The sequence below is a fragment of the Taudactylus pleione genome, unplaced genomic scaffold (genome assembly GCF_031769625.1).
Source record: "Taudactylus pleione unplaced genomic scaffold, aTauple2 ptg000230l, whole genome shotgun sequence".
NCBI lineage: Eukaryota > Metazoa > Chordata > Amphibia > Anura > Myobatrachidae > Taudactylus > Taudactylus pleione.
Window position 1 is genome coordinate 5,116,064 of NW_028284632.1, and position 288,358 is coordinate 5,404,421.

Below are 288,358 nucleotides of genomic sequence, written 5' to 3' on the forward strand. Positions count from 1 at the left end.
CGGGCACAGATATGGCACAGATAGGGAGACACATATGGGGAGAGTACAGAAATAGAGATTTGGGGAAGGGGAGACAGAAGCAGAATTCAGGCATAGTACAGGGGACAGTGGGCAGATAGTACAGGAGGGGGAGGGGGCAGAGGCAGGATTTAGGCATAGTACAGGGGACAGTGGGCAGATAGTATAGGAGGGGGAGGGGGCAGAGGCAGGATTTAGGCATAGTACAGGGGACAGTAGGCAGATAGTATAGGAGGGGGAGGGGGGCAGAGGCAGGAATCAGGCATAGTACAAGGGACAGTGGGGCAGATTGTATAGGAGGGGGAGGGGGCAGAGGCAGGAATCAGGCATAGTACAAGGGACAGTGGGGCAGATTGTATAGGAGGGGGAGAGGCACCTCTATGTGTGCACCACAATTGTTCTCCCACATTTCCTTCCTCAGTGGCAGCGCAGTGCACACAATATCTGGCCAATTAGAGCAGGGGGGAGGAGAGAAAGAGAGCCAAAGGTGGAGCAACTATGGAGGCAGAGGTGATTGGTGAAGTAACTTAAGGTGCATTCACACTAGACGATATGCTCCCTGAGCGATATCGTCTAGTGTGTCCCTGGCAGGGTGTGCTCAATGTCTTTCATGACATTGAGCACACCCGCTGAACGATATCATTCAGCGACAGGCTCTCTCCCCCATTCCCCAACATGCAGTAACCTGACAATATCGTCAGGTTGACCTGCATGTTTGCCAGATGAACGATAAAGACGAACGACCTGCGGGAACACTCATCATGGGTCATTCGTCGTTATCGTTCATCATTTTGGTGAAAAAATAGACGATAAAGTGAACGACTGAACGATAATGATATCATTCAATCGTCCACTTTAATTGCCCAGTGTGCACGCACCTTAACAGTATGATGGGGTTCTGTCTGTGAGAGGGGGCCCAGTGCTCCTAAGTTTATTACATAAGCTGGTCCTCCTGCAGCTGCTCCTGATTCAGAAGCAGGACACTGGTGCCAGGTATGTGTGTGAAGTTCATGCAGTGCTGGCCGGAGAGTTCATTAATGAATGAGTCATCACACACTGCTGAGCTGTGTGTAATACTAATGACTCATTCATAGAACTCTCCAGTCCAGCCAGCACTTAGCAGCCTCAGCTGTCCTGTATGAAGGTGATACATTAGCAATTAACTCTGCCTGCTGGCTGCCGGGTCCCTCAGCTGTCCGGGCCTGGTACAGGAGTGCTGGCTGTCCCCCCCTGATGGCGGCCCTGTAGAGGTATTATTAAGATTAATCAGTTATACCAAGATGGGATTCTTAAATCTTTTGCTCAGCTAGCGGACAAATTTAAACTCCCATCTACTTATCATACCATCATGTTTCTAATTTGCCCCTGTTTAAAACAGAGCTGGGTATTTGAGATGGGTGATCTCACTGATGATGAAGGGAGTGGAGCACTTACTAGCTCTCGTGTATCTACTGCTTCTGTTTGTTTAAGGCAGATTCAGCTGTTTCTGCCTCATAGAACTTATTTGACACCAACTCGATTAGTGAAGTTTGGAGGAAGGGATTCGGATGAAGTTTGGAGGAAGGGATTCGGATGATGTTTGGAGGAAGGGATTCGGATGAAGTTTGGAGGAAGGGATTCGGATGATGTTTGGAGGAAGGGCTTCGGATGAAGTTTGGAGGAAGGGATTCGGATGAAGTTTGGAGGAAGGGCTTCGGATGTTTGCTCAAAGAAATTTAGCCTCTGGAACCTTTTGGCATTTGTTATGGGAATGTCCAAGGATGCAATTCTTTTGGAGCAGGGTCCTTCGGGTGATATCTGATACCGGTATTTCTCATTCTATTCTTACTGCAAGATTCTGCTGCCTTGGGTTTATAGCTGACGATGTTCTAGATCAGTGGTAGCCAATCCTGGTCCTCAAGAGCTACCAACGGTGCATGTTTTGCAGGTCTCCTCACAGAATCACAAGTGATATGAGTAGCTCCACCTGTGGATCTTTTCAAATCTGTTAGTTAGTAATGAATAGACCTGTGCACCTGCTAGGTGGTCTGGAAACGTGATCTGTTGGTAACTCACGAGGACCAAGGTTGGCTACCCCTGTTCTAGGTAAATACAAATTGCAATATGCAATAAATATACGTGTGTTAGCCAAGGTCTGTATAGCAAAACTTTGGATGGCCCTTATAGGTCCTGACTTTCAGGCCTGGGTATCCTTGGTTGCCCTGACAGTGCAGCATGAATGCTATTTGTATATAATGCGTAAAGCAGAATCTAAATATGTTAAGATTTGGTCTAGTTGGCTTGACTCGAAGTATGCTTCACCAGATCGATCTGACTGAGGATCATGTAATAGTTTTGGATATTAGTTATATTATATCAATAATATGCAGACTTCCACATTTTTTATTTATTTGATATATTGTGTGATTTTACAAATCTGTTCTATATACATTTTTTTTCCGCTGCTGTTTATATGCTATATGTTTATATACTGTAGTAATTTATTTCTATTGTCAATAATATTTGGATACGGTGATGATATGTTTTTTGCTGTGTCATTGTGATAGCAGCTACTAAGTAGATATTTTATGTTTCATTTTTTGTTAGTTGTTGTTTGGTTTTATTTTGTACTGTATATGCAAAATCATTTAATAAAAAATACTCAATTCAAAAATAGTATTAATACACATGTTGTGTGTTATTATCTGCATCATTAACAGTTCTTGGCAGTCGACAGAGGAGGAGATAGGGATGGCCATTGACCATCGATGTTTACAAAACATCATGTCACAAGCCACCGCTGCGTCTTGTCTGACAGTAGTGCTCCTGGCGGTTCTCTCATGCCTGTTGCCAAGAGACCGGGATGCCGGGCTGTCACTCCATGAGGTCCTCCTACCTGGCTGCTCCATCATCTCCGTCCTGTCCTGATTGGATCACTCTCCTTTTTCACCCCTGCTGAGTCTCTGCTCAGATGCCGGCTATAGCGTTCCTTACGTGACTTCTGGCTCCGTGTGTGGTATTATCCTCGTGGTGTGTTCCAGTCTCTCCTGTATAGCATGTATCATGCGTGTTGCCACCATACTGTGGCATCTGAGGGAATTTCATATCTATTTAATCACAGCTGTCTCAGAAGCACTGCTGCGTCTGACTGGACTATTTGTTACCACCATTACTACTGTTTCAGTCGCACTGCTGCGTCTGAGTGGACTTCAGTTAGTACATCACAACTGTCCCAGCCACACTGCTGCCTCTGACTGGACTATTTGTTACCAACTTTACTACTGTCTCAGTCACACTGCTATGTCTGAGTGGACTTCAGTTATACATCATGGCTATCTGGCCACTTCCCTGCCAAGTACATATCTGCCCTCAAGGCAGCAACGTGGCCACAAGGCCACATCCCAGCCAAGTACATATCAGTCCTCAAGGCTGCAACTTGGCCACAAGACCACATCCCAGCCAAGTACATATTAGCCCTCAAGGCTGCAACTTGGCCACAAGGCCACATCCCAGCCAAGTACATATCAGCCCTCAAGGCTTCAACTTGGCCATAAAGCCACATCCCAGCCAAGTACATATCAGCCCTCCAGGCTGCAAATTGGCCACAAGGCCACATCGTAGCCAAGTACATATCAACCCTCAAGGCTGAAACTTGGCCATAAAGCCACATCCCAGTCAAGTACATATCAGCCCTCCAGGCTGCAAATTGGCCACAAGGCCACATCCTAGCCAAGTACATATCAACCCTCAAGGCTGAAACTTGGCCACAAGGCCACATCCCAGCCAAGAACATACCAGCCTTCAAGGCTGCAACTTGGTCATTAGGCCACATCCCAGCCAAGTACACATTAGCTCTCAAGGCTACAACGTGGCCACTAGGTCACTTCCCTGTCAAGATCATATTATCCCTCAAGGCTGCAACTGGGCCAACAGGCCAAACTCCTGTCAAGTTCACTCCAGTCCTCAAAGTTTCTTTATTAATTAACTCCTCATCAATCAATTCCTCAAAGCTTCATTATCAATTGACTCTTCAAGCTTCTTAATCAATAGACTCCTCTAAGCTTCCTGATCAATCTATTCACACCTCTTATGATGATCATTCTAACTGTGAATCTTCCCAGTGATTCATAACACATCAAAGGTTAACAGCCATTGTCAGATAGTTTTGCCATCGAGCCACCTGTTTTTTTTTATCTTAATGCCAAGACATGCCCCTTGGTTCTGATTGGCCAGCAGCCAACCATGTCATAGAGCAGGGATGACCATCGGTGGTATCGATACCATATGATTGGCTGAGACCAAGTCTTTATTTTAATATCTGATGACTCCATTTTGCGCCATCAGCGCGATACCATTGTGTGCGACGCTATACTTGGTTCGTCATGAGTCTGTTTTGCTGCTGCATATTGTTGAAAGTCCAATCAAAACCTATACGCACATTAGATAATACATATAAAATATACAAGACACACAATGCACATTTGCGCTGTACATCAAAGCATACAGATAAGCACAAAACACATACGCACAACACATACTAGCGAAAGTACACAATATTCTCACATTCACACATGCATGCACTTATAAAAAGGTTCCCTCACATTAAACTTAATATTAGAGGTTTTATTAGCAAATGCTTATGTTGTTAAATGTAATGTATATGATATTTAAGGTACAGAAACATAGTAGACATGTCATGTTTGGTACCAGTCTAAATCCCTGTTTATTTGTAGATCTCTGGTTCTATCGGCAAGGAGATCGCATCATGCGTCCGCAAGTTATGAATAATAGGGAATTAGTGGTTAGAATGTATACCTCCGTATGTAGTGTCTTTAGCTAGTTTAAACCAGTTATTCAATGGGAAAACCACACAAAGCAACTTCTGAGGACCTTGGACATACCCCTAGTGACACTGTATGAACTGAATTATGAACTGCATTGTACCAGAATGTCCAGGAGCAAGAACCAATGGAAATCTGTCAACTAGTTTCTTTGTTAGAGCTGAACTCTGTAAGGAATATAACCTGCCTACTGATTCTAGTGTACAGCCATTCTTCTTAGATGACCACAGGCTTCTGGATAGACGACTGTATACAGGGACCAGTGTGCATGCGTATGTATCGGCTTGTACCTTGTATTTACTTGATTGTTGCGCTAATTGTTTAGATCATAGCGCGTTATACTTTTTCATGTAAATTATAACTTTTTGTGCTTTGGAACCACAATTGGATTGGAAAGCAATTATTTCAATATAGCGACATGAGACGCTAAATAGTGACATTTAGGTATAGCGATTAAGGGGTATCAATAGTGGTTAAAACAATCAATGGTTTCCCTTTGAATGGTTGTATACCATCAATGATAACCACCGATGGTATCATCAATAGTGATCATTGATGGTTACCCACCGATGGCAATCCCTAAGAGGAGATGAAGTGAGTGACAGGTTGTGGGGGGCGGAGCCAAACCGGCCAGTTGGTGCCTGTCGAGTGAGTGACAGGCAGTGGGAGGTGGGGGGCAGAGCTAAATACAGGTCAATCAGAGCCTGCAGAGTGAATGACAGAAAGACTGTGGGAAGCTGGGGGAGGAGCCAAATGCCGGCCAGCCGGAGTTTCAATATTGACATACATATTGTGTGAGGCAGGGCCAATCAGAGCCTGGAGAGTGAGTGACAGACTGTGAGCAGTGAGGGTGGAGCCAAATTCCATGCTGATACAGTAAGGCGGGTATCTAGTAGACGATATGCTCCATGAGCGATATCGTGTTGTGTGTCCCCGGCAGTGATGTGCTCAATGTCATTAACGACATTAGCACCCACACTGAATGATATTTCGTTCAGTGACATCATACTCCCTCATCCCCATACGTATCGTCAGGTTGCCCTGCAAGTACGCGCAATGAAAGATGCCATCAACGACCAGCGGGAGCGCGCATCGCTGGTCGTTGATGGCAGGGGCGTATCTATAATGGGTGCAGGGTGTGCGGGGAACACGGGCCCCTGGGTCCAGGGGGGCCCCGCACCACACACAGCTGCACACATAATATTACTTACCTCTCCAGAGTCCCACGTCGGCGCGGGGGTCCGGCGCTGTAAAACGACTGGTAAAATGGCCACCGTGCCCATTTTCCCGGTGACCTGTGCATACGTTATAGACTCTGGGCACACTCTAGTGCCCAGAGTCTATAACTCCAGCGCTGGCCGCGCACAGTTCAGTGCGCTGCCGGCCACCGGGTGGAGAAGAGGGGGCCCGTGTTGGAGACTGCACACGGGCCTCCTCCTCTCTAGAAATGCCCCTGGTTGACGGCATATCGACTGGATGATATTGCGGACAATGAACGATAACGTTATCGTTGAAATCATCCAATTTATCATCTAGTGGATACATGGCTTAAGGCTCCCTGGTCCTCTGTTTTTTTTATTTTTTTTACCCAGATAAAATACCACTTGAAAACTGTCAGATGCTGGGTGCAGTGTGGGTGCCACGGGGCCCCACTGGCTCAAGGGCCGGTGGGCACTGCACACCCTGCACCCATTGTTAATACGCCTATGGTCAGATTGTAGTCAGCACTTTTATACCAGAAAAGAAAGAAGAAAGAAATATAAGCAACAAACAAGTCCCTGGACATGTCCAAGTAGCTGAACATAAGCTGTAAATGTCCTGGCTTTGGATTCTACTTAGAGATAACGATAAGGGCCCTGACTCAGAGCCTAATGCAGTAAGTCGCAGCTGCGGTGCAAAAATAGTCGCACCATCGATCAGACCTCGGCCGCACCATCGGACATCGTGACGCGTGAGCAGTGTGTCCCTTATAGTGCATGGGAACTTTGACAAGTTAGTAAAGTTACATGTCTAAAGAAACTATGAAAAATCCTTACAGCAGGAAAATTATTACATGGTGCTATTAATATTTCCTGACAGCAATTTGTGAGGACTCTGGGGCTAGTGCAGCAGAGGATGGAATCCTTGCCTCCTCTCTCTCCTTCAAACCACACATTCAGTACCTTTCGCAGTCCTGCTCTTTCCATCCCAGAAATATTTATAAAATGATAAAGTTAACAAATAAATGCGCTCTATAGCCCCTTTTCTGATGGTGTGTGCAAAAGTGTAGTGAAAGTAGTGGTTGTTGATTGCTCCTATTAGATGTCAAATGGATAGCAAAAATGCTGATTTCGGTGTCTTTGCCGATGTTCTAGTGGGATATATATATATATATATATATATATATATATAGAGGAAACCAACTTGTAAATACTTAAAAATACAAATCTTTACTAAATAGTGTCATGCACGTAAACATAGGTAACACTAGGAAGTGACAGTCTATATAAATGAATACGGTCAGGGGTATACAATCAAATTTGGAGAATAGACTGTAATGGGGAAAAAAATTATAATAAAATTGGAGGATTGCTGCAAAGAGGTTAAGTCCAGTGTATGACTCAACATGTAAGTTCCAAATGGAGACCCTTCAATCCGATATGGGAGTGTGTCCAAGATGTACCAGTGTTGTTGGTGGTGCGGCATCCCGCACTTGAGTGGCTAATGGTGCTGCAGAGGTGTTCTGTATGACGTGGTTGCCCGGGATGTATTGATTGGGGTAAGGAGTACGGAGTGGCACTGGAGTGCATCGGGAGGTATAGCTCTGAAACACAGTGTCTTGTTCTGAAGGATTCGCTGGAGAGCGCTTGGGTCACCTGACAGTCTCCGGCGTACCCTGTCAAACAGACCGCTAAGTGTGTTAGGGGGGGATAAACGGTTATGACTCAGGAGAACCAGTTGCCGTTTTCCCCCTCCTACCTAAGTCCTCACCTCCTCTGGACTCGACAGGGATCCGCTCTTACCCCTTGCTGGCTCATGGCTGTCCTGGATCTTCTCCTCTGTAGTTAGCTTTCGTGTCGTGTCCCATGTTCGTGGCTCGTCAGGTGCCACCGATGTGTCATGTCTCAGGTTTGATCTCCGGAGTACTCACAATGGGTGTGGTACGATAGCACCAACACGTTTCAACCCATGTGGGGTCTTCTTCTAGGCGATGCAGTGTTGGATGTGTGTTGCTGGGGGATGTCTTAGAACTAGTTGATCCGGGACACTCCTCTCAGCTGATTGGTAGTTGCGGGCTAGGGCATGAAAGGTGGGTTGTCGTGTAACTTATCTCATTGGGTAAGTGGAAAATCAATCAAACATCCTTTCCGTGTTGAAGAATAAATGGAAATGATTAGGTCAATTGTTACAAATCTTCCAGTGGATAAATAGAATGGTTCATGATTAAGCAATATTACCTGTATTGTCCAGCTTGTGTACTTGGGTCTTCTTCAATTTGTCTGTGCTATATGTCGTGATTCAGCATGATTTTGGAAGGTGTGTATGCACAGAACATATATGAGCAGGGGAGAGGAAAGAAAGAGTCCGGGTATAAGTATAACTTTCTTATATGTAACGCTGGCGTGCAATATAAGCGCACTCTCTTGGGGAATGTGTGTTAGTCTGTGATGAATAAATGACTGAATGCATGTCTGAGCCGTGACTCAGTATCCCTGGATATTATTATATTACTGTCCCTGAGGGTATGATGCTGAGTGATGGCTAAGAACTAACGGGTATTAATGTTGTACTGTCACTAGGGGTAGGTTACTGGGGGCCCATGCTTTACTCTGAACCGCCCTTGGGATGTCGATAGAGGGCATCAAGTTATGAAGTAGTGGTGATCATATATTTGGCTCATTTAGTCGCACACATTGGATCTAATCTCGTTGTCTAGGTTAAGTCCCCTTGGTTGAAGAGTGCCCATTTTAATAAGGGCTCATGACTCCTCTTTATTGATTTGTTTGGTGTAATCTCCCCCCCGCCAGTTGTGTTTGACCAACTTGAGGGCAGTGAAGGCGAGGCACGTTGGGTCTGATTGATGTAACCTTTTGAAATGTATTGAGAGGGGGTGTTCCTCACATCCTTTCTTGATGTTGTTTAAGTGTTCATTAACCCTTACTTTCAATGAGCGGATGGTCCAGCCAATATATTGTTTTTGACAGGGGCATTGTAACAAATAGATGATCCCTTTGCTGTTGCATGTCATGTTGTCTCTAATTTTCCAGATTGTATTGTTTCCTGTGGAGTGTACTGTTGTTTTGGGTTTAGTGCTTCTTTTTTGTTGAGATGCACGCCTTGCATGTGCCGCAATAGAAAAAAACTCCTATCCCTCCTCCTTGGTTCTGATACCACATATTTGTCAGTGTGTTTTGTGTAGAATCGTTAGGAGGTATGTGATTCTTGGTAATTTTAGTTCTTATATCTGGTGTTTTCCTGAACACTATTTTGGGTCTACGAGGTAGGGCCTTGCTCAAAATGTCATCTCCTAGGAGAATGGGCCAGTGTTTGTTAACTAACTGCTTTATGCATTTTGCTTGGTTGCTATAGTGAGTCACAAAATAGATGTCATTGTTCTCATTTGAATCTGATGTTTGCTTGTTATATTCCAATAGAGGTCCTCTATCACCTTCCTTTACTGCTAGGAAGGCTGACTCTACTTTGTCGGTGTTGTATTTGTTTGCTATTAGTTGTGATTTTAGTATTTGGCCCTGTATTTCGTAATCATTGAGTCTGAAGCAGTTGTGTCTCACTCTCTTGAACTGTCCTGTGGGTATGACGTTTAGCCAACTTGGGTGGTGACTGCTGGTGGCTAAAATAAAACTGTTAATGTCTACTTGCTTACGGTATGTATTGGTGTAAATGTGGTTGTGGTCTATGAAAATGTGTAAATCAAGGAATTCAATGTTTGTCTTACTGTATTTAGTTGTGAAGAGTTTGAGTGATTGTTCGTTGCCCCTCCAAATGAAGATGTCATCTATATACCGGGTCCAGAGGATGAGGTTTGCGCCAAAGTCATTGTTGGACAGGGATGTAACTCATAAAGACATTGGCATAACTTGGCTCAGTTTTTTATAAATCAGGGTTTGTTGTGTGGAGTGCTTGACCCTGTTAGGTGTATGTCTTTTCTGGTTATGTTTGAAACTCAGGGGATCTCTCCCCTTGTAGGTGGGTTTGCTAATCTTTTATTTCAGTGTTTTGTTGCTGATTCCGTATTTGTATCTAAGGATTTTTTCTTTTTGATGGAAATGATCTTTTTTGTTTAATTTGTCCGTAGTTAGTTTGATTAACATCAGAAATTCTGTGTCTTGTTCATATGGGGTTAATAGTGAGTTCAAGTGTTGTATGTCTTTGTTCAGGCTATTTAGTCGGTCTGTATGTGTTTCCACTAGTAGTTGCAATAACACCCTTTCTCACCCTGGAGGCAACTAAGACCCTCATCCATTCACTGTCATCGCAAGACTGGAATACTGTAACCTCCTACTATCTGGCCTGCCTGATTCACACCTCTCTCCAGTCCAATCTGACCTCAATGCAGTGGTGTAGCATGTAGCCAGGGTGCCTGGAGCACGTGTGTGTTATGGTACCCCCCAAGTGTTCCAGGAAGGAGTCATGTAATTGGTTTGACAAAAATTGCAGTACCCCAGATCCTGGGTACCTACCCCTGCGGAGAAGTCCATATACTGTAGAAAAAAAATTGTGTGTGCGAAAATATAGAATGTAAATATTCATAGCGTGTTAGTCACTATATTGGGGCTCCAAACCTCATAAGGAAAACTCAGCGCTCTCACTTCTGAGCTATCTTAGTAGTCACTGATTGGTAGAAAAGTCCCGCTTCGGTGGCCAGAATGAGGGATCCCTCTGTGAACTAGCTGACACCAGGACTTTCAGGGGACAGCCGCAGTGCGTGAGCCCAGCGAGAAAAGCTGCCAGCATGCGGAGAGAAAGAGGCAGAAGTTATAAATAGCTGCTCTTCCCCCATGGTCCGGCTGTCTGAGGTAGCGGTCTGAACAGTGGAGCTGACCTGTGTCCCTGATGTGACCAGTGGCTTGGATGTGAGGCAGCAGTGCTTTGTGACACGACTGGACTAACGGAGCTCCTATCACCGGGATACTGCAACTTCCAGCACCTCTGGCAACAGCTGAAAAGGGGAGGCAGACTTCCCCTCCCAAGAGGCGGACGCGGCACCCTCTGACATTTCTGGCGCATGGAGCTTGCACTCCGCCGGAACAGCCCTTCCTACACCCCTGTCTCAATGATGCTGCCCAGCTCATCTTCCTCTCCAAACGGTCTACACCTGCCTCCCCTCTCCTACTCTGGCTACCCTCCAGAATGCAATTCAAGCTTCTCATACTTACAAAGCCCTCACCCATTCCTCTCCAATATACATCTTTGATCTTATCTCCCTCCACACTCCTGCCTGCCCTCTTTGCTCTGCAAATGAATGCCGCCTCTCCTGCCAACTGATTACTTCCTCCCATTCCTGTTTCCAAGATTTTGCCTGTGCTGTTCCCTACCTCTGGAGTTATCTCGCTATCAGACTCTCCACCTCCCTACTAAACTTCAAAACGGCTCTCAAAACTCACTTCTTCATCAAAGACATCCAGCTCTCATTCTTCTAACCCACTGCTCCTTGTTCCTTCCTCACTGTCTACCCCATCTATGTCACCCCTGCCTTTCTGCCCCTCCCCTTTAGATTGTAAGATCTCACGAGCAGGACCCTCATGTCCTTCTTCTTTCCTTTACTTGCGCAATCTTATATTTCCTACAATAGCACCTAACCTTTGGTTCCTGCCGCCCTACTGCTTATTGAGTGTTATGATCATGGATGCAGCAATGTTTATAAACCATGTCCTTGTCCTGCATTGTTTTGTACTGTAAGTTATTGTTTTTTTGTTTTTCCCATTTGTAAGGCACTGCAGTACCCTTCTGGTGCCATTAAAATAAAGGGTAATAATAATAATATAGTTATAGAAAATAATCAAATCACGTTGTATCTCTTTCAAATGCTAACAAAGCTATACAGATATTACTATATTGTTATAAGCGATACTTTTAAGGCACATTAAGCATCATTGACTGTAACCTTGTTCTGCAGCCAGACACTAGATACAGAAACAGCGGTATTACATTGTATTCTAATGAAGATGAGGGTGATGACAGAAACATTACAATATTGAATCTTCAAGTGACATCTGAATAAAAATACAGAGAGCACTGAACTTTTATTACAAATGGCTTTCTGCCCAGGAACATTGAGCTTTATAAACTTTTAACTGCAGGAAATTGAGTTTAAGCCAGAGCTGATACGTACAAGACAGGAACGTGAAGAGAGAGAAAATCAGACTTTGAATATATCATTTCTTTTGTGCACAAATCTGGCAAATGAATTCAATTCCCTGGTCACTTGAATCATTTTAATGTAGCATGTTACTTCAGTAATATGTTTCTTTGTATGTTTTTCTTTTACAGAATCACTTGATTTTGGCAGAGTATGTACATGTATAAAATTCTGCAAAAAAATATTACTCATGCTATTAGTTAGAAAAAGGAATACGAAACTTCATACCTTCATATTTACTACAATCCACATTTAAAATGCGGTCGTAGTGTGATATTTTTGACTAAATTCGCATTGCGAATTTAGGAAATATCACTTGTATGTACATACTAACATTACGCATGCAGAGCTCTGTCCCTGTGAGTCCTCTTCGCACACTTCTCATAGTTAAAAAAAAAGTACAGCGAGAAGGTATCTGCGCATGCGCCACCGCCGACTACCGCTAATCACCCCTCCCCCGCCACAACGTATAATACGCCACTGTGAGAAATGTTCAGGCAAATAGTAGTGCACTGTACAGGGTTTTTTTTATGTTTATGTTCGTGCTTTGAAAGCTGATTGACCACAGTGCTCATCTATCTATTATTATCATTTTGCTTCCTGATCAAAATTAGTTCATCACGCAATTAGGTCATCACACGTGTTTGTGATGTGTTTTATAAAGACCTAATTGTGGCTGTGGTATGCTCAGGTCAAACCTACTGTGCACGCTGCGCACCCCAGCTCCTAGGTTATGCCACAGCGATGGGAGAGAAAAGGAACACGAGGAAGTCAGTATAACTGGATGGAAGGGGGCAGGGATGGGATAAATGGGAGGGGGTGAGGAAGAGAGGGGGCAGGTACAGGGGGAGCTGCTGAGAGGTGGGATGGCCTGTTATTTACTGGTATGCTCATAAAACTATTTTGTCTTAATAAATATCTTGCATTTTTTGTAACAACAGGGGACTTTGGTAAGCAACACTGGATTAAAAGTATACATTGTGTGTGTGTGTGTGTGTGTGTATATATATATATATATATATATATATATATATATATATTAGAGATGAGAGGGCTCAGTTCTCAGAGACCCAAGCACACCCAAACTGGGCCAATCCGGGGGAATCCATACCCGATGTTCAAATCATCCCGCCGATTCCGGACTTGAAAACCAGGCAAGATGTCATAAGCTTCGGATCTCTTGGGAGTTTTGAATTCTCTATAAAACCAAGCGGCGGTGATTCGGGTGCTATTTCCATTCATCCATGCTACTGTGCTGTTTTCCGTCCCTCACTCCAGTGGCTGCTCCTATGCTGTGCTGTGGTCCATCCACTCAAGTCCTGCTGTCCTGTCCTCCGTCTACCACTTCAGTAGCTGCTCCTGTGTTGATTCCACTGTCCATCCACTCTAGTGCCTGCTGCTGTGCTGTGCTGTGTTCCGTCCATCCACTCCAGTGCCTGTTGCTGTGCTGTGCTCCATCCATCCATCCCAGTGGCTGCTTCTGTGCTGTGCTCCATCCATCCACTCCAGTGCCTTCTGCTGTGCTGTGCTCCATCCATCCACTCCAGTGGCTGCTGCTGTGCTGTGCTCCATCCATCCACTCCAGTGGCTGCTTCTGTGCTGTGTTCCGTCCATCCACTCCAGTGCCTGCTGCTGTGCTCCATCCATCCACTCCAGTGGCTGCTGCTGTGCTGTGCTCCGTCCATCTACTCCAGTGGCTGCTGCTGTGCTGTGTTCCGTCCATCCACTCCAGTGCCTGCTGCTGTGCTCCATCCATCCACTCCAGTGGCTGCTGCTGTGCTGTGCTCCATCCATCCACTCCAGTGGCTGCTTTTGTGCTGTGTTCTGTCCATCCACTCCAGTGGCTGCTGCTGTGCTGTGCTCCATCCATCCACTCCAGTGGCTGCTGCTGTGCTGTGCTCCATCCATCCACTCCAGTGGCTGCTGCTTGTGCTGTGCTCCGTCCATCCACTCCAGTGCTGCTGCTGTGCTGTGCTCCATCCATCCACTCCAGTGGCTGCTGCTGTGCTGTGCTCCATGCATCCACTCCAGTGGCTGCTGCTGTGCTGTGCTCCGTCCATCCACTCCAGTGGCTGCTGCTGTGCTGTGCTCCATCCATCCACTCCAGTGGCTGCTGATGTACAGCTGTCCAGTGTCCATTTGCTCCAGTGCTGCTGACGTACAGCCGTCCAGTGTCCATTTGCTCCAGTGCTGCTGACGTACAGGTGTCAAGTGTCCATCCACTTCAGTGCTGCTGATGTAACTGTCCACTCCAGTTCCCTCTGGCTGCTTAGTGTTGTTAATAATGGCCGAGCTAGATTACAGTACAGGCAGTTAGCAAGTCATTGTTTAATATTAATTATCGTGCAGGAATTAAGTTATAATTTATTATATTAGTTACAACTATTGTGTGTGTCACACTGGTGCTGCACAGGCAGGCCATACCCCACTGTTCACATAAACGTGAGTGTCATTTGCTAAAAGTTTAAAGGAAAGTAAAAAAGTGTGAAAAAAATAATTGGTCCATTCCAGTGCTGCTAACGTATATATCTGTCCAGTGTTCATCCATTACAGCACTGCTGATGTATCTATCTGTCCAGTGTATATCCACTCCAGTGCTGCTGATGTATATATCTGTCCAGTGTCCATTCACTCCAGTGCTGCTATGCTGATGACATATATAAATTTATATTATATATACAGTATCTATCCACTCCAGAGCTGCTGTTCTGACATATATATATATATATATATATATTATATACAGTATCTGTCCAGTGTCCATCCACTCCAGTGCTGCTGAAGAATCTGTCCACTCTAGTCCCCTCAGGCTCAGGCCATACCCCACTGCGTTCACGTATAAGCAGTGTGACTCCATTGTCGTTTGCAAAAAATACAAAAGTTGTTTGGTATTTTTACAAATTGTTGTGTGTGCTGTACCCCACTGTGTTTGTTCACACTTACATAAATAAGAGCTGTGATGCCCCAAAGGGAGAGCTGTCATTTGTGAAAAAAGTAGTAAAACAAAAATATAGTGGGGTTTTTTTGTACTACTTTTGTGTGTTCGTCGATGAGGATAACGATCAGTGGAGAGAAGAGCAGGAGCAGTAACCATATACTAGTGCTGCAGCAGATACCGTTGATGATTCTAGTCCTTCAACGTCATCTACTAAAGCCATTGCCCAAGGGCATAAAAGGTTTAAGTCAGGGCATCTAAAAAAAAACAATATTTTACAGTGGTAAAGAAAAATACATCAAGTAAAGGGAAAGTTTAAAGAAGAAAAACAAAAAATTGCCAATATGCAAATTCACCACATGCAGTGGAAAGGAAAGGCACAGGTCTTGGCCTTTATTTATGAGTGGTGGTTCTGCAACTGTCAGTGAGGCATCTTCTTCTGCCTCTCATGTCGATGCAAGACCTATTTATTCCGAGTCTAAAAGAGGTACCAAAAAGATTAAAACCACTAAGGCAGTAGAACGAACGGTGTGTTCAGAAACAGAAATGTCACAAATCCCTGAAGAGAATCTAAGTGTGTCTGTGAGTGTTATGTGTAAGCCTGACCTTTCTGAACATGTAGAGAAGCCTCCTTCCACCATTACTGCACCCTCTGGCAATGTGGGGATGAGTTGCACAAGTCAAGAAGTTGCTGATGCAGGCACTAACGAGGATATTGATGATAAGGATGTTAATTGTGTAAGTGAGGCACCAGTGGAAGCAGTTATTGCCCATGATAAGAAGAAGGCCATTGTCATGCCTGGGCATAAGACAAAAAAATCCACCTCTGTGTGGAATTATTTTTACCCAAATCCGGACAACAATTGTCTTGCCATCTATAGTGTTTGTAGAGCCACAGTAAGTAGGGCTAGGGACTTTAATTATCTAGGAACCTCCTCCCTGTTACGTCATTTGCAGCACATGCATGAAAAGTTTTTGGCAAAAACAGAAACTTTTGCTAAAAAAAAGTAACAACAAGCAGTCCATCTTCAGCTAGCTCCCTTCTCTCTGCTAGATATGTGCACAGACCCCAGTGTTTAGGTTGTGATTCTAAATTGTCATGTTTTGGTTTTGGCAAAATCACCCTCAAGTGTTTTGGATCTGGATTTCATAAAAAATTTATACAAACAGCATTTCCAGAATTATGACATGTTGCTTCAATTTTGAGACCCAAATTTGGCTGGGAGGACTAAGACATGCCTCGGTTCACCGGAATTCAGTTCTGTCGGGTTTCTCTGAATCTGGATATGGTCACATGTATATCCCCATGGTCACTGCATGATACTACATATTTTCATTGAACTTAATTGAATAACTTCTTCTTAATTTCATTTGAATTGGTTTCCATTGGTGCAACATATATTTGTGTATTTCCGTTTAGTATAACATTGCGCTGGTTGCTAAAGGAATACAAATAATCGGTTGACTACATTTGAAGATCTAATATTATTAAAGTCATATTTATATAATTTTATGTAAGAGTCACGCTAAACCGTAACTTATCATTACTATGTCAGAATCACACTAACCCATAGCTATCACATCAATACACAGTAAGAAAGTAGTACGCCAAGATTTTGTTAGGTTTTTTTAATGTGGTTTTTAACTTGCTTTAAAAACATATATCAAGTGCATATTTTTAATGTTGATGGGATAGCGTAATGGGATCATTGGTCTTACTGGACCACAGGATCTTCCCCATTAATACTTTTGCATGAGGAAGCGAACAGTCCAGCATTGGGGCATTCACACGTCACGTAGGGTACTACAAGTGTTCTGAGAGCATGTCATGGGCACATGGTCGGACCCGTGGCCTAGGCTGAGTTTAGCATACGCAGAGGCCTTTCGGATTTCAGATGGACCTCTTGCGCTAGGTATAGGGCTGGTAGATAGGCATGCAGATAGTGATGACACTGCTTACACAAGTGCAAGACTTAGGATAGAAGTCGGGGATAGGTACACGACTAAGTGCACTTTAGCAGATTGAATGATTCATTTTGCTGATAAGACTTAAGCAGGCTGTTTCGCAGAGGTGTGAGATTCTACCCATGAAATCTTTGCATTCCACTGCTGCTTCACCATTTTGCACTGTATTTAGAAATCTACATTTTGCGTCATTTGCAGTCTGTAAAAATTACTGAAGTGACAATAGTCAATTCATTCTGCTGTGTGGTGGGGGTATGGTAGGAATGGAAACACTGAAGGCGAAATTGCGAAGACAGGATAGGCAAGAATCCAAGGCCAAATGTGGAATGAAGCAACTCTTTTGCTTTAGATCATTTCATTTTTTCTATGAGCAGCTGAATATCTGAACAAAGCCCGCAATAGCCAAGCTGCTGGAAGGAGTGCTCTCCTGCGTTGCCTCCCTCCAGGATTGTACAGATAGGAAAGAGCCGGCAATCACTAGGACCCATCGGGATGTAGCTGAGAGGTCTGACCTCTGACAGTCGCTACTGCACATGCGCGGCATCTCCACACATTTTCACTCCTCAGTGTCCATGAGGACCGGCCAGACCAGGAGACTTCCACCACAGGAGCCTGCAGCACCTCGCTGTATGCCCACAAGTACATTATACCATCACCGATGTACACTAGACTACCATTGCTACTATCTGCTGGTACTAGTACTGCGATCACACCCGGTGCACTAAAGAGAGCGATGCTGTGACAAACAGCGGAGATCGTAGATTACCGATGTTTGTTGAATAAAGAAAGGATGTCATAACCCCTTTAGCGCTCACATTATGCATCGTTGAAAATTCGTACCGTAAGTGAGGATGAGCAGCTGGGACACTGTGAGGAACCAATGAGTGGCAGAACTGCCCTGAACATGAACTGAGCACCCCAACCGCCTCCACTGCCCCACCTATTTCCTCCATATAAGTCCCAGAGCCTCTCTCTGGAGTTCGGAGAGGAACTGCAGCTGCAACTAAGGGGCGGGTAGACATGCTAAAGTGCATGTCCCTGACTCTTCTATTGGCTCTTCTTACACACAAGGCGGGTCCTGCTTTCCCTGCTCTGGAGGAGACTGAGGTGGGAGCAGTGAGCGCCATTGAGCAGCCCACTGCAGCTAGAAGACAAGGTCCCAGATTTATCAAATAATGTTATTCTTATCACTCGTTACTCATCACTCATTACTAATATTAAATGGTGCTCCAACCAATCAGCTCCTAACTGTCAAAAAGAGTGTTCACAGACTCCACCCCTCCACAGATCCGCCCCCATTTGGACTGCTTCCAAAAATTTACCAAGCTAGTTTACCATCCCAATCCGTCCCTGGCCTTCATCAATAGAAGATGGTGTTACTTGGCGTGTGATTGGCTTAGTCTTATATTATTCACGCTAGGCACATATTAACACATGTTAAAAGCCATTCCTTTATTCTTCCCATGGCAGCAACGATCAGGGCACTGCCCCCTGTTATTGGTAAGGGCATGAAGATTAAAGTTGAACCAACACTAAACACACAATTACTTTTAATTCTTTCCCACTGTGCCAATAAAATGCTAAGCCAGGATTTAAGCCACAGTAAAGAAATTTGCATGCTTGCCGATTAATTTAAAATTAGAAACAACTTTCATTAGGCAATGACTAATTTGTCCTGTTTTTATTTGTTATGTTCCATGAAAATGGATTTCAAATTTCTCCTTGCATTCTCATGTGTGCGTTTCCTTGACTGATTCTTTCTTAAAATAGATGAATTCCATATGGGTGTCATTACAGCAGAACATCAGGGCCGGATTAACGAAATGCTGATGAAGCTGTGAGCTCCAGGCACCTTTCACAAAATAGGCTTACCACATCCCAGCGCAACAAAATCCCAAAATATGAAAGGCTGACTCCATTGTCAAATAAAAAATGAGCCAGAACACTAACCGAGATGGCACATATTGTTGATTAGATACAACCTATTTAAGCAATTCATTGGGGGATGTACCTATATATATTCTTGCAATACACCTGTTTCCAAGGAAACCATAGAAATCCAGAGGAAAGAAAGTATTAGATTCTAAGAGAGGAATGTACTAAAGGGGAAAATGCAGTTTTTAGGGGTTTTACCACATTTTCCATACTCGGTGGGTAACGCATCTTCAGGTGGTGTTACCTTATAGAAGCCAATGCGCTTTTCAGGATGCCTCCCCTGAGAGCGATCCAATTGGATCCCTCCCATCTCCCCCACATCCTTCTGCACAAGCGATGATAGGGGCTGGCTACTGTCGACAGTGAAGAGGAAGGAGGGGGCTGTGATCACTGTACTGATAGGGGCTGGCTACTGTTGTCACTTGTGTCAGGGGCTGGCTTCTTAATGTCCATAGGGCTGGCTGTTGTCCATAGGGGATGGATGGCTGTTGTCCATACTGGTTGGCTGGCTGGCTGTGATGCTGTGTTGTCTAGGGGGTGCTCACTGCTCATTCCATCAGGGGAGCTCTTCATCATCACCCCCAGTGTGAACATTTTTTTAATTTTTTTCTGTGTGTGTGTGCGCGTTAGCCACACTTATCACCAGCAACGTAGCTGCGTAGGGGTGCTGCCCGTGTTGTTTATCATGGGCCTGCTGCCTCATTCAGGGGTGCTCTCACCCCCAAGTGCCAAGAAAATAATCAATCAATCAATCAATAAAAGTGTTTTTTTTCTGTGTGTTTGTGCGTGTTAGCCATGAAATCGCAAACGCCTCTGCTGAAACTCACATAAACATTTTCAAAAGGTGATAATAGAGGATATGGTTTAAAAAGTAGAATAAAGCAGCTAAAACTGCGTTCTCTGATTATAGTCAGGGCTGGCCCACCTGTTACGCTGACTACGCAGCTGCGTAGAGCGCCGGCCAGCAGAGGGCGCCATGATCAGCCTGCAAAGCTTTTTTTTTATACAGTACATAAAATCCCCTTTCACCTCTCTCCGGGAGCCGTGACGCCGCACAGCCATGCAGGCAGGTGGTGGGAGACGGGTGAGTAGTTGGTGATGTCTGGCGGTGCACAGGAGCAGGGTGGGGCCGCGGGGAGTACATGTCACTTGTCCATGAGGGCTGTCAGGTCTGGCGCTAGGTGTCTCAGCACCCTGCGCCGTCCTGTGTTCACCCCGCCTCTTCCCACACTGAGCCCTGCCCCTGTGTTTACATTGTGCACTACTGCCGGACACCGGCGCCCCAGTGCGACCGAACATATCTGGATCCGGCCCTGAGGGCTGTGTTGAGGGGATATGAGGGCTGTGATGAGGGGATAGAGAGCTGTGATGAGGGGATAGAGAGCTGTGATGATTGGGATATGAGAGCTGTGATGAGGGGATATGAGAGCTGTGATGAGGGGGATATGAGAGCTGTGATGAGGGGATAGAGAGCTGTGATGAGGGGATATGAGGGCTGTGATGAGGGGGATATGAGAGCTGTGATGAGGGGATATGAGGGCTGTGATGAGGGGATATGAGTGCTGTGATGAGGGGATAGAGAGCTGTGATGAGGGGATAGAGAGCTGTGATGAGGGGGATATGAGAGCTGTGATGAGGGGATAGAGAGCTGTGATGAGGGGGATATGAGGGCTGTGATGAGGGGATAGAGAGCTGTGATGAGGGGATATGAGGGCTGTGATGAGGGGGACATGAGAGCTGTGATGAGGGGATATGAGAGCTGTGATGAGGGGGATATGAGAGCTGTGATGAGGGGATAGAGAGCTGTGATGAGGGGGATATGAGGGCTGTGATGAGGGGGATATGAGGGCTGTGATGAGGGGGATATGAGAGCTGTGATGAGGGGATATGAGAGCTGTGATGAGGGGATAGAGAGCTGTGATGAGGGGATAGAGAGCTGTGATGAGGGGATAGAGAGCTGTGATGAGGGGGATATGAGAGCTGTGATGAGGGGGATAGAGAGCTGTGATGAGGGGATATGAGGGCTGTGATGAGGGGATAGAGAGCTGTGATGAGGGGATAGAGAGCTGTGATGAGGGGGATATGAGGGCTGTGATGAGGGGGATATGAGAGCTGTGATGAGGGGATATGAGAGCTGTGATGAGGTGATAGAGAGCTGTGATGAGGGGATAGAGAGCTGTGATGAGGGGGATATGAGAGCTGTGATGAGGGGATATGAGAGCTGTGATGAGGGGATAGAGAGCTGTGATGAGGGGATATGAGAGCTGTGATGAGGGGATAGAGAGCTGTGATGAGGGGATAGAGAGCTGTGATGAGGGGATAGAGGGCTGTGATGAGGGGGATAGAGAGCTATGATGAGGGGATATGAGGGCTGTGATGAGGGGGATATGAGAGCTGTGATGAGGGGATATGAGGGCTGTGATGAGGGGATAGAGAGCTGTGATGAGGGGGATATGAGAGCTGTGATGGGGGATAGAGGGCTGTGATGAGGGGATAGAGAGCTGTGATGAGGTGATAGAGAGCTGTGATGAGGGGGATATGAGGTCTGTGATGAGGGGGATATGAGAGCTGTGATGAGGGGGATATGAGGGATGTGATGAGGGGATAGAGAGCTGTGATGAGGGGATATGAGAGCTGTGATGAGGGGGATATGAGAGCTGTGATGAGGGGATAGAGAGCTGTGATGAGGGGGATATGAGGGCTGTGATCAGGGGATAGAGAGCTGTGATGAGGTGATAGAGAGCTGTGATGAGGGGGATATGAGGGCTGTGATGAGGGGGATATGAGGGCTGTGATAAGGGGGATAGATATGAGGGATGTGATGAGGGAGATATGAGGGATGTGATGAGGGGGATATGAGGGCTACGATGAGGGGGATATGAGGGCTGCAATGAGGGGCATATGAGGGCTGTGGTGAGGGGACTGTGAGGGGCTTTGGTGAGGAGTGCTGTGAGGAGCTGTGATGGGGAGTGCTGGTCTGTGAGGGGCTCCATGAGGGGGGGATGAGTGAGCTGAGATGAAGGTCCACTGAGGGGCGCCAAAATCTATATCCGCTTACCAAAATAGATTGGCTTGGGCCGGCCGTGATTATAGTGTCCCTACTCCCAGTCCCTACTCATGGCCCCTCTACCTGAATTTCAGCGAATCAGAGGGGCAACTCCAAGCAACCGTATTCCAGAGTGCAGCTGCTCCTCCTGTAGTCCAGGTCAAAGGATGTCTAGGGGGTGTGGTGATGATATGGACTAAAATGGAGCTCACATCCACTAAATTGGACAATGAATCCCCAACAGTGGAGTCACAAGAGTCATTCTGTGGAATCTGAACCGCTCCGAACATGTGTGCATATAAGCCCCGTGACTGCTTGGGCCTTAGCCCTCTATATACAAGCAGTGTGAATTCTTGGGCATAAGCCCACTGTGTATACAAGCTCCTGGGCCTTAGCCCTCTATATACAAGCACTCTGACTTCTTGGGCATAAGCCCATTGTGTATACAAGCTCCTGGGTCTTAGCCCTCTATATACAAGCACTGTGACTTATTGGGCATAAGCCCATTGTGTATACAAGCTCCTGGGCCTTAGCCCTCTATATACAAGCACTGTGACTTTTTGGGCATAAGCCCACTGTATATAAAAGCACCGTGACTAATTGGGCAGTAGCCATCTGTGTGTTTTCAATCAATATGGATCATGACAACCAACCGAGTGTAGAGCAAAAACAGCAAGAAAATGCTAGCAGTGCAGCTGCTGGAACCAGTCATGATGGCAATACTAGTCATTCACTATCATCTAAAGCTGATGCTCAAGGACGTAGAGCAGGGGTTCCCAACCATGGTCCTCAAGGCACACTAACAGTCCAGATTTTAGGGATAGCCATACTTGAGCACAAGTGACTTAATTAGTACCTCGGTTATTTTGATTTAACCATCTGTGCACAATCATGGATATCACTAAAACCAGGACTGTTAGTGTGCCTTGAGGACCGAGGTTGGGAATGACTGGCATAGAGGCTTTAAAAAATTAGGGTATCTGAAATAAAAAAATCGAGATTTTACAAGGATAAACACAAAAACTTCTAAAGGTTAGTGCAGAAAAACAAGGCAAGGAAAAGCTCAGGCCTTGGCCTTTATTTCTTAGCGGTGGTTCTGCACCTGTCAGTGCGGCATCTTCTGCCTCTCATGAAGACAATGAAAGACCTGTTAGAAGTGTAAAAAATCTGAAAACCACTAAGGCAGTAGATCAAACTGTGCGTTCATAAACACAAATGTCAGAAATCCCTGACTAGAGTCTAAGGGGTCTATTTACTAAGCAGTGTTAGGAGACAGAGTGAAAAGTGATAAGGTGCCAGCCAATCAGCTCCTAACTGTCATTTTTCAAACACAGCCTGTGAGATGGCAGTTAGGAGCTGATTGGTTGGTACCTTATCACTTTTCACTCTGGCTCCTAACTAGAGATGAGCGGTTCGGATTCTGTGGAATCCGAACCGCTCCGAACATTGGGGATCCGAGTCCACCCGAACCCTGTTCGGGTGTTCACCGCCTGACTCGGATCCCCGTTCGGGGCCGAACGGCGGCCGCCTGATGTCGAATTCTCACTAGAGAATCCGACATCAGGTCTCCTCGCGTGTAGGGCAGAGCGCAGTGATAGCGCTCTGCCCTACACAGACACACAGCCACCAGCGGCAGCTGTGTGTTTGTTACAGCAGCCAATGAGAGTCACACAGACTCTCATTGGCTGCTGCACAGAGGGAGCCGGCTGGAGCTCACACATGAGCTCCGTCTTCCGGCTCCCTCCTCAGCGTGTGACAGAGCGGACGGCGCAGGAGCGGGGATACAGGTAAGTTTTTATTTTTTATTTTTTTATTTGTGCAAGGGCCGGGGGCACTACTGGGGGGGGTCTGCTACTGGGGGGGGCTATACTACTGGGGGGGCCATACTACAGAGGGGCCTGCTACTGGGGGGGGGCTATACTACTGGGGGGGGTCTGCACTACTGGGGGGGGTCTGCTACTGGGGGGGCTATACTACTGGGGGGGCCATACTACAGAGGGGCCTGCTACTGGGGGGGGCTATACTACTGGGGGGGGTCTGTACTACTGGGGGGGTCTGCTACTGGGGGGCTATACTATTGGGGGGGGCCATACTACAGAGGGGCCTGCTACTGGGGGGGGCTATACTATTGGGGGGGGGGTCTGCTACTGGGGGGCCATACTACTGAGGGGCCTGCTACTGGGGGGACCATACTACTGGGGGGGCTTACTACTACTGGGGGTGGGGGCTGCTACTGGGGCAGCCTACTACAGGGGGGCCATACTACAGGGGGGGCCCATACTACAGGGGGGGCTACTACTGGGGCCCATACTACTGGGGGAGGCCTGCTACTGGGGCAGCCTACTACTGGGGGGGCCATACTACTAGGGGGGCCATACTACTGGGGGGGCATACTACTGGGTGGCATGCTAATGGAGGGCATACTACTGGGGGGGCCTGCTAATGGGGGGCATACTACTGGGTGGCATGCTAATGGGGGGCATACTACTGGGGGGGCCTGCTAATGGGGGGCATACTACTGGGGGGCATTCTACTGGGGGCACTGCATAGTGGACCCTACTACTAAGTGGACTGCATAGGGGGCACCACTGCTGGGGGACATTGTGTAAGGGACACCGCTACTGTGGGCATTGTGTAAAAGGGGCACTACTGTGTGTCGTAACATAAATAAGAGACACTACTTTATGGTGTAATGTGAATCAGGCCGTATGTGCGGTGTAATGCTAATAAGATTGTGCACTGTGACTCCTAGGGCCGTAGCACACTTTGTAAACAAGTACTGTGACTCTGCTGGCCGTACCCCACTGGGTGGGTGCACTACTTTTCATTTCTGCCATTGCTGTGTGGCAATGTGTCATAGATGTGCTTTATACTGTGGTGTCTGTGTCGTTGTGCCGCTGCTTTGTCGCTTAGTAACCAGTCAGCTCACTGCAACCTTTGGCCAATAATGTTGAAAACAATATTATAAGCTGTGATATGGTCTAAATTGACTGGAAATTAATGTTATTGAGGTTAATAATACTCTAGGAAGAAAAAAAAGACCAATTTATGTGATTTTAGCTTTTTTTGTCAATTTTTGTAAAAAAATCCAAATCCAAATCCAAATCCAAATCCAAAGCCAGTCACCGCAGTTTGGCAAATCCAAATCCAAATCCAAAGCCGGACGACGAATTAGAACCAAATCCAAATCCGGCAAAAATGGTCCGGCGCACATCCCTACTCCTAACACTGCTTAGTAAATAGACCCCTAAGTGTGTCCGTGAGTGCTATGTATGAGCCTGACCTTTCAGAGAAGCCGCCTTCCACAGTTTCTGCTACCTCTGTATTTGTGGGGATGAGCAGCATAAGTATTGCTGATGACATAGAAAGTGAGGATGCCAACGTGGAATTGCAAGAGGATGAGGGGGAAATTTCTGTAGCTGACGCTGGCACTAATGAGGATAAGGATGTTGTTTGTGTAAGTCAGGCACCGGTGGACGCAGCTCTTGGCCATGATAAGAAGAAGGGTTTCTCCCACACTCCAAAAATATACTGGTAGTTTAATAGGCTACCAATGAAATTAACCCTAGTTATTTGTACACACACATTTACACATAGGGTTATATTTACTAAAGTGAGAGTTTTTAGAAGTGGATATGTTGCCTATAGCAACCAATCAGATTCTAGCTATTATCTTCTAGAAAGTGCTAGATAAATGATTAAGAGAATCTGATTGGTTGCTATGGGCAACATATCCACTTCTAAAAACCTGCACTTTAGTAAATATATACTCCATAGAGTGTATATACGTATGTGTACATGTGGTTAGGGAATATAGGGCCTGATTCAGACCCACTCGCGAGCGGCTGTCCGCTCGCAAGTGGGTCGATGTTATGGACTGAGCATGCGCACGACGGAGGGAGCTCCGTCGTGCGCATGCGCCAGACGCGACGAGCGAAGGAAAGTCCTTCGTTCGTTGTGTCCGATCAAAGGGGGCGTGCTGTCAATGTTGATTGACAGCACGCCCCCTTTGGTGGGTGTGCCGGGGGCGTGCCTCCCTGATGGGGGCGTTCCTAAGGGAACGCCTCCCGTCAGAAGCCGGCCCACTGACATCACTAGGGATGTCAGTGGGAGTGATTTTGGCTCTGATAGAGCCAAAATCACTCCGGAGCTTGCGGTTGAAAACCTCAACCGCAGGCTCCGGCTCGCAAATTCGATGGTCGCGATGGTCTCGACCATCGCGACCATCACAATGCACGCTCGTATAGCCTGTGGGTGGTGACCCACAGCTATACGAGCGTCCAGGAGGACGCTCCATGAAAATGGAGCCCGGCCCTCATTCAGAGCGTGCGCTCTGCTCAGAGCGTACGGCTCTGAATGAGGGCCATAGATTATAAGCTCCACTGGGGTAGCGACTGATGTGAATGGCCAATTTTTCTCTGTAAAGCGCTTCAAAATATTTGTGTTAAGGCAGGCTAAATGGGTGAGGAGAGTACAAAATTGCAATTGCTGATGCAGCAGATAATGAGAGAATGAATAAGAGGGTTCTTAACCAAAATATGAGTATGCTGAATCCAGTATTGTCATTTATAGGACCCACTCATATTTATTATATACTAGCTTTTGCCCGTGGCTTTTCCACTTTAAAATCGCTTCTGCCAACATTTTTTTTGACTTTGTGGTGCTCTAGTTGTATTGCTTTGCATTGGGGCCCTATTGTGGTAGTGCCCCACGTGACCAGCAGCGCTATACAGACTGGTGGCAGCAGCGCCTTCACCCACCACTCACACCAATGTCACTGTGTGCCCTGTGGATAGATTTCTAGCTGATCCTATTCAAGAGAACACGGGCCCAAAGCCCCTCTCACCCCACCCCCTTACTGGCCGCGTGCATGGTACCACACTTATCTCTTGCATTGATGTCAATACATTTTGCTTTTGTTATTGCTCAGCTTTAACTTGACGGATGGAGATGGAACAAAGTGCAGGTTATTTCTAGGAGTTTCCACTACAACATGATGCAGTTTTCATCAAAATCGGTTCTGCAGTTTTTGTGCCAACTTGGAACAAACAGACAGACACAACATTCTTATAATATTATAGTATAGTAGGGGTGAGCGGGTTCAGATTTCTGAAATCCGAACCCCCCCCGAGCCCCCCCGATCCGAGGCCGATCCGAGTGAGACTCGACTTTTCCCGCCTGACTCGGATCTGAAATCGAGGCAAAACGTCATCATCCCGCCTTCCGGGTCTCGCGGGTTTTGGATCCTATATAAGGTACCCGCGTCGGCGCCATTTTCTCACTCGGCTGTGGACAGTGAAGAGGGAGGGTGGGAGTTAGGGCTGGCTGGGCTGTGTAGTGTAGTGTAGTGTTGTAGTGTAGTGTAGTGCAGTGTAGTGTTGTGCTGTGCTGTGCTGCTGTTGTCCATAGGGGCTGGCTGTGTTGTGCTGTGCTGCTGTTGTCCATAGGGGCTGTGTCCACTACTTCAAAGTCCATAGGGGCTGGCTGGACTGTGTTGTGCAGTCAGTTGTCCATAGGGGCTGTGTCCACTCCAAAGACCTGTGCAGTGTCCCAGTCCTAAAGGGGTGCTGTAGTGTTGTCCAGGGGGTGCTCTGTCCGTCAGGGGTGCTCCCCCCAAGTGCTAAAAAAAATAATATTTTTTCTGTGTTTGTGAATTGTGTGCACTGTGGCTGCACGTGCATCAACAAAGGAGCAGCGCCAAGCGAGCTCCTGTGTCCCATAAGTAGAAGGCCGGCTGGCTTGTCCGTTAAAGGGTGCTGTAACCCCCAAAGGGCACTCCAAACAAAATAAAAAAATTTATTTTTTTGTGTTTGTGAATTGTGTGCGCGGTAGCCGCACGTGCATCAACAAAGTAGTGCCAAGCGTGCGCCTGTGTCCCATAAATAAAGGGCCGGCTGGATTGACAGCTAAAGGGTGCTGTAACCCCCAAAGGGCACTCCAAACAAAATAAAAAAAAATATTTTTTTGTGTTTGTGAATTGTGTGCGCAGTAGCCGCACATGCATCAACAAAGTAGTGCCAAGCGTGCGCCTGTGTCCCATAAGTAAAAGGCCGGCGACAGTTGTTGTCCGTGGGATGAAAAAGCCCATCACGGTCATGCCTGGGCAGAAGACCAAACATGCCACCTCTTTGGTCTGGCAATATTTCTATCCAAATCCGGACAACAACTGTCTTGCCATATGTGCCATATGTAAAGGTGAAATAAGTAGGGGTAGGGACGTTAACCACCTAGGAACATCCTCCCTTATACGTCACCTGCAGCGCATTCATAAAAAGTTACTTTCAATTTCAGAAACTTTGGGTAAGACCGTAAGCAGTCCAGGGACACCTAAATCCCTTTTTCCTGTTTTATCCAAGGAATCGGTGGATGAGGAGGATGAGGACGACATCTTGCCTCCGTAGAGCCAGTTTGTGCAGGGACACATTAATTGCCAGCTTGTTTTGTGGGGGCCCAAACGAACCAATCATTTCAGCCACAGTCATGTGGCAGACCCTGGCGCTGAAATGATTGGTTTGTTAAAGTGTGCCTGTCCTATTTATACAACCATAAGGGTGGGAGGGCCCAAGGACAATTCCATCTTGCACCTCTTTTTTTCTTTGCAGTATGTACTGTTTGGGGCCTAGTTTTTCAAACTGCCATCCTGTCTGCCACTGCGGTGTCACTCCTAGATGGGCCACGTGTTTGTGCCGCCCACTCGTGTCGCTTAGCATAGTCATCCAGCTACCTCGGTGCAACCTTTTGGCCATAAAAACAATATTGTGAGGTGTTCAGAATAGACTGGAAATGAGTGGAAATGAAGGTTATTGAGGTTAATAATTGCATAGGAGCATAAAAACCCACAAATTCTGTGATTTTAGCTGTTTTTATGCTTTTTTTCAAAAAAATACAGATCCAAAACACAAAACCCAGAACCCAAAACACGGAAGGGTGGTTTTGGCAAAACCAATCCAGATCCAAAACACGAAGAAAGATCCAGATACAAAACCAAAACACAAAACACGAAAAGTGGCCGGTGCACACCCCTATAGTATAGATTATTTAATCTAATTTACAAGTGACCTCATAGAAAGGAGCCATGTAGAACATTTACACGCATATATGGAAGGGTTTCATGAGCTTGATCATGTATGAGATAATGGAGCTGGTTCAGCATTGTACAGTTTTGCAGATGGACATTGCGATTTTTTGCACAGTGCAAGCTCTGTAGCTGAGAAAATGCAACTATAAGGCGAATCATAGCTGTACGCATATCAGACATACAGGTTGAGTCTCCCATATCCAAAATGCTTGGGCCCAGGGGTATTTTGGATATTGGAATATTCCATATTTTGGAATACTTTTATACCATAATGAAATATCTTGGGAATGGGACCAAAATCTAAACACAGAATGAATTTCTGTTTTATATACACCTGATAGACAGCCTGCAGGTAATTGTATACAATATCTCCCACAATTTTGTGGCTCAAAATAATTTTGTATAATACATGAAATTAATTTATGTTTCATATACACCTTATACACAGAGCCTGCAGGTAATTTTATACAATATTTGTAATAATTTTACAAAGTTTGTGTACATTGAACTATAGAAAAAAAAGGTTTCACTATCTCAGTCATGCTAAAAAAAAATAGTATTTCGGAATATTCCGTATGTACAGTATATTGCAGTATATTGAGTTGGTATAACTGGGCAGCACCTGGGTTTTGCATGCAGGGTAAGTGTTCTGAGGAGTGTTGTGGGTACAGATACGGAATTCAGGCCTTGATTCAGAAACGGACGCTCTGAATCTGGGCGTTCTTTTTATATTTTTGTGCGGCCTCCTGGCCGCTCGCATAGCTTTGGGTGACCATCCACAGCTATAGTGAGTGGCCAGGATGATGGTCACGATGGTCAAGACCATCGCGACCATCAGGCTTGCGCCGAGACCCTTGTGGTAGGGTCTCGTGGCCGCAAGCCCCAGAGAGCTTCCGGCTCTAATAGAGCCTGAAGCTCTCCCACTGACATCACTGGTGATGTCAGTGGGGCTGCCCACAAACGGTAGGCATTCACTTGGGAACGCCTCCGTTTGTGAAGCCACCCCCCGGCCACGCCTACCAAACGGGGAGAGCTGTTAATCACCATCGACAGCTCGCCCCCTTTGGTGCGAGACCCGGAGCGACGGAGCGCCCGTCGCTAGCCGGGTCTCGCGCATGCACACAACAGAGCCGGCTCCGTTGTGCACATGACCAGTGGGCAGACATTGACCCGGTTGCAAGCGCTCAGCGCTTGGGACCGGGTCTGAATCAGGCCCTCAGTCTCTACAGAAATGAGGGTATGCAGGCTCTCTTGCACCTAGGATAGGGCTTGTGCAAGTGTTCCCTAATAGCGACAACAGCTACTTTCACAAGATGGTGGTTTAGGGGCATCCGCGGGAGCTATTGGTGTGCAACGTTGTGAATTGTAAAGGAAAATTAGAGACGAGTTCAACATTTTAGCAAATTTCCAGTCTCTGTGATGTCAGTGTTTCCTGCCGATGACATCAGACTGTGCTAATAAAAAGACATATGAAATGTGATTTTTTTTTTCTAATTTTCTTAAACAATGAACTGAGAGAATACATTATGATCAACTTTATTATACTCTTAAAACTGTTTTATGTCAACAATTAAAAAAACACTTCAGATCCCATGTGCCAATAATGGAATAATTGGCAGAAAATCATAACGAAACCTTTTCTTTCCATTAGTAAAGGTATTTTACTTGGGATTGCAGACTTTCTGGCAGTAGTTCTATTAGAGGTTCACGATACCCAACTTACAAGTTGGCTTCTACAAAAAGGGCTAATAAATATTTACAAACATAAAAAAATGTGTCCTCATACACTGTGTTTTCAGTTGAGCCAACAGCCCCTCTAGACCCGCCAGGTCATATAGCGACCCTCGCGGCTCGCTCTCAGCCCGAATTCGCTCAGTTGTGCTCGGAGCCCCATAGGACACTTTTCAGCGAGTTCGGGCTGTCGCAAAGTGCGTCTGTTGCCATGATGACTAGCACCCGTGAGTACATTGCGGCTAATTGGATTGACCCCTTTTGAGTGGTGTTTCGCTGAGTCTGTGATGCGGACAACATGCACTTTTTTTTTTAAAAAGGTGGTACACCTTAATAGTACAGCCAAAGCTGTAATTCCAGTCCACTGAAGATCTTTGACCCCTCCAACAAATAGCGGAGTGGTTCTCCAGACAGGAATTCTATATGTCTATGGATGATGATCTTATGATGTCTGGAGCTATTAAATTTAGAGAGTTTAGTGGCATCTGGGGACCTTGGTTCCTGTTTACAGAATCTCCCTCCTATTCAGGCCACATTAGTGGGGTTTGTTAACTCGCCTCATTCCTCAATCAGTTCTTTTGATATTATCTCAGGTGGTCCCTCTTTCTTTCCCTCTCTTCCCCTCTCTTGTCCTCAGTTTAGGTTCTGTTCTATTGTTCTTTATTAATTTCTGATTTGATTGTTATTTTTTCTGTGATCCAGATTTTATATTGTATTTTGTTGTGTTTTTCCATTTGTGATATATTTTATGCTGTATGATATTCTGATTTTGTTTAAATTTTGTTGGTATGTGTTGAGTGTTTTAGATTTTGTTGATCTAAATAAAAACCTTCAATGTAAAAAAGAAGAAAAAAAAGGTACGCTGGACCTCTCGGAGAGTCTCAGTCACGCAGAGTGTCTCATGCCGTAGTATATAGATGCTAGGTGTATGAGGACACATTTGTATGTCCGAAAGCAGGAGTATTTACATTTTTGACCAGCTATGAACAACATATAATCAAAAGTCTTTTTAGGGGAAACGAGTGGAAAAGGACGTGGCCTAAAGCTGGGTACACACGTAAAGATTTTCTGTCCAACCATCCAACTAGTTGATTGGTTGGAATGAAAATCTGGTAATGTGTGGGAGTAAATGATGATCTGCAATTTTCTCCTAAATGCCAGAAAACAGATGAAAATGGTCGTTCAGACAAGTTTGTTAAATATTTGATCTAAACAATTTGTTCCATCAACAGTTTTTGTCCATTTTCCGGCGTTTGGGAGCAAATTGCTGATTGTCATTTGCTTTTATACCTTACCAGATTTTAATTCCAACCAATCAACAAGTTGGCTGGTTGGATGTAAGTTGGTCTAGTGTGTGGCCAGCTTTACACTTCAGAATTGCTGACCACACCCTCAAAGTTTGGCATAGTTAAGCTACCTCTTTTTTTGTTCCAGTTTGGACCAATATTGGGATAAACACAATGCAGTGGCGTACCTAGAGGGGGGCAGTTTGGGGCAAGTAAAGTGGAAGGCACCAGTAGTGGAGCCAGAACCACGATCTCCGGTTCCTACTTGTTCCTACTTCTGACTTCTGTGCAGATCTGCATATCTGCATTCCTCAAGATCAAAATGGAAAGAATCATTAAAAAAACTTGATCTTATAGACATTTTTTTTTAAAAACAGCTTATATGCTTTTACTATAATTTTGCGCACACCGCCAGAATTCTGACCTACACAGGTAAATAGAAAGCTTGAAACACTGCAGAGACCCGCATACAAACTAGGGGTGAGCGGGTTCGGATTTCTGAAATCCGAACCCCCCCGAGCCCCCCCGATCCGAGTCCGATCCGAGTCAGGCTCGACTTTTCCCGCCTGACTCGGATTCTGAAATCGAGGCAAAACGTCATCTTCCCGCCTTCCGAGTCTCGCGGGTTTTGGATCCTATATAAGGTACCCACGTCGGCGCCATTTTCTCACTCGGCTGTGGACAGTGAAGAGGGAGGGTGGGAGTTAGGGCTGTGTAGTGTAGTGTAGTGTAGTGCTGCTGTTGTCCACTACTTCAAAGTCCATAGGGGCTGGCTGTGTTGTGCTGTGCTGCTGTTGTTAATAGGGGCTGTGTCCACTACTTCAAAGTCCATAGGGGCTGGCTGGACTGTGTTGTGCAGTCAGTTCTCCATAGGGGCAGTGTCCACTCCAAAGTCCTGTGCAGTGTCCCAGTCCTAAAGGAGTGCTGTAGTGTTGTCCAGGGGGTGCTCTGTCCATCAGGGGTGCTCCCCCCAAGTGCTAAAAAAATAATATATTTTCTGTGTTTGTGAATTGTGTGCGCAGTAGCCGCACGTGCATCAACAAAGTAGTGCCAAGCGTGCGCCTGTGTCATAAGTAAAGGGCCGGCTGGCTTGACCGTTAAGGGTGCTGTAACCCCCGAAAGTACACTCCAGTCCAAACCAAAAAAAAAATTATTTTCTGTGTTTGTGAATTGTGTGCGCAGTAGCCGCACGTGCATCAACAAAGTAGTGCCAAGCGTGCGCCTGTGTCATAAGTAAAGGGCCGGCTGGCTTGACCGTTAAGGGTGCTGTAACCCCCGAAAGTACACTCCAGTCCAAACCAAAAAAAAAATTATTTTCTGTGTTTGTGAATTGTGTGCGCAGTAGCCGCACGTGCATCAACAAAGTAGTGACAAGCGTGCGCCTGTGTCATAAGTAAAGGGCCGGCTGGCTTGACCGTTAAGGGTGCTGTAACCCCCGAAAGTACACTCCAGTCCAAACCAAAAAAAAAATTATTTTCTGTGTTTGTGAATTGCGTGCGCAGTAGCCGCACGTGCATCAACAAAGTAGTGCCAAGCGTGCGCCTGTGTCATAAGTAAAGGGCCGGCTGGCTTGACCGTTAAGGGTGCTGTAACCCCCGAAAGTACACTCCAGTCCAAACCAAAAAAAAAATTATTTTCTGTGTTTGTGAATTGTGTGCGCAGTAGCCGCACGTGCATCAACAAAGTAGTGCCAAGCGTGCGCCTGTGTCATAAGTAAAGGGCCGGCTGGCTTGACCGTTAAGGGTGCTGTAACCCCCGAAAGTACACTCCAGTCCAAACCAAAAAAAAAATTATTTTCTGTGTTTGTGAATTGCGTGCGCAGTAGCAGCACGTGCATCAACAAAGTAGTGCCAAGCGTGCGCCTGTGTCATAAGTAAAGGGCCGGCTGGCTTGACCGTTAAGGGTGCTGTAACCCCCGAAAGTACACTCCAGTCCAAACCAAAAAAAAAATTATTTTCTGTGTTTGTGAATTGTGTGCGCAGTAGCCGCACGTGCATCAACAAAGTAGTGCCAAGCGTGCGCCTGTGTCATAAGTAAAGGGCCGGCTGGCTTGACCGTTAAGGGTGCTGTAACCCCCGAAAGTACACTCCAGTCCAAACCAAAAAAAAAATTATTTTCTGTGTTTGTGAATTGTGTGCGCAGTAGCCGCACGTGCATCAACAAAGTAGTGACAAGCGTGCGCCTGTGTCATAAGTAAAGGGCCGGCTGGCTTGACCGTTAAGGGTGCTGTAACCCCCGAAAGTACACTCCAGTCCAAACCAAAAAAAAAATTATTTTCTGTGTTTGTGAATTGCGTGCGCAGTAGCCGCACGTGCATCAACAAAGTAGTGCCAAGCGTGCGCCTGTGTCATAAGTAAAGGGCCGGCTGGCTTGACCGTTAAGGGTGCTGTAACCCCCGAAAGTACACTCCAGTCCAAACCAAAAAAAAAATTATTTTCTGTGTTTGTGAATTGTGTGCGCAGTAGCCGCACGTGCATCAACAAAGTAGTGCCAAGCGTGCGCCTGTGTCATAAGTAAAGGGCCGGCTGGCTTGACCGTTAAGGGTGCTGTAACCCCCGAAAGTACACTCCAGTCCAAACCAAAAAAAAAATTATTTTCTGTGTTTGTGAATTGCGTGCGCAGTAGCCGCACGTGCATCAACAAAGTAGTGCCAAGCGTGCGCCTGTGTCATAAGTAAAGGGCCGGCTGGCTTGACCGTTAAGGGTGCTGTAACCCCCGAAAGTACACTACAGTCCAAACCAAAAAAAAAATTATTTTCTGTGTTTGTGAATGGTGTGCGCAGTAGCCGCACGTGCATCAACAAAGTAGTGCCAAGCATGCGCCTGTGTCATAAGTAAAGGGCCGGCTGGCTTGACCGTTAAAGGGTGCTGTAACCCCCAAAGTACACTCCAGTCCAAACCAAAAAAAAAATTATTTTCTGTGTTTGTGAATTGTGTGCGCAGTAGCCGCACGTGCATCAACAAAGTAGTGCCAAGCGTGCGCCTGTGTCATAAGTAAAGGGCCGGCTGGCTTGACCGTTAAAGAGTGCTGTAACCCCCGAAAGTACACTCCAATCCAAACCAAAAAAAAATTATTTTCTGTGTTTGTGAATTGTGTGCGCAGTAGCCGCACATGCATCAACAAAGTAGTGCCAAGCGTGCGCCTGTGTCATAAGTAAAGGGCCGGCTGGCTTGACCGTTAAGGGTGCTGTAACCCCCGAAAGTACACTCCAGTCCAAACCAAAAAAAAAATTATTTTCTGTGTTTGTGAATTGCGTGCGCAGTAGCCGCACGTGCATAAACAAAGTAGTGCCAAGCGTGCGCCTGTGTCATAAGTAAAGGGCCGGCTAGCTTGACCGTTAAGGGTGCTGTAACCCCTGAAAGTACACTCCAGTCCAAACCAAAAAAAAAATTATTTTCTGTGTTTGTGAATTGTGTGCGCAGTAGCCGCACGTGCATCAACAAAGTAGTGCCAAGCGTGCGCCTGTGTCATAAGTAAAGGGCCGGCTGGCTTGACCGTTAAGGGTGCTGTAACCCCCGAAAGTACACTCCAGTCCAAACCAAAAAAAAAATTATTTTCTGTGTTTAGCCGCACGTATATATCAAATCGATATAACATAAATGGAGGACCAAACTTTCTCCGATAAAAATAAAATAGAGAAAGATCAAGAACCACTTCCTCCTAGTGCTGAAGCTGCTGCCACTAGTCATGACATAGACGATAACATGCCATCAACGTCGTCTGCCAAGGCCGATGCCCAATGTCATAGTAGAGGGCACATACAATCCCAAATGGCAAAGTTCAGGAAAATGACCTTGAAAAAGACATTTAAATCAGCTGAAGAGAAACGTAAACTTGCCAATATGCCATTTACGACACGGAGTGGCAAGGAACGGCTAAGGTCGATCCCTAGTATGTTCATGACTAGTGGTTCAGCTTCACATGACGATGGAAGCCCTCCTCCCACTAAAAAAATCAAAAGAGTTAAGCTGGCAAAAGCACAGCGAAGAACTGTGCTTTCTAAGAAGATATCACAAATCCCCAAGGAGAGTCCAACTGTGGTGGTGGTTGCGATGCCTGACCTTCCCAGCACTGGACGGGAAGAGGTGGCTCTTTCCACCATTTGCACGCCCCCTGCAAGTGCTGAAAGGAGCACCCACAGTCCACTTGCTGATATGCAAATTGAAGATGTCACTGTTGAAGTACAACAGGATGAGGATACTGGTGTAGCTGGCGCTGAGGAGGAAGTTGGCGAGGAGGATTCTGATGGTGATGTGGTTTGTTTAAATCAGGCTCCGGGGGAGACAGTTGTTGTCCGTGAGATGAAAAAGCCCATCACGGTCATGCCTGGGCAGAAGACCAAACATTCCACCTCTTTGGTCTGGCAATATTTCTATCCAAATCCGGACAACAACTGTCTTGCCATATGTACCATATGTAAAGGTGAAATAAGTAGGGGTAGGGACGTCAACCACCTAGGAACATCCTCCCTTATACGGCACCTGCAGCGCGTTCATAAAAAGTTACTGTCAAATTCAGAAACTTTGGCTAAGACCGTAAGCAGTCCAGGGACACCTAAATCCCGTTGTCCTGTTGTATCCAAGAGCCTGCAAACCACACCGTCAACTCCCTCCTCGTCAATTTCCTCCTTAGTCAGGATCGGAAGTAGTCCTGCAGGCCATGTCACTGGCATGACTGACTCTCCTATCCGGGATTCCTCTGGAGGATCCTGCATTGCTACGCCTACTGCTGCCGCTGCTGCTGTTGCTGCTGCTGGGAGTCGTTCATCATCCCAGAGAGGAAGTAGGAACACCACTACTTTTACTAAACAATTGACCCTCCAACAGTCCTTAGCGAGGAGGATGAAGTACGACAGCAGTCATCCTGAAGCAAAACGTATAACTGAGGCCTTGACTGCTATGTTGGTGTTAGACGTGCGTCCGGTATCCGCCATTAGTGCAGTGGGATTTAGACAATTGATGGAGGTAGTGTGTCCCCGGTTCCAAATCCCGTCTAGATTCCACTTCACTAGGCAGGCGATACCGAGACTGTACAGAAACGTCAGAAAAAGTGTCCTCAGTGTCCTGAAAAATGCCGTTGTACACAATGTCCACTTAACCACGGACATGTGGACAAGTGGAACAGGGCAGACTAAGGACTATATGACTGTGACAGCCCACTGGGTAGATGTATCACCTTACGCAGCAACAGCAGCAGCGTCACCAGTAGCAGCATCTCAGAAACGCCAGCTCGTTACAAGGCAGGCTACGCTGTGTATCACCGGTTTCAGTAAGAGGCACACCGCCGACAACCTCTTAGAGAAACTGAGGGAAATCATCGCCCAGTGGCTTACCCCACTTAGACTCTCCTGGGGATTTGTGATATCTGACAACGCCACCAATATTGTGCGGGCATTACATCTGGGCAAATTCCAGCACGTCCCATGTTTTGCTCACACAATAAACTTGGTGGTGCAGAATTTTCTGAAAAGCGACAGGGGCGTGCAGGAGATGCTTTGGGTGGCCCAAAAAATTTCTGGCCACTTTCGCCATTCAGCGACTGCGTGCCGAAGACTGGAGCGCCAGCAAACACTCTTGAACCTGCCCCGCCATCACCTGAAGCAAGAGGTTGTGACGCGGTGGAACTCAACCCTCTATATGCTTCAGAGGATGGAGGAGCAGCAAAAGGCCATACAAGCCTATACATCCACCTATGACATAGGCAAAGGAGGGGGTATGCACCTGACTCAAGCGCAGTGGAGAATGATTTCCGTGTTGTGCAAGGTTCTCCAGCCCTTCGAACTTGCCACACGTGAAGTCAGTTCAGACACAGCCAGCTTGAGTCAGGTCATTCCCCTCATCAGGCTTTTGCAGAAGCAGCTGGAGAAAGTGAAGGAGGAGCTAAGACGGAGCGATTCCGCTCGGCATGTGGGACTTGTGGATGAAGCCCTTCATTCGCTTTGCCAGGATTCCAGGGTGGTCAATCTGTTGAAATCAGACCACTATATTTTGGCCACCGTGCTTGATCCTAGGTTTAAAGCCTATGTGGTGTCTCTCTTTCCGGCCGACACAAGCCTGCAGAGGTGCAAAGACCTGCTGGTGAACACACTGTCAGCTGAAGCGGAACGTGACACGTCAACGGCTCCTTCTTCATTTTCTCCCGCAACTGGGGCTGCCAGGAAAAAACTTAGGTATCCTAAGCAACCCGCTGGCGGTGATGCAGGGCAGGCAGGACCAAGTTTGGACATCTGGTCCGGACTGAAGGACCTGGCAACAATTTCTGACATGTCTACTGTCACTGCATATGATACTGTCACCATTGACAGAATGGTGGAGGATTACATCGGTGACAGCATCCAAGTAGGCATGTCAGACAGTCCATATCTGTACTGGCAGGAAAAAGAGGCAATTTGGAGGCCCCTGTACAAGCTGGCTCTATTTTACCTGAGTTGCCCCCCCTCCAGTGTGTACTCCGAAAGAGTGTTTAGTGCAGCCGGGAACCTTGTCAGCGAAAGGCGTAGGAGGTTGCTTCCACAGAATGTGGAGAAGATGATGTTCATCAAAATGAATTATCAGCTCTTCCAGGGAGACCAGCCTCCAGAAGGTACAGAGGGACCTGTGGTGGTGGATTCAAGTGGGGACGAGTTAATACTTTGTGAGGATGAGGATGTACACACTGAAGAGGGTGAGGAATCGGTGGATGAGGAGGATGAGGATGACATCTTGCCTCCGTAGAGCCAGTTTGTGCAGGGACACATTAATTGCCAGCTTGTTTTGTGGGGGCCCAAACGAACCAATCATTTCAGCCACAGTTGTGTGGCAGACCCTGGCGCTGAAATGATTGATTTGTTAAAGTGTGCATGTCCTGTTTATACAACATAAGGGTGGGTGGGAGGGCCCAAGGACAATTCCATCTTGCATTTCTTTTTTTTCTTTGCATTATGTACAGTTTGGGGCCTAGTTTTTCTAACTGCCATCCTGTCTGCCACTGCAGTGTCACTCCTAGATGGGTCACGTGTTTGTGCCGCCCACTCGTGTCGCTTAGCATAGTCATCCAGCTACCTCGGTGCAACCTTTTGGACATAAAAACACTATTGTGAGGTGTGAGGTGTTCAGAATAGACTGGAAATGAGTGGAAATTAAGGTTATTGAGGTTAATAATAGCATAGGAGCAGAGAAACCAACAAATTCTGTGATTTTAGCTGTTTTTATGCTTTTTTTCAAAAAAATACAGATCCAAAACACAAAACCCAGAACCCAAAACACGGAAGGGTGGTTTTGGCAAAACCAATCCAGATCCAAAACACGAAGAAAGATCCAGATCCAAAACCAAAACACAAAACACGAAAAGTGGCCGGTGCACACCCCTAATACAAACACAGTTGCAAAGAATGAAAGCTGACTGTACACAGATCGAGTTGCTTCAGTGATTTCACACAGATTTAGTTGCAGCGTACAAGGGGAATATTAGGAATGTGACGTGACAGATCACCATCAAAATGAAATGTGCCTGCTCTAATTCAGCAACGTCCTCTCTGTGGACCACACACGAATCAATTTGATCTGTGGTAGATAAATATTTTGCTTTTGGCCAGGCACATGAAAGATTTTTGTGGTTTGTCAACTCGCTGTGATCTGTTGCAGACATGCACGCACCAATTAACACGCAAGTCAGTCTCTCTGTGATAGGAAGTTACCTTCCCGAAAACTCATGACTAAATAGGTACATTACGCTGCTTTGGTTTGGTTACTTTCATGCTGCATGCCCCCTGTTACGGTGGAAATCAGTTCAAGATTTGGGTAGGAGGACCTCACTGCTGCGTTTTAAAAGTGTAGTTATTTGTTTTCATTTTTTATTACACAGCATACTGTGCATGGAAACTTAAGCGTCTGATGCAATGGCGGATTTTACCTAGGCCCTGTGAGGCTGCAGCCCCCCCCCCCAGTAAAATCCTCCACTTCAGTGAACCAGTGCAGTCTGTGACTGCACTGGCTACACTGTGACTGGAGGTGGCTTTCCATTGGAAGCACCACCTGCCAGTCACGCACAGGACAGGCAGCCCCAGGGGGAGGTGTCTCCTCCCCCTGGGGCTGCCAGTCCAGGCTGCGATTAGCAGTAAGCGTCTTCCTTTGAAAGCCGCCGCTCTGCCTATTGGGCAGCCCTACAGGTCTTCTCGGGGCTGCAAACATTGCAGTCCCCTGAAGCCGGTGGTCTGCACATGCGTGGCGTCACCGCCGCTCATGCACATGCGCTGGCGCCTGCCAGATTCATTGCACAAACACCAGGACCCGGCCGGCCACATCCAGACCCGCAGTCCCCCTCAGGTTAGAGGGCAGGAGCCGCTGCTGGTCTGATGTAAAGCATACATGCCTACTCCTGGAATGTTTGGGAGACTGCTGAATGTTTAGGGAGCTCCCATGCCCCAGGAAGAGTGAGCAGTCCTCCCACATCCTGACCACTTCCTAGTGAAATTAGTCTTTGGGGAGGGGATTGGGCAAACATGACGTGACAATGGGCAGGATGCACCAAAGCAAGAAATGCAGTCAAATCCCTGAAAATGCCCTTTTTGGGGGTATGTCCGCATTTCTCATATGCACCAAGCCCTGAAATACATTTCGGAGCTTGGATATGGTGGGTGTTGCCCAATAGAAGCCTATGGGCTTCTATTCCCAATGCCCCCATTGTAGGGTTCCAATTTTATCCCTTCCGTCACCCCTTGCAGCGCACATCCTTCTACGTATGCGCAGAAGGATGCCTGAGGGACTACTGGGTCATAAGCCCGGAAGTTCCTCATTCGCAAAGGACAGCTCTTATTAGGAGAGCTGTCCATTGCATTTTTCTACATGCATGCCGGCATAATTAACGCCGGTATGCATGCGATATGTGGTGGGTGCATTGCATGCAAATTGGGATGTGTCATGCATCCCGCCCTCTATGAGAATTGTCATTTTGACCCCGTCCCATCTTCATATACATGTGAATCATGGCATTATGCCATAAGGGCAGGGACCTAATGACAAGGAGCGTCCAGCCCTACCACTATTACCAGTCAGCAGAATCTCTACTCTGTGCTTCTCACGGGAGAAAAACAATAGGCAAGTATGACGTAAAGTCGGATGAAATTGCCGTAAATGCGTTATGAGAATTGTGTCATTTGTGCTTTTGAGCTGCCATTTTGCGTTTTATAAATGACCTCCAGTGTATTTTCACATTTACTTTGTACACACAATACATAAATAATGAGAGGCTAGAGTACTAGTAAATTAAGGAATTGGTATGAAATACCGCCGGCCGCATTTCCCCGACGCCGGCGGTTCGATTCCCGTCAGCGGCAGCCCGACAGGAGCAGAGTGCGATGCAGCGGAAGCCCGACAGCGCTGGAAATCCCGATCGTGGATAGGTAAGTATTTACTAACCTAACCTAACCCCCCTAACCCTAACCCTCCTTAGGGGTGCCTAACCCTAACTTCCCCCCCAAGTGCCTAACCCTAATCCCCCCTCTAAGTGCCTAACCCTAACCACCCCCTTCCCCGCTGCCTAAACCTAAGTCCCCCGGGGGGGTGCCTAACCCTAAGTTCCCCCCGGGGGTGCCTAACCCTAACCCTCCCTCCCCCTAGCCTAACCCTAACCCTCCCGGGGGGGTGCCTAACCCTAAGTCCTCCCCGGGAGCCCTAAACCTAACCCTCCCCCCCCTGCAGCTGTCAGCTCGTGGCGCCTGGCATCCCTACGATCGGGATGCCGGGCGCCGGTCTCCCGGCGTCGGGGAAATGCGGGCGTCTACATCTAGTCGCCCGGCATTTCACCCTTGCTGGGAAATGGCAGTCGGGAAGCCGGCTGCCGGTATTTAGGCAGTCGGCTTCCCGATTGCATCCCGTAAATTAAGAACACTGTAGTTCTTCAGCAGATATCTATGGAACGACTTCTGTAGAGCTCTATTGTTGGGTTGTTGGGGATGATTCAGAGTTGGGAGCACAGCAAAATAAGAAAGGAGCAACTCTGCACCTGGACAAACCATGTTGAACTGCAAGGAGTGCAAATACACCTATTTATCTTTTGCATGCAGGGTAAATACTGGCTGCTTTTGCATGTAGCCCACAAATACCGGACAGATTTTTTTTTTTTACACTACAATTTAGAGTACAGCTCGGACACGCCCCTCCAACCCTAAATCTCTCTACACATTTTAAGTCTGCCCTAGCGGCAGTGCAACATTTTTTTGTCAACTGAAAAAAATAACATATAGGGCCGTATTCAATTAGAAGCGAAAAGCCATTTTCGCCAGTTTTTTGGTGAAAATTTTGCCTGAAAATTTATCCCCATATTCAATTCCAGTCTGTTTTTGCCTATGCGATAAGTCAATGCACTGAAATAGGTAAAACTTTTTCTCCACAGAATAGCAGGAGAAAAAAAGTGCAAAATCTATATTTTGGGGTACAAATGTTGTGAAACCACTTAGAACCCTTGGTACTCCCCCCTAAAGGTCAATTCACAAAAAAAAAACAAGTAAAAAAAAAAAACAGGAACACCCCAAAATTTGCCTTCAAAATTTGGGGCAAAAATGAAAAAAGTGGGGGGACAACTTCAAAAACTAGCAAAATAATTTTCTGGGGGTGCTCTAAGAAGGGGCCAAGTGTTTTTGGGATTGCAGGTGCTTGTATGATGGAGGAATTTCACTTTTTACATTAAAATTTGCTAATACCCATTTTCAAACACCCCAAATTTGATGGAACTACGTATTTGCTCCAAACTACCATAATGATTTCCGAAGTCAGACCATCTTTTTCTGGGGTACAGAGTGATTCCCCCAATTCAACCTGCACTTTTCACCTGTTTCACATTCGCCGGGTCCTATTTTCACCTGTTTGGCAATTGAATACAGAGTAAATTGGGAGCGCGCATGAAAAGTTCAGCGTCCAAAACACGCGAAGGAGGTGAAAAGTCAGGCAGGCGGAACTTTCTCACCAATGCAAAACTAATTGAATATGGTCCATAGTGTGTACCGTATTACAAAAATATTCCAATCAGGAAAAAAATACACTCCTCCTTTAGAAGTGAGTAGTAGGCATTGAACGCAATTTACACCGTGGTCCTGCGTGGTTGCAAAAGCAACGTGGATATTGCGTGCAGTGTTGTCGGTCAACTTCAGATCGTCAGTAGATCGTAGTAAAGAAAATAACAAGCCTCCATGGTGCAGATCAATGTACCTAATAATATAGTGCTGTAAGAATATGTCATATACTTATTAAGATGAGTAGTCTGGGTTGGACACAATTTACACAGTGGTCCTATGGTGGTTGCAAATGCAACGTAGATCTTGGGTGCAATGTAGTTGTTTTACTTTTGAAGTCATCAGATAATCAGAGGAGAGAAAAGTGAAAAGCTTCCATGGTGCAGATCAATGTACCCAACAATAAGGTGCTATAGTAGTATATAATATAACTTAGAAGGGATCATATAGGAGCATTGGACATTTATTCCTATACCCCGTTCTTCGGTTTTCTTTATAAAGAAACTAAAGCTTATCTTCCAAGTAATGAATAATATTATATTTATTGTTGTGTGTAGTATAACTTACACCCAACACATAAGCAAAATAGAAGATATAAAACATAAAATGGCATATAAAAAAAAAAAAATGAAAACACAATCATACAAATCTAAAAATATAAAAAACAGAATGAATGAATGGATGATGATGATAGTAGGTACAGATGTGTCCTGCTACATCTTTGCTGCACACGAAGCAAATCGCGCCATGCATGGCACGAGACGTGTGCCCACGAGCAGATACGGGTACTGCTTTCACACCCGCATCACCACAGGAATGCATGGTGTGATCGCAGTGCACACCATAGCGTAGGCTGCTGCGGGTAATCACATAGGACCTCAAAAAGCGAGCGCTCACTCTGAATGAGGGCTGCCGCTTTTTTTTTTTAAAAGCCGACCTCCTGGTCGCTCGCTAAGCTGTGGGTGACCACCCACAGCTTTTGCGAGTGGCCAGGTGATGGTCGCGACGGTCGCGACCATCGGGCTTGCGACGAGACCCTTGTGGTAGGGTCTCATCTGCTGCAAGCCCCAGTGAGCTTTCGGCTCTAATACAGCTGGAAGCTCACTACTGACATCACTGGTGATGTCAGTAGGGCCGTCCACAAACGGCAGGCGTTCCTTCAGGAACGCCTCCGTTTGTCCAGCCGCCCCCCCCACCCCGCCTACAAAACGGGGCGAGCTGTCGATCAACATCGACAGCCACCACATTTGTAGCGAGCCCCGGAGTGAGTACATTTTTCACTCGCTACGGGGCTTGCGCAAGCCACACGTGCGCAATGCACAACCATCGACTCGCTTGCGAGCGCATAGCGCTTGTGAGCAGATCTGAATGAGACCCATAGAGCGATGCATGCACACATTTGTAGCGTGATGGGCAAAGATGTAGCAGGAAACACCTGTAAATATATAACAACGCGTTTCACTGAGCCAAAGTCTGCTGCCTCCGTAAAAGTGATGTTTTAGCGTGACACTAATGAAATCACTCCTCATTATAAGCAAACTATTTGCTATGTCACTTCTGAACCATAAGCCCATTTTCCGTTGTTTTTGTCCTGTTGTATATATTCTCATTTTTAACTTCCACTTCATAAACATCTCACGTATCCATCCTTTCCTATTGATTACTGTTACCTTTTACTAAATGATCTATAAAGACGGCTCTACTTCAATAAATCAATCCCTCTTTCAGTCTGCATACTGGCTACCTGTTTCTATTAGGACACAATTGAAAATTCTGCCTGTCTCCTTCCAACAATGCGGTATCTGGCTATCTCTACTGTCTTGTCTCCATATAACACTCTGCTAATCCTCCTCAAACTGCAAACAACTTATGCCTTCCGTCATTCCTGCTCATGGCCTCCCATTCTTATGTCTTCCATCATTCCTGCTCATGGCCTGCCATTCCTGCATGCTGCGGCTGCACTCTGGAATGCTCTCCCTTCTTCTATTAGACAGTTCCCTAACCCTCAAAGCTTTAACGGGTCCTAAATTCATGTGTCTCCAAGGAAACATATTACATTCCCAAGCTGATGTTATCTACTGATCTCTCCGTCTCTGCTCACTTTCCACACTACTTTCCCCAGGACTATTTCCCTCATCTTGAATATCCCCAAACACTTTATTCTGCATCTAGCCAAAAAGGAACTGTGTATGCAGTCCACTCCACTTATTATCATGTGCTGGATGGTCCATTGCTTGCTCCTTGTAAAGGATTCCCATATTTTGAAATGAAACACATGTCGCTTGAAGTTCACTCACGCTTGAAGGTCACTCAGACCATAAAATCCTTCACATTCATTTGAACCCAAATAAGGTAACAGGAGCCTATTATAACTTGCATTATTTGTGTCCACCAGGAGTATACAATTAGGAGAAATACATATTTGTGGGTTATAGATTCGGGGTGGATGGTGGTTCTGTGGACATTGTAAGCTCTTGGCAACAAGGCCTAGGGGTATATTTGCTAAAATGCAGGATTTTAGAAGTGGAGATGTTGCCTATAGCAACCAATCAGATTCTAGCTATTATCTTCTAGAAGGTGCTAGATAAATAAGTAGAGTATGATTGGTTGCTATGGGCAACATCTCCATTTCTACAAACCCACACTTTAGTAAATATACCCCCTTATGTTATGTACTGTACCTGTCTCTAATGTTTTTTGTACTTCTGATGCTTTTAAAGTTCCACAACATTGACTTGTGCATGCATTTGTTTGGCTTTCATTTTTTGCTTATACCCTTTGGGAAAGTATTTCTGTTGTTACACTTTCCATATTGAGCAATCTTTCTTCAAGTGTTCATGCTTATTGCATCTTAAAAATGCTCTTGTTTCTTTATTGTTTGACTTTATATCTGTGGTTTTAAGGGACATTCCAGTGTCACTTTCCATGCTATTATGTATGAGTTGCTTTCAATGCTGATATTGATCCGTAAGCCTGATTTTCACAAAGTGTGCTTGTTAATTCCGCTTCAGGCTTTGTTTCCAGTGCAATTTATATCCCCACCCATTGACTAAAGCTGAGATCCTGCCTCTAGAATTCATTTTTTATGTTCCTGCATGTCTTTTCTTTTGCCAATTTGGTATAGTTTACTACAGTAACCTACTGTTTAACATGGGTCTTCCATGCAGTTTCTGTAATTTATGCTACATTCTCTTTGTGGTAGTCTCATATCTATGTGACTTAGCTAGTCATCTTCAACTAATAAGCAAATGTTGTTTGTGGTGTCTGTATTACTTATCCCATTCTTGGCTATTAACCTCTGTTCTGTCTGAAATAATAACCTCCCACAAGTGATTTCTGGATAGCAGCATCTCAAACTTTAATTTCCACAGCTCACTTTAATTTCCACATTCAGTTTAGCCACTGTTAATGGAAGTTTTGAGCTGTCTACCATTTTCTTTTTCTTTCTTTACGCTCTTTGGAATACAGTGTTGCATTATTCATACACTGTTATTTACTCCCTTTGCAATACAGTGTTGCATTATTCATGCACCAGCCTTCTGACTGGAGTATATTTTTATACAGTATATACATTCTTATTATCAGACTTGTAATTAATGCAGCTCCCTTACCCCACACTCCAAAAGCAGGCTCTGCACCGCACCACTTATTGTGATGTGATACTGTCTAACTCCCACCTCTTTGAGTACTGTATCACATACTCTTATTCCATCTTGATACATTTGGGAGACTTATTGTCAGGAACCGTATGAGAAAAAGCCAGGGGGTTAGGGTGGCTAGGGAACAAGCAGGTGAGTGACAGTGCTAGGTGTCCCTATTGTGGCCAAACCCAGGTTTGGCTAGACCTGCCCAGAGGTGCGGAGTCTAACTCAATTAGTGCTTTTCACAAGTGGCCCCTCCAGTTGGGATACAGGTTTCACTGCACCAAGTGAGCAAGTCGCGGCCTTCTGGACAAGTACCTGGGAGTGGCAGGAAGACCAGAACTATAAACTGAATACTTGAAAAACAGATTTCAGCAAGAACTGAATACTTGAACACAGATCGTCAAATTAATTAAATACTTGAGCACAGAAGATCAGGGTATGAACTGAATACTTGAATACAGGAGATCAGCAAATTAATTGAAAACTTGAACATGGGAAATCGACAAATGAACTGCATACTTGAACACAGGAGATCAGCAAAGAACTGAATACTTGAGCACAGGAGATCCAGGTGCTGACTTGCACAGAGAAACACAGAGAAATGTGGCTACAGGCATGTCCTGGGAATTACTAGAGATCCAGCTGAGACCTAAACAGTAATTAGCATGAAAGCTGACACCACAGGAACACATGGAGGCAGTTAGAGAGCAGAGCAGCTCACTAAAAGACAACACAGGGATTTACAAGAAACACACTGGGAATTAGCATGGGAGCTAATACAAGTAACACTGGTGGTCAGCATGATGGCTGAAACTACACACTGTTGATACTTCATGGAAAACACCAGAGAGCATAACAATCACTGGAACAGCGAAGTAGAACAGCAGTTTCCTGTACCTGGAGTCAGACTTAAATACCCCTGGGTAGCTGGTCATTGGATTAGAAGATCAGCTGAGAGACCACAGGACTACCATTGGGAGAGACTAGTCAGGTGATATGGACCAATATGGCTGCGCCCATGCCCGGCACCACGGTAACCAGGATGCATGCACGGAATCCCTAGCAGACCCCTGGGAGAATACTCAGACACCACTCACCTCCACTCCCAGGGACTAAACACCTAAGCCCAAGGACAGTGGCGTAGAGGTGAGTAGTGGCAGATCCCAGGCCGCATCCTGACACTTATCAAGCCTTCTAAAGAGGAAATGTGGAGAATGTTACCAGAGCAACCAATCAGATTCTCTAGCTACACATCCTACAGATGTGTTCTCTTGCATCCTTGCCTCTTGGTCATGCTTCCCAGGTCTATTCCATTTACCTTTGGACTACTATCTCTTGCACTGACACTTAAGATAATGTTGGATTTCTGTGTCTTTCACTTGAGGTTAGTTGCTCCATGTACTACTGGGTATTTAAAATGCAAGATAGGAGCTGATTGGTTGTTATAGACAATCTCTCCATTTGCATGGACAATGCGACCAGTCAGAATTTGCACACTGTACAAGTTCCGGAAGTTATTCTTCCAGCAGCCGCCTCTGCATCCCTGCACCCTCCCCCAATATCTGACGTGCTGATGATCACTGCTGATCAGGCAGTGAGGCAGAACCCCCCCACCTGCCAGCTGCGGAGAGGAGCAGCTGCCAGTGTAATGAAAAATTCAGATGTTGCTATGTTCCAATGATCGATATCCCCATATATCGCCGGTGTGTGTGTGTGTGTGTGTGTGTATTTATATATATATATATATATATAAATACGATGTCTGTTAAGTAACAGCAACAGGCGGCACTCCACGGACTTTATAGTTGAAGTAAAGTGACTTTATTTGCCAACGTTTCAAGACCTGAGCGGTCTTGTCATCAGGGTGTTCAAGTGTAACATACAAAAAAGCTTACCTTAAATAGCTGTATACAAACGGAAATGTCCATGAGAATCCTCACGCGCCGTCATGCAGGGAGGCGCGCAGTGTGTGACGTCACCAGCACGTGGCAACCCGGAACGTGTGTGGATACAGTCCGGGGGTGGGTAACCAGGGAAACGCTGGACGCTGGAAAAAATACGGTGTGAGAAATGAGCCATAAAGCTACACTGCGCGGCTACCTGCATGAAGGGGGGGAGGGCTCAGGGACGTGACAGTTAAACAATAATAACAACAAAAACAAAATTAACAACAAAAGCGAAGAGTGCATTAATATGTGCACACATGATATGCAATTCAGCAAATATACATATAGACCAAGAAATCAGATAATCGATGAAACAAACTAGAGCACGATGGTGCCATGAACTTTCACTGAGAAAAAATGGTATCGCTATGTAACAGATGTCACTGAATAAAAATTATGAAAAATGTGAAAAATATGGAGGCATATGATAACCTATGCAGACCCTTAGAGTATATGGGATACCAAATGAACCCCAATATATATCTACTTGGCTACTAATTGAGCTGCGCAACATGAAATAACGATATATTAAAAAGCACATAATGGACAAAAGAGGCTATAGTGTGTGGGAACAGATAACTGATTACCCACTGGATATATACTACACAGGAAAAAGGTCTAAGAGATGGAATTGAAAAATAGCAGGGTATACGCTATGTAAATGCATTCCAGGAAATTTTATCATTTAGCCCTCGCGGATGGATGGTATCAAGCAGATGAATCCACTTGGCCTCCACTCGTAACAACCGCTTAGAGCGATCGCCACCCCTGATTTGTTCTGGAACATGGTCAATGACCTTGTAACGTAAGGATGCCAGTGTGTGACGGGCATCCTTAAAGTGTTGAGCTACAGGTTGGTCGGAATCTTTTCCTGCCAAAGCTGCTCTGATAGAGGAGCGATGCATGGCCATGCGCTCTTTAAACATGCGGGACGTTTGGCCAACATAAGCAAGACCACAGGGGCATGTAATAAGGTATATAACGAATCGCGTAGAGCATGTAAGTACATGCTTGATGTAATACCTCTTGCCAGTGTGCGGGTGGTTAAATGTATGCCCCACTTCTAAGTAACCACAGGTGACGCACGAAGGACAGCGATAACACCCAGGTTTTTTATGTGACACATCACCTTTATAAGAGAAAAAAGGAGTGATATCTGTTTTCACTAATATGTCTTTGAGGTTGCGACCTCGTCTGTAACTAATGAGGGGTTTACAGTTGGCTAATTTGGGCAACTCTGGATCTGTGGATATTATCGGCCAGAGAGCTTTGGTAGCTTTTGAAATTACTGGACTGGCCAAGGTGTATTCAGAAACAAATGGAATGTGTGTTTTTAAGGGTTTTTACTGTCACGTCCCTGAGCCCTCCCCCCCTTCATGCAGGTAGCCGCGCAGTGTAGCTTTATGGCTCATTTCTCACACCGTATTCTTTCCAGCGTCCAGCGTTTCCCTGGTTACCCACCCCCGGACTGTAATCACACACGTTCTGGGTTGCCACGTGCTGGTGACGTCACACACTGCGCGCCTCCCTGCATGACGGCGCGTGAGGATTCTCATGGACATTTCCGTTTGTATACAGCTATTTAAGGTAAGCTTTTTTGTATGTTACACTTGAACACCCTGATGACAAGACCGCTCAGGTCTTGAAACGTTGGCAAATAAAGTCACTTTACTTCAACTATAAAGTCCGTGGAGTGCCGCCTGTTGCTGTTACTTAACAGACATCGTATTTCTACATTGTTCCTAGGAAGGCACCCTGGCATTATCACATTGGAATACTGAGTGCCCCTCTACATGTTCTAAATATTGGGCCATTGCTGTGGTCCTAAGGAGTGGAGGCACCGCATCCGTTTAAACCACTTAGCTGTAATCTTCAGGAGTGTATTAATCACTTATTGCACTGGACACTTGTGTGTTTTTTCACATTGCACTTTAGCACCAGTGCACTTTTACAGCTTATTGCACCTGATACGCAGTAACTTCATTCTGATTACCGGAGTATTTATTCACCATGGATTCTATGTCTTTTGTCAATATGGAGCTACCAAAAGGTGAAACTTTGAGCTTCACTGAGGCACAGATTTCGGCTATTTTATTCAAGGATTCAGATGCACTGAACTCTGAGCCTTCTAATGCTGATGATATTTACCATCAATTACTTAAAATGAAAAAAAGAGAAGTTCATTACCAGCTACACGGCAGCACGTTGTCGGATTACTTTCGTTCTAAAATGATCCCTAGAGGATTTAGGGTTAAGAACTGCCCAACAATCGGTAGGCATAATGCCGAATTTTGCCGTCGCTGGATAGCTATCTTAAATAAGTGCAGTCTAGATCTCATGATACTGGTGGTTGAAGAAGCAGGCAGAGAACTTAACATCACAAGATCTAAAATTGAAACCTTTACTGAGTTACATACAGATATCCTGCACGATTCTACTCATCAACAACTTTGGAATCGCTTAGTCGCCCAGTGTGATCAATACAGAAAAGATCTTATCAAGTATAAAAAGAATAAATTACAAACAGTTACTTCTGACTATGAACAGAACCAAGTTTATAGATGGTTGAGCGGCACTGATCCTGCACAATTTACATTGCGTAAGAATTCACGCCAACCCTGGCGTAACAGAAAATTTCATGGCCGCAGAAATAATCCATCCTCTAATAGTGACAGTGACTATCATGTTCAGGAGTCTGACGATCCATCGACACCTAGACTGGTCCCTTTAGGCCCAGCAGTACACAAAAATATGGACGTCCCGCCCTCAGGTGTACCCGCCGTGGTGGACAAAACAAAAGGCACCACCAGAGCACAGAAGAAAAAAGTGTAATTTACAACCTATCCTCTAGAATGCTTTCAGAAGCAGAAATCAAAGTACTAAGCCGAGGTTTATCGTTCATACCTACTAATAAACATCGGGACTTTGAATGGAAAATCGAAAACCATCGTTTTGCACGTTCATTGAGACGTAAAGAATTTTTTCAGCATAAGAATCCATCTATTACGCCCACTGAAGATATCACCCCTAAATTTGGCAAAAAGATTTCCAACTTTGATCCCCCCTCATATAACTCTTCGATAAAAACCTTCACACGTTTGATGGATGACTCGGTTCAAAGGTACAATTCTGCTCAACCTCGCATCTATCATAATTTGCATATTACTGAACAAAAAGCTTTGCAATCTCTATCTAAATACACGGACATCATCATCCGCTCGGCGGACAAGGGTGGTGCAATCGTCATTCAAAATATTTCACAGTACAAACAGGAATTAGATAGCCAACTTTTGGACACTGCGGTTTATGAACAATTGACATATGACCCCACTTCAAAGTACAAGTTGGAACTGGATTCCATTTTGCACACGGCGGTGCTCAACCAGCAATTAAGTTCTAATTTGTTTAAACAACTGGTGCAACCATTTCCAAGGGTTCCGGTGATTTATACAGTCCCAAAAATCCACAAAAATTCTGAACAACCCCCGGGTAGGCCAATAATATCAGCCAATGATTCCTTATACCAACCCATTGCACAATTTTTGGACATTCTTATCCAACCCTACATTGTGACGCAGCCCACATATTTGAAGGACACCACCACTTTGTTAAATCTCATTAGAGCATTAGATAACATCCCTGATAATGCTATCTTGTGTACACTGGATGTACACAGTTTGTACACTGTGATACCCCACCAAGAGGGTCTAAATGCTGTGGATACTTTTCTGCATAACTGCATGTTTGATAAATTGGACATTAACTTGTTTTTGAATTTACTTAAATTGACACTCAAGAGGAATTACTTTCTACACAATGGAACATTTTATTTACAAATCAGCGGATGCTCCATGGGATCTATTGTATCGCCTTCGTTTGCTAATATTTTTATGTTTTCACAGGAACATTCTTTTTTCTTCACTGATCCGGATATTTTCCAATACATTTTATTTTATAAACGATACATAGATGATCTTCTGTTGATCTGGACAGGTGATAGGGACACATTGATACATACCATCGATAATATCAATGCATCGTCCAATGCTATCAAATTCACCTATCAGTGTAGTGACACCAATGTTCATTTTTTGGATGTCAATTTAACTTTAAATAACAATCGCATTGAAACCTCAGTATATACCAAAGATACTGACAGAAACACCATGTTGATTTCAAGTAGCTTTCACCCCCCGGCCCTTAAAAAGGGCCTGGCCAAGTCTCAAATGGTGCGAGTAGCTCGTATAACCAGCGATAGAAGCAAGGTTGATTCTGAGTTAGACAAAATCATGGATAGGTTCATACAAATAGGCTATGACCCGGCCTTTTTAGAACAACAAAAGGCAGAAGTATTGAAAATACCCAGACAACAGCTATTGAACTCCAATCGGAAACAACCCTTAAAAACACACATTCCATTTGTTTCTGAATACACCTTGGCCAGTCCAGTAATTTCAAAAGCTACCAAAGCTCTCTGGCCGATAATATCCACAGATCCAGAGTTGCCCAAATTAGCCAACTGTAAACCCCTCATTAGTTACAGACGAGGTCGCAACCTCAAAGACATATTAGTGAAAACAGATATCACTCCTTTTTTCTCTTATAAAGGTGATGTGTCACATAAAAAACCTGGGTGTTATCGCTGTCCTTCGTGCGTCACCTGTGGTTACTTAGAAGTGGGGCATACATTTAACCACCCGCACACTGGCAAGAGGTATTACATCAAGCATGTACTTACATGCTCTACGCGATTCGTTATATACCTTATTACATGCCCCTGTGGTCTTGCTTATGTTGGCCAAACGTCCCGCATGTTTAAAGAGCGCATGGCCATGCATCGCTCCTCTATCAGAGCAGCTTTGGCAGGAAAAGATTCCGACCAACCTGTAGCTCGACACTTTAAGGATGCCCGTCACACACTGGCATCCTTACGTTACAAGGTCATTGACCATGTTCCAGCACAAATCAGGGGTGGCGATCGCTCTAAGCGGTTGTTACGAGTGGAGGCCAAGTGGATTCATCTGCTTGATACCATCCATCCGCGAGGGCTAAATGATAAAATTTCCTGGAATGCATTTACATAGCGTATACCCTGCTATTTTTCAATTCCATCTCTTAGACCTTTTTCCTGTGTAGTATATATCCAGTGGGTAATCAGTTATCTGTTCCCACACACTATAGCCTCTTTTGTCCATTATGTGCTTTTTAATATATCGTTGTTTCATGTTGCGCAGCTCAATTAGTAGCCAAGTAGATATATATTGGGGTTCATTTGGTATCCCATATACTCTAAGGGTCTGCATAGGTTATCATATGCCTCCATATTTTTCACATTTTTCATAATTTTTATTCAGTGACATCTGTTACATAGCGATACCATTTTTTCTCAGTGAAAGTTCATGGCACCATCGTGCTCTAGTTTGTTTCATCGATTATCTGATTTCTTGGTCTATATGTATATTTGCTGAATTGCATATCATGTGTGCACATATTAATGCACTCTTCGCTTTTGTTGTTAATTTTGTTTTTGTTGTTATTATTGTTTAACTGTCACGTCCCTGAGCCCTCCCCCCCTTCATGCAGGTAGCCGCGCAGTGTAGCTTTATGGCTCATTTCTCACACCATATTTTTTCCAGCGTCCAGCGTTTCCCTGGTTACCCACCCCCGGACTGTATCCACACACGTTCCGGGTTGCCACGTGCTGGTGACGTCACACACTGCGCGCCTCCCTGCATGACGGCGCGTGAGGATTCTCATGGACATTTCCGTTTGTATACAGCTATTTAAGGTAAGCTTTTTTGTATGTTACACTTGAACACCCTGATGACAAGACCGCTCAGGTCTTGAAACGTTGGCAAATAAAGTCACTTTACTTCAACTATAAAGTCCGTGGAGTGCCGCCTGTTGCTGTTACTTAACAGACATCGTATTTCTACATTGTTCCTAGGAAGGCACCCAGGCATTATCACATTGGAATACTGAGTGCCCCTCTACATGTTCAAATATATATATATATATATATTATATATATATTTAAAATTAAATCAATATTAATGTTATGTGTTTAAAAAAAAATAAAAAATTAGATGTTCTTGACCTGATTCAATGAAAAAAAATCCTCAATTTCTGAGTGTTTTTTGGAATAAATGTTAGCCAGTTAAGTGGTTAATAAATCTCCCTCTAAACTAGGATATTTTGTGTGCCCTACACATTCAGTAATTGCATCTAAACCTAGTCAGTTGAAAATTAATTGCATAGTCGGCATGTTTAGTACTGCGGCAAGGGTTTTGGAGCATAATAAATAATGAAAAACCCAGGAGGCCCAGCTGAGTATTTTGTTCAAACTTGTATCCAGATTTGTCAGTGGAGGGAGATATGTGTTGGGGCATAAGGCGAGTGATTATTCCTCCACGCATCCAAAGCCAGTGTTTACTCTGTCCATACTCTCCAATCCAGTGACCTTCAGCCTTCTACAGAAGTAGAAGTAATTGTTTAATATGGCCCACATACCTAAGCACTGAACTGTAGGTGTGATGATTGGGTTCATTGAAACCGGTGCCTGGGGTAATCTTTTTCTGATGACTGATATCTTACAGGTCAATGCTTGCCCAGTTAGGACACATAGGATTTTATTTCCCAGGCCAGACATTGCTGTAAATTGAGTGTGTCATTTGGGCAGCTTGGTAAGTAGACGTTTCACGGGTGACTGAAATGAGCAGCTCTTCCAGATGATTGAACAGGTAAATCTTGTTATGCTGTTAATTTTTGCCATTTAAAGTTCAGTCACCCTTTCAGTTGACCTGCTACTTAGGGGACTTACACATTCACTGTGTTTTTGAAGATTGCACGGCATGACACTCTAACACAAGCAATGTTCTCTGTGGTTTTTGGGGTAGTATTTCCAAACTTAAAGGCAATCTATAAATTATGTATGTTTAGTGCTAATTTTTGTAGCCCTTGAGGATATCGCATGGACCAAAATGAATTCTGCATATAGCCTTTCCCGTATCTTTACATGTATCATCCTTTCATGGTTATGCCATGCGGTGTCTTCTGCCTAACTGAAATGATATACATTTATTAACTTCATACAATGCATCTGTTTTTTTATGAGCTCAGCATGTGGCCTATGGGAAATACCTCCTTGTAGAGGCTATGCATTAACATTTTTCACTAACAAAACATACTGTCTGTAAATAAAACATAAGTCAGTGGTCAGTTCTAAACCGGTTTTTTGTTATATTTGCTACATATTCTCGCAGCTTTTAGCATGACAATATAGGAGTCAGGGAGTCAATGTCAGACCTTCTTGCTCCCCGCAGAACGATCTGAGTGGCCCACACTCATGCCCTTTATTATCTGCAGGAACGTCGGTTCTAGACTAAAATGCCAGAAAAATGGATCTACATAAAGCTAGGGCAGTGTTTCGTACTCATGTCTGATTTCCATTTAAACCAGGAGATAGTAATTCCGTTTTTTTTCCAAAGCAGACAAGACTACGAGCAAGGAAAGGTAATCATTGATAGATGTAGTCAGAGTATTAAAAGTTTATTTAAACAGAGCTGTATCTATCAGAAAGACAGATAGCCTTCTTATTCTTTATGACCATAAGAAGAGAGGTTGGCCAGCTTGAAAGCAGGATACAGCTAGATGGATTAGGGAAACGATTAGGCAGTCTTAGAATGCTGTTCCAGATAGGATCTTGGCTCATTCCACTCGCTCAGTTGGGTATTCATGGGCAGCACGTAATGGGGCTTCCGCTGAACAGTTGTATAAGGCAGCCACATGGTCTTCAGCCCATTCACCAAATTTTACAGTTTTCATGATTTTACGTCCAGCAAATATGAATTTGGATGAAAACTTTTAATTCTAGATAAATCTGGATGAGCCCTCCCATAGGGACAGCTTGTGTACATGGCCATGTGTAATGAAGTGTCCCCCAGATGTAGGAAGAGAAAGCAAGATTTATGGTACTTACCAGTTTGACTACATCTGGGGGACACTTCAATCCCCCCCTCATTTGTTGAATGTTGGACTTAGATCTCAGTATTGCGGGGTCCCTACTTCCAGAGGAATCCACAGCCTGGGCTGACAAGTTGGTTAATGCTTTAGCTGGGGTGACCCCGTGAAGCGTGTCCCCAGGTGCAGCATTACACCCCCCGCTAGTGGACCCCGGTGGCTGGTTATAAAAATACAGGGGACCTCTATTCCATTTTTTCCCCCCATATTTTTAGAACTAGGACAGGCTCCAAGAGCCCGGTGCTGGTTTATTAAATAAGGGGGACCTCTACACATTTTGTTTCACGTATTTATTTAACCATAATCGACTCAAAGAGCCCGGGGCTGGTTATGTTGGGGGTGGACCCCACAAATTTTTTTCTATTTTTAACACTACATTTACTTATTCACACAGAGAAGCAATGCATAGATCACACTGATCTGTGCAGGCTTCTGCAAACACGCTGTGAAGTGCTCAAAACTGACTGGGCATGAATATTATTGAGGCTAAAAATACTGTAGGAAGAAAAACAGGCCAAAATTACATGAATTTTAGCTTTTTTATCAATTCTTTAAAAAGTATACAGATCCAAAACCAAAACACATGAGGGTGGTTTTGCCAAAGCACGACGATAAATTATAATCAAAACCAAGACACAGAGTTTGGCACTCACACACATATGTATATATATATATATATATATATATATACTCACCCATCCAAAAGTATTACACAAGGAGGATCAACATTCACTTCACAGTAGGTGAGGAAAAGGTTACATTTGTTTATACAATGTACATCACTTGTAAGAGCTCTTACAAATAATGTAGGGAATAGCTCTGGGCTTTCATTGGTTGGTCTTCGGAAGTGTGGACTCCATTTTATGTTTTGGGGTCCCCACTTTCTGAGGATTGCCAGCTCTGGGCTGACCAGTTTGGGGCTGCTTTTACATTATGGCAGGGGGATCCCACGTTGTGTGTCTCCCTGATATACTGTAACCCCCCTGGCTGATTCAGCCCAGAGCTGGTTATAGGAAAATAGAGGAAACCCCAAGTCATTTTTTCCCCAGATTTTCCTGTACCAGACCAGGCTGAAAGGCCCGGGCTAATTATAGATTTTTTTTTTAACTGTTTCATTTAGGCTTAAAAAGCCTGCACAAATCATAGCAATCTGTGCAGTGCTTCTCCCAAACTTGTCTAGTCGGGTTTACAGACAGTTTTTGTTCGGTGTTCTACAATTTCAAAACTGACTGTTAGTAAATCTCTTTTCTATAGTCTTCTATTTAAAAGTATTGATTGTTGGTCCGATGTTCTAACTAGTTCTTAAGTTGGTTGTTTGGTCAGCTTTACATCGGTTTTGACTTTAGTGAATCTCCAATTTGCAAAATCGAAGGAAAATGGAAAAAGTTATCAAAATCAACCATAACCCGATGTTTAGTCAATTAAATTTACCACTTAATCTACGCAACTAAATTAAATTAATATATTTAATCAATAAAAAAGGCAACTATCTGTAATAGCATATCAGCAGGCAATTTAACCAAGCATTACAGGCTACAACTGACAAATATGACAAAGTTGCAAGCAGAGGCATCACCGGGTCTAGTGACACTCGGTGCGCACTCTGGAAGCTCACCTGACCTAAAAGGGGGCGCGGCCTAAATAAGGGAGTACTGGAGATGATGGACTGCCCCCGGAGACTGGCTCTCTGCACTGTTGGTTTCTCTAATATGACAGGAGCCGGGAGCTGAAGGAGAATGTCAAACTACAGCACCTGGCTCCTGTCACTGCAGAGGAGCCAGCATTTTGGTGTCACCCCCTCCGAGGGTGACGCCGGGTGCGGCCTGCACCCCCTCATGATGCCACTGATTCCAAGTAAAGGCTCAAGGGGCCGCCGGCTTCCCATCACTGTTACAGAGGATGTGCAAGAGAAGTATACTGTAGGTAAAGCAGTACGTCTGAAGGTCCACCTCCCAGCTGAGGTGCCACTGCAAAAAGGTGTCCAATATGAGATCACATGGAGAGGGCTCACCATTATAGGGGGTTAGAGGAGAGAGAGAGAAAAAACTTGGATGGAGAAACATAAAATAACCTCTAAGATGTTGTCACTTGTCACAAGAGTGATATTACCTGTCTGGGCACGGTGTACAACAGTAAAGAAAAAAAAAGTGATGCCACAGCAGCCAGGATTATGGAAAACATATAGATTAGATACTGTATTTATTGAAAAAGCAAGATATATTGAATAATCAAAATATTTAACTACAGTGATGATGAGTAATATGTCTGGTCTCCTCTCAGTGTGAGCACGCAACCCTTTAAGCCTGCACAGCTCTCCGTGGAATAATAGTGTGTAATTGGACATGATACCTTATTTCAGTTGAAATTCACTCTTATACCCCCCTTCTCTCACCAAATAATTCAGTCTTGATAAGTTTTCAAGTTGTGATCTGTTACTACACACGTCTATTGTTCTAAATAGTTTTACCAGCAATGCGACATAAGCAGGTACAATTAACATTGACCTTCCACCTCTCAAGGTGTTGGGTACGGGATGCTGATGCTCGGGATCCCGGTTGCCGGGATCCTGGTGGTCGGTATCCCGAAATGGTAAACATACTGACACTTGGTGGTTAGTATTCTATACCCTGCCCCTCTCCCTAACCCTCCCTCCCTGGTGCCTAAACCTAACCTGCCCCTCCACGCAACCTAACCTAACTCTCCCCCCTTAGTGCCTAACCCTTCCCCTGGTGCCTAACCCTATCCCCTAACTCTAACCCTCCTCCTAAACCCAGTACTTACCATCGGGATGCTGGTACCGGGATTCTGACAAGTGTCCGGCACCAGCATTCTAAGTTCCGGCATTCCAACTGTCAGAATTTTGACTGGGACCCCTCTCAAGGCCTTCTCAGCAACTCTGTTCTTGCCAAGGACATGTAAAAAACGTTCTTAACTGTATCCATGACGAGCTGATATCAGATAGTCAGGGGACTCTTGATGATACAGTCACATCTGATACGACCACATCCGAGGAGCCTGCCAGTGACTGCTGGTAGCTAACCTTCCAGCATCTGCCTGGATTAGCCAACCTGGCCAGCACCTCGGTTGCCACGACAACTCTCCACACAACCTCCTGCCAGCCGGGCTACAGAGGGGGGCGATCCTAAAATGTTTGCCCACCCATGGCTGCAGGAAGACAAATAAGTGCAATTTAACCATTATTCTGTATCATGTTATCTCCAAATCTTCATATTTGTTAATAAAAATATACCGGTTTAAATAGCTTTTTTTTTTTTTTACATAATTTTATAAATTTAAAAAAAATCAACAATTTTGGGGGCATTTTTTAAAAAAAAAATATTAGCCATTTTAGTGATTAAGAGAACAGGATTAACAATACTGGTAAAACTCCCTGACCTACTGTACATGCTTTTGGAACAGGCCATGGTAAACTGTCTAAGGGGTAGATTTGCTAAAGGTAAATCTTAACCTAAATCAATGTTGTGTTTCGGGGCTAAATTGCACATTTACTAACATTTAAAAAGCAATGTAAAAAATAGTTGTTCAATTTAGCCCCTGAATCACATTAGTTCCATTTAAAATTGATTAAAATCTACATTTGTCAATTTACCCCTATATTTTATATTCCTGTATTACCATCTCTCTATACAGTGTAAGGTTGTGAGCAGGACCCTCTACCCTCTTTGTCTGCTCTTTCCCCAGTCTAGTCTGCAACCATGGGTGATGCAGGGACGTATGCATCACAGGAACTTCACTTGCATTTGAGAAGGCATAATGGTGCTTTTACAGTGCGTTCTCACGTAGGCTACGCTCAGAGAGGACATGTCAGCGAAATTGTGGGCCATGTAGAATTGTCAACGCACGTAAATACACCTGCTTCCAGATGGATCTTTTGCACCAAAGAATGATACATAGGGACTGGTACAAGAGTGATCTGATGATGATGATGATGATGATGATGATGATGACGATAGCAACAGCTATGAAACCAAGATTACAGTTAGGGGATGTCTGGCTGCAGAGATCTCTGTATACGGTTGGGATGCCAGTGCTCGGGATCCCGGCGGTCATAAATCCGATGCCGGCAGGGTTAAAGTGCCGACATCTGTCGGTCAGTATCCAACCCTTTCCCTCTTCTTACCCTAACCCTCCCCCTTAGTGCCTAAACCTCCCCTCCCCCTTAATGCCTAACCCTAACCCACCCCCTTACCCTAGTACTTGCCGTCGGGATGCCGCAACAGGGTTAACGTATCGACATCTGTCATCACTATCCAACCCTTTCCCTCTCCCTACCCTAACCCTCCCCCCTAGTGCCTAAACATAACCTCCCCCTTAGTGCCTAATCCTAACCCTCCCAGTAGTGTCTAACCCTAATCCTCCCCCTAACCCTAGTACTTACTGTCGGGATGCCGCGCCGGGATTCTAAGCACCAGTATCCCGAATGTTGGGATTATAACTACATCCCCCTCTATACAACTCTGCATATGTTGTATATATGTATTTTGTTCCATGCCCAAAATGGAGCATTTCCTGCCAACTCTGCGTCAAACCCCCCCTACCCCACCCCGCAGTACAAATGTGTCCACCTCTAAATGAGCCCCTTTTATTGAAGTCATTAGACATTACTTACTACCAGACCTCAGTATGACCACTAGATTATTAGATATGATGAAGTCACCCAGAAAGCTTGGCTTCTGAGGAATGTTCACATGAAAGCATTGTGAGTTTATTAACAAAGCAAACTTGAAAGAAAAACAGCAGAAAATGGAAACATGGTGTGTTTTTTTTAAACAGTTTCTTTTTTAGTATTTTGGCAAACAAGGGAATGTTCCGTAAAATATTAGAAATGAGTCTGTTTTTAATACTTTGCTGTGAAACTATGCACTTTATGGCAGATGATTAAATCTTTGTGTACATTGGTTTTTCAGTCCAGTTGCGTTTAAAAACAAAATCTGGTGTACCAATTTACATTACTGCAGGCGTTTATTTATGTAAACTTTCCGTGAAACTTTGTTATTCTGTTATAATTATTAGGGCCTGCTATGTAACTTCTAATAGTAATGCCACCTCTGGGGAACCCTCTTTTTGTGCAGAAACTAAATTAAGTTGATACATCAAAAACATTTTTGGGTTCCCCACTGGATAGTTAGGAAGTTTAGGTTTCCTTGTTTAAAGAAAAACAATATTTTGTTAAGATTTTCAATAGCAAAGGGTAAATAGGGAGGTACAGAACGGCGGAGGAAAAGGGGATCACTTTCAGTTGGGTACAATTGTTAGATAAGAGGCTCTAGGGTCTATGGAGAGTGATAAAGTGGATAGAGATAAAGTACCAACCAATCAACTCCTAACTGTCTGTAAAGTGACAGTTAGGAGCTGATTGGTTGGTACTTTATCTACTTCCACTTTATCTCTCTCCAAGGCTTAGTACATAGACCCCCATCCAATATACACAGACAACCTCATAATTAAAAAGGAATAACTTACAAATTAAGTTAAGCATGACATCGGTATCTTTATCAAGGAATCAGTATGATTCTAATCCCGACAGCAGCATCCCGACAGAGGAGGAAATCCTGATCATGAAAGGTAAGTATGTACTAACCTAATTCTACCCCTAACCCTCCCTTAGGGGTGCCTAACCCTAACTTCCCCCCCCAAGCACCTAACCCTAATCCCCACTCTAGGTGCCTAAACCTAACCCCCCCTTCCCCGCAGCCTAACCCTAAGTTCCCCTAGGGGGGTGCCTAACTCTAACCCCCCCTTCCCCTAGCCTAAACATAACCTCCCGAGACTACAAGGATTGGGATGCAATACTCTGCAGGTATCCACCAACCCATGAGACTGCACGGACTGGAATGTAATACTCTGCAGGTATCCACCATTCAACATAAGATCACCAATAGAATTTCCTTTACATAGATTATCAGTAGGTTTATATTCAGTTTTGAGACTGCAAGGACTGGAGTTTCTGTAGGTATCCTCCAACCCATGAGGTTGCAAGGATTGGCATGTAATACTCTGCAGGTTTCCATCAACCCATGAGGCTGCAAGGATTGGCATGTAATACTCTGCAGGTATCCATCAACCCATGAGACTGCAAAGATTGGCATGTAATACTCTGCAGGTATCCATCAACCCATGAGACTGCAAGGATTGGCATGTAATACTCTGCAGGTATCCATCAACCCATGAGACTGCAAGGACTGGGATGTAATACTCTACAGGTATCCACCAACCCATGAGACTTCAAGGACTGGGATATAATACTCTGCAGGTATCCACCAACCCATGAGACTGCACGGACTGGGATGTAATACTCTGCAGAAATCCGCCAATCCATGAGACCTAAAGGGATTACTTAGATGGGATAATTACCTTTTTTCATCATAGTCTTTCCCTTCACCATTCTCGATATGTGCTGCCACCTCCTAACAGCAGTAACCTCTGCTGAAATAAGTCCAACTCCATGAGGATGCTATATAAAGAGGAATGTTGGATAGAGTTAGTGACATCTATACGAGTGCATGCAGAAATATCTGCCAAATGTATCTATGTTCTAAAATAAAGGGTAATTGGTTATGAGTCATAAAGCTAATACCTCTTTCCTTTCTATAAACACTACTTAAAAATTATTGAGAATATTCCGTGTATTTGAGCACATCTCTGAGTCTGTTTTTACTCGTGTTTCTTGAATGTAGATTAGTTTCTCACTTTTGCATTCAGCATACAGTATACATAGTAAATGACTTTTGACAGGCGTATTGATGCAATTACATTAATAAATAGACAATGAAATCTAAGATAATTGCTTGGGGTAGTACTAAAGTAACTATTACAAAATTGCTTGTTACAGAGCCTCCCCCTAGCCCCAGTACTTATCGTCGGAATGCCGGCGCTGAGATTCTGACAGGTGTCGGGAATCCGGCACCGACATTCTAAGCGTAGGCATCCGGAATGTTGGGATTTTGACTCAATCCCGTATTTACAACTAGCAGGTACGCCGAGAGGGGGGGGGGGTACTAATTATCCGGGCCCGGGCTTGCTGGAGGGGCCCGGTACCACTACCCCTCCCTTTTACGTCACCGCAGCCCAGCACACGCTGCTGTGTGCTGGGCTTCACTGGGAGACTGCTCCGGAACAGTCTGCTATGCCTATGTAGGGAGTGAACAAGCCCCCCATTGGCTGTGGAAATTATTCTTTTTACCCTTTTTTTTCTAAGGGGGCGTGGTCACGCTGCCCGTGATTAGGCCATGCCCCCTGTCATCTGGGCCCGACACGGCTGTCGGCGGCCCTGACAACTAGATGGCTTGTGAGTCGTGATATGAATAGGCAGAAGATGTCTTTGATATCTGTAGGCGCCGTCCTTCTCTCCGTCTCATATGGGACGCAATGTAAAAATTAGAAATTTCAAAGTAGTACATTATCCCCAAGCCAGTCGACAAGAGAGGGGACAAGAGTTTTCTTGACCTGATTCAGAGATCTAGGCTAATGCCATCCAGCTGCCAATTTGTACGCAACAGCTGTACGACAATCTGCAAAATTTGCAGCCATCGGGATTTGTATTGAGACGCCCACCGAGGCTGCTCGGTTGCAGTAACTTTATGGTGGAGCAGAATGGCTGAGGGAACTGAGATGCCATTTCCTGCCAACTCTGCGTCAAACCCCCCTGAGAGCCATTTTTCCTGCGTACGGACCACGCCCCGAAAATGGACGCAACATATCTGCGTTTGTGTAGCCACCTCCCAGGGGCGTTTCTAAAGAGGAGGGGGCCTGTGTGCAGTCTCCGACACGGGCCCCCTGCTCTCCGCCCTGCGGCCGGCAGCGCACTGAGTTGTGTGCGGCCAGTGCAGGAGTTAGACTCTGGGCACTAGAGTGTGCCCAGAGTCTATAGTGTATGCACAGGTCACCGGGAAAATGCCCGTGGCGGCCATTTTCCCTGTACTGTGCATGCGCAAATGACAGGAAAATGGCCACCGCGGCCATTTTCCTGTCGTTTTACAGCGCCAGACGCCCGCGCCGATGTGAGACTCCGGAGAGGTAAGTAATGTTATGAATGCAGAGTGTGCTGTGCGGGGCCTCCCTGGAACCAGGGGCCCGTGTTCCCCGCACACCCTGCACCCATTATAGATACGCCCCTGCCACCTCCCCATTGTCACCCACAAAAGGTCTCTGCCTGTCTATCACTTTGCTAATAAACCTCACTGTGAGCAACATCAGTAATGAAACTTGATGCAGACGCAGTGCGACACAGACGCATGCGCAGACCACCAATAATAGCGTAAACATTGGCATTGGATCCATGTCCCCCTGTATGTAATATACAAAATGGAGGACACTGTGATCGGGACCCTTGCAGGTATGTGCTTACAACACAGTGAAAAGAATGTAAAGAAATAAGAATCAGCACGTGGCACCTGTCTGCAGCCATGTGAAAGGAGCTTACAGTCCCTTTGAAGTTTGTTCTTCCTGGATGACTAGACAGGAAATGTCTGTGAAAACTTTTATTTGTTATAGTAACTTGTGATGTGATCTATGACTTAGCAGTGGCCTCACCTCTTGCTGTGCTAATTTTCATATTCATTTTATTGTGTGCACCCTGGGTACATAGCAGCACTGTCTGTGTTTCCAATTTTTTCAGTGCTACATTTTACTAGTGGCCCGACTCAGAGATGGACGCAATGGCGATATTTGCGCAATTGTATTTTACACTGCACTTATGTATGAGTCGCACTGCTCATGCGCCAAGTTTCATTACCAATGGAGGTTGCAGGGTGACCTTGGATGCATTGTGATTGACAGACAGGAATAGCTGAATAGCCACCGGATCATATACCGACAGCAAAAGACAGAAGGATCCAAATCCCGACTGGGGCTGGTAAGCACACTAACCCTCCCCTCTCCCTGCCCTTAGTGGTGCCTAACCGTAACCTCACCCCCTAGTGCCTAACCCTAATCTCCTACCCGTTAGTGCCTAACCCTAGCCCCCCCCTCCCCGCACCCTAAACCTAACCTTCCCGGAGGCGTGCCTAACCCTAACCCCCCCTAGTGATGCCTAACCCTAACCCCCCCATTCCTTAATGTAACCCTAACTCCCCAGGGGGCCCAGAACCTAACCCTCCCCCCCGGCGGCTAGAACTTAAGACACCTGGCTTACCTTCGTTTGGTATGGCGGGTGTCGGGATTTCGTAGTGGGGCTAATGATAGGCGTCAGGATTTTGACGCCTATCTTTAGTCCCATGTCAGGCATGTGTGTCGCGGGCGTGTCTGTGGAATTCGAACGCAGTGGTTGAGGCTCTGGCAGTTTACTTACGACGGACATTGACCGTAGGATTACTGAGAACTTTGATGCTGTGACTAATGTTGCTCCTGTGTATCTGAAAGAAATTTCTTAGTGAACTGGATCCTAATACTGCTCCCTCTCATTAAAGCTGGTTGCCAAACATCCCTCCGAAGTCTGTGGCTGCCCAAATGTGGACACTACTGGAACAGGATAAGGGTGCAGCTGTTTCCTTGGGCCCAGAGGCTAGGGATGTCAGCAGGACATGCAGAACTCGTCTCAGACTAGACCTCTAGCAACTGGGCCTGGAAATGTTCTTCTGGCAACAGAGGGGGCCTCAAGCAGCCAGGCAACAACTCGGGAGCGAGGCAGGAGCTGGAGCCAATGTGTTCTGGGCATGCTCAACCTGAGAGATGCTCAGAAGTGATATTATTATTATCCTTTATGTATAAAGCTCCAACATATTATGTAGAACTTTACCATGAAGTGGTTATGGTAACAAATAAATATACAGTATATATATATACAGTATATATATATATATATATACTGTATATATATATATTAGGGGTGAGCGGGTTCGGATTTCTGAAATCCGAACCCCCCCGAGCCCCCCCGATCCGATGCCGATCCGAATCAGGCTCGACTTTTCCCGCCTGACTTGGATCTGAAATCGAGGCAAAACGTCATCATCCCGCCTTCCGGGTCTCGCGGGTTTTGGATCCTATATAAGGTACCCTCGTCGGCACCATTTTCTCACTCGGCTGTGGACAGTGAAGAGGGAGGGTGGGAGTTAGGGCTGGCTGGGCTAGGCTGTGTAGTGTAGTGTAGTGCAGTGTAGTATTATGCTGTGCTGTGCTGTGCTGTGCTACGCTGTGCTGCTGTTGTCCATAGGGGCTGTGTCCACTCCTTCAAAGTCCATAGGGGCTGGCTGGACTGTGTTGTGCAGTCAGTTGTCCATAGGGGCTGTGTCCACTCCAAAGTCCTGTGCAGTGTCTCAGTCCTAAAGGGGTGCTGTAGTATTGTCCAGGGGGTGCTCTGTCCATCAGGGGTGCTCCCCCCAAGTGCAAAAATAATATATATATTTTCTGTGTTTGTGAATTGTGTGCACTGTGGCTGCACGTGCATCAACAAAGGAGCAGCGCCAAGCGTGCGCCTATGTCCCATAAGTAAAAGGCCGGCTGGCTTGTCCATTAAAGGGTGCTGTAACCCCCAAAGGGCACTCCAAACAAAATAAAAAAATATATTTTTTTGTGTTTGTGAATTGTGTGCACAGTAGCCGCACGTGCATCAACAAAGTAGTGCCAAGCGTGCGCCTGTGTCCCATAAATAAAGGGCCGGCTGGATTGACCGCTAAAGGGTGCTGTAAACCCCAAAGGGCACTCCAAACAAAATAAAATAAAAAATTCTGTGTTTGTGAATTGTGTGCACTGTGGCTGCATGTGCATCAACAAAGGAGCAGCGCCAAGCGTGCGCCTGTGTCCCATAAGTAAAAGGCCGGATGGCTTGTCCATTAAAGGGAGCTGTAACCCCCAAAGGGCACTCCAAACAAAATAAAAAAATATATTTTTTTGTGTTTGTGAATTGTGTGCGCAGTAGCCGCACGTGCATCAACAAAGTAATGCCAAGCATGCGCCTGTGTCCCATAAATAAAGGGCCGGCTGGATTGACCGCTAAAGGGTGCTGTAACCCCCAAAGGGCACTCCAAACAAAATATAAAAAAAATTCTGTGTTTGTGAATTGTGTGCACTGTGGCTGCACGTGCATCAACAAAGGAGCAGCGCCAAGCGTGCGCCTGTGTCCCATAAGTAAAGGGCCGGCTGGCTCATTTCTTAAAGGGTGGTGTAACCCACAAAGTGCACTAGTCTCCAACAAAAACAAAAATTATTTTCTGTGTTTGAGTGCGCCTTAGCCGCACGTATATATCAATATAACATAAATGGAGGACCAAACTTTCTCTGATAAAAATAAAATAGGGAAAGATCAAGAACCACTTCCTCCTAGTGCTGAAGCTGCTGCCACTAGTCATGACATAGACGATAACATGCCATCAACGTCGTCTGCCAAGGCCGATGCCCAATGTCATAGTAGAGGGCACATACAATCCCAAATGACAAGGTTCAGGAAAATGACCTTAAAAAAAACATTTAAATCATCTGAAGAGAAACGTAAACTTGCCTATATGCCATTTATGACACGGAGTGGCAAGGAACGGCTAAGGTCTTTCCCTATGTTCATGACTAGTGGTTCAGCTTCACATGACGATGGAAGCCCTCCTCCCGCTAAAAAAATCAAACGAGTTAAGCTGGCAAAAGCACAGCGAAGAACTGTGCGTTCTAAGAAGATATCACAAATCCCCAAGGAGAGTCCTAGTGTGGTAGCGGTTGCGATGCCTGACCTTCACAGCACTGGGTGGGAAGAGGTGGCTTTGCATGCCCCCTGCAAGTGCTGAAAGGAGCACCCACAGTCCACTTGCTGATATGCAAATTGAAGATGTCACTGTTGAAGTACAACAGGATGAGGATACTGGTGTAGCTGGCGCTGAGGAGGAAGTTGGCGAGGAGGATTCTGATGGTGATGTGGTTTGTTTAAATCAGGCTCCGGAGGAGAGAGTTGTTGTCCGTGGGATGAAAAAGCCCATCACGGTCATGCCTGGGCAGAAGACCAAACATTCCACCTCTTTGGTCTGGCAATATTTCTATCCAAATCCGGACAACAACTGTCTTGCCATATGTACCATATGTAAAGGTGAAATAAGTAGAGGTAGGACGTTAACCACCTAGGAACATCCTCCCTTATACGGCACCTGCAGCACATTCATAAAAAGTTACTGTCAAGTTCAGAAACTTTGGCTAAGACCGTAAGCAGTCCAGGGACACCTAAATCCCTTTTTTCTGTTTTATCCAAGGAATCGGTGGATGAGGAGGATGAGGACGACATCTTGCCTCCGTAGAGCCAGTTTGTGCAGGGACACATTAATTGCCAGCTTGTTTTGTGGGGGCCCAAACGAACCAATCATTTCAGCCACAGTCATGTGGCAGACCCTGGCACTGAAATGATTGGTGTGTTAAAGTGTGCATGTCCTATTTATACAACCATAAGAGTGGGTGGGAGGGCCCAAGGATAATTCCATCTTGCACCTCTTTTTTTTCTTTGCAGTATGTACTGTTTGGAGCCTAGTTTTTCAAACTGCCATCCTGTCTGCCACTGCAGTGTCACTCCTAGATGGGCCACGTGTTTGTGCCGCCCACTCGTGTTGCTTAGCATAGTCATCCAGCTACCTCGGTGCAACCTTTTGGACATAAAAAGAATATTGTGAGGTGTTCAGAATAGACTGGAAATGAGTGGAAATGAAGGTTATTGAGGTTAATAATTGAATAGGAGCATAAAAACCCACAAATTATGTGATTTTAGCTGTTTTTATGCTTTTTTAAAAAAAAATACAGATCCAAAACACAAACCCAGAACCCAAAATACGGAAGGGTGGTTTTGGCAAAACCAATCCAGATCCAAAACAAGAAGAAAGATCCAGATCCAAAACCAAAACACAAAACACGAAAAGTGGCCGGTGCACACCCCTAATATATATATATATATATAGATATATATATAGATATATATATATATATATATACATATATATACATGTTTAAAAACATATTTATAGGGGTGCACTCACTAAAATAATCCATTACAGCATCTGCAGCATCTAAATACATCTTAAATATAAACTTCATGGTCTGTTTGTTTTTGTATGTTTGTTTGTATGCATTCAGACACCCCTGCACCGATTGGGATGAAACCAACACAAGGTGGTCCAGTTAGATCCTGGACAGGTTTTACGGGAGTTAGGGTCCTGGTCGGATCTCCCGTTGGTGTACACTGAGCAGAACTTTGACCCAGGGAGCCTGTTCTGAGCCTTCCACTGGATGGATTTGGATGAAAACTTCACAGAGTGGTAACATTGGATCCCAGAAGACATACTAGGGGAGTTGAGGTCCTGGTCAGACTTCCTGTTGGTGTACACTGGGCAGAATTTTGACCGGGGGATGCTGGGCAGAACTTTTACCCGGGGAGCCTGTTCTGGGCCTTCCACTGGATGTATATGCACGACATCACATAATAAAACTTAACTTAAAGATGTAAACCCGGTCAATGCCGGGTACTTCAGCTAGATATATATTGACATGAAACAGAAAGTAAAGATGGCCCTGCCCAATGATCTTACAAACTGAGGGATGAGAGGATTGATATTCGGTTCATCGGAAGTGACAATTACGTGTCAGAGATTACTTTCAGCAGTATGAGGATCATTATACAGTAGTTGTGTGATCTGATAGGAGTATGATGAGGATGAGCGTTTACTGTCATTCTATGCCTTGATCTAACGTATGGAAGGCCTTATAGTTTCCTCTGGGAGAAGCCAGATGGCAATATAAGTATTTGTAACATGTATTAGTCGTCTTCCATTGTACTACAAGAATTTGTTTCTATTTTGCTCTATTTTATCTTATTCAATTACCACTACTATTACTGTAATACTACTATGACTACAATGATATCTAATTGGCACTGAATAGTGTTTATTTAAATTGACATTCATATTCCTTGCAATTGAACTTCTTTATTTTATTTTAGTGTAATCTATCCTACCCCATTGTTAGCATTTAACTATCACTTTGGAAAATAATCCTTATTTTATTTTATCCCTACACAAAGGGTTACCATCAGAAATTGTCAGAAACCCGAACAAATGAAACAGGCAAGGTCACCCCTTCCTTCCTTCCCGATTCTTCATTTTCTTCTGCCCAATATTAATGGACTAGTTAAGAGATGCTGGGCTGCCCCGCTATTTACGCACTGCCCCCGCTCTGTCCCCTCCTGCCCCATCTCTATCGGCAGTTCCACCCCCCACTCTGTCCTCTAATCCGCACCCCGTACTAACTGCTGCTCTGTCCCGCTCTGACACCAGCTCCATCTTACCCCATTCTTGGTGGCCCGGTGGGTTCTTCTTCTTTCCGGCTAGGTCTGTCCTGTCTCCCTAGCAGTGGGAGCCCGTAGGCGGACGGTGTGCTCCAGCTCCCAATGCACATGTATGTTAGAGATGGACTGACCTTTTGCAGATTATTATATCAATAACTTAAAATGAACAGTTGAACACATCACTATCTATGCCTGTGTTTCCCAAATTCTGTCCTGAAAGCTCCATTACATTCCTGGTTTTTTGGATAGCCATGCTTGAGCACAGATGGTTAAGCCAAAATTACTGATGTTCCAAAGTCACCTGTGCTCAAGCATGGATCGTTTTAAAAGCAGAATTTTTAGGGGACTTTGAGCATCCTTTAATATACCATTAGGTTGGTTATATCTGTCTGTGATTTGTTTTAGGGTCAATTGTTTAAATATATGTTTCCACCTTTGATTGAATATGTATTGGTACAATTGTGATACATATCATATTCTGTTGTAATAGGTACTTAAATGAATAATCGTGTTAGGTGGCAAATTGATATTACTGTATTCCCGCTTCTTCTGACCCATTACATGTGTAACCTGAATACTTGTTTTTACTGGGGAAAACGATGACCACAAGGGTCGAACTCCCTGATAGTCCCATTAATTTTGTCTTAGCTGGGTACACACTGGCCGATATATATTGGCTGATCAATTGATCGGCCAATATATCTGGTGCCCATCGGCCAGTGTGTACTAGCGATATGTCTGTGAACAACGTCATTCACAGACATATCACATTGGCTGTGCTGCATAGCCGATGGACAGATTTATCTGCACATGCAGGGGCAGCCGCGGGGAGGGGGGCGGACACGCCCCCCGACCCAACCCCCGGCCAGCGGGACCCGTGGCTGCCTGGGAGATGATGGCCGTTCAGTGTGTATGAACGACCATCATCTACAGATATATCTGCAGATCACTCCATCTGCAGATATATCTGTTAAGTGTGTACCCAGCATTAGACAATTATGTGTGTATTTTCATTTGGTTGCTATTGTTTTACTTTTATAGGAATAAAAGTTAACTTTTAACTGCGTTACTTTTCATAGATTAAATTGTTTTACAAGAGTGCCCCCAAAAGAGAGTATTCTTTTTCCTCCTTAGGGTGGGATGTACTAATGACAAAAATTGCGGTCAAACCTCCCAAAATACTGTTTTCAGGGGTGTGATCAGATTTCTCATAAGTACCAAGTTCTGGAATGTGATACATTTTGGAGTTTGGACTCGGTAGGTAAAGCCATCTTAGATGGTGCTACCCAATAGAAGCCTATTGGCTTCTTATCTAGCTTCTTCTGAGGAATCAATCCCTCCCTTTGTACCACGCAGTGGTGTGTGCTCTTCTGTGCATGCATAGAGGGACTTCTAGGTAATAAACCCAAAAAGTCCCTCTTGCATCTAGCTATCGGATAGGACAGCTCTTCTCGTGAGAGCTGTCCTTTGTGACTTTAATCACATTTCTAAGTACATACCAGCGTAGTTACCACAGGTATGTACCCAATAAGTGGTGAGTTGTACCGCATCGCGGTTGTGATGCTTAGTACATCTGTCCTTAGTGTTTTCCATTTACAGAACCTTGTCACGATATTATTTTACAAACAAAGATGTACCTGTTTTTAATGCTTAAAAATAAAAATAATAATAATAATACTCTAACACTTTCAAACACCCACCCTGGCTATCGCTGGCTGCGCTGCTGGGTGCTCCCAGGAGGGGGTAGATTGCCGAAATCCAGTGAATCAGAGTGAATTGAGCTTTGCAAGCAGAATAGAAAAAAATTACACAATTTGTGAATTTTGAGATGAAATTTGACGGAATCACTTCAAAGAGAATCTCTGAAACATTGAGCGTCCATGACACAAGAAGTACCAGCCAGCCATTCAGAAACTTGCCATCTGACATCACAAACCTGATCAGGTTAAACTTCAGTGAAGCCCAATAATAATTAGAAACACATTATAATTGAAAACAAAATACAAAATAGATTTAAAAAAAAGATAATTAATTTGCATTATGAAGCTACAGGGTTACAAAGTCATAAGTTTTGTTGTCAGGGGAACATTTAAAAAAAAGATCTATAACATCCGCTTCTGTTATCTACTTCATGAAGTGTCTTGTTCAGTTGAACAGTTAAACCAGATATTATGGCACTTGAGATTTCACTTGAACTAAATAGGGTTTAGTGAAGTGCCCATTCTGAAAAGATATATTTTTTTTGCAAACAACATTACCTTAAAATGTCTGAAACTAATTTAAAGGTTACTTCTGCTCTGCTTTTTCGATATCCCCTAGCCTTGAAAATTTAATGAGAATATATTTCATTAAAATTATGAAAGGGGACTTTTAGATCTCTGTATAGTGGTAAATAAATGACATATTTTATCCAGTTATTGCTAAAACTTACTACAAAAATGACTAGAAGGTTCTTCTCAATTCTTCTAGTCAGGAGCAAAGTGTACGGATAAAAAAAAAAAAACATTCGGGGGGCTTATGCAGAGTTGGACATACACACGTTTTATTTTTGCACTGCACATGTTCCAGATCCGAGCAAGTACAGGTGACGCCAAGTTGTACGATTGACAGGGGGTTCTCACATAGGCATTGTTCTGTGAATGCGTGTCTGGAACAATGGGTTATTCAGAGTTGGTTGGACATATCTTTAACACCATGGATAGGGGCTGGTGCCAATGTGAACTGATGTTAGTAACTAGTATCAGACCAAGGGGCTGACTGTGAGTCACAGATCTCTTTTCATAGACGCAAAGGGCGAGTTTCTGCATACAGCGCATACGTGCGCATAAGCGGATTTACTAATTTTTGTGTATGTGCGTCCTAATCTGAGTCGGATGGATCTTGGCTGGATCTATCTTTTTGTGTCTATCTTTCCATGAAATAGGACATTATCACCCTGACTTGTGGGAGTGTCGCAGGCGTGTATCAAAAACTCTGCGTGATTTTGAGTCATGCGTACGGGGAAGGGACGCCTGTATCTGACAGATCTCTTGCACTTAGAATGGGACTGGTACAAGTGTTGATGCTGAGGATGACCATTGCGATGGCCGGTGTAACATTAATGGGCAGCCCTGGTTTGCACTGGCACGTGCACAAACCCCCGCATTAGTTGAACAGATACTGGTATTAGCAATAAGTAGTAAAATAGGCTTCCGCCACTTTGCATGCGACTCATGTCCCCAAGTGTACGGAAAGAGGAGGCTTGCTAGTAATGACGCGTACAGCTCTGTATACGGGATGTAGTGAGTATGCCGGCGGACGGGATGTCGGTCGTCGAAGTCTCGACGTCGGAAGCCTGAACCGGGACTAAAGATAGGTGTTAAAATCCCGATGGCTATGTAAATCCTGACACCGAAATCTTACCGGGCGCAGAGCCAGATTTAGACCTCATGGGGCCCTAGGCAGGACATTGTTCAGGGGCCCCCTCCCTCAAACAATCCTGTGCATATATTACAGTAGGTGTTATATACAGGGCCGGATTAAGGCTTGTGGGGGCCCCGGGGCAACTGAGTTGTGGAGGCCCCATCAATAACAATCAGCGACTACTATTCCCCTTAAGCCGAGTACACGCTAGACTATATGACGTCCGATCTGGCGGATTGGACAACATATCGTCCACATCGGCAAGTGTGTACCCACTATGTCACTGACGTCGCCCATCGGACCTGCAAACAGGTCCAAAGAGCAATATCATCAGCAGGGCCATGCTGCTGAATACAGCATGCCCCTGCTGTTACACCGTCGCTCCCGACATGGGCAAGTGTGTATGCACTTGCCAATGCCAGGACCCGCCGCACGAGACATTGCGCTGGGTACACATCATTTAATGTGTACCCAGCCTTACCTTCTCTGGACTCTCCACTGATTGGCAAAGTCGCAGCATACTACATCATGTCCGTGACACTGCTGGGAACCGACTCCAGGCAGCATAGCGGCCACGATCTAATATACTGCCAGGGAAAAAATGCAGGATTTTGAGTGGGGAATATAAATATATAGATAGGCTATATATATATATATGTACATATATATATATATATATATATTATATATATATATATATATATATATATATATATATATATATATATATATATATATTAGGGGTGAGCGGGTTCGGATTTCTGAAATCCGAACCCCCCCGAGCCCCCACGATCCGAGGCCGATCCGAGTCAGGCACGACTTTTCCCGCCTGACTCGGATCTGAAATCGAGGCAAAACATCATCATCCCGCCTTCCGGGTCTCGCGGGTTTTGGATCCTATATAAGGTACCCGCGTCAGCGCCATTTTCTCACTCGGCTGTGGACAGTGAAGAGGGAGAGTGGGAGTTAGGGCAGACTGTCCACTCCTCCAAAGTCCATAGGGGCTGGCTGGACTGTGTTGTGCAGTCAGTTGTCCATAGGGGCTGTGTCCACTCCAAAGTCCTGTGCAGTGTCCTAGTCCTAAAGGGGTGCTGTAGTGTTGTCCAGAGGGTGCTCTGTCCATCAGGGGTGCTCCCCCCAAGTGCAAAAAATATATAATATTTTTTCTGTGTTTGTGAATTTTGTGCACAGTAGCCGCATGTGCATCAACAAACTAGTGCCAAGCGTGCGCCTGTGTCATAAGTAAAGGGCCGGCTGGCTTGACAGTTAAAGGGTGCTGTAACCCCCAAAGTGCACTCCAAACAAAATAAAAAATATTTTCTGTGTTTGTGAATTGTGTGCACTGTGGCTGCACGTGCATCAACAAAGGAGCAGCGCCAAGCGTGCGCCTGTATCCCCTTAGTAAAGGGCCGGCTGGCTTGTCCGTTAAAGGGTGCTGTAACCCCCAAAGTACACTCCAAACAAAATAAAAAAATATTTTCTGTGTTTGTGAATTGTGTGCACTGTGGCTGCACGTGCATCAACAAAGGAGCAGCGCCAAGCATGCGCTTGTGTCCCATTAGAAAAGGGCCTTATGGCTTGTCCGTTAAAGGGTGCTGTAACCTCCAAAGTACACTCCAAACAAAAATTATATATATTCTGTGTTTGTGAATTGTGTGCACTGTAGCCGCACGTGCATCAACAAAGTAGTGCCAAGCGTGCGCCTGTGTCATAAGTAAAGGGCCAGCTTGCTTGACCATTAAAGGGTGCTGTAACCCCCAAAGTACACTCCAAACAAAATAAAAAATATTTTCTGTGTTTGTGAATTGTGTGCACTGTGGTTGCACGTGCATCAACAAAGGAGCAGCGCCAAGCGTGCGCCTGTGTCCCATAAGTAAAGGGCCGGCTGGCTCATTTCTTAAAGGGTGGTGTAACCCACAAAGTGCACTAATCTCCAGCAAAAATAAAAAATTATTTTCTGTGTTTGTGTGCGCCTTAGCCGCACGTATATATCAATATAACATAAATGGAGGACCAAACTTTCTCCGATAAAAATAAAATAGGGAAAGATCAAGAACCATTTCCTCCTAGTGCTGTTGCTGCTGCTGGGAGTTGTTCATCATCCCAGAGAGGAAGTAGGAAGACCACTACTTTTACTAAACAATTGACCCTCCAACAGTCCTTAGCGAGGAGGATGAAGTACGACAGCAGTCATCCTGAAGCAAAACGTATAACTGATGCCTTGACTGCTATGTTGGTGTTAGACGTGCATCCGGTATCTGCCATTAGTGCAGTGGGATTTAGACAATTGATGGAGGTAGTGTGTCCCCGGTTCCAAATCCCATCTAGATTCCACCTGCATCCTCAAAGCAGCAGCGACAAGCGTGCGTCTGTCTGTTAAAGGGTGGTGTAACCCTCAAAGTGCGCTCCACAAACAATAAAAACATTCTTCTTTTTTTTTCTGTCTTTGTGAATTGTGTGGGCTGTAGCCGCACCTGCATCCTCAGAGCAGCAGCAACAAGCGTGCATCTGTCTGCTAAAGGGTGGTGTAACCCCCAAAGTGCGCTCCAACCAAAATAAAAGAATCTTCTTTTTTTCTGTGTTTGTGTGTGAAATGTATGCGCAGTAGCCACAGCTGCATCCTCAAAGCAGCAGCGACAAGCGTGCGTCTGTCTGTTAAAGGGTGGTGTAACCCCCAAAGTGCGCTCCAACCAAAATAAAATAATCTTTTTTTCTGTGTTTGTGTTTGAAATGTATGCGCAGTAGCCGCACCTGCATCCTCAAAGCAGCAGCGACAAGCGTGCGTCTGTCTGTTAAAGGGTGGTGTAACCCTCAAAGTGCGCTCCACAAAAAATAAAAAATTCTTTTTTTTTCTCTTTGTGAATTGTGTGGGCTGTAGCCGACCTGCATCCTCAAAGCAGCAGTGAAAAGCGTGCGTCTGTCTGTTAAAGGATTACATCGGTGACAACATCCAAGTAGGCATGTCAGACAGTCCGTACATGTACTGGCAGGAAAAAGAGGCAATTTGGAGGCCACAGTACAAACTGGCTATATTTTACCTGAGTTGCCCCCCCTCCAGTGTGTACTCCGAAAGAGTGTTTAGTGCAGCCGGGAACCTTGTCAGCGAAAGGAGTAGAACGTTGCTTCCACAAAATGTGGAGAAGATGATGTTCATAAAAATGAATTATCAACTCTTCCAGGGAGACCAGCCTCCAGAACGTACAGAGGGACCTGTGGTTGTGGATTCCAGCGGGGATGAATTAATACTCTGTGAGGATGAGGATGTACACAACACTGAAGAGGGTGAGGAATCGGTGGATGAGGATGACATCTTGCCTCCGTAGAGCCAGTTTGTGCAGGACAGATTAATTGCCAGCTTGTTTTGTGGGGGCCAAAACGAACCAATCATTTCAGCCACAGTCATGTGGCAGACCCTGGCGCTGAAATGATTGGTTTGTTAAAGTGTGCATGTCCTATTTATGTTTATACAACATAAGGGTAAGGACAATTCCATCTTACACCTCTTTTTTTTCTTTGCATTATGTACTGTTTGGGGCCTAGTTTTTCAAACTGCCATCCTGTCTGCCACTGCAGTGTCACTCCTAGATGGACCACGTGTTTGTGCCGCCCACTCGTGTCGCTTAGCATAGTCATCCAGCTACCTCGGTGCAACCTTTTGGACATAAAAACACTATTGTGAGGTGTGAGGTGTTCAGAATAGACTGGAAATGAGTGGAAATTAAGGTTATTGAGGTTAATAATAGCATAGGAGCAGAAAAACACACAAATTCTGTGATTTTAGCTGTTTTTATGCTTTTTTAAAAAAAAAAATACAGATCCAAAACACAAAACCCAGAACCCAAAACACGGAAGGGTGGTTTTGGCAAAACCAATCCAGATCCAAAACACGAAGAAAGATCCAGATCCAAAACCAAAACACAAAAAGTGGCCGTTGCACACCCCTAATATATATATATATATATATATATATATATATATTTAATTTTAGATAGATATACATAGATAGATGATAGATAGATAAATAGATAGATAGATAGATAGATAGATATGAGATATATTTATAGCTAGAGAAATATATATATATATATATATATATATATATATTAAATGAAGCAGACTTCATTGTAGGGATATGGATTCTGCCTTCCACACGTGAAAAAAACACTGTCAGCCATCCCTTCTGAAGTGTGGCAAGGACATGCTTTCTATTTAGATAAGAGAAATTATAGTTATATTATAATATATACATAATGTTATATATGTATATAAATACATATATGTATATATATATATATATATATATACACACACACAGTATAGACAGAGAGAGGGGTGGGAGGACAGAGAGGAAGAGAGACAGAGAGAGGGAAAAGAGACAGAGGGGAAAGAGTGACAGGGAATGGAGGGAGAGGAAGGAAGGAATGGACAGAGGGGGAGAGCGAGAGAAGGAAGGAGCAGGAAAGAGGGGGTACACATACCTGTTGCAGCTGCAGGAGCCATCAGCTTTCTTATGGGGGTGGGCACTTCACTACATTAGGCCCCACCCCCTACACAAGCACCCGCGAACACGGGGATATGTCAACAAGGGGGCGGGGCCTCTTTAGGCAGTCGCTAGACGTCCATCAAGCAGTGTCCTGACGCTGACTGTCAGTGCGCTCTTTGTCTGTGTGATTCTGCCGGGAGCCGGCCAGGGTGAGTGGCAAGCTTCCGCTCAATATCTGCGGCAGTGTGGGGGCCCCCAAGGTGTGGGGGCCCCTGGACGACCGCCCCGTCCGCCCCTCCTATAATCGGGCCCTGGTTATATACATGCATTATATTATATACAAACATGCATTATATTACATACACGCATCATTATATATATACTGTGTATATATATATATATATATATTTATATATATATATATATATATATTAGGGGTGTGCACCGGCCACTTTTCGTGTTTTGTGTTTTGGTTTTGGATCTGGATCTTTCTTCGTGTTTTGGATCTGGATTGGTTTTGCCAAAACCACCCTTCCGTGTTTTGGGTTCTGGGTTTTGTGTTTTGGATCTGTATTTTTTTTTTTAAAAAAGCATTAACACAGCTAAAATCACAGAATTTGTGTGTTTTTCTGCTCCTATGCTATTATTAACCTCAATAACCTTAATTTCCACTCATTTCCAGTCTATTCTGAACACCTCACACCTCACAATAGTGTTTTTATATCCAGAAGGTTGCACCGAGGTAGCTGGATGACTATGCTAAGAGATACGAGTGGGCGGCACAAACACGTGGTCCATCTAGGAGTGACACTGCAGTGGCAGACAGGATGGCAGTTTGAAAAACTAGGCCCCAAACAGTACATAATTCAAAGAAGAAAAAGAGCAAGATGGAATTGTCCTTGGGCCCTCCGACCCACCCTTATGTTGTATAAACAGGACATGCACACTTTAACAAACCAAACATTTCAGCGCCAGGGTCTGCCACACGACTGTGGCTGAAATGATTGGTTCGTTTGGGCCCCCACAAAACAAGCTGGCAATTAATCTGTCCCTGCACAAACTGGCTCTACGGAGGCAAGATGTCGTCCTCATCCTCCTCATCCACCGATTCCTCACCCTCTTCAGTGTTGTCTACATCTTCATCCTCACAGAGTATTAATTCATCCCTGCTGGAATCCACAACCACAGGTCCCTCTGTACGTTCAGGAGGCTGGTCTCCCTGGAAGAGTTGATAATTCATTTTATGAACATCATCTTCTCCACATTTTGTGGAAGCAACCTCCTACGCCTTTCGCTGACAAGGTTCCCGGCTGCACTAAACACTCTTTCGGAGTACACACTGGAGGGGGGGCAACTCAGGTAAAATAGAGCCAGTTTGTACAGGGACCTCCAAATTGCTTCTTTTTCCTGCCAGTACAGGTACGGACTGTCTGACATGCCTACTTGGATGCTGTCACCGATGTAATCCTTTAACAGACAGACGCACGCTTGTCGTTGCTGCTTTGAGGATGCAAGTGCTGCTACAGCCCACACAATTCACAAAGACAGAAAAAAAAAGAATTTTTTTTATGTTTGTGGAGCGCACTTTGAGGGTTACACCACCCTTTAACAGACAGACGCACGCTTGTCGCTGCTGCTTTAAGGATGCAGGTGCGGATACAGCCCACACATTTCACAAAGACAGAAAAAAAAGAAGAATATTTTAATTGTTTGTGGAGCGCACTTTGAGGGTTACACCACCCTTTAACAGACAGACAGACGCTTGTCGCTGCTGCTTTAATGATGCAGGTGTGGCTACAGCCCACACATTTCACAAAGACAGAAAAAAAAGAAGAATTTTTTTATTGTTTGTGTAGCGCACTTTGAGGGTTACACCACCCTTTAACAGACAGACGCACGCTTGTCGCTGCTGCTTTGAGGACAGTATCATATGCAGTGACAGTAGACTTGTCAGAAATTGTTGGCACGTCCTTCAGGCCGGACCAGATGTCCAAACCGGCCCTTGACTTATGACACAGGCGCACGCTTGACGCTGCTTCTGTGTTGATGCACGTGCGGCTACATCGCACACAAGTCACAAACACATAAAAAAATAGTTTTTTATTTTTTGGAGCACTTTGAGGGTTACACCACCTTTTAACAGACAGACGCACGCTTGTCGCTGCTGCTTTAAGGATGCAGGTGCGGCTACAGCCCACACATTTCACAAAGACAGAAAAAAAAAGAAGATTTTTTTTATTGTTTGTGGAGCGCACTTTGAGGGTTATACCACCCTTTAACAGACAGAAGCACGCTTGTCGCTGCTGCTTTGAGGATGCAAGTGCGGCTACAGCCCACACAATTCACAAAGACAGAAAAAAAAAGAATATTTTTATTGTTTATGGAGCGCACTTTGAGGGTTACACCATCCTTTAACAGACAGACGCACGCTTGTCGCTGCTGCTTTGAGGATGCAGGTGGAATCTAGACGGGATTTGGAACCGGGGACACACTACCTCCATCAATTGTCTAAATCCCACTGCACTAATGGCGGATACCGGACGCACGTCTAACACCAACATAGCAGTCAAGGCCTCAGTTATACGTTTTGCTTCAGGGTGACTGCTGTTGTACTTCATCCTCATCGCTAGGGACTGTTGGAGGGTCAATTGTTTAGTAAAAGTAGTGGTGTTCCTACTTCCTCTCTGGGATGATGAACAACTCCCAGCAGCAGCAACAGCACTAGGAGGAAGTGGTTCTTGATCTTTCCCTATTTTATTTTTATCGGAGAAAGTTTGGTCCTCCATTTATGTTATATTGATATATACGTGCGGCTAAGGCGCACACAAACACAGAAAATATTTTTTTATTTTTGCTGGAGAGTAGTGCACTTTGTGGGTTACACCACCCTTTAATAAATGAGCCAGCCGGCTCTTTACTTATGGGACACAGGCGCACGCTAGGCGCTACTCCTTTGTTGATGCACGTGCAGCCACAGTGCACACAATTCATAAACACAGAAAATATTTTTTTATTTGGTTTGGAGTGTACTTTGGGGGTTACAGCACCCTTTAACGGTCAAGGCAGCCGGCCCTTTACTTATGACACAGGCGCACGCTTGGCACTACTTTGTTGATGCACGTGCGGCTACTGCGCACACAATTCACAAACACAGAAAATATTTTTTTATTTGGTTTGGAGTGTACTTTGGGGGTTACAGCACCCTTTAATGGGTAAGCCAGCCGGCCCTTTACTTATGACACAGGCGCACGCTTGGCACTACTTTGTTGATGCACGTGCGGCTTCTACGCACACAATTCACAAACACAGAAAATATATTTTTATTTGGTTTGGAGTGTACTTTGGGGGTTACAGCATCCTTTAACGGTCAAGCCAGCTGGCCCTTTACTTATGACACAGGCACACGCTTGGCACTACTTTGTTGATGCACGTGCGGCTACTGCGCACACAATTCACAAACACAGAAAATATTTTTTTATTTGGTTTGGAGTGTACTTTGGGGGTTACAGCACCCTTTAACGGTCAAGCCAGCCGGCCCTTTACTTATGACACAGGCGCACGCTTGGCACTACTTTGTTGATGCACGTGCGGCTACTGCGCACACAATTCACAAACACAGAAAATATTTTTTTATTTGGTTTGGAGTGTACTTTGGGGGTTACAGCACCCTTTAACGGTCAAGCCAGCTGGCCCTTTACTTATGACACAGGCGCACGCTTGGCACTACTTTGTTGATGCACGTGCGGCTACTGCGCACACAATTCACAAACACAGAAAATATTTTTTTATTTGGTTCGGAGTGTACTTTGGGGGTTACAGCACCCTTTAACGGTCAAGCCAGCTGGCCCTTTACTTATGACACAGGCGCACGCTTGACACTACTTTGTTGATGCACGTGCGGCTACTGCGCACACAATTCACAAACACAGAAAAAAAATATTTTTTTTAGCACTTGGGGGGAGCACCCCTGACGGACAGAGCACCCCCTGGACAACACTACAGCACCCCTTTAGGACTGGGACACTGCACGGACTTTGGAGTGGACACAGCCCCTATGGACAACTGACTGCACAACACAGTCCAGCCAGCCCCTATGGACTTTGAAGTAGTGGACACAGCCCCTAAGGACAACAGCAGAACAGCACAACACAGCCAGCCCTTATGGACTTTGAAGTAGTGGACACAGCCCCTATGGACAACAGCAGCACAGCGCAGCACAACACTACTCTGCACTAAACTACACTACACTACACAGCCCAGCCAGCCCTAACTCCCACGCTCCCTCTTCACTGTCCACAGCCGAGTGAGAAAATGGCGCCAACACGGGTACCTTATATAGGATCCAAAACCCGCGAGATCCTGAAGGCGGGATGATGACGTTTTGCCTCGATTTCAGATCCGAGTCAGGCGGGAAAAGTCGAGCCTGACTCGGATCGGCCTCGGATCGGGGGGATCGGGGGGGTTCGGATTTCAGAAATCCGAACCCGCTCACCCCTAATATATATATATATATATGGGGTGAGCGGTTTCAGATTTCTGAAATCCGAACCCCTCCCGAGCCCCCCCGATCCGAGGCAGATCCGAGTCAGGCTCGACTTTTCCCGCCTGACTCGGATCTGAAATCGAGGCAAAACGTCATCATCCCGCCTTCCGAGTCTCGCGGGTTTTGGAACCTATACAAGGTACCCGCGTCGGCGCCATTTTCTCACTCGGCTGTGGACAGTGAAGAGGGAGGGTGGGAGTTAGGGCTGGGTGGGCTGTGTAGTGTAGTGTAGTGCAGAGTAGTGTTGTGCTGTGCTGTGCTGCTGTTGTCCACTACTTCAAAGTCCATAGGGGCTGGCTGTGTTGTGCTGTGCTGCTGTTGTTAATAGGGGCTGTGTCCACTACTTCAAAGTCCATAGGGGCTGGCTGGACTGTGTTGTGCAGTCAGTTCTCCATAGGGGCTGTGTCCACTCCAAAGTCCTGTGCAGTGTCCCAGTCCTAAAGGGGTGCTGTAGTGTTGTCCAGGGGGTGCTCTGTCCATCAGGGGTGCTCCCCCAAGTGCTAAAAAAATAATATTTTTTGTGTGTTTGTGAATTGTGTGCGCAGTAGCCGCACCTGCATCAACAAAGTAGTGCCAAGCGTGCGCCTGTGTCATAAGTAAAGGGCCGGCTGGCTTGACCGTTAAAGGGTGCTGTAACCCCCAAAGTACACTCCAGTCCAAAACAAAAAAATATATATTTTCTGTGTTTGTGAATTGTGTGCGCAGTAGCCGCACGTGCATCAACAAAGTAGTGGCAAGCGTGCGCCTGTGTCATAACTAAAGGGCCGGCTGGCTTGACCGTTAAAGGGTGCTGTAAACCCAAAGTACACTCCAGTCCAAACCAAAAAAAAAATTATTTTCTGTGTTTGTGAATTGTGTGCTCAGTAGCCGCTCGTGCATCAACAAAGTAGTGCCAAGCGTGCGCCTGTGTCATAAGTAAGAGGCCGGCTGGATTGACCATTAAAGGGTGCTGGAACCCCCAAAGTACACTCCAGTCCAAACCAAAAAAAAAATTATTTTCTGTGTTTGTGAATTGTGTGCGCAGTAGCCGCACGTGCATCAACAAAGTAGTGCCGAGCGTGCGCCTGTGTCATAAGTAAAGGGCCGGCTGGCTTGACCGTTAAAGGGTGCTGTAATCCCCAAAGTACACTCCAGTCCAAACCAAAAAAAAATTATTTTCTGTGTTTGTGAATTGTGTGCGCAGTAGCCCCACGTGCATCAACAAAGTAGTGCCAAGCGTGCGCCTGTGTCATAAGTAAAGGGCCGGCTGGCTTGACTGTTAAAGGGTGCTGTAACCCCCAAAGTACACTCCAGTCCAAACCAAAAAAATATATATTTTCTGTGTTTGTGAATTGTGTGCGCAGTAGCCGCACGTGCATCAACAAAGTAGTGCCAAGCATGCGCCTGTGTCATAAGTAAAGGGCCGGCTGCCTTGACCGTTAAAGGGTGCTGTAACCCCCAAAGTACACTCCAGTCCAAACAAAAAAAATATATATTTTCTGTGTTTGTGACTTGTGTACACTGTGGCTGCACGTGTATCAACAAAGGAGCAGCGCCAAGCATGCGCCTGTGTCCCATAAGTAAAGAGCTGGCTGGCTCATTTCTTAAAGGGTGGTGTAACCCACAAAGTGCACTACTCTCCAGCAAAAATAAAAAAATATTTTCTGTGTTTGTGTGCGCTTTAGCCGCACGTATATATCAATATAACATAAATGGAGGACCAAACTTTCTCCGATAAAAATAAAATAGGGAAAGATCAAGAACCACTTCCTCCTAGTGCTGTTGCTGCTGCTGGGAGTTGTTCATCATCCCAGAGAGGAAGTAGGAACATCACTACTTTTACTAAACAATTGACCCTCCAACAGTCCCTAGCGATGAGGATGAAGTACGACAGCAGTCATCCTGAAGCAAAACGTATAACTGAGGCCTTGACTGCTATGTTGGTGTTAGACGTGCGTCCGGTATCCGCCATTAGTGCAGTGGGATTTAGACAATTGATGGAGGTAGTGTGTCCCCGGTTCCAAATCCCGTCTAGATTCCACCTGCATCCCCAAAGCAGCAGCGACAAGCGTGCGTCTGTCTGTTAAATGGTGGTGACACCCTCAAAGTGTGCTACACAAACAATAAAAATATTGTTCTTTTTTTCTGTCTTTGTGAAATGTGTGGGCTGTAGCCGCCCCTGCATCCTTAAAGCAGCAGCGACAAGCGTGCGTCTGTCTGTTAAAGGGTGGTGACACCCTCAAAGTGTGCTACACAAACAATAAAAATATTGTTCTTTTTTTTCTGTCTTTGTGAAATGTGTGGGCTGTAGCCGCACCTGCATCCTTAAAGCAGCAGCGACAAGCATGCGTCTGTCTGTTAAAGGGTGGTGACACCCTCAAAGTGTGCTACACAAACAATAAAAATATTGTTCTTTTTTTTCTGTCTTTGTGAAATGTGTGGGCTGTAGCCGCACCTGCATCCTTAAAGCAGCAGCGACAAGCGTGCATCTGTCTGTTAAAGGGTGGTGACACCCTCAAAGTGTGCTACACAAACAATAAAAATATTGTTCTTTTTTTTTCTGTCTTTGTGAATTGTGTGGGCTGTAACCGCACTTGCATCCTCAAAGCAGCAGCAACAAGCGTGCATCTGTCTGTTAAAGGGTGGTGACACCCTCAAAGTGTGCTACACAAACAATAAAAATATTCTTCTTTTTTCTGTCTTTGTGAATTGTGTGGGCTGTAGCCGCACTTGCATCCTCAAAGCAGCAGCGACAAGCGTGCATCTGTCTGTTACAGGGTGGTGTAACCCTCAAAGTGCTCCAAAAAATAAAAAACTATTTTTTTAATGTGTTTGTGACTTGTGTGCGATCTAGCCGCACGTGCATCAACATAGTAGCAGCGCCAAGCGTGCGCCTGTGTCATAAGTCAAGGGCTGGTTTGGACATCTGGTCCGGACTGAAGGACGTGCCAACAATTTCTGACAAGTCTACTGTCACTGCATATGATACTGTCCTCAAAGCAGCAGCGACAAGCGTGCGTCTGTCTGTTAAAGGGTGGTGACACCCTCAAAGTGTGCTACACAAACAATAAAAATATTGTTCTTTTTTTTTCTGTCTTTGTGAATTGTGTGGGCTGTAGCCGCACTTGCATCCTCAAAGCAGCAGCGACAAGCGTGCGTCTGTCTGTTAAAGGGTGGTGTAACTCTCAAAGTGCTCCAAAAAATAAAAAACTATTTTTTTAATGTGTTTGTGACTTGTGTGCGATGTAGCCGCACTTGCATCCTCAAAGCAGCAGCGACAAGCGTGCGTCTGTCTGTTAAAGGGTGGTGACACCCTCAAAGTGTGCTACACAAACAATAAAAATATTCTTCTTTTTTCTGTCTTTGTGAATTGTGTGGGCTGTAGCCGCACTTGCATCCTCAAAGCAGCAGCGACAAGCGTGCGTCTGTCTGTTAAAGGGTGGTGACACCTTCAAAGTGTGCTACACAAACAATAAAAATATTCTTCTTTTTTTTTCTGTCTTTGTGAATTGTGTGGGCTGTAGCTGCACATGCATCCTCAAAGCAGCAGCGACAAGCGTGCGTCTGTCTGTTAAAGGGTGGTGACACCCTCAATGTGTGCTACACAAACAATAAAAATATTCTTCTTTTTTCTGTCTTTGTGAATTGTGTGGGCTGTAGCTGCACTTGCATCCTCAAAGCAGCAGCGACAAGCGTGCGTCTGTCTGTTAAAGGGTGGTGTAACCCTCAAAGTGCGCTCCACAAAAAATAAAAATATTCTTCTTTTTTTTTCTGTCTTTGTGAATTGTGTGGGCTGTAGCCGCACTTGCATCCTCAAAGCAGCAGCGACAAGCGTGCGTCTGTCTGTTAAAGGATTACATCGGTGACAGCATCCAAGTAGGCATGTCAGACAGTCCGTGCCTGTACTGGCAGGAAAAAGAAGCAATTTGGAGGTCCCTGTACAAACTGGCTCTATTTTACCTGAGTTGCCCCCCCTCCAGTGTGTACTCCGAAAGAATGTTTAGTGCAGCCAGGAACCTTGTCAGCGAAAGGCGTAGGAGGTTGCTTCCACAAAATGTGGAGAAGATGATGTTCATAAAATGAATTATCAACTCTTCCAGGGAGACCAGCCTCCAGAACGTACAGAGGGACCTGTGGTTGTGGATTCCAGCAGAGACGAATTAATACTCTGTGAGGATGAGGATGTACACATTGAAGAGGGTGAGGAATCGGTGGATGAGGAGGATGAGGACGACATCTTGCCTCCTTAGAGCCAGTTTGTGCAGGGACAGATTAATTGCCAGCTTGTTTTGTGGGGGCCCAAACGAACCAATCATTTCAGCCACAGTTGTGTGGCAGACCCTGGCACTGAAATGATTGGTTTGTTAAAGTGTGCATGTCCTGTTTATACAACATAAGGGTGGGTGGGAGGGCCCAAGGACAATTCCATCTTGCACCTCTTTTTTTTCTTTGCATTATGTACAGTTTGGGGCCTAGTTTTTCAAACTGCCATCCTGTCTGCCACTGCAGTTTCACGCCTAGATGTGTCACGTGTTTGTGCCGCCCACTCGTGTCGCTTAGCATAGTCATCCAGCTACCTCGGTGCAACCTTTTGGACATAAAAACACTATTGTGAGGTGTGAGGTGTTCAGAATAGACTGGAAATGAGTGGAAATTAAGGTTATTGAGGTTAATAATAGCATAGGAGCAGAAAAACCTACAAATTCTGTGATTTTAGCTGTTTTTATGCTTTTTTTAAAAAAAATACAGATCCAAAACACAAAACCCAGAACCCAAAACACGGAAGGGTGGTTTTGGCAAAACCAATCCAGATCCAAAACACGAAGAAAGATCCACATCCAAAACCAAAACACAAAACACGAAAAGTGGCCGGTGCACACCCCTAGTTTGAACCAACACAATTGGATTTTCATAACGAATGGAACCATATGTTCAGAAAACCTCATCTGTTTAATTATTGAAGATAGAAAGGAATCCTTACATAGAATAAATTAAACAGTACAAAACATTGAAAGGAAACTTGAACTTTTACAAAATATGGAAGACTACAAGAACCTCATAGATATAACCAACGAAAACAAATTTAAACTGGAGGAGAACATTATAAAACAAAACAAAGAAAATTTCACAGAGACTTAGAAGAAGACAAAACATATCAACAAGTAAACAATGATAAAAAAAAATACATAAAAAAACACAAAATCCATATAGAAACACTAGTAAAAGTTATGTCAAATACCAAGGGAATAATACAACAGCACAAAGGAAAACAACATTTAACAAAAGAACCACTAATCAAAGAACATCCATCAACTTCAAGAACATAGAGAAATGATAAACAATATAGCCAAAAGCACTTTACATACACAAAAAACAACCCATACAAATGAATTCCATAATCATTTAAATCAGGAGCTGAAGCAGCGGTAAAAGAATATCAAAATTAATATCAAACTCTGCTCCGGGATATTGAACACAAAGACCAAAATACTGAAAGAAGAATTGAATCGGAAAACAACCACTCAAATTAAATCCACAGGATGATGATGACTTTTTTTTTTAAGATGCTGTGGAGAACAGAGAAACCCCAAGATTATACCAAAACTCTGCACAAGAGAAAGAAGAAAACACCCCCCCAGGAAAAGGGGTATAATAGAGGGAGATCGAAATAGAAAGACACAAACATTACTAGAAAAACAGCAAAATTGCGCAACTAAGCAAGAAAGTATACATCATGAACACATAAGTGTACTCAATAAAGGATAAAAACTTGCACCACACTCGACTGTAAATAAACTTGATTTATATATTGATAATCAAAAATTAATAAGAAAAATATGTACCAAAAATATTTAATAAAGGACCCGGTAACAAGACAAGTCACAACATCAGGAACAGAATTTCGACACACTGCTTTTAGACCGACTTCAACTTTCCACCCATCGCATAGAAAATGGTCTCCTATTTATTTATTTATCCTAATATATAGCACTCACATATTCGACCATTCACATCTGTCCCTGCCCCAGTGGAGCTTACAATCTATATTCTACATGTACATGCACACAAATACACACTAGGCTTAATATTTTGTTGGGATCCAATTAACCTGCCAGCATGTTTTTGGGTTGTGGGAGGAAACCGGAGCACCTAGAGGAAAACTACGCAAGCACTGGGAGAATATACAAACTCCACACGGTTATGTCCATGTTGGGAATTGAACCCATGACCACAGTGCTGTCAGGCAGTAATTCTAACCAATACACCATCATTAAGAAACTTTTCAGAAATTAATAGAAAATTAAATAACTCAACTACCAGAAAAAATTTATTAAAACAAAAATATAATTTTACATCTGAGCAAAGAAAAGCAATGTGAGAACAATAGTAATAAAACCTGCCAACAAGGAAGGAGGTGTGGTAGTCTTAGACAAAGAAAAATATGAACAGGAGGCAAATAGACTATCAGACACAGAAACCTATGAAAACCTAAAAAGAGACCCCATGGAAGAATTTCAAAGAAAACATACTCAACAATTGGGAGAGGGATTACAATTGGAAAGTATAAACAAAAAAGAACACGACTACTTGACTATAAAGAATCCAACAAACCAACATTTTACCATTTGCCTAAAATACATAGAGACTAGGAAAACCTGGCTGGAGGACACATTATATTGGGAATTTGCTCTATAACATTAAACTCATCCATCCAGCTATATAAATTATTTTCTTACAAACAGTCATTGGCCAACGGAGAAGTCATCGAAAAGATACCATGAATCTACAACAAATAACTGAAAACCTGGAGTGTAAAAGCACATATACTTTGTGTACAAGTGACGTTAAGTGACTATATACTGTACATGTATCCGACATGATACAGGATGTGAGTATACCAGATACTATCTCTCCACCATGACACACATCCCAAACTAGCATATAAAATTCATATTGGATAACATTGTCTATATACAAAAGCACAATTATTTTTGGTATAACAGAAAATTCTATATACAGAAGAGGGGAACTTCCATGAGAACAAAATTTGTGCCTAGTTACGCAAACCTCTTTGTCACGATATGGAAGGATGAGAAAATGTTGAACACAGAAGCATAGATGACTTGTTTTTTTATATGGGAAATTATTGGAATATATGAACAGTATTACAATAAACTTATATTTTACAACAATTATAAGTAAAGAATGGTGGTCTTTTTAGACCTAGAAATCTTCATTAAAGAAAATTACATCCACACAAGAACACACATAAAAAAGTAAACAGTAACAGTATGCTCTCAACCAGGAGTAATTACCATCATAAATGGATAGAGAATATTCCCAGAGGCCAATTTAGTAGACTGAGGAGAAATTGTACAGAAGAAGGAACGTTCCAAAAAAAAAAAGCAAGCAAATGAAATAAAAATTATTTTAAAAGGGTTACAAAGAACCATTCCTTCAATAACAGATTAACAAGTATCAAAAATAGACAGTAAATAACTGATACAATACAAGCAAAAAAAAAGCATGATAATAAAGTACTCCAAATGGATTTTATTACACAATACAACTGTATTTACAAAGAAGTGTAATAAATACTTAAATAGAAAAACTGGCATGTATTACTATTGTATTACTATTGAATGACAAATAAAAAAACTATTATCCTTGAAAAACTGAAACTCATTTATAGGAAAGCGTGAAACTGGAAACAAGAACTTACAAAAAGCTTTATTTCAGTAAACTGCCAACAGAAAACACAGCAGCAAATAAAGTATATCATTTTTGTCTAAGGTGTGCAGGATGTAAAATCCATGGAGAATTATAGACAAAACCGCCACAAGAGTTTCATTCCATTCAGATAAAAAGAAAATATCAGATTAAAGAGCCAATAACATGTAACACAGAATTTACCCCCTAGAGTGTCGCAGTGTAGCAGAACATATATACTATTAGCACTTTTTGAAACTCCATAACAGAAATCCAAAAGGATTAAAATTACTAGGCATTCAGAAGATTGCCCCTCATTGGATAGGAGGTGCTATAATTACAGATTTCAAGAAAAATTAAACAAAATGGAATTATACTCTAAAAACTTTAAGACTACAAGGATTGACATAGAATTGTGCACAAGTTACTAACCTTACAAATTCACATATTCACTGAGACACTTAAAACAATTGTTTTTTTGAAAAAAAGTATTTTTCAATATTGTTATTTAACAGTACTTTACCTAAAATGAAAACATGAGCTTACTACTTTTTATTAAACCATTTCTGGTTTCTCATTTAAATTTTTAAAGAAAAACAATAAAGTGTTACTAGTATAAAAGATTCATTCTGCTGGCCGTAATTCATCCTTGACAAAGTACCATTTAGGTACGAAATGCGTTGGGACTATTGAACAGTAGGCAACTGGGATCAACGCGTGCATCCTTACGGGGTGACATCATTATCGGCCCTCTTGGCCAGTCGCACCGGCTGTGGGAGAAGTGGACCATAGCTGAACACCTGGAACAGGCAAGCTGCCAGAAAGAGGACCAGGTAGGGACAGTTAGGGTAAGTTAGACATCTGGCACACACGCATCCCTATACCAGGCTCTGGGGTACTTGTTCCATTTGAAACTACTTGAACTACCCAGTTCCTAATAACTAGTCTTAGAAGACTAGTGTACACTTTATTTATCATGTTGTAAAAATGCTAAACAATTTTATTAGGTGCCTCAACCTAAGCTCTTGTTTTTACCTTCTATGAATTGAGATAATATTGCAGCTGATCTTCCTTGGTGTGAGGAGATGCCACATTGCTCTGTAATTTCCCACTGCCTTCACAAATATGTATCTACTGTATGTTATATTAGTGAAATGATAAATATAATATGAGGAAGAGAGGGCATAGCCCCATATCTGCCTCCTGCATGCCACATGACATTTCAGGGCAGCTATGTATAAAAAGTATACTATAACCTCCCCACTCCATTACAGACAGCTGTTGCCCCTCCTAGATCTTTCAGATGATGTCCTAATGGAATCCAACATAGGTAAAAAAGCTGAGACTGCAGTTTACTATACTACTGTAACATATCTGATCCTTCCCTTGGATATGTATCTACTGTACATTTCAACAGTGAAAGTCTCCAAAGATTCCATTCATTTAGCCACAGGTTCCATGTTTTTCATCTTATTATGGTAGGCTGATTCTGCGTGCAGCCTATGGAGGTGTGAGCAGAATCAGCCTACCATATTTCGTGATTTAACGCACTAAAGCAACAGTAATGGGTTCCGGCGGCTCCCAGGCTTCACTGAATCTGCACCAAAATCTGTCAGTGTCTCTCTCTGCTCAGGTACAGCAGAAACTCCCTAAAATGGACTTGGAAACATATGGTACAGTGTCAAATTACATTAGTCATTGCTTAGCTTTACATATTATTTTACTATTGTCTCTATTAAACCTATTATTTGTTGTCTTATTTATATGAGGTAGAAGTAAAGATGTTGACTTTTATGACCCACTTTGGTGCTTGATGTATTTTTTGGTAAATAAATTGAATGTAAGGACCTATTAAACTGCAAAACCCAGGCCATTATCAGGACCACGATTATTATAATGAGTCCAATGGACATACCAAATTAATTATCAAAGATGAAGATACATTTCTGAGACCCCACATCTCTGCAAACCAATATAATTAGCTGGACCTCCTTCCACATGCAAAATTTTCCCATAATACTCACTATCACGAGTCTTCTAAAGATCACCATTTTTCATCGCTTATGGGAATTATCATCGTCTTCTATTTCTCTCCTCCTTAACTCCTTCTGAAATTCTGAATTCCCTTCCAGCTATCTGAACAATTATTTGTAACTCTGCAACCCACTCAGTTCTGGATTCCGAGTCCCAGGATCCCAAAGCATGCAGGGGCTTCTTTAACCAGTGTGTCCTTCGCTTTTAAACTGCTTCCAGGACTTTTGCCTCATTAAAAACCAAGGTGGTATTTATTATCACTTTACCAAAAGGTTGGATTGTGATTAATAATTTAAACCGGGGGAAAAAGTGACCACCTGACGTGAATTAAGACAATGTTTAGTCTGCAGGTTTTTATGATCTGCATAGATGGTGACTGGGATGATTGTACCTTCAAGAAGATGTCTCCATTCTTCTAAAGCTAATTCGATTGCCAAGAGCTCCAATACAATCATTCTTCTTGGCAAAAGTAAACTTCTTGGAAAAGAATGTGCAATGGTGTTACTTCCCTGAAGATGGAATTTGGAATTACACTGCACCAACCCCTACAGAAGAGTCATCCACATCAAACTGGAAGGGGAAGGTGATGTTTGGTTGATTGAGGATTGGTGCTGATAAGTAGGCTTTTTTCAACTGATGGAACACTTGTACCACGTCTACTGGCCAGTCTTTGGGATTGCAGACTTTTGTGTAAGGACTGTGATTAGGGCTACAAGACTGGAGAAGACTTTTAGGAACTACCTATAGTAGTTGGAGAAACCCTGAAAATGATGTGTAGCTTTTATCTTGATGGATTGCAGCTAGGAGGGAATCTTGTAATAATGCTAATCTCTGAAGGTACTCCATTAATTGTAGCTTACCTTCCACTTGTCTATCAAGACAAGGGATTAAATGTGTGAAGCAGCTCTTTTGGGAATTAACTCTCAGTGGAATCAATGTTTTCTTTGGGCTAGTGTATAGTTCCACACTTAGAAGGATTCATTTAGCTAGTGCAACATTAGCACTGATGGTGTCAAGGCACAAGGTCTAACTGACCTCCTGGCTTTCACCAAAGACACTGGTGAAAGCCAAGGTGGTATGGGCTTTATTGTCGGGAGCTCACTGGTCATGGTCCTCTAATGGTCCCTTCCATGTAATTTGCTGGGAGTTTAGCATGGAAATTGAGCTGCCGTAAAAAATTAGAATTCAAGAGAGTTGTCCAATAGAGCCAAAGATCAGGGGCACAAGCACAGGTTTAGGAATGAAGATATCGGCCAAATAGATCAGGGTAACAGGCAGTGGTGGAAAGTTGATAGCCATTGTCTGACAGGTGACGATATAAATTTAAGGAGAGCTGTGTTCCTTTAGCTAATTTGGTACTGAATATTTTTCCTTTTACTACTTTTTCAGGTCCTTCTCTAAAGTGTACTTATCATTTATACACAATTGAGGCAGGACCAGTGCTACCATAAGGAAAGCTAAGGGGGTCGTCCATTTATAACAAGATTTAGGGCGTACCAAAAAAAAAACTTTGAATGAGTAACATAATGTCCCTCATTCAGTGTTTTTCATTTTCTTCAGCTTCTTATCTATGGTGTAGCTGATTGCTACTCTTACATGTCAGTGGTGTGCTGGGAGCATTGTACAACCTAGTGCTACACTCATATAACACAGAGGAGAAGAGAATGGCCAATGCTTGGTCCACAAAGGATAAGAAGCAGGGGGCGGGGCTAAGTGCAGAGCTGTCGAGAAGGGAAGCAGCATTGCATCAGCAGGGAGTGCCCAATGATCACAATCTAAAATAGCCTTGTCTCCACACCCAAGGCCATTCCCCCTATAGTAAAAGGGCCTGAATTTTCTTACAGTTGCCCTGACTTGGGGCACTGCACCTCATGGGGGGGTCTTGATGGCTCAGCATCAACTTGGGTAAATCTTCTGTCTCTGAGTGGAGGCAACCATTTTGTGTGTACTAGAGATATCACCAAGCCAAAATGCACTACATTAGTGTCACAGGTTTCTATAGAGGTGATAGGCTGCAAACTACAAAATGGCTACCTCTTCTACCCAACAGCTCCACTTTCACCAGGTCTATCAAACTGTGCTTCAACTGGTGTAATCTGAAATGGGAACCCAATATGAAATTATTTACATATGAAAATAATGCAAACATGAATCATAAACCACAGAATGTTATATACATTTTCCTTTATACAAGCCAGAAGAGATATCACCTGTTTGTTGTAAACTGCTGCCAAGATGTCCGTCCTGCGTTGTGAAAGAGGAGACTAAATAGCAGACAGAGATATCGGCACCTGTGTTTCCCCCACCTTTAAAATGAGCATTCTTCTCTGCTGACTTGCCCCTGAGGTTTCAGTATGTCAGGAACCCATCGTTGAGACACATTAATTACTTGGAGCAATGTCTTCTCAGTGATAGAGCTCTGGTTCTCATTGAACTTATCGTATCTATGATTTACCCTTTGACAGCTTTGTTTGTGGACATCGAAATAAGTTTAAAAGCAATCTGAAATATATAGATGCTATAAATTTCACAGACTTATTAAACTATAGAGTATCATTATGACAATAAAAATGTTAATGTATAAAATGTCTGTGTCTACGTTCTTCCCCAGTTTGTGTGATTTTCTTGGCTCTCTCTTGTTGTCTACCCCAGGATGTTTGTCTGATGTACTGATTGACATTCTATACCAAAGTAATACATCCAATGTATAGACAAGAGTTGTGTAAGTGATACATTTAATTAAATATATGAAAAATGATTTATTCAAATAATATATCAATTTATGCTTATCACTGGAATAAGCATAAATATTTGTATACAATATAATATAAGCATGTATATTTGTATACAATATAAAATACAAAAAAAATAATTATTAAAGATTGCAGCAAGATAATGAAAATGCTTTGGATCATATACAGTATGTACTTATATATGGGGTAGGTATAGAGATATGCGCTGACCCCCCATGTTTTGGTTTTGAATTTGGATCTTGATTCATACTCATGTTTTAGTTTTGGTTTTGCAAAACCACCCTCAAGTGTTTTGGTTTTGGATCTTTTTAAAAAAAAAAAAAACTGCTAAATGTTTTTAAATACAGTTAAACTAATATAATTTTTGCAATCCAAAACCCGAAATTCGGATTTAATATCCGAATTCCGAACACGGGGATATCAGAACCGTAACTCAGTAGTGGCCGAATCTCCTCGGGAGATTAGAACCGTAACTCGGATTTGTCTGGAATCATGAAATTCGGGTGGATTCGGATTTCTGGAGAAACAAACCGCACATCTCTAAGTTAGGTATTTTTCTGTTATTACCAGGCAAACTCTGGATACGTCAAAACAAGTTCCCATCTTATATGTTAAAAAGATGGTGTTTCCTAATGTGAGACCTCTACAGAGGTGAGCAGCTTCACACTCAGGACCTCATTCAGAGCCGGTCGCACAGAGCATGCGGTCGGTCTAAATGAGGGGAGGACCTCTTGAATTTTCAAGACGTCCTCCTTTGCGGTGGTAAGGCTGTGGGTTAACACCCACAGCCTTACGACCACCTAAGGTGATGGCCGCGATGGTCAAGACCATCGCAACCATCGGGGCTTACGACGAGACCCTAGGGTAGGGTCTCCCTTGTCGTAAGCCCCGGAGAGCTTTGAGCCGGAAGCTCTCCACTGACATCACTAGTGATGTCAGTGGGGCCGTCCCCAAACGGTAGGCGTTCCCATGGGAACGCCCCGTTTGGGCTGCCACCCCCCAGCCCGCCTTCCAAACGGGGCGAGCTGTCAATCAAGATCGACAGCTCGCCCCCTTTGGATCGAGACCCACTACGACCGGCGCTGTCGGTCATAGCGGGTCTCACGCATGCGCACGCCGGCGCCGTCGTGCGCATGCTCTGTGGGGGGCCATCGACCCGGTCCGAGCGCATCGGCGCTAACGACTGGGTCTGAATGACCCCCTCAGTCCTGCAATGTTCCGTTTGATGTTTCCCCTGCAGCATATGTGACCCATGTCTGCAAGGAGAAGATAAAGCTTGAGAGGGGATGATTTATTTGCCTCATTTCCCCCAAAAATCAGGTGGAACCAGCAGTTCCTGCGTTATATAAATACCTAAACTCTTTAACAAAACCAGAGTGCAGGAAATATCACAGAGTTTTCCGGTGTTAGACAAAGTAATGCGGCAGATCACAGCCCCCATTTTTCTCAATGGGGATTTTAGTCTGGCCCAATTTACCAAACTTTAGCCAATGGCATTAGCCAGTGTGGCCTATGGGCTACAGTATCACTAGATATTTCCCTCCAGTAGCTGCTGCCATCTAGGAATTTAATTATTTTGCTGGAAGACGTCAGAGTGGAGGAAGTGCTTAGGTGGGGACCTCATTTTGGACGAGCAGTCCCAGCAATTAAGCATTGTTAAATAGTTCAGATAAATGAATTGACATTTGTCATTGACAAAACCAGAGGGGATGCAGTCATATTGCCGGTGGACAGAATGCCGGGCATCGACATACCGCCGCCCGAATCCGTCTGCCTGGCAATATGCCGATGCCGATATCCCGAAGGTGAACAGGATACCAACATCGGCATCTCGAAGCGCTGCAACCCGATCGTCCAGACGGGTAAGTAACAGCTGTTTTCCCGGGGAAGGAGGGGTTAGGTTTAGCCACCTCCGGGGGGAGATTAGGGTTAGGCACCCTCCGGGAAGGGTGCGGGGTTAGGCTAGGGGAAGGGGGTTTATGGTTAGGCACCACTGGGGGGGTTAGGGTTAGACACCACCTGGGAGGGTTAGCTTTAGGGTTGCGGGGAGTGGTGTTAGGATTAGGCACCCCCCGGGGAGGGTTAGGGTTAGGCTAGGGGAAAGGGGTTTAGGGTTTGGAACCCCCGGGGGGAGGTTAGGATTAGGCACTACCTGTGAGGGTTAGGGAATAAGGGGTAGGTTATAGTACTTACCTACCGCTGTCGGCATTCTGTACCATGCGACCTTTCACCTTCAGCACCCTTCAGTCGGTGGCATATCATGCCGATTCCAACCAGAGTAACAATAAGTAGGTCCCTGAATCAGAGCAACCACCTTATGAAGAAACGACTAATAACATAAAGGATCAGCAAGTACAGGCACTAGCTGAAGAGCATGGTGTGCGGTGCATATGGACCACTGAGTCAAGGGGGGCCTGCGCTGCTCACCCTTATCCCAGAACAAGCTCCAACCAGGTGGCTGATGGACCCGTAATTATGCCAATTTCTTCTGTTATATGACTTCGGCAACAAATTTCCAAAAAATCCAGCAGTCCTTGCTATCTTTTGCTCAGCCATCGGCCCACTATTTCTAGGGGGTGAGGGCCATGGGAAAAAACTTTTATGCAGGCCCTCTCATTTCTTAAAAACGTCAAGCACATTAAGAAGCCTTGACCTTGACTAATACTGATTTTAATACCAATATACAGGAATCCAATCATTGTATTAATATTACTCATGCAAATGCCCGATGGGTGAATTTGCCCATCTTGTATCCCTGAATACTATTTGCAAATACTTGAAATGCAGATAAAACAAGACTGCATGGAAATGTAGCAGTTAGCACCGTACACTGGGAATATCATGGAGATTATGACTGCAATAATAACGTGGGAATCCTTACCATGCCTGACAAGTGATCTATGTGAGACACTTCCAGGGGACCTCTGACACCAGACAGATATCTAGATCTCCGTCATCACAAATGAATATATCAGCGCCACCGTACTGACATAATGTACCCAAATATAACGTATGTAAAAATACAGTAAATCAGCACTGAATTTGTACAAGAGCAGCTATTTTATTTTTACAGTAAAAAATCCATATAAGGGGAAGACATTTGTAGTTTCTCTTAGTAAATATCTTGTGTTCCTGATTAAGTCGCTAGGACAGAAATGAGTAATCTTTGACAGTATTAAATGGGCCTCAGGCTGAGTAGAACATGCACCTGTTGTCAGAGTGCTATCTTGCGTTTTATCGCACGCTTCGGAACCAAATGTGCGCAAGTACATGCAAACCAGAGTTGCATGGATTTCAATCATGGCATTGAGGGCTATGCATGGTGACAATGCTGAGAACAAACATAATGTATGGGGCTGTGAACCGCAAAGGTGTGTACAATTATTTATTACAAGTTATTTAACCTACCCAGGGCCGGTTCTATGGTTACGCATGGTACGTGGCCGCGTAAGGCGCCACATAGTGAAGGGCACCGCGGCCGCGACCATGCAGATTTCAGTGGCTTACTGCGGTGCAGACTGTGTCTCTGTGACACAGCTGCACCGCGCGTGTAGCGCTGACCGGACGGAGTTCGGTCAGCGTTACACAGTGCCAAACACACAGCCGCCGGTGCCGGCAGCTGTGTGTTTGTTTCAGCAGCTGATGAGAGTCTGTCAGACTCTCATCGGCAGCTGCAGCTCCCACTGCGGGAGCCATCTTCCGTCTCCCGCAGTGGGTAATGGGAGAGACGTCGTCATGACGTCATGACAACGTCTCTCCCATAATGCAAAGCGGCCCCGGAGAATGGTCGGGAGTAGCTGATATCGGCGGCGGGAGCAGGAGCGGGGGGTTCAGGTAAGTGTTTTTTTTTTATTACGTGTGTCTCTACTGGGGGGGCTACAAGGGGGGATTACTACTGGGAGCACTTGAAGGGGGGATTACTACTGGGGGCACTTGAAGGTGGGATTAATACTGGGGGTACTTGAAGGGGGGATTACTATTGGGGGCACTAGAAGGGGGGACTACTACTGGGGGCACTTGAAGGGGGGCTAATACTGGGGGCACTAGAATTGGGGCTACTACTGGGGGCACTTGAAGGGGGGCTACTATTGGGGGCACTTGAAGGGAGGATTACTACTGGGCGGGGACTACTACTGGGGGCACAACAATGGGGGGACTACTACAAGGGGGGACTACTAGGGGCACTACAAGAGGGGGGATTACTACTAGGGGCACTACAAGGGGGGACCACTACTGGGGGCACTGCATGGGGGGAGGACTACTACTGGGGGCACTGCATAGGGGGACTATGACTGGGGGCACTATATAAGCTAACTAATGGGGGCACAAGGGGCACTGCACAGGGGGGACCACTACCGTGGGCACTGCATAGGGGGGGCGCCAAAAAACCTACTCGCTTACCAAAAAATTTGGGCTAGGGCCAGCCCTGAACCTACCAGTATATTTTTGGAGTGTGGGAGGAAACCTGAGTACCCGGAGGAAACCCATGCAAGCACAGGGAGAATATACAAACTCCACACAGTTAGAGCCATAGTGGGAATCAAACCCACAACCTCAGTGCTGTGAGGCAGTAATGCTAACCATTACACCGTCAGTGCTGCCCACATCCTTGCAGACATTTAGTTCCAGACACGCAATGCAGGCGCACATACAGCCAATTTTCATTCAATTCTGCATCAGGCCATGAATTCAAAATTGGGGAAAAATATGCCAAACTCCTGATTCATCCAAAGATGTTCAATTTGTTAATGTTATGCCTATGTTTCTTCTTAGTCCATGATCCTTTTACAGAAGACCCAAAAACAGTGACTAATGGGTGGCAAGGCTGTTGGTACTTGGTGCAAGGCTGTTGGCACTCGTGGCAAGGCTGCTTGAAGGACCGCAGACTACATTACCCTGGCTCCCTTCTTCTATGCAAACCTCTTGCTTGACTTTGAACAATTAACTTGCCCAGCTGTACCGATCATATTAAAGTCTACTGTTCATGGTCTAGCATTTTAGCACTATGAGTCTGATTCAATTTGGAGCGAAAAGCCGAATCTTTTGGGGGGTGTCAGGCTGAATTCCCCAAATCTGACAGCACTTTTCGCCTGTTTCAGTTTTGCCGGGTGCCGTTTTCACGTACTTTCAAATTGAATACGGGGATACGTGGGGACGAGCGCGATACTTTTCCACCTGCAAAACAGGCGAAGTAGCTCGAAAAGTCAGGGAGGCGGAAAAGTATTGTGGGTCCGAATCAAATTGAATACGGCTCTATGTGTGGGAGATGTATCAAGCCTTCTAAAGAGGACAAGTTGGGAAATTGCCCTTAGCAATCCAATCAGCTTCTAGCTATCATTGATTAAGTACATTCTATAAAATGATAGCTAGAATCTGGTTGCTATAGACAATTTTTCCATGTGGGTAATACTGGGTTTGGGATGCGCTTCGGGGTGGTGGTGGTGTTGTGGGATATAGGGGGTTGGATGATGGAGGGGGGAAGGTGTGAGGACAAAAAAAGGGAGGGGGGAGAGAGAGAGAGAGGGGGGGTCCAGGTGTGGATGGTGCTGCACCGTACAGTAGGGGTACCTGATCCTACTATTGGATAGATATGGTAAGATTGGAGGGTACGTGCGCTCCTTGGTTGTGTGTGTGTATTGGTGGTGAGAGGGAGGAGGGAAAAAAACGGGGAGGTTGGGGGGAACAGATGGCTGTGTGTTGTGGTGGATGTGTTGTTGTAGAACAGAAATACTGGAGGCTGGATGGGTGGTGGAAGAAACAAATACGTTTATTTGTATCTGTGTGTGCACATAGGGTGTGGTAGTTGCTCAGTAGGAGGCACAGTGCTCCTGGAGGATAAATGTCTCTTAGATGGTTCGTGGCAGCACACACTGCCCAGTTGTTGGTGATTTGGGGTGACAGGGCGTATCCACAGTGTGGGGAGTAGGGTCAACCCTTTCAGATCCCACACCAATGGACCTGGGCACCTACTGGTAGGTCAGCACCCATTCTCCTCACCAGTGCGGGAGCACCCCTGATCACCTCCAACAGGGCATCCCAGTTCAGAAGTCTGTTGACCATAGGTCCAGCAGGGAAGCATGCAGTAGTCAGGACCGCATGTCAAGGAGCCCCCTGAAAGGGTTGACCCTACTCCCCACACTGTGGCCTCTTTAGAAGGTTTGATGCCTCTACTCCTATGTAATCTGTAATAGACCAGAATTGTGTTCTGTCCATACATGTGACCCCTCGCCACCTTTATTTCGTCATTTGCCTTACCCTTGTACCCAGTGGCGTAAATTCATCCCAGACGCCCGGAGGCAAGTTATAATTTGGTGCCCCCCCGTCACAGCCACTGACACTGTAATGTAACAATTCACATGCAGACAGGCTATAGATAGGCAGCATCTGATGGTCTGACATGGAGCTCTCCACTAGTGTATGGTGGCTTCTCAGGTGCCGGGAAGGGGTACACTCTGGGTACATAGTTACAGCCCTAAGTGGGGTGAATATGTTGTGGACAATGGAGGAGGTGCCCCTTCAGAGCTGGAGCCCGGCGGCAGGCGCCTCCATTGTCTCCCATAGTTCTGCTCGTGCTTGTACCAAATTTGACCAGAAGCCTTCAAATGAAAGATGGCCTCTCTTTAATTGCTAATGGTTAAACAACCTTCCATGGAACAGAAGGCCATGATTTCTTAGAGAACAAAAAATATCTACATGCTAATAAGTGATATAGGGGGAGATGTACTAAAGCCTTGGAGAAAGATAAGGTACCAACCAATCAGCTCCTAACTGCCAGTTTTCAAACACAGCCTGTAAAATGACAGTTATGAGCTGATTGGTTGGTACTTTATCTCTCTCCACTTATCACTCTCCAAGGCTTGGTATATCTCCCGTACTGCTCCGCACAGGCAAGAAAGGAGTTAAAAGACTTTGCAAAGCAGTATAAAAGGCATATCTGAGCAGCGGCTGGTGACATCACATCGCAATAGCAGGACGGTGTGCAATTGATACTAAGTCAATAAGTTAATGTGTGGTCTGCTGAATTTTCCATGAACAGCATTTCTCTCCAATGGGAAAACAAAATGAGGGGGAGGAATGAAAACGAGATCCAAAAAATTAATCAAACGAATTGGACTATGAGTGACCTTGGAAATGAACTCTGTTGTCTCTGAGAATCCCTGCACATGAAACGAGCTGGCCAGGCTGGGAACAGATCATTTAACTCTCAGTAATAATTGCAGAGGAGGTGAGATCAGGGCTGTTGTAATCACATTAATGTAAATTCCCCAATTCCCATAATAATATAAAAAGTTGTAGACACAATGTACTTTTCATATGCAGATAGCATTATGCATAATATCAACATACTCCCAATGGGTGATGTCACAAGTTGGGCTCAGTCAATGTGTTACCTAGATACATATCAATAGGTAGCCAGATTAGACAGCACACACAGGTACTGCTTCCACAGTGTCCACGCTTTCAGTTCTCCCAGTCTCCCAATAGTCCTGGTTTCAGGGAACTGCGTGTGTGTCACCAGCTAAGCCACGCCCAACCGGTTTTGTCATCTTGGACTTCGTCAGGGGTTGAAGTCAAAGATGATGAAACCGGTTGGGTGTGGCTAAACTGGTGACTCACATGCAGTATAGCACATGCAGTATAGCGCTGGTATCTAAGTATACATGCGTGCAAATCGTGCACTTTATCAAGATGTTTATCTTGTACGTGATTTTTAATTTGGTGCGAGAGGAATAAAAGCTGCTAAGTAGTTTCACTATTGTGCACCCAGTTTTCTTTATACTTTTTAGATTTACCCTCAGAAGAAAAACTGAGATAAAGAGAGCAGCACTAATTAAGGATTTTAAAAGACATGATGCTCTACTGCGTGATCTAAAATATATCAGAACTACAATACTTTACACCGGACAATTATATTGGTGACTTACATTAAGGGAGAATTCTATTCGGAGAGATATTTCCATTTGTGAACAAGATAGTGGTTTATACAACTGCATTAAGTACACCTCTACCTTATGGGTGATTATTGACTGGTGGTGGGAAAATTCATACATATGATATTGCACTAGGAGGCGCTTTTTCTCATTTATTTTTTAGAAATTTATTTTGAACTGTCGGAATAACGGTTATTTGGAGATAAGCTGCCACCCTAAGACCAAAAGAAGTGCCATCATTTAAGAATCACGTGACTTTCCGGGACTGGAGATGGTCGATTGTGGGTCAAACAACAATAATAATTGAATAGAGGACTAGCGCTATACACTGTTTTCTGTATCAATATATATATATATATATATATATAGTACTGTGCAAAACTTTTAGGATGGTGTGGAAAAAATGCTGCAAAGTGAGAAAGCTTTCAAAATCTCAGGTGTGCCAGTGCGTTGGGACGGCGTTGCAGGGACGTACATAAATTAGCCACAGCAATACCAGACACAGCCTGAGGCCTCATAGCGTGCTCTGAAGTAAGCAATTCCTGAGTGAGGATGCTCCTGGGTCCGATGTTACTCGATGTTACCAATTGTTTTGCTGTTTTGACAAAGTATACGGGTGTGAGTATGGGGAAGTGGGCGTCCTTCTGTATTTTTTGGACTTAAGTGCTGGTAAAGGTCTCCCTCGTGGAATTTGTAATTCATTTTGATGAACATCATCTTTTCCACATTTTGGGGAAGTAGCCTCCTATGCCGATTACTGACAAGGTTCCCGGCTGTGCTGAAAACTCTTTAAGAGTACTCACTGGAGGGTGGGCAACTTAAGTACAGCAAAGCCAGTTTGTGTAAGGGACTCAAAATTGCCTCTTTTTCCTGCCAGTAGTGAAACGGACTGTCTGGCATACCTATTTGGATGCTATCCCTAAAATAGTCATCCACCATTCTCTGAATGGTGACCGCATCAGAGAAAGTCACGGTAGACATCTCACTCATAAGCAGTTCTTTCAGACCCAACCAGATGTCATTAGATTTTGCTGACTGATCTGCATCACCACCAGCAGTGGGTCTATTAGGAAAATGCAGTTTTTTCCTGACAGCTGTAGAAACTGAAGGAGATGCTGCAGTATCACGTTCCACTTGAGCTGACAATTTTTTCACCACCAGGTCTTTGCATCTTTTCAGATATATGTCTGTCAGAAAGAAAGACACAAGGTTTGACTTAAACCTACTGTAGGATCAAGTATGGTCGCCAAAATATAGTGATCTGATTTCAAGAGATTGACGACGCTTGGATCCTGTCAAAGTGAATGAAGGGCTTGATCTACAAGTCCCACATACTTAGCAGAATCACTCAGTTTCAGCTCCTCCTTCAGTTTCTCCAGCTGCTTTTGCAAAAGTCTGATTAGGGGAATGACCTGACTCAAGCTAGCAGTATCTGAACTAACTTCACATGTGGCAAGTTCAAAGGGTTTGAGAACCTCGCACAACATGGAAAGTATTCTCTACTGCGCTTGACTAAGGTTCATTCCCGCTCCTCTCCCTATGTCATAGGCCGTAGTATAGTCTTGGATGGCCTTTTTCTGCTCCTCCATCCGCTGAAGCATATAGAGGGTAGAATTTCACCTAGTTACTACCTCTTGCTTCAGCTGATGGCAGGGCAAATTTAACAGTTCTTGCTGGTGTTGCAATCTTCGACATGCAGTTGCTGAATGTCGAAAATGTGCAGAAATCTTTCGGGCCACCGAGAGCATCTCCTGCACGCCCCTGTCATTTTTAAAAAATGTTGCACCACCAGATTAAATGGGTGAGTAAAACATGGGATTTGATCGAATTCGCCCACATGTAATGCTCGCACAATATTGCTGGCATTATTAGAAATCACAAATCCCGAGGAGAGTCCAAGTGGGGTAAGCCATTTTGCAATGATTTCCCTGAGTTTCTCTAAGAGGTTCTCAGTGGTATGCCTCTTAGTGAAACCAGTGATACACAGAGTAGCCTGCCTCTGAATGAGCTGGCATTTGTTAGATGCTGCTGCTGCTGTTTGCACTGTTGGAGGCAATACACCCAGTGGGCTGTCACAGTCATGTAATCTTTAGTTTGCCCTGTTCCACTTGTCCACATATCTGTGGCTAAGTGGACAGTGGGCACAATGGCAACTCGGAGGACATTAATATGTTTTTTTTTCCGACCTCGTACAGATTGGGAATTGCTATTCCAGAGAAGTGGAATCTAGAAGGCACATTGTAGCGGGGACACAGGACCTCCATTAACTGGGTAAAACCCACTGCATTAATGGTGGACACTGGATGCATATCTAATACCTGCATAGCTGTTATGTTGTCAGTAATCCGCTGTGCAGCGGGTATTTGCTGTCATACTTCTTTGCCAATGCAAAGGACTGTGTGACAGTCAATTGTTTGTTTGAACTTCCTGAACTACTAAAAGTAGTCTTCTTCCTGGTCCCCTTGTGGGATGAAGATCCCCTTATAGTAACAGCAGCAGCAGCAGGCGTAACACTCAAGGATCCTTCTGAGGAACAACGGATAGGAGAGGAGTCAGTCCTAATGATATTGGATGCAGGACTACTTCTGATCATGAATGAGGATGATGATGATGCAGCTTGGTGACACTGGACTGATTGTTGTTTGTTTTTTTGTCCCCAAAGTTTTAATACCCTTTCTGATTTTATGAATGCAAGTGATATAACAGGGAGGAGGTTCCAAGATGGTTATGGTCCTTAGCTCTACTCACTGTTACTTGGCAATAGTCACAAATGGTTTGGTAAAAGTTGTCCGGATTTGGGTGGAAATGATTCCACACATGAAAAGTGGATTTTTTCGCCCTTTTCCCAGACATGGCAACAATGGGATTTTTCCCACCATGGGCAACAACTGTTGCCTGATTTACAGTTTTTACACAAACATCCTCACCATCAACATCCTCATCATCATCAACATCCTCATCATCCTTGTTGTTATCGCCAGTTAGATAAATAAAGGTCAGGCTCACACATGACAACTGCGGACACACGTGGACTCTCCTCAGGGATTTGTGATTTTTCAGAGCACACAGTTGGTTCCGGTGTCTTACTCGTCTTAACAATTTAAATTTTTTGTGTACCTCTCCTACAAGCAGAGGGTCTTAAAATATCATTAGAACCATCAGTCATAAATACAGGCCAGTGCCTTATCCTTTCCTTGCCACTTCGTGTAGTGAATGGCATATAGCCAATTTTTCGTTTCTCTAAAGTTGACTTGCCTTCAAATTTTTTTGCTTTAACAGGGTAAAAGTAGATTTTTTTTTTTGCCTGACTTTTTGGCCTGACTTAAGCCTTGGTACATCGGCCTTCATAGATGACGTTAACGGCCTTGCATCGTCATCATGACTGCTGCCGGCAGCTACAAGACTGGTATGTGGATCCTGCTCTCCGGTCTTGTGACTGTCCTACATACTAACTACGCACATAACCACACACAAAAAAATTGTTTATTTTTTTATTTGAACACTGGGGTGAACCCCTGAAAGAGACAGCAGCCACTTGACAGACAGCAGCACAGCACCCCTGCGCACCTACGCCAATGACAGGTGTGGCTAACACACACAAAAAAAAAGTTGTTTATTTTTTTTGGAACACTGGGGTGAACCCCTGAAAGAGGCAGCAGCCCTTTGACAGACAGCAGTACACCACCCCTGCGCACCTACGCCGATGACAGGTGTGGCTAACACACACACAAAAAAAATGTTTATTTTTTTATTTGAACACTGGGGTGAACCCCTGAAAGAGGCAGCAGCCCCTTGACAGCAGCACAGCAACCCTGCACACCTACGCCAATGACAGGCGTGGCTAACACGCACTCAAAAAAAGTTGTTTATTTTTTTATTTGAACACTGGGGTGAACCCCTGAAAAAGGCAGCAGCCCTTGACAGACAGCAGCACAGCACCCCTGCGCACCTACGCCGATGACAAGTGTGGCTAACATGCACACAAAAAAAATGTTTTAATTTTTTATTTGAGCACTGGGGTGAACCCCTGAAAGAGGCAGCAGCCCCTTGACAGCAGCACAGCACCCCTGCACACCTACACCAATGACAGGTGTGGCTAACAGGCACACAAAAAAAGTTGTTTATTTTTTTATTTGAACACTGGGGTGAACCCCTGAAAGAGGCAGCAGCCCCTTGACAGACAGTAGCACAGCACCCCTGCGCACCTACTCCAATGACAGGTGTGGCTAACACACACACACAAAAAAAGTATTTTTTTTTCAAACTGGGTGGGTGAAAAGCTCCCCTGAAGGACAGAGCACCCCCGTATGGACAGGACAACAGCCAGCCCCTCTATAGACAACAGCCAGCCCTTATGGACAGGACAACAGCCAGCCCCTATATGGACAACAGCAGCCAGCCCCTATGCACAGCATCAGCAACAGATCCCAGCTCCCTCCCTCTTCACTCTCCACAGCAGCGATTACGGGACCTTTATAGAAACCAAAACCCGCGAGAATCCGACAGCAGGATGATGACGTTTTGCCTCGTTTTCAGATCCGAGTCAGGTGGGAAACCCGGATCTGACTCGTATCCCCGTAGTTCGGGCAGGTTCGGATCTCTGAGATCTGAACCCGCTCATCCCTAATTTTATGATGGGCAGTCACCAGCACTGGTCTTGCCTATTACACTGACCAAATAATTTGATTCTATGCAGGACCACCAACCCGTGGCACCCCTGCAAGAGCCCCATAACACCCCAGCAAGTGCCCCGTGGCACCCCTAAAAGTGCCACGTGCCTCTCCCCCCACCAGGAGCCACGGCACCCAGTTTGGGAATCACTGCAGTAGGCGTTAGAGCAATTTTAAAAACTGGAATAAAACTGGATATTCCATTATAAGTTGTCTATGCAAACAAAACTTCCATAAAATGTGAAAAATGTCCTGATCAGCTTAGCAGCACTTGTTGATGGTGCCAATATAAGGAGTCTCTCTGTGTATTATTCTGTTATTTACGAAGTTATGATACATTTCCCGATTGTTATAAACACAGGCACACATATCTAACATCGCCATGAATGGATACAATTTAAAATAGTGAAAAGCGCTGCATGCGTCACTCTAAATTGGTTTGTAAAGATTAGGGGTTATTCTATGTTAATTGACTGAGACCTAAAATAAAACCCCAGATCGACTAACATTACAGAACACAGCTGTTCCACCAAACATGATTTACCTTGATAAGAACATGGAAAACACTTTTTTTCCCACAGATGTTTTGAATATTGGGCTTGTCCCACATAGCTAACCTCACTGATGATATCCAATTAGATCGGTGTGGTATTACTTGGTACATTACGGACATGATAAGTCGGAACGATGATGGTAAGGATTACAAATTGCACGTACTCTTTGACCAGGTTTTTGGCTGCTGATCTGGTTCCGTTGTGATTTTGGATGGGGAGTTCCAAGGCTCTCCCTGGGCTATCAGGTAACACAATAAAACTGATTTGTTCCAGGAAAGCCTTAGGGCTCTGTGGGTGCCATGTACAATAAAGTCCGTAGAGTAAATTTGCACCCAGCTCATTATTTTACCTAATGGCTTTTCTGTGTGTACATCTGCTGCACTGGGAGGAATAATAGTGTTACCGAGAATATACTATGAGTGTTGCTCTCTGACATGACTTCATCGTGGAACAATGAGGATTTGCAGCTGCATGTTGCTCATACAGGTCATACAATGAAACAAATTAACCCAGAAAGAAGAAAAAACAAAGTTTTGGGACCCTGGAGGGATCCATGGGGTATTTTGCAAGCTGTAACAGCCCCTTAAAATTAACCGTATTTATGCTGGAGGTCTTGAAATTTTTTATGATAATTGTTTTTAAGAAAAAAAAAATCTGTTGAATCTATAAATGTGATTTATGGTACATGACACTTGTAAATACTGATTTGATTGGGCTCAATATATAAGCTTACACACTGTCCAATTGTAGCAATAAAAAAACACAACACATCACACACACATAAAGATAAATGTTGAAATTCCAGTATTGAGCAAAAGAAGATTTAAATGCTATAAAGGCTGGAATAAATTGATATTTTTTTTTTTTTAAAAAGGGAAAGTGGTGAATCCACCTAACAAAATTAAATGTCCTCTCTTTGGAAGCATCATGCACCTGTTGTTGCACAAGTATTGAACATTTATGGGGATGTGCATGGCTTAGAGTACATTTATAGCTGTTGGGAGGAGTGTGTTCCATGTTGAATATGTTTTAGTCACAAGGAGGCGCCTGATTGGTCGTCCAAGTACAAAAGCAAAATTTTGTTTAGCCGAAATAGTCTAATGAACTTGAATCCTTTGGGCCTGATTTTGAGTCGGACGCAGCGGTTATGAAGGGTAAAGAGCGATTTTTTTCTTCTGCGTATGCGGCTAAGGCGCACTGAGCATGTGTTCCATAGGGCCTGGTACAGAGATGGACGGAATTACAGAGCCGCACACAAGCGGCTGTACAATTCCTTCCATTTAAACTGCTAATGCAGCAGGAGGTGTCTGTAGGAAACAGCCACCTCCTTGCTGCATCTGTGATCTAGCCCTGCGAAAGAGGTCGCAGCCTGTGCTCACCATCGCGACCATTGGTCGCAATAGTTGCTCCTTTGGCCAGGCTGTGGCTGCTGCAGCCTTGAATTCTGTGTCCACCAATGCAAAACTTGGCCTCGTCTCTCCCGGAAAACTTGGACGACACGCCCCCGTTTCTGGGAATGGTGGGCAGCAACGCCGCCACTCCGCCCCCCAAACGCCGCAGCATGTCAATCATGTCAAAACATTTGAAATGTGTGGCATACTTGCCTACCCTCCCGATTTGGTCGGGAGCCTTCCGAAAATCGGGTGCCGCTCCCGACCTCCCGGGAAGGCAGGCAAGTCTCCCGGCAGCTGCCGACCCCTCCTGCCCCCCACCGCAATGACAGGAAAATCCTCGGCAGCGGGGGGCCTGTGACGCGATTCACGTCGAATCGCGTCATTTTGGCCCCGCCCCCTGCTTCACGCTGCCTGTAATATCGGCAGCGTGTAGCGGGGCGGGGCCAATATGACACGATCGCGTGGCTCCGCCCCCGCTCCACCCACAAACTTTTGTAGTCTGGCCGGCCCCACCCCCGTTTGCTGGCCACGCCCCCCCAGTCAAGCCGATCTGGCTGCTCCCTCCCGGAAGGGGTAGCCAGATAGTCGGCAAGCATGATGTGCGGTAACCATCTTGCTAGCTTACATATCTGAATCATCAGTAACCAACCGGTTAGCTTACATATCTGAATCATCGGTTACCATCAGGCTAGCTTATATATCTGAATCATCGGTAACCATCAGGCAAGAATACATATCTGAATCATAAGTAACCATCGGGCTAGCTTACACCTCTGAATCATAGGTAACCATCGGGCTAGCTTACATATCTGAATCATCAGGGCCCAGATTCCGTGTTCACAGAGTCGCAGTTGTGATTGAGGCACACGAAAGATGCACAGTCTCAGAAATATTTTGAAACTATATATGGGATTGCTGGGAGGAGCCAGGGATGTGGATACGCAGACGCATGGAGATTGCCTGTCTGCAAGACGTACAAACCGGGCATCTCAGCCCTTGTACGTGCAGACACAAGGGTGTACACCAGGGAAGGACTTAGGCAGTATTTACATAAAGTCACAGAAGCAATAATGGCAAAAGATGCACATATGAACACTGTAGATTCCCTCTCAGAATCAGGCCCTTAGCATCTAGGGACAAAGGGCCTGATTCAGATCGGCTCGCTCTCTGCGTATGCAAATTCAGCTAAGTGACGTCAAGACAGGCGATCACACGGCAAGACATAAGCACGCCCACTATGTCATGGCGAGCGATCACTTTGTTTATGCAGATGCCGATTAGTGTATGGTAAGACGCCAACTAGAGCACGTCATCTCCAGGAAGTGTATTAAAACATTGGTACATCGAGGACCATTGAAAACTATAGCAGCACTTGTGGTTATCTCTACCCTACCGCAAGCACTGCGAGGATTTCAGTGTAAAATAAAGGCTGGTGACGTGTACTATGACGCTGCCTGTTAATTATGCATGCCTCTGAAATGGCGTTGAGACACTCAGGCACGCCTGCGTTCGCACCTTCACTCCCCCATTTTCTCTGGACTGCCCTGTTACCACCCACAAACAGCCTCTCCTGTCACTCATTACACTGGGCCGTCTTTGCAGGGTGAGCCAGCGAGCGAGTCCCGATCGCTATGAGTAGTTCGCGCACGCGCACTGCGATGCATACGCATGCGCAGATTAGCGAACATCGGCAGCAGCGAGCGGACACTTGCTAGCGACTGAGAATGAATCAGGCCCAATGTTCACTGACTCCTGAGTAAGGGCATAAGTCCTTTGTTGGTGCTTTTGTAAGAGGTGGGAGGGGGGGTCACCCTGAACTGTGTGTGTGAAACCTCGGCTGCGGTGCCGGTGGTCTCGGACACTTACCTCCTGACTCCCAGACTCTCACCTTCAGGCCGCCGAGGGCGCTCCCGTCGACGGTCCTGGAACACAGGTCAGACGCGGACAGTCACGAACTGGGTTTCCACTCCTGGCCCTGGAAAAGAACAAGGTGCTAAGGCGGGGTGACCTCCACTGGGATCAGTGGATGGTCATCATTGGCACTTTAGGCCTCAGACTGGCTACACCTACGTGCCAAGCACAAGGGTGTACCCCGAACGAAAACGCCCGACAGGGAAAAGGGAAGTTGGGTGACAAACAACACAAACAGCACATAAAACAATTACGCTCACCGAAAATAATCTTGTCCCTTTGCTGGACGAGTCCTTATCTCAGCACCTGTAGATGAACACAACAGCAAGAGCCCCGCACAGGACCCGATACAATAACAGATACCTTACCACTCCCTACCTTTAATGGGGGCCTGACTGTGGGAGATACAGCGACTTACCAACAGCCTACCTTTAATGGGGGCCTGACTGAGGGGGGGATCGTCCTGGTCCCAGCCCGGTCTACCTTTGATGGGGGCCTGCCCGCCTGACCAATTTTCACGATGCTTCTAGGGCCTTCTGCCCTTGCGTACCTGTGGCCTAGCCTGACTGTCCCTTGTCCAAGGCCTAGCGCCGAACTACAAAGATCACGGCCTAACGCCGACAGCAACAACTCCTATGGCCTAACAGACTCACAGTGACCACGGCCTTGTGGCGAATTAACATACCCCACGGCCTAGCGCCGACTTACCATGAGACACAGCCTAGCACCGAATTACCATGCGACACGGCATAGCGCCGAATTACAATGAGACACGGCCTAGCGCCGAATTACAATGACCCACGGCCTAGCGCCGAATTACAAAGAGACACGGCCTAGCGCCGAATTACAATGACCCACGGCCTAGCGCCGAACTACAATGAGACATGGCCTAGGGCCGAATTACAATGACCCACGGCCTAGCGCCGAATTACAATGACCCATGGCCTAGCGCCGAACTACAATGAGACACGGCCTAGCGCCGAATTACAATGACCCACGGCCTAGCGCCGAACTACAATGAGGCACGGCCTAGCGCCGAATTACAATGACCCACGGCCTAGCGCCGAACCCTTGTGGTCTAGGGAGGGGTGAGGGACTTACCAATCCCGGGGCCTCCGGCGGAGCCGAGCATGGCCCAGCCTCCGCGTGGTCTTCACCGGAGCTGGAACAACGTCCGCCACCTTCCGGGCTTCCTGCAGTCTTCACCTGGGCAGCAGTGGCCGGGGCTAGCTCTTTTGCGTCGCACACTGCTGCCCCAGGGCCTCCGGTGCCTTCTCCGTCTTCACTCCTGGTGGGCGCCGGTCAGCAGCTCTTCGCCCGGCGGGCGGGCGGCCTGGGCGAGCTCTTTTTCGATGGCCGCCGCCCTGTGGGACTTCCGTCGTCTTCCGTCTCCTATCTTCAGGAGCTCTTCACCGCTCCGTCCCGGCCGTCGCACTCCCCGTCCTCTCCTCGCACCAGCTAATTCAAGCCGACGCCAGGGGGCGGGGTGATGACGCGGCGAGCTACGATTGGCTCGCCGTGGCCATCCCCTGCTGGCTGCCGATCTGTGAGCCCTGATTGGTTCACAGTCGGCGCCACATTCAAAGGGGCACGTGCTGATTGGCTGAGTCTGAATCCACCAGGATTCAGACTTGCCATCATGCCCGTGGAGTAGCGGCGGCAATCCGCCGCTACCTCCATGCCCGCTGCGCCGGATGGAGGGTGGGATCACGACCGATCCTGACCCGCCGGCCAGCTTGCGGATGGGCCCCGCCACACGCTCGAACGGGGCTGGGATCTCTCCGGATCCCACCCCACTCTGATGCCCGGGGCTCCCGCTGCCTCAAGGCACCCCCACCATCCAGGCGTGGAGGGTGAGGATGCCTAGTAGCAGGGTGAGTGACCGCACTGGTACACTCAGCCCTGCTACACTTTAAAACCAAAGTGGTGTTTACAGCCTATTGGAGCATACACACGGTCAGAATTTTCTTCAGATCTGAACGATAACGATTTAAAAAATCATTCAATCGTTCATATCTGAAGGAAAATCTGACATATCTGACATATCTGTCAGATGAACGATTTGAACGATGCACGTTCCCGATGGTCAGATAACGATATCTGAAATCTGATGTGTTTGCAGTCAGACTTCATTTTAATGCAGTCAAAAATCGTTCAAATTGTTCAATCGTTCATCTGACATATCTGACCGTGTGTATGCTCCACTTTTCAGCAGTGTCTTTCTGGGATTAGGGGCATGGGATCAAAACTGAATTTTGGGGGAGGTTGACCGCATAGTAGAGGATAGTGCATCCTGCCCATAGTACTTTGCAATCTTTAGCTGTCATTAACAAATCTCTGCACATTTCAGTGTTTGAATTGTTAAGGAGATCGCTCTGTGCTATCCCCTTGTAGCTGCTGCAGCCCCCATTGTAATGGAGGTACGCTAAGGACATGAGCAACCTCCAACCTTAAGGCTCTACTGCTCATGCGCCTCATAACTGCATGTCTTCCTCTACTATCCTCCGGACAGTAAGGAGGTGCCCCTGATAGCAGTTGCTTCACAAGGGGGGTGCGGGCCGCACCCGGGTGTTACCCACCAAGGGTGACACCAAAGTGCAGACTCTCCCTCAGTGACAGGAGCCGGGTGCTGCACTGTAGAATTTACGTGCAGCACTCGGCTCCTGTCACAGTAAGGGAGCCGGCACTACAAGTACAGTGGTCCACGGGGGCAGCCCGCACCTCCCGGGGGCCGGGGGGAGACTTAAACCGGGGTTCAGGTGCATGACCCCATCCCCACACTCGAGGTCACATCCCTTTATTATGAAGCCATGCCCCCTTTTCCCCAGCGCTCGGCAATGCCGCACACACTGCTCCGCTCCCCACACCAGGTGCATCTAAAGGTAGGGACACCACTGCCTTATAGTTTCCCAAGAGATTGTGCCAGACACTGTGTTACAACTGCTTACCAACCAGTGTATTCCACTACCACCACCGCATGTATCTGCTGATATGTGCTCCATCCCACCGCACGCCACCTGCATTAACCTGCTCCCGGATTTGTGTTATACTGCATGTTCCTGCATTGTGTTGCATTAACCCTGTGTTGTCTCACATCCTGCTGTTCTACCTGGTTAATAAACAAATCTCTGGTTAGGCTTTTCATCATGTAGACTAATCTCCATCACACACTGCTGACACCTGCCAGGGATGTAGTCGGCATCCCTGCAGTCAGTATGCTGTCGGTCAGAATCCTGGCGCCGGTATCCCGACAGCAGGCTGAATCCTGACCGCTGACATTCCGATGGTGAGTATTAGGTTAGGGAAGGGCTAGGGTTGGGCACTAGGGGGAAGGTTAGAGTTATGCTGCAGGAAGGGAGGGTTAGGGTTAGGCTGTGGGGAGGAGGGTTAGAGTTAGGCTGCAGGGTGGAGGCTTAGGGTTAGGTTATGGGAGGTGAGGGTTAGGCTAGAGGAAAGGTGGGTTAGGGGGAGGGTAAGCAGGGCCGGGCGCCCTAGGCAACATTTTAACCACTGACCCTGCTCCCACCAATTCATACTATGCTACATATTAGTGATGCTAATTTATAATATGCCACAAAGCAGAGCCCCAAAATCATACTGTGCCTCATAACTCTACCCCAAACTCATAATATGTTATGTTCCACAATGTATTCTTTATAGTATGCCACACAGCTGTATCCCCAATTAATAATTATGCTACACATCAATGCCTCCAATACATTATATGCCACACATTTGAGCCCCCAATACATATGCCACACAGCTGTGCACCAAAGTTATTGTTTGCCACATAGCCATGAAGTATGTAAAACAATATCCCTACTATGTATGCCACACATGTGCCCCAAATTGTTATATGCCATAAAGCTGTGCCCCAATACATTATGCCACACATCCAATCCCCAGTATATTTGTGACACACATCTGTGCTCCAATATATGTCAGTACCTATTACACTCACCCTGCCATCACTCATTAAACCTACACACACATACACTAACCCTGTCAGGATTCAATAAAACCACATTCATACACACTACACCAACCTGTCTGGGACAGAAAGAGACATCCTTTTTTTGTGTGGACTCAGCGGGTCCGTCCAGTGGCCGGCGCCCCTAGGCTGCCGCCTAAAGATGCCTAATGGTAGCACCGGCCCAGAGGGTAAGGGTTAGGGATACTTACCAAATTCTGTCCTGGATTCTGACTGTCGGGATCCCTTACCCAACCCATTCTGCCAATATGAATCTACAGACGTAATCTATAGCATTGAAATCATACCCCTTTCTATAGCTTACTAATACCCCTTTCACACTGCAAACTCAGGTCGCACCCGGAATTTTGTATACAGGTCCATACAAGGTGCAACCCGGATGAGACCCTTTTCAGACTGGCAGCCCGACCCGACTTAATGCCGAGTCTATGACGTCACTGGAGATGAGATCATATCCAAGCACCGGCTCTTCTTATGCTGGGGACGGGGCCCAGGTCGCAACCCGTGTTCAAGACTGCTCGTTATCTGGGTTGAAATGCCAGGTCACTCGACCCTGGTTATTACAACTGGGTCCTTTCACACTGCACAATAACCCAGGTTGCTGCGTGTTCACATGCCATAACCCAGGTTATTGCTGGCAGAGTGAAAATGGTATACGTCTCCCGAATATCGGTGGGCTCTCACAGACTCCCAAAAGTGTGTGTCAGTCTCCTAGTGTTCTGATATCGTGATTCACATGGAATTGTGGATTCAGACCAGCTCGCTAGATGCGTTCGCTCGCACCCAGCGTATGTAAATCCTCCACTCACCCAGCAAGGCAGGCGATTGCACGGCAAGGCATAAGCATGCCCACTAGGTCTTGGCGTGCGATCACTTTGAGTATGCAGACGCCCACCAGCCTGTTATAAGGCGCCCACTTGTGCACGTCATCTCCAGGAAGTCTATGAAACCATCGATACATCGAGGACCATCGGATATGATCGCAGCGCTTGAGGTTGACTATACCCTGCCGCAAGCACTGCAATCACTTCAGTGTGAAATACAACCAGGTGACGTGTACTATGACGCTGCCTGTTAATTATGCACGCCTCTGAAACGGCGTTAAGACGCTCAGGCATGCCAGCGTTCGCACCCCCACTCCCATTTCGTCATCACCCATAAACAGCTTCTCCTGTCACTCACTCTGCTGGGCAGTCTATGCCCAGCAAGTGAACGCTTCCCGATCTCTCGCAATGGTTTGCACACTGCAATGCATATGCATGCGCAGAATGGCGAAAATCGCCCTTGCTACGAGCTAATGCATCCTAGCGAGCAGGTCTGAATCAGCTCCTGTGACCTTACCCATCAGTAAAATGCTGTGAATCGTAGCTTTGAACAGCACAGAGTGGAGCCTTGATTATGTGGTCGTGGTGCCACGTACCCACGCACGTCGGAGGGTACTTTTTGAAAGCTGGTAAGTATAGCTATTTTACTTTAGCAAAAGTATTGGTTGCAAATAATATGAGCTACAGTATCTTTGATTGTGCAATTAACTGTTAACAAGTGACAAAATATAATTGAAGCTCCTAATGATCATTGCTCAGTTTCCAGACTCTACTATAAGCAAAACACTTATCACTTATTAAAAAGCTTATTCAAATTTGTATTTTTTTTTTTTATTTGTATTTCTTTTTTTTTTTTTAAAAGTCAGATCGTCTTGTGTTATTTTTTTTCACATGAGTTAGCAGCAAGAACAAAGTTAGCTGTGGGAACAAGACTATTTTCGCCTACAGTGTGCTTCACTGACACTGTTAGCAACTCTATACAATGCCGTCCTATTCAGTCATGTGTGACTGGTGTAATGGAGGTTACATCAATCAGCAGAATCTCAGCACCTCAAGGGACAGCTCCAGAGACAGGTGGCAAACATGAAAAGGTTTTCTTTGCAGTATCAGAGATATTTAAAACTGGGAGTATGAATTATTTTGTATCTTATTTTTCCAGTAAAATCTGCCTATAAATTACTCTGAACATTTCGCTGAGCTGAGGAGTAAGCTTGCGCTATATATCATTGATGTTTATTCATGTGGCTCCGCCGTCAGAATGAAAAATCCTAGAAAATAAAAGTTGCATGTACAATAAAAGCAGCACAGTTACACACAAGGGTGATGCAGATGGTGGTAAGTCCAGATGTGAGATGGGGGGTAGAGAGGGCCCTGCTCGTGATAGCTTGTAGTCTAACATGCATTAGATCAGAACCAGCACTGTTTTAAGACCGGAAGGTGCCCATGCACAGATGTCTGTGGGCCCTCTCCGACATGAAACAAAAAATTATGGCGCTGTGCTGGCACAGAAATGCACAGAGGCTCTGACTCTGTGCCAAAGTCTTCTGCACATACAGATTTTACTGCAGCCCCCACTCCCCCCCTAGTAAAATCTGCCACCTCAGTGACTAATTGCAGTCCGTGCACTGGCTACACTGTAACTGGCAGTGGCTTCCCATTGGAAGCGCTACATGCCAAGCACATACACAACAGGCAGGAGATGTCTCCCCTCCCCTGGGACTGCCAGTCCGGGCTGCTATTAGCGGAGAACGGCTTCCAGTAGGGAGCCGCTCCTCTGCCTTTCGGCCAGCCCTACCCGGCTTCTAGGGGTTGCAGCCAATCCACCAAGCCGGTGATATGCACATTTGCGGTTCCCCACCACTAGTGTGCATGCGCCAGTCCTGACGCCATTGCGGAGGTGCCGGGACCCCGGGCAAGAGCTGGTGAGTGTTTCTTCTGTCCCATCTCCTTGACAGAGGCAGCCCCCCTCATTCAAGATAGAAGGAGCCGCCGCTGGTGCTGGTACCATATTTGCAAAGATACAATGGACATTTAAGTAAATGCTCCAATAGGTGCAGGGTGGGCTCCCCTTGTCCCATGGGCCCATGTGCAGTGCAGACCCTGTACCCATCACAGATATGTCACTGATCAGTACTGAATGTCATGCTGGTACAGTAACTCGGATTCTCTAAAATCCTAAATTGGCATGTCCGCTGCTAAAAGAAGGTCTGTTTTCAAACTCACCTGTACCCTGCACGCACCTGTACCCTGCACGCACCTGTACCCTGCACTCACCTGTACCCTGCACTCACCTGTGCCCTGCACGCACCTGTACCCTGCACGCACCTGTACCCTGCACTCACCTGTGCCCTGCACTCACCTGTACCCTGCACTCACCTGCAAAACAAACATCAAGAAAATTAATAATATCAATCAAAAATAATAGTATCTCGTTTTCAAACCCTGAGTTGTATAATTTGACAATCTTAATCAATGACTGAGAAATCCTAACCCAATAATGTATTAAGGTGAGAGAACGGAAGTGGACATATTGGGTGTTGGTCGGCCAAATTGGCAGATTTACTGACGTATGATCAGATCCATCCTTTTTGACCACTCGTTTGGGGCCGAATTGGATAGAGAGCAGGTAACCCAGGACCCAAGACCAATGAGCACATAGAAATCAATGTAATTGATATATAATTACGGATGATTATTTTATATTAGGAGTCAAATAAGCAGTATTTTAGGAGAAAAAAAAATAAAAGGATCATTTTAATTAGAGGTTTGAGCCAAACATGATAATAGTCCATAATAGTTTTACCTTAAAAAAAACGTGAACCTTCTTGTTTAAGAACAAACATTTTAAACTGTCACAAAATAGGACATGCTCCAATGTACAGTATGTCTATCGCGGCAAAATTGTGCTAAATATTTCCCAGCATTATAAATTACTCCCAGTGACTCCCAGAGACCAGCGGGGAGCACCTATCCTACTAAGGCTTAGAAACCTGAGCTGTATATCCCTGTTTGGAGCTGTGCTTGTAATGATTCATAGCTTTCAGAAAGGCAGACAAGGAAAACATCCTGCAGAAGGACTCTGCTACTGGCGTCCCTCTCTAATAGTGCAGTGACGGCAATCACAAAGGAGCAATTTCCTCACTATTGTGCCCAGGGGCAGAAGAGACGGAGAACATACTGTATATATATATATATATATATATATATATAATACATTAAACGACAAAAGAGCCCCCTAGTGCAAATGAGTGCAAGTTGCCACCAAGGTGAATATGTTTAACGAGTGAACCCGTACTATATAAATAATAAAATTGGGCTTTTCTCAAAGTATTATGGGTCCCCAAGAGGTCATCCACAAAACAAGTACTTTTTTCATAGATTTAATAAACTCCGACATACAAGAGAAAACAAACATACATAGTGCAGATGTTTTTTGCAAATAATGACAGTACAAAAAATCTGAGGTTGCTCGTACAATAATTTAGAGAAAATGACAGCTTATCTGAAGAGGATCAGCAGATACACCCAACGCGTTTCGTCCAGATAGATTAATGTCTTATCCCATGGACTTCCTCAGGGGTAAGGGGTTCAATCTTTAAATTATACATATTCACCTTGGTGGCAACTTGCACTCATTTGCACTAGGAGGCGCTTTTGTCGTTTATTGTATTTCAGATTGAAGGAGGTGGTGTGGATCCTGACAAAGAGCTTGGCCGTCCTCTAATTGGATTTTCCAGTGCACTTATACATTCTACAGACTTTTGATTTTAGAAATTCACTTTATATTCTACAGATTTTTGTTTTCTTGTAATTCACTTCGTATTGATGCTGTATAAATTTTTTCAGCGCTAACTGTGTTTTATATATATATATATATATATATATATATATATATGTGTGTATATATATATATATATATATATATATATATATTAGGGGTGAGCGGGTTCAGATTTCTGAAATCCAAACCCCCCGATACCCCCCGATCCGAGGCCGATCCGAGTCAGGCTCGACTTTTCCTGCCTGACTCGGATCTGAAATCGAGGCAAAACGTCATCATCCCGCCTTCCGTGTCTCGCGGGTTTTGGATCCTATATAAGGTACCCGCATCAGCGCCATTTTCTCACTCGGCTGTGGACAGTGAAGAGGGAGGGTGGGAGCTAGGGCTGGCTGGGCTGTGTAGTGTAGTGTAGTGTTGTAGTGTAGTGTAGTGCAGTGTAGTGTTGTGCTGTGCTGTACTGCGCTGTGCTGCTGTTGTCCATAGGGGCTGTGTCCACTCCTTCAAAGTCCACAGGGGCTGGCTGGACTGTGTTGTGCAGACAGTTGTCAATAGGGGCTGTGTCCACTCCAAAATCCTGTGCAGTGTCCCAGTCCTAAAGGGGTGCTGTAGTGTTGTCCAGGGGGTGCTCTGTAGATCAGGGGTGCTCCCCCCAAGTGCTAAAAAAAAAAAAAATTCTGTGTTTGTTAATTGTGTGCACTGTGGCTGCACGTGCATCAACAAAGGAGCAGCGCCAAGCGTGCACCTGTGTCCCATAAGTAAAAGGCCAGCTGGCTTGTCCGTTAAAGGGTGCTGTAACCCCCAAAGGGCACTCCAAACAAAATAAAAAAATATATTTTTTTGTGTTTGTGAATTGTGTGCGCAGTAGCCGCACGTGCATCAACAAAGTAGTGCCAAGCGTGCGCCTGTGTCCCATAAATAAAGGGCCGGCTGGATTGACCACTAAAGGCTGCTGTAACCCCCAAAGGGCACTCGAAACAAAATAAAAATATATATTTTTTTGTGTTTGTGAATTGTGTGCGCAGTAGCCGCACGTGCATCAACAAAGTAGTGACAAGCATGTGCCTGTGTCATAAGTAAAGGGCTGGCTGGCTTGTCCGTTAAAGGGTGCTGTAACCCCCAAAGTAGACTCCAAACAAAATAAAAAAATATTTTCTGTGTTTGTGAATTGTGTGCGCAGTAGCCGCACATGCATCAACAAAGTAGTGCCAAGCGTGCGCCTGTGTCATAAGTAAAGGGCCGGCTGGCTTGTCCATTAAAGGGTGCTGTAACCCCCAAAGTACACTCCAAACAAAATAAAAAAATATATTTTTTTGTGTTTGTGAATTGTGTGCGCAGTAGCCGCACGTGCATCAACAAAGTAGTGCCAAGCGTGTGCCTGTGTCCCATAAATAAAGGGCCGGCTGGATTGACCGCTAAAGGGTGCTGTAACCCCCAAAGGGCACTCCAAACAAAATAAAAAAATATATTTTTTTGTGTTTGTGAATTGTGTGCGCAGTAGCCGCATGTGCATCAACAAAGTAGTGCCAAGCGTGCGCCTGTGTCATAAGTAAAAGGCCGGTTTGCTTGTCCGTTAAAGGGTGCTGTAACCCCCAAAGGGCACTCCAAACAAAATAAAAAAATATATATTTTTTGTGTTTGTGAATTGTGTGTGCAGTAGCCGCACGTGCATCAACAAAGTAGTGCCAAGCGTGCGCCTGTGTCCCATAAGTAAAAGGCCGGCTGGATTGACTGCTAAAGGGTGCTGTACCCCCAAAGGGCAGTCCAAACAAAGTAAAAAAAAATTTCTGTGTTTGTGAATTGTGTGCACTGTGGCTGCACGTGCATCAACAAAGGAGCAGCGCCAAGCGTGCGCCTGTGTCCCATAAATAAAGGGCCGGCTGGCTCATTTCTTAAAGGGTGGTGTAACCCACAAAGTGCACTAGTCTCCAACAAAAATAAAAAATTATTTTCTGTGTTTGTGTGCGCCTTAGCCGCACGTATATATCAATATAACATAAATGGAGGACCAGACTTTCTCCGATAAAAATAAAATAGGGAAAGATCAAGAACCACTTCCTCCTAGTGCTGAAGCTGCTGCCACTAGTCATGACATAGACGATAACATGCCATCAACGTCGTCTGCCAAGGCCGATGCCCAATGCCATAGTAGAGGGCACATACAATTCCAAATGACAAAGTTCAGGAAAATGACCTTGAAAAAACATTTAAATCATCTGAAGAGAAACGTAAACTTGCCAATATGCCATTTACGACACGGAGTGGCAAGGAATGGCTAAGGTCTTTCCCTATGTTCATGACTAGTGGTTCAGCTTCACATGACGATGGAAGCCCTCCTCCCACTAAAAAAATCAAACGAGTTAAGCTGGCAAAAGCACAGCAAAGAACTGTGCGTTCTAAGAAGATATCACAAATCCCCAAGGAGAGTCCAAGGGTGGTGGTTGTGATGCCTGACCTTCCCAGCACTGGATGGGAAGAGGTGGCTCTTTCCACCATTTGCACGCCCCCTGCAAGTGCTGAAAGGAGCACCCACAGTCCACTTGCTGATATGCAAATTGAAGATGTCACTGTTGAAGTACAACAGGATGAGGATACTGGTGTAGCTGGCGCTGAGGAGGAAGTTGGCGAGGAGGATTCTGATGGTGATGTAGTTTGTTTAAATCAGGCTCCGGGGGAGACAGTTGTTGTCCGTGGGATGAAAAAGCCCATCACGGTCATGCCTGGGCAGAAGACCAAACATTCCACCTCTTTGGTCTGGCAATATTTCTATCCAAATCCGGACAACAACTGTCTTGCCATATGTACCTTATGTAAAGGTGGAATAAGTAGGGGTAGGGACGTTAACCATCTAGGAACATCCTCCCTTATACGGCACCTGCAGTGCGTTCATAAAAAGTTACTGTCAAGTTCAGAAACTTTGGCTAAGACCGTAAGCAGTCCAGGGACACCTAAATCCCGTTGTCCGCCTGCAAACCACACCGTCAACTCCCTCCTCGTCAATTTCCTCCTTAGTCAGGATCGGAAGTAGTCCTGCAGGCCATGTCACTGGCATGACTGACTCTCCTATCGGGGGTTCCTCCGGAGGATCCTGCATTGCTACGCCTCCTGCTGCCGCTGCTGCTGCTGTTGCTGCTGCTGGGAGTCGTTCATCATCCCAGAGAGGAAGTAGGAACACCACTACTTTTACTAAACAATTGACCCTCCAACAGTCCATAGCGAGGAGGATGAAGTACGACAGCAGTCATCCTGAAGCAAAACGTATAACTGAGGCCTTGACTGCTATGTTGGTGTTAGACGTGCGTCCGGTATCCGCCATTAGTGCAGTGGGATTTAGACAATTGATGGAGGTAGTGTGTCCCCGGTTCCAAATCCCGTCTAGATTCCACTTCACTAGGCAGGCGATACCGAGACTGTACAGAAACGTCAGAAAAAGTGTCCTCAGTGTCCTGAAAAATGCCGTTGTACCCAATGTCCACTTAACCACGGACATGTGGACAAGTGGAACAGGGCAGACTAAGGACTATATGGCTGTGACAGTCCACTGGGTAGATGTATCACCTTACGCAGCAACAGCAGCAGCGTCACCAGTAGCAGCATCTCAGAAACGCCAGCTCGTTCCAAGGCAGGCTACGCTGTGTATCACCGGTTTCAGTAAGAGGCACACCGCCGACAACCTCTTAGAGAAACTGAGGGAAATCATCGCCCAGTGGCTTACCCCACTTAGACTCTCCTGGGGATTTGTGATATCTGACAACGCCACCAATATTGTGCGGGCATTACATCTGGGCAAATTCCAGCACGTCCCATGTTTTGCTCACACAATAAACTTGGTGGTGCAGAATTTTCTGAAAAGCGACACGGGCGTGCAGGAGACGCTTTGGGTGGCCCAAAAAATTTTGCCATTCAGCGACTGCGTGCCGAAGACTGGAGCGCCAGCAAACACTCTTGAACCATACAAGCCTATACATCCACCTATGACATAGGCAAAGGAGGGGGTATGCACCTGACTCAAGCGCAGTGGAGAATGATTTCCGTGTTGTGCAAGGTTCTCCAGCCCTTCGAACTTGCCACACGTGAAGTCAGTTCAGACACTGCCAGCTTGAGTCAGGTCATTCCCCTCATCAGGCTTTTGCAGAAGCAGCTGGAGAAAGTGAAGGAGGAGCTAAGACAGAGCGATTCTGCTCGGCATGTGGGACTTGTGGATGAAGCCCTTCATTCACTTTGCCAGGATTCCAGGGTGGTCAATCTGTTGAAATCAGACCACTACATTTTGGCCACCGTGCTCGATCCTAGGTTTAAAGCCTATGTGGTGTCTCTCTTTCCGGCCGACACAAGCCTGCAGAGGTGCAAAGACCTGCTGGTGAACACACTGTCAGCTGAAGCGGAACGTGACACGTCAACAGCTCCTTCTTCATTTTCTCCCACAACTGGGGCTGCCAGGAAAAAACTTATCTATCCTAAGCAACCCGCTGGCAGTGATGCAGGGCAGGCAGGACCAAGTTTGGACATCTGGTCCGGACTGAAGGACCTGGCAACAATTTCTGACATGTCTACTGTCACTACATATGATACTGTCACCATTGACAGAATGGTGGAGGATTACATCGGTGACAGCATCCAAGTAGGCATGTCAGACAGTCCATACCTGTACTGGCAGGAAAAAGAGGCAATTTGGAGGCCCCTGTACAAACTGGCTCTATTTTACCTGAGTTGCCCCCCCTCCAGTGTGTACTCCGAAAGAGTGTTTAGTGCAGCCGGGAACCTTGTCAGCGAAAGGCGTAGGAGGTTGCTTCCACAAAATGTGGAGAAGATGATGTTCATAAAAATGAATTATCAACTCTTCCAGGGAGACCAGCCTCCAGAACGTACAGAGGGACCTGTGGTGGTGGATTCCAGTGGGGACGAGTTAATACTCTGTGAGGATGAGGATGTACACAACACTGAAGAGGGTGAGGAATCGGTGGATGAGGAGGATGAGGATGACATCTTGCCTCCGTAGAGCCAGTTTGTGCAGGGACAGATTAATTGCCAGCTTGTTTTGTGGGGGCCCAAACGAACCAATCATTTCAGCCACAGTTGCGTGGCAGACCCTGGCGCTGAAATGATTGCTTTGTTAAAGTGTGCATGTCCTGTTTATACAACATAAGCGTGGGTGGGAGGGCCCAAGGACAATTCCATCTTGCACCTCTTTTTTTTCTTTGCATTATGTACAGTTTGGGGCCTAGTTTTTCAAACTGCCATCCTGTCTGCCACTGCAGTATCACTCCTAGATGGGTCACGTGTTTGTGCCGCCCACTCGTGTCGCTTAGCATAGTCATCCAGCTACCTCGGTGCAACCTTTTGGACATAAAAACACTATTGTGAGGTGTGAGGTGTTCAGAATAGACTGGAAATTAGTGGAAAATAAGGTTATTGAGGTTAATAATAGCATAGGAGCAGAAAAACCAACACATACTGTGATTTTAGCTGTTTTTATGCTTTTTAAAAAAAAAATACAGATCCAAAACACAAAACCCAGAACCCAAAACACGGAAGGGTGGTTTTGGCAAAACCAATCCAGGTCCAAAACACGAAGAAAGATCCAGATCCAAAACCAAAACACAAAACACGAAAAGTGGCCGGTGCACACCCCAAATATATATATATATATAAATATATATATATATATATATATATATATACACACAACTTGTGTATATATCAGTTCAGTTACCTTTTTTCATGTATAATTGTTTTCACATATATTTTTTTTATGACTGATTTAGGTTTGTATATTACATCATATTCACTCTGTCTCTCTCCAGCATCTCCCTTCGTGCACCGGATGCGCCACGAGCTGACTCTGTTTTGTTTACAGTCTCCTGGGAGCTCGTTTGCTATGCACCCAGTGCCAACTCCGCCGCTCTTTTCCTCTTAGTGACGCTGTTGAATGATGTCATTTTGCAGCGACGTCCGAAGCACAGAGGTGGGTGGATGGACACGATATCTCATTTGTCTATCTTCTAGATTTAAGGTAAGCACTTGCATCACTTTTGTCTCTCACACCCTGATGAATAGGCCGCAGGTGCCTTGAAACGTCAGCTTATGGTTGATTAAAACACTTATTTTGGATTTACCAAGATCGGATGAGTGCCGTCTGCTTCTTCTTATGGGAGCGCTGGACATGTGATATTTATTATCTTGGAAGGCACCCCGGCATCTTCTTAATTAGTCTATACTGAGCGCCCTTCCACATGCTTTTATATATATATATATATATATATAAACAGAATTAGAATTGACCCTTCAGCGACAAGTATGCTCAGTGAAATAAATATTAATCTGTGAATAATAAAAACAACAACCAAACCTGGATATAAAGTGTCTAGTGCAATCAACGTAAGTTCATGACGTACAATAAATAATTAGTCAGAAAAACAAAGATAGTAAAAAAGTTGGTAGAAAAGTGCCTGTGCGTTATCAATAAATATATAAATAATTAATTATGTAAACAGTTGAGGTTCTGTGACAGATACAGCCCTATAAACTGAGATCACTTAGGATGAAAGTGCCAATGCAATGAGATAAAAATCAAGGAAATTTATTTAAAGACAAAGAATAAGATTTAAATGAACCAACATAGAAGTAAAAAAGGCAGCAAAAATAGTTTAAAAGAGAAAATAGGTTGTAAACAATAGCAGCTTATCTGAGTGCGTAGAAAAGTTATTTCTCTCAGAAGTTCATGAGACAGGTAGCAGTCACTCCCAACGCGTTTCGTACTATGACTTCATCAAGGGATAGTGTATAGGTGTGGTGGTCAGATATTTATACCCCTTTAGGGGTTCAACCAAGGTCAGGTATCCGCATCACTTCCTGTATACAGGAGCGCACCTGTGAAAGACCATTTATCAGTACAGCTGTAGTTTTTTAGTGCTACTTCCGTTCTATCTAGTTTGTACCAGTGATTAGTATTTAAAAACTGTGTTTGCGCATATTTTCAAGCTTTTCCTAAAGTCGTCAATAGGGCTACTTCCGCCCTTCTCGGCATTACTTCCGCCCTCACTGAGGTACATCATATCTGGCACGTCCTCTCCATGTGAGTCCAAGGCGCGCGGCGACTCTGTCACGTGTCCCCCGTGTTTCCTAACGTTGTGCGTCAACTTCATTTTCTGGGCACGTGTTTTCAGCTGATCACGTTGTAGGCCGTCACTTCCGCCCTTCCTCCGCGTACTCCTATATTAATGTTCTTCCGCCCTTCTGCTGTATGAGGCGATACTTCCGCCCTTCTCCAATACATCGTGTGGATTACTTGCCCACACTTTAAAACGGGCTTACATTTGTAATTTCTTCAAATTAATCTAAACTCCAAAAATTGATCTTGGAAGCAAAGCATGATTGGGCCAGATCAGTACCAAGGAGGGCTACCCCTTGGGAATATCTGGTGCTGCAAATTCATCCTGGTAATGGAAATGAAACCAAGTTATTGCCTAAGAAGGGAATCATAACACATACATAGAAAGTATCTACGAACATACCCTGAAGAGGAGGCGTAAGAAGATATACCAAGGTTTACGACTATACCCCCAGATTAAGACTGAGAAATCCATTTGGTGGGGCCTGATTAGTACCAGAAATGGGGACATCCTGGGAATCCCAGGTGTTGTAAATATGAAAACCTCTGGAACATGGTCCAAAATATAAAGAAGAAACAACAAAGAAACCCCGATGATGCTCCCAAATGATGACTATCCCTAAAAAACTTAAGAACTTCTGAAACCCAGCAATCTCTCTTAGAAAAATGTAGAACTAAAAGAATCCTCTACATTCCAGAAACAAGAAGGAAAGAACGGAAAACCGTCATTTGAAAACTCCTATAGAGACTGAATTTTTATAATATTAATATTAGTCCAGTTATACACAATTTATAAACATTAGTCCAGCTATACACAATTCATAAACATTCCTAATATATGCATCTATGCAATTTTAAATTAATTTTTTTATATTTTTTATATTTTATATTATATTTTTTAATAATATATGCTTGGTCTAAAAACTACTATATATGGAAACTTACATAACATTAATAAGGGGATGATTTTAACACAACACCCACGTTAGGACCATATTCTAATACTGTCCTTTTATTTTTGGAGTTTAGATTAATTTGAAGAAATTACGAATGTAAGCCCGTTTTAAAGTGTGGGCAAGTAATCCACACGATGTATTGGAGAAGGGCGGAAGTATCGCCTCATACAGGAGAAGGGCGGAAGAACATTAATATAGGAGTACGCGGAGGAAGGGCGGAAGTGACGCCCTACAACACGATCAGCTGAAAACACGTGCCCAGAAAATGAAGTTGACGCACAACGTTAGGAAACACGGGGGACACGTGACAGAGTCGCCGCGCGCCTTGGACTCACATGGAGAGGACGTGCTGGATATGATGTACCTCAGTGAGGGCGGAAGTAACGCCGAGAAGGGCGGAAGTAGCCCTTTTGACGACTTTAGGAAAAGCTTGAAAATATGCCCAAACACAGTTTTTAAATACTAATCACTGGTACAAACTAGATAGAACGGAAGAAGCACTAAAAAACTACAGCTGTACTGATAAATGGTCTTTCACAGGTGCGCTCCTGTATACAGGAAGTGATGCGGATACCTGACCTTGGTTGAACCCCTAAAAGGGTATAAATATCTGACCACCACACCTATACACTATCCCCTTGATGAAGTCATAGTACGAAATGCGTTGGGAGTGACTGCTACCTGTCTCATGAACTTCTGAGAGAATTAACTTTTCTACGCACTCAGATAAGCTGCTATTGTTTACAACCTATTTTCTCTTTTAAACTATTTTTGCTGCCTTTTTTACTTCTATGTTGGTTCATTTAAATCTTATTCTTTGTCTTTAAATAAATTTCCTTGATTTTTATCTCATTGCATTGGCACTTTCATCCTAAGTGATCTCAGTTTATAGGGCTGTATCTGTCACAGAACCTCAACTGTTTACATAATTAATTATTTATATATTTATTGATAACGCACAGGCACTTTTCTACCAACTTTTTTACTATCTTTGTTTTTCTGACTAATTATTTATTGTACGTCATGAACTTACGTTGATTGCACTAGACACTTTATATCCAGGTTTGGTTGTTGTTTTTATTATTCACAGATTAATATTTATTTCACTGAGCATACTTGTCGCTGAAGGGTCAATTCTAATTCTGTTTATTTGTTTTTTAAATACTTGCACTAGTATTGTCCTATTTACCCATAGCTGACGCCAATAATATTTTCGGGCTGAGGTGCCAGTTCGAAACAGCTGATAGCTCAACTTCTTGTTCGATTAATCCATAAATTTGCTAAGATTGGCGCTGTACCCATCCATTTTTTATATATATATATATATATAAATATATACTCCTCCCCTGTGCTACCAACCCACCTCCACCCAGCAACAGGTAATTTGGTGGGAGCAGCCAAAAAATTATATTATATCTTGCTTCTCCCGGACATAAAATCGTTCTCAAGCAGACAGCAGTAGAATCCTAATTAGCAGCAGACTTTGCACTAAATCTTAAGTAAATCAAAAACATTCTTTCTTTCACCCCAGCATAGGAAACTGGAATAAATTACTGCTGTAATTTAATTGCATTGAGACTGCACCACATACAGAACCTGAAATGAGCCAAAGAATTGTGGCTTGGGTTGGTCTTAGCTTTGTTGTGTTTGGTAAGCAAATTGTTCTACCTCCGCAATTCATGTTGTACATACTAAACAGTACTTTTTGATATTTTCACCAAGGGAGTCACGCATAAATGAAAATAAGAGATAAATATACCCAATGTCTGCATGTGTGCAGTTCTTACTGTATCAATATTGTATAGAGTAGGGGGAGGACACACTTTTTACATTATATTATACAGGAACTTTTAGTAAACCTAAAACACGGGGGCATTTTATCACAGGAAGGGGACTATGTGCAATCTCCATGTCTGCCCCCCATTTTCTGGTGATTTCTTCAGAAGAAAGCATATGGAAAATGGCGCCTAACCCTAATCTTCACTCTAACCATCCCTCCTGGTGCCTAACCATCGGGGTAAGTGCCTAACCCTAACTGTCCCTCCTAGTGCCTAACCATCCCTCCTAGTGCCTAACCCTAGCCCACCGGTAAGTACCTAACCCTAACCGTCCCTCCCAGTGCCTAACCCTTTGGTAAATGCCTAACCCTAACCGTCCCTCCCAGTGCATAACCCTAGCCCACCGGTAAGTAAATAACCCTAACCGTCCCTCCCAGTGCATAACCCTAGCCCACCGGTAAGTACCTAACCCTAACCGTCCCTCCCAGTGCCTAACCCTTTGGTAAATGCCTAACCCTAACCATCCCTCCTAGTGCCTAACCCTAGCCCACCGGTAAGTACCTAACCCTAACCGTCCCTCCCAGTGCCTAACCCTAACCCTTTGGTAAATGCCTAACCCTAACCGTCCCTCCCAGTGCATAACCCTTTGGTAATTGCCTAATCCTAACCGTCCCTCCTATTATTATTATTACCAGTTATTTATATAGCGCACACATATTCCGCAGCACTTTAGAGAGAAGATCTGGACATTCACATCAGTAGTACCTAACCCTCCGGTAAGTGCCTAACTCTAACTCTAACCCATAACATAAAAATATATGTTGACCATTTTGTGTCAACCATTTCAATGTCAACCTTTTGACCTTGTCGACCTTTTGTCTTCATCCATGTTGACCATTTGTGTGTCAACCTTTTGTCCCTGTCTCCCTATTGACTGTCTACCATTTGGTGTCTATCTAAACATTGTCGATCTTTTTACTGAAGATCTATTGATTGGAACCCCAAAATAATGTAGCTGCCTTCTGTGAATTGCCATATTCCTGGAAATAATCAATACTGAATAAATCTCACAGCTGGTTTTAATTCAGTAAGACTGCTGCTTCAATTTCAAGATAGGTTATACCTTACCTATCAAATATGCAACAGAAACAAAGAAGATAGAATAATGAAGCGCTGTCTTAATATCTAAATAAATCAATATTTAATTATAAAAAATGAACTAAACATATAAAATAAATATATAAATAAATAGATACTACCAGAAATATTATCTATTTATTTATGTTTAGTTAATTTTTTATAATTAAATATTGATTTATTTTAGATATTAAGACAGCGCTTCAGTATTCTATCTTCTTTTTATTTGTTGTGTAGTAATTTTTTTTCCACTACTGAAACTAAATAAAAATGTAAATGAAAGCAGCGCATTATGAGGCTGATGCCTATAGCAGGTGCAGTTTCTTCTTCCGCGTATGGCCTCCTATGTAAGCGGTTGTGCGTCTGTGTACGCAACCACTTTCACCGACACGCCTGCGCCACTCCCATAACACGCCCATAAGACGGACCATCTCTGTATGCGCGCTACGCCGTTTCCCTGTTACCGCCCAACACATTTCTGAGACCGTGCATCTCCTGTTCGCCTCAACCGCAACTCGGTCTCTCTCTGGACGTATGCACAATGTAACATAGTTGCACTTGCGGAAGAAAAATAACACACATCCGACATTGGCAGTGCTTGAGACTCAGGGGTATATTTACTAAGGTGCGGGTTTTTAGAAATGGAGTTGTTGCCCATAGCAACCAATCAGATTCTAGCTATTATCTTCTGGATGGTGCTAGATAAATGTCAAGTAGAATCTGATTGGTTTCTATGGACAACATCTCCATTTCTAAAAACCAGCACTTTGGTAAATATACCCCCTTAGATTCAGGCGTATCATCCCTAGTTACGGTATTGTTTGACTGAAGATATAGAATTGCACAATTATTACAGAAGACTGATGATATAAATGGGATGCTGGGAATGAAGTATTATCGCTCTACCTGGGGTTCCTACCATTGTGGGAACACAGCTGGAAGATCTGAAATATGGCTGCTATTCCAGTACCTTTAGTTATTATAACTGCTTTCATGTTCTCCTTCTCTTAGTGACTTTATGCATTCCGCAGGATCCAAGTACAAAGGAGAATGAGCCAGGTGAATAGGTCATGTCACAGTCAGATGACTCACTAAAGCCGTCTCACACTGGCGGGGCATTGGGTTTCCTTATTCCTCACAAGAGTATTTCAGCAGAGTTCAAGTTCTAAATGTCAAATTTTTACAAATACAATGTTTCATGATTTATCCAAATCAATTTTTTGCTTTTTAGTTTCAAAGCAAGTTTTGCTAATGGATGTTGATATTATTGTGTAAGCATTATGCTCGGCCCGACTTTCCTAATGGATTACAGCCCCATGCTGACAGGTTTAGGGCCTTCAAGAGAGGGGATGGCCCCCGGTACTGGGGAGCGTGCCCAAAATCCAGGAGGCATGGCCATGACCCCTACCCCAAAAAATAGATAAAATATTAGGTGCGGCCCAGCTTCATGGTGCTGTGCTCTACAGGGGGGAGCTGGGTACCTGTGGAGTGGAGGCCCCCGGTACATCCTCTGTTTCCGGGGTCTCCATTGGATGATCCGCAGCACTGACAGTGCCTCCCACTCTGTCACATGCTCCCGGCTCCCGACCAATCAATCCCTAGGGGAGGGGCCGAGTTGCGCTGTAAAGGGGAACAATATAAATCCCCCTCAGCAGGCAGCAGCTCACTATACATCAAAGTTCTGCTCGATGCAGCGCTGCCAATATGAATCCACCTCAGCAGCTGAACCAGGCACCTCCAACAAGTCAGGGCCAAGGTAAACAGTAACCCCCTATCGGCGTCCATGCTGGTTAGCACTATGGTGCAGATATTCCAACACATGCATCCACACTGCCACAGTGCCCTCGCTGGTAAAGCCTAAAGCTGTCAGGTAGAAAAGGCTGGGGGACCCCACACTCTATGGTGTCTATTTACTAAGCCTTGGATGTAGATAAAGTGAATGGAAATAAAGTCCCAGTCAATCTGCTTCTAACTGTCATTTTTCAAACACAGCCTGTTTTTCTAGAGAGGAGGGGGCCCGTGTGTAGTCTCTGTCATGGGCCCCCTCCTCTCAGTCACTAGAGTGTGCCCAGAGTCTATAGCACATGCGCAGATCACCGGGAAAATGGCCGCGGCTGGCATTTTCCCTGTACTACGCATGCGCAAAACGACGGGAAAATGGCTGCGGCGGCCATTTCCAGACGTTTTACAGCACAGATTCCAGCGCCGACGTGGGACTCTGGAGAGGTAAGTACAATATGGGTGCAAGGTGTGCGGTGCGGGCCCCCACGGACCCAGGAACCCGTGTGCACCGCACACCCTGCACCCATTATAAATACACACCTGTTTGGACTTTTTCTCTGTTCACTGTATCTCCATCCAAGGCTTAGTAAATAGACCCCTATGTTTCCCCAATCCCCCTCAACAAAAAGGCTCATCTTTCCTACAGATCTGTGCAGCACTTTCACAAGTACACCTTAAAAAGCAAAGTCAGTTTTTGAGAGAGATTGTAGTGCATTTGCAGCATTTAATTCAAATGTACCACTTAGTAAATCTGGTGGTTTCTATACTCTTTATGGTGGAAAATTAGGATGGTGTTTTCTGTTCTAAGTGGTGTTTTTCCACATTTTTTGTACAGACCTTGATGTCATTACATTACATTAAAAAATAATGAAAAATAAATATATATTTTTTTAAAACCAGATCTAGTGTCCATTACCTAGGCATGTATAACCAATCCAATGTGAATGCGAAATGTGGGGGGTTGCCCTGAAATTGTCTCTACCAGCACTAGAATATGTCAACCAGTGCTTGTTTCACTATAGCAAGGGAACCGGCAGCATTGGGTATCCCTGGCAGTTTACCAAGTAATTGAAGGCTGGCCAGCATGGGGCTGTATTCTCTAAGGAATTAGGCCTGCAAAACAAGTGTTCCTCCCTTCCTCCCCCCAGGAAAATCAGCCTTGTGCTGAGAGCACTAGGGCCATTTCTCCACATTCCTGCCCTATTGATGTGGGTTAATAAATGTATAAATTATCATCTGTACCTGGAACATAGAGGTCCCAGAATGTATAGGATGCCTTTAAGTGGTTGAACATGCTGGTGACAGTAGTACTACAAGCTACAGCATGCTCATGCCTGTAGTGCGCCAAGGAGATATGGGGTCAAATGTAATTGGGTGAGAGTTTAGAAAATGTGAATGTTTAGCAATAAACTCTCACATTGATGAAGTTTTATCTTCAAAATGAGAAAACATCTGGATGAGAGTTTAAATCGTGAGAGTTTTTTGGTCTAAAAACATGGGAGTTTGCCTGTTCTTGGACTCTATTACATTGGCCGAGTTTAAAAGTGTGAGAGATTACTGCTAAACTCTCACATTTTCTAAACTCTCGCCCTATTACATTTGGCCTATGAAGTAAAAAAAAAATCACACAGAACAAATAAAAAAATAGATTAATGTAAATAAGCCCCCAAAACCTTGTTCTCTAATTTACTACTCACTTAACCCCTGGGGACCTGTGGCAGGAAGATTGGTCCACTTCATTAGATGTAGGGATCCATGGTTTGGCAAAATAGCATAACACTCCTATTTATATAGTAGAGTTTTCCAAGGTCTTAGATCAGACCATGGAGATCCCTCACTGTAACAAACTAAAGTGAAGCCGCTAATGTATATTCGAAAGTCACAAAAAAATATCATATGATGTTATAAGCAGCAATCTTAAGATACTTGAGGTGCCGCATATCACGTAAATTGCATATTTTTTATGGTCGCATTTTACACCTACGTTATTGGTTTAAATTGTATTCAATGCTATATGAGCTATAAAATGTTTTGAAAACACCTTTACCCCCTAAAGCTTGTTATCCCCAGATGACAGCCTGTGCACGCCAGGTGATAATGCCAGCCGTGGCTGCCGGGAGACTTTAGTGATGACAAAGTTCAAAGTTTTGTCAATGTGTTTTTTCCAACGTTCTGTGTACAAGTCCTAGCTTCAAGTCCTAACATCAGCCGAGAAGGCAACATAGAAAGGTTGAAGTAATGAGGATGAACTTGACAGTCCTTTGGCTGCATAGTCGTGACTATTTCTCAGAGCAAACAAGCTGAACAATATTGCTGCACAGCAGGCCAGGCTTTGCTGGTTCTTCTCAACTAAAGATCACAAGTAGCATGTTATATTGGTAGATTTGTATGTCTGGGCCTGATATATTTAATGAAAGTCACTTGTTTGAAAGCCAAGCCCTCTACCTAAAATTCAAAAAGTAAGGTAAAATTGGTCCAAAAATAAAGGTAGTATTAATCCTCAGAATTCTGGGCCTGATTCAGCAGAGGAAGCAACTGTGATAGCTCTAATATGGTAAAGCAGTAGGAGGTGTCATGCCTCCTGCATGCATTACTGATCCGAGCTAAATTCTAAAATGCAACATTAGATCATCTGCGAGACCACTGTCAGCTAAGTGACCCATGGGGTCACACAATCCGGCCGCCGCAGATGATAAAAAAGAGGCCAGGAAATCTCCATCAGCCAAAGGGAGGTCCTGACCTCGTCATGCCCCCATAAAAGGAACGGAGGCTGTTGCCGTCCCCTCCCCAATGGTAGCAAACTGTCAATCACAAACAATCTGCTGCTGTACTGCGAGCGACAAAGTGCGCAGTACGGATCCGGCACATGCGCAGATTCCCGAACATTGGAAATCTGCGTCCTCTGCTGAATCAGGCTCTCTGTGTAGAAATGAGAGATGTGCGGTTCGGTTCTCCAGAAATCCGAATCCACCCGAATTTCGTGAATCCGGGTAAATCCGAATCGCGGTTCTAAGCTCCTGAGGAGATCCAGGCAAATCCGGGTCACGGTTCTGTTCTTTTTGCGGTACGGAATTTGGATTTTAAATCCGAATTTTCAGGTTTTGGATTTCATAAATTCCATGATTTTAGCTATTTTTAAAACTTTTTATCTATTTTTCATTTAAAAAATCCAGATCCAAAATCAAAACACTTGAGGGTGGTTTGCAAAACCAAATCCAGATCGAAAACCTTGAAGGAGATACAAACCAAAACACAGGGGTCGGCGCACATCCCTAGTAGAAATATGCAACTTTCTCCTTGCTTACCACTATTGGTGAACTCTTCCAAAAATGTAGCCACAAAGCAGATATATTTCTTCCAGTCTCCTTCTGTCCATAGGAGGGAAAGCAATTTTCAGCGCTATCTGGAAGAGCATCCCCCACCGTTACAGTAGCCAAACATCCAATATTGGCGACGTTAGTGTCCGCGAGGTGCCCACTTACCCATGGTGTTCCAGCAGCACTTTGCAGATGTCTACTGGAATTGAATTGACCCCAGGGAATCCAAGATGCACATATGAGTACTCCAAAAACCTTACCTTAGCTGGAGGCCTGGAGCAAAAAGTTATGTCAAATATTAGCCAAGTCATTAAAATGTTATTTCTAATTATAAGTGTCAATGTTCAAATCTGATTTATTACATAGGAGTAATCTCTATGTTAGTTTTAGCTATTGTTTTAGTGACCGAAGAAGAAGTAAATTAAATTAGTTCTAGAGTTTTAGTAATTCAACAATATTCAAACCCATTTCATGGATGTATGTGGTTATGTACAGAAAGCTGTAGGCGCTCCCTGTGCAAATGTGGTCATAGAGGAAATATTGTTTGTGTAACTTAATAATGGTATTTTTCCTCTTGTGCCTTAGTATAGGTATTCTGTAATGTTATACTGTAACAATTTGATTATAAGCTCTTATGTGCAGGGACCTTCTCATCCTTGTGTTACAGTCCGTTTCTGCCATGGTGATCCCAGGTGATTTGTGTATTCCCTCCATTCTTAGATTTCTTCAAATTGTTAAGCTTTGCATATTTTGTGTTGTTATATAACATAAAGTCTCCTCTGTACAAAATGTAATGTTAAATCTGAGACGAATTGAAAGGGAACTCAGGGGATTTTTTTTTCAAATGTTGAGTATTTTCCACAAATATTAAAGAACTTTCTGTCGGCATTAGTCACGTTAGCCTGTTCCTGTCAGATGTACAGCAGATTTACGTTATTGAGGGCAAGTAATCGGCACTGAAACGGGCTCATATTTAGTTGGGTGAAATTTGTGTCTAATTTGCAATCGCAAATTTTGTCCTGGAAAAGACTAATTTGCTCAGTTTGCTGAGCTGACTGTATAGTACTGTAAGATGCATTTAGCTCAGCAAGTGTAGCATATGGTCTTAGGGCCTGATTCAGAGCCGGACGCAATTAGCGCTCGCTCGTCCAGAAAATAGGGGTGGCTATTCAAATGAACCGTTCGCTCTTTGCGGTCTGTTCACGCCTCTAGGTCTGAACGAGCGAACAAAACTTGCGGTCGTTTTTTGGAAAACTACGCCCCCTGGCCGCTCGCATCCTATGTCATGTCCGCTATTTATTAGATTAATCGAGTACATCGACCAGCGTATGAACTGCTCGCTATTCTTGTGGTTGGTTTTTGCTATCACAATCTTGCGAGCAGTTCTGGCTATAAAATAACCCAGTGACGTGGTCAATGACGCTGCTGTTTTAATTATGCACACCCATAAAACGCCCGTTTTGACTTTTAAGCACGCCTGCGTTCGGATCTCCACTCCCCGTTTTCAAGCACCTTCCCCTGTTACCACCCACATACGCCTCCTCCTGTCACTCAAAGTAGCAGGCATTCGCTATATAGCGAACAAACGATTTTCGGCTGCACTGACTGGTTCGCGCATGCGTATTATAAACTGTACGCATGCGCAGAAGTGCGAACATCGCTCGGAACGAGCATATTGCCGCTTACGAGCGGCTCTGAATCAGGCCCTTATTTTGCTTCTTTAGAGAATTTGCATTTGGTTTACTCCTGGACAGAACAGTAGTATATGCTCCGGGTTCACTCTTGGACAGAAAAATAGTATATGCTCCTGATTCACTCTTGGACAGAAAAGTAGTATATGCTCCTGGTTCACTCTTGGACAGACAAGTAGTATATGCTCCTGGTTTACTGCTGGACAGAACAGAATTATATGCATCTGGTTTAATCCTGGACAGAACCGTAGTATATGCACCTGGTTTACTCCTCGAGAGACAGCAGTAAGGACCTCATGCAGAGTCGGTCATTGCGGCCGCTCGGTCGTAAGGTAAAAGGGGCCGGATATGCAAATGAAGCGCTCGCAAGTTGCGTCGTTAAGATGGGATCATTAGCTGGACGAGCGAGGGGAGGATGCGGCCGGTAAAGATTAAAAATACGCCCCCTTCTCGTTCGCATTACACGTCATCTCCGGGCATATAAGGATTAATCAAGACCATCGGGAACCATCGGAGCTGGTCGTAGAGCTTAAGGTTGACCATACCCTCTCTTAAGCACTACGATCAAGTCAGTGTAAAAACCTCCCATGTCACATGTGCTATGACACTACTTACTTAATTATGCACTCCCATAAAACGCCGTTTGCATAGTCAGGCACGCCTGCGTTCGGATCTCCACTCCCCCGTTCACAAGCACCTTCCCCTGTTACCACCCACAAACGCCTCATCCTGTCACTCAAACTAACGACCTGGCCAAGTTGAAGGAGAGAGAAATTTCCGATCACAACAGCTAGTTTGCACATGTGCATTGTGAAACTTACGCATGAGCTGTTTTGCGAACATCGCTGGGTACGACCGAGCGGCCGCTTACAACCGACTCTGAATGAGGTCCTAAGTGCCTTGTTTACAGGAGAGAACAGAAGTACAGTATATGTGCCTGGTTTATATATCAGGATATGTGGCATCACATTGGTAGTAGTGCCTGCATTATTCATGGAGAGACAGTAGTATATGCTCCTGGTTTACTCTTGGACAGAACAGTAGTATATGCTCCTGGACAGAATAGCAGTACATGCGCTTGCTTTACTCCTGGACAGGACAGTAGTATATGCTCCTGGTTTACTCCTGGACAGAACAGTACAGGTTGAGTCTCCCATATCCAAAATGCTTGGGACCAGGGGTATTTTGGATATCGGAATATTCCGTATTTTGGAATAATTGCATATTATAATGAAATGTCTTGGAAATGGGACCCAAATATACACACAGAATGCATTTATGTGTTATATACACCTTATACACACAGCCTGCAGGTCATTTTAGACAATATTTTTTATAATTTTGTGCATCAAAAAAAGTTTGTGTACATACATGAAATTCATTTATGTTTCATATACACCTTATACACACAGCCTGTAGGTTATTATATACAATCTTTTTAATAATTTGTGCCTTAGATAAAGTTTATGTACATTAAACCATCAAAAATCAAAGGTTTCATTATCTCAGTCATGCTGAAAATATTCCGTATTTCGGAATATTCCGTATTTCGGAATATTTGGATATGGGAGACTCAACCTGTAGTATATGTGCCTGCTTTATTCCAGGAAAGACAGCAGCCAGTACCCAGGGCCGGATTACAAATGGGGCGGGTGGAGCTGCAGCTCCAGGCCTCCCATCAAAATAGGCCCACAGCAGTTGGTGTGCTGCAGCAGCGAGGAAAAACATTTTTACTGCTAAGCTGCTATAGCCAGCCTCCCCTGTCTGCGGTTGTCGAAAAGCTCCGCCCCCGGCACCCGACCACCCCCTCCCTGACCTGTCTGCATCTGTCTGAAGCTCCGCCCCGGCACTCGACCACCCCCTCCCTACACTGTCTGCAGCTGTATGAAGCTCCGCCCCCGGCACTTGACGACCCCCTCCCTGCCCTGCCTGCGGCTGTCTGAAGCTCCGCCCCCGGCACTCGACCACCCCCTCCCTACCCTGTCTGCGGCTGTATGAAGCTCTGCCGTCGGCACACGACCACCCCCTCCCTGCCCTGCCTGTGGCTGTCTGAAGCTCCGCCCCCTGAGACCCCGGCAACCGACCACCCCCCCTTGGCCGCTGCCCGCAGTCCAGACGCGGCGACGCCGGACTGTGACATGGATTTGGATGCACAGTTGGAGGGTTCAATAGTCCTCTCTGAACCGAGTGTCTCAGCTCCGCGCCGCGTGCCATCACAGCTGCCACCCCCGCCGTCGCAACCTTAAGCAGCCGAGCAGTAGGAGGAACTTATCATCGTGAAGGCAGCCTGTGCTGGTGACTGCACATTGGGATGTGGAACTGTTGATCTGAGCCTCATACAGTTAAAAGGTATGCAAACACTGACTGTATTTTATTCATATATAATCAATGTGTGTGTATGTACTGTCCATATGCATGTATGTGTATATATATATATATATACAGTGTGTGTGTAAAAAACAAAACTGTATATATATACTAATTTAGCCAGCACCTCTGTCTCAATCCCTGCACAGCCCCACCTCCTCTCTGCTGCCCTCCCCCCTCATGTGATTCCATTACGCCTACACCCCCTGTCGCAACTCAGTCCCCACCCACTTCATCACGGCTCCGTTCTGACATCACTGCCACCATACTTACCCCAACGGCTGATCCTCTATTAACGCTGTCAAGTCACCCTTGCAGTGGGAGCCATTAGGGATCCTGCATTGATGAGACGTGATGGCGTTGCACAATTATTATGTAGCATATATGAATATATGTGTGGGTGTGTGTGTATATATATATATATATATATATATACACACGCACGACAGGGTGCACGCGTACATGTTATAGCATATATTTTATGCACTATAGATGAGTAGCGATTTTGTGTGTATTTTTGTGTATCTGGGACACTACAATGTGGCATAATGTGTGTCTGGGGCACTGGAATTTAAAATAAAGTGTTTCGGATGCATAACGATGTGGCATAATGTGTATCGGGACACTGCGATGTGGCATATATGTACTGGGACACAGTGGTATATAGTGTACCATGGGCACTACAAAGTAGCATAATGTGTAACAGGGACATGACAAAGTGTCATATAGTGTACTGTGGGCAATGCAAAGTAGCATTATGTATAATGGGGTCACTACAAAGTGGCATAATGCATTTTGGGGTGCACTACCATGTGGCATAATGCAGGGCTCAACAAATCCCGGGGGACAGGTCGCCATGGCGACCAAGATTCTAGTTCTGGCGACTAGGTTTTATTAGAGCCAGGTGTACTACAAAAGTCCAAATAATTCTAATTGTAAAGGAGTAGTCGGTTCGTAGTGCATACCCATCACATTCATTCAGTGTGGCTCCACCTCCTACTACCATGTGACTGTGTGAGGTGAAGCCAGAGCTGCCTCCCGCAGTGGCTGCAGCATGTAATGGGGGAATCAAAGGACAGACTAACTCTCACCTAAGGCCACATCACCATGCTTGAGTTCCAGCCAGAGGGTACAGAGCCCCACAAGGGACGATGAGTTTTGACATCCCACCCAGCCTGACGGAGTTGCTGCAGGGCCACATGGTAGAGGTCCTTTGTTAGAGGCCTCAGGACTTGGAGGACTTCGCCGTGCAGGGTGCACTACACCATCCTGAAGGAGACCCGGCTGCAAGATGAAGCAGGAGCCACTGCCGCTCCCGGCCTCACGCCCGCAGAGTAAACTTTGTGAGGGAGCCCATGCAGACTGCGTCCAACAGGGAGGGGTTGGATGAGGACTCCGATGCGTCAGACTGAAGGTAAGAGGCCAGGGCTCGGTGCCTTCCTAGCACTTCCTAGCTAGACCTGTAACTCCATCCTGGGGCTCTTACAGATGTGCTAGACCAGAGGTAGGCAACATGTCGCATTCCATCTGATGTGGAACGACACTTCCCAGCATGCCCAAGCAGCCAAATTGTTGCAGGGTATGCTGGTATGCGTAGTTCCACAGCAGCTAGCAGGCCACATGTGGTCTACCCCTGTAGCTAGCTAGTGCTAGCTAGATAAACCATTGCTAATGCTCCTCTAAGTGTGGGCACTTTATTAATTCATGGAACAGGTATCTGCTGTGTGTAGTAGCGTGAATAGGCTTCAATGAATTTGGGACATAGTGTGCGGCATAATATGAATTTGGGACATAGTGTGCAGCATAATATGAATTTAGGGCATAGTGTGTGGCGTAATATAAATTTGGGACATAGTGTGTGGCGTAATATAAATTTAGGGCATAGTGTGTGGCGTAATATAAATTTGGGACATAGTGTGTGGCATAATATAAATTTGGGACATAGTGTGTGGCATAAAATAAATTTGGGGCATAGTGTGCGGCATAATATGAATTTGGGGCATAGTGTGCGGCTTAATATGAATTTGGGGCATAGTGTGCGGCATAATATGAATTTGGGGCATAATGTGCAGCATAATATGAATTTGGGACATAGTGTGCGGCATAATATGAATTTGGGGCATAGTGTGCGGCATAATATGAATTTAGGGCATAGTGTGTGGCGTAATATAAATTTGGGACATAGTGTGTGGCGTAATATAAATTTAGGGCATAGTGTGTGGCATAATATAAATTTAGGGCACAGTGTGTGGCGTAATATAAATTTGGGACATAGTGTGCGGCATAATATAAATTTGGGGCATAGTGTGTAGCATAATATGAATTTGGGGCATAGTGTGCAGCATAATATGAATTTGGGGCATAGTGTGCGGCATAATATGAATTTGGGGCATAATGTGCAGCATAATATGAATTTGGGACATAGTGTGCGGCATAATATGAATTTGGGGCATAGTGTGCGGCATAATATGAATTTGGGGCATAGTGTGCGGCATAATATGAATTTGGGACATAGTGTGCGGCATAATATGAATTTGGGACATAGTGTGTGGCATAATATAAATTTGGGGCATAGTGTGCGGCTTAATATGAATTTGGGGCATAATGTGCAGCATAATATGAATTTGGGACATAGTGTGCGGCATAATATGAATTTGGGGCATAGTGTGCGGCATAATATGAATTTGGGGCATAGTGTGCGGCATAATATGAATTTAGGGCATAGTGTGTGGCGCAATATAAATTTGGGACATAGTGTGTGGCGTAATATAAATTTAGGACATAGTGTGTGGCGTAATATAAATTTAGGGCATAGTGTGTGGCGTAATATAAATTTGGGACATAGTGTGTGGCATAATATAAATTTGGGGCATAGCGTGCGGCATAATATGAATTTGGGGCATAGTGTGCGGCTTAATATGAATTTGGGGCATAGTGTGCGGCATAATATGAATTTGGGGCATAGTGTGCGGCTTAATATGAATTTGGGGCATAGTGTGCGGCATAATATGAATTTGGGGCATAATGTGCAGCATAATATGAATTTGGGACATAGTGTGCGGCATAATATGAATTTGGGGCATAGTGTGCGGCATAATATGAATTTAGGGCATAGTGTGTGGCGTAATATAAATTTGGGACATAGTGTGTGGCGTAATATAAATTTAGGGCATAGTGTGTGGCATAATATAAATTTAGGGCACAGTGTGTGGCGTAATATAAATTTGGGACATAGTGTGCGGCATAATATAAATTTGGGGCATAGTGTGTGGCATAATATGAATTTGGGGCATAGTGTGCAGCATAATATGAATTTGGGGCATAGTGTGCGGCATAATATGAATTTGGGGCATAATGTGCAGCATAATATGAATTTGGGACATAGTGTGCGGCATAATATGAATTTAGGGCATAGTGTGCGGCATAATATGAATTTGGGGCATAGTGTGCGGCATAATATGAATTTGGGACATAGTGTGCGGCATAATATGAATTTGGGACATAGTGTGTGGCATAATATAAATTTGGGACATAGTGTGTGGCATAATATGAATTTGGGGCATAGTGTGCGGCATAATATGAATTTGGGGCATAGTGTGCGGCTTAATATGAATTTGGGGCATAGTGTGCGGCATAATATGAATTTGGGGCATAATGTGCAGCATAATATGAATTTGGGACATAGTGTGCGGCATAATATGAATTTGGGGCATAGTGTGCGGCATAATATGAATTTGGGGCATAGTGTGCGGCATAATATGAATTTAGGGCATAGTGTGTGGCGCAATATAAATTTGGGACATAGTGTGTGGCGTAATATAAATTTGGGACATAGTGTGTGGCGTAATATAAATTGATGCAGGTATGCTGGCATGTAAGGACGTTGAGGGACATTGATGGGGCATGTTGCGGTGGTCTATACAAGTTTACATATATTTTGGTAGTGGACAATGGTATGGCTCCTGAACTTTTAAGCTGGCTCCTAGATTTTACAAAAAATTGTCGAACTCTGGCATAATGTGTACCTGGCGTAGTAAAATGTGGCATAGAGCCTGATTTGATGAGTGACATGTATAAGTGCACACAGCAGCATCTATTGGTGGTCACCAATCTGCGACTTTATGCAAATGCCACTGGAAACTCCATTCCTTGTGTACATCTGTGCAGACGAACGTGCCAGGACTGAGACGCACACTTTTAGTGCCCAGACACGCAGTAATAACGATTGGTGCGTCCTTGTTCACACCATCCAAACTCGCTCCAGCCCTACGGCATCTGCAGTGTTTCTGTCTGCCCATCGCCTCCTATGCCTGTCATGCCCACAACACTACAATAACTTCCACTTAACGGACTATGTCTGCGAGTATTTCTAGCCACCACCCAGTCACCTCCCAGGAGCGCCCATCACTTTTCCACTATGTATCTGCTACCATGCGTCTCTTTCACAAAAGCACCTTTGTGTAAACACTCTGTGTAACGGATGCACCATAGTGTATACACTCTGTGTAACTCATGCGCCTTTGTGTATACTCTCTGTGTATCGCATGCGCCATACTGGTTTTTAGGAATTATAGGGCATGCATAGTTGCAAGAAATTGCCTAATTATGTCAACAGCGCATAATGTTCAAAATATGATTGCTGTATGTATATATAGATATAAAAATATATGCTTGTGTGTTTGCACGATTGGTATGTATGTGTGTATGTATATATATATATATATATATATATATTATCTCTTTAATAAATAAATATCTTATTCAATGCTCAATAATATAGCAGGTGGTGTATACTTCAATGAAGCGTAGGGGAGAGAGTTTTAGGTGGTCGACGGTAGGTGGTAGCTATGTCCTACACAGTACTAGTCATATGCCCTTTGCAGACCAACCCCCCACAACTGTAGTCACAACCTACTCTGCTGATCACACCCCCTGCGGCAGCACACAAAAGGCCCTTCATAAATTTCTGCTCCAGGCCCTTGTGGACCTTAATCTGGCACTGCCAGTACCTTATTTACTCCTGGACAGCAGAGAAAAAAGATTCCCTTCAGCACACTGCAGCAATATCAACAAAAATACTTGAAACCTACGTGATAATAGAAATTCAGAGGTATTAGTTACACACATTTGCAAATATATGAATAAGCTCCAGGCCATCGTCAAGGCTCCTCTATACTGACGTCCCTAACATTAAGGGGTTCACGTCCGAGGCGCAAGGTACCCCCAAAAATTCCAGCCAAGGACCATCCCCAGGGCATCACATGAAAAGGGGAAAGAAGGTGATAGTGAAGTGTAAAGTATAGATGTGTAAAGATAATCAATAAGTGTTAATAAAATAAGGAAGAATTAAAATGACATAAATAATAAACAAACAAATAGAGAGTTGATAAAAAAGAATTTATGTGAATTAAGTGGTGATGCCCTGAAAAAGGCCCAGCCAGAGCAACTGCAGGGGCCCCACACCCAAACACTTATCCCAAAATAATTATTTGAGAATTTTTCTAACTTTTATTAATATTTCGCCGTATTGGTATCCCTAAAAATTTTAAAATAAATATTTAAATAGATATAAACAATATAGATTAATATTTTAACATATATTACATGTCAGAGTATTCTGTGGAACATAAGAGCGTACAGAGGGCCTGATTCAGAGCCGGACGCTATTTGCGCTCGCTCGTTCAGAAAAAGGGGCCGGCTATTTAAATTGAGCGCTCGCTCTTTGCGGTCTGTTGACGCCTCTATGTCTGAGCGAGCGAATTAAACATGCGCTCGCTATTTTGTAAAGACGCCCCCCTGGCCACTCACATCCTACGTCATCTCCGCTATTTATTTGATTAATCGAGTACATCGAAAGGCATCTGAACTGCTCGCAGTGCTTGTGGTAGGTTTATCCTACCGCAATCATGCAAACAGTTCAGGCTAAGAAACAACCAAGTGACGTGGTCGATGACGCTGCTTTGTTAATTATGCACACCCTTAAAATGCCCGTTTTGACCATTTGGCACGCCTGCGTACGGATCACCACTCCGCGTTTTCAAGCACCTTCCCCTGTTACCACCCACAAACGCCTCATCCTGTCACTCAAATTAGCAGGCACTCGCTATTTTGCGAGCGCTCGATTTTCGACCGCAATGACTGGTTGGTGCATGCGCATTACGACCCATATGCATGCGCAGATGTGCGAACATCGCTCGGAGCGAACGAGCGGCCGCTTACGAGCGGCTCTGAATCAGGCCCAGAGTGCACTGAATCAAATGACTCTACCTTTTTCTTCCTTTTTGTTTTTTTGGTTATAATGCCTGTCATAAATCCCAAGCCGGCCGGTTACATAATTACATCCCCTATGGACGATTGCAAATATCACTGTGTTAATGCAAATAGAATGCAGAAGCCACATTACTATTGTGTTAGCAGCAGAGAGGGATTCTGATGCATTCAGCCAATTACAAGCGCCAAACAGAGAAATAGATGTTCGCGCTCCACGCTGCACCTGGCAGCTAATAACAATGTGATATTCACCAATCACAGATGTATGTATGGTCAAAAATAAAGAACGTTAAAAGCGCTCAAGTAAAGGTGCAAGTAAAGTAAAAATATAGGCCCTCATTCAGACCCACTCGCGAGCGGCTGTCCGCTCGCAAGTGGGTCGATGGTCCGCACTGCGCATGCGCACGATGGAGGGAGCATGCGCGAGACCCTACGAGCGAAGGACTTTCCTTCGCTCGGAGTGTCTCATCAAAGGGGGCGTGCTGTCGATGTTGACTGACAGCACGCCCCCTTTGGTGGGCGTGCTGGGGGCGTGCCTGCCAGACGGAGTAGTTCCCAAGGGAATGCCTACCGTCTGAAGCCGGCCCAACTGACATCACTAGTGATGTCAGTGGGAGTGATTTTGGCTCTGATAGAGCCAAAATCACTCCTGGCCTTGCGGTTGAAAAAAAAACCATCATCCTGCACGCTCGTATATGCTGTGGGTGGTGACCCACAGCTATACGAGCGTCCAGGAGGACGCTCCATATTAATGGAGGTGGGCCCTGATTCAGAGCGAGCGCTCTGGGCCCACCTCCATTAATCAGGGCCATAGTGTTGTCCAATTGACATAAAATAGTCACTTGTTTATAGTTCAACTGTTGTACATCCTTATTTTCTTTAGAGTCAGCAACCTGGTTTCTCCACTTGGTTTTTCACACTAATACTCCTCAACATTAATAAAAAAAGGCACAGTTTTAGGCATATAGGGGTAAATTATCTGCTTCCCCTATTTGAGCAATACCTTCCCACAGTCAGGGTAGATGGCAGCAACACAGGATACAGCACCAATGCGTTTCGACCCAAATAAGGTCTTTTTCAAGGTGTGTCTGTGCTGTATCCTGTGTTGCTGCCATCTACCCTGACTGTGGGGGGAGCAGATAATTTACCCCTATATGCCTAAAACTGTGCCTTTCTGTAAAGGTTTTGGATGGTACGCGACCATTTTTTATTAATGTTGTTTTGAATAAATGTTTTATGGTTTTACACTATGTATTCTCCCCTCTTTTTGTCTTATATGGCCTTTTGATGCTGAGGAGTATTAGTGTGAAAAACCAAGTGGAGAAACCAGGTTGCTGACTCTAAAGAAAATAAGGATGTACAACAGTTGAACTATAAACAAGTGACTATTTTATGTCAATTGGACAACACTATATTTTTACTTTACTTGCACCTTTACTTGAGCGCTTTTAACGTTCTTTATTTTTGACCAATTACAAGCGCCAGCTAATTGTCATCATTACCTGTTCATATTGTGCACCTACAAGTGATCAATCTCATATGTGGCACATATATGTCTTTCTTGTAGTCACAATGGGATGCATGTCTAATAAATACGGCCTTACTGTTACCTGGCTACACTTACACGCCTCCCCCGTGCTGCAGTCTATTCTGCTTTACTGATTTATCATTTGTCATTTCCATATACGCCCCAAGTCTTAACTATTGTATTACCAGCAAACAGAGGTGACTGAAAATTTAGAAAACTGTTGCAGGTACTATTTGCCTATTTCCATATTTAGGGCTTGATTCTGAGCTGGACAGAATTCTGTTCATTGACGCGATTAGGAAGTTTTGGCATACAGAGCACTCGCAGATGCATATATATGCATTATGTCTGCCCTATTCTGAGTCAGATGGAACTTGTCAGGATCTGTCTTTCAGTGAAATATGGCATTTCGGGGCGGGAACTGGGTTATTATAAAGCGATAAAACTTATCCACCCTGACTTGCCATGGTAGCTAGGGTAGGAGCAGAGGGAGCAAGTGATCCCCCTAACAAGTGTTGGCTTAGTTGGTGCTTTCCTATGTAACCCTTGCAGCTTCCAGTCAGAAACAACTTAGCAGTGCATGTGGGCTACAGCAAGATGGCGTCAGCCTACAGGCTACACAAAAATGGTGGCTACAACAGGAGGATAGATGAAAGTGCATCTGCCATGAAGCCTAGCGGTTGGTGCAAGTAGGAAATAGGCAGAGCGATGGTGCATCTCCTATGAAGTTTCTTGAGCTGGTGGAAGGAAAAAGCTCCCACTGGCATGAATGACATTAACCCCATTGGGAGAAACCCCATTAACCCCACCCGGGAAAGACACCATGATCCCAAGTGTGCCTGGAGCCTATTTTTTACCTTAATGGCATAATTCCATTTTTTTTTTCCTGGTAACTACGCATACGGGATGCAGTTAACTGACCTCCACCCGGAATGCCGGGCGACGGAATCACGATGGCAGAAGGCAGACCCGGGACTAAAGATAGGCGTAGAAATGCCGACGCCTATCCTTAGCCCCACACCGACATCCCAACGCTCAGAATCCCAAATGAGGTAAGCCGTGGACAGTTTCGGTTGTAGCTGCAGGGGGGGGGGTTAGGTTTAGGCACCCCCGGGAGGTTTAGGCTAGGGGAAGGGGGCGTTAGGGTTAGGCACTCCTAGGGGGAGGTTAAGGTTATTCACCCCCCCCCCGGGGAGGGTTAGGTTTATGGTGTGGGGGAGGGGTTAGGGTTAGGCACCACCGGGGGGAGGGGAGGGTTAGGCACCCTAAGGGAGGGTTAGAGTTAGAGGGGGAGAGGGGAGGGTTAGCTATTTACGTGCCCCTGTCGGGATGTCCTCCTGTCTGGCTTTTGGCATTGGTATGAGAACCGGCGGCTATTCATACTGTTTCCCACACATACTGTATTCTCAATAGTTAAAAACCAGTGATCTAATGCGTTCGGGGGCTTCTCAACAACTCAGTAAAACTGGCAACCTAGATAGAATTTATCTGTCATTCATTTCCTTTATGCTGAATAAATAAAAGTCGCTTCTAGAAGCAAAAGCCGCTCTGTTTATCTGCCTTTCCTGCTGCGGAATGGTACATTATGTGCTTTTATTGAGGAGAAAAATATGGTTTCTGTTACAAATTGCTTGATTTAGATTTCCTATCTTTCAATGTTACATTTCTTACATGCAAAACACTCTGTCTGGCAGCAGTAAAGCTAAGTAGATGTGCTTTCATTGGAGATTGAAGTTGAAATCTGGAAGCCTGCGATAAGATCTATAACTTTTGCAAAACTTTGTCTTGAAATATGATCAAGAGAAAGATTGTTTCTGCCTAGAGAAACCAAGCTGAGACAAGAACAACCTACAAGTCACCGGCTTATGAAGGAAAGTGATATACGACAATGTTTCCTTTTTCTGTAACTAGATATTTTTCAAGGTCGTGGTATAAAAAATAGACAGTAAAAAGGTTACCAATGTCTAGATAGACACCAGGGGGTAAATTTACTAAGAATCGTGTCTGGCCCGTGTTTGTCCGTGATTATACACAGGTAGGAACAAGCATATATGAGGGAGGGGGTTTAAAAAGAAAATCGGAAATTTACTAAGCTCCCATGCTTGACAGGATCATGTTTTCCGATGGTGTATGTCATCGTTCCTACCCGTGTTCCCCTAGCCCAACACTCCCGGACAACTAGGCACAGGAACAGACAAATCACAGGTGAACAACTCCAAATTACTGACTATATATAAATACATTATGCAATAAAATGTTGCAATCAATAGAGGCTTTTAGCATAATCATGGCCAAGGCTATGGGCCTACCCACCATATCCAGGTAACCTCTGTAGGGTAGGTCCCTAACATACTAGGGTTCAAATACAGAGCACAGGACACCCCTAAATCGGCGCAGCCAAGCCACTCCAGGGTATCGCCATGATGAGAAAAGTGAAATGTGAAGTAAGAAAGGTAAGAGCAGCTATGGCTGCATAGAAAGGTGAAAATACAAATATAATAAAAACAAACAGTAAAGTGTTAAAATAGTGCAAAAAAGGAAGAATGTGTTATAATGCGATGCCCTGAAGCAGACCACCAAAGCAATCCAGGGGACCCACGCCCCAAAAATCAGCCCAAAGTTGCACTACAGTATATAACTTGTAGGACTTACCTAAAATTGTGCCTATTACTAGTGTGCATAACAATACCATGCTTTTAAACTCCATGCTTTTAAACCAATAAGGGAGGGGTGCTAGTCCAGGCTGAAGGCGTCTCTTTTCCTTCAGGTGTGCAATAAAGCACATTAAATAGGAAAGATTCCTGGACTGCACACCCTGAATATATATAATATATATATTCAGGGTGTGCAGTCCAGGAATCTTTCCTATACACTCCCGAACAAGCAGCCTGCACATATCAGTGAGATATGTGCAGGCTGCTTGTGTGTATATTTGTGTTGAAAAAGTGTAAATTTAAGGAAAGTGTGGCGTTCTCCCCCAAAAGCATAGCCATCCCTGGGCTCCAGGAGCCAGCTCTGGTTCTAAATTATGGGGGCCAAAATATGTAGGGGTCCCCTGTATTTTATGAACCAGCATAGGGCTCTGTGAGCCAGTCCTGGTTTTAGAATTACAGGGAAAAAAATGGCTTGGGGGTATATTTTCATGACCTGCACCGGACTAAAATTAGCCAAAGTGTAATGCCACAGCTAGGGGACCCTTTAGATTTTTGAGTCAACATTTTGACCCTGTCAACCATTTGTACAGTCTACCTTCTTCCATGTCAACCTTTACTGTGTTGACCTTTTGTCCCTGTCGACCTATTGCCTGTCTAACATCTGGTGTCTATCTAGACATTGTCAACCTTTTTACTGTCTATCTACAGTCTGAATACCGCTAAAATTTGTGTGTCAGCCCCTGATTAATAATGTACTATATTCATCTTACTAAGCATGTATGTGGATCTGTATCTTCGCTAATAACATATTGAAATATTATGGGACCTATTGCCCATTAAATATTCATAGGATATTCACTAAAAACAGCCATTTTCAGGGGTACCCACAAATATTAATGATCCCCTAGATGTACTATGGCGGGATCGCAGAAGATATCTTTAATATCACACTGCTTCCAGCCAGTTGCACCACTGGAGTTTGTGACCCCCAATGTGCTGTACCCAATGTGCTGTATCTTGTCATCTCCCCTGTGGTCCTCTGCACACATTGTAAAAGTGCTGACTAACTACAATCTGACCAGCCCTCGAGCCAGGGGGGCCCCGTGGCACTCTGCACCCAGCATCAATCCAACAGTTTTTAAGTGGTGTTTTATTTGGGTAAAGAAAGAAAAGTCCAGAGGACCAGGGGGCCTTACTGCATCAGCATGGAATTTGTCTCCGCCCCCACCACTCACAGTCTGTCACTCACTCTCCAGGCTCTAATTGGCCCTGCCTCCCACAGTATGTATGTCACTCTCGAAGCTCCAGCTGGCCGGCATTTGGCTCCGCCCCCAGGTTCCCACTGTCTGTCTGTTATTCACTGTGCAGGCTTCGATTGGCCAGTATTTAACTCTGCCCTGGCTGGCATTTGGCTCCACCCCAAGCTTCCTGTAGACTTCAATTGGCCTGTATTTATCTCTGCCCCCGCTTCCCACTGTATGTTACTCTGCAGGCTCTGACTGGACGGTTTAGCTCTGCCCAGACAACCTGTCACTCACTACATCTCCGCCTAGGGATGGCCATCGGTGGGCAACCATCGATGGTACCGTCAGTGGTCATCACTGATGGTATAAAATAGGGATGTGCAGGCTCGGTTTTACTCGGATTTACTCGGTTCTTATCGCCACTTTACCGCAAATTCGGATTTATTATATTGGCTATCCAAAACACATGATAGGCGATAGCCAATAAAATGCCGTTTAAACATCCAAGTAAATCCGAGTAAAACCGAACCCGCTCCCCCCTAGTATAAAACCATTCAAAGGAAAATCATCAATGGTTTCAACCACCAATGGTTATCCTTACTCTATGACATGCTGGGCTGCTGGTCAATCATAACCGGGGGCAGGGATTTATGGGTGCGTCTGGGGCAGTGCTAGACTCCATGTCCTGGCATAAAGTTAATTAAAAGAACATTGGTTCTCTGCCATCGATGTAAAACTGACATTGGCTGTTAACCATTGATGTTTTGTTAACATCGATGATCACTTGCCAGCCCTATCTCCTCCTCTGCCAGCTGCCAAAAACTTTTAATAATACAGATAATAACACACAACTTGTGTATTAATACTAGGGATGAGCGGTTCGGATTCTGTGAAATCCGAACCGCTCCGAACAGCGGGGATCCGAGTCCACCTGAGCCAAGGCTCGGGTGTTCCCGCCTGACTCGGATGCCACTTTGAGGCCGAACATCATCCTCCCGATGTCGGATTCTCACGAGACTTGGATGACGTTCGGCCTCAATATAAGGCTCCGCGCCCGGGATTCGGCGCCATCTGTTAGTCAGCATGCGCGCTGCGCAGAGCTCTGCAAAGTTGTCAAATGACTCCAGAGACTCCATTGGCTGTACTGTTAAGTGACTGTAGGGTAGGGGGAAGACTGTACACTCATGTATGCTGCACTACTCTGCCAATTAAAGTTGCTGTAGTAGCCTGTGTCCGGACTCCAGACTCCACTGGCTGTGCTGATGTATGCTGCTGATTAAAGTACTGCCCATCTGCTTCAGTGTAAAAAAAAAAATAATATTATTACATGTTTTAAAAAGTATAAAAAGTTAACATAAGTTAATTTTTTTTGTGTGTGCTGTATCCTACTGTGTACTGTTACTGTATAAAAGCACCATGACTCTTTGGGCAATAGCCCTCTGAGTGTATAAACAGTAGCACCATGACTTCTTGGGCAGTAGCCCTCTGTGTGTATAAGGCTATAAGCACCGTGACTCCTTGGGCAACAGCCATCTGTGTATATAAGCACTGTGACTCCTTGAGCAGTAGCCCTCTGTGTGTATTAGCACCGTGACTCCTTGGGCAATAGCCATCTGTGTGTATAAGCAGCATGACTCCTTGGGCAGTAGCCCTCTGTGTGTATTAGCACCGTGACTCCTTGGGCAATAGCCATCTGTGTGTATAAGCAGCATGACTCTTGGGCAACAGCCTTCTGTGTGTATAAGCACTGTGACTCCTTGGGCAGTAGCCCTCTGTGTGTATTAGCACCGTGACTCCTTGGGCAGTAGCCCTCTGTGTGTATTAGCACCGTGACTCCTTGGGCAATAGCCATCTGTGTGTATAAGCAGCATGACTCCTTGGGCAATAGTCCTCTGTGTGTATAAGCACTGTGACACCTTGGGCAGTAGCTCTCCGTGTGTATTAGCACTGTGACTCCTTGGGTAATAGCCCTCTGTGTGTACAAGTACCATGACTCCTTGGGCAATAGCCATCTGTGTGTATAAGCACCGTGACTCCTTGGGCAATAGCCATCTGTGTGTACAAGTACCGTGACTCCTTGGGCAATAGCCATCTGTGTATATAAGCACCATGACTCCTTGGACAATAGCCATCTGTGTGTATAAGCACCGTGACTCCTTGGGCAATAGCCCTCTGTGTGTATAAGCACCGTGACTCCTTGGGCAATAGCCCTCTGTGTGTATAAGCACCGTGAGTCCTAGGGCAATAGCCATCTTTGTGTATAAGCACCGTGAGTCTTGGGCAATTGCCCGCTGTGTGTATAAGCACTGTGACTCCTTGGGCAATAGCCATCTGTGTGTATAAGCACCGTGACTCCTTGAGCAATAACCATCTGTGTGTAAAAGCACCATGACTCTTGGGCAATTGCCCGTTGTGTGTATAAGCACCGTGACTCCATGAGCAATAGCCATCTGTGTGTATAACCACTGTGACTCCTTGGGCAATAGCCATATGTGTGTATAAACACTGTGACTCCTTGGGCAATAGCCATCTATCTGGGTATAAGCACCGTGACTCCTTGGGAAGTAACCATCTATGTGTATAAGCAGCATGACTCCATAACACACAAGTACTGTGACTCGTAGTGAGTGTTGATTAGTAAATAAATACATAAACTTAGTAGTTTTGTACATCATGAGTTTTTTCAACAATGTGGATCACAACAACCAACCGAATGTAGAACAGAAGCAGCTGATGGAACCAGTCATGAAGACAATACTAGTCATTCACTATCATCTAAAGTTGATGCTCAAGGGCGTAGAGGCTTTAAAAAATTAGGGCATCTGAAATAAAAAAAAATCGAGATTTCCCAGGGGTAAAGACAAAAAAACCTCTAAAGGTTGGTGAAAAAAAAAAACAGAAAATTGGCAACATACCATTCACCACACGCATTGGCAAGGAAAGGCTCAGGCCTTGGCCTTTATTTCTTAGTGGTGGTTCTGCAACTGTCAGTGAGGCATCTTCTGCCTCTCATGACAATGAAAGACCATTTCACTCTGACTATAGAACAAGTGTAAAAATCTGAAAACCACTGAGGCAGTAGCTCAAACTGTGCGTTCAGAAACACAAATGTCAGAAATCTTTGATGAAGAGTCTTAGTCTGTCCACGAGTGCTATGTGTGAGCCTGACCTTTCACAGTTTCTGCTCCTTCTGTATTTGTGGGGATGAGCAGCATAAGTATTGCTGATGAAATAGAAATTGAGGATGCCAACGTGGAATTGAGGATGAGGGGGATATTTCTGTAGCTGACACTGGCACTAATGAGGATATTGAGGATGAGGATGTTGTTTGTGTAAGTCAAGCATTGGTGCAAGCAGCTCTTGGCCATGATAAGAAGAAGGCCAATAGTCATGCCTAGGCATAGGACCAACAAATCCACCTCTTATGTCTGGAATTATTTTTACCCAAATCCTGACATTTGTAAAGCCATTTGTAGCCATTGTGGAACCACAGTAAGTAGAGGTAGGGACGCTAAGCATCTAGGTACCTTCACGCTATTGCAACATCTACAGCGAGATCATGACAAGTATTTTATAACATCAGAAATTGGTGCTAAACAAATAACAACAAGCAGACCAGCATCACCTAGCTCCCTTCTCTGTACTAGATCCCAGCATTTGCAATCTCCACCGCCAACACCTTCATCCTCAATATCCTCAGTAATGATCAGAGGGAGTCCAGCATCCAATTTGCTAGGTGACTCATCCCCTTTCCAGGACTCCTCAGAAGAATCGTTCAGCGGTAGGCCTGCTGCTGCTGGGGATGGATCTTCATCCCAGAAGTGGACCAAGAAGACTACTAGTAGTAGTTTAATAAAACAATTGACTGTTAAATAATCTCTTGCAAGGTGAAGCCAGCATGACAGCTCTCACCCAGTCACACAGCAGATCACTGACGCCATGACAGCTATGCTAGCATTAGATCTGCATCCAATATCCACAATTAATCAAGTGGGTTTCACAAATTTAATTGAGTTCCTGTGTCCCTGCTACCAAATTCCATCATGGTTTCATTTTACCCGAAAAGCCATTCCTCATCTGTACCAGGACATCAAAAAGAACCTAATTATTGCCCTACAAAATGCCATTGCAACAACTGTCCACTTAACCACAGATATGTAGACAAGCGATAGTGGGCAAACTCAAGATTACATGACTGTGACAGCCCACTGGGTGGGTGAATCGCCTTCAGCAGCAGCAGAAGCAGTATCTAACAAACAACACAAGCTCATTCAGAGGCAGGCTACTCTGTGTCTCACTGGATTCAATAAGAGGCATACTGCTGACAACCTCTTAGAAAAACTGTCATAGAAACATGGCTTACCCCACTTGGACTCTCCTCAGGATTTGTGATTTCTGATAACGCTACAAATATTGTGAAAGCCTTACAGCTGGGTGAATTTCAACAAATCCCCTGTTTTGCTTACACAATCTACTTAGTGGTGCAGGGTTTTTAAAAAAATGACAGGGGCATGCAGGAGATGCAGTCTGTGGCCTGTAAAATTGTGGGAAATTTCCGGCATTCAGCAACAGCATGCAGGAGATTGCAGCACCTGCAAGAGCAGTTTAATTTGCCCTGCCATCAACTGAATCAAGAGGTGGTAACAAGATGGAACTCCACCCTTTATATACTTCAGCGGATGGAGGAGCAGCAAAAAGCCATCCATAGCATCCATAGCTATACAACAGGCCATGACATTGGGAGAGGAGGGGGAATGTACCTTAGCCCAGCACAGTGGATAGTACTTTCTGTCTTGTGCAAGGTGCTCAAACCATTTGAAGTAGCCACATGTGAAGTGAGTGCTGACACTGCTAGCTTGAGTAAGGTGATTCCTCTAATTAGGCTTTTGTAAAATTAACTGGAGAAATTGAAGGAGGAGAATAAACAAAGCGAATCCGCAAAGTATGCCAGACTTGTAGATCAAGTCCTTTATTCCCTTCACCAGGATCCACGGGTTGCCATGATCTTGAAATCTGATCACTATATTTTAGCAACCGTGCTTGATCCTAGGTTAAATTGTATGCTGTGTCTTTTTTTCCAACTGACCCAGATCTTAAAAGATGCAAAGAACTACTAGTGAGCAAGTTAGCAAGTGTCACAAGTACTACGACATTTTCAGCAGCAGCCAGAAAAAAATTCAGCTTTCCCAAAAGATCCAGTGGTGATGCAGATAAGTCAACCCAACATTTTGACATTTGGTTGAGTCTAAAACAATTGTCCAACATTAGTGACACCTCTACTATAACTCCATGTGATACGATCACCATCCAAAGAATGGTGGAGGATTATTTTCATGACACTGTACAAATAGACATGTCACATAGTCCCTTTGAGTGCTGAAAGGAAAAAAAGGCAATTTGGAGTCCCTTGTATGAACTGGCTTTGCAATACTTAAGCTGCCCACCCTCCAGTGTGTACTCGGAGAAAGTTTTTAGCACAGCCGAGAACCTTGTGAGCGAACGGCGTAGGAGGCTACTTCCTCAAAATGTGGAAAAGATGATGTTTATCAAAATGAACTAGAAATTCCATGAGGAATACCTTTCCTGGCAATTATGTCACAGTACAGAGTCTTCTGGATGGTGGATTTCAGCGGGGATGAATTAATATTGTGTGAGGATAATGTACACACTGATGAGGGTGAGGATGGCAATGATGGTGACATCTTGCCACTGTAGAGCTGTTGCCTTAAGCCGATTGGTAGCTTGTTTTGTGGGGACCCAAACAAACCAAGCACTTCAGCCACAAAAGTGGCAGTCCCTGTCGCTGAAATGCTTGGTTTGCTAAAATTGTGCATGTCCTTTTTAATATCCAAAATAAGAGTAGGTGGGAGGGTCCAAGGACAATTCCATCTTGCACTACATTTCATTTCTGCCACTGCTGTGTGGCAATGTTTCATAAATGTGCTTTAAACTGTGGTATCTGTGCCGCTGCGCCACTGCTCTGTCACATAGTAACCAGTCAGCTCACTGCAGCCTTTGGCCAATAATGGTGAAAATAATATTATAAGCTGTGAGGTGGTCGAATAAAAAAAGCCCAAATTATGTGATTTTAGCTTTTTTGTCAATTTTTGTAAAAAATCCAAATGCAAAGCCAGTCACTGCAGATCTGGCAAATCCAAATCCAAAGCTGGATAACGAATCGCTGGATAACAAATCAGAGCCAGATCCATACCCAGCAAAAATGGTCCAGCGCACATCCCGTGTATTAATACTATTACTGTTTTCACACTGTGTGTGAGTGCCTGGCCATACAACTGTCCATTAGAGAAGAGAGTAGCTCGGCAGGCTGTTGCATGAGTGAGGAACACATGCATTGCTAGCCACCAGCCATAGCATAGCAATATAACCACTGTAACCATGATCAGATATAACTAAAATAAAATGATACCTAATAATAATATTAACTTTTTCATTACATCCATGTATTTTATATATTATAAACACTAATTAAACTGTAATTAATAAACAATATGGCTTCCTTGTCTTATTTGTGTTTTATGTATAAACAACGGTGCTTGAAAGTTTCTGAACCTTTCAGAATTTTCTATATTTCTGCTGAAATTTATCCTAAAACTACCTCATATTTTCACACAAGTCCTAAAAGTAGATAAAGAGAATCAAATCAAACAAATGAGACAAAAACATTAAACGTGCTAATTTTTTTATTGAGGAAAATGATCCAATATCACATATCTGTGAGTGTCAAAAGTATGTGAACCTTTAGGTTTAGAAGATATTTTGAAGGTGAAATCAGAGTCAGGTATTTTCAAATCTATGGGGTGACAATCAGGTGTGAGTGGACAACCTGCCTTTTTAAAAGAACAGGGATCTATCAAAGTCTGATGATCACAACAAATGTTTGTGTAGGTGTATCATGCCACGAACCAGGGGCGTATCTATAATGGGTGCAGGGTGTGCGGGGCACACGGGCCCCTGGGTCCAGGGGGGCCCCGCACTGCACACCCTGCACCCATAATTTTACTTTCCTCTCCGGAGTCCAACGTCGGCCCGGGGTCCGGCGCTGTAAAGACGATTGGAAAATGTCCGTCATGCCCATTTCTCGTCATTTGCGCATGCGCAGTACAGGGAAAATGGCCACCATGGCCATTTTCCCGTTGACCTGCGCATACTATATAGACTCTGGGCGCACTCTAGTGCCCAAAGTCTATAACTCCGAGGCTGGCCATGCACAGCTCAGTGCGCTGCCAGCCGCCGGATAGAGAGGAGAGGGCCCGTTTCAGAGACTGCACACGGGCCCCCTCCTCTCTAGAAACGCCCCTGTCGTGAACAAAGGAGATTTCTGAGGACCTCAGAAGAAGAGTAGTTGATGCTCATCAGACTCGAAAAGGTTACAAAACCATCTCTAAAGACTCCACCAATCAACAGTTAGACAGATTGTGTACAAATTGAGGAAATTCCAGACCATTATTATCCTCCCCAGGGGTGGTCGACCAACAAAGATCACACCCGAGCAAGGAGTATAATAGTTTGCAAGGTCACAAAGGAACCCAAGGTAACCACTAAGCAACTGAAGGCCTTTCTCACATTAGCTAATGTTAATGTTCACGAGTCCACCATCAAGAGGAAACTGAACAACAATGGTGTGCATATCAGGATTGCAAGGAGAGAGCCACTGCTCTCCAAAACGAACATTGTTGCCCAACTACAGTTTGCTAAAGATCACCTGCACAAGCCAGAAGACTTTTGGAACAAAGTTTTGTGGACAGATGTGTCCAAAATAGAGCTTTTTGGTTTAAATGAGAAGCATTATGTTTGGAGAAAGGAGAATGGTATCATGGTTTGGGCCTGTTTTGCTGCATCTGGCCCAGGAAACGTTTAGAAGCAGTTATTGCTGCACAAGGGGGTCATACCAGATACTGAAAGCAAAGGTTCACATACATTGTGATATTGTATCATTTTCCTCAATAAAAAATTAAAACTTGTAGCTACCAACGCGTTTCATCCTTGATGTAGTCCTGAACAAATGAAATGCGTTGGGAGCTCAAGATTATCTTGCTTCATGAACTATTGTATTTTCTATCCAGATAAGCATACTTTTAAACTATTTATTTTTATTCATTGTAATATTTATTATATGTGATACTATTTGTGAGTGATAACCTTTTTATCTTAATAAATTGTTATTTAATTTTTACATATAAATTATTGTGGTTGTTAAGTTATGCACTAACATTTTTTATATGTTTATTGGTATTATTCATATATTTGTTTGTTTATGCACTGTTGCTCTTTCAAAAGATATTTATACTTATTTATAACACCCTGGTCGCTGTCTATCAATTCCACCATCAACATATAGATATATTTATTTTCTAGGAAAATAGAAGGGGCGCACAATTGTACAGTGTATAAACTTTATTACATAAAGACATTGAGGTTTAAAATAAGCAGCAGTAGACAAGTCTAGTGCAGTCGCCTTTCTCCAGTCACCGCTCTTTCCCAATCACCAGCAACACTGTGCACTTGATAAGCCGGGAGGGACTCCAGAACACTGATGGCCCTGCCCTTTTAACAAGTGCACAGTATGACAAGTGCATAGTGTTACAATTGTGCATCCCTTCACTATTCCTAGAACATACATTATTGGGCTGGATGAAGCCTATAAGGGAAGCTGCACTTCTGAAGGAGTGAGAGTCATTGGACTATTTGAACCGCCTTTTGGGGACATCACAACAAGTGGACTCATATGTATATATATACAGTATATTCCTGACCGACTCAACGTGGCTGCAGCACAGTCCAATATTGAAATAGGGGAGCCACACCAACTGCCACCCCAAATGAGGCCAAACATCGCTGTCAGTTAGTGTGGCTCCACTATTTGAATATTGAACTGCGCTGCAACCCCACCTATGGAGCACAATGTCTCAAGAACTAATTAATGAGTTAGCTATGTGACTCAAGCACCGTCGGCCATCGATGTTCCGCGACCCGTCGAGGATCGGTCAAACTATTAATGTTAAATTTCACAGATTTTGAACTTGATCTGCAAATCTAGTGAAATCCAACATGTTGGAATTCACCGATCCTCCGACTGGGCATCGCAGGAACGCAGGATTGAGGTGAGCCATCGCAAATGTATGGGGCCCTTATGTTATCCATTGAAAATGCACGAGCCAGGTCTCTAGACATATCAGATGCAATAGATGCATTTACTAATGAGAAAGCTCTAAACTCTGTATCTTGTTTAATAAATGAGTGTTTTTCTGAAAAGAGTTATGGTGATTTGTTTGGGCAGGGGGAATGGGGGGGGCACCACTGGACTTTGCACACAAGCCCACTCATTTCTAAAAGATGCCCCTGAAGCTGACCCTTGTTCTGTAGTCTTTGTTTCTCTCAGTTCAATGACATCTTCTATGTCTGTATTTGGTTTCTGTCTAGTCTGTATTTGTCACTGTAGGTCCTGTGCTATCCATTAAATGTATGTGCTATATTTTGTTTGGATTTTTTAATCCAGTTGTCTGTGCCACCACTTGGACTAGTGGTGGTTCAGGGGCTTTGTGTACGTAAGGCCTTAGGCACTTGAGTATCAGAGGAAGGTGGATGCAGTAACACGAGGACATGCCCTGAACGCTCTCTGTAATGTCATGAACATTTCTATGTATGTCACTGCTTATTTGACATTTTTTATTACAGTTAATAAATATGAAGAACTTTATAGTATAGCATTTTATTGCAAAATAATGGAGTGTGCTGCCAGCTGCTTCATTATATAATGTAAGTCACTGCCTCTATGCAAAATGGTAAAATTCCTGCTGCTTTATTCAAGTATAACTGTACGGATAGTAGCTGTAATGTCTGGTGTTGTCTAGCTTTTATTATCTATTTCTCTGTCTCCAACCTCTCTCTTTCCCCCTAGCCCATTTTCTCTCTCTTTCCCACCCCAACACTTTCTCCCGACCACTCCTTCTCCATCCTCCACTGTTTCTTCCTGTCAATCTCTCCAGTGCATCCCTTAATAGACTGCGAGAACTGAAACGTTGTTTGCAAAAAAGGTGCAAGTTGCAAACTTGCATATGTAATAGGCTGCGAGAACATGCAAACTCACACTAATCTCGCATTTCTACTTCTTGCATGCCCCAAACTCGCATCCAGTTATTTTACCATTGCAAACATACAACTCGCAGGATGTAATAGGGTTCAAGATGCTTGCAAACAAAAAATTGCAAAACAATAGACCTGTTTCTTGCTAGCGGGTTTAACCTGAGCAGCAGCTTCTATAACAGAAGCCTTCACAATCAATGAGATCCGTGAAGCCTTCAGTGTGTGAAAACAGAATTAAAGTGTTAAAATAAAAAAAAATTATGTGGAGTCCCCCCTAAAAGCACAACCAGCACCGGGCTATGTGAGATGGTTCTGGTTGTAAAAATATGGGCGGAAAAGACGTAGGGGTCCCCCATAGTTTCATCAACCAGCACCTGGCTCTGTGAACCGGTCCTGGTTGTGGAAATACTGGGGAAAAAATGAGTAGGGGTCACAACCAGCACTGGCTCTAACTAGCGGGGGTATAATGCCACAGCTGGGGGACACGCTTCATGGGGTCAACTCGGCCAAGCATTCAGCACCCCACACTAGTAAGCCCAGGCCGGGGATCCCAATAAAGGTGTCCCCCCTCTGTAGGGTACCCCAGGCCAGGGCTGGTAGTCCAGGGCTATCCTCTGCACCCCTGGCCAGTGTGTGGATTTGTTTGTGTAAAATATAGAAAAATTTATATTGTTCTTTACAGTGGGACTCCTGGTGCCAGCAAGGTGGTGCTTGCATGTTGGCACTTGGAGATCTGCAAATTTATATTGTCCTTTACAGTGGGAAAATTTATATTGTCCTTTACAGTGGGACTCCTGGTGCAGCAAGGTGGTGCTTGCATGTTGGCACTTGGAGATCTGCAAATGCTGACATTCCCGGGACCTAAGGGCCTGTTGGCCCACTGTAAATGAAAAACACATTGCGAATTCAGGCAATATCACAGGGATTTATTGTGATAATGCTCTGTCCCTGAGAATCCCCTCTGCAGCCTTATCACTGTATTTTTCAGAAAAAATACAGTGACGAGGTGCTGCGCATGCCCCGACTGACCGTCACTTCCCCTCCGCCGCAACCCCCCTCCTATTAATTTCACTTACCTCTGGACAGGTCATCAGTGACCCGGTCAGCTGTTCTATGCAGCAGCTGACCGGGTCACAGTGCAGGATGGGAAACCAGCTGACCGGAGCCACGGAGGACATCATCGGAGCACCGATCTTCAGTCCCTGGATGCAGGTAAGTTTTTGGTTTTTTAGCCTTGATCAGTTTGTGGTCTGTTTAGACCACACAGCTGATCACTTGGACTGGCTCCAGGCTCTGCCTGTTAGAGCAGAGCAGGAGTCTGGTAACTGGGGGAGAACCTGGATAAAGCCACCTCCAGGTGGCGTTATTATCACAGGGCCTCCCCCGGTATATTTTCACAATTATTTTTAGTAAAACTCAGGCACATCACATTTCCCATTACAATTATGGGAAATGCGATTTGCTTACTAAAAATACTTGATAATTAGGGCTTGGAGTAGAATTTTACGAATTATGCTCCAATTGCCCTTTAGTGACTTAGGGCTCTATTTAATACAATCCACATATTGAATGCAGATTGTAGTGTGATATAAACGACTGAATTCGCATTGCGAATTCAGGCAATATCACAGGGATTTACTACAAATCCCTTGCAGGGACAGAGCTGCAATAAAGCTCTGTCCCTGCGAATCCCCTTCACACACTAGTCACGGTATTTTCGCAAAAAAGACCTTGACAAAGTTACAGCACATGCGCTGACCGGCTGCCGCTGCTACCCCCACCCCCGGCGCTAAGCCCCGCCCCATCATTAAGCCCTGCCCCCCGCGATCACGGACCCCCCCGCGTCCCCCCCTCCCTTAATAGCACTTACCTGCAGTCATCGGTGCTCCGTTGATGTCTTCCATGCCTCCGGTCAGCTGATATTCCATACTGCACTGGGACCCGATCACCTGATGATCGGGCCGCAGTGCACCATGGGAGACCAGCTGACCGGAGGGAGAACATCACCGGAGCCCTGACCACCAATCCCTTGAGTCAGGTAAGAAAATTTTTTTTTTTAATTTTTTTTTTGCAGTGGTCTGTTTAGACCACACAGCTGATCACTGGGACCGGCTCCGGGCTCTGCTCTGCCTTTTAGAGCAGAGTAGGAGGCCGGTAACCGGGGGAGACCCTGGATAAAGCCACCTCCAGGTGGCGTTATTATCACAGGGCTTCCCTCAGTATTTTTTTACAATTTACTTTTAGTAACTTTGGTCGGATCACATTTCCCAATACAATTATGGGAAATGCGATCTGATTACTAAAAATAAGTGATACTTAGGGGTTGGAGTAGAATTTTACGAATTCTACTCCAATTGCCCTGTAATAACTATAGGTGATACTAAAATAATGTGAAAAGGGTGTGAAAACACCCTTTTTCACTTTATTTTAGTAAAAGGAGTGTTAATAAATAGAGCCCTTTACTACAATCCGCATATTGAATGCAGATCGTAGTGCGATAGTAAAGACTGAATTCGCATTGCGAATTCAGGCAATATCACAGGGATTTACTACAAATCCCTTGCAGGGACAGAGCTTGCGATAAAGCTCTGTCCCTGCGAATCCCCTTCGGAGCCTTATCATGGTATTTTTTGCAAAAAATACCGTGACTAAGTGCCCGCGCATGCGCCGACCGGCCGCCGCTGCTACCCCCCAAGCGCTAAGCCACGCCCCCGGCGCTAAGCCCCGCCCCACCCCAGCGACCCCCCTCTCCCTTAATTACACTTACCTGCATTATCCAGGCCTCCAGTGATGTTCTCCATGCCTCCGGTCAGGTGATCTCCCATACTGCACTGGGACCCGATCACCTGATGACCGGGCAGCAGTGCACTATGGGAGACCAGCTGACCAGAGGGGAGTCATCACCAGAGGCCCGATCACCGGTCCCTGGAGTCGGGTAAGTCAATTTTTTTTTTTTACAATTTTTTTTTGTTTAGACCACATAGCTGATTACTGGGACCGACTCCCGGCTCTGCTCTCCCTGTTAGAGCAGAGCAGGAGTCCGGTAACCGGGGGAGACCCTGGATAACGCCACCTCCAGGTGGCGTTATTATCACAGTGCTTTCCCCGATATTTTGTCACATTTTATTTTTAGTTACTCTGGTCAGATCACATTTCCATTACAGTTATGGGAAATGCGATCTGCTTTACTAAAAATAAGGGGTTGAAGTAGAATTTTACGAATTCTACTCCAATTGCCCTGTAATAACTATAGGTGATACTAAAATAATGTGAAAAGGGTGTGAAAACACCCTTTTTCACTTTATTTTAGTCAAAATATTGTTAATAAATAGAGCCCTTTGTGAGTTATGTCCTGGGACAAGTGAACACAAAACTCACAAATCACATAAATAATTGAAGATTGACAACAAACAATATAATTCTAATATAAATTTCTATAATTAGTAAATCAGTCGACATGACCAGTGTGTACGCACTACTAACAACCAAGCACACTCCGTTTGGTTGTTAATCGCATCGTCAGGTCAGCCCTACATGCGCCTCAATCTGACAATCCGGCTAATGACCCCATGCAGCGGGGTGCGGCTGGTGCTGACATATTGGGCGGTCGGTCACTGGATCGTGTAATATGTGCCGTCCGCCTGTATGTCGGCCTGTCGGCGGTCTGGTCATCAGTCGCATCACTGGGCACACACATTGTTAAGAGTGTACCCAGCTTAGGTCCACACTAAAATTTTATAATGTTTTTGCAGCATCAAATAGGCTAATTATGTTCAGCTGTGGAAAAGTATGACTTTCCACAAACTAGTCCAAGCCCGCCATGGGAGACCTCATTTAAAAGGTGATTTTGAGTTAACAAATCCTACTTAATCTGATCTGTCATAACTGATGCTTTAATCTTCTTTGATAAATTGTATTTAAACTAAGAAGCTACTTTCAGTAGGTACAGTAGCTGTTTCAACAGGAGATTAACGTTGACTGTAATCAGTGATACAATTTCACTGGTAATCACTGTGGTGTGAACACTCAAGAATGGAGAGCTTTCATAGGCCCGGAACATGGTAATCTGAAGAGCAGAGTACTCTCCTTGGCATAAGGCAAATTATCTGCATTGTCTTCTGTGTTATATTGGTACAAAAAGGCTCATTTACAGATGTGCACAAACACCGTGTAAATGCTGTTTTCTGATTGTGCAAAATTAGGCGTTTGCACAAACATAACCTGTTTAACAGGGAGGGGTGTGGATAGGTGTGCCAAAATAGAGGAGTCTGCAGGGGTGGAAAAGTTCATACACGTCAGATGGTAGGAGCAAGGGCATATCTGTAACGGGTGCACACCCTGCACCCATATTTTTAATACTTACCTCTCTGGAGTCCCACATTGGTGATATTAGTGCTGCACAAATTGCCTGGTAAATGGCCACTGCGACCATTTTCCCGGTGTTTTGTGCATGCGCAGTAGGAAATTCGCTGGAAAAATGGTGCGGAATGCGCAGTAGACTCTGGGCACAGACTAGTGCTCAGTTTACTGCTGCGGCGCTGTGCTCACTGTGCTACCAGCCGTTGGAGAGGAGAGGGGGCCCCGGACGGAGACTCAACACGGGCCCCCTCCTCTCTTAATTCGCCCCTGGGTAGGAGTTGGGTGGATCAGTAACATCCTTTATTAACAATGTATTTGGTGAATGAGGGTGCCTATGAGGGTGTCTTTTTTTACTCACAAGTAAAATATGAGATTAGCTTCGTGGGGTGTGATTATATTAGATTTAGGTGTGGAGAGGGAGCAGAAGGGAAAACAGCTACCCTGCAAAAGGACTTGTATGATCCAACACCCCAGAGGTGGTGATGAGCGTGTCAAGTGTACAAGTAATACAAGTGGTGTATTAAATACAGCCCATTGTATTGATCTTACTCTCATGTTTATTGTAAATTAGGTATGCAGGGGGAACTGCCGGGACTGGAGTCACGGGCCCCGGACACTCGGGGGTCTGTCCGCTCCTACTCCCCCGCCGACCGCTACTATCCCCCGCCGCACAATAGAAGTGAAGTGACACATGAGTTACTTCCCACCCAGCCGCCCTCCCGCTCCGTATCCTGCCTACGTCACGGCTGCTGCAATAAAGCTTTTCTTATTAGCCGGTGCAGTAGGACGTCATGACATCACGCCGCTCCGCTAAATGAGAGAGGAGCCGCGCCGTGGCGTGTGAAGACTAGTTATATACTACCGTGAGGGACTACACCTGCGCGTTCCTGCTGCTGCCCTCTATGTGATTCTAGCACAGCTCACTGCATGAGCGGGATCTGATTCCTTCCATTGACTGTCGGAGGGTCTGCTACAGGTGTGTTCTGTGTGTGGCAGGCTCATCATCCAGCCGCGGTGGTTATTACACAGAGAACAGCGATTCACTGTTAAGGTGCCCATCCACTAGCAGACATGAAAACGACTGTATGATTACAACATTGTAATCATGCAGTCGTTTGTCAGTCTGTGATGAGCCTGCACTGAACTAGCAGTCGAATTTATTTACCGGCATTTCATCCATTCAGCACCAATAGGGGTTCATAGTCTCAATACACGGAGGGCCCCATCTATTTTTTGGACTCCAGCTTGTGCGGACATCCCTATATATAACAGTATATGAATAATTTTTTATATATTATTTTATTTATATGATATTTGTGAAAGTGGATTCCATTATATGGATTTTATGGATAATTTGTATCCTGCTGTTAATAACAATTTTATGACTGAGTATTAAAATTGTCTAATTTAGTATACCTGTTAGTCTCATTTCATGTAATGGTACATTCAATCATTTCAAACTGTCAATCATGGTAATGTCTAAATCCCCTCTACGGAGAGGACCCTGACGTCAGCAACCAGTGTCCAGCGTCATTCCCTACCATCCAAGTGGGCATAGAGGGGGAATATAACCTTGTGGCGAGCGTATCGAGCCACCAAGCCCGAAGCGAGGCGAAGGCAGCGAGCCCGCGAGGGGACAACTTTCTTCTTTAGGTGGGGACAACTTTCTTCTTTAGGTGGGGACAACCCGCTAGGGGACAACTTTCTTCTTTAGGTGGAGACAATCCGCAAGGGGACAACTTTCTTCTTTAGGGAGGGACAACTTTCGGTACTTGTGTACGTAAAGTACACAAGTACCATTTAAAACATTCATTGGGTCCTCTGCAATGAGTCCGTAAAGTACACAAGTACCCATGTAATTGTTATATAATCTCCTGTGCACTTTTTAGTACACTTTTTAGAACAGTCTTTGGAGATTCTATTAGGAGGCTTTACACCCTTACTCACAGCTGCAGGTGTTTTATATCTATAGCTTGCTTAGCGCGTATTGAGGGCCTCTTGTGTTTTTTACCGTGAGGGACTACGGGGCCCATTTATTAATGATCGCATTTTGCAATGCGATCATGGCATCCAGTACCGCCCATGATCGCATTGCAAAATGCGATCATACCGGCTGAATGTATGTACCGCCACATGCAGGGAGACGGGCTCCGAAAGGAGCCCGTCCCTGCGATGTGGCCGGAGTGCATGCGGGACTGCTGAGCATGCACAGTCCCGCTCACTGCACATGAGCGGCGCCCATTGCCGGCAGAGGGATACATTTGACAGCATCGCATTCCCCATAGAAACCTATGGGGGAGGTGGCTGCGGGCGGCAATGGAGGGATCGCAGCAGGTACCTGCTGCGGTCCCTCCTTCATACATCCGAGGGATACTTAATATTTGAGGTAAACCCCCGAAAACAGGTGTTTTCAAGGAAATATCTCAAATTAACTTTAATAAATGGGCCCCTAAGGATGAAGCAGCGGCAGCCAGAAGTTCAGAACAGAGTAAGGAGGTAACTAAAGTTAGTGTTTGGGACTGTGGTGGGGCCGGGAAGGGGCCTGTCTTTTTTGACAGCCCCAGCCCAGGGGCGTGGCGAGGGAAGAGCCAGTGGAGCTCATGTCCCAGGCGCCGTTAGGATTGGAAGGCGCCACCCGGACTGTACAATTTGACCATACACTATGGGCGGAATTCAAGTGATTTCGCGGCCCGCATCTCCCGTCTAAAGTGACAGGAGATCGCGGGCCGCTATTCAATTGTGCCAGAATTTCACACTGATCGCGCCCATAGAGGTCAGGTTTAGCCGCGTAAAGCAGCTAAACCCCGACCAAAGTGCTGGGCGCGATCGCGAAAAGTGATGTTTGGGCGCCCAAACATGTCACTTTTCGCACATTTCAGCTCTCATCCCCCAGGGGCTGCGAGCTGAAATGTAGTGCTTGGCAGCCGATCGCGCCCGACAGGAGCAAGAATAGAATAGCTCCGTCGGGCGCGATAGGGGCTGGAGAGAATTGAATTCCGCCCTATGTGTCACACAAAAGTTGTGCAGCACGCCCTGCAGTGATCCCGGCGGGTGGTGCATTTCAGACAGACTCTGATGACGCCCGCTGGGATCACCGCAGCGCGTGCTGCACGACTTTTGAATGACATGCGTCTCCCACATCATTCACCCAAGCCGCTAGTTCCCTGGGTGCACATTTCTCACCAGCCTGGAGGACACCTCGCCTGACCTTTTCCCCCACAGCCCCAGAGGTATTTCTGCAGCCAGGGGAGGTGGTCACCACGGTGATGGCTCAGTGATTGCTGGGACCCGGCTACTGCTTCCTCTGTGTGCGAGGTGGTTCCTACTCACTGTCACTGTCGCTCTCTGCTGCTGCATGTTCTCAGGTGAAGTGATGTGAGGCTGAGGCTTCCTGCTGCACAGAGGAAACTCTCTCCATCCCCTGTCCTACTACCCCTTTCTACTGCTCCCTACTACTACTGTGCTCCTTGTCTGTACAGTGCCCTGCTCTGCTGCCAGTGCCCTCTTCACTCACTGCCAGCAGCCCCTTCCAAGCTCATCTGTGTCCCTAGTCCCTTCCTATAGGTCCTGCTCTGCTGCCAGCCCCCTCCTCACCAGTGGCGGGCTGGGTCGGGGGGCAGGGTGCCATGTGCCCCCCGGGCCGCAGCGTCATGCGGGCCGGTGCAGTCTGTGTCACTGTGACACAGACTGCACCGCGTGTGTAGCGCTGACCGGACGGAGTTCGGTCAGCGCTACACTGACAAACACACAGCCGCCGGCTTCGGCAGCTGTGTGTTTGTTGTAAGCAGCCGCCAATGAGAGTCTGTCAGACTCATTAGCTGCTGCTGCTGCGCCCACTGCGGGAGCTGCTCCATCTTCCGGCTCCCGCAGTGGGCAATGGGAGAGACGTCATGATGTCATATGACGTCTCTCCCATAATGCAGAGCGGCCCGGCCCGGGAGGACAGACGGAGGAGAAGATGGCGGCGGCGGGAGATAAGTGTTTTTTTTTATTTTGTTTTTTATATTATGTGTGTCTACGGGGGGGGGGGTCTGGCACTACAAAGGGGGGGAACTATTACTACTGGGGGCATTATAAGGGGGGTGGGGGACTACAACTACTGGGGGCACTACAAGGGGGGGACTACTACTACTGGGGGCACTACAAGTGGGGACTACTACTGGGGGTACTACAAAGGGGGAGGGGACTACTACTACTGGGGACTACTACTACTGGGGGCACTATAAGGGGACTACTACTACTACTGGGGGCACTACAAGGGGGGTGGGGGACTACTACTACTGGGGGCACTACAAGGGGGAGGGGACTACTACTACTGGGGATTACTACTACTGGGGGCACTATAAGGGGACTAATACTACTACTACTGGGGGCACTACAAGGGGGGTGGGGGACTATTACTACTGGGGACACTACAAGGGGGGTGGGGGACTACTACTACTGGGGGCACTACAAGGGGGAGGGGACTACTACTACTGGGGACTACTACTACTGGGGGCACTATAAGAGGGGTGGGGGACTACTACTACTGGGGGCACTACAAGGGGGAAGGGACTACTACTACTGGGGATTACTACTACTGGGAGCACTATAAGGGGACTAATACTACTACTACTGGGGGCACTACAAGGGGGGTGGGGGACTACTACTACTGGGGACACTACAAGGGGGGTGGGGGACTACTACTACTGGGGGCACTACAAGGGGGAGGGGACTACTACTACTGGGGACTATTACTACTGTAGGCGCTATAAGGGGACTACTACTACTACTGGGGGCACTACAAGGGGGGTGGGGGACTACTACTACTGGGGACTACTACTACTACTGGGGACACTACAAGGGGGGACTACTACTGGGGGCACTACAGGGGGGACTACTGCTAATGGGGGCACTACAAGGGGGGACTACTACTAATGGGGGCACTACAAAGGGGGGGACTACTACTACTGGGGGCACTGCAAAGGGGGGGGGACTACTACTACTGGAGGCACTACAAAGGGGGGGACTACTACTACTGGGGGTACTACAAGGGGGGGACTACTGGAGGCCTGCAGAAGGGTGTTCTCTCCTGTGGCACACGGGGGCACTGCATATGGGCACTACGACAGGGGGCTGCCCTAATCTTTATTTTTACCTTACATTAATCCCATATGGATCCCCCTCCTCCCTGGAACACTTGAGGGGGGGGGCGTAGCACGCATATTCTTCGGACACCCTGGCTACACGCTACACCTCTGACAGGACCGCCTGCATGCATTTGCCCCCCAGGCTAAAAGTTGCCAGCCAGCCCCTGCTCCTCACTCACTGCCTGCAGCCTCTTCCAAGCTCTTCTGTGTCCTTAGTCCCTTCCTATATGTCCTACTCTGCTGGTCCCTGCAGGGGATGCAGTCCGGATACATACTGACGGGCGCTATCCCACCCGCCGACATTCCAACACTGACATCCTGACATGGGACTAAAGATAGGCGTTGAAATCCCAACTACGTAGCCCCACTACGGAATCCTGACACCCAGTATACAGAACAAAGGTATGCCGGGTGTCTTCACGTCTAGTGGGGGGGTGGGTTAGGTTTACGGACCCTTGGAGGGACTTAGAGTTAGGCAACCCCCGGGATGGTTAGGGTAGGGAAAGGGGTGGTTAGGGAGGAATGGGTATGAAATACCGCCGGCCGCATGGTCAGCGGTTCGATTCCCGTCAGCGGCAGCCCGACAGGAGCAGAGTGTGACGCAGCGGAAGCCCGACAGCGCTGGAAATCCTGATCATGGATAGGTAAGTATCCACTAACCTAACCCCCCTAACCCTCCTTAGGGGTGCCTAACCCTAACTTCCCCTCCAAGTGCCTAACCCTAATCCCCCATCTAAGTGCCTAACCCTAACCACCCCCTTTCCCGCTACCTAAACCTAAGTCCCCTGGGGGGTGCCTAACCCTAAGTCCCCCCGGGGGTGCCTAACCCTAACCCTCCCTCCCCCTAGCCTAACCCTAACCCTCCCGGGGGGCTGCCTAACCCTAAGTCCCCCCCGGGAGCCCTAAACCTAACCCTCCCCCCCCGCGGCTGTCCGCTCACGGCGCCCGGCATCACTACGATCATGTTGCCGGGCGCTGGTCTCCCGGCGTCGGGGAAATGTGGGCGTCTACATCTAGACACCCGGCATTTCACCCTTGCCGGGATAAGACAGTCGGGAAGCCGGCTGCAGGTATATAGGCAGTCGGCTTCCCGATTGCTTCCCATTAGGGATGGGCACCACTATGGGGGGTTAGGGTTAGGCACCCCCCCAGGCTTTAGAATGCAGGGAGGGGGGGGGAGTTAGGGTTAGGCACTAATCGGGGGAAGTTAGGGTTAGGCACCCCTAAGAGAGGGTTAGGGGGGGGAGAGGGGAGGGCTAGGGTACTTACCTGTAGTTTTCGGGATTTGAACCAGCCGAGCTGCCACTGTCATTACATACCGATTCCCCCTGCAGCCACCTCCTCACTGCCTGCTCTAATAAAATGTTACACAGCCCCCTCCTCAGTGTCTTATCGAGAGCAGGCACTGAGTGAGGAGGGTCCTGCAGAACATTGTACAGAGCTTGTACTGATGTTCTGCAGCCCTTCTCTATGTGTCCCTATTCCCTATTCTGGGCACCATATATATGTACTTCACTTTTTTATTTTCATTCTTTATATGCAGCAGCAGCTGCTCCTAACTATCTCTTTACACTGCACTTTTCTTACTATGGTGGTGCCCTGGGGCAGCATGGCTGGTCCAGTTTTGGGGGGTCCTGCGCTCTGTATTTGAACCCTAGTATGTTAGGGACCTACCCGAAAGAGGTTACCTGGATATGGTGGGTAGGCCCATAACCTTGGCCATGATTATGCTAAAAACCTCTATTGATTGCAAAATTTTATTGCATTTATATATATTATTAATAATTTGGAGTTGTGCACCTGAGATTTGTCTGTTTCAGATCTGACAGATATGTTAGATTTTCCTTCAGATATGAACGATTGAACGATTTATTAAATCATTATCATTCAGATCTGAAGAAAAATCTGACCGTGTGTATGCACCAATAGAATTGAGGGCCTGATTCAGAGCCAAACGCTCTGACCAGAGCGCTCGCTCAGAATCAGGGCCCTCCTCCATGAAAATGGAGCGTCCTCCTGGATGCTCGCATAGCTGTGGGTGACCACCCACAGCTATAGCGAGCGTCCATGATGATGGTCGCGATGGTCAAGACCATCGCAACCATCGGGCTTGCGACGGAGACCCTGCGGTAGGGTCTCGCTGCCGCAAGCCCTGATAGAGCCAAAATCACTCCCACTGACATCACTAGTGACGTCAGTGGGGCCGGCTTCAGACGGTAGGCGTTCCCATGGGAATGCCTCCGTCTGGCAGCCACGCCCCCGGCACGCCCACCAAAGGGGGTGTGCTGTCAATCAACATCAACAGCATGCCCCCTTTGGTGCGAGACCCGGAGCGACGGAGAGCCCGTCGCTGTCCGGGTCTTGCGCATGCGCAGTGGGGCAACATTGACCCGCTTGCGAGCGTCCTGCGCTCGAGAGCGGGTCTGAATGACCCCCTGAATTCCCATTACATTTTCCATTCATTATCCAGAAAAAGAGGGTCTCTGTAGACCATTTATGATTATTTTTTTGAAATTTAAAATTAGCCTCAGATGCTGGCCATGCCTACTTTAGCCAAATTAAGTACAGGTGGATGTGGGGCGCTGTAGCATAGGCATGCTCCGGGCACCATGGCTCCACGCTACACCTCTGCACGGGCCATAATTTCTGATGGCAACCCTGTTGGTATGCCGGCTGACGGGATGCCTCCTGTCAAAATACAGACAACGGCATCCCGATGGTTGGTATCCCGGCAGGGGTCGGGTAAGTTTACTTACCCTTCTCCCCCTAACCCTCCCTGCTTGTAGCCTAACCCTCCCGACCCTGCACCCTAACCCTCCCCATTAGTGCCTAAACCTAAGTCTCCCCCCTTTGTGCCTAAACCTAACCCTCCTCCCTTAGTTTCTAACCCTACCCCCCCCAGTGGTGCCTAACCCTCCCCCCTAGGGGTGCCTAACCCAAACCCCCCCCCAAAAAAACCTAATGCTAACCCTGCTATGCTACCTAAACCTAAACCCCCCCCCCGTCATGGCTAAGAAGGCTGGCGTCCTTCTGTGTTCTGGCATCGGGATTAAGATAGGCGTTGGTGTCAGTGGCGTAACTTCATCCCAGGTGCCCAAAGGCAAGATAAATATTGGTTCCCCATGCAGTGCCCACAGTAGTGCCCCCCCTTATGCAGTGCCCCCAGTAGTGCCCCTTATACAGTGCCCCCAGTAGTGGTCCCCCTATGCAGTGCCCTTTATACAGTGCCCTCAGTAGTGGCCCTTCCTATGCAGTGACCCATTATGTAAAGCCCCCAGTAGTTGGTCACCCCTATGCAGTGCCCCCAGTAGTGGGTCCTCCCTATGCAGTACCCCATTATGTAGTGCCCCTAGTAATGGGTCCCCCTATGCAGTGCCCCGTTATGTAGTGCCCCTGTAGTGGGTCCCCCCATGCAGTGCCCCCGTTATGTAATGCCCCCAGTAGTAGGTCCCCCTATGCAGTGCCCTGTTATGTAGTGCCCCCAGTAGTGGGTCCCCCCATGCAGTGCCCTGTTATGTAGTGCCACCAGTAGTGGGTCCCCCCTATGCAGTGCCCCTTACAAATATAACACACACAGTTTGCTTAACTGAATCCACTTTTCTGCAACTGCCACGTCCGCTCCTCTGTCTGTCCTCCCGTTCGGCACTATGGGAGAAATGTCATGATGTCTCTCCCATCACCATTGCGGGAGCCGGGAGGCGGAGCTCATGAGTGAGCTCCGCCCGGCTCCCTCCGTGGATAAAGCAGCTAATGAGAGTCTATCTGACTCTCATTGGCTGCTAAACAAACACATCACCGGCGCCGTTTACTCAGAAATACCTTCCTGCATGTGCGTCGGGTGCTCTGGCGGGTCGCGGCGGTCACATGCTATGTGACGTCCGTGACCATAGAGCACTCCGGCTGCAGCAGGTCATGGAGGTGGAGCGCCGATCAGTGGCGCTCCTCCTCCATGCAGCTCCTCCGTCCATAGCAGTGCCCGGAACGGCTGGGTGACAATGGAGCCAGGTGCCCCCTTCAGGGCTGGCACCTGGCGGCAAATAACTCCATTGTCTCTGGGAGTTCTGCCACTGGTTCCACCACTTTCATGCAACCTCTGTATTAGCCCCTACAGCACTATGTGTTTGATGTGTCTCCAGCTGCATATGACATTGGATAGTAAGTTAGTAGGGAATTTGAGTAGTGTAAAATGGGATTAGTCAGCATTGGAGTAATAGAGGACTCCAGCACAATATTGGAATTGGGATACCATGGCCTCCCATTACACTATTGTCTATATATGCAGGTGACGCAGCACAAATAAACAATCACTGCTCTACACTTCACAGCACAGCATGAGCAATACTACATGACCACAAAACTGTTGAAGTAGATATGGAGAACAGCCCAGCCTTAATATTAAAACCATAGTTGTGTATGACCAGGGTTTGCCCAAAGTTCTGTATATTTCTGCATCGCCCATATTAGTGTGTGACCCGGCATCACCCATAGTTATGTATGACCTGGCATTGCATCGCCATAGTTGCGTATGACTCGGCATCGCCCATAGTTGTGTATGATTCTGCATTGCCCATAGTTGTGTATGACCCGGCATCGCCCATAGTTGTGTATGATTCTGTATCGCCCATAGTTGTGTATGACCCAGCATCACCCATAGTTATGTATGACTTATGTATGACCCGGCATCACCCATAGTTGTGTATGACCCGGCATCACCCAAAGATGTATATGATTCTGCATCGCCCATAGTTGTGTATGACCCGGCATCGCCCATAGTTGTGTATGATTCTGCATCACCCATAGTTGTGTATGACCCGGCATCACCCAAAGATGTATATGATTTTGCATCGCCCATAGTTGTGTATGACCCAGCATCACCCATAGTTGTGTATGATTCTGCATCGCCCATAGTTGTGTATCACCCGGGATCGCCCATAGCTGTGTATGATTCTGCATCGCCTATAGTTGTGTATGACCCGGCATCACCCATAGATGTGTATGATTTTGCATCGCCCATAGTTGTGTATGACCCGGGATCGTCCATAGTTGTGTATGACCCGGCATCGCCGATAGTTGTGTATGAGCCGGCATCACCCATAGTTGTGTATGATTCTGCATCACCCATAGTTGTGTATGATTCTGCTTCACCCATAGTTGTGTATGATTCTGCATCATTCATAGTTGTGTATGACCCGGCATCACCCATAGTTGTGTATGATTCTGCATCACCCATAGTTGTGTATGACCCGGCATCACCCAAAGATGTATATGATTCTGCATCGCCCATAGTTGTGTATGACCCGGCATCGCCGATAGTTGTGTATGAGCCGGCATCACCCATAGTTGTGTATGATTCTGCATCACCCATAGTTGTGTATGATTCTGCATCACCCATAGTTGTGTATGATTCTGCATCACCCATAGTTGTGTATGACCCGGCATCACCCATAGTTGTGTATGATTCTGCATCACCCATAGTTGTGTATGACCCGGCATCACCCAAAGATGTATATGATTCTGCATCGCCCATAGTTGTGTATGACCCGGCATCGCCCATAGTTGTGTATGACCCGGCATCGCCCATAGTTGTGTATGATTCTGCATCACCCATAGTTGTGTATGACCCAGCATCGCCCATAGTTGTGTATGATTCTGCATCACCCATAGTTGTGTATGACCCGGCATCACCCATAGATGTGTATGATTTTGCATCGCCCATAGTTGTGTATGACCCGGGATCGTCCATAGTTGTGTATGACCCGGCATCGCCGAAAGTTGTGTATGACCCGGCATCACCCATAGTTGTGTATGATTCTGCATCGCCCATAGTTGTGTATGACCCGGCATCGCCCATAGTTGTGTATGATTCTGCATCGCACATAGTTGTGTATGACCCGACATCGCCCATAGTTGTGTATGACCCGGCATCGCCCATAGTTGTGTATGACCCGGCATCGCCCATAGTTGTGTATGATTCTGCATCGCCCATAGTTGTGTATGACCCGGCATTGCCCATAGTTGTGTATGATTCTGCATTGCCCATAGTTGTGTATGACCCGACATCGCCCATAGTTGCGTATGACTCGGCATCGCCCATAGTTGTGTATGATTCTGCATTGCCCATAGTTGTGTATGACCCAGCATCACCCATAGTTGTGTATGATTCTCCATCGCCCATAGTTGTGTATCACCCGGGATCGCCCATAGCTGTGTATGATTCTGCATCGCCCATAGTTGTGTATGACATCACCAGTGATGTCAGTAGTGAGCTTCCGGCTCTATTAGAGCCGAAAGGTCACTGGGGCTTGTGGCAGATGAGACCCTACCATGAGGGTCTCATCGCAAGCCTGATGGTCGATATAGTCGCGACCATCACCTGGCCACTCGCAAAAGCTGTGGTTGGTCACCCCCAGCTTAGCGAGCAGCCAGGAGGCCGGCTTTTAAAAAAAAAAACGTCCGCCCTCATTCAGAGCGAGCGCTCGCTTTTTGCGAGCGCTCGCTTTTTGCGAGCGGCTCTGAATGAGGTCCACAGTCCACGGACAGACTTTCATGTAACCTCTGTATTAGCCCCTACATCTCTATGCGTCTGATGTGTCTCCAGCTGCATATGACATTGGATAGTAAATTAGTAGGGAATTTGAGTAGTGTAAAATGGGATTAGTCAGCATTGGAGCAATAGAGGACTCCAGCACAATATTGGCATTGGGATACCATGGCCTCCCATTACACTATTGTCTATATATGCAGGTGCTGCAACACAAATAAACAATCACTTGTCTACACTTTACAGCACAGCATGAGCAATACTACATGACCACAAAACTGTTGAAGTGGATATGGAGAACAGCCCAGCCCTTAATACTAAAACTGCGGCATCTGCTCATCCCATCAGCTGATGTGCTTGGAACATTTTATGCGTACATTAATCCTTTGCTCTGATCACACGTTATGCTAAACATGTCAGCTGCATCATGCACCAGGGACGCCTGGAGGAAAGCCCTGCATTTGACATTCTTGATCAAACTTTGATGATTTGGCCAGAGCTGGCCTTATACTTACCAGCTTTGGCTTAGGCAGTGATGACAGCAACTTGGCCGACAATTCAAACCTTTCTTTGAAAAAAAAAAAAGATTAGTATATTTTTTTAATATATATATCAGAATGTTTAGGTATGGGAACTGGACCCGATCGCGAGTTTTAAACACTTGGAACCGGTCAATGCCAACAGCTTTTTAATCATATATTTTAATAAGAATTATGCATATGGCATATGTAATTTCAGATGATCGCTACATGGGTAGGAACAGACTGCGTTGGCAAAAGCTGAACGTAAATGAAAACATTCCTCACTGAAGTGCTGTTGACCAAAAACATTCAGATTAGTCTTCTAACTAACATATGATGGTGACCCACTTCTGTGCTGTGGACCCTTGCCGACTTTATCTGGTGCCACGTGGGAAAAGGTCACATAGAGCACCCCACCCCATGTCCTTGGAGCAGTCTGGGTCAAATTGACACAGTAGGTGAACTAAAGTTTAACTTCTTGGTTTGGACACTTTATTGTGACCTGATCTTAAGGCAGGTGGCAGTGGCACATCTTTATCCCTCTCGTCCCTTGCCTGTTACCACTGCTGCCCCTTCATATAGTGACACTGTTATGGAGATAATGCAGTAACACAAGGAGGTTGGGGTATAGGCAGGGCTTAAAGTGGTCCTGGACAGGTGGTGTAACTCATCTCCCCCACCGTCCATACGCTAGGCAGAGCTACTCTGAGAGGCCAGAACGCACACACATTGTTGTGTATAGGAAACTTTAAAGTGAATGGCCGCCAGAAGCTTTGGGGGCTATGCAGGGTGAAATACATTTTAGATGCTTTTTTAGCGCTCCTACCATCAGCTGAGACTTCAACGCTAGGTCACTAAAAAATTAAAGAAAATGTTCTATACCATCAGTGTGACTCTTAATTATTTTTCTGCCATCCCTCTGAGTATTTTTATGGGGTCCCCACAAACTAGTCTATGTCACTTGGATGCCCAATGTTTTTTTTGCAACCCCTATGCATCATCTTCGCTTGAGTCATTTCTTACCTATATGCTGGTTTCTCCGCAATGAGGGACTTCTGAAGAAATTGAGCCTCCCCAGGCAGACATTGTCTTGAGCCAGTATTCAGTATGCATATAGGAGAACACGTGGTATGGTAACCACCTGTTTGGGTAGAATTTTTATTTGATCTTCACACAAGAGGTTCAACCAGATAATACATAGTAATATACGTTTTGGGGAAGAGCAAAATGTGAACTTCCCTGGTCAAACATCCTGGAGAGACAACATCCTTCAGCGTCATCCCCCTGCATCTCTACAGTGCCACCCCCCTGCTACTCATCAGCGCCATCCCCCCTGCATCTCACCATCTTCATCCCCCTTGCTTCTAACCAGCTTCATCCCCCCTGTGCCTCTCCAACGCCATCCCCCCACTCTTCATGGCTCCTCAGTATAGTATACAGCAGCGGTGACGGCATGATGTCACATATTCCATGCCACAAAAGGAGCCGCCGGGACGCAGGCTCACAAAGTGAGTGACAGGAGGGGCGGCCCACAGGCAGAAGAGGAGAAGGAACATGAAGCTAGAAACCGAGGAGGGGGAGGCCATAGGCAAACGCAGGGGGGGTTTCCGTCTGCCTGGAAACCCCCCTCCCCAGCCCACATCATGACCACAATAGAAATAGTAATATAATAGAATTTTACTAGTGCTGTATCACAAATGAAATAATTAGCACCACCTGTGGATCATTTAACATGTATCAGCCAGTAACAAATAACCTGTGCACCAACTAGGAGATCTGTTAAGGATGTGCTGCTATAGAGCCCAATATGTACATATATGTCTAGGGCAGTGCTAGGTTCCTCTGCTGCTCCCCCAGACTCCCGGACTTGCTCTAATACTCTGGAATGGTGCCCACATCTAAAATAAAACCATTCAGCTCAGGCAGGATGGCCCTACTGCCGCATTTAATGGCTTACTGTGATTGCTGGTCCTGTATATGCTGGAATTATGACACACAATATACTTTGTATGACGCATATTAAAGCTGGTTAAGTGCTAATTCTGCCCTCTTCGTGGACTGGCCACACTCACTCTAAAATCAGGCATTTGGAACCCCCCTCTAGAAATCCTGCATTTGCCACTGGAGGCAGCCGCCGCCAGACAGAGTGGCTCTCAGTCTGTGGAATTATTGTTAAATAATGAGTGATAATTCAGTGTATTAAAACACTCTGCGTAAATGATTCATCTGCTGAAATTTAAATTCGGTAAGAGGGAAAATTGGGTTTTTGCTGTGCTATAGTAGTAAACTACTGTATCAGGGAGGATATCTGAATGTAAAATAAAGCTTGATACAATGAGGCATTTACAAAGATATAGATAAGGGGGTAAATTTACTAAGAATCAAGTTTGAGTGAGTTTGGTTGAGTTTGCAATCTCACGTGAGTTTAGGCATGTTTTTCATCTCGCAGATTTACTAAACACAAACTCGAGTTTCTCTCTTTTCACTGTTAAAACTCATGTGAGATTGCAAACTCGAAAAAACTCACCATCGGTCAAATTAGGAAGTACTTTACATGAAAAAGATGCAACTAGCAAATTACTAAGAATCGAGTTTCCAATCTCATGCGATATTGTAGCAAACTCACTGTGAAATTGAAGTTTCAAATAGACCACCTCACAAGCTGCAACGTTTGGCAGAAACATACACAGATCAGTGTGATTTGTGTATGTTTCAGCCTGTATACCTAATGTAAAGGGTTTTTATAAAAATAAAAGACATAGGGTCCCCCCCCAAAAGCCTAACCAGCCCAGAACTTGCCAGTCAGTCCGGGTTCCTAAAATTCCGGGTAACAAAATGAGTAGGGTTTCACCGTAATTTAGGTACCAGCACCAGGCTGCAGGGACAGTTCTGGTTTTAATTATAGGGGGAAAAAATGCGTAGGGGTCCCCCTATATTTAAAACCAGCACCGGATCCAAAACGACCGGGGTGTAATGCCACAGCCCAGAGACCCTATTACCGGGTCTCCAGGGCCAAAGCATTCTCACCCCAAGTCGCTCAGGCCAAGCCGGGAATCTCAGGGGAGGTGTGGACCAACCAAAAAAGAGGTCCCCCCTCTCCCGAAACCCCATACTTGGTCTGAAGCCCGGGGTTCTTCCCCACACCCCTGGGCTGTGGGTATGGGGGTAATAAAATGGAAAATCAAAGTAAACTATTGTATTTTACAGTGGAACTACAAGTGCCAGCATGCCTGCCCTTTGGCACTTGTGGAACTACAAGTGCCAGCAGTCGGCCGGCACCCATACCTCCACTGTAAAAATAAATAGTTAAACAAAGACAGTACACACACCGTATACAGTAAAAGTTTAATACACACATAATTCACTCACACATACTTACCTGGTGCCAGATGTTCTCATGTAGAAATCCCTGTGGAATGACCTGCAAAAAAGTTCCTATACTCACCTCCATCCTCGCGCTGGTCTCAGTAGCATCCAGGGGGGGTCTTTGCAAAAAAACAAACCGAGTACCCGATCCATATACTTACCATTAGTGGTTTACACCGCTAACCGGTTCCCGACTGGTCAGTGAGAACTGTCAGGAGCCGCCAGCCAATCAGCGGCTGCTCTATAATTAGCGGCTACTGATTGGCTCCGGCTCGTGACAGTTCCCACGTGGGCTTGTCAGTGTGGCAGGAGCCGAAAGCCAATCAGCGGATGCTAACTGTACAGCGTCCGCTGATTGGCTCCGGCTCCTGACTCAATGAACAGCCCACGTGGGAACTGTCAGGAGCCGGAGCCAATCAACGGCCGCACTACAGTTAGCGGCCGCTGATTGGCTGGCAGTTGCTGACAGTTCTCACTGAGTCGGGAGCTGGTTAGCGGTGTATGGGGGTCACACACATACACCGCTAATGGTAAGTATATGGATCGGGTGCTTGGTTTGTTTTTTTGCAAAGACCCCCCTGGATGCTACGGAGACCAGCGCAAGGATGGAAGTGAGTAATGAATCTTTTTTGCAGGTCATTCCACAGGGATTTCTACATGGGAACATCTGGCAGCAGGTAAGTATGTGTAAGTGAGGTATGTGTGTATTAAACTTTTACTTTATACGGTGTGTGTACTGTTTTTATTTAACTATTTATTTTACAGTAGAGGTATGGGTGCCAGCCGCCTGCTGGCACTTGTAGTTCCACAAGTGCCAAGGGCCAGGCATGCTTACACCTGTAGTTTCACTGTAAAATACAATAGTTTACTTTGATTTTCCATTTTATTACCCCCCTACCCACAGCCCAAGGGTGCGGGGAAGAGCCCCGGGCTTCAGACCAAGCCTGGGGTTTTGGGAGAGGGGGGACCCCTTTTATGGGGGGTCCCCACCTCCGCTGAGATCCCCGACTAGGGGTGAGAATGCTTTGGCCCTGGAGACCCGGTAATAGGGTCTTCGGGATGTGGCATTACACCCTGCTCGTTTTGGGTCCGCTGCTGGTTTTAATTATAGGGGGACCTCTACTCATTTTTTTTCCCTTATAATTAAAACCAGGATTGTCCCTGCAGCCTGGTGCTGGTACCCAAATTACGGTGGAACCCTACTCGTTTTGTTCCCCGTAATTTTAGGTACCAGGACTGGCTGACAAGTCCAGGCTGGTTAGGCTTTTTTTTCGGGGGGGGGCCTATGTCATTTTTTATATATTCTAACCCGTTTTTTACAGGTACAACACACAAGCAGCTTATACATATCTCACTGATATGTGTAGGCTGCTTGTTCGGGTGAGTTTGGCAGAGAGAAAACCCTGCAATCTCGGGTGAGTAATCTCATCTAAACTCGCAAATAGGGGGAGAAATCTCGATCTGCTTCACCATCAGAAAACTCCCTTTCAGCTAAACTCAGTTCTTAGTAAATTTGCGAGTTGTTAAAGGGTAAACTCACCCAAGTTTCGGTGAAGCAAAGAGTTTAATAAATAAAAACTCAAGCAAACTTGATTCTTAGTAAATTTACCCAAAGGAATCTAAATCATACTTGTCAACTCTCTATGATTGTCAGGGAGACTCCCTGAAATAGTAGCAATCTCCCTGACTCCATAAAGGTTCTAGCAATCTCCCTGATCGCACCTTACCCCCATTATGTAGCTGTTACAGTATATACTTGGAAAATATAAATAAATCAGAGATATATACATTCAAATTATATAATCAGTGCCATTTCCCTGCATTGGTTATAAGGCACAATGGGGGAGATGTAAGAAGCCCAGAAGCGGTATCAGCACACGCTAGGGGCGCTGATACCGCTTCTCCCCAATGTATGATCGGGGGTCTGGGCGATAAATGACAGATCCGCTGTGCGCCCCTGTCATTATCGGCACTGTTATTTACAAGATAGCGCCGATAGCCTTGGCGATGTACGAACGGTCATCGCCTGACCGTACGGCCTGCTGTAGCTGTCATTATCGACAGCTACAGCATGGCGCTAGCCTATCCCCACAGCAGGGACAGCGCTGCTGCCGGCTCCAGGCTGCACGCACGGATCTCGCAAAACTTGCAAGATCCCGCGCATGCTCAGTGGAGCCGGCCGGGACAGAGACACAGTGCATCGGCACTAGGCTGAAGCGCTGTGGTCTCTAGCAGGTAGAGCCGGAGGGGGGAATTAACGCTCCCCCTCTCCGGCCGATGAGATGTTCTTACATCTCATTGGTAGTGCTTCCTGCTTCGCCTCGGTAAAGAGGCGAAGCAGGAAGCGTTATAGTGGCATGTTAAGTTAAATCCCTATGGCTAATTGCATTTTCATATAAGGAGCCAAAAGTAATGGGGTGAGAGCAGGGGTGTAGCCAGTGGTGTATCTATAATGGGTGCAGTGTGTGCGGGTCCAGGGGGGCCACACACCCTGCACCCATATTAGTTTAAATTAGGGATGAGCGGGTTCGGTTCCCTGAGAACCGAACCCACCCGAACTTCGGGGATCCGGGGCGATCCGAGCCCAAGCTCGGATCTCCCTGTCTGCCCCGGATCCCTCTCCCGAGGCAAAACCTCGAGATCTGCTGTCGGATCTCGAGGTTTTGCCTCGAGCGGCCATTTAAAAAAAAATGCCTTTGCCTTTAATGGGCAAAGTGCTGATTGGCTGACAGAGCCGTCTGTCACGGCTCTCAGCCAATCAGCATTATGGTGCTCATTTGCATGTAGCACGGACTCGTGAGATCCGTGCTACATGCATCTGTGTGATTGACAGTGACACAGAGCACAGATGGGTCAGTGAGACCCGTCTGTGCTGCTGTGTATTTCAATGACACAGATGCACGCACGGACCAGGAGATCCGTGCTACTTGCATCTGTGTCATTGACACAGAGCACTAACGGGTCCGTGAGACCCGTCTGTGCTGCTGTGGTAAATAAAAAAAAAAAAACCTGTGTAAAAAGAGAAAAAAATGGCGTCCTCCCCCCCAAAAAAAGAGCAACCAGCCCCGGGCATTAGTGACCCAGTGCTGGGTGTGCTTAAATACAGGGGACAAACGACATAGGGGTCCCCTGTACTTAAACACAACCAGCACCGGGCTAGTCAGAACCAGAGCTGGTTGCCAAAATACGGGGGACAAACGACGTAGGGGTCCCCCGTATTCTGCGCAACCAGCTCTGGGCTCTGATCCGGTCCTGGTTCTGGAAATACAGGGGAAAAAAATTAGTAGGGTTCCCCTGTATGTTCCAGAACCAGCACTGGACTTTTTCTAGCGGGGGGCTGATGCCACAGCCAGGGGAGCCCTTTCACCGGGCCCCCCAGCCGCAGCATCAGCCCTGACCGCTAGTCAGCCCAGGCCGGGGATCCCTGGAGAGCTGGGGACCCCCCCAATAAAGGGGTCACCCTCTCCAGGGCACCCCAGGCCCAGGCTGATAGCCCGGGGCTATCCCCGCCACCCCTGGTGGCGGTGGGTGGCGGGTTGATTGTGTGGTGTGGTGTAAATAAAGAATATCAAACATTGTCTTTACAAGTAGAACTGCAAGTCCCAGCTAGCCTGCCCCGCATGCTGGTACTTGGAGAACCACAAGTACCAGCATGCAGGGCATTAAGGGCCCACTAGTACCTGTAGTTCACCTGTAAAAAAATGTTTAAAAAAAACACAGGACACACACACCGTGACAGTATAAGTTTATTAAACATACATACACACACACACACACACACACACATGTACACATACTCACCTATGTAACCCTGTAGCATCGGTCCACTTGTCCGGTAAAGTATCCATAGGGGACCTGTGAAAAAAAACATACTCACCATCTCCTATGCGAGGTTCTGTCCTCTTCGTTCCAAAGTAGGCATCCCCGGACTTGGCAAAAAAAAAAAAACGAAAACGCGATCCACGAACTTAGTACCGTTCTATAGAACGGTACTTCCCGAATGAGAGCTTAGCGGCGGGGTATCACCATGGAAACCCCGCTGCTAAGCGTTCATTGGCTGAGAGAGGCCATCTCCCGTCTCTCTCAGCCAATGAACGGCTCCCTCCATTGTAGTCAATGCTGGGAGCCGCAAGGTTATTAAAGTTTACCCTGCGGTTCCCACCATTGACTACAATGGAGGGAGCCGTTCATTGGCTGAGAGACGGGAGATGACCTCTCTCAGCCAATGAACGCTTAGCAGCGGGGTTTCCATGGTGATACCCCGCCGCTAAGCTCTCATTCGGGAAGTACCGTTCTATAGAACGGTACTAAGTTCGTGGATCGCGTTTTCGTTTTTTTTTTTTGCCAAGTCCGGGGATGCCTACTTTGGAACGAAGAGGACAGAACCTCGCATAGGAGATGGTGAGTATGTTTTTTTTCACAGGTCCCCTATGGATACTTTACCGGACAAGTGGACCGATGCTACAGGTTACATAGGTGAGTATGTGTACATGTGTGTGTGTGTATGTATGTTTAATAAACTTATACTGTCACGGTGTGTGTGTCCTGTGTTTTTTTAAACATTTTTTTTACAGGTGAACTACAGGTACTAGTGGGCCCTTAATGCCCTGCATGCTGGTACTTGTGGTTCTCCAAGTACCAGCATGCGGGGCAGGCTAGCTGGGACTTGCAGTTCTACTTGTAAAGACAATGTTTGATATTCTTTATTTACACCACACCACACAATCAACCCGCCACCCACCGCCACCAGGGGTGGCGGGGATAGCCCCGGGCTATCAGCCTGGGCCTGGGGTGCCCTGGAGAGGGTGACCCCTTTATTGGGGGGGTCCCCAGCTCTCCAGGGATCCCCGGCCTGGGCTGACTAGCGGTCAGGGTTGATGCTGCGGCTGGGGGGCCCGGTGAAAGGGCTCCCCTGGCTGTGGCATCAGCCCCCCGCTAGAAAAAGTCCAGTGCTGGTTCTGGAACATACAGGGGAACCCTACTCATTTTTTGTCCCCTATATTTCCAGAACCAGGACCGGATCAGAGCCCAGAGCTGGTTGCGCAGAATACAGGGGACCCCTACGTCGTTTGTCCCCCGTATTTTGGCAACCAGCGCTGGTTCTGACTAGCCCGGTGCTGGTTGTGCTTAAGTACAGGGGACCCCTACGTCGTTTGTCCCCTGTATTTAAGCACACCCAGCACTGGGTTACTAATGCCCGGGGCTGGTTGCTCTTTTTTGGGGGGGTGCACGCCATTTTTTTCTTTTTTTACACAGGTTTTTTTTTTTTTTTTTACCACAGCAGCACAGACGGGTCTCACGGACCTGTCATTGCTCTGTGCCAATCACACAGATGCATGTAGCACGGATCTCCCGGGTTCGTGCTACATGCAAATGGGCACCATAACGCTGATTGGCTTCCTGTCTGCCACTGCAGTGCCACTCCTAGATGGGCCACGTGTTTGTGCCGCCCCCTTGTGTCGCTTAGCATAGTCATCCAGCTTCCTCGGTACAACCTTTTGGCCTAAAAACAATATTGTGAGGTGTGAGGTGTTCAGAATAGAGTGGAAATGAGTGGAAATTAATGTTATTGGGGTTATTAATAGCGTAGGAACAAAAAAAGGCCCATTTATGTGATTTTAGCGGGTTTTTTTTATTTTTTAAGAAAAAATCCAGATCCAAAACACAAAACCCAGAACCCAAAACACGGAAGGGTGGTTTTGGCAAAACCAATCCAGATCCAAAACACGAAGAAAGATCCAGATCCAAAACCAAAACACAAAACACGAAAAGTGTCCGGTGCACACCCCTAGTTTAAATGTACCTGTCCGTGGTCCCGCGTCGGATGTCAGCACTGCTCAGAACACTGGAAAATGGCTGCAGCAGCCATTTTTCCGGTGTTATGCTCATGCGCAGTAGACTCCAAGCACACTCTAGTGCCATACTCAGAATGCGATGCATTCTGCCGCTTAGTACATACGGGGAATGTGGTAAAACCCCCGAAAACTGCATTTTCCACTTTAGTACATCTCCACCTATGTGTGTCAGGCTCAGCTCAGTAGGTGCTCTGCCATTCATCGGATGGATGATCTCCGGCGCCCTGGCAGGAGCAAGCACCAGAAGAATGTGCTCCACTGGAACCACCCTCGCTACTCTCCTGGAGTTTATAAAATGTGAGACTTTTTAATCTCGCCCAGTGTAAAAGAGACTGGGAACAAAGCAACAGAGAAAACTCGCATGTTTTTCACACTCAAAAAACTCTCAAGATTTAAAATCTCATCCAGATGTTTTCCCATTTTGAAGATAAAAAACTCGACCACTGTGAGAGCTTACTGCTAAACTCTCACATTTTCTAAACTCTCACCATATTACCTTTGGCCCAAGGTTTCTTGTGGCCACTTATATGGAACCCCTTGTAAAACACAATACATGAGCAAGCCCTGAAAAGGATCAGTGTGTTTTCATCAATGAATAGATCTTACTAACAAGTACACGTCCACTTTAACGCTGAGCTCATAAGGTGCATACACACGTAACGATTTTGTAACCAACGATTTTCTGTCAGATTATGTGAACGATTTTTTGAAGTATAATGAACGATTTTTACAACTATGAACGAAAAATGTTCCTTCCCTTAATGAAAATCGTTATGTTGGACAGTCTGAAATGGACGATGAACGATAACTACAAATGGGAGTGCGCTTGAACGATTATCGTTCATCGTTATAACTCTGAAACTGAACGATTTTTTGAACGATTGAACAATAGTCGTTAACGACAAATCGTTAAAAAAATAGTTACATGTGTATCCACCTATAGGTGTCACTTTCACAATCTCCCTGAAAGGCTTTTTCAAAAGTAGGAAAGTACTGTATGCTCCAAAAGGAATACAAAATTGAAACCATTTTTAACCAAACTTGACAGTTTCTGCTATGGTGACTGATTGACAGCTGGGAAACGTTTGACAGTTAAATGACCCAATTGTGTTCCTGAGTCAGTCCTGTGTATAGGACTCTCTTGGTTCTCCTAGTGATTGTTAGAAGGGGTAAGGGGGGGGTGTTATGTTGAAACATGACATTGTGAAAACACATATTTAAGATGTTTGAAGTCACATGATTTCTTGTTTGCCAGCTGAGGGCAAGTTTTAGATAGATGGGGTGGCTAATTCATATGCAAGCCGGATATAAGTGCTCCCACACTGTGCGCACGGAACTGGGGGGGGGGTATTTATTAAATCTTTGAGAGAAATAGCAACCAGTCAGCTAATAACTGTCATTTCTCTAGCACAGCCTGTAAAATGACAGTTACAGCTGATTGGTTGGTACTTTATCTCTCTCCACTTTATCTCTCTCCAAGATTTGATAAATCTCCCACTAATGGGAATATTCATTATCACTTATTAGCCCCCTAATTTCTGCATGTTTTTTTGTAACGGGCCTTTTTATTGCTAGGGCTGCCTAGTATTCAGCAAACTCCAAAAACTGCAAGTTTTCGTACTTTGCTTGTGGGAATCAGTGCCATCTTCAGATGGTGTTGATTCCCGGAGCCCTGCTAGGGGAAGGTAGTCCCAGGGTTGCGAAGAGGGATCCCAGCAGAACCCTCTGCCGCCATTGCACTGAAAGCCGTGTGGACGTGCTCATACGTGACCTCAGGTCACACATGCACAGTTGGCCGGACGGGCACCGGAAAGTATCACTGCTACTTCTGTAGCAGTGTTACTGATCACGGGGACAACAGCATTTCGGAGCAGTTATCCCCACACCAAAGCAATACTTTATTGCTCCAGTAATTATGTAACGATCCAGCCCTGAGTGTTGAATAAGCCCCTAAATATTTATTTTCTCCCGTATACAGATGCTCGATTTGTTACCTGGCTGTCATCACCAGCACACATTTGCAACAGCCCTATCCAAATTATACATCTGAGAACAGGCATATCTATGCTTTCATCCAACTCTGCACAGCCCTCAGTTCTGTCCACATGCCCTCACTAAATATTGCCCTAGTTAAAGCGCCCCATTACAGCACAGCTATGCTCCTTAAGTTGTATGTGGAAATGTAACTCTGTATCACCCGTACTTGCCTACACTTGGTCCTGAAGCATGAGCAGTGTGAAAACAGGCAAGGCTAAGAATAAAATATTCCACATGACCAGGCTTTGCTCAGTTAGGTTTATTTCCGATGATTTGTTATCTTTTTGAAAGTTTTTGAATTTTGTGTTTTCCAAATCAAGGCCCTATCCAGTGCTGGAGCAGTATTACCAGCACCCATGATGTCAATGGCGTGGGTGGGGCTGCCGGCAGTAGATGCAGGGCCGTGGGGCAGTAACAGTGCCACCCTCAGGCAGGGCCGGCAACAGAAACTCATGTTTCTGGGGCCCCCTATCCCCTCCCAGTAGCTACATGTAGATCAGCCATTGGCTCATTCCTTAACTGTCTCTCCAGCCTCACCCCCAACTGTTTCACTGAGCTTTATCCCCACGTGTCTCTCAAGCCTTATCCTTGCCTGTGTTGCCCCAGCCTCAACCTTCATCTCTTTAGCACCATCCATGTGTCTCCAGCCTCTTCCCCCTATGTCTAGTCATCTCCAACCATCCACTCATCTGTTCTGTGTCTCTCAGTATCATTATTCTCCCACCTGTGTCTCTCAGCTTAATTCCCCAGCCCCTGTGTCTCTCAGCCTCAAATCCAGCCACTGTGTCACTTAGGGCTCTATTTACTACAATCCGCATTTGTAATGCAGATTGTAGTGTGATATTATTGACTGAATTCGCATTGCGAATTCAGGCAATATCACGGGGATTTACTACAAATCCCTTGCAGGGACAGAGCTTGCGAGAAAGCTCTGTCCCTTCGAATCTCCCCCGCACACTAGTCATGGTATTTTCGCAAAAAATACTGTGACAAAGTGCCGACGCATTCGCCGACCGTCGCTGCTTTTCCCCCTGGTGCTAAGCCCCACCCCCGAATCGTGGACCTCCCCACGACCCCCCCTCCCTCAATAGCACTTACCTGCAGTCATCGGTGCTTCGGTGATGTCCTCCATGCCTCCAATACTGCACTGGGACACGGTCACCTGATGACCAGCTGACCGGAGGGAGAACATCACCGGAGCCCCGATCACTAGTCCATCGAGTCAGGTAAGTACATTTTTTTTTACTATTTTTATTAATTTTTTTTAGCAGTGTATCAGCATGCGGTCTGTTTAGACCACACAGCTGATCACTGGGACTGGCTCCTGGCTCTGCTCTGCCCGTTACAGCAGAGTAGGAGCCCGGTAACCGGGGGGGAGACCCTGGATAACGCCACCTCCAGGTGGCGTTATTATCACAGGGCCTCCGTTGGTAATTTTTTCACTATTTATTTTTAGTAACTACTAGGCAGATCACATTTCCCATTACAATTATGGGAAATGCGATCTGATTACTAAAAATAAGTGATACTTAGGGGTTGGAGTAGAATTTTACGAATTGTACTCCAATTGCCCTGTAATAACTATAGGTGATACTAAACTAATGTGAAAAGGGCGTGAAAACACCCTTTTTCACTTTATTTTAGTAAAAATAATGATAATAAATAGAGCCCTTAGACTTAAACCTAGCCTCTGTGTCTCACAACCCCAAACCCAGTCCTGGTGTTGCTCAATCCCAGCCAATGTGTTTCACAGCCCCAGCCCATGGCTCACAGCCCTGGCATCTCCCCAGCCCTGTCTTCATCTCCACCCCCTTCCATGCCACTTCATCCCCAGCCCCACCAACCACCGCCCAAACCATGTCTCCCCAGAACCCCCCAAACCGTGTCTCTCCACCCCAACCAACATGCTGCCTGCTGTTTTTCTTCTTTGGAGGCTCGGGCCTGGCTACTCTATGACCAGGCCGTGTGACATCATATGTACTGCACCGGCACCTAGAAGAACTTTATTGTTCTGGGCTGCCAGCCTCCCTCTGACTGTCTCTGTGCCTTGTTGAATACAGCAGAGGCAAGGTGGACACATGAACTGGGCTCCAGAGATTCCTGAGGGCCCAGGCTCCTTGGAAAATTAGGGCCAGGTACAGGTGTCCACTTTGTACCCTCCTGTCACCGGGTCTGCCCTGGGAAATACCACCGCTCGCATGGCCCTGGCTCTATCTGTGTTGAGTTTGTACATTCTCCCCATGTTTGCTTGGTATTCTTCTGGATCCTTTATCCTCCCGCAAACCAAAAGCATACTGGTAGTTTAATTGGCTCCTGGAAAAAAAAAGTGAATCGTAGTGTATATGTTCAAGTGATAGGGAATATAGATTGCAAATTCCACTGAGGCAGGAACTGATATGAATGAGTAAACATTCTCTGCAAATCGCTGCGTAATATGTATGCACTATTAATAAATAATGGTTAATAAATATATATTTCATCACCATGTAGACTTTGGAGATTCTAGTCTTGCCGTGTCTGTTTACGTAGGTATGCAATGAGTTAAAAATGTATGGATATAAATTCAAATCCAGTAAGGTTAAGAAGCACGCTGTAAGAAGATCCGTGCCATCGTGCTTCACTCATTAAATTCATTAAATCCATCCACACTTATTCTGGATCCTGTCTGCGATCAGCATCCGTGTTCAACAAATTCCATATGCTGCACAGTGTGGAGCCCAGTAATGAGCGTCTAATCTGTACATGAGTTTTCACTTATTTAGCCTAGCAGATCCCTCCTTTTTTGTTTTGTTTTTAAATGCACAAATGGGCATTCACCTCTACAGAACACATACCAAATTGTGCCGAGAGTGGCCATGGGCCCAAGTACTGAGGGGGGCGTGGCCAAATCCGGGGAGATGTGGCCACACACCCTGCAGCACAGCAAAGGGGGACAATGCACAGTGCACGCCATTTTCAGCATCTAGCATGGGATAGGTAAAGTTTCTTTACTACTGATGAAGACTGCTTTCACGGCTGATGGGTACGACTCAGGATATGGGCAGATAGTCACATAGAAGTAATGATTGCTGTAGGCATCCAAACTTGTGACCGCATTACAGGCGACTCAGAATCATACCCATAGACAACAATATAATAGTGATTTATTATAGCTTTTCCTGCACAGAGTATTTGTGCATATTCCTTTGCCAGATACAGGACAGATAGTAATAAGATGAAACACCTGCGCTACATCCGATAGCAGCTAGTATACTTAAAAGTGGGCACACCCAATAGCTCACAGAAATAAGCACAACAAGGAAAATAAATAGTAAACCAGCGCTGCACGGGTTTAATTCCCATTTCTTCTCACAGGGCAATCCTGGATATATATAGAAATCTTCTCATACTCTCTATTGGAGCAACCAAACTTGCATGATCATTCTTTCACGTGTGCACCTCTAGGTATCTTTACAGTCAGAGTGGTAACCAGGGTGTAACAGGTATATATTAGGGGTGTGCACCGGCCACTTTTCGTGTTTTGGTTTTGGATCTGGATCTTTCTTCGTGTTTTGGATCTGGATTGGTTTTGCCAAAACCACCCTTCCGTGTTTTGGGTTCTGGGTTTTGTGTTTTGGATCTGTATTTTTTTTTAAAAAAGCATAAAAACAGCTTAAATCACAGAATTTATGGTTTTTTCAGCTCCTATGCTATTATTAACCTCAATAACCTTCATTTCCACTCATTTCCAGTCTATTCTGAACACCTCACAATATTGTTTTTATGACCAAAAGATTGCACCGAGGTAGATGGATGACTATGCTAGGCGACACGAGTGGGCGGCACAAACACGTGGCCCATCTAGGAGTGACACTGCAGTGGCAGACAGGATGGCAGTTTGAAAAACTAGGCCCCAAACAGTACATAATGCAAAGAAAAAAAAGAGGTGCAAGATGGAATTGTCCTTGGGCCCTCCCACCCACCCTTATGTTGTATAAATAGACATGCACACTTTAACAAACCAATAATTTCAGCGCCAGGGTCTGCCACATGACTGTGGCTGAAATGATTGGTTCGTTTGGGCCCCCACAAAACAAGCTGGCAATTAATGTGTCCCTGCACAAACTGGCTCTACTGAGGCAAGATGTCATCCTCATCCTCCTCATCCACCGATTCCTTGGATAAAACAGGAAAAAGGGATTTAGGTGTCCCTGGACTGCTTACGGTCTTAGCCAAAGTTTCTGAACTTGACAGTAACTTTTTATGAACGCGCTGCAGGTGCTGTATTAGGGAGGATGTTCCTAGGTGGTTAACGTCCCTACCACTACTTATTTCACCTTTACATATGGTACATATGGCAAGACAGTTGTTGTCCGGATTTGGATAGAAATATTGCCAGACCAAAGAGGTGGAATGTTTGGTCTTCTGCCCAGGCATGACCGTGATGGGCTTTTTCATCCCACGGACAACAACTGTCTCCCCCGGAGCCTGATTTAAACAAACCACATCACCATCAGACTCCTCGTGATATCTTCTTAGAACGCACAGTTCTTCGCTGTGCTTTTGCCAGCTTAACTCGTTTGATTTTTTTAGCGGGAGGAGGGCTTCCATCGTCATGTGAAGCTGAACCACTAGTCATGAACATAGGGAAAGACCTTAGCCGTTCCTTGCCACTCCGTGTCGTAAATGGCATATTGGCAAGTTTACGTTTCTCTTCAGATGATTTAAATGTTTTTTTCAAGGTCATTTTCCTGAACTTTGTCATTTGGGATTGTATGTGCCCTCTACTATGACATTGGGCTTCGGCCTTGGCAGACGACGTTGATGGCATGTTATCGTCTATGTCATGACTAGTGGCAGCAGCTTCAGCACTAGGAGGAAGTGGTTCTTGATCTTTCCCTATTTTATTTTTATCGGAGAAAGTTTGGTCCTCCATTTATGTTATATTGATATATACGTGCGGCTAAGGCGCACACAAACACAGAAAATAATTTTTTATTTTTGTTGGAGACTAGTGCACTTTGTGGGTTACACCACCCTTTAAGAAATGAGCCAGCCGGCCCTTTACTTATGGGACACAGGCGCACGCTTGGCGCTGCTCCTTTGTTGATGCACGTGCAGCCACAGTGCACACAATTCATAAACACAGAAAATATTTTTAATTTTGTTTGGAGTGTACTTTGGGGGTTACAGCACCCTTTAACGGTCAAGCCAGCTGGCCCTTTACTTATGACACAGGCGCACGCTTGGCACTACTTTGTTGATGCACGTGCGGCTACTGTGCACACAATTCACAAACACAGAAAAAAATTATTTTTTTTTGCACTTGCGGGGAGCACCCCTGATGGACAGAGCACCCCCTGGACAACACTACAGCACCCCTTTAGGACTGGGACACTGCACAGGACTTTGGAGTGGACACAGCCCCTATGGACAACTGACTGCACAACACAGTCCAGCCAGCCCTTATGGACTTTGGAGGAGTGGACACAGCCCCTATGGACAACAGCAGCACAGCACAACACTACACTGTACTACACTACACTATACAGCCCAGCCAGTCCTAACTCCCACCCTCCCTCTTCACTGTCCACAGCCGAGTGAGAAAATGGCGCCGACGCGGGTACCTTATATAGGATCCAAAACCCGCGAGACCCGGAAGGCGGGATGATGACGTTTTGCCTCGATTTCAGATCCAAGTCAGGCGGGAAAAGTCGAGCCTGACTCGGATCGGCCTCGGATCGGGGGGGCTCGGGGGGGGTTCGGATTTCAGGATGCAGCAAGGGGATAAATATGGTCAGACCCCCAAAATGTGGGTTTGATCGCATTTCTCATATGCACTGAGCCCCGCAATGCGATGCTTACCCTATAAAAGCCTATGGACTTCTAATCAGGAGAGTGCTGTGAGAGAGATCCAATCAGATCCCTCTGCGCATGCATAGAAGGACGCCTGAGTCCCTCATTCGCAAAGGACAGCTCTTGTCCTTTGTAAATTTCTTCATGCATACCGGCGTAACTAACGCCAGCATGCATGCGAATGGTGGCGAGATGCATCGCATCCCGATTGCAACGCATTGCATCCCCAGCATCTCAGATTCAATGCCTGTATCTGAAGACACAGGATCGGATCAACATCTCGACCATCAATCGTGTTGCAGCTTTGGGGCACTGCATGTGAGCTCGCAGGACCCGTTCTGCACATGTACAGAATGGGTCACGCACATGCGCAGTCCCCCTGCCATTGGAAATGTACGTAAACCACTGGGTTTGTGTACATCTCTGAATCCAGCCCTATATCCCATTAGAGCCCCCATATGCCTCTTTATATGCCAGAGCTCCTACATGCCATATATATGCCAAAAAGAGCCCCCCCGATAGCTGCTTTTTTGCTCTGTGTGACACTATCTACAGTAAGAGGAACAGTGCCTCTATTGAACAACCCTCTCTGATACTGTATGTATCCTCTCCATTCACTCCAAAAGAATGTGTCTCCTACACCCGATGCAATCACATCCACACATATGTTATGCAAAGTTGTGTTTACATCTGCGTTTTGTGAAAAAAATTCTTGTGCATAATGCACAATATGACTTGTTGAGTAGGAGACAACCTACAAGAGCTGACGGTCTCATGGTAGGGAAATGCTGAGTAAGGGATGCGGTGGAGGGGCTAGATAAGATTCATTCATATACACCTTACACCCTGTATATACATCCCACACCCTATTTATTTATCCCATACCCTTACATCCCACACCCTATATATATACACATCACCAAGCCCCATATATACATCCCACACTACATATATACACCCCACACCCTGTATGTACATCTCCCACCCTATATTTACACACCCCACAACCTGTATATACATCCCACACCATATATATATATATATATATATTAGGGGTGTGCACCGGCCACTTTTCGTGTTTTGTGTTTTGGTTTTGGATCTGGATCTTTCTTCGTGTTTTGGATCTGGATTGGTTTTGCCAAAACCACCCTTCCGTGTTTTGGGTTCTGGGTTTTGTGTTTTGGATCTGTATTTTTTTGAAAAAAAGCATAAAAACAGCTAAAATCACAGAATTTGTGGGTTTTTCTGCTCCTATGCTATTATTAACCTCAATAACCTTAATTTCCACTCATTTCCAGTCTATTCTGAACACCTCACACCTCACAATAGTGTTTTTATGTCCAAAAGGTTGCACCGAGGTAGCTGGATGACTATGCTAAGAGATACGAGTGGGCGGCACAAACACGTGGTCCATCTAGGAGTGACACTGCAGTGGCAGACAGGATGGCAGTTTGAAAAACTAGGCCCCAAACTATACATAATGCAAAGAAAAAAAATAGGTGCAAGATGGAATTGTCCTTGGGCCCTCCCACCCACCCTTATGTTGTATAAACAGGACATGCACACTTTAACAAACCAAACATTTCAGCGCCAGGGTCTGCCACACGACTGTGGCTGAAATGATTGGTTCGTTTGGGCCCCCACAAAACAAGCTGGCAATTAATCTGTTCCTGCACAAACTGGCTCTACGGAGGCAAGATGTCGTCCTCATCCTCCTCATCCACCGATTCCTCACCCTCTTCAGTGTTGTGTACATCCTCATCCTCACAGAGTATTCATTCGTCCCCGCTGGAATCCACAACCACAGGTCCCTCTGTACGTTCTGGAGGCTGGTCTCCCTGGAAGAGTTGATAATTCATTTTATGAACATCATCTTCTCCACATTTTGTGGAAGCAACCTCCTACGCCTTTCGCTGACAAGGTTCCCGGCTGCACTAAACACTCTTTCGGAGTACACACTGGAGGGGGGGCAACTCAGGTAAAATAGAGCCAGTTTGTACAGGGACCTCCAAATTGCTTCTTTTTCCTGCCAGTACAGGTACGGACTGTCTGACATGCCTACTTGGATGCTGTCACCGATGTAATCCTTTAACAGACAGACGCACGCTTGTCGCTGCTGCTTTGAGGATGCAAGTGCGGCTACAGCCCACACAATTCACAAAGACAGAAAAAAAAAGAAGAATATTTTTATTGTTTGTGGAGCGCACTTTGAGGGTGTCACCACCCTTTAACAGACAGACGCACGCTTGTCGCTGCTGCTTTGAGGATGCAAGTGCAGCTACAGCCCACACAATTCACAAAGACAGAAAAAAGAAGAAGAATATTTTTATTGTTTGTGTAGCACACTTTGAGGGTGTCACCACCCTTTAACAGACAGACGCACGCTTGTCGCTGCTGCTTTGAGGATGCAAGTGCAGCTACAGCCCACACAATTCACAAAGACAGAAAAAAGAAGAAGAATATTTTTATTGTTTGTGTAGCACACTTTGAGGGTGTCACCACCCTTTAACAGACAGACGCACGCTTGTCGCTGCTGCTTTGAGGACAGTATCATATGCAGTGACAGTAGACTTGTCAGAAATTGTTGGCACGTCCTTCAGTCCAGACCAGATGTCCAAACCAGCCCTTGACTTATGACACAGGCGCACGCTAGGCGCTGCTACTATGTTGATGCACGTGCGGCTACATCGCACACAAGTCACAAACACATTAAAAAAATAGTTTTTTATTTTTTGGAGCACTTTGAGGGTTACACCACCCTTTAACAGACAGACGTACGCTTGTCGCTGCTGCTTTGAGGATGCAAGTGCGACTACAGCCCACACAATTCACAAAGACAGAAAAAAGAAGAATATTTTTATTGTTTGTGGAGCGCAGTTTGAGAGTTACACCATCCTTTAACAGACAGACGCACGCTTGTCGCTGCTGCTTTGAGGATGCAGGTGGAATCTAGACGGGATTTGGAACCGGGGACACACTACCTCCATAAATTGTCTAAATCCCACTGCACTAATGGCGGATACCGGACGCACGTCTAACACCAACATAGCAGTCAAGGCCTCAGTTATACGTTTTGCTTCAGGATGACTGTTGTCGTACTTCATCCTCATCGCTAGGGACTGTTGGAGGGTCAATTGTTTAGTAAAAGTAGTGATGTTCCTACTTCCTCTCTGGGATGATGAACAACTCCCAGCAGCAGCAACAGCACTAGGAGGAAGTGGTTCTTGATCTTTCCCTATTTTATTTTTATCGGAGAAAGTTTGGTCCTCCATTTATGTTATATTGATATATATACGTGCGGCTAAGGCGCACACAAACACAGAAAATATTTATTTATTTTTGCTGGAGAGTAGTGCACTTTGTGGGTTACACCACCCTATAAGAAATGAGCCAGCCGGCTCTTTACTTATGGGACACAAGCGCACGCTTGGCGCTGCTCCTTTGTTGATGCACGTGCGGCTACTGCGCACACAATTCACAAACACAGAAAAAATATATTTTTTTTTGGTTTGGACTGGAGTGTACTTTGGGGGTTACAGCACCCTTTAACGGTCAAGCCAGCCGGCCCTTTACTTATGACACAGGCGCACGCTTGGCACTACTGTGTTGATGCACGTGCAGCTACTGCGCACACAATTCACAAACACAGAAAATAAAAATATTTTTTTTTTTGGTTTGGACTGGAGTATACTTTGGGGGTTACAGCACCCTTTAACGGTCAAGCCAGCCGTCCCTTTACTTATGACACAGGCGCACGCTTGGCACTACTTTGTTGATGCACGTGCGGCTACTGCGCACACAATTCACAAACACAGAAAATATTTTTTTTTTGGTTTGGACTGGAGTGTACTTTGGTGGTTACAGCACCCTATAACGGTCAAGCCAGCCGGCCCTTTACTTATGACACAGGCGCACGCTTGGCACTACTTTGTTGATGCACGTGCGGCTACTGCGCACACAATTCACAAACACAGAAAAAATATTATTTTTTTAGCACTTGGGGGGAGCACCCCTGATGGACAGAGCACCCCCTGGACAACACTACAGCACCCCTTTAGGACTGGGACACTGCAGAGGACTTTGGAGTGGACACAGCCCCTATGGAGAACTGACTGCACAACACAGTCCAACCAGCCCCTATGGACTTTGAAGTAGTGGACACAGCCCCTATGGACAACAGCAGCACAGCGCAGCACAGCACAGCACAACACTACACTGCACTACACTACACTACACAGCCCAGCCAGCCCTAACTCCCACCCTCCCTCTTCACTGTCCACAGCCGAGTGAGAAAATGGCGCCGACGCGGGTACCTTATATAGGATCCAAAACCCACGAGACCCGGAAGGCGGGATGATGACGTTTTGCCTCGATTTCAGATCCGAGTCAGGCGGAAAAAGTCGAGCCTTATTCGGATCGGCCTCGGATTTCAGAAATCCGAACCCGCTCACCCCTAATATATATATATATATATATATATATATATATATATATATACACATTATCATTATACACCCTGTATATATGAGTATCCCACACCCTGGCTATACATGCCACACACTAAATACACATCCAACACCCTGTATATACACCCCACATATACAGTACATCCCACACCCTATATATACTGTACATCTCAAACCATATTATATATACACACACACACATCCCAAACCCAATATATACTGCACATCCCATATACTATAATATATATATATATATATATATATATATATATACACATATACCTTACCCCACATATACAGTACATCCCACTCACTATATATACTGTAGGGGTGTGCACCGGCCACTTTTTGTGTTTTGGTTTTGGATCTGGATCTTTCTTCGTGTTTTGGATCTGTATTGGTTTTGCCAAAACCACCCTTCCGTGTTTTGGGTTCTGGGTTTTGTGTTTTGGATCTGTATTTTTTTTTTTTTTTAAAAAGCATAAAAACAGCTAAAATCACAGAATTTGTGGGTTTTCTGCTCCTATGCTATTAACCTCAATAACATTAATTTCCACTCATTTCCAGTCTATTCTGAACACCTCACACCTCACAATATTGTTTTTAGGCCAAAAGTTTGCATCGAGGTAGCTGGATGACTATGCTAAGCGTCACGAGTGGGCGGCACAAACACGTGGTCCATCTAGGAGTGACACTGCAGTGGCAGACAGGATGGCAGTTTGAAAAACTAGGCCCCAAACTATACATAATGCAAAGAAAAAAAAAGAGGTGCAAGATGGAATTGTCCTTGGGCCCTCCCACCCACACTTATGTTGTATAAACAGGACATGCACACTTTAACAAACCAATCATTTCAGCGCCAGGGTCTGCCACACGACTGTGGCTGAAATGATTGGTTCATTTGGGCCCCCACAAAACAAGCTGGCAATGAATCTGTCCTTGCACAAACTGGCTCTACGGAGGCAAGATGTTGTCCTCATCCTCCTCATCCACCGATTCCTCACCCTCTTCAGTGTTGTGGACATCCTCATCCTCACAGACTATTAACTCGTCCCCGCTGGAATCCACAACCACAGGTCCCTCTGTACGTTCTGGAGGCTGGTCTCCCTGAAAGAGTTGGTAATTCATTTTTATGAACATCATCTTCTCCACATTTTGTGGAAGCAGCCTCCTACGCCTTTCGCTGACAAGGTTCCCGGCTGCACTAAACACTCTTTCGGAGTACACACTGGAGGGGGGGCAACTCAGGTAAAATAGAGCCAGTTTGTACAGGGGCCTCCAAATTGCCTCTTTTTCCTGCCAGTACAGGTACGGACTTTCTGACATGCCTACTTGGATGCTGTCACCGATGTAATCCTCCACCATTCTGTCAATGGTGACAGTATCATATGCAGTGAGAGTAGACATGTTAGAAATTGTTGCCAGGTCCTTCAGTCCGAACCAGATGTCCAAACTTGGTCCTGCTTGCCCTGCATCACCGCTAGCGGGTTGCTTAGGATACCTAAGTTATTTCCTGGCAGCCCCAGTTGCGGGAGAAAATGAAGAAGGAGCTGTTGACGTGTCACGTTCCGCTTCAGCTGACAGTGTTTTCTCCAGCAGGTCTTTGCACCTCTGCAGGCTTGTGTCGGCTGGAAAGAGAGACACCACATAGGCTTTAAACCTAGGATCGAGCACGGTGGCCAAAATGTAGTGGTCTGATTTCAACAGATTGACCACCCTGGAATCCTGGCAAAGCGAATGAAGGGCTTCATCCACAAGTCCCAAATGCCGAGCGGAATCGCTCCGTCTTAGCTCCTCTTTCACTTTCTCCAGCTGCTTCTGCAAAGGCCTGATGAGGGGAATGACCTGACTCAAGCTGGCAGTGTCTGAACTGACTTCACGTGTGGCAAGTTCGAAGGGCTGGAGAACCTTGCACAACACGGAAATCATTCTCCACTGCGCTTGAGTCAGGTGCATACCCCCTCCTTTGCCTATGCCATAGGGGGATGTATAGGCTTGAATGGCCTTTTGCTACTCCTTCATCCTCTGAAGCATATAGAGGGTTGAGTTCCACTGCGTCACAACCTCTTGCTTCAGGTGATGGCGGGGCAGGTTCAAGAGTGTTTGCTGGCGCTCCAGTCTTCGGCACGCAGTCGCTGAATGGCGAAAGTGGACAGAAATTTTTTGGGCCACCCAAAGCGTCTCCTGCATGCCCCTGTCACTTTTCAGAAAATTCTGCACCACCAAATTTATAGTGTGAGCAAAACATGGGACGTGCTGGAATTTGCCCAGATGTAATGCCCGCATAATATTGGTGGCGTTGTCAGATATCACAAATCCCCACATGAGTCTAAGTGGGGTAAGCCACTGGGCGATGATTTCCCTCAGTTTACCTAAGAGGTTGTCGGCGGTGTGCCTCTTACTGAAACTGGTGATACACAGCGTAGCCTGCCTTGGAACGAGCTGGCGTTTCTGACCTGCTGCTACTGGTGACGCTGCTGTTGTTGCATGTGTAAGGTGATACATCTACCCAGTGGGCTGTCACAGTCATATACTCCTTAGTCTGCCCTGTTCCACTTGTCCACATGTCCGTGGTTAAGTGGACATTGGGTTCAACCGCATTTTTTAGGACACTGAGGACACTTTTTCTGACGTTTCTGTACATTCTCGGTACCACCTGCCTTGTGAAGTGGAATCTAGACGGGATTTTGTACCGGGGACACACTACCTCCATCAGCTGTCTAAATCCCACTGCACTAATGGCGGATACCGGACGCACGTCTAACACCAACATCAGAGCCGTAACTAGACTTTTTGGTGCCCTGTGCCAGAAAGAGCATTGGCGCCCCCCTCATTTTTCAAAGGGACATAATTCACCCAAAAAAGGGCCATTGCTTCATGGGGAAGGGCCAGGGAAGATAGAGGAGATGCTGGGGATGAAATAAGAGGAAGCTACAAGCAAGAACAGAAATTTGAGAGGCCCAAACAGCGCCCACTGCCCTGTGGTGCCCTGTGCGATGGCACCGACCGCACTAACCTAGCTACGGCCCTGACCAACATAGCAATCAAGGCCTCAGTTATCCGTTTTGCTTCATGGTGACTGCTGTCGTACTTCATCCTCCTCGCTAAGGACTGTTGGAGGGTCATTTGTTTAGTAAAAGTAGTGGTGTTCCTACTTCCTCTCTGGGATGATGAACGACTCCCAGCAGCAGCAGCGGCAGCAGTAGGCATTCCTCCTATCCGGAGGAATCCCGGATAGGAGAGTCAGTCATGCCAGTGACATGGCCTGCAGGACTACTTCCGATCCTGACTAAGGAGGAAATTGACGAGGAGGGAGTTGACGGTGTGGTTTGCAGGTGCTTGGATACAACAGGACAAAGGACTTTAGGTGTCCCTGGATTGCTTACGGTCTTAGCCAAAGTTTCTGAACTTGACAGTAACTTTTTATGAATGCGCTGCAGGTGACGTATAAGGTAGGATGTTCCTAGGTGGTTAACGTCCCTACCCCTACTTATTTCAACTTTACATATGGTACATATGGCAAGACAGTTGTTGTCCGGATTTGGATAGAAATATTGCCAGACCAAAGAGGTGGAATGTTTGGTCTTCTGCCCAGGCATGACCGTGATGGGTTCTTTCATCCCACGGACAACAACTGTCTCCCCCAGAGCCTGATTTAAACAAACCACATCACCATCAGAATCCTCCTCGTCAACTTCCTCTCAGTGCCAGCTACACCAGTATCCTCATCCTGTTGTACTTCAACAGTGACATCTTCAATTTGAATATTAGCAAGTGGACTGTGGGTGCTCCTTCCAGCACTTGCAGAGGGCATGCAAATGGTGGAAAGAGCCACCTCTTCCCGTCCAGTGTTGGGAAGGTCAGGCATCGCAACCGCCGCCACACTTGGACTCTCCTTGGGGATTTGTGATATCATCTTAGAACGCACAGATCTTTGCTGTGCTCTTACCAGCTTAAATTGTTTGATTTTTGTAGCGGGAGGAGGGCTTCCACCATAATGTGAAGCTGAACCACTAGTCATGAACATAGGGAAAGACCTTAGCCGTTCCTTGCCACTCCGTGTCGCAAATGGCATATTGGCAAGTTTACGTTTCTCCTCAGATGATTTAAATGTTTTTTTAATGTCATTTTGCTGAACTTTGTAATTTGGGATTTTATATGCCCTCTACTATGACATTGGGCTTCGGCCTTGGCAGACGACGTTGATGGCATTTTATCGTCTATGTCATGACTAATGGCAGCAGCTTCAGCACTAGGAGGAAGTGGTTCTTGATCTTTCCCTATTTTATTTTTATCGGACAAAGGCCCTGATTCAGACCCACTCGCAAGTGGGCGTACGCACGTTCGGTGTACGTTAAAAAATATTTCAATTCAAGCACTCGCTCGTATTTTCGTACGCAGCTAAAAATCCGCCCCAAACTCAGGCGACCCCTCCTCTGACTAACGAGCGTGCCAAATAGCGAGCGTACATCCCCGAAATGGCTTGAAGGGAACGCACGCACAAGTACAAACCGGAAGTGGGACTGTCAGACTCCGATTACCTGCTCGTTTTTTTGGCCTACCTCCCTCAATCGTATCATGCCAATCAATGTATCAATTAGCTTGTTTTTTTTTTTTCAACACAATGCAATAAACTTTAATCTTGTCCGTGTTTGTATTTGCTCGCAGAATACGTACGGCTGAAACCTTCGCTTTTATTCTTCAAAAGACATGTTAGCCCCAATTAAACAATTGTTCTATTTGGTTGTCTCCCCACAATTTTTCTGTGGTTCATTTCTTTATTTAAATTTGCTTACGCATGTCACTGCATCAAGCCTATCATAACTCTCAAGAGATTTGTGGCCCTGTCGAACACATGACTCATACACTAACCAATAGAATTTGTCCTGTTAATTTCCCAAATACATTAGCCAATCAAATTTTTTTGTGGTGCTTTATTAAAAATATTTTGACAAAAAAACTCCATTGCCATCATGAGATCCGCCGCATTCACCAGGCGCGAACTGCTGGTGCTGACGGAGGTGATGGACAGGAGGATCACCAGTCAGCCTCCACCCATCTCCAATAGGCGCAAGCGTTCCGCATATGCGGAGGTACGTCGACGCCTGCGCTCCTTCGGCTCACGCCGACATATTGGCCAGCTGGAGCGCAGGTGGTCGGACCTGCACCGGCGGACGCCCCGCTTGCTGGCATGCTTTCGCATGCAGATTGCGGAAAGTAAGTGTTCTGGACTGTGGTTTTCAAGTTTATCTTGTGGGCCCTAACTGCGTGTGCATGTTTTCATGTCTGTCCTATTGAGTCTTTGTAGTCATATCTGCATGTGCATGTTTTCATGTCTGTCCTATTGAGTCATTGTAGTCATATCTGCATGTGCATGTTTTCATGTCTGTCCTATTGAGTCATTGTAGTCATATCTGCATGTGCATGTTTTCTTGTCTGTCCTATTGAGTCATTGTAGTCATATCTGCATGTGCATGTTTTCTTGTCTGTCCTATTGGGTCATTGTAGTCATATCTGCATGTGCATGTTTTCTTGTCTGTCCTATTGAGTCATTGTAGTCATATCTGCATGTGCATGTTTTCATGTCTGTCCTATTGAGTCATTGTAGTCATATCTGCATGTGCATGTTTTCATGTCTGTCCTATTGAGTCATTGCAGTCATATCTGCATGTGCATGTTTTCTTGTCTGTCCTATTGAGTCATTGTAGTCATATCTGCATGTGCATGTTTTCTTGTCTGTCCTATTGAGTCATTGTAGTCATATCTGCATGTGCATGTTTTCATGTCTGTCCTATTGAGTCATTGTAGTCATATCTGCATGTGCATGTTTTCATGTCTGTCCTATTGAGGCATTGTAGTCATATCTGCATGTGCATGTTTTCTTGTCTGTCCTATTGAGTCATTGTAGTCATATCTGCATGTGCATGTTTTCATGTCTGTCCTATTGTGTTTTTTTTTTTTTTTTTTTTGGTTTCCTGTTGAAACTAACCACAATATTTTTGTCATTTTTTAGGGGCACAGCAAACACTACGGCGGCATCGCCACACAAGACGCCGGTCCCGGCCCCTCTCTCCAACCCCCAATTCCTCTATTACCCCCTCCTCCCCAGACCCTGTGGCCGAAATTTCAGGCCTACTTCCCCTCCAGCCCAATTCCCCCTCTCCTCCATCCATCCCTCCTCCAAATACCCCCTCCCAGGATCCCGAAAACACCTTGCCCCTCGGGTTGGGGAATGTAGCCACCTCCGAGGTGGTCCAGGGAGTGGCTTCTGGCTCTGTCGTTTTGGAGAACGGTATGTTTTTAAAGTTTATTTTGGACACCACAAACTGTTTGTATGTAATCATGTGTCGTCCCCATTTTTTTTGACTTTTTGTCGCCTAAGGGTATTTTTGGGGGTTGTCTTTACCTGTTCCTGCTGATGTCACCATACACATATCACACCTGTGTGCCTTTTTTTAGGGCCCTTGTATTTTTGCCCTTAGACATTTTGGGGTGCTGGGTTTTATCCGTGTAATGTTTTTTTGGCCCACAAGCTTGTAAGTTTTGGTTTGCTTGTTTTGTGTTTTTTTACAATGTTGCTTCATTATCGATTTATTAATCCCCAAACTTTTGTCACCCACAGAGGAACAGAGGCGTCGGGAAGAGATAGTGAATTGTGTGGGCCGTATGCGGGAGCAGGTCACCGGGCTTATGCAGGGCCTTGACCATCTGTTGGTCCTCCTTAGGAATTAGTTTTTTTTTTTATTTTTTTACAAATTGTTTCTTAATAAATCAGTTTTAAATCAAGCTCTGTCTCATGCGTTTGGAGTAAATCCAAGATTCTTTACACTGACATAAGTAGACTCTTCAAGCAAGGTTTGCCACAGAATCTCACTACAGATTGTGTGTTGTATTTTGAATGCAAACAGACACAAGAAACACCTCCCAGTACCAATGTCATTTTCCTTTTTTGTGGTGGTTAACATGATAGTTTACACCATTTTTCAGGTTCCTATTTGGTGGCCAAACTGCTTCGGACAATCTTACGAAGGCAACTGATTGTACAAGATTCCTTGTTGTGTTGGTTAGTACCCCGAAAAACATATTACATTTTAGTTCCACTTGCTTCATTACTGGGTTACCCCTTAGGTAAAATTAACGTTTGGGAGTTTGTTTACACTTGCTTCTAACGTGCCCAAAAAGGAAACAAATTACACTCTCCAAATATTTATTCACAACAGAAATCAAAATACAAAGTGGTCACTCACAAACAAAACACACAGTGATAATCAGAAAAACACCACATACCAAAAACAATAAACAAACACACAACAAATCAAGAACTGGTTGACGAAGGTCCATGCCCACATGATTTAAAAAATATGGCGTTGCAATATTGGTGTCAGAATATATTCCCAAAGTTTCAACAGAAAGGTTTTTGAAGGGTAGCAGGAAGTAGTCATCGTGGGAGTGCCAAAGATTATGCAAACAAACAGAAGATGGTGCAAGAATTAATATAAAAAAAGATGAACGTTAAAAAACCGTAACACATTGGGTATACACACTGTTGTTTGATCAATAATTACCTAAAATATCGGGACACCACATCATTGCGTATGGCCCCCCCACATACTGACCTCCGACCAACCTCGGGGGGGTCATCCTCAGGTAAGGCATCCTCTGGCTGCATTGGAACACCACTCCTTATGGCGATGTTGTGAAAGATCCCACACAGGACCACAATTTTCGAAACCATATCCGGCAAATACATGAGCTCGCCACCAGAGCGGTGGAGGCATCTGAATCGGCCTTTTAAAAGGCCGATACAGCGCTCCACCACTTGCCTGGTGGCTGTAAGTGCGGTATTAAACTCACTTTGTGGACCTGGTGTGGGAGCCAAATAAGGAGTGAGCAGCCAGGGCATGCAAGGGTATCCACTGTCTCCTGTGAAAAAGAATAGACAACATCAGGATCACTGTGTATCAAGCTTAACATTATTATGTACTAAAGGTCTCCACTTACCCAGAAGCCACGCATCACCAGCTTGTAGGTTGGTTAATTTGTGCCATATCCCTGATTGCCGGATGACGAAGGAGTCATGTGCACTTCCTGGTAATTTTGCATTCAGGGACAGGATCTGGAGGGAGGCATCACATACCACCATTACATTCAGGGAGTGATAGTGTTTCCCGTTTCGAAATATGGCCTCCAGCCGTGCTGGAGGCTGAAGTGGTATGTGAGTACCATCCACAACCCCTATGATGTGTGGGAAGCCAGCTATTTGGTAAAAATTGGCCTTGGCCACACTAAGGGCACCCATATCCAAAGGCATTTGAATAAAATGATGGAGGTGCTTGAAAAGTGCCTCCATCACTGCCCTCAGGATCCGGGAAAAGGAGGATTGTGAGATGCCCGCCACTATTCCCACCGTTGTTTGAAACGATCCTGAGGCACAAAAATGTAACACCGCCATAAATTGCGTAAGTGGTGGTATTGCTGTAGGACTGTCAATTTGCCGCTCAAGATCACTCTCTATTAATGAGAGAGTGTCTATGATGATTTTGGGAGGAAGACGGTAGCGTCTTAAAACCTCATCATCGGGCATTCCAAAAAGGGTGACACGTGTTCGAAATATCTGGGGCCTTGCACACCTACGATGCCTACGCCTGGGACGAGATTGAGGTTGGTCGGCTTCCGGGAGCATGGCCAGAACAATCCGCCCAAGATCAACCTGAAATGGCAAGATTGGAATGTAAGGCTTTGGACCCACCCCTAAAGAAAATTAAAAACAACTTAGCTTGATGATACCATCCATTGCTGCTTACATGCCGGGGTATTGTCATGATACGTCCAAACTGAAATGAATCACAAAAATAATTTGACAAATTTCACTCTGTGCATTTTTGTTTCTAAATTTTGTGCTAGACAAAACTTAAAATATGCGAAACACACATTTGGCAAAAGAGCAAAACGACATTGCACACAGTACATCAAAATGGGTTGAAATGTTTGCCAAAAAAGCGAAAGGGCAACCACAAAAAATTTTACAGGATTAATAAGCATTTAAAAATGCGCGAATTAGTTCGCAAATACAAGTCACAATAGTAAGTAGTAAAAATGTGCTAATTAGTTTGCAAATACAAGTCACAATAGTAAGTAGTAAAAATGCGCTAATTAGTTCGCAAATACAAGTCACAATAGTAAGTAGTAAAAATGCGCTAATTAGTTCGCAAATACAAGATAAAAAATGGACTTACCAAGAGCAAATATATAAGAGTCCAAATCAAACGGTCTTTGGGTCCGAAATTAATAAAAAGCTAAAATATATGAAATTATGGATCCAAAAATTAAAAACAAGAAGAAACACAATGAGACAACAATTGATCAAAAGTTAGACTTCGCAAAACTTACCAAATCAAGAAACGAGGCCCAAAAAAAAAAAGAGAACGGAAAATAAAAACGCAAATCTAGCAAACAAAATAAACTCCAAACGCCAACTCCTTTATCCACAAACAAGAAACTCCAGCCAAGGTAACCTCCAACAATCCAAAAACGCCACCTCGACTCGAGACACACCAAGCCATAAATAGTGTTTCGTTTCCCGCACAAATTAAGGAGGGATCATAGGAATGCACAATCAATGATGCGGCCGCAAAATAAGGACGCATGTATAAATACGTCACGAAAACACATTAAAATTCTGGTGTATTTCTTGTTTGGACCTCAGACATGGCGACAGACCAGGGAAACAATGCCCAAGAGTCCGGCGGTAAGTCTTTCATGCATTTTGTATCAATGATTAATTTGAAACATAAGATTGGGCAAGTTGTGAATTTGTGAAATATGAATATTTACACAAATAGGTGAGGAGGATGACATGGAAGAGGCTGCTGGGCCCAGTATTCCGGCCAAAGCTGCCAAAAAAAAAAGGCAGCCACATTTCACAAGAAAGGAGATGGAGGTTTTGATACAGAAGTGTGTGGACATCCTGCCACAGGCAGACAGGAATATGAGTCTAAGCCAGAAGGGGAGAATGTGGGAAGAGGTAGCCGTTGCTGTCAATAGGGTGGGTGATTATGTCCGTTTAGCCCGGGATGTCAAACGGCGGTAAGTAAACACTTGCCCCCCCTAAAAACAAACACCATTTTAAACAAAAGGATAATGGCTTCCATTTTTTCCCACAGATGGGGCGACTTCAAATATTGCCTAAAGCAAAAACTCGCGGACAGGGCTAGGCATGCAAGGGGGACAGGTGGGGGTCCCACCCCTGTGTCATTGGAGTTGACGGATTTAGAAGAGCTCGCACAGGGGTGTGTGCAGCCTGTGGAGGTGTTTGGCTTGTCCAACATGGATACGGACATGCCAGACTTTGCGGCTCCTCATGTTGTCCCAGGTAAATCTTTTGATGTCACCAACTCTGAAATGTTATTGTGCCAATATGTAGATTCTAATGTGAGTCTTTTCTCTTTTTTCCTAACAGAGACACAGGCGGATAAGTCTGCTCCAGAGGGGAGCCTTGGCCGCCGAATTTCTGCTGGCTCGGCAGGGGAGGAACCAGTACATCCGGCTGAGGACCCTGCAGAAGCCAGTCCAGGGCAATCCCCCTCGCAGGCAGTGGCCCTCCTCATAGAACTCAATTTTAAATCGGATTTCCATACGGAGATTCTGCAGAGGATGGACGCCAGTCTGCTACGGGTGGCTGAGGCCCTGGAGCAAAATGCTGCGGCCAAAGTGACCATTGGTCAGGCCCTGGCCGAAAATTCCAGGGCCAACATCCGCATCGCCAATGCCCTGGAGCAGCTCGTTCGCCAGCACATGGTGGAGCCGACCTCCCTTCCTGCCGGAACATCAGGATCCTCCACCTCTGGCACAACATCAGCAAATCCTCCAAATGTGCCTAGCCCTGTGCCTAGTCCAGAGGCCACAAAATCTGCCTCTGGACAGGCCAGCCCGATGACATCCCGGACCCGGTCTGGCGCCCTCCCTCCCCCATCCAAACGGGTGAAAAAACGGTGACAGCAATGGCGACTTTTCCCACAATCCTTCTGTGCTTGGCTCATATTCCTTTCTGGTCAAAACTTCCCTCTCCTTTCTTGTGAAATGTTTTTAATTTTTTGTTGTATGTTTATGTCAACAGTTATGTTGGGCCAATTTGTTTGATTTTGGGACAGATCTTTGCCAAAAAAAGATGTCCCCAAATTTTTTATTAATTTATTTTTTGTTTGACCAATAAATTGACACCAAAAATCTGACATTGGATTGTGAAATTATTGTACAAATGAGTTACATTTAATCCTGGACCAAAAGGCAAAAACTTGCCCAAAAAAAAAAAATGGGCTCTTTAAGGAACGTTCAAAAATTCATATAACGAGGCAAATTCAAGAGGCAAAAATAAAATGGTGAGAAAATTAAAACATGATGACATTATTGTTACAATAGGCCCTAACCACCAAATTGAGGGCAAAATAAACCCCCACAAATGTACGCAAATTGATTGTGTAATCATCACATTAGCAGCTCTGATTTCCACCTGCGTACGGTTTTGTGCTATCCCAAAAAACTGATTTCAAAACACATACCAAGCCGGTTTTCAATCCAACACTAATTGCTTTTCAGCCCTCCCGCGATTAACCGCAACAACATCGTGGAGTCCCAGGACGGAGGAGAAGGCCATCGCCAATGTGGTCGAGTAATCCAGACCCTAAGCTGTGCGAGCATTTTGAAGGGAAAGAGGATCATCCAGTGACGTATGAGTCGGTCCGAACACATTTTACGCTCGCATCTGCTAATGTATGTACGCCCCAAAAACGCCTCGCCACGCCTGCGTTTTTCCATCTCCACCCCCGGCAACACCCAAAAACGCCCTGTTCTGTCAATCACATTTGACATGTCACTTCCTGTACGCTATTTGACGAACGAGACCAAAAAAGCTTGCAATCTGCCGTATGCACATGCGCAGTGTTACACCGACGCATGCGCGGTTATTCAACATCGGAACGCAACGAGCGTACTGCTGTTTGCGAGTGGCTCTGAATGAGGGCCAAAGTTTGGTCCTCCATTTATTTTATATTGATATATACGTGCAGCTAAGGCGCAAACAAACACAGAAAAGAAGAATTTTTTTTTTTTTTTGGAGTGCACTTTGGGGGTTACAGCACCCTTTAACAGACTTATGACACAGGCGCACGCTTGGCGCTGCTCCTTTGTTGATGCACGTGCGGCTACAGCACATATGATTCACAACACAGAAAAGAAGAATTTTTTATTTTTTTGGAGTGCACTTTGGGGGTTGCACCACCCTTTAACAGACGAGCCAGCCAGCCCTTGCTTTATGACACAGGCGCACACTTGGTGCTGCTCCTTTGTTGATGGACGTGCGGCTACTGCGCACACAATTCACAAACACAGAAAATAATTTTCTTTTTTTTTTGCAGTGCACTTTGGGGGTTACACCACCCTTTAACAGACTTATGACACAGGCACACGCTTGGCGCTGCTCCTTTGTTGATGCACGTGCAGCCACAGTGCACACAATTCACAAACAAAGAAATAAATGTTTTTTTTGCACTTGGGTGGAGCACTCCTGATGGACAGATCACCCCCTGGACAACACTACAGCACCCCTTTAGGACTACAGCCTTTATGGGACACTGCACAACACAGTCCAGCCAGCCCCTATAGACTTTTGGAGTGGACACAGCCCCTATGGACAATTGACTATACAACACAGCCCAGCCAGCCCCTATGGACAACAGCAGCACAACACAGCCCAGCCAGCCCCTATGACAGCAGCACAACACAGCTCAGCCAGCCCCTATGGACAACAGCAGCACAACGCAGCCCAGCCAGCCCCTATGGACATTGGAGGAGCGGACACAACCTATATATACATCTCACACCCCACATATACAGTACATCCCACACTCTGGACCTTATTCAGAGGCGGCCGTACGGTCTACGGCCGCCTCGATGTTTTGCCAGTGCGCATGCGCACGAGGGAGCCGGCGTGCATGCGTGAGACCCGCTACAACCGACAGCGCCGGTCGTAGCGGGTCTCTTTCCAAAGGGGGCGAGCTGTCGATGTTGATTGGCAGCTTGCCCCGTTTGGAAGGCGGGCCGGGGGTGTGGCAGCCCAAACGGAGCTTACGACAAGTGAGACCCTACCCTAGGGTCTCGTCGTAAGCATCACCCGAGCGGTCGTTAGAGCTGTGGGTGTAAATCCACAGCCTAACGACCGAAAAAGAGGCGGTCGGTCAGGATGCAAGCGGCCGCCCAGTTTCTGAGCGACCGCTTGCATCCTCTGACCACCTCTGAATGAGGGCCTCTATATCAGGGTCATTTCTAGGGGCAGGCGACCCGTGCAATCGCACGGGGTGCTCCGCCCTCAATGCAACATACGCCGGGTCCGACTCCTGCATGAGCGCTAACCTGTCACAGCCTGTCTCCATCCTCAACCAATCGGGTGGCACTACAGTAACTTCACGCGCACACGGCGCACACCCAATAGCTGCCTTCCCTCCTCTCCTCCTGGGTGTCACATGACAGGAAGGGGGTGGCGCACACATCAGCCACACTGAAGAGTCTGTCTGGATGCCGTCTGAGTATTGGAACCAGGGCATTCTGCTTGCTGCACTCGACTCCTCACTCTCTCTCTGGGTGTTTGGCGGCTGCACCCGCACTCTGGACTGGGCGGCACTGACTGGGCATGGGATGGAAGCGCACAGCAGCTTCAACAGGTTCCAACTTTCAGGTAACTAAACTGCACCTCTGCGGGGGGAGGGGGAGGGAGAGCGTGTCACTGTCAGTTGTGCAGGGTGCAAGCTGCCTGCAGCATCATGTTGGGGCCTGGGGGGGTGCAGCATGTGTAATATCAATTGGGGGGTGCAGTATGATGATGATGAGTAATGTATATGCTGCGGGGGTGCAGCATGTGCTATGTCAGTTGGGGGGGTGCAGTATGTGCTGTGTCAGTTGGGGGGGTGCACAGGGCTGTTTCTAGGGGCGGGCGACCTGTGCAATCATTACTCTGGTGGGCCAGTGGTGGCACTACTACTTGGGTCTTTACTATTTGGAGCACTACTACAGAGGGAGCATTACTATTGGGGGCACTAATACAGGGGCATTAATACTGGGGAATTTATACAGGGGACACTACTACAGGGGGCATTACTATTGGGGGCACTACTAATGGGGGCATAGCAGCGGAGGCACTCCTACTGTGTGCACTACATAAAGGGCACCACTACTGTGGGCTCTGTATAAGTTGCACTACCACTGTGGGCACTGCATAAGGGGCACAATACAGGGGACACTGCATAAGGGGCACAATACAGGGGACACTGTATAATGGGCACTTTTGCCTGAGAGCCAGTGGGGGGGAAGCCTAAGACCTGTCGGGCTGGAATTGCAAGGGAGGGGGCTGGAATGAAGTATGTATTATGTGAATCTTGTTTTTTCAATGTGTGTTTATCATGTGGTTCTGGATTTCAAAATGTATTTTATGTTGGAGTGGTTTGTTGCAGTGTAATCCTGAAATGGCTTATTTCAGTGTATTTTATGTGGATCTGGCTTGTATTTTCAATGTGCTGGGCCCGCCCCCAATGTGACTAAAAACAGGTGTGATACAAGGTCATACTCCTGCAAATGTCACACCAAAGGCATGCACACACAAATGCTTGTGACAGCTAGACCACACCCCATTTTTTGAGCGCGCTCCTCCGGCGCGCGCATGCCGTCTGTCTTTTGTTTAGCTACATATATTTTTCAGCGCTTTGCCTCTGACAGGTTAGCCAACCTTGGGCCCAGTAGTCACAATGGCTGCCATTCTGTGGTCTTTCGAGACCATGCTCCCTTACTGTGATACCACACCCCCTCACGATGAGGCCACGCCCACTCCACAATATTACTGCTTCTGGGGGGGGGGCGCATTTTGACTGCGCGCACTGGGAGTCTCAGACCCTAGAAACTGCTCTGCTCTATATACATACCTCCCAACTGTCCCGCATTCAGCGGGACAGTCCCGTTTTTTTGGGTCTGTCCCGCTGTCCCACCCGCGGGCCGCAGTGTACCGCGGTGGGGGGGAAGTTGGGAGAAGCATACAACGCTGCTCTGCTATGCAGAGCAGCGTGTATGCAGAGCGTGAATAGATGCTGTGCGCATGCGGGTGTCCCTATTTACAGCCTGCAAATGTTGGGAGGTATGTATATATACTGTACATGTTATACCCTATATATACACATCCCACACCCTATATATACACTGCACATCCCACACACTATAATTATACCTTACACCCTGTATATACATCCCACACCCTATATATACTGCACATCCCACATACTATATATACAGCTAATATAGCTATACTGGTGCTCACCAAGGACAAAAACTTTGAATGAAAGCACGTTATTCAGGAATGGCTTCCAGGTTTAAAACGTCCATACAGTATATGACATGTCAGCTGAGAGATCTTGTAGCAGTTCACACCTGCAGATGATAGAGATGCCTGGATTCAGTTTATACAAAACACACTCATCAGGATAAATTTACTAAAGTGAGAGTTTTTAAAAGTGAGTTTTAGAAGATAATAGCTAGAATCTGATTGGTTGCTATGGGCAACATCTCTTCTAAAACTCACTTCTAAACTTTCACTTCAGTACATTTACCCCATCCACTCATGTTACATTTATACATTGAAAGTGTTAGGATTACCGCGTCTTCAGCAGTAAGTGACTCAGGGCTCTATTTACTACAATCCGCATATTGAATGCAGATTGTAGTGTGATATTACCGAGTGAATTCGCATTGCGAATTCAGGCAATATCACAGGGATTTACTACAAATCCCTTGCAGGGACAGAGCTTGCGATAAAGCTCTGGCCCTGATTCAGAGACGGACGCTCTGAATCAGGGCCCTCCTCCATTAAAATGGAGCGTTCTCCTGGACGCTCGTATAGCTGTGGGTCACCACCCACAGCATATACGAGTGTCCAACAAGATGGTCGCATTGGTCTTGACCATCGCGACCATCGGACTTGCGACGGAAACCCTGCGGTAGGGTTTCCCTGCCACAAGCCCTGGAGTGATTTTGGCTCTTATCAGAGCCAAAATCACTCCCACTGACATCACTAGTGATGTCAGTGGGGCCGGCTTCAGACGGTAGGCGTTCCCATGGGAACGCATCCGTCTGGCCGCCACGCCCCCGGCACGCCCACCAAAGGGGGCGTGCTGTCAGTCACCATCGACAGTACGCCCCCTTTGGTGCGAGACCCGGAGCGACAGCTTGGCTGTCGCAGTCCTGGTCTCGCGCATGCGCACGACGGAGCTCCCTCCGTCGTGCGCATGCGCAGTGGGGAACATCGACCCACTTGCGAAAGTACTGCCGCTTGCGAGTGGGTCTGAATGACCCCCTCTGTCCCTGCGAATCCCCTTCGGAGCCTTATCACGGTATTTTCGCAAAAAATACCATGATTAAGTGCCCGCGCATGCTCCGACTGGTCGCCGCTGCTACCCCCCCTCTGGCACTAAGCCCCGCCCCCGATGCTAAGCCCCGCCCCCCATGATCGCGGTGACCCCCCCTCTCCCTTAATTACACTTACCTGCATGATCTGGGCCTCCGGTGATGTTCTCCATGCCTCCAGTCAGGTGATCTCACATACTGCACCTGATGACCGGGCAGCAGTGCACTATGGGAGACCAGCTGACCAGAGGGGAGTCATCACCAAAGGCCCGATCACCGGTCTCTGGAGTCAGGTAAGTCAATTTTTTTTTTACTATTTTTTTTTCTTTTTTTACAGTAATCAGCTTGCGGTCTGTTTAGGCCACACAGCTGATTACTGCGACCGACTTCCGGCTCTGCTCTCCCCGTTAGAGCAGAGCAGGAGTCCGGTAACCGGGGGAGACCCTGGATAACACCACCTCCAGGTGGCGTTATTATCACTGGGCTTTCCCCGATATTTTTTCACATTTTATTTTTACAGTTATGGGAAATGCGATCTGCTTTACTAAAAATAAGGGGTTGAAGTAGAATTTTACGAATTGTACTCCAATTGCCCTGTAATAACTATAGGTGATACTAAAATAGTGTGAAAAGGGTGTGAAAACACCCTTTTTCACTTTATTTTAGTCAAAATAATGTTAATAAACAGAGCCCTTAGTAAGTAAATAAACTTTTCACATATTGTTGGTTTATTTAATTTAATCTTCAGTGCAAATCTGCGTTCTAAATCTAATTGAATTAAACTCAAATATAGCATACTTCCCAACATGGCCCATTCCCGGACCGGCAAAATGCTCTGGGCCTGATTCAGAGCCGCTCGTAAGCGGCTGCTCGTTCGCTCCGAGCGATGTTCGCACATCTGCGCATGCGTATGGGTCGTAATGCGCATGCGCCAACCAGTCATTGCGGTCGGAAATTGTGCGCTCGCAAAATAGCGAGTGCCTGCTAATTTGAGTGACAGGATGAAGCGTTTGTGGGTGGTAACGAGAAGGTGCTTGAAAACGGGGAGTGGTGATCCGAACGCAGGCGTGCCAAACGGTCAAAACGGGCGTTTAATGGGGGTGCATAATTAGTAAAGGCGCGTCATCGACCACGTCACTTGGTTGTCTCTTAGCCTGAACTGTTCGCATGATTGCGGTAGGAAAATCCAACCACAAGCACTGCGAGCAGTTCAGACGCCTTTCGATGTACTCGATTAATCTAATAAATAGCGGAGATGACGTAGGATGCGAACGGCCAGGGGGCGTCTTTACAAAATAGCGAGCGCATGTTTCGTTCGCTCACTCAGACATAGAGGCATCAACAGTCCGCAAAGAGCAAGCGCTCAATTTAAATAGCCGGCCTCTTTTTCTGAACGACCGTTCGCAAATAGCGTCCGGCCCTCAGTTCTTGGACTTCTCTCTTAATTTATGATTGCCATCACCTGTGTGGAATCACCCTTCCCATCAACTAACTAGTTCAACAAAGATGATGGCACTATATACTGTAGTGCTATATATCCAACTAATTTATTACAATCATTATAATTTAATTTGCGAGGATTCACTCGCAAAATGAGTGACAGGTAGTCGGCGTTTGGGGGAGGTAACAGGATGGCTAGGCAAACGCAGGCGTGTCAGGCCCGTTTAAACTCTATTTCTTGGGCGTGCATAAATTAGCCATTTGATGTAGAGTTGGACGTATCTTGCACGTTTTTGTACAGAACAAGCTTTGGAACAGAGGACCTCATTCAGAGTTGGTTGCAACCGGCTCTATGTTTTGGTCCTGCGCACGTGGAGCGGCCGCACTGCGCGTGCGCAAGCCCCGGAGCGAGAGAGAAACTCTCACGCTCCGGAGCTCACTACAAAAGGGGAGGCTGTCGATGTTGATCGACAGCTCGCCCCGTTTTGTAGGCGGGGCGGAGGGGTGGTTACACAAACGGAGGCGTTCCTGATGGAACGCTTGCCGTTTTGTGGGCGGCCGCACTGACATCAGCAGTGATGTCAGTGGGGAGTTTCCTGCTCGATCAGAGAAGGAAGCTCCCTGGGGCTTGCGGTTGCCGAGACCCAACCTTAGGGTCTCGTCGCAAGCCCCGATGGTCGCAATGGTCTTGACCATCGCGACCATCAACCTGGTTGGTCGCTAAACTGTGGGTGGTAACCCACAGCTTAGATAGCGACCAGGAGGCCGCACAAAAAAAAAAAGAAGCGGCCGCCCTCATTCAGAGAGAGCGATAGCTTCTTGCGACCGCCTCTGAATGAGGGCAATAGTCTGAAGCTGCGTACACACGTAAAGATTTTCTGTCCAACCATCCAACTAGTTGATTGGTTGGAATTAAAACCTGGTAAGGGATGAAAGCAAATGACAATCAGCAATTTGCTCCCAAATGCCGGAAAATGGACAAAAACTGTTGTTAGAACAAATTGTTTAGATCAAACATTTAACAAACTTGTCTGACGACCATCTTCATCTGTTTTCTGGGATTTAGGAGCAAATTGCTGATCATCAGTTACTCCCATACATTACCAGATTTTCATTCCAATCAATCAACTAGTTGGATGGTTGGACAGAAAATCTTTACGTGTGCATGCAGCTTTACACGTTTAATTCGCATCTACACTTATAACTGGTGGGTCACAACTTTGCTGTGATGGGGCCTTCTCACATTAGCAAAGTTCAGGGAGGGAGTGTGGACAGCACTGCGGGCTACGCAGAGTTGGACGCAAGTGTAAATATGCCATTTTCCAGACGTATCTTTTGCACTTAGTATAGGGCTGGAGCAATCGCACACTGATTATGATGACTAGAAGCAAACCAAGTATAAAGCTGGCCATCCACTATGCAATTTTCTGTCAGATATCTGTCCATTATGGCTGGTTGGAATGAAAACCTAGTAATGTATGGGAGCAAATGACAGTCGATCATATGGTTTTAATCACTGAAAAAGGGACAAAAAAAATTGTTCAAATTGGTTAAATTTGTCTGAACAACCATTTTTGGCTATTTTCCAGTGCTTGTGAGCAAATGGATGATTGTCATTTGTTCCCATACATTACCAGGTTTTCATTCCAACCAGCCAGATTGGACAGATATCTGACAGACAATTGTATAGTGGATGGCCAGCTTAAGGGTTTGGGCAGATGGCACACTACAAATTGCATACAACGCTGCATACGGGCAAATGCATGCTTTGTATTCTGTGCACACAAAGCAGGAGAATATCCACCAGTATCATACTTTCCTACTCTCCTGGAACATCCGGGAGACTCCCATATCTCGGATGGTTCTACCGGACTCCAGAAAGAGCTGGCAAGTCTCTCTGAAAGGCGTCATCATGGCCCTGCCCATGCTTTGCCAAGACAGGAATCGTGGCTGGCTTTGTATAGCGGGGTGCTGACCTCAGTACTGCTCACCTACCTACCTGCCCCTTCCCCCTCAAAATCATGCTCATTGTATTAAAGAAAAAATTCATCTGGAGTCTCTAGAACCAGCAGAAGGTACACATGGATAGCAGGTGTAGTCATTAGTCCATCTGAGGTTTATAGACAAAGTCAAAGAAATTAAAAGCGACTGAACTCAACAGCAATACCCGATACAGCATAGGAGGCCACCCTACATGGTACTGAATGTTTTAATGGAATAGGTATGAAATACCAGTGGCTGAATAGTATACTATCCCTACCCCTCTCCCTCCCAACCCTAACCCTCCCTCTTTTGGTGCCTAACCTCCCCCCCTAGTGCCTAACCCTAACTTCCCCCCGGTGGTACCTAACCCTAACACCCCCCCTTACCGCACCCTACATCTAACCCTCCCGGGGGATGCCTAACCACAACCTCCCCCGGGGGGTGCCTAACCCTAATCTCCCCCCAGGAGTGCCTAAACCTAACCCCCCCATCACCAAGAAAACTGCGATACTTACCGGGGTCCGGACGTTCGGGATTCTGGCGTTCGGAATACCGACACCGATATCCTGATCTCCTATTGGCTTCGGCAATTTGCCAGGCGGCGGGATTCTGACGTCAGTATTTCGCTGGCCAGCATCCCGTCCGCCACCAATTTAACTACATCCCATTTTAATATGTAAAGATGCTACAGAACACGTATAACCTCTGTTTGCCTGTTGGTGGCAGTAGGGTGTAAGACCTAATTCCTGTGTAGTAGCACTCACCAACCTCAGAATTCTGTGGGTTGAAGTCAGCAAACAGCTGAGAGGCAGATGCATCTGGGTGTAGTGGTGCATGGGGGATGGGTACGGAATGCCGGCGATCTGGATCCTGACGCAGATGCATCTGGTGTAGTGGTGCATGGGGGATGGGTACGGAATCCCAGCGATCGGTATCCCAACAGGGTTAGGATAAAGAAGGTATCCTAACACTCCCTATCTCCCTAACCCTCCCTCCCCGGTGCCTAAACCTAATCTCCCCCCAGTGCCTAACCTGAAACTCCCTCTCCTCGCACCCTAAACCTAACCCTCTATCCCTAATATCTGACCCTCCCGCTAGTGCCTAACCTACCTCCCAAACCTGTGTGCTCGCGAGCGGGTCGATGTTTAGTAACTGCGCGTGCGCACACTGGAGCCGGTTCCAACGTGCGCATGCGCGAGACCAGTCTAGCGATGGGCGCTCCGTCGCTACGGGTCTCGCACCAAAACGGGGCAGCTGTCAATTTGATTGACAGCTTGCCCCGTTTTGGAGGCGGGCAGGGGTGGTGGCTGGCCAAATGGAGGCATTCCCAAAGGAACGCCTGCCGTTTGGGGGCAGCCCCACTGATATCACGAGTGATGTTAGTGGGTGAGCTTCCGGCTCTAATAGAGCCGAAAGTTCACTGGGGCTTGCGGGAACGAGACCCTACCACAAGGGTCTAGTCGCAAGCCCCGATGCGACCATCGCGATCATCACCTGGCCGCTTGCAATAGCTGTGGGTGGTCACCTACAGCTAAGTGAGCGGCCAGGAGGCCACACAAAAAAAAAACGCCCTGATTCAGAGCGAGCGCTCTTTCAGAGCGTCCAGCTCTGAATCAGGCCCACAGTGTGAGCTCCTTAGTCCAGCAGAAACTTAAAACTGAAACATTTTGACTGTTCCCCAGTGTAGAATCTCCAGCTGGTAGGAGATGATAAAACCCATCCAATACCACCCCCTAGGCCGCACCAATTCCTTCCTTTTATAAGAGACTACATTTCCACAATTCCTACATTTTATAAGAGACTACTGTTTACCCGATGGGTTGGTACTTGATTCACATGTCCCCTGATATTGGTGGCAAATTAACATGTCTTCTAGCATTGGAATCGGTATGAAATACTGCCTGGCCGACAGATGCAGAGTTCCCGGCAGCAGAAGCCCGACAGCGCTGGAAATCCCGATCGTCCTAAGGTAAGTATCTACTAACCTAACCCCCTAACCCTCCTTAGGGGTGCCTAACCCTAACCTTCCCCCCAAGTGCCTAACCCTAACCCCCCCTTCCCCGCTGCCTAAACCTAAGTCCCCCAGGGGAGTGCCTAACCCTAAGCCCCCCGGGGGTGCCTAACCCTAACCCTCCCTCCCCCTAGACTAACCCTAAGTCCCCCCCGGGGGTGCCTAACCCTAACCCTCCCTCCCCCTAGCCTAACCCTAAGTCCCCCCCGGGTGCCCTAAACCTAACCCTCCCCTCCGGCTGTCCGCTCGCGGCGCCCAACATCCCGATCGAGGAAATGTCAGGCGTCTACATCTAGACGCCCGGCATTTCATCCCTCGCCGGGATATGACAGTCGGGAAGCCGGCTGCCGGTATTAAGGCAGCCGGCTTCCCAATTGTATACCCTAGCATTATGTATACCTTAGAAAGGGGCTGATAATGAAATGACCCTTTCCACATCACAGAAACCCAGGGTTTGTTGTTAAAGTCACTTACAGTCTACGTGATCCTTATCTTGAACAAACGGTACCCACTTAGCCTAACAAGGGGGTTTGGATTTCTTGATTAGGGGAGCCACCCAGAATTAACCCACTTTCCTGAAATGCAGCATCCAGCTGACTGGAACTTCCTGTCTCAGATAAAAGATGAGAGAACGAGGACAATTATACACTTCCATATATGATCTTGCTGTCTGTGTAGCAAAGAGGATATAGTAGCCCTCTCAGATCATGTGATTAGGACAATCCAGACAATCTGTATAATAAGCGAAGGTGGTTTATCCTGTCTCGTCATCATGCGACACCCCAACGGCTTCCACTGCAGAGATGGGACAGATCACCAGGAGATCACAGGATGACTTGTAAGTATAGCAGGGAGTAGATGGATAGGGAGGAGTGGGATAGGCTGGGGGGTGGAGTAGTGGTGGGCTGGATGTGTCCCCGGCCCATTTTTTTAGTTGTCCATAATTAGAGATGTCCATCTAAAGGGGCAGCAATTGAAAGTCGCCATTTGAATAACATTGGCGGAAAACCATTGATAGCTTGAACCATCAATGGTATGCACGTGCGCAAAGGAGACATATTGTTTGTGCATGCACATAGGACCACTGCCACTGAATGTGTAGCAGGAATTATATGAACATTCCATTGATGGCACAATGCTATCAATGGCAAAACCATCTGACATTGGTCCCTGAGCATTGATGGTTGGGAAACATAGACCATCGATGGCCAACCCTTTGCATAATCAGAAGTCTCACGGGGAGAAGGCAAAAATACACTAAACCCATAATCCACAAGAACGCAAACAATATAAATTTTCCCCCCATATTCCTGCAAGATAAACTCTACATAGTTTTCCCAATATATCTCTTGGGATTGAAGTACATATAATACATATATAGGTTAGATATACAACTCCATATTGTAGCAATGTTATGACAATACCATACATTGGTTACAGAGTACACTGCAGTTTTAATAAACTTGGTACAAGAGAATGGATTTTGCTTATTGCAAAACTACAAGTTACTCTGGCTCGATAATCCTGTCATCGTCAGGTTTACGGGCATATTTATTAATATTATTTTTACTAAAATATTGTGAAGACAGATGTTTTCACATCCTTTTTACATTATTTTAGTTCACCTAAATGTCCTAAAGGGCAATTGTAGGAAAATTATCTTCCAAGCCCTAATTATCAAATTTGTTTAGTAAGCAGATCACATTTCTCATAATTGTAATGGGAAATGCGATTTGCTCAGATTTACAAAATTTGAATTGTAGAAAAATAGAGGGGGAAGCCTTGCGTTAATAGCGCCACCTGGAGATGCAGTTTTATTAGGGCTTTCCCCTGTTTTACCAACTCCCGCTCTGCTCTGACAGGCAGAGCAGAGCCGGGACCCGACGCCTGTGATCAGCCTTGTGTGTCTAAATAGACCACAAGCTGATTACAGTAAAAAAAAATTATATATTTATAGAAAACAAACACCTGCAGCCAGGAGACCGGTGATCTCAGTTTAAAGCACAGGGCAGCTGACTGTGAATCACAGAGCAGGATCAGCTGATCTAGACAATGTCTACATCAGGGATGGGGAACCTCAGGCCCGGGGACCGTATAGGGCCTGCGGAATCATTGGGTCTGGCCCACTGAGCTTTTTTCTGTTAGCCTAATCTGGCTAGCAGGGTGCCTAGAATGACACCCTGCAGCCAGACTCAATGCAGCAGTGCCACCTGGAAGGTCCTTAGGACGCTGCAGACGGTCACACTGCTTCCCTAACAGCTCCCCAGGGCATCCTTGCTGTAATCACCTGCAATTGTAGCCATCGCACTGAGGGGGCATGGCCTGCACCGGACCTGTGAATAATGTTATATTTATAAAAATGGCCCTTGGCAGAAAAAAGGTTCCCCACCCCTGGTCTAGATAGACACCAGTTGTTAGACGGGCAATAGGTTGACAGGGACAAAAGGTCGACAGGGACAAAGGTCGACACACTAAAGGTCTACATGTAAGAAGGTTAACAGGGAGAAAAGGTCGACATGCATATGTTCGACACATTTTTATTTCTTTTTTTCTAGCCCTATTCTTTACCCTAACCCTCCCCTTGAAGCCTAACCCTCCCTCCTGGTGCCTAACCCTAACCGTCGGGGTAGGTGCCTGACCCTAACTGTCCCTTCTTGTGCCTAACCCTAACCCTCCGGTAAGTGCCCAACCCTAACCCTTTTTCCTGGTGCCTAACCTTAACCGCTGGGGTAAGTGCCTAACCGTTGGGGTAAGTGCCTAACCCTAACCGTTGGGGTAAGTGCCTAACCATTGGGGTAAGTGCCTAAACCTAAAATAACAAAGAAAATCATGTGTTGACCATTTTCATGTTGACCATTTGCATGTCGACCTTTTGACCCTGTCCACAGTCTTACATGTCAACCTTTAGTGTGTCGACCTTTTGTCCCTGTCGACCTACTGCCTGTCTAACATCTGGTGTCTGTCTAGACATTGTCTACCTTTTTACTGTAGATCTTTAGACCGGATCCCGGTCATACACTCAAGGTATTGTTGGTGGAAAAAATACCCTGAGAAGTGCGGAGGAGACATTCTCAGGTACAGACTTTTCTCACAAAGGGCGGGATGTACTAAAGGGGAAAATGCGGTAAAACCCTGAAAATTGTGTTTTCGGGGGTTTTACCGGATTCCTCATATGTACAAAGCATATGGGTTATGCCATCTTCAGGTGGGCTTCTTATCGGGACTCTCCCCCTTGGGAGGGATCTGATCGGATCCCTCCCATCACCCCCACGGCCCGTTTCCTTCTGCTCATGCACAGAAGGATGCCAGAAGGATTTCTTCTGGGTGTTAAACCTGGAAGTCTCTCTGTCGTGGGCATCGCAAAGGACAGTTCTTATCGTGAGAGCTGTCCTTTGAGATATTCTAGGTACATATCGCTGTAATCAACCGCGGTATGTACCCGAAGACAGGCAGGATGTACCGCATCGCGCATGCGATGCTTAGTACATCTCACCCACTGCCTGTCCGTACATGTGATATTTGATACATCCTTGCAATGTATTAAAAAATTGCATTGCAATTTTGGGCGAATTTAACGCATCCCGTCAGCATCCGAGATGCAGATTGTGATAAGTAAAGTGAGGTCACATTAGCGGGAATTAGCTCTCGTTGTACCTGGACAATCGCTATCCCTTCTGTATTATAGAGTCACTGTATGGCACAAGCAAGAGCATGGATGGGTGCAGTGTATTAGTTCCACGGTAAACAGAATTTGTTGCAATAGCTGCAAGAACCATGTAATAGTGTCCAGTTTGGCACAATGCCGCAGTGTTGCATATGGCAGAACCATGATGTTTGTGCTTCCCAGCAAATCACTTGCACACCCACCCTGCCCACTTCGCGGAAGTAGTGAGGTCGTTTAGACAGATCAATAGGTCCATTCAAAATGAGAAGTCTCCCAGCTAGTAGTCAAAAATGCACTCAACATAATGTCCAGTACACTAATAAGTGCTAAACCGAATGGGACGTTATATCCTCCCCCCCTTCATTAGATTAAAGACATTCAGTCACATGTGGACAATCTAATATTGGATCTCATGGGCATGGCTCAAAGTAAAAAATGCAATAGAGCTTTATATTACTGTAATATATGTTAGCCTAAAGGGGCATTACAGAAAGATAGTTTGCCAGGAGAATGTCTCGCTGATGAAATCATGATGATCGTGCTGGAATGTCTGGATTTAAATTCTGCTGCAGACTCCAGACACATTAAGGAATCTGTTGTCTGCATTATGATAAGGAAACACACTAATGCAAAACAAACCAGACTTCAGTCAGGCCAGGCCTCAGATCACAGTGGGGCCAGAGCCAGGAACCGTGTTCTCCTCTCCGAGCTCTGAGATCTCCCACCCTGAATGGCCAGGTATTTGTCCATGCTGGCTTGGACTTTGCCTAAAGTCTTTCACTTCCCTGGGGCTCAACCCAAGGCGTAGAACTCCTTGTAAGAATAACACCTTGCCTGGTGCAGCACTGACTGCCAAGATCGGAACAGAAAACCACTGTCAGCAAACCATGTTTTCACATATGTCTCTTGAGTGCAAACAAAAATATATATTAATCATCTATGAAATGTGTTCAGGATCAGAAACAGTTGTTTATTGTGTAACTCTTTCCATGCCAAAGGGCTGCACCGATCAGCACTTGTGTATTTGTTTCAGAAAGAGGGACAATGGTGACTAAAAATCAGGTGCCACCTTATAATAATTAGTTTCTCCTCTACTACGGTGTATATATGTACATAATAAAAATAAATAATCTGTTGTACACTTGGGGTTGTTTAATATTTGTTTATGTTTTTTATTAGACTATGCAGCCAGATGGTTGGGTGTTGGCCTCAAACATTTCTGCAAGAAACCATCAAACAGATTTATCTGAAAGTGCATTTTTTATGAATTCTGCATATGTCAGCTAAGTTATTTTGAGATTTACAGAACGTGATTTATGGAGAAGTGAGCAGAGCAATGAAAATGGCATGCCTATGGTTTATGCAGTTGGATTTGGCTTCGCAATACAGCGGTCATGTCATGTGGTCATTCGATCTAATGGATTTGCCATTAAGCCAATTTGCAGTCGCCATAGCAGGCTTTGGGGGCTGCACTGACAGACAAAATTAGAGGGGCCGCAGGAGAGATCTATGATTGCAGGAGTATAACCCCCTTACATCGTCGAAGAAAGGGTTTATCGCTGCTTTCTAAATAGACAGCTCAATCTGGTGCTCAAAGATGTCTCAAAAAAATCTGGGGTTTAAGATAAAAGGAAAATTCAGGCCCCTCTAGTTACCCTCCTTTCGCCAGTGGGTGCAGGATGTGTGTTACACATGGGTCCAGGGAACCCTGTGCCACACACCATGCAGCCAGGACTGACAACTGTGGATGCCTCTGCTGTGCTCTAAGCTCCTATATCTCTGGCGGAACAATCTTTCCGGTGATATATACAGAATGATGGCTCTGCACAGGATCTACCAAAGACTTTTCTGCGCATCTCAGGGAATCATCGCTCTGGCCGGGCAAGAGAGCCAGGGTTCAGCGGAGGTCAGCGCCTACTGTGAAATGGAGGAGAGGACCCAGGCCTCTGTCGGCAATGTCCAGCAGGGTACCTATTCGAGAGGTCACTAATTGAGGCCGCGGCTTCAGCTGGATACAGGCCCGACCGGGAGCACAGTAGCATTGCTGTCCGGGACCAGCAAAATGGAGCCAGCGGGTAGGGTGGGTGTCCTAGTGGCAATGTAGGCGCACTAAGGATAGGGAAGCCCCTAAATACCACCTCAATAGTGATAAAGTCGCAGGAGCTGATGTGACATACGTCTACTCCTTTTGCCAGCCATGCCACGTCCCCCTCACTATCTTTCAGAATACCAATATATCACTGAAAAGATGACGCTCCTGGGACCAGGTATTTGGGGGCAGGGTGGTATGTTGGGGGGACTTACTGCCCACAGACTGCCCTATCTCTTAAAATGCCATGACCTTTACAATTATGATTTACAGTAGAGCAAATTAAGTGCCTAAGGGGCCTGTTCATCATCAGAGGCCGTATGACCCTCGATGTAATGATCTCGCTGCGAGGGATACTTAAGTATCCAACTCGCAGCGGGGGAAACTTTGCACTGGAGCAATTAGTCATTGCACTGGTGCGGTGACAGCTGCTCCGAAAAGCAGCTGCCCCCTTGGTTAGTATCACAGCTACAGAAGTAGCTGTGTTACTTACCTTCTCCCTGTCGGTGTGACTCACGCATGTGCAAAACCGCCGGGGAGGTATGAGAAGGCGGTGGAGGGATCTGCTCGGATCCCACTTCGCATCCATAGGAAGGAGCGGGGATCCGACAACAAGTGCCGTCTGAAGATGGCGCTTGTTCTCGCAAGCAAACTCCAAACACTTTCAGTTTTTGGAGAGTGCTGATTATCAGGGGCCCCTGATGATGAATGGCCCGGTAACTAAAATATGCGGAAACTAGCATTTCAGCATGGTAACCAGGTCATTTATCGATGATGAATAGGCCTCTATATGAGTCCTCGTGACTGGCTTATATAATTTAATTGTATCAATTTTTCTGCCAGCTACTGAAAATAGCAAAGGAACAAATCAAGAATATAGCACTACTGCAAAGAAACACATTAGAGGTACCAGAAGTGATTGCATGTTTAACAGCAGCATTTATGAAGCAGGGAAAACTCAGCACAATTGCTACCAGTTAAAAAAGTCAAATAAATTTCCATTTTAGATTCCAGGAAAGAAAATACAAAAATCTGATTTATTTATTTACAATGTTAGACATAATCACTGGCCGGCTTCTTCAGAGACACGTCACCCTTCATCTCCACAAACTCTGTCATTATAGAACAGAGCCCATTAAGATCAGTCTCAAAAAGTGGTCAACAAACCTGTTTTTATGGTTCGTCTAATTATCACTTAATTATCCAATTAATCTACCTCTAGATAGCCTGAAGACAACTTTCTAAAGTGCCGTCTAGCCTCTCTGCTGGTTTCTTTCAGCACTTAAAAGATATAGCACTGGTATAAAAATCTAGTAATCTATGTGGGATCACTGAGAAGGAGCGAACTAAGACGTGTCACATAAATATTACTGAATATAAAAAAAAACACATAAAAACAACATATTGTAGTCAGCTAACATCGGGTTCAAACACTTTTTCCGGTGAAGATATTCTCCAGCGGAGGTTTGTTGTGACAAATACATAAAATCTGCTAAAACATACAGAAACTGATAAGAAAAAAAATCCATGTGGTTGGTAATACGGTAATATAATCCAGCAATTAGCCTGATGTGTTTCTCCACAAGCATGTGCTTTCATCAGAGGCTTAGGGCCTGAAGCAGAGGTGAACACAAGTCGGCCATAATTGCTCCTGCATTGCATGCACAGAACCAAAACAGTTGTGCGTGGAGTAGACCCCTTGTTTTGGACAAAATCACCCTCAAATGTTATGGATTTGTTTTGGCAAAACCATGAAGTGTTTTGGATTGGATTTGGTTTTGGATTCCTTTAAAATTTACAAAAACAGCTAAAATCATGTAATTTGGACCCATCTTTAAATCTGAGTTCCAAACTTACGGTAGCCCCGAGCCGGGACTCATGGGAGCCCCGTAGTATTCTATGGGGACCTCGGTGCCGGCAGGCCACATCAGATACTGTGGACCTCATTCAGAGATTTGGTCGTTGCGGCTGCACGGTCATACGCCAACGCTGTTCCCTAAACTGCACATGCGTAAAATTTGCAATGCGCGTTGCAAACTAGCTGTTACGATCGGAAATATCTCTCTCCTTGAACTTGGCCAGGTCGTTAAGTTTGAGTGACAGGATGAGGCATTTGTGGATGGTAACAGGGGAAGGTGCTTGTGAACGGGGGAGTGGAGATCCGAATGCAGGCGTGCCTGAGTATGCAAACGGCGTTTTTATGGGAGTGCATAATTAACAAAGTAGTGTCATAGCACACGTGACATGGGAGGATATTACACTGACTTTATCGTAGTGCTTAAGAGAGGGTATGGTCAACCTTAAGCTCTACAACCAGCTCCGATGGTCTCGATTAATCCTTATATGCCCGGAGATGACGTGTAATGCGAACGAGAAGGGGGCGTATTTTTAGTCTTACGGCCGCATCCTCCCCTTGGTCGTCCAGCTAACGATCCCATCTTAACGACGCAACTTGCGAGTGCATCATTTGCATATCCGGCCCCTTTTCCCTTACGACCGTGCGGCCGCAACAACCGACTCTGAATGAGGTCCTGTATCTCTGATATCCGCTACAGACCACTTTTATACATATGGAGTACATGGAAAACCTCTGAAAACGTCAGCTTTTAGCTGTTGGACTGCATTTTAGGGTTGATACATCTATCCCGTTGTGTGGGTAGACAAGTGAAGAGTAGGCTACGGTTTCATGTATTGTGTTACTTTTTATATAATAAAATGGTGCATCTTTCACCCACTTTTTGTCTAGATTATATATTTAATCAATGTCAAGGTGCTGTTGACCATAAGGATGACCTATTGGCAAACTAGGTGGGTGATGAGCAAAAAACCCAAATTAAAAAGAAAAACCTTGAACATTACCAGGTGCCCTCTTTTGATATGGGCTGTGGATTTTTAGTGGTAGCAATAGTTTTTTTTATATACCTTAATATGAATGGAGCATTTCAGCTACTAACACCCTATTACCATGATCACATTTTATTAGGGCTTAGTTATCTGACTTTTTTTTTGTGATGATTGATACAGAGAAAGAAGAAATCATAAAGTTATATACTTATTAAGGATCCCAATTCATTCAATTCAATTCTTTAACATTATTTTGTTTCTAAAATTAAGTACATTTATTGTATCTGTCTTCTCTGCTTAACTGTTGTTGATTAAAGAATTACTATATAATCATGTCATGATAAGGGCACCAAACTGCAGGCTCTGGGTCTGATTCAGAGCCGGACGCTATGGTCGTTCTGATAAAGGGGTCGGATATTTAAATTAAGCATTCGCTCTTTGCGGTCTGTTGACGCCTCTATGTCTGAACGAGCGAACAAAACATGCGCTCGCTATTTTGCAAAAAAACGCCCCCTGGCCGCTCACACCATACGCCATCTCCGCTATTTATTAGATTAATCGAGTACATCGAACGGCGTCTGAACTGCTCGCTATTCTTGTGGTAGCATTTTCCTACCGCAATCATGCGAGCAGTTCAGACTAAAAGACGACCAAGTGACGTGGTCAATGACGCTTCTTTGTTAATTATGCACACCCTTAAAACGCCCGTTTTGACCGTTTGGCATGCCTGCGTTCGGATCTCCACTCCCCGTTTTCAAGCACCTTCCCCTGTTACCACCCACAAACGCCTCCTCCTGTCACTCAAAATAGCAGGCATTCACTATTTTGCGAGCACACGAATTCCGGCCCAACTGACTGGTTCGCGCATGCGTATTACAACCCATACGCATGCGCAGATGTGCGAACATCGCTCAGAGCAAGCGAGCAGCCGCTTACGAGCAGCTCTGAATCAGGCCCTCTGTACCCACAACATCTCTTACAGGTTCCTTACAGCAAGTTCCCCTCCCTATGTGAAGTGCTGGCAGTATCATCATTCCGGTGATATCTTCAGAATGATGGCGCTGTGCAGTTAATGCAAAAGAGCTTTTTGCTATATTCTGCACATACAAGACCTTCCTGTATATCAATGGGAAGATGGCGCACTAGCAAATGGTAAGAGGCAGCTGCATGAAGGGGAGAATAATGTCCCTGGGCCCCATCTGGTGTTAATATGCCACAGAGCGCAGTGGTTAACATTATTGGCTCACAAAGCTAGGTTTATTCATTCAGTTCCAAACATGGCCCTATCTGTGTGGAGCTTGTATGTTCTTTCCATGTTTACACAGGTTTCCTATGGAAGCTCCAGTTTTTCCCACACCATGAAAAACATACTGGTTGATTAATTGGCTTCTGACAAAATGAACCCTAGTGTCTATATGGGGCAAAGGACAGGGAATATAGACTAAAGGCTCCACTCAGGAAAGAACTGAATAAATATTCTCTGTAAAGCTCTTTGAAATAAGTGCGTTCTACATAAACAATTGTTAATAAATATATATTTTAAGACAATAAATTTGGTGTATGTAGGATACTTTTGCTGTTATATTTGTAGCATACTTTAGCTTAAGTAAATAATATTAATATATTATTTTGCATAACATAACATAACAGCTGCTCATTAATTCAATATATGCCATGATCTAAAGAGCATTTAAATACTCCTCCTCTGATTTGTACATTATGCATAGATGAACACAATCCATTTTGGTGAACAACTTGCTGCTGAAGGGGCATAATTGTGTGGTAAAGGGACATGCAGACTTAGGGGTAGATTTACTAATGCTTCTAAAACAGAAGTAATGATGTTTACGAGAGCAACCAATCAGACTGTCTATCATTTTTTAGAATACAATAGAGAAATCATAGACATAATCTGATTGGTTGATATGGGAAACACCGCTACTTGTCTGTTTTAGAAGCTGTAGTAAATCTACACCCTAGTGTAACTTCCTCAAGGGCATGTCGAAGGGAATGGGTATGAAGTCCAGGCGGTTCATATCCCGACGCCGGCAGCCCGAAGGGAGAAGAACCAGACAGGGCAGGTTAGTACCCCATCCCTACCCCTCTTCCCCCCCTAACCCTCCCTTAGTGGTGCCTAACCCTAACCCCCCCCCCTAGTGCCTAACTCTAACCTTTCCCCGGGGTGCCTAACTCCCCCTTACCATGTCCTAAACCTAATCCTCCCGGGGGGTTGCCAGCGGCTAACGCTAAGGGCGCCCTGGACTTACCTATTCAGGCTGGCGTACTTCGGCGTTCCGGCATCGGGATTAAGATAGGTGTCGATATTTTGACGCCTATCTTAAGTCCCTTGTCAGGATTCGGATGTCAGTATTGAGACTGGTGGCCCTGTCAAAAGTATTTCATGTTATGCAGTGTTATTTTTTCACATTGATCTTTGGTAATAGGGTGAGGGTTGGTGCAAGTCTGCATTGGCAGTGATGACATCTATGAAACCAAGTGTACAGATAGAGGATAGAGGAGGTACAGTGATGTATATGGGCAAATATACTAGAGATCTGCGGCTCGGTTTTCCTGAAAACTGACCACACCTGAACTTTGGGGATCCAAGTTGAATTGAGGCCCAGCTCAGATCACTTTAGGGGTTCCGAGTAGAACGTGGTGGTATGCTTTCCAGAGCTTGTTCCCGATAGGCAACACCGTATATAGATGCCATTGCCTATAGAAGTCTTTTGGGGTTTCTTAATGCAGATTTCCCCTGAGAGGGATCTGAAGGATCTCCCTCTGAACCCCCAGCAGTTTATAAAAGCATTTAGTTAATAATATACACTGCTATGCATGCAATAAGTGGCAGGATGTATTACATGCTATATGCGCTGCATGATACATGCCACCCAAAGTCTTAATGGCTCTGCCCCCTGCAGCAAATTGCAGGAGATGGGGCCGTAATCATCCGATTTGCTCCTCCCACCTCAAACTCCCCTCCAGGTAAAAACCCCATCTAACTGCACAAATAACTATGTAAAAAAAACACTGAAACACACTAAAAAAACACATGTAATAAACACAGCCCTAATGTTGTATTTTTGCTATGACTAATTTAGGACTTAAATGAGTCTGGAACAAGAAATGTTTAAGAGAAAAATCAAACGTTTATTTATTGAAGAGTGTGGTGAATAAGTGGAACTACGTCATGTCTATGTAACTACACAATCCAACAAAAGATTTGAGTTCATTAGAGTAACTTATCTATTGTGGGCAGCATGCTTGGTGTAATGGTTAGCATTACTGCCTCATTGCCCTGAGGTCTTGGGTTCAATTCCCACCAAGGTTCCAACTGTGTGGCATCTGTATACTCTCCCTGTGCTTTCGTGGGTTTCCTGAAGCAGGGACTGATGTAAATGGCCAAATATTCTCTGTACAGCACTGTGGAATATATATATATATGTGTGCCATGTAAATAACTGTTAAATAAGTAAATATATTAGATGATTATTTAATAATTTCACACAGTAGAGTACAATGTTCGAGTCTCTGTAAATTATTGGAAAACTCCCTTCTAGGAAGCCATAATGTTAGGAGATTTGATATTGGGCTGACACAAGACACGACACATGAAGGCTGGGAAACACAAGAGGAAAAATGAAGGCAATGCCTCACTGTCTTATTACCGTGTCTCCTTCACATGACCTTTTGGCCCAGGTCTACATTTCATGCATGTTTTTTCCATGTTGATGGCTCTCCTCACTCATGTGGCTACTTAACCCAGCCACCCGGACCTGCCAAGAGTCAAAATACCTAATCTTCTTCATCAGAAATCATGTAAATGCCCTGGCTTTAAATTAAAATCTTTCAAGATAAATTGATTTGTAAATATAACCGGTGCCCTGGGGAGGATCTCTCCACATGACAAAGCCACCCTGGAGTCTCAGTAACTACCACTGACATCCTTTGCTCACTACAAGGTCATGTCTGACTTGACACACAGTGGATGTAATGTAATATAAACCATGCCAATAGCAGACATACCTACATCTGGAATCTACATATGAATAGTCCCAGGCTTTCACGTTTTTCATTCTTTCAATCTTTTTTTATTTAGCAATTTTCATGTTATTTTTCTGTATTATTAATGTGCAAGTTATAGACGCCATACCCTATAACCACACAATGCCATATTGATACTATTTGAAATATTTTTGCCAACTGTCATTTTTTTGGGTTATAATATTCTACTATTTCAGGTTAGTCTGACAATTCCACCCCCTGGCTTCATAGCAGTAGCCACACTTACCAGAGACTAGCATTCAGGTACTCACTATTAATTACTTGTTTCCACGGTCTGCGACTCAGCAATGGTAACAAAAATTTGCAATATATCTTACTGAATTTAAAGATTACTGATAATGTTGCAAATTACAAAACCGTTTTTAAATACTGTATTAAATCTAAAAATGTAAAATATATTTTTGGCTGATATTTTCAATTCATCTGTGTTCCGCTTTTATGAAAATAAAAATAAACAAATGATTGAAAAAATAAGGGGATGAAGAAAGGGTTGCTGCTAGATCCTATGTGACGGATCAACCACGTGACCGCTGCAGGAGGGCTGGACCGCGTTACCATCCACGAGGGCATAGAGGGGGAATAAATATTTGTGGCGAGCATAGCAGGCCACCATGCCTGAAGCGTGGCGAGCGTAGCGATCCCGCGAGGGGACACTTTTGGCCCCCCATTCTCATCCTTGCACCTCCCCCTGTCATCGCGGGTCATGTGGGTGTGACGTCACAGGTCCCCTGCAGCCCTCTATTCTAGTCATAACCATGAAGAAAGCTATTATATGACAGGCTATGGCATCCGTCTAGCACATGCAAGCAGATGGCACGCTCACGCCCCCTGCTGACAGTTCCCTCCAACTGCTAGTACCATGCGGGGCAACGCCGAAGGAGTGGGGTGGTGTGTCCAGGGGGAGATATGCTCTGTCTAACACAGGAAGGGATGGGAGGGAGATACAGTGAATCCTGCATATAGAAGGAGCAGCGTGGCTCGGGGTATCCATGTCTGAATGATGTGGATTTGGATTGTGATACTGGTAACACCTAGCTGCACTCACTGTGACAAGCAAATGTATGGAAACACGCATGGATAAAACTCCCTGCATGTTCTAGACCAATGTATTATGGACATATCACAGTATTGTATACGAGGTGGTAAAATGAGGCAAGTCCCTTGATACATATGTACTGGAGGAAATCGGTATGGGATGCTGGCAGTCGGGATAACAGCTGCCAGAATCCCGACAGGGCTAGCATGCCGATACTTGTTGTTCGGTATAATAACCCTCACCTTCTCCCTACCCTAACTCTCCCTCTTTTGTGCCTAACCCTAACCTCCCCCCTAGTGCCTGAACCTAACACCCCCCTCCTTGCACCCTAAACCTAACCTTCCCCCTTAGTGCCTAATCCTAACCTCCCCCCTAGTGCCTGAACCTAACCCCCCCTCCCTGCACCCTAAACCTAACCTTCCCCCCTTAGTGCCTAACCCTCCCACTAGTGCCTAACCCTCCCCCCCACTCTGCTACTTATCTTCGGTATCCCGCTGGTCGGGATGTCAGTGCCGGTGTTGTGATAGGGGTCGGGATTCAGGCGCCGGTAATATCAGTGCCAGCATTGTGGCCATCGGGATACTGACTGTATCCCGTACATGAAGAGTCCCTGAGGGAGGTAAAAAGACTTCACATGAGATTCATCCCGGCCACTTGGCTTGCTGGCCTCCAAAATAATTACACCAGTAATTTGGGGGTACTCTCACATTGAAAAAGTGGAATATGGTCCCACGCACTGAAAGTCACTGTGGCATTTACCAGTGGTTCAGGACCAAGTTCACCGTGTGTTTGCTTGGATTTGTTATATTTGTTTATTATAGATAATACAATATAATAGAATATAGATATATAGATATATTGGTAGGTTAACCTAACTGACTGAGGGCCTCATTTATCAACGAGTGATATTCTTGTTATAACTTGTTACAAATCTTGACTGGTGCTCCAACCAATCAGCTCCTAACTGTCATGTGTTTAAAAAATGACAGCTAGGAGTTGATTGGTTGGAGCACCATTTAATATTAGTAAGGAGTGGTAAAAAATAAAATATCACTCATTGTTAAATGAGGCCCTAAATCCGGATTGGCGTCTGCCTGTGGCAGGAAATTGTATTGGTTCAGGCCCCCACACATGGTGCGATTTTTTACAAGATTTGCCCATTTTCGAGCAATTGGAACGACCAATTGTTTAAAAAGTGCAGTGTGTGGGGATGATAAGGATGTCGCTGATCGTGGTCGCTGATCTCTTGAACCTGCACAAAGATATCGACCTATCTTTCACGATTTGGCACACATCGTTCCGTGTGTATGTGCGATGGACGATTTGATGTCACTGCTCCTGGCCACTCCCCACCACTATTTTGTGCCAGCATCGTGAGGTTGTTTGCTGCAAACTATATATCGTTAACGATTTGCTATCGTTAACGACCCATCTATTTTGTTTGGTCATTTGTACAGTCATTCCATGTGTAGGCACAATGGAGCTCATTCAGACCCGCTCGCTAAGATGCATACTTTCGCTGCTGGCGATGGTTTGCAGTGTGTATGCATCGCAGTGCGCATGCGTATACCTTAGCGAAAGTTCACAATGCATTCGCTCGCTGCACATAGACAGCCCAGCAGAGTGAGTGACGGGGGAAGCCGTTTGTGGGTGATAACAGGGGCTGGCCATTAAAAACAGGGGAGTGGAGGTGCAAACGCAGGCGTGCCTGAGCATCTCAACAGCGTTTTAGAGGTGTACATAATTATAGGACAGCATCATAGTACACGTCACCTGGCTTGTTTTTACACTGAAGTGCTCGCAGTGCTTGCGGCAGAGTATAGTCAACCTCAAGCGCTGCGATAGCATTCGATGTTACCCGATGTACCGATGGTTGCGTACACTTCCTGGACATGACGTGCACAAGTGGGTGGCTTAAAACAGGCTGGTGGGTGTCTGCATACACTATGTGATCGCTCTCTAATAAATATTGGGCGTGCTAATGCATTGCCGTGCGATAGCACTGTCTACGCAATTTGCATACACATCTTGCGAGCGATCGCATCTAGCGAGCGGCTCTGAATCAGGCCCAATATCGTTTGTTCAGGATTTCAAGGGAAATCACAAACGAGATTGGATCGTTTGCAAATCGTACAGTGTGTACAGTGGCAAACGCAGGATTTCTAGAGGGGGGTTTCCAAATGCTTGAATTTAAAGCAAGTGTGGCCAGTCCACGAAGAGGGCATAATCAGCAATTAACCAGCTATAATATACATCATACGAAGTATAATGTATGTAATAATTGTGAGATATACAGGACCAACAATCACATTATTCCATTATATGCGTATGTAGGGCCTTCCTGCCTGAGCTGAATGTTTTTATTTCAGATGTGGGCTCCATTCCAGATAATTTCAGCAAGTTCGGGAATCTGGGGGAGCAGCAAAAGAACTGCCCTGGACATATATGTACAGATTGGTCTCTTTATGTACTGGCTAGTTCATTATTATACAGTATTACTAATTAACCCTATCGATGGTCTATATCAGTGCACCCCTAGCAGTGCATGTTTTCCAGATCTCCTAGTTGGTGCACAGGTGTATTTATTACTGGCTCAGACATTTTAACAGATCAACAGGTGGTGCTAATTATTTAATTTGTGACACTGAGGGAATCTTAAAAAAATGCAACTTTAGTATTATATGCTATTTCTATTGTAGTCATCATGGTGTTGGCTTGGAAGGGGGGTTTCCAGGCAACCGGAAACCCCCCCTGCGTTTGCCTATGAGTGTGTAGGCCCCTTTACACAGTGTACCTATAGTGCTGGGTAACTAATCACACAGCCCTGCAGATGTGTCTTTAGCAATATCTATTGGTTGGAAACATTGTGACAAAACATTGGCTCTCTAATGCAAGTTAACCCTTGTAAGTTAATGTATCAACTCATCTATAGAAGCTATGTTAATATTGTAATTGTTATTGTAAACTCATCTCTAAATATTTACAATAGCTAATTAGATACATGCATAGGAGAAATAAAACAAAATGTGTGCTTTTAAACGTTTACACTCTAAACCAGCTCATATGATCAACACTCCTTTCCAACTTCTTCCTCAAAGCCACTCGATATACCGTTTGCAAACAAAGAAATAATGTGACACTTGTCAGCTATGGGAACATGATTTTCATTATTCTACCGTACAGTACCAGTATATCAGTCACCCCCACCCCAGGCCCTTCCTCAGGCAGAAGGAGATTTCATGAATAGAATACATGAGACAAAGCGTTTTTTTTTTTTTAAAGTAACCGAGGAATGTTGCAAGCTCTGTGTGGTTCTCAAAAAAAAGGTTTAAATCACTTGATCCATTTCCTGCATGTGGTTGTGTCAAAGATTCTTATTAATCAAGACTTTTTGTATGTTAGAGATTAGGGGATAAAGGACGGAACTTAATTTGATACATCTCATTATAGTATGTGTCACACACCCTCTCCCTAACCTAGACTAACACTGACCAGATCACACCCGGTAGTTTAAGAACAAAGTATTTTCAATACATTGATACATGGCTAGTCCAGCACACAGGAAGAACATTTATCTCTCAAGAGGAACATTGTCTCAGCGGTTGGCAGACAGATCGCTGTTTGCCCTAAGTCATAAGATGTATGTTTGTTTTAAGCATTGTGGGTCTTATATCTCTCATGCAAAACAGAGCAACAGATGTATACATGGCAAAAAAACATTCTGTGATTAAAGGTGAGCCCCAGGCAATAACATCCCACTTTCTCCATGGATCCAAAGCCAAGGTCTACAACAGCTTGGGTGATATGCGCCCACATAGGGTTCTGCAATAACAGACTCTGCAACAGACACAATGTTGGAGGCAGTGCACTATTTCCTGGAATTTTGATATTAGGGTTTCATAAAGGTATACAATTAATTGGTGTATCTATAATGGGTGCTGGGTGTGTGGTGCACAAGGGCCCCTGATTCCAGACCGCACCGCACCCATATCGAAATCCCGACGCCTGTCATTTTATCTACGCCGGGAGCCCGACACCCGACACCCTGATCGAAGGTAAACCAGGCGCCGGGCGCGGACAGCCGTGGAGGGGGAGAGTTAGGTTAGGAGCTCCCGGGGGGGACTTAGGGTTAGGCACCCCCCCGGGAGGGTTAGGGTTAGGCTAGGGGAAGGGGGGATTAGGTTTAGGCACTTACAGGGGAGGTTAGGGTTAGGCACTTGGGGGGAGGTTAGGGTTAGGCACCCCTAAGGGAGGGTTAGGGGGGTTAGGTTAGTGAATAGGAAAATACTTACCTGTCGGGATTAGAACCGCCGGTCTTCTAGCGTCCGATCCCCTTGAGTATCCCCCAGTCACAAGTTGCAACTTAATGCTTACACCTCTGCATCACTCGCACCTGTATACACTTGGGGCCTGATTCAGAGCAAGGCGGGCCGATGTTCTGTGTATGCGCACATTTCGTTCTGCGTGTGCGCGAACTACACACTGCGATCGCAACCCTCTCGCTCACCAAGCAAAAGCAGCCCAGGGTAATGAGTGACAGGAGAGGCCATTTGTGGGTGGTAACAGGGGCAGGACACTAATAACGGGGGGTTGGAGATGCGAACGCAGGTGTGCCTGGGTGTTTCAACACCGTTTTAGAGGCGTGCATACTTAACAGGCAGCACCATAGTTCACATCATTTGCCTTTTTTTTACACTGATTTCCTCGCAATGCTTGCGGTAGGCTAAAGCTACCTCAAGCACTGCGTTCACATCCAATGGTGCTCGATGTACCAATGTTTTAATACACTTCCTGGAGACGACGTGTTGCTGGTGGGCGGCTCTGCCTGTTCGATTGGGCATACGCGTACACAAAGTGGCCTCTCGCTAAGACATGTTGGGTGTGCTTATGCCTTGGCGAGCGATCGCTTCCCGTGGCGTCACTTTGACAAATTTGCATACGCATCTAGCGAGCGTATGCAGATAGTGAATGGGTCTGAATCAGGTCCTAGGTTCCGGAGTACATGCAGTGCAAAAACATGTGAGACACACTACGCAAACAGGCGTACAATGAACTCTGCATCAACTCCTCTTTAATAATAAAAGAAACATGTCTATACAGTGGTGTGTAAATGAACTAGGATAAAGTATGTTTTTGTGATTGTTCATGATCTCTGTTAAAGTCAGTAAATCTAGTGTTTCAAGGATGGTTAAAACTCACAGAGAAACCAGATCTGAGAGAGGTCAGACTCTTAAGGCTCCCATACATCAGCAATTGATTGCAGCAACCGTGCAATTTGCAATCAATTGTGTATAAAAATCGTACCCTTTTTCAATCGATTGTGGCAATTCTGCAATCGATTGAAAAAGGGAAAGATTTTTAAACACAATCGATTGCAGATTGCGCGATTGCTGCAATCAATTGCTGATGTATGGAGACCTTCAGTCAATCAGCGCTAAGGTGCACGAATCCTCATGGGTCCTGTCATTCTCGGGAAAGCACTGTAAAGTACAGTATGCACATGGATGTCTACTTGGAGAAAGAGACCGACCTGCACCTTGGAGTATGTAAGTATGAAGTGTGAGTGCGCATGAGTGGTTTACAAAGGGTTAACATATTCAGTGTCTGCGTACTATCTTTTTTTATATATTTTCTTCACAGGGGGGGTACAGGTACCACTGGGACCTTACTGTCCAGGCATGGTAATTCTCCAAATGCCGCCATGCCAGACTTGCTAGGACCTGTAGTCCCACTGTAAAGAACAATATTAATTACTATCATATACCCATTAACCCTGCATACACTGCCACCAAGGGTGCACAGAATAGCCTCAGGCTTCACCCCAGCCCTGGGCTAGCCTCGGGAGGGGGTCCCCTATTTTGGGGGTACCTGTTTTCTGAGGAATCCTGGGGTTGAGGTGACCAATTTTGAGGCTGGATAATGACGTTTTTCCAGTACCAGAACGGGCTCGGTGGTACGGGGTTGGTTATGCATGTTGGTACGACTTTCTATTGACTTCTATTTGTGTGTTTGGTCGTCTATTTCTGCGCGGGATTGTGTTTTTGCACTAGTTTTTGCTTTACTCAGAGTTGCAAAATCAGGGCAAACTCGCATAAGAATGCAATCTCGGCCAGGCACGATTCTCAGTAAATATATTCCTGTGACAGACAATATGCTGCTCTTGCCAACAAGGCCGCATCTGGAGCTATGCATGTAGCTGGATATAAGCGGTTTTACCATGCAACTTTATATATTGTGTGAAAAGCAAAGTGCAATTAAAAAAATATAAACAAACTTAGCTGGTCAGCTACAACATTAGGGCTGGGCTTCTCTAATTGGCTGAACTAGAACAATTAACTGCAACTCATGCCGACAGGAAAAAATGATGGAAATAACATTGAGGAGCAATGGCGGTTGAAATGTGAGGGCTGAGGCAGAGTTCAAAACTGCCAGGGGAGGAGGGTGCCATTTAAACAATAAATTTAAGTCTACCTGGCTCCAAACACTGCTGCCGGGAATGGTTAAACTCACCGAGAATCAACTGGGTCTCTGTGTGATTGACAGGCGCGCCTGTTTAGCCCGCCTCCAAGCTCCTGTGTCAGCTAGCTCACATTGGCCAAAACTAGTTAATGAGAGCTTGCCGACACAGGAGACTGGGGGTGGGCTAATCCACGGACTGATGCTGTCACTTCACTCTGAGGGGTCTATTTACTAAGCAGTGTTAGGAGACAGAGTGAAAAGTGGTAAGAAAGTGATAAGGTGCCAGCCAATCAGCTTCCAACTGTCATTTCAGAGGCTGTGTTTGAAAAATGACAGTTGGGAGCTGATTGGCTGGCACCTTTTCACTTTTCACTCTGTCTCCTAACACTGCTTAGTAAATAGACTCCTGAGCACAGGGACAGGCTCTTTTTGGCGCACATGTCCTGCAAGTGCATATTGATATATTCGATCTAAAACCTGATAATTGATAAATATGCTTCTAATCCTTGAACATCAGGCTTAATAAATCAAATATCTGAGATACAGTATATGAACATGTTTTGGTATAATATTCCTTGTGTTAACACAACAATATGAAATATTAAAAAGATAAATTGATCTCATACATTACTTCATTAATTAAATTTGCTGCTAATGAAAAGGTGTCTTCATCTACCACTATTTTTTTCTCTTCCAATCAAATAAAACAGATTGTTAGAGATGATCAATATATAAAATTTATTTAGCAACACTGATTAATACTATTATCTGATAAATGTGCAATTGGTGCGTTAATAGTTAAAGTTACAATTTACAATGACTGATAAATGTAATCGCCTCCATCACATACTATTGGAAATCATTTGATCTGAACTCATTAAGATTTCCCTATGACCCAACCTTCCCTGGAAACTGTGAAATTCTGTTTACCTTATCCATTCACAGTGAAATCCCCTTTCCACTATATCTGGTAATCTCTTTCAGTGTCTAGGAGACACACAATTTAATCCATTTTCAAGCAATGCCTATTACAGAAAATCGGCAGGTGTTATTGATCAGTTTATCACCAGCCTATAGGTCTGAGAAGTTGATTAGATAGGCTGTCATTGTATTAGTAGTTTTGGAAGCAGTCATTAGACAAATCATGGCATTTTCCAACAATGCTTGTAGTGTACATGGCAAGGTCCAGGGTAAAAGGTGAGAGGTTCAATTAGATAGTTAAAATGCAATTAAAACAATTAGGCAGATAGCACACGGTTATAATTTATATCTCACAATAACCTCTTCCGTATGTGAAAGTTGCAGCCAGCGCTACTAAATTATTTCTCATAGAATTTTTCTTTTCAATGAAATTAGAGGCTTGATTATAGCAAAAGGTCAATAGAACAATTTTTCAAAAACACATAAAACGATTTACAACATTGCCTTTAACCAGTACTAAGAACATGGGTTCCTCATTTGCTTCGGGACCAAATGACAATTAATGATTTGCTCCTAAACACTGGAAAACGGCCAAAAATTATTATTCAGACAATTTATCTGAAAGACCATTTTTGTCCATTTCCCGTTGTTTGGGACCAAATGGGCGATTGTCATTTGGTCCTGGATATTGTACAGTGTATTTGCGTGATCCGATCACTTATAATCAGACTGGCAGACATAACCCCTTTAGCGATCGATAAAGGGGTTATGTCCTAACCCTCCCCTCCCGCAGCCTAACTCTAACCCTAAAACTTACCTTTGGGATTGTCGAGCCAGGCTTCTGACCCTTGTCAGGATTCCGGCATCGGCATTGCGACCGCCGGCATTGTGTGCACCGAGATCTGAACTACATCCCGTGCTGGTTACCACCTCATGTCAAACATGGCGGCATTTCACATACTGTGTCACTGGAACTTCCCTAATGTCAGTGGGCAGCCAGTAGACATGAGCGGTCCGGTTCTAATCTGTTACGTTCGGATCTGAAAAACTGCATCTTATTGGCTATCTGGCTCTCGCGTGTTAATAAGATCAATTCGAACTTGCACTAATTTGCCGAATTAAGATCTATGCTACATTTCATTTAGTAGTTCTATGACTTTTTTGCTTATATTAATATAATAATAATTGCTAACGCCCCATAGAGGTGCGAGCAACAAATTAACAAAGTTTTCCTCCCATAATAACCTGCTAAGTGCACAACGCGCAAGGATCTGATGGAAAGGGATGTAGTCAGGAAGCCGACGGTCTAAATGCCAACCGCCGGCTTCCCGACTGTCTAATCCCGGCAAGGTACTACTGATAGGCGTCGAAATCCCGACGCCTGTCATTAGACCTACACCGGGAGCCCGACGCCCGGCATACCGAACGGAGACTTAGGTTTAGGCTGTGGGGAAGGGGGGGAGTAGGTTTAGGCACTTAGAGGGGGGGTTGGGTTAGGCACCCCTAAAAGAGGGTTAGTGTAGGGAATTAGGTTAGCGATACTTACCTTAATTAGCGATCGGGATTTTCACCCCTGCCGGGATTCCGCTGTCGGGATTTGAACCGCCGGCCGCATGACACTTAATTAAATCTTCCCCCAAGTTGCAGATTCAAGTATTCACGAGCTGCTGGCAGCCACTAGTAAGGATGGACATCCATGGTCGATGTTTGCCCACCATCCAAGTTTTTCTTGTGATGGTAGTGTTTTTACCATTCGATGGCAGCATTCCGATGTTTGCCACCATCGAATGGTAATGATTCGATGGTCTTGTGATGGTTACCTTTTTTTTTTTTAATGTCCCAGTCTGCAGCTCTCAGCATCAGGCATCTTATCACAGGAACCACTCCAGGCCCAACCCCTGATCCCATCACATCTCTCCTCCAGTCCTTGTGCATGCGTAAGTCAAATGATTAGTTTCTTTTGCCGAACACTTTTGATGTGTTGGTTACTTACCATTGCATCAAAAGTTTTGATGGTGGAAGCCCAGCCAACATTTGATGGTGGGCTTCTGATGTCCATCCCTAGCAGCTAGCACTACCCACGTGTCAGCCCTTTGCCGTAGCTGATTTCTGCTCGTGCCTCCATAGGCTGCGCTCGTAAATCAGCTACTGTCACACATCCCACGAAGAAACCGTTCTGGCGGCTTCTCCCTTCTATTTGAATCTGCTCCTCGGTGTGAGATGATGAGAATGTCCTTTTTTTAATATTTAATACAGTATCTACAATATGTGACATAATAATTTAAGACATGTGAAATTCAATACATATGGAATGCTGAGATACTGATATCTATTTTGCCAGCAGTGTCTAAAAAGGAATTTATTCCCAGGAGTGATGCCCCAAATGAGGTATATTCAAATCTTGAGTATAGCTGAACATTTTCCCAAACTTCCGGCACTGAAAGGGCATACAAACAGTACATACAGTATAATTTGAATGAAGTAAAGAACTTTATAATATAATGTAACTATTTGCTTTTCATTTCTATATCTGGGCTTGGTTGGGATGCTATGATAACGTATTAAAAAATGAGGTTTGTCACTTTGCATACTCCTCTGTCTAGTGCAAACTATGTTTTGGGGGCTCTTTCCTTGTACCCCTCTGCTTTACGCTAGTTCACACTACTATGACTGAATGCCATGTGTATATGATAAGTATGTGTATATGATAACTGCTACCTCGGAGGCTCCAATTGGCCGCATCTGTTGACGGTGCCCTAGGCATGATGAGTTAAGATCAAAATTAAATTTTTCAGATTAGAATTTACATTGTTCACCATTAACCTGAATTTATATTGTATTACCTTCCCACCCAAATAGGCAGCTAAAATTCCTCCCATGTTTTTAGGACAGTGTCCTGATGGAATCTCATGCAAGTAAATCCATACACACTAGGCGAGTTTTATGAATAATATGGATGATAACGATATTGTTCAACGATATATCATTCATATCGTTCAGTGTGTATGCAGTGAACGACCAACGTTCCGGAGCCAAGTGTATGAAAGTATTTTCGTTGATACACTTGTAATGCTCCGGAGCCAAGTGTATGAAAGTATTGGCGTTGTAGAGTTGTACGCAACTCGTCACATCTTCACTTGATGGGGTAGGTTTGGCACATGTGCACCCTGACGATGATGACGGATATCAAACAGATATCAAACCAATAGGGGCGGAGTGGTTGATTCACAGTCAACTCTGCATCAGTCCCAAATTGCCTTTCATGACATCGGCAATTTGCGGCTCAGGTTCATCGATGACCCTTAGGCCGTCCAGGAGAGGAAATTAGCGGCCTCTTGTGTTGCACTGGAGAACCTTTCATTAAATAGGCTGCAGAAGCAGACTTGTACATCTCGGGGTAATGATGTTACTCTGCCAGATTGAATGTTTACAAACTCCTAGATTATCCCAGTTCATTCTCCAGCACCAAAACATCTTGCGGCTGAAACAGTTTACACAAATGACTTGATTCCTGATGAAATTATGTTGGCGGAGACAGATCTCAGATGCTGCCTAACACCAGGTTGGCTTCTTGCTTGGGGTTCTGCTTGAGCATTTGCTACATAAGTCTCTGGCTGCCTCTGTGAGCTGCAGCACTTTGCAGCACGTTTATGTGTTTGTTGATATTTTGTACATCCAAATGTCCTAACTCATTCTTGAATCTCCTCTCAAGTCACTGGGTGAGGACACCGTGTTCTGCTGTTAATTATTCCGCTGCCAGGGTGCAGTCAACACATCTCAACACATTTCATGACCAGTGGTGCATTCAAATGATATAACTTACAGTACTTGCCTTCATTTTATTGTGCCTTGCTGCCTTATAATGTGCAAAACATTCCACTCCCAGCAGTTTTGGTGTATATATTTTCATTCGGATATATAGAAAACTCTTCACCTACATTAATATAGATTAGTTGTTAAAATAATGTTTATTCATATTTGTGTACTGTATATTGAAATTGTGTAAGATTTCTGCTAATTGCTGTTAAAACATCCGAGCTCCTTTTCCTGGATCTCATGCATTATATTGTATTTGTATATAAACTAGTTAAAAAGCTAGACTAGAGGATGATTAATAAAAACATGGGGTCCTAAAACACTGGGGCGAAACCGTTTGGCCCAGGGGCCCAATACTGACTAGAGTCCAGGGACCCCTTTGTCTACCCCCCCCCCCCCCCCCATACACACAGATCTTCTGCATCGGCAGAACAGTGTGAGACAGGTATGTTTTAGTTATATTCTATATGTTACTGTTAGACGGCTTCCTGGTGTAATCACAATATAACTGATATTTTCTAATGAGACACTTGACTATCTCCTTATTTGCCTCTTCTCCCAGAATGTCTGGGAGGCTACTGAATCTTGGATGGCTACGGATGTCCAGAATAGTAGACAAGTTTCCCAGGAAACCTGTAGATGCCGCCCAATTCCCAAGAGAAGTGGGAAGGTCTGGTTGGATTGATGATGAGATTCACGCTAAATTGCTTTATTCGCGGCTCCGCTCTGTTTTGCAATGCCAGGAATTACGGGCTACAGTGATTCGATTTTGGTGCCACGTCTCCCAGCCCCCTCTCACCTTCCTGTGCCACCAGTGTCAGACTGGGACATGAAGGACCTACCGGGGGAATGAAGTGGTAGGGGCCCATGCTCAATAGATGTGGTCATCCACCAGGGGGGGTGTGGCCAGCCACCACAGACGCTAGTCAATAGGCAAATCTTAGTGTAGTTTCTATAGACGGAAACCAAGCCCCCATGCTGATCAGTGGTCCTGCTTCACCAGGTAACCAACAGTCTAATAGAGTAACAATGTAAAACTGAGGTCTGGAACCTGACACCTAGAGGAGGGGGTGGGCCCTCAGGCAGTGGGGCCCACTGGGGATTTCCCCTGTGGGCCAGTTCAACCCTGTGCACCACGCCCCTAGCACTTCCTAACTGGCTGTCCTCTCCTGGAGAGGGCAGCCATGACGTCTGCAACCTTGACTATCTTGTGCAATAATACAAATTGGATGCCACAGCTCTAGAAATAGTGGCCCTGTGCCCTAACACTTTCTGTAACCCAATCATAGAGGAGATTTTGGGAGTTAATTTTAGTTAATCTCTGTGTCCTGCACAATGATATTGCATGAAAAATTATTTTGATTCAACTGGTCTCACCCTAGCAGAGCTGCGGAGAGGTACGTACACCAGGAGACATTTGTTCCCCTCAGCAGCTGTTCTGGCCCTCGCTGGGCCCTTCGATCAAACTCAGCCTCCGCCCACTCCCTCACTTGACCACCCTGTACCCTAGAGCTTGCTAAAAATCCTTTCAGTCAAATTCTGACCCATATATAACCTATATTTCTAGTATAATTTAGTTGTAATTTCACTTCAATATGTTTACTGTAGGCTAATATGCAGTATTATACTGTAGTGGGTCTTATCACAGTTCATTTTTAGTATTCTGAAGTATATGATGGGTTCAGATATCAAACCTTAGGATGTAAGGAGTTAAGTGTGATACTTCAGTATTTAGGAATATTTCAACGCCTAAAAAGCACTTATCTCCCTTACTGGTCTATTCATCATCCACCTATTTCTACAATAGTAGGTGAAAATTAAAATTTTCACCTACTTTTGTAGAAATGAAAGGTTGGGGCCATTTAATATAATATCTCATGCTTATCTTTCACTCCCGACCTGGCCCGGTGTCCCAATAGTATTGTATGGGGACAAAATACATGAAACTCCGAATATACAAAATCTATGGAGCTAGAAAGCGAGATCTTTCACCATCTTCAGATGATGCTGATTCCCGGTCCCTGAACCTTCCCTATGGGAGTCCTGGGTTGTGAAGACCCTGTTTGGCTAACTCCATCAGAATTAGCAGTAATAGGGATCACGGAGTGAGCTGATTTTTGGATCAGCTGTCTCCACACCGGAGCAATGTTGAATTGCTCCAGTTTTTTAGTGTCCACCGCTGCTACTTGCAGTTGGATACTAAACTATCACTGATGATATTTTTAACATCATGAATAGACCCCATAGTATCTGAAATTGCAGCTTTACTTATTATAGTGACTCTATGTTTGTGTACATAATTATAGTCTCTTTTATCACAGAGGGATGGGGTTTATATTCATAAAAAGGTTAGGAATGATGCAGCCCAATAAGGTCTATCATCTGTTATGATAATCCCTTCTTAACTTAACTGATGGGAAATAAATCCCTTAATTATAAAATCCTAATTGTAATACAGATGATATACTTGTGGCATTCATGTAAATATAATGTGGCATAGGTGTGCCCCTTGAAGTGTGTTGTGTATAGCTTGTGACCACTCTGGGCTCATCTCACCCTCCAGCTTCCCATTCACAATCCTGGCCTGCCTAGGCCTTTGGCCCTTTATCCTGTGGGCTGAGGCCTCTTCCAGGTCTGACTGCATTGTGGCCCATTTATCTAGGAGTATTAAAAATGACAAGATGGCTCCAGTTGCCCCATGAAAGCCCTGAAGTTACCGTGACTGTTCAGCTCTAACTGCTGCTTCACAAGAGTCTTCTGCTGAGCCTCTAAGGACCTGAAATCTCTAAACTCCTCCAACCGCTCAGCCACAGAAACTGATACTTCTGGTGTCCACACGCAAGTGTAGCCACTGTATACTGGGCCTCATCAATAGCCCCAAGTTCATCTGGGAACCTGCAACAGCACGTCTTTACACCTGGATGTTCCAGATTAAGCAGACCCCCTACTCTACACAACCCGGGCTATTCTTCTCCATCATGTTCCTTTCATGCCTAGGTCCCTGCCTGGGCTACTGGACTGCTTTGGCCCTCAGGGTTATATTAGGCTAACCTAGGCCACCCAAATCAGAATCCTTCTTGCACCTCAGTTGTTCCTTCTGTGACTCTTGTCTCATTGGCCCCTTTTGCGTCACTGTCATAACTGCTATGTACATGTCTATCATCCATATCTTCTGACGGATTCTCCTGTCTGCCATGCAATTTGTTTGTAATTGCATCCATTAAATTTTGTTCTTCCTATTTGTACTTGTCATGTATGCCATTTTCTCATCATGTACGCCCCTGTTACCCTGTTACTCACCTACCCTGTGATGTCATACTAATGTGTTGTACTTTGGCTTTGTTCTTACACTATGCTTATCTATTGTGTATTATACTTATAGTCTGTATTTCTGAGATGTTTTTATGTCCACCCCTTGTATGGCGCTATGGAAACTTTGTGGCACCCTATAAATAAAAGATAATAATAATAGCGATACAGTGCCAAGGTTATTGCCTGTATTATTCCAACTCATTTCATTAATGATTTCCACAGTATGTACACATTCATTATTACTGTATTTATTAACAATTATATTATATATACTATTCAGCACTTTACAGAGAATCCTTCACTCCATAACATCAGTCCCTGCCCCAGCGAAGCCTGCGATCTATATACCCTATCACGTACACACACATACACACTACGGTTAATTTATTTGCCAGCAGCCAATTAACCTACGGTACAAGTACGTTTTTGCAGTGTGAAAGGAAACTGGAACATCCATAGGAAACCCATGCAACCATGGAGTGGACATACAAACTCTACACAGCTAGGCCATGACAGGGAATGGAACTCAGGACCTCAGTGCTGTGAGGCAGCATGCAAATGACTGTACCATCTGTGCAGACAAAATAAAGTAATCATTAACAAATCCTTCAAAATTTCTGGAGGGTTTTTTCTATTCATATTGTTTGTTAATGTTCTAAAGTAGAGTTTATTACAATAAATAATAAAATATATTACTAATAATTGTATTCAAGCAACCAAGCATGATAATTTAATTTTCAACTTTTCAACTAAAATAGTGTTTAAGCGCGTGTTAAATTAATTTCACAGGAGGCAACATGGATACGATTTAAACAAAATACAGAGTTGACATGTTGAACAGAGTAGAGGAGGATGTTAAGGATAACATAGGGTTGAGAGATTGTAAAAGTCGTGTCCAGGAGGTGTTGATAGAAGATACGGAGGGGGGACACCAGGGAGTATAAAGAGGGAGTGAAAGGGGGATGAATATTTGGTTTGGATAAACTGAGGCTATCCACAGTAAAATGTAAGTAAAGAAGTTGTATAAATGATTTATTACCAGTTATTTATATAGCGCACACATACGCCAAGTCGCTTTACTGAAATAATTTGACCATTCACATCAGTCCATGTCCCAGTGGAGTTTACAATCAGGGCTGCCATCAGAAATTGTGGGGCCCGGGACTGACAAAATAGGCGGGACCCCTCCCCCTCTTACCGTATCCCCTTGATGTCCTGTATAGGTAGCCCCTGCACAGGTGCAGTCTCCCGCATTCCTCTTCTTCCTTCTTCAGGTACCGGGGTAGATCCTGATGGGGCTGTCTGGGCCAGGACCAGCTCTGCCACCTGTCGAAACCTCTGCAGATCAAGCAGGATGTGCTTGATCTGCTCCAAGAGAAGCTCCAGCAGCTGAGTCAGTTACACTTTCAGCAACAGCCCCCCATGCGAATACAGCAGCTTGGTCAGGAAGGCGGTGACCGTGGGGTCTGACATGGCCCTGGGCCTCCGGGGCCACTGCTACCACTTACAGCCGGGGCCCGTGGGGTCACCACTACTGCTTACAGCTGGGGCCTGTTCGGATCACTTCACCCTGCCGGGATCACGTCACTGCTGACTCCAGCGATGGTCTCTGTGTGCATGGAGAGACTGGGGCTGCCCCTGCTCCAGGGGATATCTCTAGCAGCTGCGACTGCACCAGTTGTACATCCCCTGTGTGAGCAGAGCTGCTTGGTCAGGAATGCGATGACCGTGGGGTCTGACATGGCCCTGGATTACCAACACTACTTACAGCCAGGGCCCTGGGATCACCTCACAGTCAACCTCAGTCTTTCCAGGCATACAGAGACCAGTAATCAAGCTCTGGGCGGTAGAAGGGGAAGGGCCACCCCTATCTGCCGAGTGTCCTGGCCCGTGACTCCAGTCCCGGCAGTCTTCCCCTGATGGCGGCCCTGCTTACAATCTATACTCCCTACCACATGTACAGTACACACATTACACACTAGAGCCAAATTGTTGTTGGGAGCCAATTAATCTACCAGTATATTTTTGGATTGTGGGAGGAAACCGGAGCACCCGGAGGAAACCTACATAAAGGGGAATGCAAAATGGTATAATAGGGAACTGGGGCGCTTCAAGAAGGTTCTGCCTTTGTTACTACCAAGGGGTCTACTCCAGCAAGCTCCCACTGTGTTAGCTAAAAATGGAAAGGGATAAGTAGTATCAATTGGCACCCCTTCTTTTGGGATCTGGCAATGGGTGTATAGTCAATATGCAAAGAATAAATGTAAATGTAATAAATAACCATACGTCCCTTGTGGAGGTGTCGCTTCTGTTTCTTTTTCCACAGTTCCTTATCTCTGTCTTGAATTCACTCCGGGTGATGGGTAAAAAGATGGATATGGGAAAACAAAGGGTACAATGTGTAGTGGGTTTTTTATTTTTTATTTCTGAAGACTCATGTTCATATACTATCATAATAACCAGTCTCAATATATTTCATATATAAATAACTTTCAATTATTTCGGTACTGTGGGGAGACTATACTATATACAGCTTAAGTTCACATACAGGGTATTTTGTTTCAGGTAAAACTGCGGAAATCATTAAGGGGTCTATTTACTAAGCAATGTTAGGAGACAGAGTGAAAAGTGATAAGAAAGTGATAAGGTGACAGCCAATCAGCTCCCAAATGTCATTTTTCAAACACAGCCTGTGAGATGACAGTTGGGAGCTGATTGGCTGGCACCATATCACTTTCTTATCACTTTTCACTCTGTCTCCTAACGCTGCTTAGTAAATAGACCCCTATATCAGAAATACTGCATGACTTGATTAAGTCATATGGTCAAGTTTATATACATATATTTTATTGGCCTTTTCAGCTACCATATTAAGGGGCCTATTGAAGAAATAATGTATATGGGATATTTATGGGAAAACACCTGCGTTCGGGAGGATACTCGCAAATATGTCGCATCCCCCGAATGTACCATGTAGGGACCACAACAGTTATCTCTGATATCTGCTGTGGTCCCTCCATTTCCGGCTGCAGCCCCCAAAGGTTTCTGTTGGGGCTGCAAAGCTGTGAGATTTACCATGCTCATGCACCGGCTGATGGCTGGGCATGCAAAGTGTGTGGCGAGGACCTGAACCAGTAAGCGGTGTGATAGCGTTACACTATCACACTGCTTCCAGTGTTTCACCAGGATGGGCTCTTATTGGAATCCGTCTCCCTGGCAAGAGATTGTTAGTAAATATGAAAATATTTATCACATCTGCATTAAAAATGTGGATTGTGATAAATAAGCCTCTAGGTCCCTCTAAATGTATATCCAAAATACCATTCAGTCGAGACCTACCAAACATTTTTCAACATTATTTATTGCCTGTGTATGAGATTTTATGCATTGGTTATATTATTAGATTTATTTATTTAACTAATGTGAATGGAACTATCTATAAGACTCATATTCAATCTATAAATAAATAAATATATATATAATATATATGTATATATATATATATCTATATATAAAGGTGCATGGTGCCATGTGTAAAGTGTAACCCAACATTTGCACTGCGTTGTTTATTTGCTAGGTTGGGCTCAGATTGCTTCAGCAGCAGAAATGCAATGAGTTCCATTCACCCCGGCCTGTTAAGTGACTGAAATACATTTTGCTCTACACTCGGCAAAGAAAATAATGTTTCCCCAAAGCCCCAGAGGAACCGGGCTGTCTCCAGAATACAAATGATTATTGTAAAGAGTGATTCCTGTTCTAGAACATTTTTCTTAAAAGTCATTAGCAGAACACACAATCAGCAGGATGTGACCTTCAGATTTAATTAGCGGCACCATGTTCAGAAAAACCCTAAATGGGATGGACCTTCAAAGCCATGGTGTCCTCTGCTGCCCAGTAATGAACTATTAATGAGGCAATTAAGTACTTCTAGACATGGTGTCAAAAAGACTTTTACTAATCTCCAGCAATAGGAAAACCACAGAGTGTTTATTTTTCGTACTCTGTTTAAGCCCTCCAGGTATTCACGGCTAATCCTAGGTACCCAGTTTGGCTACATAAAAACAAACCGCTCCCCACACACAACAAGCAGAGTGGGAAAATAGTCTTTTATTTACCTTCTCTATATCCAAGGAAAAGGAAATAATAAGGTTGCACTAAGTAGCCAATATTATGTGAGGTCCATCAACCCTTAAAGTAGTTTGTTACCATTAAAGATGAGGACACCGCAGATTTTGGCCAGTGGGAGGGTCTTGGATCAACTTATGAGCTGATTTGCAGAAGATTCCCTCCTAGCGGTAAGTTTCATGGATGCAAATTCTAGGCTGAAACAATGTTTTTGAACAGCAAATTGTTTTATTTTCAAAAATTGCTATTTAATATTTTTGCTAAAACCGGAATAAAAGATTTGAGAACCCATTTGGCAAAAGTTAGTCGGCCAGAAACATCGGGCAGCCCCAGATAATTGACATTCTATCTCGCCGTAAGCCGGCGAGGAGACAGCTGATCCGTAAATCAGATCTCTTTACGAATCCTTTCACTGCTGCTCCCATAAAAGAAGAAAAAACTTGTCGCTTGTGTCTGTGTAGAGAGATCCGTACGACTCACACAGCCCCTAAGCTTACATTACCCCTAATGTATTTTAGTTGTCAGTTTGCACAGAGACTTAGTGAACATTTTATTCTATATTTCAACAAAATTTCCGATGACGGCATGTCTTACCCATATTAATTTTTAGTTTTATTTTTTGCTTTCTAAAAATGCTCTTTTTGTTTGTCCCTGATTCTAATTGTCATTTTAATGGATTTTGTCACTTTAAATACATGTGGTATATTTTGCGTGCCTAGAATGTGCAAATGACTGTCTATCAAAAATAGTGAATGTGAGGTTAATAGCGAGGCCCTTTGCACTGTAAAATCCCTTTAGGTGATGCACAATAGAGAGAGCCTGCAAGTTTCTCCCAGTTGAACCCCTTGCACATAAATTATAGGCCTGATGTGCTAAATAAATGCTTTTATAAAAAATTTTGATGCTTTATGTCAGCGAATGGCAACCTAATAAACCTTTACGAGCGCATTGGGCGACCATCTAACGATCAAAAGGGAAGCACATTACTACATTTACTAAAGTCCAACATATCCACTTCTAAAAATCCACACAGTAATTATATACCCCTTAAGCTCAATAATGTTAGTGAGGTGTCTTAGTTACAGTCTGCAGACTAGCAGAATTGCTGCAGGTATTTTGTTAATAAATATTAGAACTTTGCAGGTACATGCATGAAAGCATTGATACAGGATCAAGCTGACATGGCCCATCTAACCTGTTCATTTCGTAATTTAACATACCTGCAATTTGCCCAAACCATGTGTACATTTCTTTGCTTATATTTTCCCACCTAAATCTGTAGAACGTTTGTTTCCAGCAACTATTATGCTTTCTTCAAACCATTTTTCAAACACAGCCTGTAACATGACAGTTGGGAGCTGAGTGGCTGGCGGTTTATCACTCTCCACTTTATCACTTTTCAGAGCTTAGGCCCTGATTCAGGGGCGCTTGCAAAAAGCGAGTGCTCACTCTGAACCAGGGCGGCCGCTTTCTTTTTTAAACCTGGCCTCCTGGCCACTCGCTAAGCTGTGGGTGCCCACCCACAGCTTTTGCGAGCTGCCAGGTGATGGTCGCGATTATCGCGACCATCGGGCTTGCGACGAGACCCTTGTGGTAGGGTATCGTCTGCCGCAAGCCCCAGTGAACTCTTTTAGAGCAGGAAGCTCACTACTGACATTACGAGTGATGTCAGCAGGGCTGCCCACAAACGGCAGGCGTTCCTTAACCAACGCCTCCATTTGGTCAGCCACCCCCCCTCCCCGCCTACAAAACGGGGCGAGCTGTCGATCAACATCGACAGCCGCCTGGTTTTGTTGAGAGCCCCGAAGCGTGTGAATTTTCACTCGCTATGAGGTTCGCGCACGCCGTGCGTGCGCACTGCCCGGCCATCGATCCGCTTGTGAGCGCTATGCACTTGCGAGCGGGTCTGAATAAGGCCCTTAGTACACCACCCATACCGGTGTGTTAGTGGTCAGATAGCGGTCATGTGATGGCTGGCTTCACAAACATGTCTGCAAATGATCTCATCCATGTTGGAAGTATAATTATCAGCTACCGTAAGGGGCGTCTTTCTCAACAATACTATGCAGAAATTCCCTGCAAAAATTAAGTATCCCCAGAATGTTAATGTGAGTAAGATCTGGGAAGGAGGCATATTGACCCAGGAGACTGAGAAAAAGCTACAAAAATTTGTGAGTCTTCTCTACTTATTGAGGAACAAGCTAGTACGCTTATATTTGTTAGAGATGAGCGATTTGGTTTTGAGTCATTTCTTTTCGCCAACTTATCACAAGTTCGAATCTGACGTATTGGCTATCCAAAACACGTGAGAGCTAGATAGCCGATAAGATGATGTTTTCAGTTAATGCAGAACCGTTCATCTATAATATTTGTAAATATTCATATTTGGATTAAGTGACCTACAAGAAGGCGAGGCAGCCATTTTGTGGAATGAAGCAATATTCAAGAGAATGCAGCATGGCAAATGATTAGGAACAAGTGACTTCACTGAAGTAAAATACACTGCTTCTGTGATGTCATCAGTTTCCTGATGCCAGTAGAGCATACTTGTCTATGAATTTCAGGGAACCCTAGCCGACTCCTGGGAGAGCAGGGCAACTTCCCACATCCCATCCACTTCCCTAGTGAAACTGACAGGATGGGGTCAGGTGGGAGCAGAGTGAGGATTAATGGTGCCATTCCTGGCGAATTCCAACATAACACAGGGCTCGACAAATTTTTGTAAAATCTAGGAGCCATCTTAAAAGTTTAGGAGCCAGACCATTGTCCATTACCAAAATATATGAAAGCTTGTATAGACCACCACACATGCCCTTTCAGTGCCCCTCAACCTAGTAGCAATCCCCCTGTAATAGTGCCCCCAGTAGTAAGCCCCTTGTAAAAGTGCCCCCAGTAGTAAGCCCCTTGTAACAGTGCCCCCAGTAGTAAGCCCCTTGTAATAGTGCCCCTAGTAGTAAGCCCCTTGTAATAGTGCCCCTAGTAGTAAGGCCCCTGTAGTAAGCCCCCTGTGGTAGTGTCCCCAGTAGTAAGCCGCTTGTAAAAGTGCCCCCAGTAGTAAGCCCCTTGAAATAGTGCCCCCAGTAGTAAGCCCCCTGTAATAGTGCCCCCTGTAGTAAACCCCTTGATATAGTGCCCCCAGTATTAAGCCTCTTGAAATGGTGCCCACAGTAGTAAGCCCCCTGTAATAGTGCCCCCAGTAGTAAACCCTCTGTAATAGTGCCCCCAGTAGTAAGCCCCCTTTAATAGTGCCCCCTGTAGTAAGCCCCCAGTAGTAAGCCCCTTGATATAGTGCCCCCAGTAGTAAGCCCCCTGTAATAGTGCCCCCTGTAGTAATCCCCAGTAGTAAGGCCCTTGAAAGTGTCCCCAGTAGTAAGGCCCTTGAAATAGAGCCCCCAGTAGTAAGCCCCCTGTATTAGTGCCCCTAGTAGTAAGCCCCTTGAAATAGTGCCCCCAGTAGTAAGCCCCTTGAAATAGTGCCTCCTGTAGTAAGCCCCCAGTAGTAAGGCCCTTGAAAGTGTCCCCAGTAGTAAGTCCCTTGAAATAGAGCCCCCAGTAGTAAGCCCCCTGTAATAGTGCCACCTGTAGTAAGCCCCCAGTAGTAAGGCCCTTGAAAATGTCCCCAGTAGTAGGGCCCTTGATATACTGCCCCTAGTAGTAAGCCCCTTGAAATAGTGCCCCCAATAGTAGCCCCTAGAAATAGTGCCCCCTGTAGTAAGCCCCCTGTATTAGTGCCCCCTGTAGTAAGCTCCCTGTATTAGTGCCCCCTGTAGTAAGCCCCCTGTATTAGTGCCCCCTGTAGTAAGCTCCCTGTATTAGTGCCCCCTGTAGTAAGCCCCCTGTATTAGTGCCCCCTGTAGTAAGCCCCCTCTAAGTGTGCCGCGCACACACACACAAAAAAAAAAAAAAATACTTACCGTAGGCCAGGATCCTGCGTCCGCTGCTGTCTGCCGCTCTTCGTAACTATGCGAGAGACGTCATGAAGTGAGCTCCGGCTGCCATTGCGGGGAGTCGGGCGTCCGTAGGTAACATTTCAGCGGGCACCCGGCAGGAGCTTTCCTACGGCGGCGGTGGTGGTGGGGGGGAGGGCTTGGAAAACCCGGTCGCCAGGACTAAAATCTAAGTCGCCATGGCGACCTGGCGCCCAGGATTTGTCGATCCCTGACATAACAGACACCACAACATTGTGCAGCGGGGCCGGGTCCCAGGAAATTTTGTAGGGGAGAGTAAAGAAAAAAAAAGTGGGCAAATGATGCAGCCAATATTTGGTTATGGGCCTTGTACTGCGCCAAAACAGTTACCATGGCATATGTTTTATTTCTATTTCATTTTATGGGGTAATGGTAAAATATCCCATAAAATCCTGTACTAAAATCCTGTTCTATAAAATATATGGATATTAGAAGTCTCCAGGGAGATCCATCCATGACCATATAAGGGTGCAAGGACACAGACCATACACAGACCATACAGGTCACTGATCTCTGAGGTGACTTCTGGTGGACAAAACAGCAAATAGATCAACGAGATTTTATTGATGACTGTAATGTATGTTGGTCCACCGCGTGCGGTGATTACTGCAGGCACCATTCTTGGCAAACTTTCCACAAGTTCCTGGACAACAGAAGGCGGTATGTTATGTTTTACCATTCTGCCTTAAGTACAGTGACTAAGGGGCCCATTTATCAATGATTGCTTTTGCAATGAGATCAGGGCATGCCAATAATGCCCCTGATTGCATTGCAAAAATCGATCCTATTGGCCGGATGTATCAATCGGGACATGCAGGGACACGGGCTCTGAAGGAGTCCATCCCTGCGATGGTTCCGGAGAGCTGCCGGCCAGTGCAGGGGGTGGTGCGTATGTGCAGTCCCGTGGACTGCACATGCACATCTGCCATAGCCGGCAAGGGTTCCAGCGGATCCCTCCGCCGGTTAATAATGCGCGGTGTAGCCCATAGGCTACAGCAGCTAACGTCATCTTCAGATGTTGTTAGCTACTGAGGCCAATATCTGGAATGCATTGCATTCCGGATACTGGTAATCTGGCAGCATCCCAGGCGGCTGCCAGCGACAATGGAGGGATCACAGCAGGTATCATACATACGGGGAATACATAGTATTTGAGGTAAACCCCCGAAAACGGGGTGTTTTCAGGGATTTTACCTCAAATACCCTTTGATAAATGGGCCCATAACTGTGACACTAAATAAGGTCAAGTCGGTCTAGAACGCTCCCGTCGCTCCAATTAGTCCCAGAGGTTCTCAGTGGGGTTAAGATCTGGACTATGTGCTGGTTAAGTCCATCCGGGTTACCAAACTTTCTGCATACCAGTCTAGCATCACCCTAGAAACATGACAGGTGGCATTGTCGTCCTGAAAAAACATTAGTTTCTATTAAACTGCAAATGCATGGGCCTCCCTACAAACTATTCTTTTCGAAACTGCCACATCAGTGGCCATTTGGAACTCGTGTGCAATGGTATGCAATTCTCTTGCGCAGGGGTATCCAATCACTTTTGTCTACATACAGAGCCAGATTAAGGCTTGTTGGGGCCCCAGGACAACTGAGTTGCGGGGGCCCCCTCCATAAAACTGACAGCCCCCTGCCTGCCCAATGCCCACTACCGTAGACACTGATATGCCCCTTACCTTACCCCAACTGCACTCTGACTGGCAGCGTCTTCTATGCTGTCCGGACCCGGCTACCTGCAGGCAGCAGCTGTGACACTGCAGTGCTGGAAGATGACTGACAGCCCCCTGCCTGCACACTACCGCCGGCACTGATACTGTATGCCCCTTACCTTAGCTCAACTGGTCTCTGACCGGCAGCGTCTTCTATGTTGTCCGGACCCGGCTACCAGCAGTCAGCAGCTGTGACACTGCAGTGCTGGAAGCTGGCCAAGCCGCGGGAATTTTGACCGGCAGCGTTGCAGCGCTCATGTCTGCTACTCTTCCGGGACCCGATTGCCAGCAGGTGACAGCATACAGTGTAATACACTGCAACGCTGCCGAGAGCTGTCCATCTCACGGGAATAATTGTGGCAGTGTGGGGGCCCTCAATGTGTGGGGGCCCCTGGACGATCGCCCTGTCCGCCCTCCCTATAATCCGCCCATGTCTACACAGTGTTGTTTATGGTATTATTGTTCATGGTATTGTTTCCTATGATACATCACTATTACTAATCAGTACTGCAGTGATGACATCAGACCAGGGGCGTATATATAATGGGTGCATGGTGTGCGGGGCACACGGACCCCTGGGTCCAGAGGGGGCCCGCACCGCACACCCTACACCCATATTATACTTATCTCTCCGGAGTCCCACTTCAGTGCTGGTGTCTGCGCTGTAGAAAGCGCCTGAAAATTTTCCCATCGTTTGCGCATGCGCAGTACAGGGAAAATGCCCGCAGCGGGCATTTTCCCGGTGACCTGCGCATGCGCTATAAACTCTGGGTACACTCTAGTGCCCACAGTCTATAAGTGCGACGTTGGCCGCGCACAGCTCAGTGCACTGCCGTCCGCTGGACAGAGAGGAGGGGGCCCATAACGGAGACTGCACACAGGCCCCCTCCTCTCTAGCAACGCCCCTGTATTAGACCTCATTCATTATCAGAGATAACGTCAGTACTTGCCGTTTATGTAATCTTATGCTTTTTATATGCGTATGAGCCTCACTTGTGTAGTACTGTATATTTGAAAGACTGGAACATGTCTTTATGTAAAGATTAGATTATTCCACTGAAAATCACATATTTCCAAAATTCAGTTTCCTAGTCAGAAATAAATCCCCAGGATATGCTAATTTATTTATGTCCAATTTAACATTAAGGCCCAGAAGACAACAGAACAGCTCATGTGATGTGTGAAAAGTGTGAGCATTGTGTGTTGGAATCTCAGGATGGAGGGCTGCAGGGTGGGACTGGATAAACAGCTTATCTGCTCGTGAGGAGTTTCAGACACAGACCTCCAAAGCCAAACTCTGAGCACAGCTTCAGCCAATGATGTTTTTATAGGGAAAAAATGTACAGGAAACATAGGCAATAAAAAATGAATTGATGTCCAAAATATAATACATAAGACAGGTTTGTTATTGGATACATGTCAGAAAGCACAGCACAGTCTCTCCGATTGCCCAATAAACAGTCCAGGACTATTCCTCGTCCTCCCATAAGCTCAGTATAGTGAATAGTTATGGTCTTGATTCCTGTAACAGATACAGAGGTTGTTCATCTTATAACTATGGGATTACTTCCTATGAGACGCCCCACAATGCAAGATCTGTTGTGTGGAAAGTACAAACTGTACGCTGACAGTTATTGAATAAAGTTTTGTATTTATATAGAAAGTAAACAGAAAAACAGTGCAACTATGGGCTACACAGGATATCTAACCCTCAAAATTTATTTTTCATATGTTGTACCTCCTCAGTCATTACATACAGAGCAGCAATGGTCTCTTTATGTATTTGTTTTGTTCTGTTTTATCTAGTATACCCAGAAGAGCTTACAGTCTGTTACATCTAGGATTTTTAGATTCAAGCCAGGACTCATGGACTGGGCTGACGGATTGTAGCAGAATAGGGGTGGTAGGAACGGAGGTCTACTCATGGGTGAGAGCCATGTGGTAAATGCCATTTGCCTTCGGAGAGGTCAGTGCTACTTACAAGGCTTCTAGTCTACCCCTGGAATCTAATGAGTGTAAATCAACACCTTACAGTGAATGTAGGGATAAGGGTCCAGAACCAGTGTTTGAGAACTCAGTAGACAGAACAGCAAGTAATTGGGGTAATCGGTAGCCCATCTGGAATCTGCTATGAGATGCTCTAGACCAATTATCAGAGCTGGGTCACTGGCACCTAAGTCCACAAAGAGGAGCCTAGGTCCAACATCCAGTCCTTAACAAGCGGAATGAACTCTGTAGCAGAAACTCAGCACGACCCTCAACACTCTAAGAGAGGAGTCACAGAGCAACACCCCAACAACCACCATTGATGAAGTTACTGATGGCATAGTGAGTAGTGAGTCCAAAAGTAGGTCAGGAGCTGCAATGCTGAGTGTAAAGTCCACTTTAAACTGCAATGAGCAGGAAAGATGTACTCAGGGGACTTGCTAGTAGAGGAGGTCACTGTGGCAGAAAACTTAGCACTGGTAGCACTATAAAAGTCTTTGTGAGGAGACTTCAGAATACAAGCTGGCTGGAATCACAGAATAACTCACATACTCGTATTGTAGATGAACCGGATAAGAACCGGAGGTTGCAGATGTGGAACCGTAGTGGAACCGAAGACTTGAACCAGAATGAGACCGAAAGTAACAGCAGAGTGGAAGCGCAGGCTTGAATCGGACTGGGATTGGTAAATAGTAGACAGCCACAGTGGAACCGGAGACTTGGACCAGAGTGGAACCAGTGAAGGTAACAGCCAGCTGGAGTGGAACTGCAGGCTTGGATGAGAGTGGAACCGGTGACGGTAGCAGACAGCCGGATTGGAACTACAGGTTTGGGCTGGAGATGAACTGGTGAGGGTAGCAGCCTGCCAGAGTGGAACTGTAGGCTTGGACCAGAGTGGAACCGGTGACAGCAGCAGCCAGTCGGAGTGGGACCACAGGCTTGAACCGAAGTGGGACCGAAAATAGCAGCAGCCAGCCAGCCAGAGTGGGACAGCAGTCTTGAACCGGAGTGGGACCTGAAATAACAGCAGTAAGCCGGAGTGGGACCGCATGCTTGAGCTGGTTTGGGGCAAGTGAGAGTAACAGTAGCTGAGTCCAACTGGTACTGGTGCTTGAATACAGGCTGGCAGGTGCAGGCTGGAAATAGCATATAGCGCAGTGCTACAGAATGGATGGAGCAGACTTAAAGGCAGCAGCTTGCAGGAATCCAGTAGCGCAGGTTCAGGCAGTGGAGCGTTGGTAGCACTTAGTAGTGTGTGAGATAACTGAAAGGTAAAGAACCACATTGCTCTGACAAGGTGCTAGTGTCAGGTGCAGGCTTAAATACGTCACTCTGGTCAGGTATAGGATGAGGTGGTAATGTGAGCGCAGGACTCAGGCAGAGACTGGATACTGGTGCTCACCTGATCAGAGACAACATGGCTGCACCAATGAACCTCAGGGAATGGATTGATATTTGCAATAGCACATGTGCCTGGTTCTCTAGATATCAAGACAATCTCAACACGTTGTATTAGTGCCATTGTCATTAATGTCACTACCTGCAAAAGAAAACTCAGTTAAAACTCGAGAGTGAATGTAGATACGTTAAAACGAAGAACACCATTGTTTTTCTTATGAAATTCTTCATCTGCTTGATATGTCACATGACTACCATCCCAATCAAAAATTTAGAGTTACATCCAATATAGCCGACTTCAAGATGGCCACCATACTGGTGATATACTGTAAAAAGTTTTTCCCCGCTCCCATATCATATGTGTAGACACTGAATTGATATTTCCTTACTCATTTCCTTTTTATAAGGGTGTTTCCACACTTATGGACCACCCGGTACATAATCATATACACACACGCACAGGAGGAACTCCCACCCCAATGATTCCTGTGTTTGCCCCTGGACTTGTGTGTAACCCTGCATCAGTCATTAACTGTCCAATGACATATTTGGCTGTTTTGTCAGAGCACTGAATCATTGGATCTGTCTGATTTACACAAACTGTACATATACCATATTTGTATCTGTACTCATGCGTGAATCCAGTTCAGGCATGCGGACACGGGTCTATTTACTAAGCCTTGGATGGAGATAAAGTAAATGGAAATAAAGTACCAACCAACCAGCTCCTGTCATTTTTCAAACACAGCCTGTGACATGACAGTTAGGAGCTGATTGGCTGATTTACCTCCATCCAAGGCCTAGTAAATAGACACCTCAAACTGCAAATTTAGACTTGGCAGCATCGGCTGCAGCTGGGTAAGGTTGCCCGAAAGGCAGTGCAGCGGCTTGCACTGGAAGCACCCTCTCTGCTAATCACAGCCCGGACTGGCAATCCCAGGGGAAGAAAACACAGGACAGGCAGGGGGCTGTCAGGAGACAGAGTGAAAAGTGATAAGGTGCAGGCCAATCCGCAACTAACTGTTATCTCACAGGCTGTGTTTGAAAAATGACAGTTGGGAGCTGATTGGCTGGCACTTTATCACTTTTCACTCTGTCTCCTTACACTGCTTAGTAAATAGACCCCTCAGTGCTGTCCTTAATCCCTTCAGCTGTTGAGTTGTTACCACCTGTATCACCCACTGCTGTACATCATGACAGCTAATCAGATTTTGTAACTTCTCAAATACAGCTTGAAAATTACGTGAAACATCTGATTGGTTATATCACCTTTTTCTGTGCTCCATCTTTAATAAAAAAATGCTGCATCCTGAACAGTGCCAAAGAACCGTCAGGCCTCCATGTAAAGGAGTTATAAATATGTCCCCTAGTTGGCGTAACAATTCTCCCATTGGCAATGCACACTGATAGGTCTCAAAACATATAAATATGGATTGTTATGCAAAATAAAAAAGGTGATGTTGCCTAACGCAACCAATGGGTTATTTTCTAGTATAGTTTTGAAAATAAAAAATATATGTTCCTCATTGTGATAAATATAGATAATATTTCTTTCAATATAGTAGGCCCCAACTATGACTATAAATAACTACTATGAATCAATGATATAATAAGTGCAGGGGTGTTATTATATATTTGCAGAACCCAGAGCAAAATTTTGTAAGGACCCCTATGTAAATAAGCATACAATATGTCACCTCTTTAGGCTTACTGAAGCTCCCTCTGCTCACCAGTTTGTTACTGCTGTTCTTGTAGCAACCAATAGGAAGCCCTACTGCTACCCAATCATAGGCTTGCTTTTGCTTACTATGACCTGATCACTAGAGGGAGCCTTCAGCGCTATCTCTGATGTTATAGTCATGAGTCTTGGCTTATAGCAATGATAAAATTAGCTGAGGGCTGTATAGGCACGAAGCATATAAGTGTCCTAATTTTTTGTAATGGGTTATAAAGGTTGGGAACCTGTTGCTAGGTAGATTAGTTGGTTTGGTTTGGTAGTGACGGACATTGGACTTTAGCCTATGAATGGGTTTCAGGGCGTATACCTTTTAATATCTATTTAAGGAAGGATTTGAATAGGGTCCAGCCTCTTTGCAGTTTGGAAGTCCTGCCCACCCACCCAAAGGCAATAAGTTACATGTTGTTTGTCTTACTAACCCTTAAAATAAGATTTAGAGGTATCACAAGGCGGGAAGGCGCTACTAGCCAGCGGCCACAAGTGGCATAAGTGGTCGTTGTGGGGCACTTACCCTTTTGAAAGATGGCGGGTATGTCCTACCCCTGCGGGAGGACAGCGGGCGTTTCCTTACGGAGCGTCCACACAGTGCCAGAGTAAGGGGTGGTGAGTCCTGCACAACGCGGGTTATGCCGTTATAGAGGGGGGGTGTTTAGTCATCCCCCAATTTTTAAGGTAGTCAATTTGGCTAGAGCTGGTGTGTGGTAGCATCCTTCTTTGCCACCCTTATTATTTAAATTAAAATGAATTAAATAAATACAGTTTAATTTTTAAACCAATTGCAGTGGTGTCTTGTCGTTTTTTATTAGTTGTAAGCTAGCTTAACGGGTTATATTTACAAGTGTTAATTGCAATAAATTAATGGATAGCTTAACAGTTTCGTAGTACATTGATTGAATTTACGAATTTTAGTTCAGCCCACAGAATGGACGCTTCCATGTGTGTATGTGACAGGTAACAAATATGGTGATTATCGAATTACACCTCCCAGGGACTTGTTTAACTGACGGGCTTCTCACATCATTCCTAGATTTTTTTGTGGCTTTTTCAACTTGGGAACTTTAGCAAAGCTGGTCTGAGCAATTTGTGGCTAGAAAAGATTTTAATTGCCATAAAGAATTTTATTTAATCTATTCCATGCATAAATATGGCATGAAACATCAACAACAAAGACCCCAAAAAATCATAGAAACACTAAACTTCAGACATTTGAAACAAAAACAAAGGAAATTAGACAATTCTGAAAGGTTCTTTCAGTGGACAAAGCTGCTAATAATGAAAGGGAGAATATTTGTAAATGTCTTTGTACAGGCGGATGTGGCGTGGCGCTGGATTTATACATATGTTGGATCCTTGTGATGATGATTTATTGGAGAATAATGTCTTTTTTCCTCTTTATTAAAGCCTTCAGATAGCCTTATAACAGTTTTTATTTTGTATGAAGGCATTTATATTTTTATCTCAATGGTAAGAGCATTTTGTATGGCTTTCATGTGTCCCTGTTTGCATGTGTCCCATTATGCTAGATTAGAGACTCCGGGATATAGTTACTAAAGTGCGGGTTTATGAAGGTGGAGGTGGTGAAAATAGCAACCTCTGCTTCTATAAACTAGGGGTGAGCGGGTTCGGATTTCTGAAATCCGAACCCCCCCGAGCCCCCCCGATCCGAGTCCGATCCGAATCAGGCTCGACTTTTCCCGCCTGACTCGGATCTGAAATCGAGGCAAAACGTCATCATCCCGCCTTCCGAGTCTCGCGGGTTTTGGATCCTATATAAGGTACCCACGTCGGCGCCATTTTCTCACTCGGCTGTGGACAGTGAAGAGGGAGGGTGGGAGTTAGGGCTGTGTAGTGTAGTGTAGTGTAGTGCTGCTGTTGTCCACTACTTCAAAGTCCATAGGGGCTGGCTGTGTTGTGCTGTGCTGCTGTTGTTAATAGGGGCTGTGTCCACTACTTCAAAGTCCATAGGGGCTGGCTGGACTGTGTTGTGCAGTCAGTTCTCCATAGGGGCTGTGTCCACTCCAAAGTCCTGTGCAGTGTCCCAGTCCTAAACAGGTGCTGTAGTGTTGTCCAGGGGGTGCTCTGTCCATCAGGGGTGCTCCCCCCAAGTGCTAAAAAAATAATATATTTTCTGTGTTTGTGAATTGTGTGCGCAGTAGCCGCACGTGCATCAACAAAGTAGTGCCAAGCGTTCGCCTGTGTCATAAGTAAAGGGCCGGCTGGCTTGACCGTTAAAGGGTGCTGTAACCCCCGAAAGTACACTCCAGTCCAAACCAAAAAAAAATTATTTTCTGTGTTTGTGAATTGTGTGCGCAGTAGCCGCACGTGCATCAACAAAGTAGTGCCAAGCGTGCGCCTGTGTCATAAGTAAAGGGCCGGCTGGCTTGACCGTTAAGGGTGCTGTAACCCCCGAAAGTACACTCCAGTCCAAACCAAAAAAAAAATTATTTTCTGTGTTTGTGAATTGTGTGCGCAGTAGCCGCACGTGCATCAACAAAGTAGTGCCAAGCGTGCGCCTGTGTCATAAGTAAAGGGCCGGCTGGCTTGACCGTTAAAGGGTGCTGTAACCCCCAAAGTACACTCCAGTCCAAACCAAAAAAAAAATTATTTTCTGTGTTTGTGAATTGTGTGCGCAGTAGCCGCACGTGCATCAACAAAGTAGTGCCAAGTGTGCGCCTGTGTCATAAGTAAAGGGCCGGCTGGCTTGACCGTTAAAGGGTGCTGTAACCCCCAAAGTACACTCAAGTCCAAACCAAAAAAAAAATTATTTTCTGTGTTTGTGAATTGTGTGCGCAGTAGCCGCACGTGCATCAACAAAGTAGTGCCAAGCGTGCGCCTGTGTCATAAGTAAAGGGCCGGCTGGCTTGACCGTTAAAGGGTGCTGTAACCCCCAAAGTACACTCCAGTCCAAACCAAAAAAAAAATTATTTTCTGTGTTTGTGAATTGTGTGCGCAGTAGCCGCACGTGCATCAACAAAGTAGTGCCAAGCGTGCGCCTGTGTCATAAGTAAAGGGCCGGCTGGCTTGACCGTTAAAGGGTGCTGTAACCCCCAAAGTACACTCCAGTCCAAACCAAAAAAAATATTATTTTCTGTGTTTGTGAATTGTGTGCGCAGTAGCCGCACGTGCATCAACAAAGTAGTGCCAAGCGTGCGCCTGTGTCATAAGTAAAGGGCCGGCTGGCTTGACCGTTAAAGGGTGCTGTAACCCCCAAAGTACACTCCAGTCCAAACCAAAAAAAAAATAATTTTCTGTGTTTGTGAATTGTGTGCGCAGTAGCCGCACGTGCATCAACAAAGTAGTGCCAAGCGTGCGCCTGTGTCATAAGTAAAGGGCCGGCTGGCTTGACCGTTAAAGGGTGCTGTAACCCCCAAAGTACACTCCAGTCCAAACCAAAAAAAAAATTATTTTCTGTGTTTGTGAATTGTGTGCGCAGTAGCCGCACGTGCATCAACAAAGTAGTGCCAAGCGTGCGCCTGTGTCATAAGTAAAGGGCCGGCTGGCTTGACCGTTAAAGGGTGCTGTAACCCCCGAAAGTACACTCCAGTCCAAACCAAAAAAAATATTATTTTCTGTGTTTGTGAATTGTGTGCGCAGTAGCCGCACGTGCATCAACAAAGTAGTGCCAAGCGTGCGCCTGTGTCATAAGTAAAGGGCCGGCTGGCTTGACCGTTAAAGGGTGCTGTAACCCCCGAAAGTACACTCCAGTCCAAACCAAAAAAAAATTATTTTCTGTGTTTGTGAATTGTGTGCGCAGTAGCCGCACGTGCATCAACAAAGTAGTGCCAAGCGTGCGCCTGTGTCATAAGTAAAGGGCCGGCTGGCTTGACCGTTAAAGGGTGCTGTAACCCCCGAAAGTACACTCCAGTCCAAACCAAAAAAAAATTATTTTCTGTGTTTGTGAATTGTGTGCGCAGTAGCCGCACGTGCATCAACAAAGTAGTGCCAAGCGTGCGCCTGTGTCATAAGTAAAGGGCCGGCTGGCTTGACCGTTAAGGGTGCTGTAACCCCCGAAAGTACACTCCAGTCCAAACCAAAAAAAAATTATTTTCTGTGTTAGTAAATTGTGTGCGCAGTAGCCGCACGTGCATCAACAAAGTAGTGCCAAGAGTGCGCCTGTGTCATAAGTAAAGGGCCGGCTGGCTTGACCGTTAAAGGGTGCTGTAACCCACAAAGTACACTCCAGTCCAAACCCAAAAAAAAATTATTTTCTGTGTTTAGCCGCACGTATATATCAAATCGATATAACATAAATGGAGGACCAAACTTTCTCCGATAAAAATAAAATCGAGAAAGATCAAGAACCACTTCCTCCTAGTGCTGAAGCTGCTGCCACTAGTCATGACATAGACGATAACATGCCATCAACGTCGTCTGCCAAGGCCGATGCCCAATGTCATAGTAGAGGGCACATACAATCCCAAATGGCAAAGTTCAGGAAAATGACCTTGAAAAAGACATTTAAATCAGCTGAAGAGAAACGTAAACTTGCCAATATGCCATTTACGACACGGAGTGGCAAGGAACGGCTAAGGTCGATCCCTAGTATGTTCATGACTAGTGGTTCAGCTTCACATGACGATGGAAGCCCTCCTCCCACTAAAAAAATCAAAAGAGTTAAGCTGGCAAAAGCACAGCGAAGAACTGTGCTTTCTAAGAAGATATCACAAATCCCCAAGGAGAGTCCAAGTGTGGTGGTGGTTGCGATGCCTGACCTTCCCAGCACTGGACGGGAAGAGGTGGCTCTTTCCACCATTTGCACGCCCCCTGCAAGTGCTGAAAGAAGCACCCACAGTCCACTTGCTGATATGCAAATTGAAGATGTCACTGTTGAAGTACAACAGGATGAGGATACTGGTGTAGCTGGCGCTGAGGAGGAAGTTGGCGAGGAGGATTCTGATGGTGATGTGGTTTGTTTAAATCAGGCTCCGGGGGAGACAGTTGTTGTCCGTGGGATGAAAAAGCCCATCACGGTCATGCCTGGGCAGAAGACCAAACATTCCACCTCTTTGGTCTGGCAATATTTCTATCCAAATCCGGACAACAACTGTCTTGCCATATGTACCATATGTAAAGGTGAAATAAGTAGGGGTAGGGACGTCAACCACCTAGGAACATCCTCCCTTATACGGCACCTGCAGCGCGTTCATAAAAAGTTACTGTCAAGTTCAGAAACTTTGGCTAAGACCGTAAGCAGTCCAGGGACACATAAATCCCGTTGTCCTGTTGTATCCAAGCGCCTGCAAACCACACCGTCAACTCCCTCCTCGTCAATTTCCTCCTTAGTCAGGATCGGAAGTAGTCCTGCAGGCCATGTCACTGGCATGACTGACTCTCCTATCCGGGATTCCTCTGGAGGATCCTGCATTGCTACGCCTACTGCTGCCACTGCTGCTGTTGCTGCTGCTGGGAGTCGTTCATCATCCCAGAGAGGAAGTAGGAACACCACTACTTTTACTAAACAATTGACCCTCCAACAGTCCTTTAAGTACGACAGCAGTCATCCTGAAGCAAAACGTATAACTGAGGCCTTGACTGCTATGTTGGTGTTAGACATGCGTCCGGTATCCGCCATTAGTGCAGTGGGATTTAGACAATTGATGGAGGTAGTGTGTCCCCGGTTCCAAATCCCATCTAGATTCCACTTCACTAGGCAGGCAATACCCAGACTGTACAGAAACGTCAACAAAAGTGTCCTCAGTGTCCTGAAAAATGCTGTTGTACCCAATGTCCACTTAACCACGGACATGTGGACAAGTGGAACAGAGCATACTAAGGACTATATGACTGTGACAGCCCACTGGGTAGATGTATCACCTTACGCAGCAACAGCAGCAGCGTCACCAGTAGCAGCATCTCAGAAACGCCAGCTCGTTCCAAGGCAGGCTACGCTGTGTATCACCGGTTTCAGTAAGAGGCATACCGCCGACAACCTCTTAGAGAAACTGAGGGAAATCATCGCCCAGTGGCTTACCCCACTTAGACTCTCCTGGGGATTTGTGATATCTGACAACGCCACCAATATTGTGCGGGCATTACATCTGGGCAAATTCCAGCACGTACCATGTTTTGCTCACACAATAAACTTGGTGGTGCAGAATTTTCTGAAAAGCGACAGGGACGTGCAGGAGACGCTTTGGGTGGCCCGAAAAATTTCTGGCCACTTTCGCCATTCAGCGACTGCGTGCCGAAGACTGGAGCGCCAGCAAACACTCTTGAACCTGCCCCGCCATCATCTGAAGCAAGAGGTTGTGACGCGGTGGAACTCAACCCTTTATATGCTTCAGAGGATGGAGGAGCAGCAAAAGGCCATTCAAGCCTATACATCCACCTATGACATAGGCAAAGGAGGGGGTATGCACCTGACTCAAGCACAGTGGACAATGATTTCCGTATTGTGCAAGGTTCTCCAGCCCTTCGAACTTGCCACACGTGAAGTCAGTTCAGACACTGCCAGCTTGAGTCAGGTCATTCCCCTCATCAGGCTTTTGCAGAAGCAGCTGGAGAAGGTGAAGGAGGAGCTAAGACAGAGCGATTCCGCTCGGCATGTGGGACTTGTGGATGAAGCCCTTCTTTCGCTTTGCCAGGATTCCAGGGTGGTCAATCTGTTGAAATCAGACCACTACATTTTGGCCACCGTGCTCGATCCTAGGTTTAAAGCCTATGTGGTGTCTCTCTTTCCGGCCGACACAAGCCTGCAGAGGTGCAAAGACCTGCTGGTGAAAACACTGTCAGCTGAAGCGGAACGTGACACGTCAACAGCTCCTTCTTCATTTTCTCCCGCAACTGGGGCTGCCAGGAAAAAACTTAGGTATCCTAAGCAACCCGCTGGCGGTGATGCAGGGCAGGCAGGACCAAGTTTGGACATCTGGTCCGGACTGAAGGACCTGGCAACAATTTCTGACATGTCTACTGTCACTGCATATGATACTGTCACCATTGACAGAATGGTGGAGGATTACATTGGTGACAGCATCCAAGTAGGCATGTCAGACAGTCCGTACCTGTACTGGCAGGAAAAAGAGACAATTTGGAGGCCCCTGTACAAACTGGCTCTATTTTACCTGAGTTGCCCCCCCTCCAGTGTGTACTCCGAAAGAGTGTTTAGTGCAGCCGGGAACCTTGTCAGCGAAAGGCTTAGGAGGTTGCTTCCACAAAATGTGGAGAAGATGATGTTCATAAAAATGAATTATCAACTCTTCCAGGGAGACCAGCCTCCAGAACATACAGAGGGACCTGTGGTGGTGGATTCCAGCGGGGACGAGTTAATACTCTGTGAGGATGAGGATGTACACAACACTGAAGAGGGTGAGGAATCGGTGGATGACGATGAGGACGACATCTTGCCTCCGTAGAGCCAGTTTGTGCAGGGACAGATTAATTGCCAGCTTGTTTTGTGGGGGCCCAAACGAACCAATCATTTCAGCCACAGTCGTGTGGCAGACCCTGGCGCTGAAATGATTGGTTTGTTAAAGTGTGCATGTCCTGTTTATACAACATAAGGGTGGGTGGGAGGGCCCAAGGACAATTCCATCTTGCACCTCTTTTTTTTCTTTGAATTATGTACTGTTTGGGGCCTAGTTTTTCAAACTGCAATCCTGTCTGCCACTGCAGTGTCACTCCTAGATGGGCCACGTGTTTGTGCCGCCCACTCGTGTCGCTTAGCATAGTCATCCATCTACGTCGGTGCAACCTTTTGGACATAAAAACACTATTGTGAGGTGTGAGGTGTTCAGAATAGACTGGAAATGAGTGGAAATTAAGGTTTTTGAGGTTAATAATAGCATAGGAGCAGAAAAATCAACACATTCTGTGATTTTAGCTGTTTTTATGCTTTTTTAAAAAAAAATACAGATCCAAAACACAAAACCCAGAACCCAAAACACCGAAGGGTGGTTTTGGCAAAACCAATCCAGATCCAAAACACGAAGAAAGATCCAGATCCAAAACCAAAACACAAAACACGAAAAGTGGCCGGTGCACACCCCTACTATAAACCCGCTCTTTAGAAAATAAACCCCTCCAAGTGCACCTTGATCAATCTTAGACAGCCCTGAAGCTCTCCTGCTGCTGTGGAACTACAAACCTCATCATGTCAGCTTTTGGCAATGCATGGGGAAACATATTTACAAAAGACAGCCGCAGTAAAAATACTGCTGCAATCCCACTTCATTATTTATCACCATTTCCACATGGTGACAGCGGGGGATATAAGATATACATAGGAATACGTGCACAGGGACGTATTAACACAGGGGTGTATTACTGTCTGTGGGGGGGGGGGGGGGCAGAATATAGCACAGTTTCAGGGACAGTACCAGAGTCTTAGCTTTCAATGCATGGCGCCATCTTTCCGAAGTTCTAACTGGAAAGATGGCTTCAGCTTCAGAGGGATCTCCATCTGCCGGCATAAGTGTCGCCTAGTGGATGTGCACCTTTAGATTAGATTTGGTCTTATATTGATATTATGTCTTATACATGTACTAGTGCACACAGGGGAGCAGGGGAGATATGTGTAGCTGTGTGGGGGGGAGGGGAGGGGGAGCCCCCAGAGACATCAGTATGTCAGGCCCCAAGATTTCGGTTGCCGGCCCTGTCCAGCCCATAACTTCCAGGATGCTGCATCCTCTGAAAAAAGGTTTATTATTTTAATAAAGCATTTTGTTTTTAACTGGGCCAATTATTGAATTTTATTTTAAACTATTTTTTTTATTTTATTTTTTTTTTTAGTGGAATTGAAATCCCGAATCATGTCTGGAGAAGTGGTGACATCTGTAGATATTTTCTCATAAAAATACAACACTGATTTTTCCTGAAAATCTATGTTATTGACGCTTCTTAATACATTGGGACCATAGGTTTTGGATATCACATTGGGCAAGCTGTGCAGCGTCTGCATACATACAGTACATATCTCTGAATGCCCCAGCAGTATTGTGAGAAGACTGTCACACCGCAGACTGTTCTAGGAGCAGATACAAGGTGTCTAGGAAAATAAATTAATGGAACTGTTCTAACTTCTATATGGTGGCCGCTCCAAGGTTTTCACCATTGCAGAAACGAAACAAAGACCTATAAGAATTACCGCAGCTGTAATCAGTGCTGCACATGCGCGGCTTTTGTGAATGTAACGGCGCAAAAAAAGTATCTTTTTTTTCTGAAAAGCTGTCATCGCAAAAATGACAGCTTTTCGGAATAGATAGTTATGGGGAGGAGGAATGATGAATTCCTCCGGTAATTAGGTAGAACTCCATGCGAGGTCTAAAACTAATTACCTCCATCGATTTTTTTTAGTAATGATGAATAGGCCCCATAATCTTTTCATAACCAGGGGCACTGTGTGGGGTGGGGCGGATAAGAGTACAGGGGTACCAAGACTGAGGGGATGCTGGGATGTGTAGTTTCACAGCAGCTGGGGTGCCACAGGTTGTCTACACCTGACCTATCAATGCCATGGTTAAGGGGTGCCTAATTCTATAGGGTATAAACATAGCATCCAGGGTGTGTCCAGGCTCACCCTAATGCCAGACATCAGTGTCAAAGTGAGATTTATCAAACCTTCGAGAGTCAACAGATAAAGTGCAGAAGTTGCCCATAACAACCAACCAGCCTCTAACTGTCATTTGTCTATGAAATCACAGTTAGGAACTGATTTGTTTACTAAGGGCAACTTCTCCACTTTATCTCTCTTGATGGTTTGATACATCTCCCCTCAGAGTGAGCTGTACACAGCAGCAGACTGGATCATGAAGGGCCCACAGGGGAATGCAATAATAGAGGCCAACAGAGGGGTGTGGCTAGTCACTGGAGGGTGTGTATCTATCTATATTCAGTATATAAATCCGTCCTTCCACTGGAACTGCCAATAACTTTGTTTAACTGCTTCCGGAGCCCTCACAAAAATAACGTACAGTGCAAAGGTGTGGCACTCATGGCATCTTAGATTGAAAACTTAGAGATAGGCTAGAGCAGAGTGTAGTGGTGAGTATGGAGGGGTCAGGGGGTAGTGCACAGTGGTAGTGGTGAGTATGGATGTTCAGGGGGTAGTACAGACAGGTAGTGGTGAGTATGGAGGGGTCAGGGGGTAGTACAGATAGGTAGTGGTGAGTATGGAGGGGTCAGGAGGTAGTGCAGATAGGTAGTGGTGAGTATGGAGGGATCAGGAGGTAGTGCAGAATGGAAGTGGTGAGTATGGAGGGGTCAGGAGGTAGTGCAGAGTGGTAGTGGTGAGTATGGAGGGGTCAGGAGGGTAGTGCAGAATGGAAGTGGTGAGTATGGAGGGGTCAGGAGGTAGTGCAGATAGGTATTGGTGAGTATGGAGGGGTCAGGAGGGTAGTGCAGATAGCTAGTGGTGAGTATGGAGGGGTCAGGGAGGTAGTGCAGATAGGTAGTGGTGAGTACGGAGGGGTCAGGGGGTAGTGCAGAGTGGTAGTGGTGAGTATGGAGGGGTCAGGAGGGTAGTGCAGATAGGTAGTGATGAGTATGGAGGGGTCAGGGAGGTAGTGCAGATAGGTAGTGGCGAGTATGGAGGGGTCAGGGGGTAGTGCAGATAGGTAGTGGTGAGTATGGAGGGGTCAGGGAGGTAGTGCAGAGTGGTAGTGGTGAGTATGGAGGGGTCAGGGGGTAGTGGAGATAGGTAGTGGTGAGTATAGAGGGGTCAGGAGGGTAGTGCAGATAGGTAGTGGTGAGTATGGAGGGGTCAGGAGGTAGTGCAGATAGGTAGTGGTGAGTATGGAGGGGTCAGGAGGTAGTGCAGAGTGGTAGTGGTGAGCATTGAGGGGTCAGGGGGTAGTGCACAGTGGTAGTGGTGAGTATGGATGGGTCAGGGGGTAGTACAGATAGGTAGTGGTGAGTATGGAGGAGTCGGGGGGTAGTACAGATAGGTAGTGGTGAGTATGGAGGGGTCAGGGGGTAGTACAGATAAGTAGTGGTGAGTATGGAGGGGTCAGGGGGTAGTGCAGAGTGGTAGTGGTGAGTATGGAGGGGTCAGGGGGTAGTGGAGAGTGGTAGTGGTGAGTATAGAGGGGTCAGGGAGGTAGTGCAGATAGGTAGTGGTGAGTATGGAGGGGTCAGGGAGGTAGTGCGGATAGGTAGTGGTGAGTACGGAGGGGTCAGGGAGATAGTGCAGAGTGGTAGTGGTGAGTATGGAGGGGTCAGGAGGGTAGTGCAGATAGGTAATGGTGAGTATGGAGGGGTCAGGGAGGTAGTGCAGATAGGTAGTGGTGAGTATGGAGGGGTCAGGGGGTAGTGCAGAGTGGTAGTGGTGAGTATGGAGGGGTCAGTGAGGTAGTGCAGATAGGTAGTGGTGAGTATGGAGGGGTCAGGAGGGTAGTGCAGATAGGTAGTGGTGAGTATGGAGGGGTCAGGAGGTAGGGCAGATAGGTAGTGGTGAGTATGGAGGGGTCAGGAGGTAGTGCAGAATGGAAGTGGTGAGTATGGAGGGGTCAGGAGGTAGTGCAGAGTGGTAGTGGTGAGTATGGAGGGGTCAGGAGGGTAGTGCAGAGTGGTAGTGGTGAGTATGGAGGGGTCAGGAGGGTAATGCAGATAGGTAGTGGTGAGTATGGAGGGGTCAGGAGGGTAGTGCAGATAAGTAGTGGTGAGTATGGAGGGGTCAGGGAGGTAGTGCAGATAGGTAGTGGTGAGTATGGAGGGGTCAGGGGGTAGTGCAGAGTGGAAGTGGTGAGTATGGAGGGGTCAGGAGGGTAGTGCAGATAGGTAGTGGTGAGTATGGAGGGGTCAGGAGGGTAGTGGAGATGAATATGGAGGGGTAAGGGAGTTAGTGCAGATAGGTAGTGGTGAGTATGGAGGGGTCAGGGAGGTAGTGCAGATAGGTAGTGGTGAGTATGGAGGGGTCGGGGGTAGTGCAGAGTGGAAGTGGTGAGTATGGAGGGGTCAGGAGGGTAGTGCAGATAGGTAGTGGTGAGTATGGAGGGGTCAGGAGGAATTGCACAGTGGAAGTGGTGAGTATGGAGGGGTCAGGAGGGTAGTGGAGATGAGTATGGAAGAGTCAGGAGGGTAGTGTAGATAGGTAGTGGTGAGTATGGATGGGTCGGCGGTAGTGCAGAGTGGAAGTGGTGAGTATGGAGGGGTCAGGAGGGTAGAGCAGATAGGTTGTGGTGAGTATGGACGGGTCAGGAGGGTAGTGCAGAGTGGAAGTGGTGAGTTTGGAAGGGTCAGGAGGGTAGTGCAGATAGGTAGTGGTGAGTTTGGAGGGGTCGGGGGTAGTGCAGATAGGTAGTGGTGAGTATGGAGGGGTCAGGGAGGTAGTGCAGAGTGGAAATGGTGAGTATGGAGGGATCAGGAGGGTAGTGGAGATGAGTATGGAGGAGTCAGGAGGGTAGTGGAGATGAGTATGGAGGGGTCAGGGAGTTAGTGCAGAGAGGTAGTGGTGAGTATGGAGGGATCAGGGAGGTAGTGCAGATAGGTAGTGGTGAGTATGGAGAGGTCAGGAGGGTAGTGCAGAGTGGAAGTGGTGAGTATGGAGGGGTCAGGAGGGTAGTGCAGATAGGTAGTGGTGAGTATGGAGGGGTCAGGGAGGTAGTGCAGAGTGGAAGTGGTGAGTATGGAGGGGTCAGGAGGCAGTGCAGAGTGGAAGTGGTGAGTATGGAGGGATCAGGAGGGTAGTGGAGGTGAGTATGGAGGGATCAGGGAGTTAGTGCAGATAGGTAGTGGTGAGGATGGAGGGGTCAGGGGGTAGTGGAGATTGGTAGTGGTGAGTATGGAGGGGTCAGGGAGCTAGTGCAGATAGGTAGTGGTGAGTATGGACTATTGAGGGGTCAGGGAGGTAGTGCAGATAGGTAGTGGTGAGTATGGAGGGGTCAGGGAGGTAGTACAGATAGGTAGTGGTGAGTATGGAGGGGTCAGGGGGAAGTACAGATAGGTAGTGGAGAGTATGGAGGGGTCAGAGAGGTAGTGCAGATAGGTAGTGGTGAGTATGGAGGGGTCAGGGAGGTAGTGCAGATAGGTAGTGGTGAGTATGGAGGGGTCAGGGAGGTAGTACAGATAGGTAGTGGTGAGTATAGAGGGGTCAGGGGGTACTACAGATAGGTAGTGGTGAGTATGGAGGGGTCAGGGAGGTAGTGCAGATAGGTAGTGGTGAGTATGGAGGGGTCAGGAGGGTAGTGCAGATAGGTAGTGGTGAGTATGGAGGGGTCAGGATGGTAGTGCAGACAAGTAGTGGTGAGTATGGAGGGGTCAGGGAGGTAGTGCAGATAGGTAGTGGTGAGTATGGAGGGGTCAGGGGGTAGTGCAGAGTGGAAGTGGTGAGTATGGAGGGGTCAGGAGGGTAGTGCAGATAGGTAGTGGTGAGTATGGAGGGGTCAGGAGGGTAGTGCAGATAAGTAGTGGTGAGTATGGAGGGGTCAGGAGGTAGTGCAGATAGGTAGTGGTGAGTATGGAGGGGTCAGGGGGTAGTGCAGAGTGGAAGTGGTGAGTATGGAGGGGTCAGGAGGGTAGTGCAGATAGGTAGTGGTGAGTATGGAGGGGTCAGGAGGGTAGTGGAGATGAGTATGGAGGGGTAAGGGAGTTAGTGCAGATAGGTATTGGTGAGTATGGAGGGGTCAGGGAGGTAGTGGAGATGAGTATGGAGGGGTAAGGGAGTTAGTGCAGATAGGTAGTGGTGAGTATGGAGGGGTCAGGGAGGTAGTGCAGATAGGTAGTTGTGAGTATGGAGGGGTCGGGGGTAGTGCAGAGTGGAAGTGGTGAGTATGGAGGGGTCAGGAGGGTAGTGGAGATGAGTATGGAGGGGTCAGGAGGGTAGTGTAGATAGGTAGTGGTGAGTATGGAGGGGTCGGGGGTAGTGCAGAGTGGAAGTGGTGAGTATGGAGGGGTCAGGAGGGTAGTGCAGATAGGTTGTGGTTAGTATGGACGGGTCAGGAGGGTAGTGCAGAGTGGAAGTGGTGAGTTTGGAAGGGTCAGGAGGGTAGTGCAGATAGGTAGTGGTGAGTTTGGAGGGGTCGGGGGTAGTGCAGATAGGTAGTGGTGAGTATGGAGGGGTCAGGGAGGTAGTGCAGAGTGGAAGTGGTGAGTATGGAGGGATCAGGAGGGTAGTGGAGATGAGTATGGAGGGGTCAGGAGGGTAGTGGAGATGAGTATGGAGGGGTCAGGGAGTTAGTGCAGATAGGTAGTGGTGAGTATGGAGAGGTCAGGGGGTAGTACAGATAGGTAGTGGTGAGTATGGAGGGGTCAGGGAGGTAGTGCTGATAGGTAGAGGTGAGTATGGAAGGGTCAGGGAGGTAGTACAGATAGGTAGTGGTGAGTATGGAGGGGTCGGGGGTAGTACAGATAGGTAGTGGTGAGTATGGAGGGGTCAGGGTGGTAGTACAGATAGATAGTGGTGAGTATGGAGGGGTCAGGGAGGTAGTGCAGAGAGGTAGTGGTGAGTATGGAGGGATCAGGGAGGTAGTGCAGATAGGTAGTGGTGAGTATGGAGAGGTCAGGAGGGTAGTGCAGAGTGGAAGTGGTGAGTATGGAGGGGTCAGGAGGGTAGTGCAGATAGGTAGTGGTGAGTATGGAGGGGTCAGGGAGGTAGTGCAGAGTGGAAGTGGTGAGTATGGAGGGGTCAGGACGTAGTGCAGAGTGGAAGTGGTGTGTATGGAGGGGTCAGGAGGGTAGTGGAGGTGAGTATGGAGGGATCAGGGAGTTAGTGCAGATAGGTAGTGGTGAGTATGGAGGGGTCAGGGGGTAGTGGAGATAGGTAGTGGTGAGTATGGAGGGGTCAGGGAGCTAGTGCAGATAGGTAGTGGTAAGTATGGACTATTGAGGGGTCAGGGAGGTAGTGCAGATAGGTAGTGGTGAGTATGGAGGGGTCAGGGAGGTAGTACAGATAGGTAGTGGTGAGTATGGAGGGGTCAGGGGGAAGTACAGATAGGTAGTGGAGAGTATGGAGGGGTCAGAGAGGTAGTGCAGATAGGTAGTGGTGAGTATGGAGGGGTCAGGGAGGTAGTGCAGATAGGTAGTGGTGAGTATGGAGGGGTCAGGGAGGTAGTACAGATAGGTAGTGGTGAGTATAGAGGGGTCAGGGGGTAGTACAGATAGGTAGTGGTGAGTATGGAGGGGTCAGGAAGGTAGTGCAGATAGATAGTGGTGAGTATGGAGGGGTCAGGGAGGTAGTGCAGATAGGTAGTGGTGAGTATGGAGAGGTCAGGGGGTAGTACAGATAGGTAGTGGTGAGTATGGAGGGGTCAGGGAGGTAGTGCAGATAGGTAGAGGTGAGTATGGAGGGGTCAGGGAGGTAGTACAGATAGGTAGTGGTGAGTATGGAGGGGTCGGGGGTAGTACAGATAGGTAGTGGTGAGTATGGAGGGGTGAGGGAGGTAGTGCAGATAGGTAGTGGTGAGTACGGAGGGGTCAGGGAGGTAGTACAGATAGGTAGTGGTGAGTATGGAGGGGTCAGGGAGATAGTGCAGATAGGTAGTGGTGAGTATGCAGGGGTCAGGGAGGTAGTACAGATAGATAGTGGTGAGTATGGAGGGGTCAGGGAGGCAGTGCAGATAGGTAGTTGTGAGTATGGAGGGGTCAGGGAGGTAGTGCAGATAGGTAGTGGTGAGTATGCAGGGGTCAGGGAGGTAGTACAGATAGGTAGTGGTGAGTATGGAGGGGTCAGGGAGTTAGTGCAGAGTGGAAGTGATGAGTATGGAGGGGCAGGGGGTTGTGCAGAGTGGAAGTGGTGAGTACGGAGGGGTCAGGGGGTAGTGCAGATAGGTAGTGGTGAGTATGGAGGGGTCAGGGAGGTATTGCAGAGTTGTAGTGGTGAGTATGGAGGGGTCAGGGAGGTAGTGCAGAGTGGTATTGGTGAGTATGGAGGGGTCAGGGGGTAGTGCAGAGTGGAAGTGGTGAGTATGGAGGGGTCAGGGAGGTACTACAGATAGGTAGTGGTGAGTATGGAGGGGTCAGGGAGGTAGTACAGATAGGTAGTGGTAAGTATGGAGGGGTCAGGGGGTAGTGCAGAGTGGAAGTGGTGAGTATGGAGGGGTCAGGATGGTAGTGGAGATGAGTATGGAGGGGTCAGGAGGGTAGTGTAGATAGCTAGTGGTGAGTATGGAGGGATCGGGGGTAGTGCAGAGTGGAAGTGGTGAGTATGGAGGGGTCAGGGAGGTAGTGCAGATAGGTAGTGGTGAGTATGGAGGGGTCAGGGGGTAGTGCAGAGTGGAAGTGGTGAGTATTGAGGGGTCAGGTGGTAGTGCAGATAGGTAGTGGTGAGTATGGAGGGGTCAGGGGGTAGTGCAGATAGGTAGTGGTGAGTATGGAGGGGTCAGGGGGTAGTGCAGATAGGTAGTGGTGAGCATGGAGGGGTCAGTCACCCAGTAACCTTTGCAATGCTGGTCAGTTGTGGGTAAATGAGACCACTACACATGTACTAACATTATGCCACACTGTAATGCACCCCATATTATGCCATAGTGTAATGACTCCCACATTATGCCACACTGTAGTGCACCACACATTATACCACATGTGATGGGCTCCTCCAATCAGAGCTCAGCAAATGCTCCTCTGACCCCACTGCAGAGACTACTGGGATTTATTACCCAGCAGTGCACTGCAGTGCTGAGTCTGAATGCAGTGCACTGTGCTCCAGTCCCCTGCATGTAGCTGCGGACAGGACATGTCACTGAAAAAGGCATTGATGCATCATTGGAGGCGGAGCATGGGGCTTGACATCGTAATCGTGTCATCGTGGCTCCGTCCCCTTTTCACAATGCCAAGATTGATGGCAGTGTGAAGCAGGGGATGGGACCATGATGAGACGATTCAGCGCGAATCGCGTCACGACTCCCCCCTGCTGCTAGGGTTAATATTGTAATCGCGGGGGGGGCGACGGGTCACCGGGAGCCAGGGCGCTTGCCTGCCTCTCTGAGGGGCCGGGAGCGGCACCTGATTTTCTGGAGGCTCCCGGACGAATCGGGAGGGTAGGCAAGTGTACCCTGGATACACACCCTAGTGCAACATGTTGCACACCCCAATGCCTGGCACACTGAAAAAGTGGCGTTATGTCACTCATATAGTATATTTAATGCCCTCACAGCGCGCCAATACAGCGCGCCAATACAACCCATACGCATGCGCAGAGCGCTGACATGAAGGAGAAGCAGCCGACATCATTATACATATGCAGCTGTCAGCTGCTGCTACTTAATGTGAGTATAATGCAGGGAGTGCAGAGATTGGCTGGGTCCAGCACACACCCAGTATAAGGAACCAAGGATGCCATCCTACCTCCCGCCTGTAATGGTAAAAAGCAGTGGAGGGAAGGGTTGCAGCACCCAGCCCCATGTGGAGGGGAGCCTACCTCTGATAACATGGAAATTCCAAGTCGCGATCATCATGCCTTAACTTTGATAGCACACAGCAGTAAAATTGTGTATAGGTTGAGTCTCCCATATCCAAAATGCTTGGGACCAGGGGTATTTTTGATTACGGAATATTCTGTGTTTTGGAATATTTTCAAACCATATTGAAATGTATTAGGAATAGGGCCCAAAGCTAAGCACAGAATGCATTTATGTTTTATATATACCTTATACACACAGCCTGCAGGTAATTTTATACAATATTTTCAATAATTTTGTGGCTCAAACAAAGTTTGTGTACATACATGAATTTCATTTATGTTTCATATACACCTTATACACAGCCTGAAGGTAATTTTATACAATATTTTTAATAATTTGTGCCTTAGACAAAGTTTGTGTACATTGAGCCAGACGCTATTTGCGGGCGCTCGTTTAGGAAAAAGGGGCTGGCTATTTAAATTGAGCGCTCGCTCTTTGCGGTCTATTGACGCCTCTATGTCTGAGCGAGCGAGCGAAACATGCGCTCGCTAATTTGTAAAGACGCCCCCTGGCCTTTCGCATCATACGTCATCTCCGCTATTTATTAAATTAATCGAGTACATCGAAAGGCGTATGAACTGCTCGCTATTCTTGTGGTAGCATTTTCCTACCGCAATCATGCGAGCAGTTCTGGCTAAAAAAAAAACAAGTGACGTGGTCGATGACGCTGCTTTGTTAATTATGCACACCCTTAAAACGCCCGTTTTGACCGTTTGGCACGCCTGCGTTCGGATCTCCACTCCCCGTTTTCAAGCACCTTCCCCTGTTACCACCCACAAACGCCTCATCCTGTCACTGAAATTAGCAGGCATTCGCTATTTTGCGAGCACACGATTTCCATCCACACTGACTGGTTGGCGCATGCGCATTACAACCCATACGCATGCGCAGATGTGCGAACATCGCTCGGAGAGAACGAGCAGCCGCTTACGAGCGGCTCTGAATCAGGCCCATTGAACCATCAAAAATCAAAGGTTTCACTATCTCAGTCATGCTAAAATTATTCCGTAATTCGGAATATTCCGTATTTCGGAATATTTGGATATGGGAGACTCAACCTGTACTAAGGGCCTGATTCAGCTTGGGTCGCAACTGCTCATACACATGCAATCGGGCGATTGTTGCGTACTGCTCATCCATAAGCATCGCAATGTGCATATGCAAACCGGCCACGGCGATCAGGACTGCGATCGAAGTGACTACGCAGTCCCATCGCAGAGTGATTGACAGGAAGTGCTGTTTGTGGGTGGTGACGAGGGGGAGGTCAGGGAAACACAGGTGTGCCAGTGCGTTTGAAAGCCGTTGCACGGGTGTGCATAAATTATCCACTGCGATCCCCTATGCAGCCTCATAGCGTGCACTGAAGTCAGCAATTACGGATGTGTGTAAGGTAAATTGGGCGTCCCTATGTTGTGCTGCGATCGCAGTAGATTAGAATATTATCGCAGTGAGACTGCGTGCATAATCGCTATTGCAATCGCAGTTGCGATTGGTAGTGAATCAGACCCATAATATGCATAATAAAATTGGATGACGACATAAAGCTGAATATATATAATATATATATTATGGGAAGAATAAGAATCTGAACATGTTTTAGGCCTCTTAGGGATGCAGCGATTGCATACAAGTTGTTGCACCCCCAGTAAATAATAGATTACCCAATACTATTATTAATACTTATACCTTCAGTTCACTGGTAAACTGGATACATTTATAATGACCAGGCTTCTGCACTGCTGCATTGATTATCTAGTTCTGAGTAGGAAGAAAAACTGTATAACTATTCACTGTCCAAAAGACTGATATTGAAGAAAGGTCAATAGATTGAGGTGGGTTCCAGCCTAAGACACAGGCCTCTTTATCAGTCCCTCACAGCTGAAATACGTACTGAATGCCTCACAAGAACCGGCAACCAGACTGAAAACATCCAAACCAATTAGAGGCACAATGACTCTTTCTGACGTTATTTCACAAGTTGTTTTTATGTTAGCGCCAGGAAGACTTGATACAGTTGTTGTTTTGTCCCAATACTCATTGAACGTTGTGTCCATTCACTGAAAGTTGATGGAAAGCAGTTTACTGAAGGAGTGAGTACATATACAAACCTGAGGATGGGGAGTGTCACGCTCTGCTGTCCCTGGGAAGGAAAGGAGCACGAGAAGTCTAAACCAAACTATGGATTGTAAGTTTCAGGTGTACAGGTCAGTTTGACGTAACGGTGACCAAAACACCGAAGATCTGGATTCGCTTGTTGGTAGAAGCTGTCGCCATGAATTTCAGCAACTGTTACCGCCAGTGTCCCTGACACATTTGAGTAACTGCCAGTGATGGGTTTAGGAAGGAAGAGGCAACAAGACACTACCTTTTTGAACCAAAAATCAAGTGAAAAAATACCCAACCTGAACTTCAGACTTAAAGCGTCCGCAGCGCGGCTCCCTGCAGCTAACTCGCTCAGCGGATGTTGTGTAATGACGCCACGCGGCTGAGCCGCCATTAAAGACAGTCTGCCCAGTCCCTGGGCAGTGGGAGGAGCAATCGGCCAGATTAAGCAGCTTCAGTTTGCAGCCTTGCCTCACCTGGGTGCTTACTGGTTACTGCTATAGAGAGGGGTGACAGACTGCAAGAAAGTTCCTATAGTATATATGACTCTGCTGTACTGAATTAATACCGGCGATTTCTGCTGCTCTGAAGCGCTGGCTGACGTGGGACTCTGGAGAGGTAAGTATAATGATATGGGTGTGTAGTATGGGCCCATGTGCACTGCACACCCTGCACCCATTATAGATGTGTAAATGGGATGTAGTCAGCATCCCGGGGCTTGGGATGCTGGCGTTCAGAATCCCAGCGCTGGGATACCGTCAGCAGTCGGTATCCCCGATTCCAGAATCCTGAACGCTGACATCCCGAACGTTGAGTATTAGTGTTGGGGAAGGGTTAAATTTAGGGTTAGGCATTAGGGTTAGGCACTAGGGGGAGTTATGGTTAGACTGGGGGGGGGTTAGGGTTAGGCTGAGGGAAAGGTGGGTTAGGGGAAGGGTTAAGGTACTTACCTGCAAGTGTCGGGATGCCGCTATCGGTATTCTGAGCACCGGCATCCGACTGCCAGGATCCAGCACCTAATCTGTGGAAATACATGTTTTGTTTTGTTTTTGCGCAAGGGTAAATACCGGCTGCTTGTGGATGTAGCCCATAAATACTGTGCATCTTTATTTGTGCACCGGAATTTAGATTTGTTTTTGGAAACGCCCCTCCCAAATGAAATCTGCCCCACCTGCAGTGCAACATGGTTTTGCCAAGGTACACAACTAATGTACTTGCTCTTTTTTGCTTTACTCCCAACTCAGAAGTGGCACCACATAAGTCAAAGATAGTAATTACTTGTGAATCTGGGCATGGGAAAAGCTTGACACTATCGGCCTGATTCAGACCCGTTCGATAGATGCGTACGATCGCTCCCAGCGTATGCAAATTTGGCTAAGTGACGGCAAGGCAGGCGATCGCACAGCTAGGCATAAGCACGCCCACAATGTCTTGGCGTACAATGGCGGTGTGTATGCAGACGCCCACCAGCTTGTCTTTAGATGCCCACTAGCGCACGTCATCTCCAGAAAGTGTATGCAACCATCGGAACATCAGGTTCCATTGGAAGTAAACGCAGCGCTTGAGGTTGACTATACCCTACCACAAGCACTGCGAGCACTTCAGTGTATAATTCAACCAGGTGACGTGTACTATGACGCTGACTGTTAATTACGCACGCCTCTGAAACGGCGTTAAGATGCTCAGGCACGCCTGCGTTCGCACCTCCACTTCCCCATTTCCAGTGGCTTGCCCGTTACCACCCACAAACGGCTTGACCTGTCACTCATTCAACTGGGCTGTCTCTGCTGGGCGAGCGAATGCTTCCCAATCACTCCGCCTAAATTGCGTCCGCGCACTGCGATGCATACGCATGCGCACATTGCAAAACATCGCTAGCTCAGAGCGATTGCTTGCTAGCGAACGGGTCTGAATCAGGCCCTATGTCTCTTCACTCCCACAGACCAAGGGTACAATGTCGGTTTGCACATTGTTCGTCCAAGTTCACCAATCATCTTTAGCAAATAACTGCTTTAGCCCCAAATTAGTGTCATCTTGAATAACCAATCTGTGCTAGTCCCCATAACATACAGGCACCTGATTCAGAGTTGTATGCAGGGGCACATTAAGAGAGGAGGGGGCCCATGTGCATTCCCCACACGGGGCACCCTCCTCTCTCCCCGGTGGCCGGCCATGTCATCGCAGCAGTAAACTCTGGGCACTAGTCTGTGCCCAGAGTGTACTGCGCAATGCGCAGGTCACCAGGAGAATGGAGCAGCTGCTATCTTCCCAGCGATTTCACTGCTGCGCATGTGCAAAACCGCGGGAAAATAGTCGCGTGGCCATTTTCTAGGGGTTTTGTGCAGCGCTACAGCAGATGCGGGACTTTGGTGGGATAAGTATTAAAAAATATGGGTGCAGGGTGTGCGGTGAGGGCCCCCAAGGGGCCCGTGTACACCACACACCCTGCACCCATTATAGATATGCCCCTGGTTGTATGCTAATGCTAATGTTGCAGGAGGTGTCAGAGGACAAAAGACCTCTCCTACCGGCATCGGTCGCAGATTGGCCGCCTCGTCTGCACTGCCGTCAGTAAATCTGCATTAGAAAATGCAGACACTGGCCTCGGCACTCCCAGAAACCTGGGGTGACAAGCCCCCTCCCCAAACCATGTCTTGTGCAGCCCATCCACCATCTGACTTGTACGCAAACCGAAACGGCAAACCGACGGAGATCCTGGCCTTTTCACTCCCCCTCAATGGCGGCGACAGGCCTCTGTTTTGAGAAACGGAGGCTGTCCTGCCCCCTTCTCGCCGAGAAACAGCAGAAGACTGTCAAACACTGTTAGTCTTCTGCCGGACTGCGTGCGGGATCGCAGACCAATTCTGCACATGCGCATAGTTGGGA